The sequence below is a fragment of the Stenella coeruleoalba genome, assembly GCF_951394435.1.
Source record: "Stenella coeruleoalba genome assembly, chromosome: 1".
NCBI lineage: Eukaryota > Metazoa > Chordata > Mammalia > Artiodactyla > Delphinidae > Stenella > Stenella coeruleoalba.
The window spans coordinates 145,551,292-145,839,649 of record NC_137169.1 but is presented as its reverse complement, the minus strand read 5'-3'; the positions used below and the strand labels follow the sequence as shown (position 1 = coordinate 145,839,649).

General features: G+C 44.9%; 1 protein-coding gene and 1 pseudogene across 3 annotated transcripts; one reads left to right on the top strand and one right to left on the bottom strand.

Annotated features, from left to right (window-relative positions):
• The first annotated feature begins 1,613 nt into the window (after window positions 1-1,613).
• Window positions 1,614-2,665, top strand: LOC307197083 (enhancer of rudimentary homolog; annotated as a pseudogene). Its single transcript has one exon. The product of its transcript is annotated as an enhancer of rudimentary homolog (transcript).
• Window positions 2,666-63,001: 60,336 nt separating this feature from the next.
• On the bottom strand, window positions 63,002-184,020 carry CNIH3 (cornichon family AMPA receptor auxiliary protein 3). Of its 2 annotated transcripts, XM_079939507.1 has the most exons (6): window positions 183,903-184,020; window positions 135,586-135,654; window positions 130,027-130,074; window positions 74,488-74,600; window positions 70,190-70,333; window positions 63,002-66,021 (listed from the first exon to the last, which is right to left on the bottom strand). In XM_079939507.1, exons 1-6 carry the CDS (start codon window positions 183,981-183,983, stop codon window positions 65,994-65,996), a joined length of 483 nt encoding a protein of 160 aa, XP_079795633.1. In that variant the 5' UTR covers window positions 183,984-184,020; the 3' UTR covers window positions 63,002-65,993. The 2 variants fall into 2 exon arrangements, with proteins under 2 accessions (XP_079795633.1, XP_079795634.1); XM_079939508.1 differs by lacking the exons at window positions 135,586-135,654; window positions 183,903-184,020 and adding an exon at window positions 133,500-133,714.
• Window positions 184,021-288,358: the final 104,338 nt, after the last annotated feature.

Below are 288,358 nucleotides of genomic sequence, written 5' to 3'. Positions count from 1 at the left end.
GACCTGGAAATAGATCACCATCATCTTGAAACCACCCTCCCCCTTAAAATCAAAAGCTACTTTACTGTTTCAGTTTTAAGTGATCTTTTCCATCCTTTACACAAATTAAAAATCACTCTGTAAAGACATTTTTTACTTTGAGCAACAGAAGTAAACTCTAACATAAATAGGAGAGGGGAGTTACTGGACGTAAGTCAAGGAAAAGCTGAAGAAATGGTTTCACAAAGACAGACAAGATAGCAGCATGGGCCTCAGTGGGCAGGAGCCTGTGGTCTCCATTTCTCTAATGTACTGCCATTGAATGTGGCACCAGAGGGCTTTGACCGCACGTGTCTCTGTTCCAGATTGGATTCCAGAGAGAATTCTGTGCTCTAGTTGTCTGGGCCACATGCAATTCTTGTGATCAGGAGCCTGAGTACTGAGATGAGGAGCCCCATCAGAACCACTCAGGTGTGGGGAGGAAAATCCTAAAGAAGAGATGCTGTACCCCCTCAAAATCAAACAAACAGATGTCCACTCCACTGTGTTTCCAAAGACTTCTCAGCCCAAAGAATGGAACTATTAGTCAGAATGCTCTAAATATGTGTTACAGGCAAATGTGAGGAGATCAAAACGTTAGCTTTTTCCCATTAGTTGCCTCTCACTTTCCTAGCACTGGCTAAGGTAGTAAGTGTTTTCTAAGGTATAGGTGTGGCTGGTACCTAAGCCCTGGCTCCCCCCAAAAGCGTCTTGCTCTTTAACTAACAGACTCTCATTTATTCATGATTGCCCTACAAATTGTAGATAAAGGTGCATTATTATGCCATTTCACAGATGTGAACATTGTGACTCCATTTCTCTGACATGTCACTGACACATCTTATTTGTGTCAGAGGTGGGATATGAAATCGATCTTTACGGCTTCAAGCCCACACTCTTTGGCAGGGTTTTTGATGAGAGATCTCTCGAATGTATAGGTCACCTGAATACCTCAGACTTCATCTGTTCCAGAGTATCATGGCCCTTTGCCACCTGCTCACACAGAAACCACCCCTTTGAATCCTCCCAGTCTCCCTCCCTCCCTGGGAGAGCATCTAACGAGTGCTCAGAAAAATGTTGCTCATGTTCCCTGCCCCAGCTCCTCATTGAGGGTCCTGGCCCCTCTACTAAGTATGCCCCTCAGGAGGATACGAAGACACCCCTATAGAACTCAGGGCTCTTTCCCTGATGAACCCGAAGTCCTCAGGGTACCAGCCATGCCCAGGGCTGTGGCCGAGTGGCAACCAGAAGCAGTGTGGAAGGACAGCCTCTTATCCGACAGTGGGTTGTACTGTTCCTTGGCCCCCAAGAGATGCTGATGGCTCCCAGACATTGACAAAGTCTTTCGGTGACACTAATCTCTCAGCTTCTGGCCCAGACCTCCTCTAGCTCACTAGCTCCCAATTCAGAGCCCTTGCAAGGTTTGTCTCATTGCCTAGACCTCAGTCATGTGGCGCATTCAGGCTACAAAGAGGCCAGGACAATTGTCTGGACCTCTCCCCTCACACTGTGAGAGTCTTAAATACACAGAGAGGACTCAGAAGTTAGAAGGTCCAGAGCGGAGTCGGCGACGGCGGCGGCGAGAGTGTGGCGCGATGTCTCACACCATTTTGCTGGTACAGCCTACCGAGAGGCCAGAAGCAGAACTTATGCTGACTATGAATCTGTGAATGAATGCATGGAAGGTGTTTGTAAAATGTATGAACACCTGAAGAGAATGAATCCCAACAGCCCCTCTATCACGTATGATATCAGTCAGTTACTTGACGTCGTGGATGACCTGGCCGACCTCAGCTGCCTCGTTTACGGAGCTGATACCCTGACATACCAGCCTTATAACAAAGACTGGAGTAAAGAGAAGATCTACGTGCTCCTTCGTCGACAGGCCCAACAGGCCGGGAAATAGTTGAGTTTGGAAGCGTTAGGGGGATGGGGGTGGGCTTGGAACACAGGTGTGTACAGTGTGCTGTAGTAGAAGTTTTGTATTATAGTAATCCTGTTTCCATTTTGGTACACTCTAGCCAGGATTGAGTGTATTAGATGAAATAGGATCTTGTTCGATCTGAAACCCCCTTTGCCCCCTTCTCTCCACTCCTTTTTTTTTTTTTTACTTAAACATTTTTATGATGATTTAGGTGGAAGTTGGTTTTTGTCAGTTAATGTTGTTTCCAGTTCTTCAGACTGTTCGTATCTGCTTTATAACATTCACTGTACTAACCCTTCTTCAAACCAGGGTGGGGGTGGTGACGCGGTTTAGTTATGTCCTCAAGACAAAGTCTTACTGAGAAACAAATAAATGTCCTTTAGTTAAAAAAAAAAAAAAGTTAGACGGTCCAAAAAATTAAAATGGCAAACGTCCACTGGGATGCCGTGTAGTCCCTCCACTATCACTCTCACCCCCAGCTCTTTCACCAGATCCTCTTCACTCCTTTGGAAAAAACAAGCAAGCAAGCAAAGAAAAATTTTAAAACCCTCTTTGCATATTAAGTGATGCAGTTCAATACTTGGGAGGAGGGAGAATCCCACACACCAGAGGACTCGAAGTTCCAGCTTTAGTTATGCCAGAAAACCCCGCCATGCTGAGGATAATGGACGTAATCACTGAGGAGGTCATAATTCATCGAGAAGGACAGGGACGGAAGCCCAAGGAAAGACAAGGAAGGCGCAGAGAATGAGGGGCCGAGGCCTTGAGGCTTAGAGTAGACACTCTCTACAGATCAGTTCCTCAAACTTGTAAAGGAAAGACTTCATGCTCTGAAGTCAAACAGAATCAAGGTTCAAATTCTGGTTCCACCACACTCTGAACATGTACAAGTTACAATCTCTCTGAGCCTAAGTTTCTTCATTTGCAAAATAATGAAACAGAAAATTGCTGAATGCTTTAAATAAGATAACGCCTGTAAAGTGGCTTGGAGAGTGTCGCTTAATAAATAGTCCCCTTCCCTCTTCCCTCTGGGGAATTGAGATAAATAAGATTTCCATCTGTGCAGTAAGCTAGTTTGTATATTTCTTGTGTGACTTTACATATTGACAACTGGTTTATTAAAGTATCTTTTAAATATTGCTGTGAAAAAGCATCTATAATTACTTTTAATAAGAATTTTAAATGAAATTATTTATTTAAAGAGAGCTTTTCTTCTAAGTGGAAATTTTAGATTAAAAGTTATAAAAAGAGTAGTCAATAGTTGCTAATTTAGTACATTGTAATACGATTTCTGGGCTTATAGGGAAGAGGGTAGATTAACTGTTGCAAGCACAGCACTACTGTGTGTCCGCCACTCTGCTGGATGCTTTGTATTTAAGCTTTATAACAACCCTATAAGAAAGTCGTCTCATAGATATAGGAACCTGAGGCATTAAGTAATTTAGCCAAAGTCACAAAGGAGAAGTTCATCTGAATATGACGCGCATCGTCAAGAGTTTAGCTGAGTTACTCCATGGTGTTGCTGCCTCTGCCTCCATTTTCTTCAGCAGGGCCTAAAGGGAACACTAGGCCGCTCATGCAGGCCTGTGCCCTAGAGCGCAGCCTGCAGGGTCCCAAGCAAATGTAAGTTCCTGATGTGACTTCCCAACAGTCCTTGTGACCAACAGTCTCCCCTGCCTCCCAGCTCCTGCTCCTTTATGTGCCCCTTGGATAACTCCACCCTCACCCCAGTGGAGCTTACCAAAACCCCGCTCTTTTGGTCTGAATTGACCAATCTGGCCCTAGCCCAGGAACTCCAAAGCCCTGTACACACAGATCCTAATAGAGGCAGGTGCTCCAGGTCCTGCCTTTCTCTCTACCTCTGCCTTGACCTCCCCATGTAGTCCCTTGAAATGTGGCTGGTACCTCCTTCAACCCGTGAGGACTAAACCTCTATCTCAATTTCTCCTGTGGTCTGTTTTCAACCGAACTCAGCTCACTCTCCAGCACCACACACCCCACTTACCAAATGCTAATTTGACCAAGTACTATCACACATACTCAGGGTACTTCCACCAACCCACTTTTGCTCACTTAGACCATCGACACCAAGCAAAAACAGTAATAGGTGTGTCCAATGGCCAAGCATTCACTAAGAGCTCAGTGACAACTGATGGGTTGTCTTCTCACAGCCCCATAGATTTAGCCAACAAGGAGACAATGAGCCCAGATAGACTTAGATGCTTTTTTACTCACAGCACAGCAGTGTAAGTTTCCTATTTGCATGGGTTCCTTACTCCCCAAGTCCCATGGGGGCGATGCAGAGGTGGGCGCGCGTGAATACCATGCACAGAGTGGGCGTCTGACGCTGAGGAACCCTGAGCTGCCGCATCCCCCCCACCCGCTCAAGACAGGATCTTTGTTACCCTGCAATGTACACACATCTTCCCTGAGAGGGGAAGAGACAGATCTTTATCTTTACTGTCTTGGACCCTCTCCATGGAGGGAAACATCCTCTCTCTCTTTACTATCCTGGAATGTAAGTAAATCTGAGTAAATTGGCTGTTAATGCCTAGATGTGAAGACTGTGAGAGATTTGTAAAGAATTGTCTCCCATCCCCCCAAAAAGTAATAGGATGTCAACACACCACTGTTTTTTGTTTGAGTTTTTCCTTCATTTATGAAACAAATATCAACTCATTGATTCACTCATTCAAAACTGATTCACATATTACTAAGTGATTCCTATATGTACAGGTAGGCATGCTGGTTGCTGAGCATAAAACCAAAAGTAAGACAAATACAGTCCTTACCTTCTTGGGGCCAACATGTTGATTTTGGCCCTAGATCTGTTTCCACAGCAATCTTTGTCAGCTGATGCCCACATGGGCTGACCCAGAAAATCCAGTTGTCTCTGAAAGTAGGCATGGGAAGTCCAACAATTCACAAAATCTTTTCATAACTGCTAAATGAACCTACATACAGACTCATCACCAAGGCAAGGAACTGAATGTCAGGGTATACTGAGGTTCTAATACACATTCACTAAGTTTTAGGAGTGAGTAGATGGTGTCATTGTTGATGGTGAGGAGATCCAGGTACAAAGGACTGAAAAGATAAGATGAGCAATCATTTTCTCCTTGAAATATAGATAATCTTAGACATAAAAATTCTTCAATTTCCATAATAATTACTAGTTCATTTGTTTGTTAGATAATATTCCATTTTTTGTTGTATTGAAATTAATGTATGCTTATTGTTAAAAAAAAAGCACTAAAAACATGCAAAAAGTGTAAAGGAATGAGTAGTCATGCAACATGATGCAACCTAAATAAAACTATTTCAACTTACTGGAGTAGTATTCTTCTGGTCGACTCAAATTCACATACCCACACATCTGCGGGGATTTTGTTTGTCTTTCTTTTCCTGAATTGGAGTCCTAGAGTTTAGTTTACTCCTTTTTTTCACTTAACACTTACAATAATATTCTTCCAAAACAATTTGAATAGCTTCACATTAGTTCACCATATAGATAAGCATTACTTTATTCAACCAGCGCCCCCACGGTTGTACCTTACCTTGATGATCAGCAGCTTTTTTTTTTTTTTTCTTTTTAATTTGGCTGTGTTGGGTCTTAGTTGCGGCTCGTGGGATCTGTCATTGCGGTGCGCGGCCTTCTCTCTAGTTGTGGTGCGCAGGCTCCAGAGCACCCGTGCTCAGTAGTTGCAGCACATGGGCTCTCTAGTTGAGGTGCATGGGCTCAGCAGTTGTGGCACCCGGGTTTAGTTGCCCGGCGGCATGTGGGATCTTAGTTCCCCAACCCGGGATCGAAGCTGCGTCACCTGCATTAGCAGGCGGATTCTTAACCGCTGGACCACCAGGGAAGTCCTGATCGGCAGCTTTTTAAATACATTTTCCCCACATCTCTCTGTTTATTTCATTGGGATTGATTGCCAATAGTAAGATGATTAAATTAAAGGGTGCGCCCATTATTGCTGAACTGCCCTCTGGAAACACCGTGCTATTACACATTCTACACCGGATTGTTTTGTCAAACTCTCAGCTTTTGAGGGGAGGCGGATGATAGAAGTGTGAGGAGGAGGAAAGGGAAAAGGATGCAGGAAAAGACAGATTCTGAGGCAGACAGCAGTCAGATGTTTGTACATCTGGAAGCTTGTCCCTCCCCAAGTGCACTAGGTGAAGGCGCTGATCCATTTCCCCAAATATGGTTCCAAGAATAGACTCTGGTTGACCAGCGCTTCTGGATTCTTGCCCTGTGGTCCCCATCAGAGTCCTCAAGGGTTCTCATAATAGATGAGGTCATTGACAAGTCAAGTCTTCAGTCTTAGAATTTCAGAGGGTTCCTCTCCCTTTTCAGAAATTTTCAGGGCAGAGAGGTGTCATAGCCTCCGTCACGTTGCCCAAAATTAAGTTTTCAGAGCGTCTTTGTTTTTCCTTCCCTAAATGTATAGATTTTAATTTCAAAAATATTCCGTACTCACTTTAAAAAAATTGGAAAATGAAGAAAATAATACTAGAAAATACATAATGCACAGTCTTCATAAGCACAGTCATTGTTAACATTTCAGTATTTTTTCTGCCAGGCTGTTATTCATATTTTTTCCTTTTATAAAATTGTAATCGTACTCAGCTTTTTTCCACTGAACATTGCCATGAGCATTTTTTATTTTTTAAAGAAGATGTTGGGGGTAGGAGTTTATTCGTTTATTTATTTATTTTTGCTGTGTTGGGTCTTCGTTTCTGTGCGAGGGCTTTCTCTAGTTGTGGCAAGCGGGGGCCATTCTTCATCGCGGTGTGCGGGCCTCTCACTATCGCGGCCTCTCTTGCTGCGGAGCACAGGCTCCAGACGCGCAGGCTCGGTAGTTGTGGCTCACGGGCCTAGTTGCTCTGCGGCATGTGGGATCCTCCCAGACCAGGGCTCGAACCCGTTTCCCCTGCATTAGCAGGCAGATTCTCAACCACTGCGCCACCAGGGAAGCCCGCCATGAGCATTTTGCCATGATATTACATAACTGACATAAACATTCATTTTAATGGATGCAAGATATTCCAGTGAGAACATGAGCCATAATTCATGTAGCCATTTCCTGTGGGAAGACATTTAGGATATTTCTGACTATAAATAATCCATGTAGACACTTCTGTGTATAAAGCTAATTTCATAGTTAACTTTGCTCTGAGATATTTTAGATACAAAATAGTCATAATGGCTAATAAAAATGATTACTTATTGAGCACTAACTATCTCCAGAAATTTTACTTGCATTACTCCTATTCTCAATGGCTTTTTCAGGTAAATAGTAATATCCCCATCTCAGACATTAATTTATTCTAAGATGTAAACCTAAACCTAGATCCTTTTGTTTCAAAATCCCTTTCCTTCCATCCAAACATACTGGTACTTTATTATAGCAAAGAGTGTAAATATTTTTAAGAATCTTGACACACACCATGTCCTACTACTTCTGCCATCTTTTCTCCAACATGGAAATTTTTAATTTTCATGGATCTGTTTATGTTTGTTTGCATGATTGTTGGACCTAGAATGGTTTTAGAAGTTTATACTGTGTTAGTCTGTCCCTCTATTCTAAGCTTGGCAAGTTGGTAAGTATCTTTTCTATTTCTTCTATAGTTTAAATTTCTTATATTTAATGCCTTATTCCATCAAAAGTTCAGTTTAGGATGTGGTATGAGAAGAATTTTCTCTCAAATTCCTAACCACTTAAAGTAATTCCATTTATTGCAAATATTCTCTTTCCTGTTAAAAGAGATTAGATTCTTGTATGTAATAGAATGTGTTTCTTGGAACTTCCCTGGTGACACAGTGGTTAAGAATCCGCCTGCCAGGGCAGGGAACAAGGGTTCAGGCTCTGGTCCAGGAAGATCCCACATACTGTGGAGCAACTAAGCCCATGCACCACAACTACTGAGCCTGCGCTCTAGAGCCCGCAAGCCACAGCTACTGAGCCCACACACCACAACTACTGAAGCCTGCATACTCTAGGGCCCACATGCCACAACTACTGAGCTCACCTACTGCAACTACTGAAGCCCGTGTGCCTAGAGCCTGTGCTCCACAACAAGAGAAGCCACCATAATGAGAAGCCCACGCACTGCAACGAAGTGTAGCCCCCACTCGTCACAACTAGAGAAAAGCCCGCGCACAGCAATGAAGACCCAAGGCAGCAAAAAAAAAAAAAAAAAAAAAAAAGACTGTGTTTCTTTGCTTTCTCCTTTCATTTTGCTGTGTGCCAGACACTGTACTAGGTCTTGGGGATACAGTCGTAGAAGATAGCAGATTCACTAAACGCCAGGTCTTAGTTGTGGCATGCGGGATCTTTAGTTGCAGCATGAGGACTTCTTAGTTGTGGCATGCATGCGGGACCTAGTTCCCCAACCAGGGATCAAACCCGGGTCCCCTGCATTGGGAGTGTGGAGTCTTACCCACGAGGGAAGTCCCGTTCCTGGACTTTTGTATAGTTTGGTCTGATAAGTTTGATTGAAGGATAGAGCCAAATATAATTTGAAAAGTGAAATTACTCTTGGCCGTAACCTTGGGGTCTAGCAGTTACCTGCAAAAGCCTTGACTTGCTGAGTTGCCCATTTCATTGGCCACTCATTCATGAATATTTATTGAGTACCCTTATGTGTCCTGCACTGAGCTAGAGTGTCTTAAAATATAGGTTTTATTATTACTCAGGTATGGTGAGGCCAACAGATCAGGAGATGACTGCCATTGAAAAGATAGTCTGTTACTTCACAGTTCCCAAGAGGAGGGAACCAGCCATGCCACAAAGGGCCACAGAGGAAGCACCAAGGTCAGTTAGCAGGCAGAGGGAGAGGGAAGAAAACATGGGCGAGAGACTTTATTGTGGTTTTTGTGGGAAGGAACAGGTAAGGCATGGTAAGTAGGCTTAGGGTTGGCTAATTTGAATAATTTCAGTGGGCTCTGGGGTGTAGGGCCTATCTCTAGTTGTCTGGTACCTGGCCCTGGGTGATTAGGGCAGAGGGGTATGATCCAGGGTTTAATTGTTCAGTAAGAGCCCAAATGGTTGTGGTATATGAGCTTAGATTGGTTGGTTGGCATTAGAAACATGCAGGTGAACCTTTTACTATCTCTAGGAATTAGTTAGCCCAGGGAGAGGCAGTCTCTCCAGGATCAGCAAGTTCCCAAAATAGAAAAACACAAGAAAATACAGAAAATAAAAAGACATGATTAATGCACAGAAGTTACAATGAGAAAGAGAGATATGGTAAGCCATGAGAAGGGTCAGAGAAAGAATTTCATGGAGATACTGGGAAACCCTTCCTGATATTTCATTGATATCCCTTAGTAGGGACAGCAACAGGCAAGGCTGTTGAGTCCTTGAGTTAACAGAAAAAACATCATACGGCTAACATATGGCTAACCTCTGGGGGGAGTGAAGATCTTTCAGTCCTCTGATTTTACTCTTCCCTGAAATGGGCCAAAAGTGAAGAGGGATCCAGGGATTGAGCTGGAAACTTCTTTCACAGACAGGGGAATGAGAAAGATGCTGTAAATCTCATAGTTTAATTTTTTCTTTATGACTCTTCTCATCAATGCAGCAATATCTTCACAGTCACATTCTGTCACATGCTGGAGGAGGAACTCCTGTTGAGACAGGTCTACAGGCCTGGACGGGACAGGCACTCTCCCAACGACTGGCCCTTCTTCAGATGGTTTTGGGGACCCTCTATCTCTTGTCTCCTTTGTGACTCAGGGTGGGGTGGGTGATGGGGTGTGAACCTATTACTCAGGATGATTTCTGGAGTCTGAAGAAGTCAGTTTAGGTCCATTCTCTTCTAGGGCTGACAGAAAATTGTTCTTGCTATATCATTTGATCGCATAGACCAGGAGAGTTCAGCACAAAATTCCAGAAAACACAGTTCAGTAAACTAAAGTGTTTGTTAGTGAAGAATGGGGCCCAGATGCCCAATTTTGGGGTTTAAAATAAGAAATCTAACCAAGTCTTAAGTTTTATTCATTTTTACATCCATTCATGTGGAAGAAGAGAGTGTCAGTGATCTTTTGGTTAATCAAAGAAAATTCACAAGCATTTACATCTTTCAGAAAACAGAAATATCAAAGTAAACATTCTCCCATTACCAGGGTAACTAATTATTCAGTAACAACCATTAAGGATTGCAGGGTTGTTTGTATATTTTGGAAATTAAGCCCTTGTCGGTTGTGTTGTTTGCAAATATTTTCTCCTAGTCCACAGATTGTCTTTTCATTTTGTTTATGGTTTCCGTTGCTGTGCAAAAGCCTGTAAGTTTGATTAGGTCCTATTTGTTTATGTTTGCTTTTATTTCTACTGCCTTGGGAGACTGACCTAAGAAACATTGGTATGATTCATGTCAGAGAATGATTTGCCTATGTTCTCTTCTAGGAGTTTTATGATGTCATGTCTTATATTTAAGTCTTGAAGCCATTTTGAGTTTATTTTTGTGTATGGTGTGGGAGTGTGTTCTAACTTCATCAATTTACATTCAGCTGTCCAGCTTTCTCAACACCACTTGCTGAAGAGACTGTTTTTTCCTCCATTGTATATTCTTGCCTACTTTGTCAAAGATTAATTGACCATAGGTATGTGGGTTTATTTCTGGGCTCTCTATTTTGTTCCATTGATCCATATATCTGTTTTTGTGCCAATACCATGCTGTTTTGATTACTATAGCTTTGTAGTATTGTCTGAGGTTGGGAGGGTTATGCCTCCTACTTTGTTCTTTTTCCTCAGGATTGCTTTGACAATTCTGGGTTTTTTATGGTTCCATGTAACTTTTAGGATTATTCATTCTAGTTCTGTGCAAAAATGTCATGGGTACTTTTATAGGGATTGCATTAAATCTGTAGATTGCTTTGGGTAGTATGACCATTTTACCAATAGTAATTCTTCCAATCCAAGAGCATGGGATATACAAACAGCTCATACAACTCAATAACAACAACAACAACAAAAGCCCCAATCGAAATATGGGCAGAAGACCTAAACAGACATTTCTCCAAAGAAGACATACAGATGGCCAGCAGGCACATGAAAAGATGCTCAACATCACTAATTATTAGAGGAATGCAAATCAAAACTACAATGAGGTACCACCTCACACTGGTCAGAATGGGCATCATTGAAAAGTCTACAAATAACAAATGCTGGGGAGGGTGTGGAGAAAAGGGAACTCTCCTATACTGTTGGTGAGAATGTAAATTGGTGCAGCCACTATGGAAAACAGTATGGAGTTTCCACAAAAAAGTAAAAGTAGAGTGGCCATATGATCCAGCAATCCCACTCCTGGGCATATATCTGGACAAAAGTATGATTTGAAGATACATGCACCCCAATGCTCATAACAGCACTATTTACTATAGCCAAGACATGGAAGCAACCTAAATGTCCACTGACAGATGAGTGGATAAAGAAGATGTGGCATGTATGTGTGTGTGTGTGTGTGTGTGTATATATAATGGAATATCTATATCTATATCTATACATACACACAATGGAATATTACTCAGCCATAAAAAAGAATGAAATTATGCCATTTGTAACAACATAGATGGACCTAGAAATTATCATACTAAGTGAAGTAAGTCAGACAGAGAAAGACAAATATCATATGATGATATCACTTATATGTGGAATCTAAAATATGACACAACTGAACTTATCACAAAACAGGAAACAGACTCATGGACATGGAGAACAGACTTGTGGTTGCCACGAGGGGTGGGGGGAGGGATAAATTAGGAGTTTGGGATTAACAGATACACACCACTATATAAAAAAGAGATAAACAACAAGGTCCTATTGTATAGCACAGGGAACTATATTCAATATCCTGTAATACACCACAATGGAAAAGAATATGAAAAAGAATGTATATGTGTGTATATATGTATATACATATATATAAATATACATGTATAACTGAATCACTTTGCTCTACAACGGAAACTAACCCAACATGGTAAATCCACTATAATTCAATAAAAAATAAATTTAAAAAACAGAATGGGGGGGGCTTCCCTGGTGGCACAGTGGTTGAGGGTCCGCCTGCCGATGCAGGGGACACGGGTTCGTGCCCCAGTCCGGGAGCATCCCACATGCCGCGGAGCGGCTGGGCCCGTGAGCCATGGTCGCTGAGCCTGCGCGTCCGGAGCCCGTGCTCGTCAACGGGAGAGGCCACAACAGTGAGAGGCCCGCGTACCGCAAAAAAAAAAAAAAAAAAAACACCAGAATGGGGAATTGGTTAAATAAATAATGGTTAATCATTTATTGGTTAAATAAATGATTAACCTAAAAACAATTGCAGGGTTTTTTCCTTACAAGTCTTCTTTGCCGTTTGCAAGAATTGTTTTATGATGCAGAATAGTATTAATAAAACAGAGAACTTTTTATCTTGTGAGATTGTTTTCATCAGCAGTTGAAAAGGGGCACAGTTCCAAGACTAAGCAACATAATTCCACTTTTTAGCACATAGGAAAAAATAATAGATTGAGAATCTGAGTACTTACAGTATGGAAAGGAGAGGGTAGCCTAGGAATATTAACAAATATATTACAGGGCATGAGAAGTTTTTCAGCTATGCACTTAAAAGCAATTCTAATTTTTACTGATGTTCTTAAAGAATATCCCAGAGGATATAGTTCTAAACCATGGCAACGTGTCTTAAAATCCTCTTTCTTTTTCTTCCCTCTCAATCTTGCTTCTACACCTTGTTGATTAAAGCCTCTCTCTCCATTTCATTTCCCGCTCGCTGCCAACCCTCCCCGATAACCCATCCAAGTGACTCTTGAGTCCTTTGGTTCCCCTCCTCCTCCCAGCTCCTGGATCTATTTTTTCTCTCTCTCGCTAAATATTTGCTTCCTCTCTGATGGAAAAGCTCTGGCCTCTCCCAGTAGATGCTCCAGCCCAGGCACTGAGCTGACAACTTCAAACTTCCCCTTAGAGGGAGACAGGGGGGAAGATTCAATGATTCTCTTTCTTTCACAGTCAGGGGGATGGGAAAGATACTGTAAATCCCACAATTTAGTTTTTTTCTTTGTGACTCTTATCACCAATGTAGTAGTATCTTCAGGGTGTAGGTCAAGAAAGGGTGTAGGTCTAGAAAAAATGGCCCACAGAACCCAATTGTCATGCTTTTAGTCCAGACCTGGGACCCTCGGGTGTGATGGGTGAAGGTGCTGGGAGAGGGGAGAGGAAAGCTGTCAGTTTCCAGGGGGACTTTTCAAATTCCACATCTCCATGGAAATTCTGAGCCCTTTCAGCTAAGAATCACCTTGACTTCTCCTGCATTCAGTTCATCAGTAAATCTTGTCGACTTGACTTCAGAAAAAGCCCCGAATCTAACCACTTCTTAACACCTTTGCTGCCACCACTCTAGTCTAAGCCAGGACCAACTCCCACTTATTATTGCAGGAGCAAACCTGTATTCATTTCCCATTGCCACTGTAAAAGATTACCACAAACTCAGTGACTGAAAACAACACCAATTTATTATCTTACAGTTCTGGAGGTCAGAAGTCCAAAATGGATCTCAGTGGTCTAAACTCAAGATGTCAGTAAGGCTGCTTTCCCTCTGGAAGCTCTAGGGGAGAATCCGCATCCTTGCCTTTTCTAGCTCCTCCAGGCCACCTGCGTTGTTTGCCTCATGGTCAAGTCTTTCTCACACTGCATCATTCTCTCACTCTCCTGACTCCCTTTTTCACTTATAAGGACACTTGTGATTACCGTGGTTCAACCTGGATAATCCAGGATGATCTCCCCATCTCAAGATCCACTGATTAGCGATCGTAATTCTATCTGCAACCTAATTCTCCTTGCCATGTAAAATAAGATATCCACAGCTTCCAGAATTAGAATGTGGACATATTTGGGAGGATCTTATTCTGCTTACCACATCTCTAACTCATCTCACAGCTTCCACTTTTGTCTCACTTCAATCTGTTCTCCACACAGCAGCCAGAGTGATCCCATTAAGCTATTTATCACATCACTTTGCTCTGCTCCCACTTCATAATCCCAACACCCCTCAACACCACCAAGGTTCTTACCAGCTCTATTAATATATTTGCTAATATTGAATGTTCCTATCATTTCTGGCATTGACCCTACTGCATTCTGTGTGCTCATGTTTCATTTAGAACGTCTTTGCCTGTGTTCAGGTTGGTCTTTCGCTTTCTGTGTTCTCTTCCTTTGGTTTTGCTTTGGAGAATAGACGGAGGGCTATGCATCTTCTGTAGCTCGGAGAAATTGAAACAGCACAGAAATCATATGTTCCTTAAAAATTTGAAAACATTCCATGCCTTTTAATTTTTTTAATTTAATGGAGCCTAAAATGATTAAGTATAACAAACATTAAGCAGTAAGGTGACAAAGTCTCACAGAGCAAGCTTTTCAAAAATACATGTAGTTTATTGCCTTTCTCCTTCCCATTCTGTTTATCCACTTATTCTAACCGAAATAGAACAGAAAAACTTTGATTACGGTGCTCCTTTCTAACCCATGTCCAGCCCTATCTTAGAATCTAAATCCTGAGGTCCTCACACTGCCAGAGTTTTAAGCTGGCTCGGTGTCCAAATGCCCCGCACTTGTTGACCAATTAGCTGACCCATTTCACAGGCGGCCTGTTCTCCCTGGTTAGACTGAGGGAGTTAATTGAAGAGAAGGCCTGGAGTCACTTCCTAGGACTCTGGAGTGGCTGGGAAACACTGCACCGGTCCTTTCCCCCACCAGGAGTCCCCTACATGCACCCTCTGACAGGCCAGAATGAAAATGGAATTGGCTCTAATTCTCCCGACACACGTTAAGACAGTTCAGGCCGCTACGATAATATACCATAGGTTGGTGGCTTAACAACAGACATTTCTTTTTTTTTTTTTTCGGTACGCGGGCCTCTTACTGTTGTGGCCTCTCCCGTTGCGGAGCACAGGCTCCGGATGCATAGGCTCAACGGCCATGGCTCACGGGCCCAGCCACTCCGCGGCATGTGGGACCTTCCTGGACCGGGGCACGAACCCGTGTCGCCTACTTCGGCAGGCGGACTCTCAACCACTGCGCCACCAGGGAAGCCCAACAACAGACATTTCTTCATCCCAGTTTAGAGGTCAGGAAGTCCCAAATCAAGGGACTGCAAGGTTGATTTCTGGTTGAGAGCGCTCTTCCTTGCTTGTCAGCTGCTGCCTTCTTGCTGTGTGCTCAGTGGCAGAGAGAGGAAGGAGCTATCTGGTCTCTTCTTATAAGAACACTAATTCCTCAAGACCTCATTGAAACCCATTTATTTGTCAAAGGCCCCAAGTCCTAATACCATCACATTGTGGGTTAGAGCTTGAGCATATGAATCTGGGGGGACATAATTCAGTCTACAGCAGACAGCTATCTCTAGGCAGAAGGAGGTCATTTTCCACTTCGGTCTAATAAAAGAATCAAATATTGTCAGCCCCCTCTCCCCTACAAGCCTCTTTTATTTTAATTAAAAGCTACTGATGAGTTTGCATCCTGTTATTCTTCTGAACATTGCTTCAGCCAGTTTTTCCAATCCATCTCTACAAGAAAGCCCTTCAGAAACCGCTCTCAGGAAGGGCCTGAATCCATTACAAGAGGGAGTCCCGTGTTAAATATGTAAACATGATTTTAGAATTGAGACTGCAAGTTCACTCTGTATCTCAGAGTAAGCCTCTGCTGCCCTGAAGAGTTGATGGGAACAGTTCTGGAAGGCTTGACTGCCAAATAAGCCGAGGGTCTTTGCTGATTCGCTAAACCACATCATGGCTGTGAGTACCAGGCTTGCTTGTGTTTCAGATGTCCCAAGACTAGGAGAGAATTAGCTACACGTACTGTTTCCATGCATTCTCCAGTGCTGGCTACAGAGGGTGGGGCATCCCTACCACAGTGCGAAGGGAAGCATTCCAGTCCCCGCCCCCCGCCCTGACCCTGCGTTCAGCACCGCAGCCTCAGAGGTGTATCAACCACACAAGAGGAAAGACACTCAACACAGTGCTCCCAGATGGCCAGAGTGGCATGGACATTCATAGCAATGACCAGTGGCATAGGACTGCCCTGTTACGTAGCTCAATATTTTTCCTCTCTCTTTTGACATCTTAAATCAATTAGAGACGTTACTACATATCATAAAGGGATGGGGATAACCAAAAGCCACACAAGACCATTAGCTTCATTCGGTTACAGTGACAGCCTGTGTAAGACCTGATCCCCAGCCCCAGGCAACGTACAGTAGAGTTAGGGAAACAAGAAAAACACAACAGGAGGTTATCCATACAAGTAACACAACAGGAGGTTATCCATATAAGTATTTAACATATCATATACCTGGCACATAATGTGGATTCAGAGAGCCTCAGCTGTTGGTATCATTACAGTTGTTATTGTTAAGATGAGGCTATTGTTAGAAGCATGAGAACAATGTTGGGAAACACTGGTATCCTCACTGCTTCCATTTTCACCTTGTAAGGGGGCCAGGAGGACTGACAATGAACCAGTGCTGTATGGTCTCCAGGGACAGTTATACGCTCTGAGCTGTCCGGAGTATAAAGAGGCAGAAGTGGGGACCAAGCCAAGACCTGAAGAAATGCCAAGAGTCAGGGCCAGGGGAGCCAGAGCCAAAACCCAAATCCAAATGCTGCTGGTGAGCAGGAGACGAAGCTGCAAGTCAGGAGCCTGGTAGAACCAGAGCAGAAAAGAAGCCCGTTTGAAGCAAATCAAGGAGGATCCTGGGAGGTTGTTCGAAAGGATGCTGGAATAGCCACAGTGCACCCTGACGGGCTGCTGGCCACGGCCATGTCTAACCATCAGAAAGCTAATAAACTCTACTGTAAACAATACTATGTAGGTCACTGGTTCCCAGCATGGGGGCCTGAGGTCAAGAAGCAGCGGCATCACCTAGGAACTTGCTAGAAATGCAATGCTCAGCCCCCACCCCAGATCTGCTGAATATGAAACCTTAAGGGTGGACCCCAGCATCTGCAATGAGGAACTGCAGTAAGACACACTTTTAAAATCAGCATTTCTCTGCCTTTAGCTGTACCCTAAAATCACCTGAGCAACCCAGCCTACATCAAAATCTTTGCGGGACAGAGCCATGGAGCATTTGGCTGTTTTTTTTAAAATGCCCTGGGCAATTCCGGTGCTGGAAAACCACTAGCTTCAAAAACCTTCCTAAGGAGAAATCCCTTTATAAATGAAGGGTATTAATATATCGTCATTGTTACCTGGGCTGGAAACAGTGGAGAGACCGCACGTTCCAATTTTATCGGCCCTCTTCTCTGGGTTTCATGCAGCCTTAAATGAGATGGCTCATTGGAAGGACCTTTAACATTAACTGGTTGTAGTTAGGGAGGCTTTCTTCCCTCCTGCCCAACAGATTACTCCTCGAGCCTCCGAGTAGAAACTATAATCCTTTAAAGTCAGTAAGGGCAAGCTTTCCAGAAACCTGCGATCAACAGAACCAAAATGCATGTGTCATCTCACAAATGAGCCGGTAAAGACCAAGTGCTTTTCCAACTGAAATGAAAATTAACTCTGAAGTCAATACAGGTTCATTGTGTTCATTGTAATGGAAGATCTGCTTACTAATTTCATTTGGGGCTTAAAGCTTTACTGTCTGCTCAGCATTTCAATCTTTTTTTCAGTTTTTTAGGCTTCTCTACTGAATTTTAATCAGGAATGTTATTAGGCCCTCTCTGGTTTTTCCTCTTTTCTTCTCCCAGTTCCTCCGGGCTCTTCCCCTCCTCCTTTTCACAGGATCTGACAAACACCATGTAGATTTCATGTGAATTACACATCCTTGGGACTGTGGCTTCCTGTGTTAAGACCATCTGCAGTGACCTCCAGCCATAATTGCCATTATAATTAGATGTAATTATTTGCTAAGTGCACTTACAAATTTACCAGAGGGGCTAGATTAATTGCCATTCATATCTTAAAGCTTCCCGTCATGTTAAGGGGCCACTTAATTCCTTCCTTCTTCGATACTAATTAATCCACAAGCAATATGTGCTTAATAGTCTCTGAATAATTACCAAGCTGGTCCCTTCTTTGCTAAGCTCAGCCCATCTGAGGCAGTCACGCAGGGTCCCAGGCATAGCACGACCCACCCAGATCCCTGTATGTGGAGATGCCTCCCCTGTCATCTTCCTCTGGCTCCCTCCTTGCCAGCAAGTGAACCAAACCCCCTCTCTTCACAATAATGTTTCTGAACATTTATTTGCTTCTTTTTTGAATGATGAGGGACATGGAAGCAGAAGTAACCTCTCACTCCTACAAAGCCAGATGTTTCATGTCTAACTCAACTTCTCACTGAGCTGCAGGGGTGACTGAAGGAGGGCTGGTGGTAGGGGACTGCGCCGGCTGCATGAAATCCGGAGTTGTATGCAATTAGGCGAGTGGTGTGAGGATTTCTGGGAAGCTGCCTGTTTTAGTGCTGTGGATTAATCTGCACCCACTTCCACTCCCCACCCACCAGGGCCTTGCACTTCACAGCCATCGCCAGCATCCCCATATTGTAAGAAAAGTTCACGTTTTGGTTCACAAACACCTGCACATCTCATTTGCACTGGGAACAATTCAGTGATTTGACTTAGGAGGTATCCTCTCCCTTTTACAAATAGCAGAAATGAGGCTCCGGGAGTTGTAGTGACTTGCCCCAGGCAAAAGTCAGACTCTGACGCTTCCTGACTGCAGTTCCTTGGGGGAACTACACTGCCTCACTGGGGCACCTTAAAATCTTCTGGAAATACCTTCTCCTGAGAGCTGGTGCTGGCCCGCCCACCCACCAGCCTCCACGTTGAAAGTTCCAAATTAGAGATGCCCTATTTGTTTGGGACATGGGGTCTGAGTTAAAATGTACTGCCCTTGGAAGGATAGCACCTTAAGTTTCCATGGAAGGCTAATAATACCTTGATTAGACTTTATACTGAGACTGCCCTTTACTATGTGGAGACTGAGGGTCTAGGAAAGAAGAGGGCAGTTTTGCTGAGGACAGGAAAGGAAAGGTGGGGTGAAGCAGGCCAGCCCCCAGAACCGGAGCACTGGGATGTGGGGTGGGGGACATGAAAATGGACAGAGACCAGAGAAAGAGGAGGTATCAACTCCACACCTCATAATTGAGCTTCAGGGCAGCCCCATCTCCTAGAACCAACACGTGCTACCTGACTTAAAATTTCTTCCCTGCTCAGGTCTAAAAGGCCAGGAACACAGCCCATCTCAAAGAGGGACAGGCAGGACAATCAATAAGGAGCCCTAGATCTGTCCTGCACTCAGATTCTGCACCTCCACCCTTTGTCCAAGACGGACACTTTTCCCATGATTTGTGCTAACGCAGCAGAAACCTGGACTCTGTTATGGGATGAGGCAAGGTATGAAGTCACAAGACATTCATTGTGGTTAGGCTCCTTCAGAAAAAATTAGGATCTTAAACAGGCTGACACTCTTCTTGTGCCCCCTTCACTTCCTCTGCAATCAGTTTCTGTGTGGCGTCATGTCTTACTCTCCCCATTCAAGCATAAACTCCGGGGGGAAAAGACTATTTCTCTTTTCATGTTTTCTTACCCAGTCCCTACCCAGCATAGATTTCCAAAGCTAATAAAGTCTGCCTTCTATGGAGAATAGTATGGAGGTTCCCTAAAATACTGAAAATAGAGCTACCATATGATCCAGTAATCCCCCTCCTGGCCATATATCTGGAGAAGAAGAAAAGTCTAATTCAAAATGATACACACACCCCTATGTTCATAGCAGCGCTATTTACAATAGCCAAGACATGGAAGCAACCTAAATGTCCATCAACAGATGAATGGATAGAGAAGATGTGGTATATATATACAATGGAATATTAGCCATAAAAAAGAATGAAATAATGCCATTTGCAGCAATATGGATGGACCTAGAGATTATCATACTAAGTGAAGTAAGTCAGACAGAAAGACAAATACCATATGATATCACTTATATATGGAATCTTTAAAAAATGATACAGATTAAATTATTTACAAAACAGAAACAGACGCACAGACACAGAAAACAGTCTTACACTTACCAAAGGGGAAAATGGGGGAGGGATAAATTGGGACTTTGGGATTAACAGATACACACTATTATATACATAAAATAGAGAGGCAACAGGGACCTACTGTATAGCACAAGGAACTATACGTGATATCTTGTAATAACCTATAATGGAAAAGAATCTGAAAAACAATATATACATAAGATATCTGAGTCACTTTGTTGTACACCTGAATCATTGTAAATCAACTGTACTTCAACTAAAAAAAAATAACAAAGTCAGCCTTGAGTGCTCTAAAAAAAAACCCTTGATTAAATACGTGGACAAAAAATGTCCATAAGCCCTTAGCCATGCCACTGCAGCCGCCCCCAACTGTGCACCCTGAGGGGATTCAAGATGAAGAAAAACAGGATACTGGCCCTAGAGAGTTAAGTTACATGTCAAAGGAATGATTTCAGTGAGCCCAGACTCTTGCATTTTCCCATACATAGGAAAGCACTAAATTCATTAACTTGAGATGTCTGGTTTTCTTTAATTAACAGTAATCTTTTTTTATTTTTTATTTTTTTGCGGTACGTGGGCCTCTCACTGTCGTGGCCTCTCCCGTTGCAGAGCACAGGCTCCGGATGCGCAGGCTCAGTGGCCATGGCTCACGGGCCCAGCCACTCTGCAGCATGTGGGATCTTCCCGGACCGGGGCACGAACCCGTGTCCCCTGCATTGGCAGGCGGACTCTCAACCACTGCGCCACGAGGGAAGCCCTAACAGTAATCTTTTGATGTTGCAACGACCTGGTTTTTATTGCAATACCCCCTCTATATCCTGCTCCTCCCTTACCTCTTCAGAGCAGTCCCTCAGAGGCTGCCTCCCAGGCTTAAGTCCTCAGCAAGTTTCCACCAAATAAAACACAATTCTCAACTTTTAGGTTGTAAATTTTTTTTCAGTCGACAAACAGATGAAAGCAAAGGCTGGCAGAATATTCCACCCCAAAATATGTCACTTTGGTATAAGAATTATTTTATATTGAAGGCAGTTGAGAAGAAGCAGATACAAGAAAAACTCTTTGCCTCCCCGCCACATTTGCCTAAAAGCAGGACATAAATTTACAAACATGGCCCCCTACCCTCTCTACCAGGAAAGAAAAAGTTTAATCACCCCTCACCCTGAACAAATTTAAACCTTTATCAATGGAGAAGGCATGGACCTAAATCTGTATTACAGTCTCTTGTTACCTATACTTTTCCTGGTCACCTCCTCATATCTGCCCCCTCAACACACGCACCTTTCTTTCCTTTGTCTTTAGTAGAAGATGCTATATAAGATGGAGTTTTAAGCCACCTGTGAGAATTACTCATTTTCCCTTGGGTATCTCTCATGTATACATGAGTTATACATGTTCTTCAAAACAACATTCAGCTAAGTAAATTTAAAGGTCTAACTGGCTTTATTCAATAATTCATGAATCAAGCAGCATCCCATCTAGCAAACAGAATGGAGCTCTGGGAGGTGTACAAAATGGAAGGATTCTATAGGTAGAAGGCAGCAGGAAAAGGAAGTTTCTAATAAAGAGTGGATTGTTTCAGTCAAGGTCACCTTCCTATGGGGGGTGGAAGGAGTCTATCAGGCGGATTACCTCACTAGAGCTGACCAGGAAATTCCAGATTGACTGGTTAAAGTTCACATTCCTAGGAGAGGCTGACAGTGAGTTAGATTAGGTGTTATGTCTTTGTTGGCTGACCTGGGACTTAGCACAGGTGACTCCATTGTGGAGCTGCTGTTTCTTTCTTTTCTTTTTTTTTTTTTTTTTTAATAATTCCTCCCTTTTGATCAGACTCTCAGCTTACACGAGAGATGAAAATTTAATGCATTAGCATCACTCCCAGCTACTGGTCTACAGTTCCTGTTTCTTTCATTGATCCGCTGTGTGTTAGTCACAGGTCTTGACATTTTTTGCTGAATCTCTGTGGTCTTCACAGGTCAGGACTTCAGATTCACATTTTGTAAGCTGGTTATGCTCTTTGTTCCCTTTTTGACATTTCAGCCTTAGGGAGATCGCTTGCTTGGTGGTTAGCAGCTGCAAACATGCATTTAAAGATTTCGAGAGAATAACAACGCACTGGGGGAGACACCTATGATCATTATAAGCAGGATAATGCCCAATGTTTGGAGTGCACTTCAGAGCCGTAGTCTCCAAACCAAACCAATCAAAATCAAATAAGTCCAAGAAAGACCCCATTTTGAAGGAGTCACCTTTTTAAGCCAGTGGCTTGCTCAGTGATCTTGTGTAACCGAGTTTCATTTCCCCAGAAGTGTTAAACCAGGAGCAGCAGGTGATGTTGGCCAGAGCACAGACACCTCCTTGCTCAGCTAAAAGATAATCAAGGATAATATCCTAATATCAGGAACAACTTTGGCCAGAGAGTCTAAGGATTTTTGTTGGGCAACTATTGCTTTAGCAGCGGATTCTGCAATATCTTCAAGAGTTAAGGAAAGTTCCTGATCATAGACTCATTTGCACTTTCTCCTAGCCAGGGCACTAGGGATCTGCCCGGGAAAGCTAATTTTGAATCATGAATGCCTCTGGGTAATTCCCATTTTGAGTCTGTGGCTTAAGACTGGAAAGGTGACAGCCATGTAGGCCAGTAAAAGTAAAGGACATGTAGACTGCACAGGTGATTTTATTCTTGTTATCCTTGCTTTGTGTCCCTTTCTTTGTACAGAGCCTGGAAACAAGTTCCCCAGGTTTGGGGTTGTTAACAAGAGACAGGGAAATGGACCCCAGGGTCAGGAAGTCTGACAAAATAGAGAGGGGGCTGTGTTTATTCCAGATAAACTGAGGCGTTGGAAATCAGGGAGAAATTTGTAATGGGCAGAACTACAAGATTATGGTGACATTGGGAATAGAAGAAAAATTGGTCATAGTGAGGACCACAGGGTCTCCAGCATCTTGGACATATCAGAGTTTTCTATGACAAATCCAGCAGTCTGAAAGATTACCCCCACTAGCAATGTCCAGGCAGATGGCATTATTTTTACAGGCTAATGCCAGAGTAAAGGAAAGAAAGAAAAGAAGAAAGGGTTTTATGTTTAATTAAAGTGGGAAGTCTTGATCCAACATCTTGGGTAGAAGCATTCTACGTCAATGTCAGTTACTTCTCTTCCTCATCAATTGATTCAAATCTCCAACCTCGGTATAAGATCAGATGTCAGGTGGAGCTTCCTATATCTGTGATATGTGTAGCCAAGGTTCAAGTCCCTGAAGTTTAGCTGCCATCTAGATAGTGAGGAAGACCTGGCATAGTCCCTTCCAAGAAAAGTCAAGGGTAATCTTTGTTTTCAGCGATTCCCAAGAGGGGTGGGAAAAAATTGGAAATGTTAGTTTCGAGAGCTATAACCAGATATCTGAGGAAACTAGAAGAATTTAGGGCCCAGTCCAGCCATAGGTATATGGCAAAACTTCAAAGACAATCAACATGACCAGAATCCAACATAGACAAAGGTGCAAACAATTTTTTCTCTCTACAATTACCTTATTATTATTTTTTTTTACAAAAGATAATCACAGTAAAACTAATTTGTTTGCACTAAATTTGGCCTGATTATCTACACAAGTACAGCAAGAATAGTGATCAACTGCGTAAGATCCTTTTAAGACTGCTTTGCTGGGGCCTTGTAAGCAAAGTACCAGGTCGATTTCTCCAAGGGGCCTTATTGTCTCTGTAAAGCCAATCTTAGTTCCTTAAAACTGTCTGATCATATCTGAGTCTATGCACATCTCTCTCAAAGATGACATTCCAGCCAAAGCCTTAGTAGTATAGCCAATGTTTCCAATTGTGTCTTATTACAAGGAGAACAGATCCTTATTGAAATTACACAAGTAACTATCTATGTTGCCGTGAAAAGAATAGACAAGAGTTTCTGAATTCTGGAGTGATCAGGTAAGGAGTAAAAGTAAATGTTTCATCTTCGTTTACCAAATAGCTATAGGTCATATGTAGCTTAAGAGAAAAAGTTTCCAAATAGCTATAGGTCATAGGTAGCTTAAGAGAAAAAGTTTCCTTAAATCTGGAAAAACAAAGCATTAAAGAACCGGCAATGTTTCAAATAAGAAGTCATAAAAATTATAAGCATCCTCCACAGTTTATACAGTCCCATGTTATTAATTCTTGTTCCGCTTGAATCCAGTTTTTCCATTAGTTCTGGAAATTCTAACCCAGTTTGGTTTTATGATCTTAAAGTTATCAGAAACCTGTGCTTGTCAACATCTCTTCTGTGAATCTCCTTGAAGATGCCCATACAAATACAACATAAAGAAGACTTACTAAAACTTATTTGGCAATGATTTCCATGCAACTTAACATATCAAATAAGCCTAATTAGTTTAACATCTCTCTTTTTATAAGGAGAGAAAACAAATCTCTTGAGATGTTCCAGGGGCCTTCTGAAAAATCCCAAAGTTATATCAAGGTTAAAAAGAAAAAACAAAAAACCAACACTTCATTTAGAATCTGATTTGGGGAAGTTTGTCAAAAATACCAAAAAATTTTAACACACTTGGTCAAATAGGATCTCAAGTCACTGTGAAACAACACTTAGTCATCCTTGAGAGAAAAACTCAAATTCTAATTTTGCACCGGCTTACTTTTGATATTAAAAAGTATTTAAATTAATTAAATTCATTCTAATCGTAGCCAACGTGACCACACATTAAAATTTCTTTCCAAAGTTTCCTTTTCCACAAACCTTTTACAACTTTCTTTTTTACATTCAGATTTTGTCCTGTTCTTCCTCTTTCCCATCCTGAAAGAAGCAGCCTCACTTTAGGACTTTCCTCAACAACATCTCCATTCTTCATACTGATCTCTGGTGGCCTCCACCTGCAGCAGCTTCAAGCAGGATTTTGGTTCCCTGGCCAGAGATTGAAGTTAGGCCGTGGCAGTGAGTGTGCTGAGTCCTAGCCATCAGACCACGAGGGCCAGTAGCCAGTGACAAGGCCCTGGCCCGTTGGCTTTGTAGAAATGAATTTCCACAAAAAGACGGAAAGCAGTGAAACAAGTCAACTGTTTATTTGGAGGAAAAAGAGTACGTGTGAGTAGACTCACAATGGCATGCTCAGAGAAAGAGCTGTGCCCTTGCAGTAGTTTGAATCACTTATATGGGGCATTTCTTCCAGGTTTCTTATGGTCAGTCATCTTGCCTTGCCTGGCTCTGCGTTCGTATTTGGTTTATCTCAGGGTCCTCCCATGTGTGCATGCACATCTCTTAGCCAAGATGGATTCCAGCGAAGAGGCCTATGGGTAGGTTGACATCACCTACTGTGAGGTGGTCCCCCCTCCCTTTTTGGATGCTGAGGAGCCTTTCTATGCATGTGTAGTTGGGAAGGTCTCCTTGACCTTGAGAATGAGAAATATGTGGTCTCTTTACCTTTTATCTGGGCAGGGCTCAGCTCCTTCTTGCTCCTGTCCCCTGACAGGGGACAAACTCCAGCGGCTCAGCCTGGGACCCATCTATCTCCTGCCTTGATACCTTCTTTTACCACAAACACGCATTCTATTTTCCTTGCCTATGAAGATGTTTCCCTAATTATCTCTAGTAGATTTAATTACGTATATTAGAATGTTAAACCCTTAAAATCTAATTTCTGTTAAAAATTAAGAAGTAGGCAATTGTAAACCGCCTTTAATACTAGCATTCTGTGACTTGGCAAATTTATAAATACCTTTTATAATTTCTAGAAACATATGCTTTCTCATAGTAAATTTTTTAGTATGTCACAAAACACGTTTACTAAAGGACACAAATATCTTTAGTTCCTCTGAAAAAGGAAGACAAAAGTGGATAAACCTGTGTTCAGTACTTAATGTTTCAGTATTTTATCTTATTTTAAAATGATCTAGATACTTAATGAGTTCCCCTTATTTAACCTAACTCAGCAGAACTCTAAGATTTCAAATTATAAGATTTTAGAAATTACTTTTATTTATTTATTTTTGGCTGTGTTGGGTCTTCGCTGCTGGGCACAGGCTTTCTCTAGTTGCAGCGAGCGGGAGCTGCTCTTCGTTGCGGTGCACGGACTTCTCATTGCGGTGGCTTCTCTTACTGCAGATCATGGGCTCTAGGCTCACAGGCTTCGATAGTTGTGGTGCACAGGCTCAGTAGTTGTGGTGCGCAGGCTCATTAGTTGTGGCGCACAGGCTTAGTTGCTCCAAGGCATGTGGGATCTTCCCCGACCAGGGCTTGAACCCGTGTCCCATGCATTGTCAGGCAGATTCTTAACCACTGTGCCACCAGGGAAGCCCAGAAATTACTTTTATTTTTCTTATTTAACTTTTTTATGCAGCAGGTTCTTATTAGTTACCTATTTTATACATATTAGTGTATATATGTCAATCTCAATCTCCCAATTCATTCCACCACCAACCCCCTGCTGCTTTCCCCCCGTGGTGTCCAAGCATTTGTTCTCTACATCTGTGTCTCTATTTCTGCCTTGCAAACTGGATCATCTGTACCATTTTTCTAGATTCCACATATATGCATTAATATACAATCCTTGTTTTTCTCTTTTTGACTTACTTCACTCTGTATGACGGTCTCTAGATCCATCCACGTCTCTACAAATGACCCAATTTTGTTCCTTTTTATGGCTAATATTCCATCGTATATATATCTTCTTTATCCATTGTCTGTCGATGGGCATTTAGGTTGCTTCCATGTCCTGGCTATTGTAAATAGTGCTGCAATGAACACTGGGGTGCATGTGTCTTTTTGAATTATGGTTTTCTGTGGGTATATGCCCAGTAGTGGGATTGCTGGGTCATATGGTAATTCTATTTTTAGTTTTTTAAGGAACCTCCATACTGATCTCCATAGTTGCTGTATCTATTTACATTCCCATCAACAGTGCCAGAGGGTTCCCTTTTCTCCACACCCTCTCCAGCATTTATTGTTTGTAGATTTTTTGATGATGGCCATCCTAACCAGTATTGAGGTGATACCTCGTTGTACTTTTGATTTGCATTTCTCTAATAATTAGGGATGTTGAGCATCTTTTCATGTGCCTGTTGGCAATCTGTATGTCTTCTTTGCAGAAATGTCTGTTTAGGTCTTCTGCCCATTTTTTAATTGGGTTGTTTGTTTTTTTAACATTGAGCTGCATGAGCTGTTTATATATTCTGGAGATTAATCTTTTGTCCATTGATTCATTTGCAAATATTTTTCCCATTCTGAGGGTTGTCTTCCCATCTTGTTTGTAGGTTCCTTTGTTGTGCAAAAGCTTTTAAGTTTCATTAGGTCCCATATGTTTCTTTTTATTTCCATTACTCTAGGAGGTTGGTCAAAAAAGATCTTGCTGTGATTTATGTCAAACAGTGTTCTTCCTATGTTTTCCTCTAAGAGTTTTATAGTGTCCGGTCTTACAATTAGGTCTTTAATCCATTTTGAGTTTATTTTTGTATATGGTGTTAGGGAGTATTCTAATTTCATTCTTTTACATGGAGCTGTTCAGTTATCCCAGCACCACTTATTGAAGAGACTGTCTTTTCTCCACTGTATATCCTTGCCTAGTTGTCATAGATTAGTTGACCATAGGTGTGTGGGTTTATCTCTGGGCTTTCTGTCCTGTTCCATTGACCTATATTTCTGTTTTTGTGCCAGTATCATATTGTCTTGATTACTGTAGCTTAGGGAGTTGGTAATAGTGTGATGTTTCATGGTGCATCTCATTGCATGGAAATTTTCTTAATGTTTGTGAGTGACCTAGTGTCAATCTAACTCATTTTCCATGACCAACTTATCCTAACGTGAGAGTCTTTGGGAGGTGGCAAGCACTCTAACAGCTTTTCAAGGCTCGACCCAGGCTCACCAATTTTTGTAGCTTTTTGGCTTCCAAGATTCCCACTGGAAATAGCCTTTACCTACCCAAAACCCACTGGACCCAGTACAGCTGAACTCAGTTGAATTTTTAAGTCAGACCCACTATGACTCTGGACCCGGTCCATTTTTTAAGTCAGACTCAGTTCAGCTCTGGCCAGTAACCACCAACAGTTCCCAATGTGAAATCTGGGAATTTGGGAAACCAGCAGACCCCAAAGAATAGAGACTGCAGAGAATCCACCATGAAATATAGAGAATCCCAACCAATGGGGAGTTGTGATTGCCACCAGTGGTTCCCACTGTGGAATCTGGGGAAGAATTCCAAACAAATGGGGAGCTGCAGACTAAACTGCCAGCAGCTCCCAGCATGGAATCTGGGGACAGAACCAAGAGCTTTGTTTTCCAATCAAATGGGGAACATTGGAAAGCCAGTGAGATCAGGAACTTGACTCAAAAAGAGCCTAGCTCAGAACCAAGAGGAACTTACCCATGGTCCTCAGAAACAGCAAGAAAGACAGAAAACTCAAAGAGTTCAACGCGTACCACACCTGCATTTCTCATTGTCCCCAAAGCCATCAGAAATCTCCTTCAATCCCACTGCTGCCACCAAATCTATTAAGAAACAAAATTCAACAGAGTAAATTTAAAGACCTAATTGGCTTTATTCAGTGATTTATCAATTGGACAGCATCCTAACTAGCAAATAGAATGCAGCTCCAAGGAGCTGTACAAGTTGGAAGGTTTTTATAGAAGCGGACAGAAAAAGGAAGTTTCTATCAAAGAGTGCATTGTTTTAGTCAAGGTTACCTTCCTATGGGAGATGGCAAGGGGCTATCAGGGGGATTACCTCATTAGTGCTAACTAGGTAATTCAAGATTGGTTAAAATTCACATTCCTGGGAGAGGCTGAAACTGCAATTAGGTTAGATATTAAGTCTTGGTTTGCTGACCTGGGACTTAGCACAAGTGACTCCATTTTAAGGCCATTGTTTCTTTTTTTCCTTTCTTGTTTTTTAAACAATATTAATAAATTTCAGTTTGTTTTTCTCTTGTTAATCTGTCTTTTGTTATAGGGGCCCCAGCTGGAACTTTGAAGACTAGAATAAAATTATTTTTCCTCCCCTACAAAAGAAATGAATAAATTTAAGCTCTCTTCCCGAACACTGGACACTTTGGTCATGTCTTATGGAGGGTAGGGACTGGGTTTTATCTCTCTCTGCATCTGAAGCACTCACATGATGCCAATAGGCAATAAAGGCTGTTGAAACATCCATTTGATGCTGCTGATCCATAAACCTTGTCTCATCTTCACAGTTCCTCAGGCTTTCTGTGGAGCATTTGTGTTGTGTGCATGCATTCAGGGTCTGGGGGCTTGAGTCCTTCACTAGGAGGCAACTGACATTCTCTGTGCTGCGGTTCACCTGCTTACTGCCACCACAATCTGATGCTTCCATTGCTTCTACTCCTTCCCATGTAGCATCTTTTCCTACAGCTCCCAATGTCTAAACTCTTTCCTTTAGATGCTTTCTCCAGGCTGCTCCTCACTCTCTTACTCCCAGACTGACTCCTCTCCACCACCCCAGTTTATCTAAATCCTTTGCTAACCACTCAGGCTGCACTGACAGTGGAGGCTCCATTTTTAAACTCTTATTGCTTTTACAGTCTGAGCCCCATGGTTTAGCCCTTTAGTCAGTGGTGAGCTCTATTATCTTTGGTTACTTATGTTCCACAAAAGCAAGATGGACTTCCTTATCCTCTAACCCTCCCTCCAGCAGGGGGGACAGAAAATGTGCTCAATTAATAGTAACACATTTATTTTCATGCATTGGGCCTACAAATGAGAAGGAAGTATATACGATCATGAACTATTTCTCAAAGGTGGGTCTCAAATCACCTAAGTCATATTCTCCTCCACAGGGAGTAGATGGGACCTTGTTAAACATTCTTATTCCTGGCTCTTGCCTCAAGCCCAGCAGGCTTTTTTTTTTTTTTTTTTTTTTTTGGCTGTGCTTGGTCTCAGTTGCAGCACTGTGGCACACAGGATCTTTAGTTGTGACACGCAGGATCTTTTAGTTGCAGCATGTGGGATCTAGTTCCCTGACCAGGGATCTAACCTAGGCCCCCTGCATTGGGAGCATGGAGTCTTAACCACTGGGCCACCAAGAAAGTCCCGCCCATCAGGATCTTTGAGGGTGAGTCCAGGATCTGAGTTTTAACAAACTACCCCAGGTGATTCTTATGTTTACCAGTTTGAGAGCAAAAGGAATAGTGGTTCAAGCCTGGGACTCGGAACTGACTGACTTGGAACTGGGGTTGATTCTTGGCCTATTTTTTTCTCTGTGCTTCACTATATCATGCATAAACTGGAGGCAAAAATAGTCCCCACCTCAAAGGATTGTTGTGAAGATTATTGAAGAAAAGTACTTAGCACAGAGTAAGTGCTCAATAAACAAGCACTTCTTTTTTTTAAACATCTTTATTGGAGTATAATTGCTTTACAATGGTGTGTTAGTTTCTGCTTTATAACAAAGTGAATCAGTTATACATATACATATATTCCCATATCTCTTCCCTCTTGCATTTCCCTCCCTCCAACCCTCCCTATCCCACCCCTCTAGGTGGTCACAAAGCACCGAGCTGATCTCCCTGTGCTCTGCGGCTGCTTCCCACTAGCTATCTATTTTACGTTTGGTAGTGTATATATGTCCATGCCACTCTCTCCCTTTGTCACAGCTTACCCTTCCCCCTCCCCATATCCTCAAGTCCATTCTCTAGTAGGTCTGTGTCTTTATTCCTGTCTTATCCCTAGGTTCTTCATGACCTTTTTTTTTCTTAGATTCCATATATACGTGTTAGCATACGGTATTTGTTTTTCTCTTTCTGACTTACTTCACTCTGTGTGACAGTCTCTAGGTCCACCCACCTCACTACAAATAACTCAATTTCGTAAACAAGCACTTTTGATGAAGGAAATGTTTCTTTACAATCCTCGATGTTTCCTTCCATGTGGAGGGAGCTCCATTCACATGACATTCCTGGCACATCTCTACCCCATCAGTCAGGGTGGAGAGGAGTGATACCACAGTGATCAATGTGGCAAGAGCAGAACGACCATGCCTGTCCAAATTGCTTCTTTTTCCTCTTAGGAATGAACTAGCCCCAAAGAGTACAAACTCTCTCTTGTTCCTCCAGAGACAGACTGTCCTTGTAGGAGAATGGGAGTGGGGTCTCAAGGAAGGAGGTGGGGGTAGAGGAAGAAGCCTATGCAACCCTGATCCACCTTGATGTGCTCTTCCCAGCCCCAGCTCTGCTAAATCCGGAGTTCAGTAGTAGGAAGCTGTAGTGACATGTCTCCGGTTACTGTCACTGCCAGTGACCCACTGGAGACTTTGTGTTTCCCATCTCCTCCACTCCGGGCTTTTCAGGTTTAGAAGTCCAAGTTTGGGGTGTGTCGGTGGGGGGGTCCATTCCCACAAGAGAATATAGCAAAAGAACTGCTGAACTATAAGTAATGGCTACTGCCAGGACACTTGGGTTTTGCTGTGCCAGGGAACTTGACAAGAAGTAGAGTTACCATCTTGGCAGGAGAAACTGACCCTGACCAGTAGGAGGAGGCAGGGTTGCTGTACACGTGGGGGTACAGAGGAATCTGGTGCCCCAGGTCATCTGTTTTGCATCTCTTGGCATCCCCTTAACCAATTTTAATGTTAAATCGACAACTTCAGCGACCATAGCCTGAGGAAGGTATGGCGCCCAGGGACAAATGTCATCAGGGATGACAGTCTTAGTCACACCACCTGGCCACCCACTTAGACCAGCAGAGGTGTTTTCTGAGGATGTGGGAGACTGAACATCAGTTGTGGCCTCAAGACCAGCTCCTGTGATGGGAGCTATAGTTTGTCCCACTAACACTTTTCTTATATGTCTGTGCAAGGAAAAGAGGTCTGCCAGCATCCTGGAGAAGCTGCTTCTAGAAACTGAATGAAGAAGTAGATTCATGCGGACACTCTCGTGAGCTGCCAGGGCTTACTGTGAGGACCAAACGACTGTTCCCCTCTCTGCGTGGGTGCTGCTGGAGGACAGCCCTCAACCAATAGCCCACTCTGGGAATTGTCCTTGACAATATCGCTGTCTTCCAAAGTCATGCCCTTTGCCAGAGGCAGCCTGAACCCTGTGACTGGCCTATATAAAAGTATAAAGACCCAGCATGCTCCAAGGAGTAGGCTGAGGCCTCTGATAAGACCGCATCATTGCTGCTTTTCTCTGCCCACCCTGCTTTCTTTCCGCTTCCGCCTATGGTTGTAGATCCTGAGAGAACTCCCTAAAGGACCTCCTGCAACCTAATCTCCAGCTCAGATGTTGCTTCCCACCATCCTGCAACAGACACCCATTTTGCTCTCACTAAACAATGTTCTCCAATCTAGTCTTTATCCACAACTAAGATGATATCTGGCCTATATCTACCTTACTCTTTACCTTATTTCTTTTTATTATTTTTATTTTTGGCTGCGTTGGGTCTTCGTTGCTGCACACGGGGCTTCTCTAGTTGCAGCGAGTGGGTCCACTCTTCCTTGCAGTGCATGGACTTCTCATTGTGGTGGCTTCTCTTGTTGCGGAGCACCAGTTCTAGGCACACGGGCTTCAGTAGTTGTGGCATACAGGCTCAGTAGTTGTGGCTTGTGGGCTCCAGGGCGCAGACTCAGTAGTTGTGGCACAAGGGCTTAGTTGCTCCGCGGCATGTGGGATCTTCCCAAACCAGGGATAGAACCCGTGTGCCCTGCATTGGCAGTCAGATTCTTAACCACTGTGCCACCAGGGAAGTCCTCTTTGCCTTATTTCTGATTCAGAATATGGACAGGATTGGAGGCACTATTTATTGGACTGCTTTAAAATCTTAACAGCCATTATTATCAGAAAATCCACGAAAGGCCAGTGCACAGAGGCAAGCAGGACACCAACCTTGTCACTGTCATGTGGACCATCATTTACAGAACAAGAACCAGGCCAAGGGCCTGGGGTTCAGGGAAGCCAGGAATGGACTCGACCACAGTGAGAGGGAATTTAATTTCTGGCTTTATCCTCATAAGCAGCCTCACTGTAGGACCTTTCAGCCAAGTATCAGGCCAAGAATTTCCTGACAATAATAAAGGACAGGGGAGAATCGGGAAGATGGCGGAAGAGTAAGACGCGGAGATCACCTTCCTCCCCACAGATGCACCAGAAATACATCTACATGTGGAACTCCTACAGAACACCTACTGAACGCTGGCAGAAGACCTCAGACCTCCCAAAAGGCAAGAAACTCCCCACGTACCTGAGTAGGACAAAAGAAAAAAGAAAAAACAGAAACAAAAGGATAGGGACGGGACCTGTACCAGTGGGAGGGAGCTGTGAAGGAGGAAAGGTTTCCACACATTAGAAGCCCCTTCGCAGGTAGTGACTGCGGGTGGCGGAGGGGGAAGCTTCGGAGCCGCGGAGGAGAGCACAGCAACAGGAGTGCGGAGGGCAGGGCGGAGAGATTCCCGCACAGAGGATCAGGGCCGACCGGCACTCACCAGCCCGAGAGGCTTGTCTGCTCACCGTCAGCGCGGGCGGGGCTGCGAGCTGAGGCTCGGGCTTTGGTCGGAGGCAGGGAGAGGACTGGGGTTGGCGGCGTGAACACATTCTGCAGGGGGTTAGTGCGCCACGGCTAGCCGGAAGGGAGTCCGGGAAAAGTCTGGACCTGCAGAAGAGGCAAGAGACCTTTTCTTGCCTCTTTGTTTCCTGGTGGGCGAGGAGAGAGGATTAAGAGCGCTGCATAATGGAGCTCCAGAGACGGGCGCGAGCTGCGGCTAAAAGCGCGGACCCCAGCGACAGGCATGAGACGCTAAGGCTGCTGCTGCCGCCACCAAGAAGCCTGTGTACGAGCACAGGTCACTGTCCACAACCCCCTTCCGGGGAGCCTGTGCAGCCCGCCTCTGCCAGGGTCCCGGGATCCAGGGACCACTTCCCCGGGAGAACGCACGGCGCGCCTCAGGCTGGTGCAACGTCATGCCGGCCTCTGCCGCCGCAGGCTCGCCCCGCACTCCGTGCCCCTCCCTCCACCCCGCCTCCCCCGGCCTGAGTGAGCCACAGCTGCCGAATCAGCTGCTTCTTTAACCTCGTCCTGTCTGAGCAAAGAACACATGCCCTCCAGCGACCTACACGCAGAGGCGGGGCCAAATAGAAAGCTGAGCCCCTGGGAGCTGTGTGAACAAGGAAGAGAAAGGGAAATCTCTCCCAGCAGCCTCAGGAGCAGCAGATTAAATCTCCACAATCAACTTGATGTACCTGCATCTGTGGAATACCTGAATAGACAACGAGTCATCCCAAATAGAGGAGGTGGACTTTGAGAGCAAGATAGATTATTTTTTCCCCTTTTCCTCTTTTTGTGAGTGTGTATGTGTATGATTCTGTGTGAGATTTTGTCTGTATAGCTTTGCTTTCAGCATTTGTCCTAGGTTTCTATCCATTCTTTTTTTTTTCTTCTTTAAAAAAATTTTTTTTCTTCATAATTATTTTTTATTTTAATAACTTTATTTTATTTATCTTACTTTATTTTATCTTCTTTCTTTCCTTCCTTCTTTCTTTCTTTCTTTCTTTCTTTCTACTTTTTCTCCCTTTTATTCTGAGCCGTGTGGATGAAAGGCTCTTGGTGCTGCAGCCAGGAGCCAGTGCTGTGCCTCTGAGGTGGGAGAGCCAACTTCAGGACACTGGTCCACAAGAGACCTCCCAGCTCCACATAATATCAAACGGCAAAAATCTCCCAGAGATCTCCATCTCAACACCAGCACCCAGCTTCACTCAACGACCAGCAAGCTACAGTGCTGGACACTCTATGCCAAACAACTAGCAAACATGAACACGACCCCACCCATTAGCAGAGAGGCTGCCTAAAATCAAAATAAGTCCACAGACACCCCAAAACACACCACCAGATGTGGACCTGCCCACCAGAAAGACAAGATCCAGCCTCATCCACCAGAACACAGGCACTAGTCCCCTCCACCAGGAAGCCTACACAACCCACTGAACCAACCTTAGCCACTGGGGACAGACACCAAAAACAATGGGAACTACGAACCTGCAGCCTGCAAAAAGGAGACCCCAAACACAGTAAGATAAGCTAAATGAGAAGACAGAAAAACACACAGCAGATGAAGGAGTAAGATGAAAACCCACCAGACCTAACAAATGAAGAGGAAATAGGCAGTCTACCTGAAAAAGAATTCAGAATAATGATAGTAAAGATGATCCAAAATCTTGGAAATAGAATAGAGAAAATGCAAGAAACATTTCACAAGGACCTAGAAGAACTAAAGATGAAAGAAGCAACAATGAACAACACAATAAAAATAAATTAAAAATACTCTAGATGGGATCAATAGCAGAATAACTGAGGCAGAAGAATGGAAAAGTGACCTAGAAGATAAAATAGTGGAAATAACTACTGCAGAGTAGAATAAAGTAAAAGAATGAAAAGAACTGAGGACAGTCTCAGAGACCTGGGGCAACATTAAACGCACCAACATTCGAATTATAGGGGTTCCAGAAGAAGAAGAGAAAAAGAAAGGGACTGAGAAAATATTTGAAGAGATTATAGTTGAAAACCTCCCTAATATGGGAAAGGAAATAGTTAATCAAGTCCAGGAAGCACAGAAAGTCCAATACAGGATAAATCCAAGGAGAAACACGCCAAAACACATATTAATCAAACTTTCAAAAATTAAATACAAAGAAAACATATTAAAAACAGCAAGGGAAAAACAACAAATAACACACAAGGGAATCCCCATAAGGTTAACAGCTGATCTTTCAGCAGAAACTCTGCAAGCCAGAAGGGAGTGGCAGGACATATTTAAAGTGATGAAGGAGAAAAACCTACAACCAAGATTGCACTACCCAGCAAGGATCTCATTCAGATTTGATGGAAAATTAAAACCTTACAGAGAAGCAAAAGCTGAGAGAGTTCAGCACCACCAAATCAGCTTTAAACAAATGCTAAAGGAACTTCTCTAGGCAGGAAACACAAGAGAAGGAAAAGACCTACAATAACAAACCCAAAACGATTAAGAAAATGGGAATAGGAACATACATATCGATAATTACCTTAAATGTAAATGGATCAAATGCTCCCGCCAAAAGACACAGACTGGTTGAATGGATACAAAAACAAGACCCATCTATATGCTGTCTACAAGAGACCTGCTTCAGACCTAGAGACATATAAAGACTGAAAGTAAGGGGATGGAAAATGATATTCCATGCAAATGGAAATCAAAAGAAAGAAAGCTGGAGTAGCAATTCTCATATAAGACAAAATAGAGTTTAAAATAAAGACTGTTAGAAGAGACAAAGAAGGACACTACATAATGATCAAGGGATTGATCCAAGAAGAAGATATAACAGCTGTTAATATTTATGCACCCAACACAGGAGCACCACAATACATAAGGCAAATACTAACAGCCATAAAAGGGGAAAGTGACAGTAACACATTCATAGTAGGGGACTTTAACACCCCACTTTCACCAATGGACAGATCATCCAAAATGAAAATAAATAAGGAAACACAAGCTTTAAATTACATATTAAACAAGACGGACTTAACTGATATTTATTGGACATTCCATCCAAAAATAACAGAATACAGTTTCTTCTCAAGTGCTCATGGAACATTCTCCAGGATAGATCATATCGTGGGTCACAAGTCAAGCCTTGGTAATTTAAGAAAATTGAAATCGTATCAACTATCTTTTCTGACCACAACGCTATGAGACTAGGTGTCAATTACAGGAAAAGATCTGTAAAAAATACAAACACATGGAGGCTAAACAATACACTACTTAATAACGAAGTGATCACTGAAGAAATCAAGGAGGAAATAAAAAAATACCTAGAAACAAATGACAATGGAGACACGACGACCCAAAACCTATGGGATGCAGCAAAAGCAGTTCTAAGAGGGAAGTTTATAGCAATACAATCCTACCTTAAGAAACAGAAAACATCCCTAATAAACAACTAAACTTGCACCTAAAGCAATTCGAGAAAGAAGAACAAAAAAACCCCAAAGTTAGCAGAAGGAAAGAAATCATAAAGATCAGATCAGAAATAAATGAAAAAGAAATGAAGGAAACGATAGCAAAGATCAATAAAACTAAAAGGTGGTTCTTTGAGAAGATAAACAAAATTGATAAACCATTAGCCAGACTCATCAAGAAAAAAAGGGAGAAGAGTCAAATCAATAGAATTAGAAATGAAAAAGGAGAAGTAACAACTGACACTGCAGAAATACAAAGGATCATGAGACATTACTACAAGCAACTCTATGCCAATAAAATGGACAATCTGGAAGAAATAGACAAATTCTTAGAAATGCACAACGTGCCAAGACTGAATCAGGAAGAAATAGAAAATAAAAACAGACCAATCACAAGCACTGAAATTGAAACTGTGATTAAAAATCTTCCAACAAACAAAAGCCCAGGACCAGATGGCTTCACAGGCGAATTCTATCAAACATTTATAGAAGAGATAACACCTATCCTTCTCACACTCTTCCAAAATATAGCAGTGGGAGGAACACTCCCCAACTCATTCTACGAGGCCACCATCACCCAGATACCAAAACCAGACAAGGATGTCACAAAGAAAGAGAACTACAGGCCAATATCACTGATGAACATAGATGCAAAGATCCTCAACAAAATACTAGCAAACAGAATCCAACAGCACATTAAACGGATCATACACCATGATCAAGTGGGGTTTATTCCAGGAATGCAAGGATTCTTCAATATACGCAAATCAATCAACGTGATACACCATATTAACAAACTGAAGGAGAAAAACCATATGATCATCTCAATAGATGCAGAGAAAGCTTTTGGCAAAATTCAACACCCATTTATGATAAAAACCCTGCAGAAAGTAGGCATAGAGGGAACTTTCCTCAACATAATAAAGGCCATATATGACAAAACCCACAGCCAACATCGTCCTCAATGGTGAAAAACTGAAAGCATTTCCAGTAAGATCAGGAACAAGACAAGGTTGCCCACTCTCACCACTCTTATTCAACATAGTTTTGGAAGTCTTAGCCACAGCAATCAGAGAAGAAATGGAAATAAAAGGAATCAAAATCGGAAAAGAAGAAGTAAAGCTGTCACTGTTTGCAGATGACATGATACTATACATAGAGAATCTAAAGATGCTACCAGAAAGCTACTAGAGCTAATCAATGAATTTGGTAAAGTAGCAGGATACAAAATTAATGCACAGAAATCTCTGGCATTCCTATACACTAATGATGAAAAATCTGAAAGTGAAATCAAGAAAACACTCCCATTTACCACTGCAACAAAAAGAATAAAATACCTAGGAATAAACCTACCTAAGGAGACAAAAGACCTGTATGCAGAAAACTATAAGACACTGATGAAAGAAATTAAAGATGATACAAATAGATGGAGAGATATACCATGTTCTTGGATTGGAAGAATCAACACTGTGAAAATGACTGTACTACCCAAAGCAATCTACAGATTCAATACAATCCCTATCAAACTACCACTGGCATTTTTCACAGAACTAGGACAAAAAATTTCACAATTTGTATGGAAACACAAAAGACCCCGAATAGCCAAAGCAATCTTGAGAATGAAAAACGGAGCTGTAGGAATCAGGCTCCCTGACTTCAGACTATACTACAAAGCTACAGTAATCAAGACAGTATGGTACTGGAACAAAAACAGAAATATAGATCAATGGAACAGGATAGAAAGCCCAGAGATAAATCCACGCACATATGGTCACCTTATCTTTGATAAAGGAGGCAGGAATGTACAGTGGAGAAAGGACAGCCTCTTCAATAAGTGGTGCTGGGAAAACTGGACAGGTACATGTAAAAGTATGAGATTAGATCACTCCCTAACACCATACTCAAAAATAAACTCAAAATGGATTAAAGACCTAAATGTAAGGCCAGAAACTATCAAACTCTTAGTGGAAAACATAGGCAGAACACTCTATGACGTAAATCACAGCAAGATCCTTTTTGACCTACTTCCTAGAGAAATGGAAATAAAAACAAAAATAAACAAATGGGACCTAATGAAACTTAAAAGCTTTTGCACAGCAAAGGAAAACATAAACAAGACCAAAAGACAACCCTCAGAATGGGAGAAAATATTTGCAAATGAAGCAACTGACAAAGGATTAATCTCTAAAATTTACAAGCAGCTCATGCAGCTCAATAAGAAAAAAACAAACAACCCAATCCAAAAATGGGCAGAAGACCTAAATAGACATTTCTGCAAAGAAGATATGCAGACTGCCAACAAAAACATGAAGGAATGCTTAACATCATTAATCATTAGAGAAATGCAAATCGAAACTACAATGAGATATCATCTCATACCAATCAGAATGGCCATCATCAAAAAATCTAGAAAGAATAAATGCTGGAGAGGGTGTGGAGAAAAGGGAACACTCTTGCACTGCTGGTGGGAATGTGAATTGATACAGCCACTATGGAGAACAGTATGGAGGTTCCTTAAAAAACTACAAATAGAACTACCATATGACCCAGCAATCTGAGTACTGGGCATATACCCTGAGAAAACCATAATTCAAAAAGAGTCATGTACCAAAATGTTCATTGCAGCTCTATCTACAATAGCCAGGAGATGGAAACAACCTAAGTGTCTATCAACAGATGAATGGATAAAGAAGATGTGGCTTATATATACAATGGAATATTACTTAGCCATAAAAAGAAACGAAATTGAGCTATTTGTAATGAGGTGGATGGACCTAGAGTCTGTCATACAGAGTGAAGTAAGTCAGAAAGAGAAAGACAAATCCCGTATGCTAACACATATATATGGAATTTAAGAAATAAAAAATGTCATGAAGAACCTAGGGGTAAGACAGAAATAAAGACACAGACCTACTAGAGAATGGACTTGAGGAGATGGGGAGGGGGAAGGGTAAGCTGTGACAAAGGGAGAGAGTGGCATGGACATATATACACTACCAAACGTAAAATAGATAGCTAGTGGGAAGCAGCCGCATAGCACAGGGAGATAAGCTCGGTGCTTTGTGACCACCTAGAGGGGTGGGATAGGGAGGGTGGGAGGGAGGGAGACACAAGAGGGAAGAGATATGAGAACATATGTATATGTATAACTGATTCACTTTGTTATAAAGCAGAAACTAACACACCATTGTAAAGCAATTATACTCCAGTAAAGATGTAAAAAAAATAAATAAATAATGAAGGACAGGGACTTCCCTGGTGGTGCAGTGGTGAAGAATCCGCCTGCCGATGCAGGGGACACAGGTTTGAGCCCTGGTCCGGGAAGATCCCCCATGTCCTGGAGCAACTAAACCTGTGCGCCACAACTACTGAGCCTGGGCTCTAGAGATCACGAGCCACAACTACTGAAGCCCACACACCGCAACGAAGAGAAGCCCCTGCAAACAGCAACGAAGACTCAACGCAGCCAAAAATAAATTAATTGATTAAAAATAATAGTGAATGACAAGTCTTCAAATGCACCTGATAACCTCATCCTCTGACCAGTCATTAGCAATGGGGTCTAGTGCAAATAACATGGGCTTAGGACAAAAATGACCGTTGTCTGACTCCCGGTTTCCCTATCGTGATCTGCATGACCCTAAATAAGCTACTTAACTTTGCTGAGCCTCCCTTCCTCATCTATTAAATAAAATAAGAAGAACCTTGAAGAGTTGGTGCGAGGATTAAATAAGATAATGTATGTAAAGCTCCTAGCACAGAGCCTGGCTTTCAACAACTGACAGGCCTTAGAATTTTTCCATAAAGAGTTTTTAAGCATTTCAGTGTGATGAGTTATGACTGGTCTCTCTTAGCCAATTCATTTACCTCCCACTGTGCCATTTCTAAATAGGGAGACTATTTACACTTGGGCAGAACAAGATGTGAGTTTTTGGACAGCTATGTAGGGCAGGGAGACATGTAATGAGCATGGCTTATTTTTAACCACCACTTCTACATTTTGGACGTCACTATTTTGATACAGGTTGGCCCTTCCGGTAAAATGATATTTCCTGCTCACCTGCAATGGGTGAGTTATATAATGCCACTTGCTCTCAAAGGACAGAAAGCAATCAGCTCCAAACAAAACGAGGTGTTGAAGCACAACTTAAGGACATGTGAGAACAGGAGCCCGGAAGGCCAGGGATGGAATGGACAAGATGGTGACACGGCCAGGACTAGCATCTTTGCTGGGACAGTGCCACCCTAGAAATGAAGTCTCCTTTGTTCAGCTGCAATTCTTGAGTCATTTTCCCAGAGTCCATTAAAAGAAAGCAATGCCAGTGATTTAGGGAAATGCTTTACCTCAGGAGGAGGATATGCTGGAAGAAAATATCAAAGGGATTAGATAAATTGAAGTTCAAGGCTGCCACCAGGGAACACTCACTCCTCTGCCCAGCTCTTTGGTACCATATCCTTCAGGCTTCTGTTGGCAACAGAATCCTTGACTGGATAGCCCATTGGCAGACCCAGTGTGTCCCCACATCCTCTGGCTCCAGATTTGGAAAAATAAGAAAATGAGCCTGACCAAGAGAGGGAGCGAGAAAAGCAAGGGAACCTGCTAGGGCTCCTGGACCCCCAGCCCCACCTGAGCTGGCTCCTTGGTGAGTCTGTGGGGCCTTCAGACCAGACCCAGCTGGCCTCTGGAAGGACAGACCCATCCAACCACCCAGAGAGTGGCCTTGCCATCTGTTCTGGTCTGGTTTTCTCTCGAGCACGCTGCACACCAAGCTTTCACCTGAACAAATCCAAAATCCCCCTGAATTTTGATTCTCTGTCCCCAACTTGCTTTCTCATCACCCTTTCACCATCTCTCCACCTTCTACCAAGGAACTGCTCTGAGAAAAGAAGTTTGAAGTGAATTTTCTTCTCTGAAATCTCCTCCTCTGGGATGGTCTACTGGTTAATGCTCATCTGATTGCACAACGGAAGGTTTTGTCCTGTGTTGAAGGTATTCCCATGCCCTGGGAATGGGGAGGGGCTCAGGTGCTCCAGAGGGCTCTGGTGACTCTGAGCCTCCTGCAATCACAGCCCTGGCCGTCCACACGTGGGACTGGCCCCTCTGCTGCCCTCGCAGCCCTTTCCCTCCTGATTACATCAGTGTAAGCATCAGATGGGGCCCTTGGGCAAAACTCCCTATGGCAATAATACTAATAATGCCATCAATTGAGCATCACGACGCAAAGGGCTTCTCATCCATTATTTTATTTAATCCTCACAACACCCCTATAAAAGTAGGATTATTGTTTTTCCATTTTACAGATAAGGAAACCAAGATTTGTAAAGGACAAATAACTTGCCCAAGTTGTGTAGTTAGTAAGTGGCAGAGCCAAGATTCACCCTCAGTTCCCGTCGACTGCAGACCCTAAGCTCTTAACCACACTTAACTGTGTGGCGCTCCAGATGCTTCTGAGTACGAGGAGCCAGGCATGCACTTCAGGCCCAGTGCCCCTTCCCCCAGAGAACCCTCCTTAGTCCCACCCCTCACACCCTCCAGCTCCCCTACTCCCAGGCCACGTCTTGCCCACAGATGCCCTGCTTCATGTGCTGTTGTGTCTGCTTCCCTCAGCAGAGTGAGGATCTTGTATGGCCATTGAGAGCGAGGGCTATATCTTACTTGTTCTTATATCTTTGGACCCTGTGTAGAACCTGGCCCATAGAGGTGCTGAACCTAAAGGCTTTGAGGTTTGCCCAGAGACTGGAGCCACCGTGTAGGCCCTTGAGGGGTGCAGGGTTGAGGAGTTAAGTGGGATGAAATGGGACCAAAACTCAGCCTGCCTGGAGCTGCATCCACCCAGAGGGGGTGGCTTTGTTTTTAGTGCTCACAAAGGGCCCCATGAGATAACTCAGCCACTGTGAACTGGGAATTAACAGTTTGACAGCTGGAATCCACATCATACAGCTCAGAGGCTTCCAATCTAGTTTGGTTTAGGAAATCCAGTTGTTAAATATCATTGATGGGGATGCTGTGGACCGAATGTTTGTGTCCCCTCAATTTTATATGTTGAAACCCTGTCCCTCAATGTGATGGTATTAGACAGTGGGGCCTTTGGGAGGTAATTAGGGTTAGATGAGGTCATGAAGATGGGGCCCTCATGAATGGGATTAGTGTCCTTTTAAGAGTCACAAGAGACTCTGGAGGGCCCAGAAAAAGGCCCTCCCCGGGACTCTGCCTTGCTGGTACCCTGATTTCAGACTTCCAGCCTCCAGAACGGTAAGAAATAAGTGTCTGTTGTTTATAAGACACTCAGTCTATGGTACTTTGTCATAACAGCCCAAACAGACTAAGACAGGATGTGCTCCGAGGTGCCTGGTTTGGGTCAAACCACTTAAGTTTTTCAAGATAAAGGTCTTGATTAGGTCAAATTTATTCTCCCTCATCTTGTCTGGGAACTTGAAGCCCCAGCGAGGAGCATGTAGCTGTGAGTTTTCTGAAGCAAAGCAGCTCAGGCCTGAGTCTCTCTCTCATCTCCCCTGACAGCTCAAGCTTAGTTCCTTTCAATTTCATGCATGAAAAATAGCATTTAAACTAGTAAACCCTCATCCCAGCATAGTCTTACATTATTCAAAACCAGAATAATGATCCTTTAAATAGAATGGTAGATTTGCTTCTCTGCCACCATGTCCTTACCTTCAAAGATGAGAACCAGCATCGCCAACAAGAGGCTATTTTTAGGTATTTCCATAGTTTCTGATGAAATCAGCTAAATATAAAAGGTGTTGGTTATTCATTTGATGACTTGTGCCAACTAGGAGTGGCAGGTGTCTCCTGGACACCAAGATAAAATTCAGCCTCTAAAGCTCATTTCGGCTGCCAGGTTAGCCCAGGCACCTGACACAGGGCAGAACACGGGTTCTGGGGCCAAACTCATCAGCCGGATGCCCAGCTTACCACCGTGTGACCTCACTTTCCTGACCTCAGTTTCCTCACCTGCTAATATGGGGAGTGTGATGGGACCTTGCCTGTAGGATTATGATGAGGGTTTAGCAAAATAATCCCAGTGAGGTACTTAGCACGTTGCCAAGCTTGTCGAAATGCTTAAGTGTAATTAAAACCATTCCCTTTTTGAAAAATCGTCGCTGTCTGAGATACAATTAAAATTATTCCAGAGAGATCCGGCCCTTTTAAAAATTCTCCCAGCAGAGAGTTAGTCTTGTAAACTGTCAGGAATTGTGCGTGACCTGTCTTTTAGAAGCCGAGAGACTGTAAATAAATTCACTGTGTGAGCCTCAGACAGGGGGAAGTTGTGGCCCCACCCATTTTGTCACCCATTTGTTTTCCCAACCGGGAAAACTGGACAACTGGACGGAAGAATCAATCCATTTATTATTTTCACTCACTCACTCTCCTGCTTTTGTTCTTCACGGTGACCCCCAAGCCTGGTAAGTGGCACCGAGGTTCCTGCCGTGCCTGGGATTCTCTGAGCAACCAGACCATGTGGTCTTGGGTAAACGCCATCTCAGCTCAACTCGCCCCTGGAACTGATGGTCATGGGGGTCATCATCTTGGGGGTTCTGACCCCCCCGTGGGCAGTACTGGAGGGGAGCACACCTGAGCCTGGACCAGGTGAGCTGCTGAGTCAAAACGCAAGTACCAAAAGGAGGTACTCTTGGCCCCAGTTTGCCCAGGAAAGTCCCAGTTTTAGGACTGAAAGTCCTGGGCAAACTGGGGCAGCTGGCCACCCGAGGAGAATCCTGAGTTCCCCTCATAGGTGGTGCCTGTCCAGAGGCATTGGTCATGTCAGGGTAGGCAGTAGTCCAATAGCACTGACCCCAAACTTTCCGATGGAGTTGTCATAGCCCTTCAGAGAAATCAGGGTTAGTCCCCAGCCTCTGCTATGTAAGACCTCTGATGTACTTAAGGATCATATTGATTTCATCCTTCCGTTTTCTCCAGATTGAATAATACCTGTCCCTTGAGTCTGTACACTCACGTCATAATCCCCTTGTCACTCTCCTCTGAGCTCTTTCCACGATGGCCCCCAGCCTTTCTGTTTGGAACCAGAGAAGGACCAAAGGCTCCGGGAGTTGTGTTCCTCCTCTGGGTCAAACTCTCATCTTTAGAATCCAGGGGGTGGCATGGGCTGCAGTTTCAGGGCCCATGAGATTCTAAACCCGCCTCGTCCAAACCTGAGTGTTCATCACAGCAACCAGTTTAGCTCTGGACGTTCTTAGGGGTGTGGGAGGGTGAGATGTAAGGCAGAAAAATGTCTGACCCGGGGTGAAACCAAGTCAGAGTGGGGGGACTTTCTCCAGAGCACCCCCTTCTTCTCTTCCTTACCATCCCTCCCCCAACCCCACTCTCCAGGGCTCTTAGCAGCCCCCTGTGAGGGCACCTGCCCCCGTGACACCTCCCCTGAGAAGCCTCCCCAGCCCCTCCCTTCGGCCCTTCAGCCCTTTCTATAACCTCCTGGTGTTCTCAGAGATTGTACCACAAAAATTCACACAATAACTGTCTTAAGACTATACTCTCAGGGATCATTTCTATAGTTTGTTACCAGAGGAGTTTCTCTGAACATGTAGAGCACAGAGAATGCATAGAAATAAAGTCCCATTATTCAGGGGGAAAAAAAGACTTTCTTGTTCTGTTTCTTGATTGTTTCATGTTAGTTTTGTTTTCTCAATGCGATTTCAAAGCCCTTTAGAAAAAAGAAGCTTATCTCATTTATCTTACTCCCTTTTCTTCTTCTTTTTCTTTAATCTTCACAGCATCTCTCAAGGTCTCAGGAAGCTAAAAAGCTCTCAGTAAATACAATCAGAGGATGATGAATGAATTCTGAATACACCATCGCCCAGCAGGACACCTCACGTGCCAAAGCTCAACAGGTGTTTTGCTGAATGAATGAGTGAACGCTCCCGCCTTGGAAATGTATCCTACTTATCCACATTCCTCTATTCACTGGCTTGGTGAATAAGAATTCACCAGAAACAATACAAATATAAAAAGATGGAACGAGACAAAAATATAATACAGTGGGATGTAGCACTTGGTAGTTAAATGATTTCTCTACTTTTTATGGGGGAAATTCTGGCTCCTTAACCTCTCATTTATTGGCAAAGGGAGCTGAATGTATATTTGAAATACACATCCACTCCTTCCTCTGGGATTTTTACTTGTGTAGCCTTTCAAAAACCTCCTGCTTCTTCAGTAGTTGTAAGGCAAGCCACGAGATGGCAAGATTTAATATGAAAAAATAATAGCATACATTTAAACTGCTGGTATTCTGAGAAAAAAATCTTTTATAGCAGTTTTCATGCTTTTAGCTGCTGTCTGAACATTGCAGAAGTAGATTTCTCTTTACTAATGGTGGCAATTAACGCAAAGTCTTAAGTTTAACAAAACGATTGCTTATTCCAGCAGATATGTGAATCCATTTTCCTGCCATGCTTAATTTTTCCATCTAGTTTGGTGCGTGGTTCCCACAGCCTCAAAAGGAACAGTCTCTGTTCTGTAACCTAACTGTACTGTCACCTAACTGGCAGTGACCAGAGCGATTTTGCCTTCAAAAGAAGTGAAATGAATGACACAGAAATTCTAGCCAGGTAACTTTCAACATCCCTGTTCTCAGTCTCTTCATCTATAAAATAGGCATATGACTTTGCAATTGAATGTAATCTTATGCAATGCACTTAACCTTGAACATAGACTATAACTGCTCAAGAAATGTTAGCCATTGCAATAGTGATAACTATAAAATATATTAAGAAAGCACACATTGTTGTTATTATTGTCGTTGTTCATGTGGTACTGAAAAGTATGTGGGGTTGGAGCCTGAAGTGACCATATTAGGCCACAAACACTTGTAGACGGAAAGGAACTAGAAAGAAGCAGGGTTGAAAGAGACCACAGCTTCCTACCTTCCTAGTTCTGCTTCCACTAGTTTCTTGCTCTCAGATGTTCATGGAATTGAATCTGGTGCCCTTAAGTACATGCGCTATGGAAGCCACCTCCAAGATGGCCATTGACGATCCTCACCCCTACTAGCCACACCCACACGTACTCTCCTCCACCTCTGAGTCTTGGTCATAAAATACATTGTGATTTCCCCTTGTCCTCTAGATTACTCCAAAGCCATGCACCACGTTGTGAGAAGGGACCCACGTTATGAGGAACTGAGGCTTCCTGCTAATAGCCATGTGAGGAGCATTTCCAAAGCAGATCTTCCATCCCAGTCAAGTCTTCCCATGACCACAACTCTGGCCAACATCCGGACTACAGCCTCAAGAGACACCCTAAGCCAGAACGACTCAGCTAAGCTGCTCCCAGACTCCTGGCCCTCAGAAACGGTGAGATAATGAATGTTTATTGTTTCATGAAACTAAGTTTTGGGGTAACTTGTTACACAACAGTAGATAACTTAGTACATGCCTTATTGCTTAAACTTGATTAAATGCTTTTTCGTACCTTGCAGTACAAGATCTCAGGCCAAGACACCTACGTTAAAAACTTTAGCTTAAGAAATAGAGGTGCAAACCGAACTGTAATTGTTGAAGTTTTTCATTTGCTTTTTCTGAGGTACATGAAAGCTGACCCTAGTTTTAAGGTAAACTACTTACCTGCCTATCTATCTGCCTATCAATCATTTCCCATCATTTATTCAGCTATCCATGCCCTGTCTTAAGACTGGGGTTTTAAGATAAAATATACATAGATAAATAATACATAGTAGAGGGGGAAAGAATCCATTTCCTTTCTAGAACTCCTTTTGGGAAGTTTTCTTTGGAAAACTGTGTTTGACCAACTGACTTGGGGTAAAAGTTGAGCCCCCAGGGAATGATTTATTCAGTGGGAGACTGTAGGGTGTGTGTGTGTGTGTGTGTGTGTGTGTGTGTGTGTGTGTGTGTGTGTGTGTGTGTTGGGGCAGGGAGGGTTGGAAGTCTCATATATTTTTACATCTTTAGAAGAAACACAGAAGGGTGAGAGAAAGGGAGAGGAAATGGGTAGAGGTCAAAGGCTCCAGGGTATGACTCTTCCCTTTGCTTTTCCCCCATCTTATATAAAATCACTAAACTCACAAAATAATTAAGACATATGAATTGGAGAGATAGAAACCAGTGATGGGGCAAGGCTTTGTGTTCACACTAAAGTATTGGAATAAGGACTGTCCAGGCAGCCCCAAAAGCACAGAAACAGAGAGAAGGAGGAGTAAACATCCAGCACACAAATCAACTCTGGGAAGGGCTTTTAGATGTTCAGAGAGCTATAGTACTGGGGGGTTGAGGCACAGGTGAATCTCTGAGAACCACTAAGGACTCAGTGGGCATCAGATGGATGGATGGAAGGATGGATGGATGGAAGGATGGATGGATGGATGGATGGATGGAAGGATGGATGGATGGATGGATGGATGGAAGGATGGATGGATGGATGGATGGATGGTCGGATGGATGGATGGATGGATGGAAGGATGGATGGATGGAAGGAAGGATGGATGGATGGATGGATGGAAGGATGGATGGATGGATGGATGGATGGAAAGATGGATGGATGGATGGATGGATGGAAGGATGGATGGATGGATGGATGGATGGTTGGATGGATGGATGGATGGATGGAAGGATGGATGGATGGAAGGAAGGATGGATGGATGGATGGATGGATGGATGGATGGAAGGATGGATGGATGGATGGATGGATGGAAGGATGGATGGATGGATGGATGGATGGAAGGATGGATGGATGGATGGAAGGATGGAAGGATGGATGGATGGATGGATGGAAGGATGGATGGATGGATGGAAGGATGGAAAGATGGATGGATGGAAGGATGGATGGCTGCATGGCTGCATAGATGGGTGGATGGATGGATGGAAGGATGGACGGATGGATGGTAGGATGGATGGATGGATGGATGGGTGGCTGCATGGATGGAGACAGAGGCAGAGAAATAAACAGGTGTGAGCTCCTTGAAGGCTGAGAGCATCAGCTACATTTTATTCATCTTGATATATTCAGGGCTGTACATGGCAGATATTTTATAAACCCTTATAGAATAAATGAATGAGTGAGTGATATACAAATGAATAAATAGATCATTAACTTGCAAGTACTGATCTTCTAATATATGCACTCTATCTATCCATTCACTGTTACAATTATCCTGAACCTTATGAGTTTATTTCATAAGCTTACATGTATGTCAAGGTTGAAGAAGATATTCCATCAGCTTAAGTATACTTACATTAAAGCAATGATTTAGTGCTTACAGAAGATATAATCTTTCCTTCTGGTCCACCAGACAAACAATTATGTTCCATCTTCACTTTCTGCCATCCATCTGGGGGCAGGGGAGTGGGAGAGGAGATTGTAGAATGGATGTAACCTGCTAATGCAGCAATACATCGCCAGCCTGAGTAAGGTAGGAGCTGCTACAAAGGAACTGGCTTGGGCTGATAAATGTGTCTGATTCCCCTTCTCAGGTTTCTCCAGGATTCTGGAACTGAACATACGATTCGGCTCTGCATATCTGAACAGCTCTTGTCATTAGCTAGATGTGAGAGTCTTCTGCCTGTGAAGTTCTAAATCAGGCACAGACTCTGCCCTCTCTACACACATCCACACACAGCTCTGCTGGTCTGCACTGGAGCAATGTGGGTCTGCCAACTGCTGCAGATTAATTTGATTTAGGCATTTTTTTCTAACCACACAAAGAATTTCAATAAAAAGTAGATCATTCCGATAACAGCTGTCAGTTCCAGCAAAGTCCTGGTAATTATCACCTTGTCAGACCTTGAAATCCTCCTACATGCTATGTCATGGTTCTGAGTTCATCTGAATTGATGAATTATTTGCAGAGATAATGAAACCTATCAGATTACCTTTCAACTTCATTTGAAATGAAATTAACTGGCAAGGAGACCATAATGACTTATGGAAAGACATTCTAAGCCTTAAAATCGCAGACTGAGTTCCTCTCTCCTTTACTAAGTCTGCCGTTCCTTCACCCTTTTCTCCAATTAGCCTGCTACTTCCTTTTTCTTCTCATTGGAGGCTTAGAAGGGCAGGAGACTGGAGAGGCTAGATCATTAAAAAAAAAAAAGAAAAAGAGTGTGCGTGATGTGTGTATATGTGTGTGTGTGTGTGCGCGTGCGTGTGTGTGTAGACAAGCTGCTGGTTCTAATTTCAAGGGGTGGAATTTCACATCTTCCTGCTTTTTTTCTCCCCCTGTCAACACCCCTCACTGCTAGTGAGGTTTTAGGAGGCAATCCTCAAAGATGAAAATCAAACAAGAAGGAAATTATGAATAGAATTATCCTCTTTTTCCTTTTCTTTCCCTTTTCCCTTTCATTGCCTAGAAATTAGACTTACAAATGCATAGCTCTAGCCCAGAACTTTCTCCTCCGACCCCTCTATCTTATTTCCTTTTAAATATTTCACCTCAATGACCAATTGATATTCAAAGCCAACATGTCTGTGGTGGGGACTGCTACACATTCACCAAAACCCACCTAGACTACATTTCCCAATGTTCCATGTGGGTGGGTATGGCTTTATGACTGAGTTCTAAGCAAAGGAAAGTTGGGAAGTGATGTGTACCAGTTCCAAGTCTGACCCCTTCCAAAACCTATCGTGTGACTCTCCCTGTTCTTCTCCCATCTGTTGACTGAATGGAGAGAATTCTAAAGACCTGGAATAGGTGGAGGAGCCACAAGATGGGAGGAGCCACAAGATAGAAGGAGCCTGGGTCTCTGAATGAGCTCATGGAAGCCTGTCTGACCAGGAACTCCTGCAATGGACTAGGACATGAACCCAAAATAGACTTCTATCGTATTCAGGGTTCATCTGCTACCATATGTTTTGGTTGCCCTGGCGTGAGGGCCAGACCAACCCCCAACCCAAAATTTGGTTTGGAGACTGATGATGCCACACATGCACAAGAGGGCATGAAGAGATCTATCACTCACAGAATGAGTCTTTCGGGGGAAAGCAGGGCCGGCTCCCAATCAGGTCTAAAGATGGCTTGAGACAGGGAAGAGGGGTGACTGGCTTGGGCTTTTATCGTGGTTAGTGGATGGGACTAAGGAGGGCTCTCAAACAAGCCGGGTTTTTTGTGGCTGGAACTCTTCTCTGGTGTCGAGTGAGGGAGCATGAAGACTTTCTTATCGGCTTGCCCAGATGTGGGAGGAAGGGAAAGGGAGCCTGATGAGGCTTGAAAGCTGTCAGCAGTCAAACATCAAAAATGGAGCCAGTCTCTATCACACCATAGCTGGAATCACCTTGATCTATACAACATCAAAACCGAACACATTACCATCCATTACCCAGCACAGTCCTGACCTCTCCCTTGCATCTCTTGGGACCAGACCGACCAACCGCTCAAAAGCTGGACATGAACAGAGGGCAACCTTGTAGAAGTGATTGGCATTAAAGTCACTCTCCCTGAGCACTTACTCTGCTCCCACCTGCTCCCTTCCCCCCACAGCCCCAGATGGGAGAACTTCCCAGGGGTTGAGGACAGAGCAGGAGCCACGAAGGCCCTGTTTCTGCCAGAAGAACCACACAAGGGCTAAGCTGACGATGGGCTTCAGACACCTGAGCAATACCCAGGGCACGGCGTGTGACTTCCTGTATGTTCCTCCCCACAGCTGCTTCCATGAGCCAGACTCTCTCAAGACGATAAACAACAAAGAAAGACCTGGCTTTATTTCCCTCAAGGTTTTCTTGACTGTTACAGGTGCAGAAGGTGATGGAGTTCAGTGTTAGTCACTATGTGACTCTGGAGACCCAGCTGTCTTTGCTCCTTTGAGTCTATGTTTCAGTGATGCGGAGGAGAACGAGCCCAGGGATGTTTGCAGCGGGAACCAACCTGCAGGCGCTCTGTCTAAGCCTTTGCCTGTTCTCCTGCTACTGAACCCAGAAAGATGTCTCCAGGTTGCAGGCCTCCCCACTGTCTTAACACTCTTCCCTCCTACATTCCTCATAGGACACTGATTCCTACTGACCGTAGCACTTATCTCTGCCTCCTGCTGGTTCCAAAAGCAATCCAAAATTCAATTCACTTCAACATATATTTACTGTGGTCTATTAAGAACTAAGCCCAGCTCCAGAGCTATTGAAATAAATACCTATCCTCAAAGAGCTTATAATCTATCAAATCCTGAACTCAACCTACATTTACGTTATGTGGATTGATGATCACTAGTGGTATTACCCAATGTGGAGCAAGCCCGACTTTTTCACATTACTTGCAATGCTTAGTTCCATAGGTGGAACCTATTCCATCCCATAGTACATACTCATCTCTCAGTCACCATGAGCTCATCTGTCCCATGCCTCTCTCTGAGTCTCTTCTGCTACATTTCACGGAGACCGTCATCCCTCGTGATGCTCGTGACTGCAGGGTTTGGGAAAGTCTGCTGATGCGCTCAGCCCAGTTCCCCCAGGTACTTGACCACAGAACACACCTTCTACCTGACACCTCTCCAGAACCCTCCCAGGGAACAACTGCTGCAGCTCCATACGAAGAGGAAAGAAGGGGGGAAGGTTGCTTCCACCCAAATCCTGCCCTCTGCCCACTTGGAGCCTTTGGGGTTTTTTTTGGGGGGGTTGTTTTGTTTTGTTTTGTTTTTGGCCATGCCACACAGCATGCAGGATCGTAGTTTCCCAACCAGGGATCCACCCCGTGCCCCGTGGAGTAGAAATGTGGAGTCTTAACCACCGGACAAGCAGGGAAGTCTCTCTTGAGCCTTTGGTTCTTTGAAAAGTCTTTTTTTTGTTGTTAACATCTTTATTGGAGTATATTGCTTTACAATGGTGTGTTAGTTTCTGCTTTATAACAAAGTGAATCAGCTATACATATACATATAGCCCCATATCTCCTCCTTCTTGTGTCTCCCTCCCACCCTCCCTATCCCACCCCTCTAGGTGGTCACAAAGCACCGAGCTGATCTCCTTGTGCTATGCGGCTGCTTCCCACTAGCTATTTTACATTTGGTAGTGTATATATGTAAATACCACTCCCTCACTTCGTCCCAGCTTACCTTTCCCACTCCCCATGTCCTCAAGTCCATTCTCTACGTCTGCGTCTTTATTCCTGTCCTGCACCTAGGTTTTTCAGACCATTGTTTTTCTTTTAGATTCCATATATATGTGTTAGCATACAGTATTTGTTTTTCTCTTTCTGACTTACTTCACTCTGTATGACAGACTCTAGGTCCATGCACCTCACGACAAATAACTCAATTTAGTTTCTTTTTATGGCTGAGTAATATTCCATTGTATATATGTGACACATCTTCTTTATCCATTCATCTGTCAATGAACATTTAGGTTGCTTCCATGTCCTGGCTATCGTAAATAGAGCTGCAATGAACATTTTGGTACATGACCCTTTTTGAATTATGGTTTTCTCAGGGTATATGCCCAGTAGTGGGATTGCTGGGTGGTATGGTAGTTCTAATTTTACTTTTTAAGGAACCTCCATACTGTTCTCCATAGTGACTGTATCAATTTACATTCCCACCAACAGTGCAAGAGTGTTCCCTTTTCTCCACATCCTCTCCAGCATTTATTGTTTGTAGATTTTTTGATGATGGCCATTCTGACCAGTGTGAGGTAATACCTCATTATAGTTTTGATTTGCATTTCTCTAATGATTAGTGATGTTGAGCATCCTTTCATGTGTTTGTTGGCAATCTGTATATCTTCCTTGGAGAAATGTCTAGTTAGGTCTTCTGTCCATTTTTGGATTGGGTTGTTTCTTTTATGATACTGAGCAGCATTACTGGCTTGTAAATCTTGGAGATTAATCCTTTGCCAGTTGCTTCATTTGCAAATATTTTCTCCCATTCTGAGGGTTGTCTTTTCATCTTGTTTATGGTTTCCTTTGCTGTGCTAAAGCTTTTAAGTTTCATTAGGTCCCATTTGTTTATTTTTGTTTTTATTTCCATTTCTCTAGGAGGTGGGTCAAAAAGGATCATGCTGTGATATATGTCATAGAGTGTTCTGCCTATGTTTTCCTCTAAGAGTTTTATAGTTCTGGCCTTACATTTAGGTCTTTAATCCATTTTGAGTTTATTTTTGTGTATGGTGTTAGGGAGTGTTCTAATTTGATTCCTTTACATGTAGCTGTCCAGTTTTCCCAGCACCACCTATTGAGAGGCTGTCTTTTCTCCATTGTATATGCTTGCCTTCTTTATCAAAAATAATGTGACAGTATGTGTGTGGGTTTATCTCTGGGCTTTCTATCCTGTTCCACTGATCTATATTTCTGTTTTTGTTCCAGTACCATACTGTCCTGATTACTGTAGCTTTGTAGTATAGTCTGAAGTCCAGGAGCCTGATTCCTCCAGCTCTGTTTTTCCTTCTCAAGATTGCTTTGGCTACTTAGGGTCTTTTTTTTTCCATACACATTGTGAAATTTCTTTTTATAGTTAGTGAAAAATCCGACTGGTAGTTTGATAGGGATTGCATTGAATCTGTAGATTGCTTTGGGTAGTATAGTCATTTTCACAATATTAATTCTTCCAAGCTGAGAACATGATATATCTCTCCATCTGTTTGCACCATCTTTAATTTCTTTCATCAGTGTGTTATAGTTCTCTGCATATAGGTCTTTTGTCTCCTTAGGTAGGTTGGTTCCTAGGTATTTTATTCTTTTTGTTTCAGTGGTAAATGGGAGTGTTTCCTTAATTTCTCTTTTAGATTTTTCATCATTAGTGAATAGGAATGCAAGAGATTTCTGTGCATTAATTTTGTATCCTGCTACTTTACCAAATTCATTGATTAGCTCTATTAGTTTTCTGGTAGCATCTTTAGGATTCTCTGTATATAGTATCACGTCATCTGCAAACAGTGACAGCTTTACTTCTTTTCTGATTTGGATTCCTTTTATTTCTTTTTCTTCTCTGTTTGCTGTGGCTAAAACTTCCAAAACTATGTTGAATAATAGTGGTGAGAGTGGATGACCTTGTCTTGTTCCTGATGTTAGAGGAAATGGTTTCAGTTTCTCACCATTGAGAACAATGTTGGCTGTGGGTTTGTCATATATGGCCTTTATTATGTTATGGTAAGTTCCCTCTATGCCTACTTTCTGGAGGGTTTTTATCATAAACGGGTGTCGAATTTTGTCAAAAGCATTTTTTGCATGTATTGAGATGATCATATGGTTTTTCTCCTTCAATTTGTTAATATGGTGTATCACATTGATTGTTTTGCGTATATTGAAGAATCCTTGCATCCCTGGGATAAACCCCACTTGATCATGGTGTATGATCCTTTTAATGTGCTGTTGGATTCTATTTGCTAGTATTTTGTTGAGGATTTTTGCATCTATGTTCATCAGTGATATTGGCCTGTAGTTTTCTTTTTTTGTGGCATCTTTGTCTGGTTTGGGTATCAGGGTGATGGTGGCCCCATAGAATGAGCTGGAGAGTGTTGCCCTCTCTGCTATAGTTTGGAAGAGTTTGAGAAGGATAGGTGTTAGCTCTTCTCTAAATGTTTGATAGAATTTGCCTGTGAAGCCATCTGGTCCTGGGCTTTTGTTTGTTGGAAGATTTTTAATCACAGTCTCAATTTCAGTGCTTGTGATTGGTCTATTTATGTTTTCTATTTCTTCCTGGTTCAGTCTTGGAAGGTTGTGCTTTTCTAAGAATTTGTCCTTTTCTTCCAAGTTGTCCATTTTATTGGCGTAGAGTTTCTTGTAGCAATCTCTCACGATCCTTTGTATTTCTGCAGTGTCAGTTGTTACTTCTCTTTTTTCACTACTAATTCTATTGATTTGAGTCTTCTCTCTTTTTTTCCTGATGAGGCTGGCTAAAGGTTTATCAGTTTTGTTTATCTTATCAAAGAACCACCTTTTAGTTTATTGATCTTTGCTCATTTCCTTCATTTCTTTATCATTTATTTCTGATCTGATCTTTATGATTTCTTTCCTTTTGTGAACTTTGGGTTTTTTTTGTTCTTCTTTCCCTAATTGCTTAAGGTGCAAGGTTAGGTTGTTTATTCGAGATGTTTCCTGTTTCTTTAGTAGGATTGTATTGCTATAAACTTCCCTCTTAGAACTGTTTTTGCTGCATCCCATAGTTTTTGGGTCGTCGTGTTTTCAATGTCATTTGTTTCTAGGTATTTTTTGATTTCCTCTTTGATTTCTTCAGTGATCTCTTGGTTAGTTAGTAGTGTATAGTGTAGCCTCCATGTGTTTGTATTTTTTACAGGTTTTTTTCCCTGTAATTGATATCTAGTCTCATAGCGTGGTGGTCTGAAAAGATATTTGATATGATTTCCATTTTCTTAAATTTACCAAGGCTTGACTTGTGACCCAGGGTATGATCTATCCTGGAGAATGTTCCATGAGCACTTGAGAGAAAGTGTATTCTGTTTTTTTTTGGATTGAATGTCCAATAAATATCAGTTAAGTCCATCTTGTTTAATGTGTCATTTAAAGCTTGTGTTTCCTCATCTATTTTCATTTTGGATGATCTGTCCATTGGTGAAAGTTGGGTGTTAAAGTCCCCTACTATGTTTGTGTTACTGTTGATTTCCCCTTTTATGGCTGTTAGCATTTGCCTTATGTATTGAGGTGCTCCCATGTTGAGTGCATAAATATTTACAATTGTTATATCTTCTTCTTGGATTGATCCCTTGATCGTTAGGTAGTGTCCTTCTTTGTCTCTTGTAATAGTCTTTATTTTAAAGTCTCTTTTGTCTGAAAAGAGAATTGCTACTCCAGCTTTCTTTTGATTTCCATTTGCATGGAATATCTTTTTCCATCCCCTCACTTTCAGTCTGTATGTGTCCCTAGGCCTGAAGTGGGTCTCTCGTAGACAGCATATGTACGGGTCTTGTTTCTGTATCCATTCAGCCAGTCTATGTCTTTTGACCGGAGCATTAAACCATTTACATTTAAGGTAGTTATCGATATGTATGTTCCTATTACCATTTTCTTAATTGTTTTGGGTGTGTTATTGTAAGTCCTTTCCTTCTCTTGTGTTTCCTGCCTAGAGAAGTTCCTTTAGCATTTGTTGTAAAGCTGGTTTGGTGGTGTTGAATTCTCTTAGCTTTTGCTTGTCTGTAAAAGTTTTAATTCCTCCGTCAAATCTGAATGAGATCCTTGCTGAGTAGAGTAATCTTCGTTGTAGGTTTTTCCCTTTCATCACTTTAAATATGTCCTGCCAGTCTCTTCTGGCTTGCAGAGTTTCTGTTGAAAGATCAGCTGTTGACCTTATGGGGATTCCATTGTATGTTATTTGTTGCTTTTCTCTTGCTGTTTTTAATATTTTTCCTTTGCATTTAATTTTTGATAGTTTGATTAGTATGTGTCTTGGCGTGTTTCTCCTTGGATTTATCTTGTATGGGACTCTCTGCGCTTCCTGGACCTGATTGACTATTTCCTTACCCATATTAGGGAAGTTTTCAACTATAATCTCCTCAAATATTTTCTCAGTGCCTTTTTTTTATTCTCTTCTCCTTCTGGGACCACTGTAATTTGAATGTTGGTGTGTTTAATGTTGTCCCAGAGGCCTCTGAGATTGTCCTCAATTCTTTTCATTCTTTTTTCTTTATTCTGCTCTGTGGTAGATATTTCCACTATTTTATCATCCAGGTCACTTATCCGTTCTTCTGCTCCAGTTATTCTGCTATTGGTTCCTTCTAGAGAATTTTTAATTTCATTTCTTGTGTTGTTCATCATTGTTTGTTAGCTCTTTAGTTCTTCTAGGTCCTTGTTAAACATTTCTTGTATTTTCTCCATTCTATTTCCAAGATTTTGGATCATCTTTACTATCATTATTCTGAATTCTTTTTCAGGTAGACTGCCTATTTCCTCCTCATTTGTTAGGTCTGGTGGGTTTTTATCTTGCTCCTTCATCTTCTGTGTGTTTATCTGTCTTCTCATTTTGCTTAACTTACTGTGTTTGGGGTCTCCTTTTTGCAGGCTGTAGGTTCGTAGTTCCCGTTGTTTTTGGTGTCTGTCCCCAGTGGCTAAGGGTGGTTCAGTGGGTTGTGCAGGCTCCCTGGTGGAGGGGACTGGTGCCCCTGTTCTGGTGGATGAAGCTGGATCTTTTCTTTCTGGTGGCAGGACCACGTCCGGTGTTGTGTTTTGGGGTGTCTGTGGACTTATTATGATTTTAGGCAGCCTCTCTGCTAATGGGTGGGGTCGTGTTCCTGTCTTGCTAGTTGTTTGGCATAGGTTGTCCAGCACTGTAGCTTGCTGGTCGTTGAGTGGAGCTGGGTCTTAGCGTTGAGATGGAGATCTCTGAGAGAGCTTTCGCTGTTTGATATTATGTGGAGCCGGGTGGTCTCTGGTCGACCAATGTCCTGAACCCGGCTCTCCCACCTCAGAGGCACAGGCCTGACACCCAGCCGGAGCACCAAGACCCTGTCATCCACACGGCTAAACATGGGAAAGGAAATAGTCACCCAAGTCCATGAAGCACAGCGAGTCCCATACAGGGTAAACCCTTGAGTCAGGTAAGCATTTGCTTCACCTCTTCTTTCATGTATAGCAGCTCTTCTAACTTCTCTTATTTCTAGCTTCCCAAGGTCCCCATGATTCTCAGAGCCCCTTTTTTCTTTCCCTTTGTGCTTCATCTAGTTTCACTTGCTCACAGGGAGTCATGGGCAGAGGCCTCACACCAGCCTTTCAGACCAGAGCTCCTGGTGCAGAGCCATGCTGCTGACCCCTGAGCTCAGGACCACGTGCAGAAGCACCCTGCGCAGTCTTCTTGAAGCTTCTCTGCCTAGTCCTGTGAAATGGATTCTAGATGCCCTGCTCTGGACCCACTCATCCCAGAGTTGATCTGTTGCCTTCACGTGAAGGTTACTGAAAAGAAATGTCAAACAGGACAGGGTCAAGTGCAAAGCCCCACAGCACCCCTTTCAGGACAACCTTCCACTTTGCAGCCTGCTGCTAATCCATGAACCAGCACTCTTGGGTTCCCTCTGTTTAGCTCCCTAGAAAGTATTATAATCCAACTGGCACTGAACATGTGTGTCTGGCTGGGGCTGGCCTCCCCCAAACTGTAAGGCTGAAATGTGCAGTGGGGGTCCCCAGTAACCCAGACCCAGATGGCTTGTGTCTCAAATGAAGAATGCGATCAGGCCTCATTTTTCTTATTTTAGCTAGAGCTGCTTTTGGGTCTTTCCTGCTAAGTTTTCCACTGCACTTGTAACCATGTTAGGTAAGGGCTAGATCTTGTGGAATAGTTATTTGAATCTAATCATGAAATATTGATTAATACAAAGAACCGCTAATTTTAAAGACTGGTTGCCCAGGGTGCAGGGTTCTGAGCGGTCCCTTGGGGATCTGGCCCATCTGCCAGGCATTAAATTATGCTGTGGTCTGCACCCCACTGAGAGGGATCTCTGTACCTTGTAGAGTCTAGAAAGTTTCCTCAACATCAAACTCACTCTCAATTTGGGAAAATAAGAACAGCATCACAAGACCCGTCCTCTGATGCCACTAACCAACAACATTTCCCCGGAAGCCTCTAGTGCTACCCTGCTGCTTTCATTGATGCATTCAAGACAGACTATCCCAGGCATGGGGGCTTGATGGATGTGCTCCTTTATAATTTAATGTGGGGACTGGTATTTAACTGGTTTCTCCTTTTCCCTACTTTTCCTGCTCTAAAATGTCAGAAGTTATTCCTACCAGAAAGATGATGTTGCTTTTCTCATGTGCTAAGCATTTCTGAAAAGGACAGATGGGGTTTACTACTCAGACCCCTGTTACGACATTTGAACAGAAACACTGCCATGGCATTTTACTCTCCCTCCCTGGCCATGAGGTAGTCATTCCAGGAAACAAAACAACCTCTGACTGTTGGGTCTCTAAACCAAAAGCTGTGTGTCTGTCCCCTGAGGTACCAGGGGCCCAACCAGGAGACTGGCTTTTGGAGGAGAGAGCGCATGCAGAAGAATGGTCCCTGTAGGCTGGCTGGGAGGGGCCACCCATACCGTGAACAGCCTGTAAAGCCGAGCAGAGAAAGGAGGAGCAGAGCAAGGGTTCCTGAGTTTATACTGTGTGCAAAAGCACAGCACCAGGCCCCTTACAGGCTTATCTTACTCATCCTTAGACCACATTAGGAGGTGGGAACATAGCAGAGTGCAGTCTGTATTCCCCCAGCATCCAGACTAGAGGCATGGGCCTGGCTGCATGGGGACCCTGGAAGCCTCCTGGGAAGAGACCCATCCTACAGCAAGAATGATGGTCCCCAAGTTAATTCAAGGGTAGTGAGTCTAGGGTCAAAGTATAACAGTAGGTTCACGCTCAGCAGAGTGTGGTGCACTTATATCATCTCCAAGCCCAAGCCCTAGCCCTCGTGGCCTACAGTGCACAAAACTGAAAGTCTCCTTTTCTATCACCTCTAGGGGACAAAAAGAGCTTAAGTGGCAGTACTGCTGGCATCACTGCTGTGGGTGGGTGGCAGTTCTGGCCACGATGGCAGTGGCTCCTTCAGGGTGGTGAACAGTGGGTTCTGGTGCCCAAGCCTTCAGGGGTACTGGTCCCAGGTGCCACTCTGGTCACTGGCTCCCAGTGTAGCCCGACAGTGTGCCAGAGCTGGGAACAGTGTTTACTGGTAAATGTGAACAAGGTGTACTAGTGAATGTTTAACAACTAGCACCAGAAGGGGCGGGTAAAGGAGAGGGAGGGGGCTCATATGTAGCATTTGCCATTTTCTGTGGTGTAAATACTCCCAGCATGGCCGATTTCAAGCTATTAATGGGACACCACTGAACATAAAGATGGGAGGAGGTGCACAGTAGAGCACTGTTATACAGAGTTTCTACCGTAGATACGATAGACATAGCCTCAAGAGCACAGATCACAGCAAAACGTAATAAAATAATTAGGAGGTGATGACTTTCGACTATACGTTATCTTTGTTTTAATTTAATTAATATAATTGTAAGCTTACATAACCGGTTTTAATAATAGCTGTGTTTAACAACCATTGTGCAAAAATCCCATTTAGCAAAATTTAATGATTGGCTCTCCTAAGCCTGTATGAGCCAGCTTGAGCCCACTACTAGCTGAGGAGGAAGAAAATGCGGGCCGAATGAAGCAAAAACCTTTCCCATCTTTCCCTAGAAACGCCTGGCTGTGTCCTGAAGAATCACTTCTCTGCTCGGCTCACGCTTCCCTCTGCCTGGATGAGGCAAGTCACGGGGCACGTTCCAAGATGCCTCCTCGAACACCTACAGTGATGACAGCCTTCTGCCTAAGCCTCGGCAGCAGAGGCAGCCTTGAGATCTAAACTTCATTTACCAGAGCACGGTTTGGAATAGAGCAGCCCAAGTCCAGGAAAAGAGAAGGTTATGAAATGGATCTGTGCAATGACACAGCGTGAGTGCAATTAATTGTTGTCAAAGCATTTTGTTGGCCGCATTCTCTCCTACGTAGGAGAACAAAACTGTCATAACCGTGACAATTTTATTCAACATTGGTGCAATTACCAAGCCTAAAAATAGGAAGCAGAGGGGAGATTTGCTTGAGAGGGCTGAGCTCTCTTACCCATGTCCGCCCCCAGGATGGAGGGAGGGGAGGAAGGAAGCTAAGATTCATTGAATCTTGCCATGTGCTACTATGAGAAGCGTTTTACCATTTTATGCGACATAATCATCCCTTCAACTCTGTGAAGGGAGGGGAAGTAGACAGAGCTCTAAGGACCAAGATCTACTGAGCATCCAGTATGAGACAGGCTCTCTGTACAAACTCTATGTCCATAATCACTTTATCACAACCTCACTCAAATGGAGGTATTATTACCTCCCATTTTACAGATGGGAAAGCTGAGTCTCAGAAAGTTTAAGAAACTTGTACAAGATCCCATAGCACAAATGCTTCTGATTACCAAGTCATTTACGGGGACTTGCTGGCTGTGAAACCTGTGAGGTGAGCAAACCCACACTTCCCGGCAGTGCCCCTCCTGTTCTCCCTTCTCTGTCCCCTTTTCTCCTCTTTCTCACATCCCATTGCCCTCCCTTACAGGAATGAACAAATAGTCAAGGCTAGACTTCGGCTGGAGTCTAGGCTCCATGACTTCCTAGGAATTGTGACATTTGCTCATTTGTTTAACCTCTATAAGCTTTAGTTTTTCAACTATACATTGGAGACAGGAAGAGTGCCTACCTCATAGCATCGCTGTGGGGATTAAATGAGACCTTGCAAGTCAAGTGCTTTGTACAGCACCTGGCATAGGGCGAGTACTCAACAGCAGTTGTTATCATGATTGGCCAGAGAACATGGCATTGAAAAGAGGTGTCATGTCCCAGCATGACCTCCACTCAGGACACTACAGATGAAAACATGAGGAGGGTGGCAGGGTCCAGGGTCTTCACTCCCTTCCCACATGGCCAGGTGACTTCCCTCCCAACAGAGGACCTTGCCCTGGGTGGGCACCAGGCAGAATAAGGATAGCGAGGAAGGTTCACCTACTACAAAGAGTCAGTGCTTACCATGTGAGGGCGCTCTTCTAAGTTCTCTGCAAATGTGAACTCATTTAATCTTTACAGCAAGTCAGAACAGTGGGTACCATCGTTCACTTCATTAATGAAGTGAAAAGTAAATTTAGCTCCCCTCCCCCCGATTCTGCTCTGACCCTTTGGGCACAGTCATGCCAAGCCTATCCACTCTGCCTCCCTAAGGCAATGGGAACCAGGCCACCAGTGCCACCCTCACATAATGTGTGTGCCCCCCCGCTTCCTTGATGCCCACATACATGCTTGGTAGGATGAGCTCTCCATCACCCAAGGGTAATATTCACTTTGTGATTTATCCAGGGTGCTGTATCTCCTGCTTCACTCCCCTTCCTCCCTTCGGTCATTTCTGTGGGACAAACAGTGAGCAACAAAGATACCCAAGAAGGAAAAATTTATGTGTGAAGAGGCAGACCTGGGGTTAAATTCCAGCTGTAGCTATATACGCACCCCTTACTAGCTCTGGGTCTCTGCAAGTAACTCATATTCCGGGACTTTCTTCATCTATAAAGTGGAGATAATATCGACGTCATGGTATTGTTATGAGGATCAGACAAAAGCACACAAAACATATAGAATAATGCTCAACACCTCAATTTTAGCTATTGTTATTATTTGGCCATTTATTTGTAGCCTCGAGCTCTGGTCTGGCTGATTCACCCAGGGAAGACTCATCCGTCCCAAGCCTCCCTGTTTTTCTGACCTGTAAATTGGGGGTGAGAATATGCAACCTGCCTTGTAGGATCAGTGTGAGAGTTGGAAGAGGTCCTGGCATAAATCCTGGTACATAACACGGCTCCACCAACTGTGCGTATTACTCTGATTCTTATCATCATAATTAGCTTCTCCCAGCAATTGAAAATTGGCTCAAACTCCCAACAACCACTGGAATTATCTCCCAGTCACAACTCGTGGGAGAGAAATATTTGGATGTTTCTCTGTCATAAACATAAGAACTGCCCAAGAGACACTTGACACCTTTAAAGCTTTTAGAGGACCGCCTTAGAGAAGAATCTCCCACAATAAAGCAAGACTGAGGCTAGCACCTGAAGGAAGATATACTTTCTCTATAACTCTCTCTTTTTTTTTTTTTTTTTTTGCGGTTCACGGGCCCCTCACTGTTGTGGCCTCTCCCGTTGCGGAGCACAGGCTCCGGACGCGCAGGCTCAGCGGCCATGGCTCACGGGCCCAGCCGCTCCGCGGCATGTGGGATCTTCCCGGACTGGGGCACGAACCCGTGTCCCCTGCATCGGCAGGCGGACTCTCAACCACTGCGCCACCAGGGAAGCCCCCTATAACTCTCTTTTTAAAATACTCTCTTTCTCTCAAAAAGTTAATGCTAATCAAACCTTAACAGAACCCTAAGCTACTTTGTCAGCTCTTCAGTGTACCAGCTTCCATATGAAGTCTGTGACTCAGGTCTATGAATGGTGTTTGTGTAACACGTATGCTCTGTTTAAAACGGAAGAACACGGGGTTTTTAAGGTCAGACAATCTGGGTTCAAAGGCAGGTCTGGGACTGCTGTGTGACTATAGGTAAGTCACTTACCCTCTCTGAACCTCAGCTTCCTCACTTAGAAAATGAGAAAAAGAATAGTATCAACTTCACAGGATGGTGAGGAAAGTCAAATGAGATACAAAAGCAATCTGAAAAGCGCTGTGTAAATGTGAATTGCTATTATTTACTGTTAAGAGAAATGATATCAAATTTAATGCTCAATTCCCAGTAAATAGAGTACCTCAGGAAGTCAGTATCTCTGTGTCCTCCTTTTTAAGTTTGGATTTCCTATTTCCATTTTAACAGTCTTTGCATACTTGTGCCTGCTATTATAAGCCACTTCAAATCTTTTTGGAAGGAGGCAAAGTATAAAAACAAACAACAGCTCCGTGGTGAGAATTAACATGGACCGTTTACCCTCTGACTTCAGTTGCATTTTCAAGATGGCAGTGGGGTTAGATCTGCTGCCTGCAGCCTGGAACCCAGAGCTGGCTTCTCTGGATGAAGGTGGCTGGTTGTCTCAGGAATGGAGTCAAAGACGGAGCCAACCAGCCCTAAAGGAAACTCTCCACCACAACCACAGTTACTCGGCCAGGACGGTGGGTATTGGCCAAGGGGAAGCCTGCTCCCCAAAATATTGCCTTGAATCCTCCGGTTCCATACCTTCAACCTCAGAGCAGAGGTCTACATTTTGTTTTCGGTAGAAGTTTTAGAAGGAAAATGGTTTTTGGAAACTTCTCTTTGTCTACCTACCAGTTTACCATCCATATGGAGATGAAGCCAGCCTGTAATGCGTTTAAATGAGACAGTCAGGTAGGCGAGACACTCAAGCGGTCGCTGCGTTTTAAACACAGCGCATGTGTTACACAAACACCGTTCATCAACCTGAGTCACGGACTTCAGGTGGAAGCTGGTATATGTATAAATAGCCTGTGTATGTCAGACAGAAGAAAAGAAGGGAAGTTTGGGGAATAAGGTCAGACTCATGGTGCCCAATTTAAACATAATAAAAATCTCAGCCTTGTCATTATTTACAACCCCCGAGTACAACTCCTACCCAAAAAGGAGAGAATGTCGAACGGAAAATTCTAAATGAGCTAATGTCCTTGTGTTGAACCGAACAGCACGAATGATGCAGCATCATAAATGAAGCTGTAATTATGTCGTCTCACTTCTCGGCTGCCGGATGCCCACAGTACAGAGCTGCCACTCCAGCTTTTTCTGGCCTCAGAATTGTTTTGGGAGCCTTAAAAGTCAGTAGCTTTGACTAGTGTTGACCAATTGATTTGCATTCAGCGACTCTGTGATAGTTTGGGATGACAACAGAAGAATACAGTTTGTGGTGGTGAAGAAATAACACCTTGAACATGTCATCAGTGTTTTAAAAAATCATTTTTTCCTATGATTCCCCGCTTCCCATCTCACCACCCCCAAGCCCTGACTTTGGCCATAACTCTTTACCAGCGTACTGTCCCAAATTCAGCTTGTGATGTCACTAACATCCTAAGCTGGGCTCTTACAAAGCACAGCAGGAAAATAGACACCCCTGCAGGCTCAGGGCTGGTTATAGCCCAAGGCAAGTCTGCACACCTTCCAGGCCCCTCCCATTGAAGTGAAGGGCGTGGCCAGGGCTTGGAGGAAACACGAGAGTCTCAGGTAGCCGGTGACGTCCTTGAGGACTTCAATCAGTCCCACAGATACAGCCTTGACCCTGGGTCACGCTGTTCCTTAGCAGGCACCTGCCAGCCATCCAGCCTCCACGCCCACGGCCCAGGAACGCAGTGTGAACTTCAGGGAGCCATTCAATAAAGTGGATTCAGGAAGCCGCAATTCTCGCTCAGAAGAGGTTTCGCGTTTCGTCACCCCTCGTGCCCCCGCTGCTCAGAAGGGATCTACAGCCCGAGTGTGGGGTGTGAACGCCAAAGACTGACACACAGGGTGACAACACGTGCGCACTCGGCCGCTGGCTGCTGCATGCTTCCGGCTCCCGATTCAGAGTGTCTGCCCGTCTCTGTCTGTCACATCCCCACACTGGTCCCTTCTCCCATCACCAGCAGAAGTGGACTGCGCAGCCTCGGGCCTCTCCCATCCCAGTCTCTGAGGATGTGCGTGGTCTTTGAGTTAAGAGCTCACTAAAGTGTAGATCATGCTGGATGCAGAAAGAAGAGGAAAAGAAGGCATTAGTGGGAGTCCACAGAAGACCTCAGACGGCCCTCAAAAGAGGCACCTTCCAAAAGCCAGACCCCTTGCTTCTTTCTCATTCCTGTCACGAGAGCATCTTGTCTACTCCCCGGACTCTTCCCCCTACTACTTCCCACAATGTTGGACTAAACGTTGTTACGAGACCATACTGTGTTCCTTGGATGAGAGATGTGATTGCTATCATTATTCTCATCAGGATGATTATCGTGGCCATTATTCCTCTTTCCTGCAATCGCAGGGCAGGTCCCCAGGGGTGGGAGGGGTGCAGTGGATTCTTTATGCCACCAGCTGCCACATGGCTGTGTCCAGGGGCTCCCAGATTATGGTGGATGATATGGCAGTGCTAGGGAAATGATGAACATGACTATTGTAAGGTCTTTTGTGTGAACACAGGCCCTCTGGGCACACAAACTGGATGAATTTTAATTGGGTTACTCCCTGGCCCTACTTTTTCTAACAGAGCCCAGGCATTAAACATGCATTACGAGCCTGTGTCCTAAGGTGGAGCCCCAGCACCACCAAGGAGGGGGTCACGCATCCCTGTGCTCTTAGAAAGGGCTGCAGGCTAATTCTGCAACAATGAAGAATGTTCCACACCAAAATATACACTCTATCCATTTGGCAGAAAGAAAAACAACCACCTTTTCACAATATAGAGAGAAGAAAGGATAATCTAAGAAACAAAACCAAAGGCGAGAAACTAAAGTGTTTTACTTCTAACCCTCTCCAGCTGCGAAGCCTGGACAAGCCCCTCTGAGTAGCTGAAGTTCTGCCTTTGAGAACTTGATGCACCTCATGGACACAGAGCCTCACTGGCCAGGCCTGGCGCTAGAGGGGTCTTATTCCACATGGGGGAGTACGGGGGTCAGCTGAAAAGTGGATTGCTCAAGGTCACACAGCAAGGCTAGGAGCCACGTCCCAACACCAGAGCGAGTGCTCTTTCCACTGTAACACGCAGCTTCCCTCGCTCTTTCCACTGTAACACGCAGCTTCCCTGTATTTGTCTACTCACTTTCATTTCCCTCATTCATTCAATATTTATCGAGCGCCTCCTGCGGGCCAGGCGCCATTCTTGGTGCCGGGAAACAATGGCGAGTGTGCAGCCCCTGCCTCGAGGGAGTGTACGGCTAAGCTGTAGGGCAAACAAGGGTTTAGTGAGCACCTACTGTGTGCCGGGCGCTGGCCAGGGCACTGCAGATACAGAGGGGAATGAAACAGTTGAGGCCTCTGCCATCAAGTTAACCATAAATAACCTAATCTGAGTGAGAGAAATGAACAGGAGGGGACGCAGGCATGATCCAGAGTAAATGGATAGGAGGGTGGTACCACGTAGGCAGATAATATCATCCTGGTTTACACCCTTGATTTGAAAAGATCTTTATATTGAGCAGGCAGAATCCACACTAGACTAACCAGCTTCTATTATTTTTAGTTTTAATATTAGCATCAGTATTCGTATTAAGTAATCCCCATCCCATGTCACCTGCAAACGTCTCCTGGTCCACAAGGCAACCTGAGAAGCGGGTGGCGCTGGACGCTGGGATGCTTCGCACAGCACAGTGGGAAGAGAGCCCAGAATCCGGGGCCAGATACTTTGCTAACTATCCGCTAGGACCTCGGACACATTTCTTAATCTCCATGAGGTCCTTAGGAGCCCCTCAGGAACCTCAAACTGTAAAACACCAACCCCACCTTTATAGGGTTCCCAGCTGCTGTCACTTGAGTCTCTATCATTGTGCTCAGCTCAGAGGCAGCTCTCCATGCACGGGGGTCCCCTTCCATCCCTATAAGAGTGGCCTGGGCTGAGAGTCCTGGCTCTCCACAAGCCTGGATCTAAGGGGCTGGGAGCCCCTGAGGTGGGAGAAACAGGATCTTTGAGGAGCCCTGAAGAGCTCCAAGACGTCAGGTTCAACAAAGAAGGCAGAACCCTGGTTGCCACCCAGGGTCCCAGCTGAGGCGGGAGGAGCAATTGATACCCATTTTGTTTTGGAAACAAAGTAATTAACACATGTAACCTAAAGGCAGTGCCAAACTGAACAGAATGCCTGGAACATCATCAGTTACAGGAAGATCACAGTCATCTAACGGGCAGAAGCCCCAATATGGCCGCCACAGCCCAGCAGACAGAGAGCAGAGGAGCTCTCTATCTGTAAATTCCTATGACCCCTAGGCCCTGTTCCCTCCGGCGCCTTAGGCTCCAGCAGCTGCTGCAACAAAACTGAAATGAGGAAGCTTGATCTGCCTCAGTCTCCACCCAGACTAAGGAGGATCCCAGGCTAACGGGGCAGGAGCCAGGGAACGCACTGCCCGTATTCTGCTGGCTTTGAGGAGGGGCAATGCTGTCTCTGGGGACAGGCCCCTCAGCCCATGACTCAGCAGAGGAGCTGTGTGCAGCCCCGCAAAGAGGCTGGGCACACTCCGGGGAAGAAAGTGAACCTCCTTGTTAGCGCGAGGTGCCAAATCGCTAAGCCCGTGAGGGTTGCCCATGGCAGGAAGCAGCCTGAGAAAGCTTTAGTTGCCAGAAAGTTCAGACTTAGATCAGGGAGACTTGGGCCAATCTGCTGGGCACCGCGGAAAGCTCCGGAGAGGCTTCGGAGGCCCTCAGGCTCCTTGCAAATTGAAGCAGGCATTGTCCCAGGACACTCCATCCAGGAAGAGGAGGGAAGGGGTCACCCTGAGCCTGAACCAACCCTTGACTCCAACAAGAATGTGGTAGAATATTCCGAATCCCCTCCAGGGCCGAATTATTCCAGAGGAGGTTACAGCCCTGAGGGTTATAGGAGAAGACTCGGGGCGTCTGAGTCTTCTGGACGCTGGGGATGCAGAGGGGAGATGAGGTGGACCCAGGCAGCAACTCCAGAGTGACGCTTGGCCCCAAAATTCGGAATCAGCAGATCTAAGCCCAGGAATCTGCACTGTTAAGAAGCACACCCTCCTCAACCCCTGATTCTGATGCAGGAGGTCCAAAGACCACACTTCGATAAAGACTTTTCTAGAGGTTTCCTAAGACAGCCAGCAGTTAAGAGCTCAATCTTTGGGCTAGGACCTGAGAGGGACTTCTCACTGTGTCACTCTGAGCTGTGACCGTGGGCAAATGATCTAACGTCTCGGACGAGGTTTCCTCATTGCTAACGTGCAGATAATGATAGCCTTTAGCTCATACACTGAGCAATACATATCGCGCTCTTTGCTCGAAGAATGGCTCGTTTTTAAATGCTGGATAAATGCAGCTGCTTCCCATGCTGCCCCAGCCTAACCTGAACCTCGAGGCAGCCTTGGAGTCTAACATCCCCAGCCTCCGCTTCCTCACCCGGCTACTGGCCGCCCGGCCACTTTGGAGACAGTGCTGGGGTACCTGGAGATAGCATGGTCTGGTGCAGGTAGCGACAGGAGAGCAAGGTGACAGGTGAGACACCCCAGAGATGAGCCCAAAGAGGAACAGGAAGGAGGAGAGACATTTTCAGAAAAGACATTGTCTGGGGTATCAAACCACGAGACAGTCTGTTTATAGCTATCTGCTTAGTTAGGATGTTCTGAATAAAGAGGTGAAAAGAGGGGAGATTCCTGAAACAGAATTACAAAGCCAGCATGTTTTATTTAATTAGAATGGCGTTACATAATATTAGGAGAATTGTAAGTATAAGCACTTAATGGCCCAACATGCCCATTTGTGAAGCATTGACTGCCACGGGGTGGGGGGGGGTCTCTGTTGTGGTCCCCAAGACTGCTTTCACACAGACTAGGGGGCAACGAGGCCCCGGGGCCTCGTTGTATCCGGGGCCACAGGTGACCTGAGTGTCTGAGCTGTGGAGTTGCTGGGGGCAGGGTGCCCCATGCATGGGGAAGGAGTCACCAAGTGCACCTCACCAATCATCTCCTAAGAGGGGTTGGCAGAATGTGCGTTCACCGTGTAGCCCAAAGGATGTTCCTGTCAGCCAGCAAGGCCTCCAGCAGGACCTTCCACCCCTCCCACTTCTTTACACAGAAGCTCTCTCTCCTGAACCAGTTAGGTGGCTGGCAGCATCCTTGACAGGCTGGGACTCCTACCTGCAAAAGCCGGAAATTTTCTCCATTTGCTGCAGGAGTCAAACCCACAAGAAGGGGCAGAAACTCACCAGTAAAGGTAGTAGAAGAAGGAGAGGAGATAGAAGGCCAGCTTACACCAGGCCTCCTTCTGACAGTAACTCAAGGTGTCTGCGTTCATGACCACCGGCGGGTCGTACGCTAATTCGGAGCTATCTGCCGGACAGTGGAAGTACCTGCAGAGAAAACGCACGGCATCATCGGCTCTGAGGCTGGGACAGGACATCTGAAGTCGTCTGGGCTGAGTCCCCCTGATGCCAGACTTCCAATCCGAGGAATCTCTGCTAAGCAGCTGTCTGCCTTCTGCCAGAATCACTGCCCAAATTACAGCCCAGGCACTGCTAAAAAGTCGCTCGGCCACGGTCTTCTAGCAGGTAGTAACGCCCAAATACTCAGATCCACCAGTATCAGGTGCACCTCACACACAGCTGCTCTGACAGAAGGAAAACGTGTCCCATGGTGGTACCTGGGAGATACCAGGAAGAGCCTCCTTTCTCCAGGGATGTGGGTTGGGGGGGTGAGGGGGTAGCGGAGGGAGGCCCACAATGTGTACGGATCTGCGTTGCCAGTAGGGGCACAGGCGCGGGTTGATGTCAGTTGCATAGCCGCTGCCTGGTGTCGCTGTACCACAACTCTACCATGAACATTAATTATCTGGATTAAACATTAATTACTTTTGGGTTATCCTCCTCCCAGACCCCCTTTTAGAATCCTGAATACTCTGGGAGGGACATCATATTCCCACTTGAGTGTGGAGTAGTTTACAGGTCATTTTCTTCTTTATGTAAGGACCCAGCACAGCGAACAGAATATTGGCCATCGCGGGGAGAGAGCAGCCCCCGAGGGAAACTGGGTAAACCTAAGAGCAGTGGGAGGAGAGAGGTGAATGCAGACTTCGCCTTCTTCAAAGCATCACCTCAGCTCAACGTGAACCGGCCTTGCTTCGGGAAGGAGAGAAACTCTCCCACTGCGCTGTGTGAGACCTTGGGAAGTGGTCAGGTAGGAGGCAAGTCCTGTCCCTGAGGCCGTCCCTCTGGCCCTCACCAGATGGCTGCCTCCAGGGCCTCAGCCAGGGCCTCATTCAAAGCCAGAGAACAAAGTGCAACTGAAATCGTGCAGCGGGCTGTTCTTTTTGTCAGTCTGGTAATGGAATCAGGAGGCCAGGTGCAAATTAATGGCTCCTGTGAGGCTCTGGGACAGGCCGTGATCCTCGAGTGAGAGCGAGGACCGGACGCGTGGTCTGACGGGCTTAATCACATCGGCTTTGAAGAGCATCCCTGAAATGTAGCAACTCACAGAGCTGGTATTTCAGATCCCTCTTCATCTGCTTCAAAGGATTGCACTGACATTATCTGTCATCCACGCTATGCAGAGAGGAAACCGCAAGCCAGATTCAATGACATCTGCCAGGTCTCAGCCCTCCAGGCCACTCACCTCTCCTCTGCCCAGGAGCAGATTTCAGAACCTATTTGCTTTTGCTGTGGCCTTGTTCCCAGGAGGCCTCATTAAGTGGAGGAAGGGGTGGCAGGGTGGCTGAGTGGCCCAGTGGACAGAGCCAGGGCCCTGAGGCCCACCCGTCACCAGACTGAGATTCCTCACGTCAACTGTTAACCTCTCTGAGCCTCAACTTTCTCATCTGCAATATGGGACTGAAACTGCCTACTCCAAAGGGCTGTTGTGACAATTGTGTGAGGTGATGGGTCCAAAAAATCTCAAAGAACAGGTACTGAACAAAAGTTCTGAGGTTCTACTTGTACTTAAACAAACTGGGAGCTAGGGCAGAGGGGGCTTTATCTGCACTAGAAACATCGCTCGGCTGGACCTTTGGAAAGGAGGGGAAAGCGGAAATGAAATAGAGGGGTTTCAAGGACTCTGATTTTTATTTTTTCTTTTCTTCTTCTTTTTTTTGTGGCCTCACCGCGCAGCATTCAGACCAGGGATTGAACCCGTGCCCCCTGCAGTAGAAGCGCTGAGTCTTAGCCACTGGACCACCAGGGAAATCGGGACTCTTATTTTTTAAAGGACATTTGCCCTCCTCACTCCTTTTTCTTTCATTTTCTGAGTACTTAACAAATTACCAGAACTAGGCTAGACCCTGTCAGGGATTCAAAAAAGTAAGACGAGCTCCCCACTGGCAAGGAGACTGCAGTCACTCCCTTCTTTTACACGGAAACGTTCCAAGTTTAAGGACACGGCTGGCTCTCCTGCCCTCCCTTTTGGAGGAGTGATAGCCCTAAGAAGCAGTGTACCAATCAAAGTTTTGTAAATTAACCACATTTCTGATACCTTGGATTGACAACACACTATTTGAAGGACCTCGGGATAAATTCATTTTAGAAGGAGAAGAGCCAGCCCCTAGGTGACAAGGACACGGCCTGCAATCCACAGAGAGGTGGCCCTGCGATATCCCAGCTGAGTGATTCTGGGCCACGACGTAACCTTTGTGAGTCTTTGTAACCTGTGTGTGAAACAGGGAGAGGCAACCCCAAAGCACCCGTTTGTGGTGGATACCAGAGGAGGTAGGCGTGGAAAGTCTCTGAGTGGGTAGGCGATACATTTCAACAGCATTATGTTTCTATTTGACTTCTCTCTAAATTCAGATTTTAGGTTACCTTTACAGAGAAGGACTTTGTTATGTAACTGAATCGTCTTATTTCCTCCCTCAACCTGCGTCCCGCTCTTGGTCACCTCCCAGCCACCCAGCCTAGACACTCCCTCTCCCTCACCTCCTGCATCCAATTACTGGCCAAGGCATGTCCAGTTTACCTCTCCAAACCTTCTCCTTCTCTCTCCATTCCAACTTCCAACGTCAAGCCTCCAGTCTCTCCACCTGGAATTTCCCCAGAACTTCCTAACTGGATTTCGTCCTCAAAGTTTCACCCTCCAACCCAGCCTTCCCACGGTTGTGAGGGTCACCTTCCTAAAACTCGGATCAGGCACTGCCACTTTCCTCCTCAAAACTTCTGAGCGGTATCCCTCTCCTACAGAATAAATTAACTCCAACTTTCTATCAAATCATTTCAGACCCTCCTTACCTGATCCCCAGCTGTCAACCCCATCTCTGCTCCCTTCTATCTGAGAACCCCACATCCAAGCACACGGAGCAATCACTGTTCCCCAGACACACCAGGTGCTTTCTTACATCTGAGCAGGCCAGTCCCTTAACCTCGAATGTGGTTCTCCAGATTCCCCAGTGTCACACTTCCATTTCTCTACACTCCTACCTATGTTCCTTATATATCTGGTAAGAATCGATTTCCCTCTACCACTAGGGTATATGTTCCTTGGGGGTAACGGTATTATTTTACATTCATCTTGGAATCCCCCATAATGTCTGGCACGTAGTGTGTGTTCCATATGTTTGCTGAATGAAGGGGTGAATGTTCTAGATGTGACTAAATACAGGCTATATTGTATGCTGTACTCACAATGATTAAATATTTGGGGGACGAAGGGAAAGTGTGGTTATCTTATTTGCACAACTGCATTCTTGACTACTTTTGTATTCCCCCTCCCTGCCTCCTATATACCCACATGGCGACTCTCTTTTACCTAAATCACATGATCTGATGCACGGTCTTAGCAGGGAAGAGATTTAAAATCAGAACGGTCCCAGAAAATCCAGCCCATATGGTAGGTGGGCTACTTTTATTAAGATATAATTCACCTGTCAAAAAAATTCACCTTTTAAAAGTATACAATTCAGCAGTTTTTTGTATATTCATAAGAGTTGTAGAACCACCACCAGTATCTAATTTCAGAACATCTTCATCCCTTTCAAAAGAAAACAGTGTAGTCGCACCTCACGCCCTCTCCCTTCCAGCCCCTAGCAATCACCAATCTACTTTCTGTCTCTATAGATGGGCCTATTCTGGACTTTGCCTATAAATGGGCTTTTGTGACTTGCTTCTTTCACTTGTAATTTTTTCAGGCTTCACCCATGTTGTAGTGTGTATCAATACTTTATTGCTTTTTATTGCCCAATAAGACTCCATCGAAAGGATATACCACATTGTGTTTATCCATTCATCTTCTGATGAACATTTGGGTGGTTTCCTCTCTGCGGCTATTGTGAATAATGCTCTAGCTGCCTTTAACGCTGATCTGTGAGAGCTGAGGCTGTGGTTAGTGGAACCTACAGGAAGGGCCTTCCCTCACTGAATTATTGTCTGAGGGCAGCTTGCAAAGAAGGCTTTGAGGAAAGGGTCACCAAGGGAAGGGACGAGAGGAAGGCACTAAGTGGCCGGTCCATCTGGGGGGACATCGTCTCTGGAGGGCAGGCTGACCAAGCAGAAAAGGGGAAGGATAGGGCAGTCCCAAGCAGACTTACCTCCAGAAGTGATAGAAAAGTAGAGGGACATTCAGCCCCAGGGTGAGCCACTCCTGAGCGCACAGGAACATGATGCAGAAGAGGCTGTGGATGGAGTATTCCGGCAGCACCAGCTGAAGAGGGAGCAGAGACACAGGCCTGCGTTAGAGGGAGGAAAAGTCACTCCTGCATCTATAGTGGCTGACGTCCGCCTGCCTGGACACTTCATCTGACATGCTGGTGACACAGAGGTCCTTCCCGCAGCATCACAGAGTCACTGCCCCTGGACTGTGACCCGCCTCTGGTAAGTTCTCCTCTTTAAGGTACCGGAGCCATACTTTATACCCAAAAAGGACACAGGCCCTCAGCACCCTACTTACCAGAACAGGGCACTTGCTTCAGGGGGTCACCTGTGGATGACCACAGGTGGGAAGAGCGGAAGAGGCCATCCAGCCCCTGTGATGTCTGGCCCAAGGCAGGACCCACTGGAAGAAATACTGATAGACTTTCTAGTGATTCTATAACTGCCCTGCTCGTGTTCTCCTAGGCCCTGTGTATCCTCCTATAGAAACTCACAAACCTAAAGGAAATATGTATATACTGTTCAAACACAGGAGCGTTGGGAAAAAAGTGAGAAACAGCATTTTTCTTGATGCTGCGTGGATGAAGAGGAATCCAAGAGTAAGAACATGTAGTATATGACAAAAGAGGGAAAGTTTAGCCTCTGGAGGAAGGGGAAAGAAACCAGCCCAGACCAAGAAGGGTCAGATAGTGGAAGGCAACCAACAGGAAGACTAAGCTCCGTGAGGCCAATCTACCTGCACTGGTGTAAAAAGAGCTCAGCGTGATTGTGAACCCACCCCCAAGGGTGTTTACATCTTAACAGAAATCAAAGTTGTAACAAAAATCAAAATGACTGTAAAGGAGAAATTTGGTCCCCGGGCCAGTAACAAGGAAACCCCAAAATAGAGATATTAAGGTACCATCTTTCCCAATCATATAGGAATAAATATTTAATGAATGAATAGTTAATGAATTAGTTATTTCATTAATAGTTAATATTTAATGAATTAAGTTAATATATATATTCATTATGTGTATATACATATTCAAATATATATGGGGGGATAGCCTCTGTGTGTCATTTAGACCAGCGGTCCCCAACCTTTTTGGCACCAGGGACCAGTTTCATGGAAGACAATTTTCCATGGGGGGATGGTTCAGGCGCTAACGCGAGCGCTGGGGAGCGGCAGATGACGCTTCCGCTCACTCGCCCACCTCTCACCTCCTGCTGTGTGGCCCGGTTCCTAACAGGCCGTGGACCAGTACTGGTTTAGACCACGCTGAATGCTTCGCTCCGTCTAGCAAATTCTAACCATCCTTCAAGGCCCATCTCAAACAGCACTTTCTAATGGAAGCTCGGCCCATCCTACCCCACCTCACCTCACCCCACCCTGCAGCCCCACAGCATGCTTTCCGACCCTCACTCAGGGGGACTTCCCATAACCTGTCCACGATGGAGTCATTACCTTCTTTCCTACCTCTCGACACACACGGATCTACCCCTAGTCTATGAGCCACCTTGGCCAAACTCTATTCTTTTCTCGTCTCCATTTGCAAAGTGCTTTTTTGTACTTAGCAGAGACTGAACAAGTATGTGATAAAATGAATTGAACTGACCAAGTGCATACGTTTGGAGCATGGTTGGCTGGCATTAGGGATGCAGCCTGTGGTCACAAACCAAGATTTCTCTGGGGGGAAAACAAACTGCCTTGAACTCTTCTATTTGGGGAAAGAACATGACTTTGGTCTCATTCATCTCTCACTTTAGTCAGATGAGCTAACCGCCCCAGATGGGAAATACAGTGGGGGACACACCTTTGAAATAAATACATGCAGAGGCACAGGTGTTAAGAAATGCATTTTGTAACTAAGTGGCATCTTCTTCATTCTCAAGTCCAGTGAAGAATGAATTGCATTGGCCTGCCTCTTAGAATTCTCGGGCAATAACCCTGGAATCAACGTACAAGAGCCAGCGGTCCAGAGGCAGTGGCCTCAGTGGGTGAACCGGCACAGCTAGCCCGTGAGCCTCAACGACCTGGTGGGAGGGGGTACGTCTCAACATTTCTCCTCACAGGACCTTGCAGCCATCCTTTCCAACCCCATCTGCGGCCAGCCAAGACACCACCTTACCTCCTCCCATTCGAAGAGAAAGCCCCTGTTCTCAGCCTGCCAGCCCCAGGGGGTAGAGGCTGTGACCTCTCCTATGCACGTCTCTACATTTTTTAATCATTGATTTCAGCCACTTAGGCCGAGGTAATTAACATGTTAAGAGACAGCCACCCCAGGCCTGGATCATCCCCGTCTCAGAAATCTCTGATTACAATTTGGATCTCAGGTCCCTCTATTCAGCACCACTGTTTCTTCTCTCTTCGAGGCTTGATTTATAGCGGAAGCTGCAACCTGCTGAGCAGGGAGGATTTGTCACTGTCACCACACTGAGGAAAACTGATTAAGGGAGGCCAGCTGGGTCCAGAGGTGCCCCATCTGCTGGGGGTGGGATAAAAGCGGCAGAATCCAGGCTGCTCTTCGGGGTGGCTTCTCCCCAGCTGCCTCTTCCTATCACTGAGCAGCGCATCCTTGCAGGTGGGAGGGCGAGGGTGCCCTTTACGTCCACACGTTGTTTGTCTCCCGCTTCCCCAGGCAGTCCCTGTCTCAATGGCAGGGGACACTTATGGACCCAGTGAACCTTGGCCGGGCCATGAGCACCAGCCTTGACCAGCGGGCGTTACTGCTTCCCTCCACACACTTCCCGTGTCGGGAAGGTGGGGCCAAAGGGCTGTGAGCAGAAACGGCTGGAGCATTTACCAGCCGATGCAAAGCGCTCCAGGCTCTCTCTCTCTGCCCTCTGACACGGCAAAACGCACTTAGGCTGGAGGGTCCTCCAGCATCCGGAAGCCATAAGTGAGGAGAGGCGCGCTGGGGCAGCCGGTGATGGACACCAAACATGAACAAGAAAGAAACTTGTGGGGTGTTCTGGGGTTTTTTTTTGGCTGCCCGGGGGGCGTGCGGGATCTCAGTTCCCTGACCAGGGATCGAACCCGTGCCCCCTGCCATGGAAGCGCGGAGTCCTGACCACTGGACCGTGTTCTAAGCTACTGAGATTTGGGAGTTGTTTCTTAACCACAGCGTGATTTAACCCATCTTGTCTGGTACAAAATGAGTAATCAGTGAGAAAAGCAAAGCGGTAATCATCCCTCTTTATCCTTCCCCGGATCAGCCAGCCCGCCTTTCCTTTCACAAGCACTGGGCATGCTGAGGCACGGGCTGAATGACCACCAGGCGGGCATAATGCTTATTCATTCGTGTGGGCAGTTGGACTAGCTGTCCCCTCCCAACCTTGCTTATCTCGGTTATACAAAGACCGCCCCTGAATCTCCCCGGCCAACCACAGAAACACTGAGGGGAGGACCGCCCGCCCGCCCTCCATCCTGAGTCATACCCTCACACTGCAGAACACTGTTTCCTTGTCTTATGACAAGCTGTTGGAATGGTGCCACTCTCATTCTTTCACACAACAGAGGGACTGTTTCACGCAGGCCACAGTCTATTGAATTCCCGTGTCTTATTATGCCCTGCTTTACAGAGTTATAAATACTAAATAAGTGGTCTCAATACAGGTATTGTGGGGTTGCTGAAAAGACTGCAATTCACTCCAACCAGGGGGGCTCACAGAAGGTTTTGCGATCAAGGCGGAATCAAGGGAACTTGAAAGGATGAGTAAAACCTCATCATGCGAGGAAGCCAGAGGTCAGCATTCCAGGAAGAGGAACCGTGAGAACAAAAGCAGAGAGGTGACAGTCACCACCTGGGCGGGTTCTGCACAAGCCCATCGAAAACGGCCACTCACGCATCATTTAATGGATTAACGCCAGGCCTGATGTGGGTCAAGTTCTGGGTAAATGTTCATTTCATTCCCCTCCTGCTGGGACTCAGCCTTCTCATCCCCTGGTGCTGGAGGCTTTGTGTGTCACCATCGTAAACTGAGGGGTGGGGGCCTGCCATGAGAGTATGATGACAACACAGCCTCCTCCCACTATTCCCTGCCCTGATGTACGCAGAGGTCCAATGTCAGCTGAAGCTCTCAGCGCACGCCAGCAAAGCTCAGACACTTGCCAGTGCAGACTTCAAAGATTTCACCCACTCCCCCGCTTCTTCCATCACTTCTAAGAGGATGCATGTGGCATCTGGGAAGGATCGCCTGTCCTGACTTCCTGCCCAGATTCTCGTCCTCAATTTTCATTTCCTGGCAGTCATTTCCATCCCAATAGCCCACAGCCACCGTGTGCTGAAAACTCACTCTCCTCCCAACACCTGTAACCTTTATCTCCTAAATTTCCGATTTCTGCTAATAACAGCTATCTCTGATTTCTCTGTCTCATCCATTTCCTCACCCGTCTGTTTCCAAATCTTGTCATTTCTTCTTCACAGCCACCTGGGTTTGTTTTTCCTTTTTTATTTCTACTGCCCCTTACTGGTCTGGGCCCCTGCACATACTCCCAAGGTGGTGCAGGAACATTCTAGCAGGTTTCTGTCCCTGGACCCTTCCCTCTGTCCAACAGAGCAGCTATCTCTTCTCCTCTGTAAGTGCCACATTCAGCTCCGCTCTAAGCTTTCATCCACAACCTTGTTTTCCTGGAAATTTTATTTTATTTGTATTAAAACTATTTTATTTCTACTTATGCATCATCTCATTCATTCATGTATCCATTCATTCTCTGGCTTTAGCCCCCAAGTGATTTGCAGCTGACTGGTAACCTTTACCTATGATGGGAGAATACTATAATAATGTATCAATGCCTTATTTCATTGCTGTGGAGGAGAGGGGTATCAGGAGGCAAGAGGAGAAGCTCTTCTAACCCCCAGAGGGAGAGGAAAGAGAGAGGGGATGCTTGGAGTGGAAGCAAAGGAATGAAGCTCCCTGGGGGAGAGCAGGGATTCCCTAAGACTGGGGAGGAGGGGGCGGTGAAGGAGGAGAAGGCATGGCCAGCACCCTAGTGCTGGAGATGTGCTCCTGGCTCCCACCATGCATCCCAAGGGGGGCAGGATTTCTGAGGGGCTGGTATAAGCATGGCTGGGACCAAACCCCCTAAAAGTCAAGCCACAGAAGCCTAGGGGTAGGTTCCAGGGCTGAGGGTAGCTTGAAGGGAGTGGCAGCTGTGAGACCCAGAGATTCCACCCATCTCTCAGTGAACACTGTTGACTCAGACAACAAGCTTTTCTGCTGTGATCACATTGGGCTAAAAATATTAGCCCACTATCTCAAAGTGTTACATAAATTCTTACCAGTTACATAACGATCAACTGTGTGATATTGAGAAAAGCAGCTAAGCATGTTGAGCCTTATTTATCTCATCTGTAGATGCCAACATTTACAACCTACCAGCAAGGGTGGTAGAAGGGACATAGGGTGTCCCTCTGACAGTGCTCTCAAAGGGGAAGAAGCATCAAAGAAAGGAAGATGCCATTATCGCGATGAATGTGATCATTGTTACTGTTAACAATCACATATGAGCTATTTACCATTCTCGGGACTTGTCACTCTTACCCTGAAAGTCAGTGAAATGGCCCAGAACCAAATCTGGTTTCCCGATTCTCCATCCGGTCTCCTCTGACCCCTGCTCTGATTAAACCAGGCTTCCAGCTTTGCCAAGTGGAAAGAAAAACCAAGGGTTGTTTAACAGCCTGCCTCCCAAACCATAAAAACCCCAATCCCCGCCTGTTTTCAAACAACAATAACCCAGTTCCCTTCGTTGCATTGTCCCGTATTGTTGTATCTGTCCTAAGGTTTATCTGCCCAGGAGCCAGTGAATATGAAAAAGAAGAAAAAGATAATGTCTCTTTCATCTGATTTCCCAGCCCACACCAAACTGGCCCTAAAACAGAGGAGCCCTTCTGGGATGAGCAGGGAGGAGGCAATCTTCTCAGAAATGTCCAGCATGGAGAGCCGTTCTCTATTTGTCCCCAAATGAACAACTGTGCACGTGACTCACGTCGGGAGGAGACAGCGGGAAGGAAGGACAGGATGGCAGCCTAGGCACCTGGGATTTTGCTAAATGGAAGACTGAGGAAAGCATTCAAGCACTATCAGGAAACCTTATTCTGTCTGAGGCCTTCTTTAATTGCTCTGGGTAAAGCTCTCCTAGAGAGGGCGCTGCCTCACAGCAGTCAGGCAAAAGCCTGCACCAGCCTGGGGGTTGGGAGGGCGGGCCAGCCCTCCCAGGGGCAAGGCTCCCTGCAGCCTCTGGTCCCTCCGGCTAAGAGCTGGCACCCCGACCTCAGATGGCATGACTAAGCGGGAACACTGGTTGGGCCGACTAGAGTGTTGCCTATTTGATGATGCTGGTACGTTAAACTGTTTGACCTCCTGGATTTTGCACAGTGTTTATCCGATATTTTCAAGGGGAGAGCGGATGACTCTGGGACATACTCAACAGAGAATCACCTAGTCTAGAACTGTAATTTAAAAAGTCACCATAAAATTGGGGGAGGGGAGGGAAGGATAAATTAGGAGTTTGAGATTAACAGATACACACTACTATATATAAAATAAACAACAAGGACCTACTGTATAGCACAGGGAACTCTATTCAATATCTTGTAATAATCTATAATGGAAAAAAATCTGGAAAAAAAATATATGACTCACTTTGCTGTACATCTGAAATTAACACAACACTGTAAGAAAAAAAAAGAAAACAAAAGTCACCATAAATTATTCTGATGTATGCTGACTGTACACACACCAGGAACTGTGGACCTGGTTCTGTGCCCTTCGCTGCCAGCACTTCTCCTAAATGCCTGGGCCAAGTACTGCTTCGACCTTGTCTAGGTCAGGATCAGAGCCTCACGGCTGATCCCAGGAGACTGAGCCAGGCCTCAGGGGAAATCAGTCACCGAACATGTTCCCCACGGGCCTGTTACCCAGAAACACAGGGGCAAGAGGGGACGACAGCAAGGGAAGGAGATCCTGCCTGAGTGACCCAGGACGTAGAAACAGGAGCATTTTCCTTCCGGCCTGCAGAGGCCAGGAGTTCAGTGAGGGCACAGAGGTGGGGCAGGGAACCACGAAGCGCTGCTTCCAGCCCCAGGGGGCTTCCTCTGCAGGCCTCCCACTGTCCAACCCCATGGGGCCCTCTGGCTTCTTCCCCTCTCTCCACCCATCCTCCCTGAGCACGTTTAATCCACGCTGAGGAAGCTCCTGCAGCTTTCCTGACACCCACAGGGGCTCACTCTGCATGCGGAGAAGGCAACAGAGAGAGGAAAAGGCCCAGGGAGAGGAGGTGCGGTGCGGGGTAAGCCCATACCCCCGCTGCCCACTGCTCCTGGCCACCTAGAGTGAGGAGGGCCCAGTTCACAGCTCGGCCCAGAGGCCCCCGTTGGGACTTGGCTGTGCACTGACGTGCTGCAGACCCCGGCCCAGCCACCGTGGACCACTCTGGCTCCCTGCCCAGACTCCCAGGAACTGCCTGGGAGCCTTCCTGTCCTCACTGCTCCTCGGGGACCAGCTTCCACTCTGACTGACTCGCATGGGCTCCAGCACCCCTAGTCCCCCTGCCATTTCCCGTGGGCCCTCACCGCCAGCTGTGCTGTGTGCCGGGGACACGGAAGGAAAAGCGTGCGTGCACAACAGCATGAGGAAGGGGCTCCCTCCAGTCGAGTTCACAAGGGTCTCAGTTTCGCTTCTGGAGGAGAAGGAAACAGGGACAAGAAGTAACAGAACGGGTTTTGCTCGCTGCTCTACCACCCTTGCACTCCCACTGGCCCCCCTCCTCCAGCCCATGTCTTTAAGCTTCACCATCACCCAGCAGTGATTCCCAAACGTTATGGTACTTCCGAATCACCTGGGAGTCTTGCTAAAACACAGGTGGCTGGGCCCTACACCCAGTTTCAGATTCAGTAGGTCTGGGTGGGGCCTAAGAATCTGCCTTTCTAACCAGTTCCCAGGTGAAGCACTGAGAACTTTGTGCCTCCAGGTGTGGTCCCAGGACCGGCATCGCCAGCATCACCCAGGAGCTTGTCGGAAATACAGAATTTAGGCTCCATCCCAGACCACTGAATCAGAACCTGGTGGGTTTTAACAAAATCCCCAGGTGATTTACATGTACCTTAAAGTTTAAGAAATGACTGGTCAGCACTGAATCCCAAAATAGGATCCTCCAGCCACCTGTAGCAGAACTGCCTGGGACACTTGGTTTAAAATGCAGATTTCTGGGTGCTATACCCATCTGCTAAGATAAACTGTGGCCAGAAATATGCATTTTTCAGAAGCATCCCAGGTGATTTTGTTAAATATTTGAGCTGAGATTCACAGACCAAACACACAAGGCAGAGGCTTCCATTCTGAAGACCCAGGGTCCCAGTGCCCCAGCAGGGCTGTGACAGTCCTGCACTCACAGAGCAATGCTCACCAACTACTGCTCGTGGACTTGAGTCCGGGTAGGTAGCATAGGCAGATAAGGGCAGTAGTGTCTGGCTCCTGGCTCTCCAAGCCACCACCATGTGGAAGAACACCCATGAAGCTCCCTTAGAACCCATGGCCATGGTCTCTGATCTTGAAGGGCTGGCCTTGGCATCTTCCAGGGATGGAGGTCATCCCTCCAGCATCCTTCCACCTCCAGAACCTCGCAGCCTCTAGTTTCCGCCATCTTCTGCCTGTCCTCGGCAGGTCACCTCTGCCCTTCACTGTCACAAGCTCCTTCTGCCTGTCTCCGGCCTTCCCTGTGTCTCAGTGGACTTTCTAAACCTGGAAGGTGACTGGTTCATTTTAGGACCAAATCTTTGGGATTCCAGCCCTGCCCTGCCCTGCCCATACCTCCCAGTCTGCCTTTATCACCATTTTCATGCAGCTTCAAGATACGCTTGAATTTCAAAAGCCTCTCTGCCAGTTTCCTCACATACTTGTAAAATTACTGAACTAAGAGCCCACTCAGGGAGGAGGTGAGAATAAAAGCACTCTCTCAAGCAATGCCATATTTTTAAAGGGACAAAATTCTCCTACAACTAGTGGGAAATTCAAAGACATCTTAAGTTAACACTTGTAGCTACCCACTCCTTTCTTCCTTTCTTTAAGCCAGGGATGAGGGAAGTAGGAATTGTCATGTTCAGAATACAGGAAATGATTAGGCAAAAGTTCAGATTGTTTGAGAGGAGAAAGACTAACAGAAGGGAAAGTTCTAGGATGAGAAGGGCAGAAGGATAAGTGATTAACAAGCTTTCCAGTGCCGAAGAGCCCCACTTATGCACTCAGTCAGCAAATATTTATTATAAGCCCTTACTAGGCAGTGAGTGCAAAGCAGCCTAGCTGGGGAAGGCTGCCACGTAAATGACCACGGAAACCACGGCTTCTACAGCACAACAAAATGGGAGCCGACGTACAGAGGTAGATTCAAGCAACACGAGGCAGGGAGAAAGGAAAGAAGAAACCATCCCCTCTGAATGAGGAAATGAAGGAGAGTTCCTTGGAGGAGCATGACCTCTGAGTTGACATTTAGAGGATAAGCTGTATGGGGGGAAGCAGAATACCCAAGCTGGGGGCCTCCCCAACGCCACTCGCCATCATCCTTCATGGAGGTGTTTGAGATAGTCACTGTTTTCCTCATGTGTCCTAGAAAAACACCGCTTCCAAATCTTCCACAGAAATGACCTTGAGATCAAAAATCCCTTCTACCAGCCTGTAAGATTTCCAGAGAACAGTCATGACGATTTGACCTGACCACAGTGACAGGAAGGAGGCCAAGGCCAGACACAAGTCATCTCCTGCCCAAGTGGAAAGCTCTATGCACAGTGGATGATAATTAGTCTCGACATTGGACTCACATTCATAGAGTTCACCAGTGAACTTAGGCACAGCTGCTAGCCCTGCCCTCCCCTCTCCAGCCCATCCCACCCACACCACCCTCCCAGCCCAACTCCAAGGGAAGGAGCTCAACTCTTGTAGGGAACAAAGGGTCCCAAACCCCCAGGGCCTTCCTAACTCCCTGCCCTCCTAGAGTGGTATTTTCCATGTAAGGCTTCTGTTGCCACATCATTTATGTAACAGGCACCTGCTGTTTTCAGCAAAGGGAGTTTCTCTCATTGCCCCACAGATCTTCCCTTATTAGAGCAAACTGAGCAGCAGCCTGGGTGGTCTTGAGCATCACCACACCAGAATAAAAACAGATGATTATCCCACTGAACAGCCATCAAGTGGTGTTAATTACCTGTTACTTTCAGCAAGTTAGAGGAAATTTACTCGAAACAAGCAAAAAAGGGTAGCTTGAATGAGAGAACAAGTATTGGCATCTGGGGAAGGAGTGCAAACTGCCAACATCACCATCAATTAATATTAACTGAGGGAGGGGCATCAAGATGGCGGAGGGGCATCAAGATGGCGGAGGAGAAAGACCCTGAGCTCACCTCCTCCTATGGGCATGCCAGAATTGCAACTCCTTAAAGAGCAACTCTCTGTGAGAACAACCTGAGGACTAGCAGAAAAGATTTTCCACAACCAAAGATATAAAGAAGGAGCCATAACAAGATGGGTAGGAGGAGCAGAGACATGATATAGGCAGGGTCCAGGACCCACACCCTCAGGTTGGAAGCCCACAACCAAGATGAGTATCACAACCAAAAAGCTTGTCCCCAAGGAGCGAGAGAGGTCCAAGCCCCATATCAGGCTTCCCAGCCCAGGAATCCCGCACTGGAAAGACAAGTCCCTAGAACATCTGGCTTTGAAAGTAACCCAGGAGTGCGTTCAGAAAAGCCAGAGGGCTATAGGAAACAGAAACTCCACTCTTAAAGGGCATGTGCAAAACCTCACATGCTCCAAGTTCCAGAATAGAGGCAGTAATTTGAAAGACACCTGGGTCAGACCCACTTGCTGATCTTAGAGAGTCTCCTTCAGATCTGAAGAATACAATAAATGAAATGAAAAATACATTAGAAGGAACCAAAAGTAGATTAGAAAACACAAAGGAACAGATCATTGATCAGGAAGACAGATTAGTTGAAATCCCACAAGCTGAACAGAAAAAAAGAAAAGAGAATTTAAAAAAATGAGGATAGCTTAAGAGACCTCTGGGACAATATTAAGCATACTAACATTCACATTATAGGGGTCCCAGAAGAAGAAGAAGAGAGAGAGAGGGAGAGACAGAAAACCTATTTAAAGAAATAATAGCAGAAAACTTCCAAACCTGGGAAAGGAAACAGACATCCAGGTACAGGAAGTACAGAGAGTCCCAAACAAGATGAACCCCAAAAGGTCTACACCAAGAAACATTGTAATTAAAATGACAAAAATTAAAGATAAAGATAGAATCTTAAAGGCAACAAGAGAAATGCAACTAGCTACATACAAGGAAACTCCCATAAGACTATCAGCTGACTTTTCAGCAGAAACTTGGCAAGCCAGAAGGGAGTGGCACAATATGTTCAAAGTGATGTAAGGGAAAAACCTACAACTAAGAATACTCTACAAGGCAAGGCATTCATTTGGATTTAAAAGAGAGATAAGGAGTTTTATAGATAAGCAAAGCTAAAAGCATTCATCACACCAAACCAGCCTTACAAGAAATGTTAAAGGGACTTCTCTAAGTGGAAAAAAAAAAGGGCCACAACCAGAAATAAGAAAATTATGAAAAAATAATCTCACTGGTAAAAGCAAACACAAAATAAAGGCAGGGACATATGTATGGAATCTTAAAAAAATCAAAAAAAAAAAAAAAAAGAGGTCATGAAGAACCTAGGGGTAAGACAGGAAAAAAGACACAGACCTAATAGAGAATGGACTTGAGGATATGGGGAGGGGGAAGGGTAAGCTGTGACAAAGTGAGAGAGTGGCATGGACATATATACACTACCAAATGTGAAATAGATAGCTAGTGGGAAGCAGCCGCATAGCACGGGGAGATCAGCTCGGTGCTTTGTGACCACCTAGAGGGGTGGGATAGGGAGGGTGGGAGGGAGGGAGATGCAAGAGGGAAGAGATATGGGAACATATGTATATGTATAACTGATTCACTTTGTTATAAAGCAGAAACTAACACATCATTAAAAAGCAATTATACTCCAATAAAAATGTTAAAAAAATAAAGGTAGTGAATCACCACTTATAAAGCTAGTGGGAAGGTTAAAAGACAAAAGTAGTAAAATCATCTATATCTACAATAAGTAGTTAAGGGATATACAAAACAATGGGATGTAAAATATGATGTCAAAAATATTAAACATGGGATGTAGGAGTAAAATGCAGGGTAGTTAGAATTCACTCCAACTTAAACGACCATTGAATTGTTATATATATGAACCTCACAGTAATGAAAAACCAAAAACCTAAAATAGACACAAAAAATAAAGGGAAAGGAATCTAAACATAACACTGAGAAGAGTCATAAAATTATAAGGGAAGAAAGAAAAAGAGAAAAAAAGGAACAGAGAAGCATTACCAAAAAAGAAAAGAAAAGAAAGCAATTAACAAAATGGCAATAAGTACATACCTATCAATAACTACTTTATATGTAAATGGACTAAATGTTCCAATCAAAAGACAAAGGGCAGCTGAATGGATTAAAAAATCAAGACCCATATATCTGATACCTACAAGAGACTCACTTCAGATCTAAAGATACACACACACATACACAGTGAAAGTGAGGTGGTGGGCAAGCTATTCCATGCAAATGAAAACAAAAAAAGAGCTGGAATAGCAATACTTATATCAGACAAAATAGACTTTAAAACAAAGACTGTAACAAGAAAAAAAAGGCATTTTACATAATGATAAAGGGATCAATCCAACAAGATATTACACCTGTAAATATTTATGAACCCAGCATAGGAGCACCTAAATACATAAATCGAATATTAACAAACATAAAAGTAGAAATTAACAGTTATACAATAATAGCAGAGGATGTTAACACCTCACTTACCTCAATGGACAGATCATGCAGAAAGAAAATCAATAAGGTTACATAGGCCTGAAGTGATACATTAGGTTAGATGGACTTAATAAATATATACAAACATTCCATCCGAAAACTGCAGAATACACATTATTTTCAAGTGCACATGTAACATCCTCCAAGAGAGATCACATGATAGGCCACAAAAATGTCTCAATAAATTTAAGAAGATTGAAATCATATCAAGCATCTTTTCCAAACAAAAAGGTATGAGGATAGAAATCAAGTATGAGAAAAAAATGAGAAAAAACACAAATTTGTGGAGGTTAAACATGATACTAAACAACCAATGGATCACTGAAGAAATCAAAGAGGAAATAAAAAATACCTTGAGACAATAAAAATGGAAATAAAATGTTCCAAAATCTATGGAATGTAGCAAAAGCAGTTCTAAGAGGGAAGTTTACATCAATATAGGCCTACCTCAGGAAACAAGAAAAATATCAAATAAACAACCTAATCTTACATTTAAGGGAACTAGAAAAAGAAGAACAAACAAACTCAAAGTTAGTAGAAGAAAGAAATAATAAGATCAGAGTGGAAATAAATGAAATAGACACTAAAAAAAAAAAAACAGTAGAAAAGATGAATGAAACTAAGAGCTGGTTCTTTGAAAAGATAAACCAAATTGATAAACCTTTAGCCAGACTCAACAATAAAAAAGAGAGAGGGCCCAAATCAATAAAATCAGAAATGAAACAGAAGTTACAACCAATACCACAGAAACAAAAGATTGTAAGAGACTACTACAAACAACTATACATCAACAAATTGGACAACCTAGAATAAATGCCTAGAAACATACAGTCTTCCAAGACTGAATCAGGAAGAAATAAGAAACATGAACAGACCAATTAACAGTAATGAATTGAATCAGTAATCAAAAACTCCCAACAAACAAAAGTCCAGGACAAGATGGATTCACAGATAAATTCTACCAAACATTTAGAGAAGAGTTAACACCTATCCTTCTCAAAGTATTCCAAAAAGTTTCAGAGGAAGCAATGCTTCTGAACTCATTCTATTAGACCAGTGTCACCTTGATACCAAAACCAGACAAAGACAATACAAAAAGAAAATTACAGGCCAATATCACTGATGAACTTAGCAAATCAAATTCAACAATATACTAAAAGGATCACACACCATGATCAAGTGGGATTTATCCCAGGGATGCGAGGATGGTTCAGTCTCTACAAATCAATCCATGTGACATAACACATTAACAAATTAAAGAATAAAAATCATACAATCATCTCAATAAATGCACAAAAAGCTTTTGACAAAACTTAAATCTATTTATGATCAACACCCTCAATAAAGTAGGTATAAAGGGAACATACCGCTACATAATAAAGGTCGATATGACAAATCTACAGCCAACATCATACTGAATGGCGAAAGGTTGAAAACATTTCCTCTAAGATGAGGAAAAAGACAGGTATGCCCACTCTCACCACTTTTATTCAACATAACATTGAAAATCCTAGCCACAGCAATCAGATGAGAAAAAGAAATAAAAGAAATCCAAATTGGAAAGGAAATAACACTATCTCTGTTTGCAGAAGACATGACATTATATGGAGAAAATCCTAAAGATGCTGCAAAAAAACTAGTAGAACTAATAAATAAACTCAATAAATTTATAGGATACAAAATTAACAGACAGAAATCTTGTGTTTCTGTACACTAATAATGAACTACCAGAAAGAGAAATAAGAAAACAATTCCATTTACAATTGCACCAAAAAGAATAAAATACCTAGGGATAAATCTAACCAAGGAGGTAAAAGACCTGTACTCTGAAAATTAGGACACTGATGAAAGATATTGAATATGACACAAACAACTGGAAAAATACACCATGGTCATGGATTGGAAGAATTAATATCATAAAAATGTCCATACTACCAAAGGCAATCTACAGATTCAATGCAATCCCTATCAAAATACCAATGGCATTTTTCACAGAACTAGAACAAATAATCCTAAAATTTGTATGGAACCACAAAAGACTCCAATCAGCCAGAACGGTCTTGTGAAAGAAGAACAAAGCTGGGGGTATAATGCTCCTTGATTTCAAACTATACTACAAAGCTACAGTAATCAAAACACAGTATGGTACTGGTAAAAACAAACACATAGATCAATGGAACAGAATAAAGAGCCCAGACATAAACCCATGCTCATATGGTCAATTAATTCATGACAAAGGAGCCAAGAATACACAATGGGGAAAAGACAGCCTCTTCAATAAATGGTGTTGGGAAAACTGGACAACTACATGCAAAAGAATCATGTGGTTGTGGACTACATCCTCACACCATGTAAAAAATAAATTCAAAATGGATTAAAGACATAAATGTAAGACCTGAAACCATCAAACTCCTAGAAGAAAACAAAGACAGTATGCTCCTTGAAATCAATCTTAGCAATATTTTTTTGAATCTGTCTCCTCAGTCATGGGCAACAAAGGCAAAAATAAACAAATAGGACTACATCGAACTAAAAGCTTTTGCACAGTGAAGCAAATCATCAGCAAAACGAAAAGGCAGCCTACTGAATGGGAAGAAGATATTTGCAAATGATATATCTGATAAGGGGTTATTAATATGCAAAATATATAAAGAACTCAGACAACTCAATATGAAGAAAAAGCAATCTAATTAAAATGGGCAGAGGATCTGAATAGACAGTTTCCAAAGAAGACATACAGATGATCAACAGACACATGAAAAGATTCTCAACATCACTAATCATCAGGGAAATGCAAATCAAAACCACAATGAGATATCACCTCACACTTGTCAGAATGGCTCTCATCAAAAAGAAAACAAATAACAAGGGTTGGTGAGGATGTGGAGAAAGGAAATCCTTGTGCACTATTGGTGGGATTGTAAATTGGTGCAGCCACTATGGAAAACAGTATGGAGGTTCCTCAAAAAATAAAACTACCATACTATCTAGCAATTTCACTTCTGAGTATTTAACAGAACAAAACAAAAACACTAAATTGAAAAGATATATGCATCCCTATGTTGACTGCAGCATTTTTTACAATAACCAAGATATGGAAGCAACCTAAGTGTCCATGGATAGATGAATGGATAAAGAAGATGTGGTATATATCTACAATGGAATATTACTCTGCCATAAAAAATGAAATCTTGCCATGTGCAACAACTTGGATGGATCTAGAGGGTATTATGCTAAATGAAATAAGTCAGACAGAGGAAGACAAACATTGTATGATCTCATATGTGGAATCTAAAAAAACAAAACAAACAAAACAAAATGACAACAGAGTCACTGAAGCAGAGAAAAACTGGGTGGTTGCCAGAGGGGAAGGGGGAGGGGGTTGGGTGAAATAGGTGAAGGGTATTAAGAGGTACAAACTACCAGTGTAAAATAAATAAGTCACAGGGATATAATATACACCATAAAGAATACGCCAATAATATTGTAATAACTTTGTATGGGGACAAATGGTTACTAGGCTTATCATGGTGATCATTTTCATAATGTATTTAAATGTTAAATCACTACGTTGTACACCTGAAATTAACATAATATTTTAAGTCAACCATATTCCAATATAGCCCTCCAGACTGCCCAGGTAAGGGGGTGGTCTGAATGCAAGTACACACAGATGGGTTTGTCCAAAGTCTGTCTAAGATTAATATTAGCTGGATTGTGCCAAGGTTTACCAGAAGTTTGATTTAGCAAATTAATATTGTGAAAAAATTACAAAATAATATCATAACTTTTGCTTCCAGTAAGGGCTCGAGTGACAGTTTCTTAGTGAAAATAGTATTAGATTAAGGAACAAGAGACTTGGGCTCTAGACCTGCCTATTAAGCTGTAGAACTTTGGGTGAACTATTTAATCTCAGTGGGCTCAGTTTCCTCATCTATAAAATGGAAATAATAATCATATCGACTTCATAGGACTGTTATGAATATTAAGTGAGTTAATATGTGTGAAGCTCTTAAAATAGCGTCTGGCACATAGTAACACTCCATAAATAATAACTATGATTTGTAAGAAGGGGTGTTTGAACTGCACAACCCCTACAGTTGTTTTCAGCTCAAATATTCCATATAATCTGTAATAAGCATCAATTGAACTTCCTTGAAAATTTAACCAATGTATCTTCCTTTTCCCTCTCCAATCTATTTCTAGGTGTTTGCAAATTTTTAAAATCCTCTTTCTCCACTAATTCCTATGCCTAGAAACATGTGTTCTGTGGAATCTGATCTTTTTGTGTGTCAATAATAATGACTCCTAAGTAATATACTTCCCCATGCTCCTGAAGAATGATTTCCTCATCCTTCCTGAGTCACTATTGTGCACGTGGATATCTGTGTTTGTCTGTACGTGTCTTTGTGGGTCTCTCTCCATACAATTGTTCTATCAGTACATTACACAGCAAGTGCTCAGCAAACTCACCATTTATTCATTCAACAAACGTGCAGTGAAAGCCTACCATGAGGTGTCAAACACTGTGGCAGGCACTGGAGGCACCAGGACGCATTAGATGAGCACTGTGACTATGCTTCAGGCATCCCCAGGCTGGTGCGAGAGACCAACAGCTGAACAACAGAATGTGCTGCAGGCTGCACTTAGACAATGGGAAGCAAACGAGTCGAAAGAAACAGCCTGAATCAGAGGCAGTGGAAGACCAGAGGCAGGCACACAGCCTAGCCGGCAGCCATGGGGAAAGAGAACCTGCTGCAGAAACACGGAAACACCTTGGGCCAGTCCCAGCCTCTACCAGCTCTCACAGGAACAACGGCAGTCTCTTCCTGACCTGTCTCCCCTCTTCCACCCCACCCCTGCTCCCAATCTATTTTCACCTAGTAGCCAAAAAGGTCTTTTTGAAATGTAAATTAGATCATGTCAGTTCTTCGCTCAACCCTCCCATTGCTCCTAAGATAAAACCCAAACTCCTTACAATGACCTCTAAGGGCCTACAGGATCTGGCCTCTGTGCCCTTCTGACCCCACACCCCACCATGGCTCCCTTGCTCACTCTACTCCAGTGGCATCTGTCCCTTTGTTGTTCCTGATCCCCTGCCTGTCTGTTCCCACCTCAGGGCCTTAGCGTGTGCTGTTGCCTCTGACTGGAGAGGCCCTCCCCAGACATTCTCACATCTGTGTCCGCCTCATCATTCAGTAATCTACTTAAGGTCACCTCCTCACAGGAGCCTTCCCTCTCCATCCGACATGGTTCTCTCCTTATTTGCTTTAGTTTCTTCGTGGCACTTACCATCATTTCCTGAAAATACATCAATTATGCACTTGTTTACTTGTTTGTTGTCTGTCTTCCACACTAGACTGTTCCATGAGGGCAGCCTGTCTTGTTCACAACTTTATTCACAATGCCTAGAACAACGGCTGGCACACAGGGCAATTTTTTGTTGAGTTTATAAATAAACTACTCTTTTCCCCACACAAACAAAGCTATCGCCAACATCAAGTTAATTTTTGAGCATGAAAAACCCTAAGCGCCATCTCAGTAGACTAAAAAATAGTGCCAGTTCAACACTAATTTAGCAAGCCTCAGGTTCAGTGCGTCTGGCGTCAGTTTAGTATCTGTTTGTCGCATATCCACAGGCTGCAGCCCCAGCCCTGGCTGGTCCCTTACAGATGTGTACAACTGGTCATGAAGGGCTTGAGCAAAGGAGAATCAGTGCAAATTCAAACTCGGCTCAACTCTCTGAGCTCTAAGCACCCAAGGTGCTGGGTTAAATGTGGCAGGAGGCCCAGCAATGAATAAGACCCAGAGAGCTTACAACAGACAAGGGGAGATACGCTGAACACCTAAGTGACTATAAAATCCAAAGCAGAAGGTGGGGACAAGCAAAACGGAAGTATAAGCATAGTAGGTTCAAAGGAGGAAGGAAACAGATTTGCTAACACCTGCCCTTGCTAGGATAAGCAGTGCAATGGAATGAACGTGCCCCCCAAAATTCAGATGTTGAAGCCTAGTCTCCAATGTGATGATATTTGGAGGTGGGCCTATGGGAAGTAATTAGATCATGAGGGTGGAGCTCTCATGAACGGGATTAGTGCCTTTCTAAGAGACATGAGAGAAATGATCTCTCTCTCTCTCTCTGCCATGTGAGGATACAGCAAGAAGATGGCCATCTGCAAACCAAGAAGAAAGCCCTCACTAGACCGCTACAACACTGCCACCTTCATCGCAGACTTCCCAGTTAGCAATAAATCTCTCTTGCTTCAGCCACCCAGTCTATGGAAGTTTTGTTATAGCAGCCCGAGCATATGAAGATGCACACACATGCACAGTGACTGCCTCAGGGTAGCCACCTCCTACTTCTCCCCACTGTCAGGGCACAGGTGTGAAGCAGTAGAATGGGCCGGCCAGTGTTATGAGAAAGCGACGAAAGGCCACCTGTCACCTGTCCCCAGCTATGGTCCAGAACCCTCTGCTGTTCCTGAGGTCCCCACTCCAGGCTCCCAGCAGGGGCTTCCATCAGTCCTTTCGATAGATGTAGGAGCTCCAATGGGGCCCAATAAGAAGCTGCACTAGATTGTTGCAAGAACACAACATTTCCCCACCTTTCTCATCTCCATTTCTCATCATTCCCACCTCTGGGCAGCCAAGAAATAGCAGAGAAGGGCAGGAGAGGATGGAAAGACAGATCCCACTTGAGGACCTCACTCCTTGCCCCACAGCTCCTTCTGCTCCATGGAGTGCCTCTCAGTTCCCTTCTAGGCTCCTTGAAACCTCCTTCCAAAGTTCTCAGTCTACTTTATAAACCCACAAGTCTTCATACTGTACTCCATTCTTTCCCCAAATCTCCATCCCTGCTTCTAATCCCAAGAATCTTGTACTCTATGCATCTGCCCCCAACGCCCCACTCCCGGAGCTAATCTGTCCTTTGAGAAGCCAAGGCTACAGTAGGGAGAGTTGGCTTCTGTGATTCCCAAGCAAACACTCAGACACATATTCATTGTATTTATTCACTCACTCATTCACCCAACATTCATTATACACCAGGTCCTATATGCTGTGAGGGTTATAGAAAAAGGGGATAAGACATCACCTCTGTCCGTATGGAGCTTATGTCCTAGTGTGGAAAACACGTACTGTTACGAAAAATGGGTGACAAAACAGATGGTTGAAGGTCTGGGGGTCTGGAATTCTGGGAAGGCTGCCCTGAAGAGGAAGAGTCATCCTCTGGCCTCATCCTTTCTTTGCAGTGGTCCAGGCAAGACAGAGTGGTGGTTAGGTCGGGATGGGTGAAGAGGGGATGGAGTCGCATCGATAGATTTGAAAAATACTTAGGAGGCGCTATCTGTAGAACTTAGTAATTGATTAGATGAGAGGTGAGTGTGAGGGAGAGGCGGAATCAGGACCACTCTCAGAAACCTTCAACAGCTAGATCACGGATTCATGCAGATGAGTAGCACTGAAAGAGGAAATGTTTTGTGGGGGGTGGGTGGAAGATAAGGGCTCAGGTTTGGCCAGGATTTGAGGTGTCTGTAGGAGAGCTGGGTGTAGAGAACTGGTCCTCAGAAGAGGGATTTAGAGGTTATAGAAACATTGATGGTAAATGAAATTCAGATCTCCTGGTAGGAGAAAGCAGAGTGAGATGAGATCAAGAACAAAGTCCAGGATTAAGTCCTTGGGTTCCCCAATATTCAAGGGATGAGCACAGAAAGAAGAGCAGACCGAGAAGGCTAAGAAAGGGCAACCAGACAGGCAGGACAAGAGGACACAGGGTCAGGAAAGCCAGGGGATCTTGGTGGTTAAAGATGGAAAGAGAGGGCTTCCCTGGTGGCACAGTGGTTGGGAGTCTGCCTGCCGATGCAGGGGACACGGGTTCGTGCCCCGGTCCGGGAAGATCCCACATGCCGCGGAGCGGCTGGGCCTGTGAGCCATGGCCACTGAGCCTGCATGTCCGGAGCCTGTGCTCCGCAACGGGAGAGGCCCCAGCAGTGAGAGGCCCGCGTAACACACACACACAAAAAAAAGATGGAAAGAGAAATGGACAGCCAAACACTGCTGGGGGAGATGAACATCACAGGAGGGAAAGATGCCCATCGGATTCGGGGACAGGGAAGTGATTGCCACTTCATTCACTTTTGGGAGAAGTGTAGCTGTGAAAAGGAGGCTGGCGAAGGGCAGTAGCTGGACAAGCATATGGGAATAAGGGCTTTTTTTGTTTGTTTGTTTGTCTTTGGGAAGGTACATGAGATAAACACAACTTTATGTGGTGATAAAGTTCTACAGTAATAGTGATCCTATCCCTCACCACATAGGTGACAGGAATCTCTGGATAGCCTGAAGACTGAACAGCAGGTGGAAAAGGGGTTTTAAAATCAAACAACCAGCTTTCAGGTGAATTTCTGGAAGGCAAACAATCCATTTATAAGCTGGGGACAGCCCGTGCTTCTCCTGTGCCCCCAGCTCTCGGGGACAGTGTTGGCAGGTGTCCTAGAGCAGGTGTTCAATGATAACTCATCAATGAGTGCATGAATGGAATGACCCGTAGGTCCCATTAATCACGTCTCCCTGGAATTTTAATCGTGGTCCGCTCATTCATTCCATCCACTCATTCAACAGATATCATTCAGGGCCTAGCACGTACCAGGGCCTGGGCTAGGCAGCCTTATACCACCTCACAGAGTAAAGATGCGGGAGATACAGCAAGTCCTTCAAAACACGTCTTCCTGCCACCGGGGAAGTGCAAAGCATGCAGCTCTTCACACTCCTTGCAAAGTGAGGGTCCACAGTGTGTGTTTACGTCCGTGCAAAGAGCAAAGGAAATGGGCCAGTACACATCTCCTCTTGACCCCTCAGTATCTTTCACATTTTCCCTGGTGCCATGTAAGAAACCTGTCTCAATAAGATGATTCTCAGTGAGTTTAAGGAGTGAGGGGGTCTTATGAATGTGTGTATTTCTGTGAAGCTGTTCAGACAGAGAACTCAGGAAATGTTTGACTAAAATATAAGGGCTACTGGTGTCATCCTGTCTGTGACTCCCAAGCTGGTTTCTGAAGGCTGTTTTAATTTCAGGGAGCCGAGGCCTTGTAGAGGCTGCTTAGAATATACATTAATGCCATGTGTTTCAGAACAATTAAAAATTACACTGAAACGGGAGGATCAAAAGTCAGATCAAAGTACTAAAACAGACAGATTTAATACTGGGTAATAAATAGCACATGCTTTTCTCCTTTCTCCCAGTAAAGCCGACTGTATGCATATATGTCGGTTGATAATAATAATAACAGCTAATGTTTATGCAGCCCTAACCACTATGTTAAGTATTGACTGCCTTATCTCATGTATTCCTTGCAACAAGCTCTAACGTAGGTGCTTTCATGATCCTCATTTTACAGAGCAGGAAACTGAAGCTCAGAGAAGTCATAGTAACTTGCCCAAGGTCATCCGGCCCTGACTCAACCAGGACTACTGAGTGTAAGACTCACAGAAGTAAACCCCTGGACACACACACACATCACATACATGTGGACAAGGTATTGGAGGAGGTCATCAAGGGGACATCACCACCAGTTGACCCTCAAGCTGGACCGGAGCAACTGGAGGCTCCTTACCCCTGTCCTTGGAAGATAGACTAGGCCTACTGTTCCCACAGTGGCAGCTGTTCCAAGGATGCACCCTTGAGAGAGTAAGGTGGTGTTGAGACCATCTGGACTGAATATGAGACAACTCCATTAAGGCCTCTATATAAACTTTAAGATTCTGGTGGGTGCGTGCAGAGATCTACTCATTTTACGGCCACCTAAGACAAGCCTTATAAATAAGTTCTTTTGCTTATTAAACCTGCCACCTACCAATCTGGAGCGGTATGCCTCTTTCTTTGGTCTCTCCTTGCCCTCTGTATACAAAGACTAATTTACAAACCAACAATTGGCGAGCCAGCCAGGACGCTAAAGAAATGGGCTTTAGGAAAGAGGCATCTGCGAGGGAAATCCCACGTTGGCCAGAAACTTCTATGTGGGGAGAGGTGGCCTAGATGTGAGATGATTGTGGACCACTGCACGAGTATGGGCAGCCCCCAGAATGCCACTGCTTTAATGCGTTTGTTTGGAAAACTATGCATAGCACACTGTGGCAAAGAAGAGAAATGAATGGCTGCCCCAGTAAATGGCCTTTACCGTGGGCAGGTCAGTGGCCACCAATGCCCGACTGCAGGCTAAAGCTCAGGTTGGAGAGTTGGAAGAAGAGCAGAAATTAGAAAAAAAAAAAAAAAACAACTTGCAGTTGTCCACTACTTTGCTAGCTTTGGGGCTGGCAGATCAGGTGGGAGAACAGAATAGAAAACTGGAGACCTTAGTATGCCATTTTGCAAAGCTAGGAGGGCACAAGCTGCTGCAGATTGAGATCTGAGCACTTGTGACAAAGCCTGGTTAGGACACTAGAGGTAGAATCCCTGGGAAAGTGAGGATAATGAAGGGGAGGATATTAGGGTAATTGACAATGAAACAGAGTGCCCCATGTCATCCAACCCCTAATACAAAGGAAAATTTTAAATAGCAATTACCCTAGACTTCTGAGAGTAGATGAATATCCACCCAAAACTCCTAGGAGCAAACTTCCATTCTTCCTCTGTCCCTTGAAATTGTAAATCTTGTCAGGTCTTTGAAATGTAAACACCCCAAGAGATAACTAAGTCACTGCCCACAAAGACTGAAGAAAAAAAGGGGGAGAAAGGAGCTTTTTAAAATACAAGCTGTTATAGAAGTTCCCTTGCCCAAAATCTAGTCCACAGCCTCCTTGACAGTATTCGTCAAGGGCACATGTAAATCTTAAAAGTCTTCCTCACAAATATTGGTAAAAAGCTTTAGCCATGTGAATGAGAACCTAATTCATGGCTAAAGTTTTGGAATGAAAGCTATGGGGTCTCTGTTTGGGTCCGTCTGTTTAGGTATGTATGTGTATATATGTTATGTATATGTGAAGTGTTTCTACCTGTGGAAAGTATCACCAAAGTTACTTTATAGAAGAGCCCTATTTAATTGGCTTAAAGAAAAAAAAATGAGCTTTAATATCAATAATGTACTTATATAAAACTGAAACTCAGTTTTCTTTCATCTGCTAAAAGGAAATAGGGTTTTTGGACTATTGGTCTGTTCTTGATAAGATTATGAAAGATTTTTCTTTACCTTTTAAGTAATCTGCCTAGAAAACAAAGATTCTGTGTTTTATAAAAATAATTTCCTGTGCTTAATATCATCTTTATCAGGTCTTGAGAAAACTGAATCTTCTCTATTAAAAGAGCTAAGTTTTTCTTTTATAACTATAGAACTCTGCATTTGCCTTTGAAGTCTTTAGTTGTCACTTTGGTTAAATGGATAACTAAGTATTGTCTCACAGTGACCTATAACCCTAATTAATCAAGCGTTTTAAACTTTTGATTTTTTTTTTAACATCTTTATTGGAGTATAATTGCTTTACAATGGTGTATTAGTTTCTGCTTTATAACAAAGTGAATCAGCTATAAATTTTGGACAAAATTTTAAAAATCCCCAAAATCAAATTCTAAATGAAGTCTTGTTGACTTTCAACTAACTTTGGGGTTTTCCAGAGGGCCCCTGGAACATCTCAAAAGATGTGTTTTCTCTCCTTATAAAAGAGAGATATTAAACTAATTAGGCTTATTCGATAGGTTAAGTTACATGGGAAACATTATCAAATAAGAAATGATGCTAAACTTTCTTTACGTTACTTTATGTAAGTATATGTCATTAATATAAATGTTCCTGAAAAAGTACTTCATCTTCAAGGAGATTCGTGGAAAGGACTCTGACAAGTACAGGTTTCTGATAAGATCAATTTGTCTTCATATGTGAGGGACAACAGTGGACCTTTCAAGTACTCCTGCAAGGCTACCTGCACAGCATCCTAATATATCATGGGATGGTAACCTGAGATCTGTCCCTGTTTTTCTTCCCCACATCAGTAAAATGGGCCTATTAGTGATGATACAATGGTAACATATGAAGACTTGCCTCTGCTGCAGGACACTCTGCAGGCTTTGCTGGAATATCTGTGAGGGAGAGATAAGTGGTAAAAATGCAGAAAACTGAAGGTCCAGGCGTCACCACAAAGTTTTGGAGAATCATTTGGTCAGGTAAGACGCATGTTGTCCAAGAAGCTGTGATTGATAAGATACAAGCCTATCCAAACCCCTAAAAACATGAAAATGATGCAAGCCTTTGCAGGGATTTGGGTTTTTTGGGTTTTTTTTAATCTTTTAAGTGTTTTTGTACAAAAAAATGTATATATATATACTTTTTGCATTTTTAAAACACCAGAGTGTGGGGGAGGGATGCAAACAAATAACAAAAAAGATCCTTTTATAACATTATTTTCCCTGTTTAGAAAGAAGAAAAAAAATCATTCCAATAGTATTTAAAAGTCCAAAGATGCAATCATTCCATTTCCTTCTCTAAAGGCTAAAAAACGGCCCCTGCCTGTTGATTCCATCCTCCTGTGTCCAATGGAGCCACGTTACTCTTCAGCGGCCCAGGCTCACTATCACACAAAGATCAGGCCGGGTTTCTGAGCACACGGCCTGAACAGAAAGTGGAAGCATCAGAAGATTAAGACCGTCTCCCCACAGAAGTAATGTCGTGGGCAAGAAGACACGTCCCTGAGCCAGAAAAAGGGACAAGTGCTGCAGCCGCCGCAGCCAGGGCGCCGCTGCCAAGCGGCACAGCCACTTTTTTCCCCACCTGGCAGGGTGCCTCCTTCCCCTCTCTGCCTGGGAAACAGAAGGTACACGTGGGAGTGGAGATCACAGCACCAAGCCGCCTTTGAGGAGGCAAAAATCCTAGTGAAGCAGATTAAAGCTCTGGGCATCTCCCCAGCAGGTCTACCATTTGAGTTATATGAATCTATGACTCTGGAAGTTAGTCACTATAGCAGAGACAAGAGAAGGTGAGAGTACCCCGAGGATTTTGGTCCCAGCTCTAAAAGGGGGCACAAACTTGACACACCTCCGTAGAGCAACAGCTCCTAGCAATGTACACAGTACTCCTCCAGGTAGAAGGTCTCACAAAGGAGCAGCATATCATGGTAAGAACATCCCTTCCTGTCAAGGGATGGATTGGAATATGTTCCATTGACCCGCCTCTGCCCTGGCTCCCACTTTGACTCAATGGCATGCTCATCTGCTGCAGAGAAGCACCTGTCCACCAGCCCACTGTCTCTAAAAATGCAGGTGTTACTAGGCCCTGTGAAGTATGTATATCCTCCAAATGACCCTATTTCTATTCCCACAGCAGTCCCTATGGCCTACAGAAAGGGAATGGGGGAGTTCCCGCTGAGGCTTGGTATACAGATGCCCGGAAACAGGAACAAACCACACCAGCCAATGGGCTGAACTCAGAGCAGTTTGGCTGGTGGTTACTCATGAGCCCAGGCTGTTAACCCTTTACACTGACAGTTGGGCTGTTCTAAAGGAATTAATCCTGTGGCTTAGACAATGGGAAGTCAGGGGATGGGTGATCATAAATAAACCCTTGTGGGGTCAGGGTACACGGAAAGACATTTGGGTTCATCTGCTAGAGCCTGAGGCAGTCTTCACTCATCCACGCCCCAGCTCAGAAGGCGCTGATACCCCCGGCAACCCGGAAGCTGATGCCCTAGCTCAGGTACGGGCCCTAGCAACTGACTCTCCAGTATATACAGAAGATAGGATACATAGAAAGAGCAGCTACCACAGCACCTGGGTGGGATGACACATTACCAAGAATGCTAGGCTGCCCTTGAAATACAGTGACTTGGTTAATGCAGTACCACCATGCCCTGTGTATTCAAAACTATACCCAAGGCAAGTGCCAAAGGAGTCTGGGACCATCCACAAAGTTCCCAACCAGTGAGGGACTGGCACACTGATTATATTGGCCACCTCCCTCTGAGCAAACATTTTAAGCATGCCTTGGTTTGTGTAGACATTGCGTCTGGCTTAACCCAAGCTTTTCCCTGTTGCCATGCCAACCAGGCTACCCGCCCCCCCCCATTAAGGGATTAAAGAAACTGAGTACCATGTATGGATACCCTCCCTCATCTATCAGACAGTGATTAGGGGTCACACTTCAAAGGTCATGATATGCAAGACTGGACAGAAGACCATGACATTAAATGGAGGTTCCATCTCCCCTATCATCCACAAGCAGCAGGATTAATAGAACGATAATATGAAATAGTAAAGCAGCAGATAAAATTCCTAACAAGTAAAATGATCTTGGCCGGATAGACTCAAGTACTGTTCCAGGATTTAATGGATTTGAATGATCAACCCGTAGAGCCTGTTACCACACACACCAGACTGGGGGCACCTCCCGATGCACCCAACACTATAAAAGTGTGGAAATGATAAGAAACAGCCATTGCCCCGACTCTCACCCTGTATCAACCTGCTCTGCTGCTCAGAACCCCAAGCCCCATCGCGCCTGGGAAAGAAGTTACCTACTGGAATTTGCAGTGGGATATACCACCAGCATGGGTGAGTTACCTGCCCGCCCCCCCGGGGTAAGGGATAACCACTCAGTCTCTGGTGGGATCCCATTGTCCTGCTGCAAGCTGGGTCTGTTAAAACACACCGTAGCTGGAGGGGAACATGTACCATTGGAAGAGGGAGAAGGTGGGGGTCCTAGCCTGGTATACCCCGGCCCCCAATCCATCTCTCGGGCCTGGCAGTGCTGCCTCCCTCCTCCAGCTGACATGGATGGTACGCTCGACCAGCTCAAGTCCTAAAACTGCCAGCCCAGAATGGACACATTCTGCTCTCCACTGGTACAATCATTTGGCCACCCTCTTTGTCCTCTCCGTTGCTTGGAGGACATTTTCACACACACAGAAGCCCTCACAAAATTCACCCAGCAAGCTTCTAATGATTTAAGCCAACAAAGCCCGCCCTTATTGAACACTGAAACGTCTCTAATGAGAAAAGCTGTCCTCCAGAAGAGTATGGCCTTGGTCATTATGTGTTAAGGAGGCACCCGTGCCATTTTCCAAACAGAATGTAGTATGTTCATACCTGATGAGTCTGCCAATGTGTCATCTCTATTAAATTCCATAAAGGCACAGATGAATGCCCCGAGTGACCCGACCCCCAGCCCAGGGGACTTCATAAATCAATGATTCAGATCATAGGGCCGTCAGGGAGGGGGAAAATTTCCCCCTCCACCCTTCTTGAGTTCTTGTGGCTGGACTAATAATAAAATTGACACAAAACAGATTAACAGGAGAAAAAGAAACAATTTTTAATTCATCTGCATGGAGGTCTTACAGAAATGGGACCTAAGACGTGGCCAGGGGCAGGCAGTTTTTATACTTTTTAGACAAAGAAACAATAGATTTGTGAGGAATTGACAGGACAAAGAAACTAAGCTTTGGGTGCTTAATTAGTGAAGCATCTAAACAGTCTGGTCTTGGGGTAGTAAATGAAAGCAGTAACAAGGTATGTTTACCTGGCTTCTCAGCCCCAAATTCCCTCTCTCTGGTGATAAGGGTGACCTTCTACATCCAGATGCAGGGAGTACACCTTTCCCATGAGAGACTATTTACTGCTTTTCAGGGAAACAGAGAGAAGGGTGAAATTGTCCCTTTTGCATCAACCATTTCTTAAGTAACTTTAATTCAAAATTATCAATATGCCATTGAGGCATACTTTGGGGTGGCCTGCCCTGAGCTCCAACAGGGCTCTTGATGAAAAAATAATTGTTACTTACTTTAGGAATCATTACCTTAATCTGTGTTTTCTCTTGCATGTGTCTATAGACCGTGGCATCCGTTTTCAATGCAGCCAGACAGCCTCCAAACGAGCACTTCCGTGCTGAGGAAACCCCTTGCTGACCACTCAGGGCACATTACGGAAGGGGGACATATAAGATTGTAATGGCCGGTCATGAAGGATGAAGTGTTGGAGGAGGTCACCCAGAGGATGTGATTGCTGGCTAATCCTTGAGGGGGGGCCCAGGGAATCAAAGGCTCCTCACCCCCTCCCCTGTCCTTGGAATATACACTCTGTCTACTGTTCTCACGGTGGGACCTGTTCCAAGGACATATCCTTGAGAGTGAGGTGTTATTGAGACCCTGTGGCCTGAATACATGACTAACCCAGTTAAGGTCTCTATAAAAACTTTTAAGATTCTGGGGGGTTCTTGCACTGTTGGTGGGAATGTAAATTGATACAGCCACTGTGGAGAACAGTATGGAGGTTTCTTAAAAAACTAAAAATAGAACTACCATATGACCCAGCAATCCCACTACTGGGCATATACCCTGAGAAAACCATAATTCAAAAAGAGTCATGTACCAAATTGTTCATTGCAGCTCTATTTACAATAGGCCGGAGATGGAAACAACCTAAGTGTCCATCATCGGATGAATGGATAAAGAAGATGTGGCACATATCTACAATGGAATATTACTCAGCCATAAAAAGAAACGAAATTGAGCTATTTGGAATGAGGTGGATAGATCTAGAGTCTGTCATACAGAGTGAAGTAAGTCAGAAAAAGAGAGACAAATACCGTATGCTAACACATATATATGGAATTTAAGGGGAAAAAAATGTCATGAAGAACCTAGGGGTAAGATAGGAATAAAGACACAGACCTACTAGAGAATGGACTTGAGGATATGGGGAGGGGGAAGGGTGAGCTGCGACAAAGCGCGAGAGTGGCATGGACATATATACACTCCCAAACATAAGGTAGATAGCTAGTGGGAAGCAGCTGCATAGCACAGGGAGATCAGCTCGGTGCTTTGTGACCGCCTGGAGGGGTGGGATAGGGAGGGTGGGAGGGAGGGAGACGCAAGAGGGAAGAGATATGGGAACATACGTATATGTATAGCTGATTCACTTTGTTATAAAGCAGAAACTAACACACCATTGTAAAGCAATTATACTCCAATAAAGATGTTAAAAAAAAAAAAAAGATTCTGGGGGGCGGGTGTGGAGATTTGCTCATCTTGCTGGCACCCAAAACAACCTTGTAGGTAAGCGCCCTTGCTTAGTAAACCTGCCACCTACCAGTCTGGAGTGGTCTGCCTTTCTCTTCGGTCTCTCCCTGCCCTCCACATACAGGGACAGTGTATGAACCAACACACACTGAACAAGCGAAACAAGGCGAGAGCTGTGATGTCCACCATACTGCTTGGAACTGTGCAAAGACTTCACCATGACGATCAAGAACCACACGTGCTTCTCAGCAGTGACCTGTTTCTTTCCTCTATTTGGCTTTTCAGTAAAACCAGAGACGTGCCTGGAAGCCAGAGGTGCAGTGATTATGTTTTAAATAAACTATCAGGCTGCAGAGCGAGGTCTCCCGGGCAGTGTGTGTCTGCTGCCTGGTTAACACGCTGCTGAAGATCATACTTCCCCGAAGATCCAGGGTTTAATACCAGTACAGTCACGAGGGGCATATACAACAACGCAGCTCGGAATGCTGGGCGGGGCGGGGGGGGGCAGGGGTGGTTGGGTGAAGGAGTTTTAGGAAATTTAGTTAACTTAATTAAGATTTAATGTTAATCTTTCAGTCAAGGCAACTGCTAAAACACGAATGTGGCAGCTGGAAAATCTGAGAAGTTTGGAAACTTCAGATAAAGCTTTCCGGAGTTTTCAAGGTGGTTGCCAAAGCAACCTCAGGGACCAGATCCTGGAGGAGCTGAAACATTCTATTTTAAAAACACCCAGTTGATCATCAGAAAGCCAGAAATGAATCAACCAAATAATTGGATACACATTGGAAATTCTTATATAGATAAGCATTTTCTCAAAACTGGAAATAATTCATCTATGAGCAATATTTTGACCTTGGAAGCAAACAGATTTCAAAGTGACTCCCCAAAGTTTTATCACCTGCCTTTGGCACAAAATATGGGAATTTAAAGCTCCTCTCTCCACTTGAATTTCCTCTCCATTTCAGGCTGCCTTAAAAGTTCCTTCTACCCGTCATCTCATGTCTTCGAAAAAGCCTCTCATACGTGCATGCAATCGTTTGTTCATTCAACAAACACTTGTTGAGTAATTTATCATATTACCGTGAGCCAGATATCCTGCCAAAGGCAAGATAACTCAATGACATGGTCCCGACTTTAGGAAGAGTCCTTCAGGGACGAGAGATTAAATAGATCCGTAAATGCCGCACAAGGCAATGTGAGATCCTATCATGAAATTGTAGGGTCCTGAACGTCACTGGTTCCCAAAACTGTTGCACATCAGAATCCTTTGGTAGAGCTTTACAGAAATGCAGAATTCCAAACCTTACTGCAGAATCTGGATCTGGATTTGAAATGCTGTGCATCTGACTCTGATGAGCAACCAGGTTCGGAAACAGCTGCTAACAGTGAGAGGAAGAAGAACTTACCCTCAGCTGAAATGATAAAAGGTTTCATGGAAGTGGATGGGCTTTAGGTGAGCCGTTAGAGTCTAGGGAAGATAATGGTACCCAAGTGGAGGGGGTGTTCCCTGTCTGGCCTGAGTTCAAGCTGGGGAGAAGCAGGGAAAGGCCGCTGGGAGGGCCAGGAAGGTCAAGGGAAATTGGGACCCGATACAACAGACAATGAGAAACAATGAAAGGCCTCTAATCACACGAGGGACTGTGTGTACAGCAGTTTTAGCAGAAATAATTTGGCAGAGTTACAGTGGATGGACCGGCACAAGTTGGCATCTGGTTTTAAAGACGTTTATAAGGAAACCTCTGGCTCTTGAGTAAAGAAATAAAAACTGAAGTTGGTTACAGTAGGAATGAAAAGGAAGAGGTAAAGAAACATTATTTAACGTCTTAACATACTGCTTTATTTCAAAACGGATTGTAGGTGGCTCACAAACGTGTTGTTAATTAGTCATGACATATTTGTCTCTGTACAGCTATATTTAGTAATACCTAGGATCATGCTTAATCTATTTGTGTTCTTAAACAGTTTTCTCTGGGTTTGTTCTATTTCCAGCTTTGGAGAAAATGCAATTTTATAAACTCATCAATAGAGTGCCTCTTACGTGCTAGGACAGCACAGGCACCACAGAGAACGCAAGGTTGAAGAAGACATAGCATTGGCCCTCGGGAAGACTGCAGCCAGGTAAGGAATCAAATATGTAAATAAGATATGACTATGTAGGAAGACCACTTAAAAAGCCAATGAGGCAGAGAATAGCCAATAGTAGAGATACTATTTCTTGTTCAGTGGATTCAAAAAGATTTCATGGAAGAGGTTACATTTGAGCTGAAACTAAAAGATAACATTTTAGCCCACAGAGAAGAACATTCCAAGTGATGCAATAGTGTAAGAAAAGGCACAAAGAAAGAAAATCACAGTCTTATGTCTCTATCCACAGGACTTGGCACAATTCCTGGAACATAGTAGGTACTCACTAAATGTTGAGAGAGCAAATGAGTGTTTGAAAGGAAGTAGATTTCAGTAAGGTTAAAAGAGAGGTTAGGAAATCAAAGAGGACCTTAGAAGCAATGCTAAGTATCGGTCATTTACTCTCCAAAATTGGGATCCCGAGAAGGCTTCCCGATAAGGAAGCTCTATACGATAAAGGTTTGCTTAGATCACTCCAACAATGATGTGCAGGGTGAATCGAGGAGGAAGACCAGGGAGCAGACCAAAAGCCAGAGGGAAAAAAAACACCTAGGAAGCTACTGCAATGGTCCAGGCAAAAGAAATGAGAGTCTGAGCTCTCGAGGAAGTGGCTTGGGGGAGGAGAGTTGCAATTCATGAAGCGCTTTGGAAACAGAATCCACACACCAACAACAGATGTGGTGTTAAACCTGAGTGGCATGAAAGACAGTGTCTCAGTTAACCAAGATGGGTTAACTAAAAGAGCAGGCTGTAAATCTATAAGTTTATGACAGGTGAATGAAGGGAGAACTCAGCCCTTCAATTCCTTTCTCTGCATTCCTACCCTACCCCATTCCATAAAATCAGAATTCCAAGCAACAGTTTCCACATCTTGGGGAAGTATTAGGGAGGAAGCTTGTGGCCTCACTTATCTTGCTTTGGGGACTGCCTGTCCCTAAACTGCATGCACTCTCTTCTTCCACTTCTGCAAGCATGCGGTAGGTTTATGTGGTCAGGGTCCAAAGCCTGCCTCCGTGGCAAGACAAGCCTGGAGCCCACCCCTCTTTGGCACTCGCTCTCCAAGGTGCTGCAGTCCTACCAGGACCATCCACAGAGCTGGATGGATATGACACTGCGTTTCAAGCCTCATCTAGACTCAGGTCTGTTCTCAATTGGTGCAATCCAAAGAGGTAGAGAAGTGTGATTCCACAGCACTCCTACCCCCAATACTGAGTTTGAGGTACAAGGAGCAGACCAGGGAAAGATACTCAACAGAAGGCTTCAAATGCTTGCCTGGAATTCGAAAGGAAGAGAAAGTAGGAGAGAAGGTATACGTTTGGGGCCCACTCTAAGATGGATGATGATAGAAGCTCCAGCATTGGAGGGGACGAGCTCAGAGAAAGCAGAATCTGACACTCAAATGCATACAGTACTAGACAGGTGGGGGAGTGGTCAGAGTGGAGGCGATCTGAAGAACACAGTTCCCATCTAAAGGGGTCATCCAGTACCTAACTCCAGCTGATGGCTGCCTTGAGGGATATGGTTCCAATATTGACAGATCCCTTGCAATTTTTCCCCCGAAGAAGCTGAAAATCCAGATTTTTGTACGAAATTTTCAGATTCTTAAAATATTGAATGGGCCAAACAAAACAAATTTGCAGGCCATATATGACCCACAGGCTGCTGATTGCAACTCCTAGTATAGAACAAGAAGATAACAAGGCCAAGGGCAGAACATCAATGAACACCTGCATTTGGGATGTGAGAGAAGAGGAGTCAAGAAGGAGATAGGTAAATACTGAAGAACAGTGTAGCCAGTCAGCTCTGTATTTGACAGTGAGGGGCCTCAGCCATGCTGCTCAAAATAACGTGCATACGGATCTCCTGGAGATCTTGTTAAAATGCAGACTAGGATCCCGTAGGTCTGGGAGGGGCCTGAGCGTCTGCATTTATCACAAGCTCCCAGGTGATGCCACTGCTGGACTCCCATTGCTAGTTGGCCAATTCCACATAGAGGAGGGAGAATAGAAAAACTGCTTCCGTGAACTTGATGGTAAACTCTCAGTTGCCCATACCAATAGAGGGGGTCCCTGTGATGTTCCAAAGCAGTCCAGAAGCCTTTATTCAAGGTTGAGGAGTGGTTTTGTGATTGTTGGTTTTCATCCAACAAATTTGCTCTCCTGATTCCATCTTGCTTACACTCTCATTAAAGTGGACTTCTCTTTCCCATGGTCAGAAGGGAGAGATGGCCAACCAGAGGCTGCATATTGCAGTAGACAATATGAAGGATTATCCATCTGTGAATGATGGAAAGTCAACAGGATTTAGAAATATGCAATAAGTAAATAGCCCAATGCAGTAAAGGTGAGTCAGGGGGAAAGGACTCAGAGTGAAGAGGAGACCCAGTTAGATTTCACTCTGCCATTTGGGGGCATTGAATCTCTGTCTTTCTGCACTTTCATTTATCTTCAGTGAAGGAGCTGCACCAGAATTCATGAAGGTCCTTCCCAGCTCTAATATTCTAGGATTCTAACCCTGAAGACTGTGACTATAGGATTCTCAGAATGGGCCCCAACTCCCCTCCCACTTCCTTCCATTCACTCACGGAACACTGACTCAGCACCCACAGGGTGCAGGCCCCACGCTAAAGTCTGGGGAATTCGACTTACACCAGACTCAGTCCCTGTCCTTCAGCAGCTCATGGTCTCGCTGGGGAGAAGAAAATGCAATGCTGCCTGGTACGTGCTAGGATGGACGTCAGCCCAGGGGCTAGGGGAGCCCACAGGAGGGCCCAGACCCCAACCGAGGAAGGAGGCAAAAGGCTTCCCAGAAGTGGTTACATGAGCTGAGTTTTAAAGAATGGGTAGGTTCAGCCCAAGAAAAAAAAAAAGTCAAGGAGGAATGAGCAGGAAGGGGGAGAGTGAATGGAGCTTAACTGGGTGTGGCTAGAGCAGGGGAAGGGGGGCAGCCTCAGAAGGATCACCCCCTCCACAGAGCCTTCTGCACCACCCACCGCAGCTGCTGCTGAGAGAGCAGATGCCACCCCTGCCCTGCCCACCTCTGTGAGGCTGCCTCAAGCAATTAGTATGGAGGGCTCAAAATCCTGAAGATCCAGCACAAAAAACAGAATGGGCACAGGAGATGCTGGCGGGGAGAGGAGAGGAGGAGGTGAAGGTGATGGGCAACCAGAGAAGGTAATGATCAGAGGGGCCTGTGACTCTAGATCAATTAAAAGTAATCACGGCAGGGTCAGGGCTGTGCTGCGCGTAGAAGGCTGTCCAAAGAGCAAACAGGGCAGCCCGCTCTGAGGACTGAGAAGCAGGAAGGGGCAGCCCCCAGGGTTCCCCCACAGAAATATTCCTGTGGGGAAAACACCATGCACAGTCCTCTGATGCAGGGTTTCTCAACCCTGCTGCTGCCCATGGGAAATACCTGGGGAACTTTAGAAAACTACCCACATTCAGAGACACTTTCAAAACGCCAGTGTCATGAAAAAGAAAAGTGGAGAGACTGTTCTAGATTAAAGGAGAAAGTGAGAAACATGGCACCTAAATGCAGTGTATGATACTTGATTGGGTCCTGGATGTTTTTTAAAAACCATAAAGAACATGATTGGGGACATAGGGGAAATGCGACTACGAACGGCATTCAGATAACATTATTATGACAATGTCCTTGAGTGTGATCGTGGTAGTGTGGTGATGTTGGGAAGTGTACTTAGGGGTGGAGAATCACAATATGTGCAACTAAATGGTCCAGCCAAAGAAAGAGTGTGTGCTCCATACCTGGGAGGGGAGGGGAGAACAGACACAGCAAATGTGGCGAGGGATGAATCTTGGTGAAAGCTATTTAGGTATTCATTATACTACTTTAAGAGTAGTATAACATCCCCTTACATTTGACATTTCTCCCTCCCCCCGAAAAAAATTTTTTTAAGTTCCCATGTGCAAACCTCAGAGGGTGGGGACTGCGCCCCAGCATTTTATGAACACTGCCAAGAAGGCGCTTGGTTCAGGCAAGAATGAAAACCACTGCCCTGTTTCTTGTTGGAGCTGGAAATACCTCTGATCTCTAAAAGCCTACGCATCCCAGCTGCTCAAAGGCTTTTCCAACAGCTGGGGGTGCCAGGAGATATGGGGGGAGCTAATGACCAGGGGTCTGTGCCCCGCCCTGACTAGGGAGGGGAGGGGCAGGGCCAAGGTGGGATTCAATCCCCTGCCCCGCTGACCTCAGCAGTCAGGCCACACAGGGCACTTACATGCAGTAATGAACCTGAATGCTGAACCCTGCTTGGCTAAGGGTCTCAAACTTGGCTGCGTATTACAATCACCCAGGGGTAGTTTTAAAAATCCTGACGCCCAGGATTTATTCCAAACGAATTAAGTCAGAATCTCTGGAGATGGGACTCAGGCATCAAAATTTCTTAAAACTCCCCAAGTGATTCCAATGTGCAGCTAAGTTTAAAAACAGTGCCTTAAAGAGCGTTTTGCAAATGGTCGATACCGTGGTTAATAATTATGTGGGCCTGACAACGGTGATGGCCAGCTACAGATTTTCCAACATCACAGGTGTCTTTACCTGCCTGCTTGCCTCTTTCAAGTATCCTAACCAGTTCTGGAGCTAAGAATAGAGTTTCTGAAGGAATTTGTTTCCTGAAAGAAGCTTGTCCTCTTTTTTTTTTTTTTAAAGATATCTCACTTTTTAAATTTTTATTTTATTTTTTAAATTTATTTTTGGCTGCGTTGGGTCTTCATCGCTGCGCACAGGCTTTCTCTAGTTGCAGTGATTAGGGGCTACCCTTCGTTGCGGTGTGCGGGCTTCTCATTGCGGTGGCTTCTCTTGTTGCAGAGCACGGGCTCCAGGCGCGCGGATTTCAGTAGCTGCAGCATGTGGGCTCAGTAGTTGTGGCTCATGGGCTCTAGAGCGCAGGCTCAGTAGTTGTGGCGCATGGGCTTAGTTGCTCCACGGCATGTGGGATCTTTCCAGACCAGGGATGGAACCCATGTCCCCTGCATTGGCAGGCCGATTCTTAACCACTGCGCCACCAGGGAAGTCCAGAAGCTCATCCTCTTTCATGAAGCAAAACCATTCCTAGTATTTTCATACATGTGACCTATCTCCCAGCTCTGCAGGACTCTGCTGGTCCCATCCAGCCATGGGCTGGGTCAACACCCAGCGGGCATTTAGGCAGAACAAGGTAAGCACCAGCACGGACACACCCCCGCCACCAAACAAACACACACACGCCCTGTGTATAAAACACCTGGGTCGCTGCTGGTCGGCAGGCTCCCCACAGCAGCCTGTGGGGCACTCTAAATGTTCTGTCTCAGGATAAGCATTGGATGGCAGTGAAGAGCTGTGTACCCATCAGGCCATGAAAGAGGCTGAAGTTCCGGGGCATTAGACTTTGCAGGTGGTCTGGATACCTACAGTACAGTGAGGGCTTTTGGGCTGCTATTCTGGGGGCAGTTGTGCGGGTCACACCAGTGCACACACCGGGCGGGGGGTGCCAAGTGGAAGAACGGAAGGTCTATAGACCGTGGGATGAAAATGACGTCACCAACGCAGCAGGAGTGGGGGCGTTTCCACGCTTCTCTGGTCCTTAAAGAGGAGTGATGCACAGCCCCTTCTCTCCCGGAGACAGTGCCCCAAACCGGCATGAGCCAGGAGGCTCTCGCAAGAGCATCAGCCGTCCAAGGTCCTGAAGGCTCTCCAGCAGGGCACGTGCTGCAAGGGCTAAAGTCAGCCCTTCCAACCAGTGCACTTCTGTGGGACCAGGACAGTGAGTGAGAGGCTGCTGGCGGAGGGATAGTACCTGCAGCTTCCAGTAAAGACTCCCCTGACCTGCGAGGAGAGGGCCCCGAGGAGGGAGGAAGGGATGAGGGGAAGAGAAAGGGCAATGAGGGGGTTAGGGCTAGGGTTAGGGGTGAGTGGTGAGGGAGTGAGGGAAAGAGAAAGGGAAGTGAGGAAGGACCCTGGTGTCTGCAGGATCGCTCTCAAAAGCTCTCCACCCTGGCGGACCATTAGAATCCCCTGGGCAGCTTTGCAAACACCGCTGCCTGTGCCCCCTTGACCAATTAAGAGAGGCTCTCTGTGGATGGGGCCCCTGCACCGAGATTTTTTAAATCTCCCCAGGAGATTCAAGTGTGCTTCCAAGACAGAGAAACTCGGGTCTATGAGAACAACTCCCCGACCGCTGAGCTCTGCATTTTTCCCGGGGCTGTACCTGCAGACAGTGAGGCGGGGAGGGCTCCCCAATAACGCCCCACCATGGTGAGGACGATGTCAGAAACAGACACCTTCTTACACCATCGGTGGGAACACAGATTGCTGCAACCTTTTTGGGAAAGTAATCCGGCAAATTTTTAAGAAGTACAAATTCATATACTGTTTAACCCGATAACCCCACACTCCTAGGATATAAACACACAAAGGTGTTTATTGCAGGGTTACTGATAGGGGCCAAATAAAACTGAAAACAGAAAGAATGTCCATAAATATGGACATGACTGACTCAATTGTGTGTACTATGGAATATTATGAGAGTTTGTGCGGTTATTTTTAAAAGAGTTAGATCTCTAGTACTATATTGATCTAGAGAGGGGTGTCCATAATGAAATGGTATGTGGAGGGAAAAGTTATAGGAAAATTTTTTCCAATTATTGGGAAAAAAACAAAAGGCCAACTCTGAGTGTATGCACATACACACGTGTGTGTACATTTGTCTGTGTTTGTGCATGGAGATAGGAGCAGGGCAGAGACCCAAGCTTTTAACATGAGTTATGTCAGAGAGTCAGGAATAGAGAGGGGTTGGGGGCTTATTAGTATTTTCTTCATTTTAACTGAGCATCACTTTCTAGTTAAGACAAGGACATCCTACTTCTACAATTAAAATAATTAATGAAGGGCTTCCCTGGTGGTGCAGTAGTTGAGAGTCCGCCTGCCGATGCAGGGGACACGGGTTCGTGCCCCGGTCCGGGAAGATCCCACATGCCGTGGAGCGGCTGGGCCCGTGAACCATGGCTGCTGAGCCTGCGCGTCCGGAGCCTGTGCTCCGCAACGGGGGAGGCCACAGCAGTGAGAGGCCCGCGTACCGAAAAAAAAAAAAAGAAATTAATGAAGAAAACCCAAAGAGCAACCTCTGTGGTAAGACAACCCAGATTCAAATCCTGGCTTTGCACGTACTGGCCTCAGCTCCTTAACCCCTCTGCCCTCCACATGCTCATCGGTGAAAGGGGACCACAGTGATGCCCACATCATAACGGCATCCACGTCAGAGACGAGCATTAAGTGAGATGACCCATTCAAGCTCTTGGCACAACGTCTGGCATATTCTACGCCACATGCAGTAACTTAATAAACATTGTTGTCATGGTAAAATCTTTTCCTAGGCCACTAAGGACCAACCTTCTACGTCTAGGTAAGCTCACCTCTCCCAGCAAAGAAGAAGAACCCAAGCCCCCTTGTCACTGTCTGCATGGCACAGATATACAGAGGGGTGACCATGTGAGGACACAAAAAGTAGGTGGCCATCTGCCAGCCAAGGAGAGAGGCCTCAGAAGAAGCCCACCCTGCTGACACCTTAATCTTGGACTTCCAGCCTCCAGACTGTGGGGAAATAAATTTCTGTTGTCTAAACCACCCAACCCGTGGCTACTATGTTACAGCAGCCCTAGCGGACTAACACAGATCCCAAGGGTACCAGCACTAGAGGGTACAGTGTCTTCTGTAGGTTCTTTCTCCCAAGCCTCCGTTTCCCAACAGCCTCTTAAAATTGAGAAGAGGCCTCTGGTCAAAACCTCTTCACCTCCTTCTGACAGTCAGACTGGAGAAGTGCAAGACACGCACATGCACGTGGCTGACAGTGGATCGTCTGATGCCAGTGTGTTAGAGGGCTGTGTCCAAGTGTGCTCTGCAAAACTCAGAGTATGGAACTGTCCCGGGAAATGCAAAGAAACGTGCTTCTAATCCCTAGTGCCTGGAGACATAAGGGCAGGAGTTTGGGAGTCAGAGTGATTTGAATCCAGACCCAGCTCTCACTACCCTGAGTGACCTGGGCAAGTGACGCAAGCCCTCGGGTCTCAGTTCCCCATCTTCACCTCACAGAGTTGGTGTAAGAATAAATCAGAGACTGCGGGTAAAGTGCAGAGCACATTCAGCCACTCTGCCAGCAAAGAGTTACTGAATAGGTGCTATTTTCTAGGTAAAATGAGAAGCGGTGAACAAGATACCCAGACCCTGCCCTCACCGACTTTATAGTCGACTAAGGAAAACAAACATTTTACAAAGAATCATACCTCTGACTTTCCCCTCCCACACTTCCTTCCTTTTAAAGTCCAGAATATTTGGGCTTGAAGTACTTTATCAATAACTTGAATAACACAAATGTCAAGTGTTTGAAAACAACCCAACGTCCATCGCTTTTGGTCTCTATTAACAGTTGGCATCACCGCTATCAGAAAGCATTTGAAGTACCACAGTCGTGTGTGTATTAAAGTCTAGTTTATACAAAGAGCATCATACAGACCCTCGCAGAAAATGCACTGTCGGTCGTTTTATCAGTCCGTCCTGCTGACGTCATCTGAACAGCGTACACATTCCCGAAGGCAGGAACCTTGCCTAAGTGGCTCCGTTATTTAGTTTCTACCAGGACACCAGTGGCACTGGTGCCACTTTATGCTGATGCACTGAGTGGTAACAGCAGTGATATCACCAGTAAAGAGGCCACAGTAGCAGAGCTGCTCTTGCTGTGTGTTGCCCGCCCACCTCCCTGTGCTATAATCGGTGATCACTGTCTTCCAGAATTTCATCACTGCTTTAACCATTTAGGAGACGCAGAAAGGGAACAGTATGGCTTTTTCTGTCCCTTTATAATAACGGCATTTTGCATTTGTATAGCACATTTAACGTATTCAGTGCATTTTCTTGTCTACGGCCGGGTTTTATCCTAATGAAACAAAACCCCATGTGTTTCGTAATTGTCTGTGCCATAGAGACAGCTTAGGAATCAGAGCCAGTGAAACTCTGTGCTGGGGGAGGCCCGATGCCCCAAACTGCTTAAAGAATAACAAACCACATACAAGTTGCGAATGGAACCGGCATGGTAATGCCGCAATACAGCTATGCCGTGGGGAGAAGATACATCTGGAGCATCGGAATTAGTTCAGCGCAAGCCGGGAGCCCGTAGGAGTTCTCATCTGAGTTGCAGGGCTCTCAGGCTCCCTGCCTGGGTAGAGGCTGGTACCCGGTTCCAATTGTTGGGAGAGACAGAGACTGGCCAATGCTACAGGGAATAAGAGGCCATCAGGATTTGGTAATACTGGCATATTTTGTGGCCCAGAAACGTGACCCAGAAATGTTTCTTGCTTTTTCAGCAATTTAGAAAGGGTAAGAATTGAGTATCTGAAAGGGTGGGCATTTGGGGGGTCGAAAAACAGAATTTTTACTTCTCATCACATTTTGGAAAAGGGAGCATCTAGAAGCAAACCTCCCACCGGAAAAACAAGTTGTCTGCCGATTACTTGCAATGAGTCACCTGCTGGGTTGACCATCCCCTGGGAAGCAGGAAGTCAGGCGCTCATTCCTTCAGTTCACCTGGGCACCCGCTGGTAAATTATTGCTTTTACTCTGGTACCATTTAGAAAATTACGGCTCTCTAAATCATACTCCGGGGGACCGAGAAAAGGAAAATGCCTCCCCACCTGCATTGCCGAAGCCTGCCCTACCCTCCAACTCAGTGATCTGCAGCCTCGCTACACATTAGAATCATCTAGGGAGTTTTTCAAACCTCCCCTCCACCCCCACCAATGCCCAGGCTGCATTCCAGACCAATGAAACAGAAACTCTGGGGGTGGGATCCAGGAACAGTACTTTTTAAGCTCCCCGGGTGATTCCAAGGTACAGCCAAGCTTGAAGACCAGCCCTCTAACTACATCCATTCCCATGCTCACCCTCTGGGCAGTGAAGGTGCTCTGCTAAGACACAGCACATCACACCTGCCATGGCCCTTTCTTTGGTTTCCTTCACTTGCCTTAATCCCATGCTCAGCAGTGATAATTCTGCCACACACATTATGAAACTCATAATCCAAGTCATTGTGTGGTTGCCAGGCTCATGTTCACCAATACATTTAGCTAATTAACATGAATCAGATACCACGTTAGGCAACGCAGCAGATACAAAAATTAGGAGGACAGGATCCCCACCTTCAAGAACACAGCTGTGGAAGATAATGTGTACAAGTGACTGTAATACAAGATATTGTGTGATCAGAGCTTTGAAATTCTTGGGAAAGAAATCAGAGAGAAAAACGAGACCCCCTTTAGCTGAATGGAGGTCTTCACAACTGACACATCACACACACACACACACACACACATCAGCACATAATACAGGACTATGTACATAGCAGGTCTAAAGGAACTCCAGTTGAACGAATGAAGAAATTCAGATTGGCTCCCATCGGAAGCCAAGACCAGCACCCAGGATTCCCCAGCTCCTTTCTCCACCCTCGACCATGCCCAGGCTCCTCCAGGTACCATCAGACATCACCTCAACCTCTAGTGCCTAGTCTCTCTGCCCGCCATCCCCACTGGCCACCTCACACTGCCCTTGGAGTTCTGGGGTGCACGTCGGTGGCTGGGTGCCCTGCCCTGGCCACTCTGCTGACTGAATTCCTCCCTGAGACCAAGGCCTGCAGCTGTCATCCAGCGTCCACCCACCATCTCTATGGAATAAAATCCTCAATTTGGAGCTGAGCACAAAAGACCAGATGTGGCCATTTGCCTACGACCTGGCTGATGAGTTAAGCGGAAGTGATGTGTGCAGCTTCTGGGTCACATCCTTCACGGAAACGGCCCTTTTCCTCTTCCCCCTCCATCCTGCTGCTTGAAAGGACATCATGGTGTGACGCCCTCATGGACCACATGGACAAGAAAATGCCCTAACGATGGCAGAGCTCTGAGGGCAGGAGGAGCCTGGGTCCCCAGACAACCCTGGCAGGCAGGGTCCCCCTCCCATCCCACCCTCAGCCTGGACGGGCTCCCCCCCAGACAGCGCAGGCTCCCTTGTATCTTTTACTCACAGTGGAACCCATATCCCAATACGCTTTCCTGCCTCCATCACGTCCTACAATACCTGGAGTTCCTTTGTATATTAAGGAGAGGAAAAAGGTGTGACAGAAGAGCAAACGATTTCTGTCAGAACGGTCAATGACTTGGCGATTTCTCATAGCAAAACTACTGAGAGTCCATAAATCTGCTTAGGTCCTGCTGTGAGAATCTGCTTTGCCGATGAATGCGGTTAAGTTAACCAGCCTCCTTCTTCTGGCCCACACAGTCTGTGAAGACTACAGGGGAAACTGAGTGTCGTCAGTCTCTTGGTTAGCCGCCTGTAGAGACTGACCGCTAGGGTCAACAGAAGCTCTACAAAAGGTGTGCAAAGTTACCAGCTCCTATGGACGGAAGCAGCAAGAGAGAAGGGGAGTAAGCATGGGCCCTGGAACCAGACCCATGAGCTGAGTGACCTGGAGCAAATATTTACCATTTGGTGAAGGCAGATCATTTTATCCAACTCATAGGAGATTCAGTTACACAGCAGGCCCAGGGCCCCTCCACAGACCTACTGAACCTGAACTTCCCAGGATTGATGGGGATATGTTAGGATTCTCCAGAGAAACAGAACGAACAGGATGCATGTATGTGTGTGCTTATAGATACACAGAGATATAGACATATATATAGAGAGAGAGAGATAGAGAGAGAAAGAGATTTTAAGGAATCAGCTCAGGCAATTGTAGTGGTTTGGAAGGCCAAATTTTGCATGGGGGCTAACAGGCTGGAGATCCAGGAAGAGCCAGCCTTGCAGTTGAAGTCTGAAGGCCATTTCCTGCAGAATTCCCTCTTATTTGGGGAGGTCTGTCTTTGTTCCATCAAGACCTTCAACTGATTGGATGAGGCCCACCCACCTTATGGAGGGTAATCTGCTTTATTCAAAGTCCACCAATTTAAACATTAATCGCATCCAAAAAATACCCTCAAAGAAACACCTAGAATAATGTCCAACCACATACCTGGGCACCATGGCCCAGCCAATTTGACATATAAAATTAAGCATCACAGGGGGTGGGCATTCATGAATCTGTATTTTTTTTTTAAGTTGGTTTTTTTGTTTGTTTGTTTTTTAACTAATTTATTTATTTATTTATTTTTGGCTGCGTTGGGTCTTTGTTGCTGTGCATGGGCTTTCTCTAGTTGCAGCGAGCGGGGGCTACTCTTCGTTGTGGTGTGTGGGCTTCTCATTGTGGTGGCTTCTCTTGTTGCAGAGCTCAGGCTCTAGGCACACAGGCTTCAGCAGTTGTGGCCAGTGGGCTCAGTAGTTGTGGTTCACGGGCTCTAGAGCGCAGGCTCAGTAGTTGTGGCGCATGGTTGTAGTTGCTCCGTGGCATGTGGGATCTTCCCGGACCAGGGCTCAAACCCGTGTCCCCTGCATTGGCAGGCAGATTCTTAACCACTGTGCCACTAGGGAAGTCCTATGAATCTGTATTTTTAATAACCTGTCCAGATATGATGTGAGGCAGAGTCAAATTGGGGGACCACTCTCAATGATGCACCCTAAGGTCAATCATGGTTTCAGGATTTCTTCCTCCACCACTACAAGGGCCTCTGGACTTCCTTTGTGAAGCTGACCGGCACAAGCTTCCGTCATGCCATGAGTCAGGAAGATGCTCCCTCCACACACAGCCAGGACGGAGCAGGCTGGGGAGACGTTCCTCAAGCCCAGGGCTCAGCACTCCTGGGCAATCCACAAAGGAGTCGGCAGCTGGCCGTATTTGCCCGCCCACTGCCAGCCTCTATGGGTTGAAGCTCTTCTCCCTTTCCCCTCTCCCTCAGCAGACTCAATTCTCCAGATCCTGGGGAATCTTTTGGGGAGCTGCTTATGAATCACCAGCACATTCACCAACTACCCAGCTCACCAGATATTTCCCACAGTGTTCCCCCACCTTGGCCACCCATGAGAAGCACATATGGGCATTTTCTAAATACTGGACCCTACCTATTAGAGTAGAATTTCTGGAAGTGTTTCTTAAGCAGATGTATAGTGGAAAATCTCCATGGGGGATTCTGAGATGCGTAACGATTAGAAACCACCAGTGCCACTAATGACAAACACAACAGAACAGTGAACTCTACCGTTCGCCACTTCCTGACACTATCCTAGCATATGATTTTTCACAATAAAGGCAGCAAAGTTTCACAGAAAATTCTAAGTGCTCTCTCTGAGCTACTGATGAGAACTCCTGGATGTACAATAATGAGTGGAGAACAACGAAGCGTGTTAAGATGAGGGTGCTAGGCAGCTGACTGGGCTCGTTCATGCCACTAGCCTCAAAACATGCAGGGTTCAAATTCATGATGCCGATCTACTGCAGATTACTACATGTGGCTGACCTTCAGAGCTGCTCACAGATAGTCAGAATTATGAAAATAAAGTCCTTGAATACTTACAGTACTAAGGAGACCACCTCTTATGATGGGAAGGAACTAAGATTTCTGTATAGTTGTCATGACAGGAGGACATGTAGAGTAGTCACTGGAGGAAGGTTTAGGGAACTCTCCTCACACTTGGAATTCTGCTGCAGATGATAATATTGCCCAAGCAGGGCCTGCCCCCCATGAATCCACCTAAAAGAGACCACTTTGCACTAGAGAACTACTTATTTTGTTTCTTTTTTAATTTTTCTTTTATATTGCAGTACAGTTATGTAACAATGTTGTGTTAGTTTCAGGCGTACAGCAAAATGATTCAGTGATACATCTACATGTACCTATTCTTTTTCAAATTCTTTTCCCATTTAGGTTATTACAGAATATTGAGCAGAGTTCCCTGTGCTATACAGTTGGTCCTTGTTTGTTATCTATTTTGTTTTTTTTATTTAGTTATTTTTTAAAGCACCTTTTAAAAAAATTATTTATATATTTATTTACTTTGGGCTGTGTTGGGTTCTTGTTGCTGCACATGGGCTTTCTCTAGTTGCAGTGAGCGGGGGCTTCTCTTCGTTGCAGTGTGCGGGCTTCTCTTGTTGTGGAACACGGGCTCTAGGCGCACAGGCTTGAGTAGTTGGGGCATGCGGGCTCAGTAGTTGTGGCTCATGGCTCAGTAGTTGTGGCACACGGGTTTAGTTGCCTTCCTGGTCTGGGAAGATGTGGGATCTTCCCGGACCAGGGATCGAACCTGTGTCCCCTGCATTGGCAGGCGGATTCTTAATCACTGCGCCACCAGGGAAGTCCTGGTTAACTATTTTAAATATAGCAGTGTGTACATGTCAATTCCAAACTCCCAATCTATTCCCCGTTTCCCCCCTGGTAACCATAAGTTCACTCTTTATGTCTGTGAGTCTGTTTCTGTTTTATAAATAAGTTCATTTGTATCATTTTTTAAAGATTCTCTATGAAAGGGATATCATCCGATGCTTGGTCTTTCTCTGTCAATCTTTTCCACAATATTTGCCTGGAACTCCACAATATAAAGATGTGCAGCCTTATTCCCAGGCCTATCAGATGCCAACTTGCTCTGGGGTTGTACTGAGGTAGGAGATAGATGGACCCCTGGGCTGGACTGCTGGTGTTTGTTAAGCGGAGCAAAATTGAAGCTTTGTTTTCCCCAGACACTCCAAAGACAAAGCTGGTGGCAGAAGCTGAGCTCTGCTGGAGTAAAGAGGTGAGATGACCACTCCTGAGGTCAAGGAAAACTTCCCTGTCTGCACGTGCGCAGGAAGGTTCCTTGGGGAAGGGAAAAACGGAAGAGGCACCACCCCATAATAAGTGTGGACATATCCCTACAGGCCTCTGCGGTGGAATCCACCTTAGCAAAAAGTTGCTCACGCATGTTGGGGAGGGTCTTAGAACAGGTCAGATGTGGGAAAAGAAATGAGATAATTGGCCAAAGGTAAACAAAGACCCGGAAGGACTGTCCTACATAAGTGATTTAAATCACCTCTCATTAGAGAGGGCGCCCAAAGTCCTTCTCTCCAGGTGTGTATTTCTGCCTTGCTTCTGTATGAAATAAACAAACCTTCTCTGTGTGCTCTCCCACTTATTGTGCTGTGTTTCTAATAATAAATTTTGTACCTGTTTTTGCAGTTTTTGCCTCCATGAAACATTTTTGCTTTCAAACGGGGCAAGAGCCAGGGAACTTTGCTTCTAGCCTCTAGCCCCTGGTTGACTAGCAGCTAGGATTCCTGGTTTTCACCCAGGCTACCCAGGTTCAATTCCTGGGCAGGGAACTAAGATGTCTCTTCAAGACCGCTTACTGCTGTCCCTCTGAGATCAGTACCCAGGGAGGAAAGACAGAATTCATGCATAGTAAATGCTACTCACAGTGAAATGGCCACTGATAGGGGGTAGGGATGGGGGAAATGTTACTCCTTGAAAGACACTGCGCTTGGTCCTATAGACACACTAGTGAACAAGGAAGGGATGGTCCCTGTCTCCAGAGAGCTTGCTGTTGAGTCGAGCTCTGTTCAGCTGCAGTGACCCCAGTCTCTGAGAAGGACACGGTGGCCGAGCTGCACAAGCAGCCCAGGACACCCTGGTTCTGGTGTCACCTCACCATTAGCCCTCTGGTCTCAATTTCCCCTCTGAAAAGGAGGGATCTGGCTAGATGACCTCCAAGGTCTGTTCCAGTTCTAGCGTTTCATCTCCTAATCATATAGTGAACATCAACCTTATGTCCCACTATGTGCTGGGAATTCAAAGATGAATAAGACGTTGGGTTCCTCCTTCGTGGAACTCACAAACTAATGGGAGAGGCAGGCATCCAAAGAGACAATGATGCAGTGTTGCAAGTACCACCACAGAGGTGTAGACCCACACATCTAAGAGTCTATGTCACCATCCTAGAGAAAATCTGCAAAATTTCCAACCTCTGAGGCTTTTTCCCCCAGTTTCATTGAGATATAATTGACACACAGCACTGTGTAAATGTAAGGCCTATAGCATAATGATTTGACTTACATATACTGTGAAATGACTACCACAATAAGTTTAGTTAACATCCATCATTTCATATAGATACAAAAGAAGAAGAAAAATGTTTTTTTCCTTGTGATGAGAACTCTTAGGATTTACTTTCCTAACTTTCAAATATAGCATATACCAGTTAACTGCAGTCATCATGCTGTACCTTACATCCCTAGTGCTTAATCATCTTATAAACCGGAAATGTGTACCTTCTGATCACCTTCTTCAAACTCCCTCTCCCCCTCTGATAACCAAAAATCTGATCTCTTTTTTATGAGTTTGTTTTGTTATTCTTATTATTTTATTTTTAGATTCCACACTAAGTGAGATCATACAGCATTTGTCTTTGCCTGACTTATTTCACTTAGCACAGTGCCATGTTGTCACAAATGGCAGGATTTCCTTCTTTTTTATGTCTGAAATATATATATCACAAGTGCTTTAGCCATTCATCTGTCAGTGACACTTAGGTTGTTTCCATGTCTTTGCTATTGTAAAAAAACAAGCTGCTATGAACATGGGGGTGCAGGTCATCACTTCAACATAGTGCTTTTATTTCCTTTGGATATATACCCAGAAGTGGAATTTCTGAATCACATGGAAGTTCTATTTTTAACTTTTTGAAGAACCTCCATACTGTTTTTCACAGGGGGCTGTACCAATTTACAATCCCACCAACAGTTCACAAGGAATCCCTTTTCTCCACATCCTCACTAGCATCTGCTATCTCATCCCCATTCTAACAGGAGTAAGGTGATAACTCATCCCTCTCCTACAAATATATGGTAGATTGATGGCATTCATGGTACCCATTAATGGTCTCCCTGTATCCACACCCTTTGCCCTGTAACTCTAGTCCCTCCCACTGTGACCCTGGGCTTGGCCATGTGACTCACTACGGCCAATAATAGGACACTAATAGATCTGATGCAAACCAAAGCTTGGAAGAGTGCTTGTGTATTTCCACTTCTTCTCTTGCTTCTCTATGACACCATGAGAACAAGTCTAGATTAGTCTTTGGAGAATGAGATGGCCCATCCCAGCTGAGGCCATCCTAGATTAGCTTACGGTCTGCTGCCTGCCAGACACCTGAATGAGCCCCAGCTAAGACCAGAAGAACACCCCCTTCTCCCTATAAGCCCAGGCAAGATCCGTGGAACCACCAGATGACCCATGGACTCATGAGAAAGATAAATCGTAGTTGTCCTGAGTCGCTAATATCATGGCAATGGAGAACTAATAAGGATAGGGCCAACCAGCTCCCCAGATTCGAGTGAGAGGCCAGAGCCCATATGTAAGGCAGCTGTTGTGAAGTCCTCGGTTTCTCCTGCTGCAGCCTCGGGAGTGGAGTGAAGCGAGGACAGGGCTCCTCCTCTGGCTTCTGGTTCAGCCACCCCGTGACAGCATCACTATTTACACAGTGAGTAAAATGTCCCATCTTTCCCTCTGACTAACAAGGAGTTTGCCACAGAAAGCATCTGTAGATAAATTATACGTGAGACATGGTTTCTGAACTATGCAAGTTTTACTGCAGGATATTTTTACTTTTCTTCAAACATTCCCTCTAGGGGTGAACCATCCCACCAAGAAATTAAATAGAATTAGAAAAGAGCCTTAAAGGAATCCACTTGGCCCCATGACAGTGAGCCAAGCATATTATAGGGTCCCGGAAGCCCTCTGTAGCTTTGGTATTTGTATCTTCCCTCTAAAATAGCTGAGCAATATTGCTGTAGTAGTGGTCCTTAAGGAGCATGTTTCAAAGCGAACCAACAATTTCCCCTTTCATGTGGTGATTGAAAATGTGGACTCTGTTCAAACAGACTTGCCTTCAAATCCCAGCTCTACCAGCTTATGAAATATGACACATCTTTTAAGTGGGGCTATTAATCATGACTACTTCATAGAAATGTTGTGAGGATTAAAAGAGTTAATCCTTTCAAAGGCATACAGTAGTCACTCAGGAAAAGTAAGCAGCATTGTCACGCCTTAGCAATTCCCCAAGCCACAGAGAATTCTGATCTGGAAAACTTCTGAGTCAAGGATGGCCTCTCAAAGGCATTCCACACAACTGCCTCTGACTTTTTGTGTCCCTTTTCCCTGTATTATGTCTCTCCATGAAAATAGACCATTCCCTCCAGAGCCCTGCAGGAAGAACTGCGTTAACGGCTAAAAAGACCAGAAGTCAAGCCAATGCCTTGTGGCAGGGAGTGCCAATAATTAGAGAAAAGTCACCGTCGTCACCATTCTCCCAAGCAGTTAATGCACAACAAACTGTGTGCTCCAAAGTGACATGAGTCTTTCTCTAGGTTCTGGTACATAAATGTATTTAGTAGCTTCCTCCTAGGTCAAAGAAATTGGAACAGACTTTGAAACTGTCTATTTTATAAATTTGTAGAGTCAGCAAATGGCTGATCTCTGGCACAGAATAAAATCTCTCTAAAAAAAAAAAAAGATTTTCCCCCTTATAAAAGTGGCAGATGCTTATAGTATCAGTTAGCTATTGCCATAATAATGCTGCATAACAAATCACTCCAAAATTCGGTGCCCTAAAACAATAATCATTTATACTTGCTCATGCATCTAGAGGTTGACTGGGGGTCACCTGATCTAGTGTGCTTGGCTCTGAGCTACAGGTGGCCTCAGGTCTGTATCCCCTGCCTCTCATGCTCCTTGCACCAGAGGGCTGGCCTTGATGATGTCAGAAGTGCAAGAAAAGGAGCAGAAACACCCAGTAACTCTTAAGGCCTCAGTACACACAAGCCCAGCCACATTCCGGTGGACACATCCCGTCACATGGCAGAGCCCTCCATCAGCAGGGACGGGAAATGTACTCTGCTTCTCTCAGGAGGAACTGCAAAATCATATGCAAAGGTCATGGATACAGGCAGGGCCGGCTTCAGGGACATGTCACCTGTGCAGATGCACCTGGGTCCCACGCTCAGAAGGGTCCCACCTTTGGCTGAATCCTCTGCTTCGTAAAATTCCTAATAACCTTTCATCATGGAGCCCCACATTTTCATTTTTAACTGGGCCCTGCAAATTACATAGCCAGTCCTGGATACGGGGGAGGGTGAAGAATTGGGAACAATAATGCAATCTTCCTACTTAGCAAACTGACTTTACACTATAGAAGTGTCATATCCATTCCCCAGATGCCCCAGGCCCTGCTTTCAGAAGCACATCGCGGAATTTCTGCAGTGCAACCAGGTTCACACCATTCAGCTTCACTTCACAGCGTGATGCCTCCCCTAAGACAGATGTGTGGTTCTGATAAGCGTGAAACGGGGAGGGGCATTTGTGGCCATCAGTGATTACACTCGTGGCCTTACCACTGCCTTGTTCTCTCCAGAATTAAACTTGGAGCACCTGGCCCCCCCGCCCCCAGACTGGTTATACCTCCCCAAGGAACTCAACACCGTCACCGTCACCCTCACCCCCAACCCACTCATCGTCCTCTTTCTTGTCCCACTGCAACTGCTCAATGAAGAGAGCGAAAATTATCCACACACTAGAGCTTTTTATATCCACCACTGTCAGAAAACCTGCAGTGAGACTGGACACACTCTCGGGGAAATCAGGGTGCGAAATGGAGAATCACAGATTTGTCAAACCAAAGGGACATCCCAAACTATGCAACTAAGTCGCCCCTCTCAGGCGGGCTCCGTCTAACTCAAAACCATCGCAGACATCAGGCTGTCTAACTCCGCCTAAGGGAGGGGAACATTTCTTAGCCCCCAGGACGACCAACCTCAAGGTTAGAGGACAGCTGCTTATGAAGAAAGTTTCTCTTTATTCTCATGCCAATCTGCGGCTCTCACTTAAGTTCTCTTCCTCTAACCATTGCCTGAACTTGGAGACGCAACAGGAGACCCCTAGACAGTGTCCTCCGGACAAGGACCTTTCGCGTGCCCGAGAGCAGCCATCTAACCAACGTCTGCTCTCCACGCTCTCCACGCTCCCAAACCCGCACTTGACAGCGACCCTCAGAGTGACAGCATGCCCAGTGGGGAGCACAGCACAAGGGGCAAGTGGCTTTCGCCATGAAGGAATGAATCATGAGCACAAATCGACACAAGAATCCTGCAGTTCAGACAATCACCCAGAGAACACATTTTCTGATAATTACAGAGCTAAAAATGGATCCACTTTGAAAATCCCTTCCTTTCTCCCGAGAAAGCTGAGGAGGTGGTTTAACAACAATCAGCTGCTGAGATGCATCGCATTCTGGGGTGTTTAGGAGATGAGCTCCAAGAAATTTCTTGGAAGGTACAGTTCCCAGAAGGTGGTGATGCTAACGAAGTCCATCAGCCCTCTCCACCGCCCCCAGTACGTGCTCACAGCTTGGGAAACTGAACTCAGAAGCCCATTCAAAATGAGCCAGGAGAGAGGAGGCCCAGGCCTTCCTGCCCCGTGACTCTGCTCAAACGTCAAATGACAGTTCTCCAAGAAAATGGGAGGAGGTGCTAAGGGGGCTGCCGCCAGCGGAGGATTACCTCAGCTTCCTTCAGCACCACGGGTGTGCTCGGGGATGTTACAGGAAGTTTTAGGTATCAGCTAAGTGTCATATAATAATAACGATAACATTTAGTACGTGCCGAGCATTGATGAGCTAGACGCACATGTATTATCTCATTTAATTCTCACAACTCCACGAGGAGGGTGCTGTACTTATCACCCCCACTTCAGAGTCACACTGAGGGTTACACAGATAATCAGGGCACAGGCAGGAAGCAGCAGAAGCCTGTATACATCACCACTCCACCACTCTTCCAGTGCAAGGAACCAGAACTGGCTTGAGAACTTATTTGTAAGGTTAAAATACAGACTACAAAGAGGGGAGAGGGCATAAACACAGAGGAAAGGAATGGGATGGAAACTGTAGGCTAGAGACCTTCTGTGTCGTAAGGAGTACAATAAAGAGTTAAATTTGATTTAAAAATACAAATATGATGTAAGGACTACATGTGGTAAATATAAGTTTTGTGCCATGTCATGGACACTGTTGAAATGAAGAAATGAAAAGACTATTATGGGACCTAATCAAACTTAAAAGCTTTTGCACAGCAAAGGAAACCATCAACAAAACAAAAAGACAACCTATGGAATGCGAGGAAATATGTGCAAACGATGCAACTAACAGGGAGTTAATCTCCAAAATATACAAACAGCTCATACAACTCAATATCTACAACAACAAAAAAAAAAAACAATCAAAAAATGGGCAGAAGACCTAAATAGACATTTCTCCAAAGAAGACATACAAATGGCCAATAGGCACATGAAAAGATGCTCAATGTCACTGGAGAAACGCAAATCAAAACTACAACGAGGTATTATTACCTCACACCTGTCAGAATGGCCATCATCAAAAAGTCTACAAAAAATAAATGCTGGAGAGGGTGTGGAGAAAAGGGAACCCTCCTGCACTATTGGTGGGAATGTAAACTGGTGCAGCCACTATGGAGAACAGTATGGAGGTTCCTTAAAACACTAAAAATAGAGCTACCATATGATCCAGCAATCCCAGTCCTGGGCATATACCCGGACAAAACTATAATTCCACAAGATACATGCACCCCAATGTTAGTTGCAGCACTATTTACGGTAGCCAAGACACGAAAGCAACCCAAATATCCATCAACAGATGAACGGATAAAGAAGATGTGGTATGTATATATACAATGGAATATGACTCAGTCATAAAACAGGAATGAAATATTGCCATTTGCAGCAACATGGATGGACCTGGAGAATATTATGCTTAGTTGAGTAAGTCGGACAAAGAAATACTAAATGAAATCACTTCTATGTGGAATCTAAAAAATAAGACAAATGAATCTATATACAAAACAGAAGAAACAGACTCACAGACATAGAAAATAGATGCCTCGTTTCCAAAGGGGAGAGGGAGGAGGGGAAGGACAAATGAGGACCATGGGATTAGCAGATACAAACTCCTTTACACAAAATAGGTTAAGTAACAGGATTTACCGTGTAGCACAGGACAGTAAAGTAGGACCTCGGCAGAGGCAGCCACAGGCCATTGCCTGCTGTCTGGCTAGAGTCAGTGGTCAAGCAACACAGAAAAACGAGCAAAGCTCAAATGTGATGGACGCAGGTTATTGCTCTGCCAGAGAATTCAGGATTGTACATTCAAAATGGGGAAAAAAGGGCAATCTGCAGTGTGAAAGACACTTGGGTGTCAGTCTTAAAGAACAAACCAGAGTCTAGGGAAGTGACAGCTGGAGCAGGTTATTGGTGTCCGAGACATTATCTGGGAAAATAATTTACAAATTCATGAAGTTCCCTTAATACCAAATGTCATGTGCTATTTTCTTAATCATTTTTTATTCCTCGGATCACTAGTACTTTCATTATCTGAGCTTACTTCCCCACTGTGACAAAGATGTGGAACTATGACATACTGAGTCTCTTGGAAAACATTAAAGGACAAGTAATTAGCTAGAAAAATCACTGACTTCTTGATCAAGCTCTCTCTCCCAAGGAAAGGTATCATTAATTGAAATATAGAAAAGATTTCAAATGCTTGCAAAATTGTTTCCCTTCCATCAGTTTTTGGCATGGCATTTGGCTTCTCTCCTATTCACATAAGGCTCAAAAACTTCTTTTGGGTTGGCAGGTGGCTTTCCTATGGCCTGTAGCGCATCTGCTCTGAACAGAGATCGGGGATGTCCTTTGGCTCAAGGCAATGGATACTGTTAGTTTTACATGCAAGTTGCCGTTCTCCACACTTTGCTGCAAAAAAGTACTCGCTTTCCTTACCGGAGCGTGGCAGACTGGTCTCTCTGCCACAGAGGTACCCCAGCTACGCCACAGAGTCCTGCTAAATACTAAACTTGAGCTGCACATGCACACGTGAATATGCATGCACACGTGTGCTTCCTGAATGCATTGAGGGCAGCTGTGACCTACTGCCCAGCCATTCAGAGCAACTCTAAATGCTTGGTTCCCGCTTTAATAACATCTCCCTTCCCACCCCTCCGACACTCCTGATGATGCTGTCAATCAAACCGCAAAGCTGAGTGGCAGGTTGAAACCTCAAAGGAAACCCAACAACCAGTTAAAAACTTGGCTGAGCCAAGGTGGGAGCGTTTCTGAGCCCCGCATCAGACAGGAACAAAGGCTGTGAGGCAACATCAGCTGTAAATGCCATCCATCATCATGCAAAGATAAAGAACCTCTAAATCCAACCAGAGGGCACTTGCAAATATCCAGTGCTGTCCTGACACTGATTGATGGCCATCCCTTTTAATTAGCTCCTCCTGTCTCTGGAGGTTTCCGAAGAAGTGATAACGTGCTCCCACCTCCTCCTCCCCCGCCACCATTCGCCTCTGTGGGGAGACAGGACCGAAGCAGGCACTGAGCCTCACCAGCCCCTCCCACTGTGTGACCACCGTGACCACGTGACCATCCAAATTCCGTCACCGGGTGCTTGCACTGACCTTTCGTAGAAGGAAGCAGATGCGCTCGATGTTCCTCAGCCGTTCCCTCTATCAGGATGCATGGGAAAGAAAAGAGAGGGGAGGTTAGATTTTCTGCTGAAAGAACATGAGAAGCCCCACATTCAGCCCCTAGTAGAGGAGGCAGAACCCACCACAGATCCCTCCCAGTCATGACCTCCATGCTCTCACTCAAGTGGCTTTCCCTAACAAGAGTTTCTGCTCATACAACTCAACAGCAAAACACCAAATGATCCAATTAAAAATGGGCAGAGGAAAATAGACATTCTTCCAAAGAAGACATACAGATGGCCCCCAGGTACCCGAAAAGGTGCTCGATATCACTAATCCCCAGGGAAATGCAAATTAAACCCACAATGAGATATCACCTCACACCTGTTAGAATGACTAGCCTCAAAAAGAAAAGAGGTAACAAGTGCTGATGAGGCTGTGGGAAAAAAGGGAACCCTGGTGCACTGTTGGTGGGGATGTGAATTGACACAGCCACTGTGGAAAACAGTATGGAGGTTCCTCAAAAAGTTAAAAATAGAAGTACCACATGATCCATCATTCCACTTCCGGATATAGCCAAAGGAAACAAAATCACTATGTTGAAGAGATATCTACACCCCCATGTTCATAACAGCAGTTTTTACAATAGCCGAGGCATGGAAACAACCTAAGTGTCCACTGACGAATGGATAAAGCAGTTGTGGTATACACATATATAATGGAATATTATTCAGCCATAAGAAAGAAGTAAATCTTGCCTTTTGCAACAACATGGATGGACCTCAAGGGCACTGTGTTAAGTGAAATAAGTCAGAGAAAGACAAACACTGTATGATCTCACTTACATGTGGAATCTAAAAACAAAACAAAACAAGAACAACAAAACCAACTCATATCTGTGGTAATCAGAGCTGGAGAGGGAACTGGATAAAGGCGATCAAAAGGTACAATCTTCCAGTCATAAGATGCAATTCCTGGGGATGTAATGTACAACGTGATGACTATAGCTAACACTGCTGTGTGGCATATTTGAAGGCTGCTAAGTGAATAAACCCCAAAATTTTCATCACTTTTTTTCTTTTTTCTTTTGTATCTGTATGAAATGATGGATGTTAACCAATTAAGCAATTAAGCACTATATGTAAGTCAAGTCATTATGCTATACAGCTTAAACTAAATACACTGCTGTATGTCAGTTATATTTCAATAAAATTGAAAGGAAAAAAAGAGCTTTGAGCTTTTCTCCATCTACCTTGTCATAGTTATTTGCTCTTAACTGAAATTTCCCAGCACACAGCATGGGCTCAGCTTCCCTCTCAGCCCAGCACAGGTTTCTGTACTTTTTCCTGCAGCCTCTGTGTCCCTATAAGACAGTCAAACCGCAGAACGGGCACCACATGCTCGTGAATCCAAAGGCTGCGGTCGGGTCCCCGGGGAGGGCTTCCCATTCAAGCCGCGAAGAGCATGTGTGCCTGATTAGTGTGTGAGGTGGGGAAGTTCTCTGCCCATTGGTTTTATTTTTCTAAAGTGGCTGTATTTAGAGGAAGCAATCTCCCCACTCAATTAGACACCAGCAGTGCCCCCAGGCTAAGACTTTTCAAGATGCCCAAGTCTATCTCCAGAGTGTGGCTCGCTGCCAAAGGAAGATGCTCCGGGGCTGCACAGGTGATGATGCTCGCCTAACACACTAAGTGCCGCCTCCCCTTTCCTGCAGAGACTTCTGCGATTTCTGAAGCCACTCTGAACACAGCTGTGGCATCTCCCAGTGCGTCATTACTGAGGCAATTTGGTTGCGGTCGATGTGATCATAATGAGATTCCTCCTGGATCAGGAGAAGACAGGTGGCTGGGATACTTCAATTTCCCTAATTAAATCATAAATATAGTGATTCCTGTGCACCCTTTAAGCCCAGAGGAAAGAGCCCACATCAGGACAAATTAGCATCCACATGGCTAGGAAGACAGACCACATCCTCCTCAACACACGTGTGTGTGCATGCGTGCACACACAAGCACAAACAGAGCTGGGCACTGAGGCTGCCTAAATGGAGAATAGTGGGAAAAGGTGTGAGATAACAGGCATGTAAGACGGAGGTTCAGGACACACGCTAGCTCCTTCCCCAGCAAGTCAGATCCTCTAAAGGACATTTCTCATTACTTTACAATGATATTAAATGCCCAGCTGGCAAAAGGAAGGGGAAAGGGTTAACATGAGAAACTAGGAGTTAAAACAAACATTCCTCCTCTTCCTACCACATGGAAGAGGGGTCCGCCCAGAGGGTCTGACAATATTTGGAGCTTAAATCCAAAGAACCAGTGGGCCTCATGCACGTTGATTTAGGAATGCATCACACCGGGCTTCCCCGGTGGTGCAGTGGTTGAGAATCTGCCTGCTAATGCAGGGGACACGGGTTCGAGCCCCGGTCTGGGAGGATCCCACATGCCGCGGAGCGACTGGGCCCATGAGCCACAACTACTGAGCCTGTGCGCGTCTGGAGCCTGTGCTCTGCAACAAGAGAGGCCGCGATAGTGAGAGGCCCGTGCACCGCGATGAAGAGCGGCCCCTGCTTGCCACAACTAGAGAAAGCCCTCGCACAGAAATGAAGACCCAACACAGCAAAAATAAATAAATTAATTAATAAACTCCTACCCCCAACATCTTCTTTAAAAAAAAAAAAGCATCACACCAATCAGCAATTGTTTATAACACAAGTCCATCCAGGGCTGGAGTTACCGAGCAGTGAAGCAGCTTTGTCAAGCCACCTGAGCCTGAGATGCTGCTTCAGAGGATCTACAGGGGCCCAAAGAGCTTAAAGATGAGTTAAATGAGGCTTCCAAAGTGTTTAAGTTCCTGCCAGGGAGTAACATCATAAAAACTGGGGGAAATGTGTCTAATACACTTCCATTTAGGGTTTCTATGGATTTTTAAAAAAATCTCAGACAAGAGTCCTTTACTTAAGGGCTTGAGTCTATCCATGAGATGTCTGGCCTTTGGGACCCAGGCTCCTTAATTAATTCATTAACTAATTAAAAGTGTGGCTTTATTTTTTTTAATTTTTATTGGAGTATAGTTGATTTACAAAGTTGTGTTAGTTTTGGGTGTACAGTAAAGTGAATCAGTTATACATATACAGATATACACTCTTTGTAAGATTCTTTTCCCATATAGGTCATTACAGAGTACTGAGTAGAGTTCCCTACACCATACAGTAGGTCCTTATTAGTTACCTATTTTATATATAGTGGTGCGTATATGTCAATCCCAATCTCCCAATTCATCCCCCACTTCCCCTGATAACCATAAGTTTGTTTCCTACATCTGTGAAGAAGTGTGGCTTTAATAATAGGAATAAAGAGTTGAGATCCAGCTTCTCTGCTATGCAACCTCACCCTTCAGTCATTCATTCTTCCATCAACAAAGTTATTTGAGCGCCTACTGTGTGCAGTTTCTGTCCTTGCACTGACCTTGCACAGAAGCTCCCAGTGGGGCATACACGGGTCCTAATTTTCTTTGCTCTGCCCGAACTAAGGAACCTGCCAAGGTGAGATGGAAACGGGCTCCACAAACCCGTCTCATGGTTTGGCCAACCTCCTGCACCCCAGTGTTGAATTCGCATGATGGAATTGAGGGGCAGGGCACTATTTCTTCACTAGTATTTACCCTGAGATCACACAAGGAACTCTGGGTGTTCTAAGTGAGCCGCTTTCTAACTCGAGCCCAAGCCACCAGGAGGAAGGGAAGCAGGCTCTTGACTCCCTGGCATTCCAAACAGAAGCACCCTCTCGGACTAGGGCAGCTCTGTGCACCTGGTCGATGTTGACGAGCCAAGTGTGGGACGCTGGGGCCAAACACAAAAGCATCCAGAAAGAAAGGAGACCCAAGGTGCAACGCGTTCAGGCCTACAGGAGCCAAGTTATCACCGGTGGTGGTGAGGCTGGCAGTTGGAAACAAGACGGATTTTAATAATGACAAGTTTCATAAGATATAGTAAGTGTTCAGGTGGATCTAGGGATTCTTCCAACTTGTCACAAAATTCCGCTTCACACAGTTGACTTGGAGAGGGTTAGGCTCTCTTTCATAGAATCAAAGAATTTGATGCCAAAGGGATTATAAAATCAGGCTCTTAAAGGCACAACGTAGAGTAGGTGGTAAGAACCCCGGCAGACTTGGGCTCCAATCCTGACTTCACTGCTCATGAGCTTTGAGTCCTTGGATAAGAGTCTATAAACTGGGTAAATAATGCCTGTCTAGCAGAGCTGTGAGGATTATAGGTTACATATATATAGGTCCTAGCATGTAGTAAAAACGCAAAAAAGCAACTCCAATAATAACCCTGTACTTTAGAGAGGGTGACACCAAAGCCTGCTCCCCTGGTCTTCTGGTACCTCCCTAAGAGCACAGCCCTCTTCAGGGGGCCTGCAGTTAAGGAGAACAGACCTCTCGTCCCTGTCACTAAAGAATGATGTCATAAGCCTTCCAGGTTAATATTCATACTAATATATATTTTTATATATATATATATATATATATATATATATATATATATATATATTCACACTAGAAAATTCCGGTGTTCTCTCTAAAACTTTTGACTGAAACTATCAAACTATCAACAGAACTATTCAAACAAAAGCATGCCTTGGCGCTGGAAACCAGGGCCTGGAAGCAAGTTCAACTCAATGCAGGCCCAGCGAGCTTAGACTGAGAGACGGACTCGCGTGAACCGTGAGCTCCATCCTTTGGGCCCAGTGGTCCTGGTCTGGAAAGTGTCTGGAAAAGGCTCTGTCCACAGGCGGGCTGGTGCCTGGCTCTGGGATGTGGGCTGCACTGAGCAGAGGGGCGGACAGCCAACACCCACCCCCACTCAACAGACGTGAGGTCTCCCTCCTCTCCCTGCGTCGAGGCCTCTTTCTGCATCCATTCCAGGGCACGTGGGAGGGCAGCAGGCACGGCGCGACAAGCCAGCTGGCGCAGCAGAACTCTGGGAAGAGCAGGTGCTGGGGCAGGAGGTCTCTCACATGCTGAACCCGGGCCGGACAACCAGACGGCATCGGGTTCCCCAGGGGGAGGCAAGCTGACCTCAGGCCTGCAGAGTCTCCCGAGATGAATGCTTCCCGGGTGAAGGATATGGGGTGAGTAGCTGCATACAACAACCCCCCTGCAAGCCTCCCTCGGAGAAACCTGGCCAAGTGCAGAGCAGGGACAGCCATGGTGATGCTCCTACACCTGCCAACATGGTGGCCAGCCCGAGCCTCTCTCCTTGTTCAAGGGGGCGTAGCCAAAACCCACTAACATGGGGCCTTGAGGACTCCACAGCCACAGCACACAGACCTCTCCCACCCAGGTGGTGGGACTGCTATACTTGACTTTGCATGATAAATGGAGACCTCAGCAGCCTGAGGAAAGACCGCCCCGAGCCAGGCATGGAGGTGCAGCCCGGGCCGAGCCTGCACTTCACTCCTCCTACTCATGGAGACCTCGCCCTCCTTCACAGGCCCCGGGTGGCCTGGGGTGACACCACCCTTCCGGCCACCAGCACCCACCACCTACCGCATGAACAGGGTTGCACTGGTCGATGGGGTTCTTAAAATCCGTCCTTAACTCATCAAAGGCAATTATCTGAAACAGAAAACACAGAATCAAGATGTTAGTGTCAATGCACCACATCAAAAGCTTCCTCTGATTTGGTCCAAAATAACTCAGGAGGCGGGCGAAGTGTATCAATGACACAAGACTGGCCAGGGGTCAATCACTGCCAAAGCTGGTAATGGGCACCTGGGGTTGATTGTACTCTCCTGTCTATGTCTGTGTATGCTTAAAAATCCCCAAAAGAGGGCTTCCCTGGTGGCGCAATGGTTGAGAGCCCGCCTGCCAATGCAGGGGACACGGGTTCGTGCCCCGGTCTGGGAGGATCCCACATGCCGCAGAGCGGCTGGGCCCGTGAGCCATGGCCTCAGAGCCTGCGCGTCCGGAGCCTGTGCTCCGCAACGGGAGAGGCCACAACAGTGAGAGGCCCGTGTACCCTCCAAAAAAAAAAAAAAAAAAAAAAAAAAAAATCCCCAAAAGAGGGAATGGGAGGGATGTTGTTTAAGGGTAGATACTTAAAACTAACAGATATGTAAGTCCTGGAGACCTAAAACAGTACAGTGATTATAGACAACAAAATTGTATTATAAACATTAAACTTGCTAAGAGACTAGATCTTAATTGTTCCCAGTACTTGAAGAAATGATAACTATGTGATGGGACAGAGTTGTTAGCTAACGCTACAGTGGCAACCATATTGCAACATCAATGTAGCAAATCTCTATGCTGTACACCTTAAATGTACTCAATGCTGTATGTCAAATATATCTCAATTTTTTAAATCCCCAAAATAAAGTTTTTTAAGTTTCCTGTGCTTCACAAAAATGTAGAGAAAACTCTGTTTCGATGAGAGCAGTTTGGGGTTTGGATAAAGGCATACAAAAATTTAAAACTTCAAACCAGCACTTTCCATTTTCTCCTTCAGGAAAAAACTGTTTACTTTTTATTTTTGTTTATTCTGGCAGAGATGCTGATTAGAAGTTAAATGGATAGAAGTCAGGCAAATGGGAGAAGAGAAAAGTCAAGAAAGCAGAGTTGACAGGAATAGAAACAACCCAATCTCTAGCCGTCCACAGCCCAGCCTGGACGATCAGCTCCTGGACAGTCAAGGCATCACACCTCGGTCCATCGCACTTGGGTTCTCAAGGTCATTCTGGACAGAGACACAGAGGTCCCCAGAGAGCAATGGTTTCCCCCTTTGTCTGGAGGGGAGAATGTTGGAAGTGACCTTCTCTGGTCACAGAACGAGGCGTGACCCAGGCACAGAAAGAACTAACTAGAGGTGAAGCTTCCTAACCCCGGCCCACCTTGTCCCCCAGATGTCCCCAGGGAGACTCAGGGACAGAACAAGGTGGTATTCAGACAGGAGAGTGTCCTCTCTTAGGGTGTGGACGTCTTAGGTCCTCTCCTGGGCTGCACACAAATGGACAAACCAACTCCCCCAGGAAGGCACATCCCAGGGGTCCCTGAACACTTAGCAGAATTGCTGAAGCAATGAAGCTGCCACCCCACCCTCAACAGTCCCTGTTCCTGCAGCATGGAGGTGAAAGTAAGTACCAAGTGAGGGAAAACAACACGCTTCCCTCGAAAAAGCAAGTGTGCTTTTAGAGTAATCACATGTCATTCTGATTTCAATACTCCTGCAGAATTAGGGGGAAATTCTAGTACGAGTTGTATTAAATAGACACATTTCTATATCATCCCTCGCCAGGTAGTTCATTATCCAGCCTATACCTGTAGTAACAAGAAACTCACCACTTACTGAAGATGCTCCTTCCGTTCCTGGCTACCTCTAATCAATCATCATCTTCCTTTACTGAACTTACATATAACTCCCTAAGGTTTCCACCCACACACTAAGCCAGGGTCAGCAAACTACAGCCTGCAGGCCAAATCTAGCCTGCCACCCATTTCTGTACAACCTGTGAGCTAACAATGGTTTTTACACCTTTAATATAGTAGAAAAAAATCAAAAGAAGAATACTATTTTGTGGCATGTAAAAACTATATCATATTCAAATTTCAGTTTCCATCAATAAAGTTTCATTGGAACGTAGACACAATGATTCTTTTATATATGGTCTATATTCTTACACTATGATGGCAGAGCTGAGTAGCTGCACAGATACCATATGGCCAGCAAAGCCCCAAATAGTTAGTATCTCACCCTTTACAAAAAAAAAATTTGCCAACCCCTATTCTATTCTTTTATTTCTCCTCTAGAGTGGCAGTGTCCAATATGGTAGCCACATTTGGCTATTTTAATTAGTTAAAATTAAATGTAAAATTCAGTTACTACACTTTAATTGCTCAAAATCACATCTGTCTAGTAGCTATTAAACAGCACAGATGTCAAACATTCCCATCATCACAGAAAGTTCTATTGTGTACAGCACTGCTTTAGAGGCATAGAGGATCGTTGAATCACTCTTCCACAAGAAACCCCTTTAAGTATTGCCAGCTATGGTGAATGAAGCCAATCTTCCTTCTTCAGGCGAAATCTCTCCAACCTTTACTTAGATTAACTGGCACTAAGTTACCTCATCATTCTGATTGCCCTTCACTGACATTACAGGTTGTAAATGTCTTTACTAAAACATGACTGTCGGAACTGAACACCATACTCAAGGTGAGGTCAGATGGCTCAGAGAGTAAACGTCTCACTCCCCTCCTCTGTTCTGTAAACTACGCCTCTGTTAATGTAACCTGATAGCATTAGCCTACTGGTAGCCACATCACACTCCTGGTTTCATACCGAGCTTGCATTGCCTAAAAGCCCAGGTCTTCTTCATGTGCTTCAGTTTAACTAAGCCCACCTCATTCCAACATGTCCATTATTGGATTTGGGCACCTAAGAGCAGAAACTGACATTTATCCCTTTTAATTCCTCCCTATGGGTCTAATCTGTTGAGATATGATCTATCTCCCAACTACAAATCCTAATGAACATAATGTGTTCATTATCCACATTCGCCGTGATCTAAATACAAACAGAGCAGGACCAAGGGCAGAACCCAAAGCTTGCCACTCCTAGCTCCCGGGAGGCTGACATAAGCAATCTTTCGGCTCCTTATTTACCTAATTATAAAGACAATTCATCATATTTTGATCCATTCAACTGAAAGTAAATCTCTGGATAGCATTAGAACCCCATAACTGTTGGTGCAGCATATATAAGCTCCCCAAAGAGGCCGGGAGCTCATGGATGGAAGGAGTCAAGCCCTACATCGTGGCCATGACTGAAGACCCACTTGTGCAATTCCCACCTCCAGCCCTGACCTGGGCCCATGTCCCTGTCTAAGTGCCGGGATGTGGGTCTGGGCTGAAGCGAGCAAAGGCTGCCGGTGCTTAAAGCAGCAGGAGAGGGGCCATGGGGATTCCGAGTTGCTAAGTGCATCTGAGAGCGGGCAACCACTGCCCAACTCGGGTCCCGACTTGGAGGAGGGTGTGAAGAGAGGAAGGCCAGAGTGCAGCTTACACCTTTGAGCTCCATGAGATAACGGGTACTTTGTGGCTGTTTTCTGATGATGGTGATGGCGATGTGCACAGTGAGGATAAAGGCTTTCAGCATCCCTACCCCCGGTAACTACTCACTAAATGATCCTTCCATTCACTTGACAAACATTCAGTGAGCATCTTTCACACACAGGCACTGACGGGGCTAGCCCCTGCAGGTACAAAAATCAACAAGATACTGTTCCTGTCCTCACCAAGTTCCTGGGCTAGAAAGGAAGAGAAGCACGTAAACAAATCATTCTGCTACAATGTGATACGTGCTATATAAACAAGACGACTATAATAATAGCTAACATTTAGGGCATGCTCATTATATCCCAGCACCTCCACAGTCAAAACACAGAACGGCTCCATCACCCCCCAAAATTCTCTCCTGTTGCTCCTTTGGAGCCAACCCTTCCCCCATCCCTAACCCTAACCTCACCCCCACCCCGGACCCGGACCCGGCAACCATGAACCTCTTCTCTATCCCTATAGTTTTGTCTTTTCCAGAAAGTCATTTAAGTGCCACCACGCCGTATCTTGGCTTTTGAGTCTGGTTTCGTTCACTTAAGGTAACGCATGTAAGATTCAGCCACGCTGTTGCCTGTATCATCAGTTTGTTCCTTTCTGTTGCTGAGTAGTATTCCATTACAGAGATGAACCACAGTTTATTCATTCACCTGTTAAAGAACATGTGGGTTGTTTCCAGTTTTTTACAGTTATGAATAAAGCTGCTAGAGACATCTGCATAACAGTTTTCATCTAAATGTAAGTTTTCAATTTTCTTGGGCAAAGAGGAAATGGATCGCTGGTTCATGTGGTAAGTGTATGTTTATAAAAGAAATGGAGAAACTCTTTTCCAAAGTGGCTGTACCATTCTGTATGTCCACCAGCAACATATGAGAGTTCCAGTCACTCCACTTCCTCACCAAAACTTAGTATTGTCAGTTTGGGTTTCTTTCATTTTAGCCATTTCAATGGGTGTGTAGAGGTATCTCATTATAATTTTAATTTGCATTTCTCCAATGACTAATTACGTTGAGCAACTTTTCATGGGCTTAATGGCCATCTGTGTGTCTTCTTTGGTGAAGTGTGTGTTTAAATCATTTGCCTATTTTATTTTTTTAAATTTAGCTGTTTTCTTATTGATGATTTTTGAGAATTCTTTATACATTCTGGATACAAGTCCTTTGTCAGTTATGCAAATTGCAAATTTAAAAAATTTTTTTAATTGAAGAATAGTTGATTTATAATATTGTGTTAGTTTCTGGCGTATAGCAAAGTGATTCAGCTGTATGTATGTAGATATATTATTTTTCATATTCTTTTCCATTATGGTTTGTTACAAGATATTGAGTATAGTACAAGATATTGTGCTATACAGTAGGACCTTGTTGTTTATCTTTTATATATAGTAGTGTGTATCTGCTAATCCCAAACTCCTAATTTATCCCCCCCACCCCACTTTCCCCTTTGGTAACCACAAGTTTGTTTTCTATGTCTGTGAGTCTATTTCTGTTTTGTAAATAAGTTCATTTGTATAGTATGCAAATATTTTCTTCTATTCTGTATCTTGTCTTTTCATTCTTAATAGGATGTTTCTAAGAGCAAAAGTTTTTCATTTTAACATTTATCAGTTTATCCAATTTATCAGTTTTTCTTATATTGATCATACTTTTGGTGTTGGATCTAAGAACTCTTTTGGATCTAAGAACTCGTAAGGCCACAGAGATTTTCTCCTAGGTTTTTCTTCTAAAACCTAGGGTTTTCTTTATGGTTTAAACTAAAAATTCAATTTCTTTAATAGATTTAGGACTATCCGTTTATTTATTTCTTATTACATGAGCTTGGAGCATTTGTGACCTTAAGGAACTGGCTGATTTCACCAAAGTTGTCAAATTTATAGGTCAAATTTATATTCCGAGCCACCCTCACTGCTTGTTTCATTTTCCCTCTTGGTTTTCTTGCTAAACTTTTGAGATGGAGGCTTGAGTGAGCACAGAAAAGGCTAGAAAAGGCAGCAGCTAAACAGTGGAAACAGCAAGAGAAACAGTTCTTCCACAAGCTGCATAACAGAGGTTCTAGCTAATCAGATTGTCTATGACCTTGCCTGGGGCTGGGCTGTGCAGGAGATGATGCTCAAGAGGGAGAGAAGGTCAGATGCCAGGACCTAGTTGTGTACAGAGCTGGAGGCTCCAAGAGAGGCAGAGCCAGGGGCTGGGGAGTCCACAGAGAAGTCCAGAAAGGAAGGGAGCTCCAAGAAGAGAAACACACTCGATGAGAAGCTGTTTCTGTGAACCTTGAGCCCTGACCCTGCCACCACTAGTCCTGGGCTAACTCATCCCCCAAAAGTCCTGACCCAAACCCTCCAGCTGCTCCCCAGCACCCCGGCCCCAGGATCATGAATCAACAATTCACTGGCCTTTGGAAGAATTAATATTGTTAAAATGGCCTTACTACCCAAAGCAATCTACAGATTTTATGTGATCCCTATCAAAGTACCCATGACATTTTTCACAGAACTAGAACAAATAATCCTAAAATTTATATGGAAGCACAAAAGACCCAGAACTGCCAAAGCAATCCTGAGGAAAAAGAACGAAGCAGGAGGCATAACCCTCCCAACTTCAGACAATACTACAAAGCTACAGTCATCAAAACAGCATGGTATTGGCACAAAAACAGACATATGTATCAATGGAACAGAATAGAGAGCCCAGAAATAAATCCTCACACCTACCGTCAATTAATCTTCGACAAAGGAGGCAAGGATATACAATGGAGAAAAGACAGTCTCTTCAGCAAGTGGTGCTGGGGAAGCGGGACAGCTGCATGTAAATCAATGAAGTTAGAACACTGTCTCACACCACACACAAAAATAAACTCAAAATGGCTTAAAGATTTAAATATAAGACATGACACCATAAAATTCCTAGAAGAGAACACAGGCAAAACATTCTCTGATGTAAACCAGAGCAATGTTTTCTTAGGTCAGTCTCCTAAGGCAAAAGAAATAAAAGCAAAAAAACAAAAAAAACAAAAAAAAAGGAGAGAGAGAGAGAAAGACCTAATCAAATCAAACTTATAAGCTTTTGTACAGCAAAGGAAACCATAAACCAAACGAAAAGACAACCTACAGAATGGGAGAAAATATCTGCAAGTGATACGACTGACAAGGAATTAATTTCCAAATTATACAAAGAGCCGATATAGCTCAATATCAAAAAAGAAAAAATCAAAAACTGGGCAGGAGACCTAAATAGACATTCCTGCAAAGAAGACATACAGACGGCAAATAGGCACATGAAAAGATGCTCAACACCACTAATACTAGAGAAATGCAAATCAAAACTACAATGAGGTATCACCTCACACCAGTCAGAATGGTCATCATTAGAAAGTCTATGAATAATAAATGCTGGAGAGGGTGTGGAGAAAAGATGACCCTCCTACACTGCTGGTGGGAATGTAAACTGGTGCAGCCACTATGGAAAACAGTATGGAGTTTCCTTAAAAAAAAAAAAATAGAGCTACCATACAATCCAGCAATCCCACTCATATGCATATATCTGGAAAAGATGAAAACTCAAATTTGAAAAGATGCAGGGGCCCCAATGTTCATGGCACCACTATTTACAGTAGCCAAGACATGGAAGCAACCTAAATGCCCACTGACAGATGAATAGATAAAGAGATGTGGTGTGTGTATATATATATATATATATATATATATGTATATATATATATGTATATATATATATATATATATATATACACACACACACCATGGAATATTACTCAGCCATAAAAAAGAATGAAATAATGTCATTTGCAGCAACATAGATGGAACTAGAGATTATCATACTAAGTGAAGTAAGTCAGACAGAGAAAGTCAAGTATCATATGACATCACTTATATGTGGAATCTAAAAGAATGATACAGGGCTTCCCTGGTAGCGCAGTGGTTGGGAGTCCGCCTGCCGATGCAGGGGACGCAGGTTCGTGCCCCGGTCCGGGAAGATCCCGCGTGCCGCGGGGCGGCTGGGCCCGTGAGCCATGATCGCTGAGCCTGTGTGTCCGGAGCCTGTGCTCCGCAACGGGAGAGGCCACAACAGTAAGAGGCCCGCGTACCAAAAAAAAAAAAGAAAAAAAGTAAAAGAATGATACAAATGGGCTTTCTTACAAAACTGAAATAGACTCACAGACATAGAAACAAATTTATGGTTACTAAAGGGGAAGGGGGGAGGGATAAATTAGGAGCTTGGGATTAACAGATACGCACTACTATATATAAAACAGATAAACAACAAGGTCCTACTGTTTAGCACAGGGAACTATATTCAATATCTTGTAATAATCTATAATGGAAGAGAATCTAAAAAAGTATATATATAAAACTGAATCACCTTGCTGTCTACCAGAAACCAACACAACATCGTAAACCAACTATACTTCAATAAAAATTCACTGGTTAAATGAAGGCCCTGTGAGGGGCCTCACCAGGGATTAGAGCCCCTCCTGTGCAATGTCAGCCAGGTGTGGGTCAGCCCTAACTCTAGACAGCCTCCATCCCATCGGGCCTCATCCCGAGGTGGGAAGCAGCCTGGACCCACTTCAAGAGGCAGGGAATCACAGAAATCCTCTACAAAGCATCTCAAGAAGGCTTCTTTCTTCAGGCCCACAGCGTTTATAATTAGGAGATCAAAAGTCACCTTGCTTGTCTGAAACAGTTATTCTGCTAAAAATAACTATGCTCTACTATGAAAAAACCTTCCTGGAAGAGTAAGAATGAGAGAAAATTCAACCTCCATTAGCTAATAAGTCCCCAGGGCTGCCCCATCACAGAGTTTAGCATTCGGAAAAGCCTCTTTTGTCTGGAACATTCTCTCCCCTGTGTTCGTTCCACAGTGTCCTCTGGTTTCTGAAAGATCTACACCGGTTGAAGCCTCACAATCTTGGATTTGTATCACATTATCTCACTGAAACATTCCATCTGCACAAGGACTCCGTGCACTGGATATCCCCCTGGTGTACAGTTCGGGAAACCAAGCCCCAGGCAGAGCGTTTGAATGAAGTACTGGCCATGGCACAGTGGGCGAGTGACAGCCCACACCAGGAACCGGGTTTCTGAATCCTGGTCAGCTGATGCTCCGTGTAGCACAGTGCGTTGTCTCTCTGTGACTTGAAATCGTTCAAAGAAAGTGTTGTTATTAAAGATGCCCAAAAGACTCTTTCCTAGGCACCCACCGTGTCCCTGGCACTGCCCTTGGCTCTGGAATACAGTGATGAGCCAGAAGATAAGGTCCCTGTGCTCACAGACAGGGGCAGGGGACAGAATCAATCAATAAATAAACAAGAAACATACCTTAAAATGATAGGCTGCCTGAAGAAAGTATAATACAACAGGGTGATATGAAGACCTAGAATTGGAGGGCAGTCAAGGAAGGCCTCTTGGAGGAGGTGCCGTTTCAGGTGAGAGGCTGAATGACCAGGAGCCAGACATGGAAATTTCCAGAAGGAAGTTACTAGGGCCTGCAGAGGCCCTAGTGGGAAACAAGGTCGGTGGGGATGAGGTGCCAAAAGGCCACGGCAGCTGAAGCCCAGTGACAGAAAGAGACACTGGGAGGGGATGAGGCCAAGAGCGGGACTGGCCAAGAATCCCACCTGGTGTGGGACTCATCTAACCGGCTCCGCGAAGCAGACCTGTGAGCTGAGACCCTGCTCAGCCCAACTACTCCGTTGGTGATACGGCCTCTACGTTACTCACAGAACTGAGTGCGTCTGCTGCTTGTGGTCTCACAATCCAACAAAGGGGTGTGACCGAGGGGGACGTCGATGAGACAGGTCAGTGTGTGTGAATGCAGTGTCAGGTATGCACACTGAGGAGTAGGTGGTGGGATGACGATCTTTGGGTCCTTTCTGCAAGGCCGCTAATTCACCCAGAAAAAAAGTCAGTGGTCAGAGGCAGTATGAGAAAAGACCAGGAATCCTGGCTAGTCAGACCCAGGAAGCCAGAGAATGATTTGGGGCTAACCCACCCCAGAGAGCAATCGGACACTGGGAAAAGCTGTCCAAAGTCTTCTAATGAGAGGACACGTGGGGCCTGAGCCCCCCCGAATTTCCGCCTACCGATCCATCCATCAACAGGGACAGCTCTGTCACCCAGGCGTGCATTCAGACTCCTATCTGCAGTAGGGCCACCTGGGCAGAACTTCTTGATTTCTCCATGTTATAAGTTGAATAGTGTCCCCCCCAAAGTCACCTCAAACCTCAGAATGTGGCCTTATTTGGAAACAGGGTCTCTACGGATATAATCAGTTAAAATGAGATCATACTAGACTAGAGGCCCCAAATCCAGCGTCCTTGTAAGACACAGAAAAGGACACACAGAAATGGGGAGTGGTGCAGCTACAAACCAGGGAGCACCGAGGGTTGTCAGGGGCCATCAGGAGCCGGAAGACACAGGGAAGGATCTTCCCTAGAGCCGTCAGAGGGAGTAGGGCCCTGCCCTGACTTCACACTTCCAGCTTCCAGAACTATGAGAGAATACATTCCAATTAAGTCACCTAGTTTGTGGTAATTAGTTAAGGGAAACATATAGAGTCCACTTGCAAAATAGCTGAAACCGTTGCTGCCGTGACCTAAGATGTTATCAGGAAAAAATGGCTTTTGGTGCCACCCGTGAATGTTAGTTAGTGAAAGAAACAGACAGGAGCATTTCCAACCCAAAATAAATACCTCCCCGGGGAAGCAGGCTTTCATACTCACTACAAGCCTTCCTGTAAGTTCCCTAAAGCCACACTAAGAATATACTTTTAATTTAGAAAGAAGTCAGTTTTTTACTTCCTCTCCATGTCTTGTGCCAACAAGAGCAATTCCTTCAAACCACTGCCCAAGCCTTGGGGCCGTTTTTGAGAGTCAGGAGCTCCACCGGATGGGAGAGAGACGGGGCACGGGAACAGATTTATTGGCTGTACCACATGGGCTTAGGGTTAGTGTCGCTTTTATGTCTGATGCTGGAGCAGCTGAAGAGTCCTAAAGGTTCTGTTCACTGATTCTAAACTGCTACAGGCAACTGTTTGCTAAGCCACACCTGAACCCCCAAGAAGATGGACTCCACACTCATGGGTACCACACAGGTAGGCCCCATGTCCCCTTCCCGCGCCATCACAGAGTGAGCCACCATTGGCTCCATGCCTACCTGCGTCACGACAGGTGCTGCCTCTTTAGGGGGAAGAGCCCTGCACCCGGAGGAGAGCTCGGTGGGGTCTTTACCCTGCAGGGACTAGCTGTGTAACCTTGGGCTTGTCATCACTTTTCCAGGCTGTGGTTTCCTTATCCACAAAATGGGAATAATAACTCTCCCTACGTCAACTGGTTGCCACGTGAAATGAGGTGCCAGAGACCACAGTGTCAGAGCAGGAGAAATAAAGATGGTGTTGGATGAAGAATGAACTGCCATTATATAAAAGGCTCCACACGGCAGAATGGTTAGCATGTGCCTGTGAGTCAGAAACCCTCAGTTCATATCCAAACTCCACCTCATCTATCTGAGTGACTGCAGGCAAAGTGTTTAACCTCTCCAACCTCAGTGTCCTCAAATAGAAACAGGAGACAGTAAGGGTTCTACCTCCTACTGGGGCTGTGAGGATCAAACGAAATAATGTCCATAAAGCACTGGGCGCGATGCCTAGTGCATAGCAACAATAAACATTAATTACTACTTTTATCGCTGTAGTTGTTACCACCGTACAGATGTTTGGGCCCCACCTCCCTGATTTTGAGCACAGTCATTAGCATCACACAGTCTGGATCCAGGAGAACCCAGGCACTTTAGGGAAGGAGGATGTAGGTAGGAGCGAAGGGCAGAGCTGCTCTGACGACACGCGTGGGTGAGAAAGCGCTAGGGCCCATCCTGTCACGGGTGGGAGACTGAACACTGGGATGCTGGGAAGGAGGCTGGGATCAGCAGGTGAGCTGGGAAAGGAGGCATCAGCTGCCCCCAGACCAGCCCCTAGACCTGAATGATGAGTACAAATTGGGGAACACAGGACACGGCCTATCAGCCATTGCCTCTGCCGGAATTTGAAGACACAGGTGGTTCTGACATTGCTTCCCTGGTCCCCGTCTAGTTAACAGAAAACAAAGAACCCCCCAGAGCCAGGCACATCTGGGATGGGAGGCAAGAGAGCAGGAGACCAGGCAGGTCCAGCTGACTTTCTCCTGCCGACACTCAGCAGGGCAGTCCCCAGCTCCAGCCAGCAGCCATCCGGTCAGGGTGAAATCCAGAGGGGAGGAGGGGATGAGAAGGCGCCCCCCCCCCACCGTCTGCTGACTTGTGGTGGGCAAGGCAGCCCCCTCTGAAGAACACATGCCGTGAGGCAGGGGTGGGAGTGTAATAGGGAAGAACAAATCTAACTCCATATTGGATCTGTTTCTTTTACTTTAACCTTTGTATTCTATTGCTTTTTCTGCAAGAATATTGCCTATAGCCTGAAATATACAGGATAGCCCATTCTCAAGGCTCTGAACTTTAAAGGTATAACACTTTTCCACTCACACAGAGATAAAAAGTTGCGGAACAGAGAATAACATTTGTCTTGTTGGAGGTTTACAGGACCATCACGACCTATAGACACCTATAAGGACAGCTGCAAGAACAAAGGATTCTGACACCAAGAAGTCTGCAACAACCAACAACTTTTAGTATGTAAGAAGCCTGAATTCTAACTTGGGTAAGATGGTTCTTTGGGACACTAGTCCACCATCTTCTCAGTTGGCTGGCTTTCCACATAAAGTCACTATTCCTTGTCCCGACAATTCGCCTCTCGATTTATTGACCTGTTTTGTGGTGAGCAGTACGAGCTTGGACAAGCTTGGACTCGCTAACAGGAGGAGGGCAGCAGCAGGCAGCCTTCTGGGGTCTTCCCGGTCCCACTCGATCAGGCCCCAGCCGTCTGCTTCTCCCAGCCCCCAGCTCAGCCAGCACCCACAGCGCCACAGCCCACCACGTGAAGCAAGTCGCAGACCACAGAGTGTTCTAAGCAACTAGTGCCAGCCCCAGTTCCCACCTCCTCCTACCAAGTTTGTGTTTGCTCTGCCATCCTTGGTTCTCAGACGTGAGATTTCAGGAGGAATTTCTGGCCTGAAGGGTTCGGGGACCCTCCAGACACCCTTTGGGGTCTTGGCCATCAGCCTCCCACATGGCTCTTGGAATTTCCTCTTGATGGTTCCAGCATCCTCTGCTCCTTGGGACAAGCAAATGCCTCCTCCAGCCCCCAGGCCTGGAGCACTCCACAGCCAGCGGGCCCAAGCTCTGGGGGGACTGCACACCCAAGGGTGAGTGTGAACATGCATCAGTGAGGTCCCCACACCCCAAAGAATCTCCCAGGAAGAGCCATCATTAGTCATTCTTAAAAAATGCTTACTAGGATCTACCATTTGCCAGGCACTGTGGTAAGAACTGGAGATACTACAAAAAGAAAGGCAGACGGGCACTGGGCTCTACCAGTGACCAAGGCTCTCTCCTTGCCCAGGCTCTTCTGAGCCCTCTTCCCAGCTAGGCTTCAGCCCTGGGCTCCATGTCCATCCTTGCAGAGTCTAGTTTTAGCAAGAATCCTGCTAAGCTGGTTTGGAGAGAATCCCCACTCTCGATATCTGATCACCCTGGGCTGTCTTCAGCAAGAATCCTATTAAGTCAGTGTAGTAAAAGTCCCCCCACCCTTGATATCACCTCTTAGTGATTTTCCATCGCCAACCCCTTCACCCTGCTCCTTGACTACAAATCCCTGTTGTGCTTGTATTCAGAATTAAGCCCAATCTCTCTCCCCTCTTGCAATAGCCCTGAATAAAGTCTTCCTTACCACTTTAACAAGTGCCAGACCATTTTTTTTTTTTTAACACCAACTTCGATTTATTCTCTTGTGTTAACTCTGAAAAAGCAACATCCTCTGGGAGCAGTAGCCTATTAAGCAAGACATTGATTTTTGCAAATGTAAGTGTGAACTCTTTAATCAAATTGAAGGTGGAATGTGTATAAAGGGAGGCAGAACTCCAAGCTCTGGGCCAGAACTTAAGTTTTTTCAAGTTGTTGGCGGTGAGTTGCTTCTTTTGGTTTGAGATCCGCAGGAGCAGAGGGTGAACTAACCGTACTCCTTGGTTCATGACACATCACCACCATGGGTCTGAGGAAGTCCCTCTCTTACTTTATTTACTCATCTATTCATTTCCTTTTCTCCCATTAGCCCTTTCCCTCCATCATAGGTGATTATTGGTTTATGTTTACTGTGTATCTTTCTCTTTGTTGTGTTCTTCCAAAATGTGTGTGTTTGTGTGCATATATTCTTTAAATAAATTTATATATTTATTTATTTGGCTGCATTGGGTCTTCATTGCTGCACACGGGCTTTCTCTAGTTGCGGTGAGTGAGGGCTACTCTTCGTTGTGGTGCACGAGCTTCTCACTGCGGTGGCTTCTCTTGTTGCGGAGCACGGGCTCTAGGCACACGGGCTCAGTAGTTGTGGCTTGTGGGCTCAGTAGTTGTGGCTTGCGGGCTCTGGAGCGCAGGCTCAGTAGTTGTGGCACACGGGCTTAGTTGCTCTGTGGCATTTGGGATCTTCCCGGACCAGGGCTCGAACCCATGTCCCCTGAATTGGCAGGCAGATTCTTAACCACTGCGCCACCAGGGAAGTCCAATGTGTGCATATATTTTATCAATAATTTACCTAACTGTATTTCATTCTCTTTCTTCCCTTTTGCACTCAGCAGCGTAGCTACAGGGCTCCACAGGCGTAGCCACTACGGTTTGCCTACCAATGCTCCCAGTGAGAGACACCGATTTGACCTTTGCACATCAAATAATGCTCCCAAATCCCCACGGATGTTCCCTTAAGGATTGGTCTGGCAATTTTATCGAGATTTATACCTAGGAGTGGAACTGCTGGGCCATGTGGTTTATGTTTTTTCCTAAATTGAACTAAGTACTCCCCTGCTACCCTCCTAAGTGGCTGTACTCCCCCAGCAGTGCTGAGGGCTCTGCATCCCACATCCCAGCCAACACCTGGCAGCATCCAGCTTTCCAGCTTTTGACGTCTAATAGGTTTTAAGGTTTGATCTTTCTGTTGTTTTAACTTGCATTTCTCCAGAAAGAGCCTCTCTCCATATAATGGAGAGCCTTTTAGATTTCTTTTTCTGTAAATTGCCACCTGAGCTGCTTGGTCCATTTTTCTATGTGGTGGCTGCCATATTTCTTTTTGAGTCGCACTTGTTGCTGGTATGTTGTAGATGTGAATCCTCTTTCAGTTTTAGACATTTTGAATACTTTTTCTCATCCGTCACCTATTAATTAACTGTGGTATCCTTCATTGAGTGGAAATCCATTTCTTAAAGTTTTTTTTTTAAGAAGTCCTTCCTTGCCCCTAAGACAGAAAGATAGATGCTTATGTTATTTTCCATTTTCTTTATGAGATTATAGAACTCTAGTTAGTCCTTTCCTGTCCTCCAACACCAGTGACTTGGCTATAGTGAGTCAACTCAAGGGATCAGAATTACTTCAGTCACTGAATATTTAATGAGCACCTACTATGAGAGGCATTGTGCTTGGAGCTGCAGGTAGAAGATAGGACATGGTCCTTGGACTCAATGACAGGAGTGGAGTAAGAACACGTGACATGACAGGAGATGAGAGAAGTCAGGAAAGGGCAACCCTAAGTTGAAGGAATGAAATTTCCACTTGCAAACTGCCTGGAAGAGACTTGTCTCAGTAGGCATATGTAAATCATATGTAGGTCAGATGAAAATGACTATGCAAATATTTGTATATCCCAAGAACAGCCCAGAGAGGAACATCCTTGGGGCTTTAGAATTCCTTTCCCAGTCTAATGTAAATTGGTACAGCCACTATGGAGAACAGTATGGAGATTCCTTAAAAAACTAAAAATAGGGCTTCCCTGGTGGTGCAGTGGTTAAGAATCTGCCTGCCAACGCAGGGGACACAGGTTCGAGCCCTGGTCCTGGTCCGGGAAGATCCCACATGCCACGGAGCAACTAAGTCAGTGCACCACAACTACTAAGCCTGCGCTCTAGAGCCTGTGAGCCACAACTACTGAGCCCGTGTGCCACAACTACTAAAGCCCACGTGCCTAGAGCCTGTGCTCCGCAACAAGAGAAGCCACCGCAATGAGAAGCCCGCGCACCGCAACAAAGAGTAGCCCCCGCTCGCCACAACTAGAGGAAGCCCGCACACAACAACGAAGACCCAACACAAGCAAAAATTTAAAAAAAAAACAAATAAATAAATTAAAAGAAAAAAAAAACTTTGTCAAGAAAAAAATTAACAACTAAAAATAGAGCCACCATATGATCCTGCAATCCCACTCCTGGGCACATATCTGGAGAAAACCATAATTTGAAAAGATACATGCACCCCAATGTTCATTGCAGCACTATTTACAACAGTTAAGACATGGAAGCAACCTAAATGTCCACTTCCAGATGAATGGATAAAGAAGATGTGCTGTATATATATACAATGGAATATGACTCAGCCATAAAAAAGGAATGAAATATTGCCATTTGCAGCAACATGGATGGACCTAGAGATAGATTATCATACTAAGTGAAGTAAGCCAAAGACAAATACCATATGATATTGCTTATATGTGGAATCTTAAAAAAAAAATGATACAAGTGAACTTATATACAAAACAGAAACAGACCCACAGACACAGAAAACAAACTTATGGTTACCAAAGGGGAAAGGAGGTGGGAGGGATAAATTGGGAATTTGGGATTAACATATACACACTACTATATATAAAATAGATAACCAACAAGGATCTACTGTATAGCATGGAGAACTATACTCAATATTTTGTAATACCTATAAGGGAAAAGAATTTGAAGAAGAATATATACATATATATATATACACACATATATATATGTATATATTGATATATAACTGAATCACTTTGCTGTACACCTGAAACTAACACAACATTCTAAATCAACTATACTTCAATTAAAAAAAAAAAACAGAATTTTTTTCCCAATCTAGAAGGATTTGTACCAGGACTAGAATGTAAGGCTTTAACATTCAAGTCCTCAAAACCAAATGCGGAATCAATCACTAAGAAAAAATGGATCCAATGCACTCAGCTCAGCCTCCATGGTGCACCTAATGGGCAGACTCCTTCCTTGTAAAGCCATTTTCTGGGAGTCATTTCCTCCAAACCCACACACGCCCACGAATGAGTTTGGTGAAGGAAGGCTGAGCCATAATTCTCTGTGGAAACCTACACGGGCTGCTATGACACTTCTGGTAGCAAATGCCCGCTGGAATGATCTCCTGCCGAGAGACTCTCCCACCACCAGGGGAATATCTAAACGTTTTGTTTATTAAGGTTTTTAAAGGAGCACCATCTGCTTTGAGAAGTCTTAAGAGCCAGGCGCTATAAATTTAATAATTGAAATACTTCAATGGAAGAACAGCAACTACAGTATCAAGTGAGAACGAAACCAAAATGCCCAGGCCATGCTCCTGCTGGCACTCCTTCCAAAGCAGGGGAGAAAGCGGGATGGATAACTTCACAGCAAGGGTGTGTCAACACCCCACCTCCCTACCCTCACTACCTGCACGCTTATATAAGGTAAACAGCCTGGGCTCACGGAAAGGGCACTTTCCTGCACGGGAGTCAGGAACTTGAGTTTGGGTCCTGGCTCTGCTCTTGACTGTGTGATGTGGGGCAATCTCTTTGCCCTCTTGTGCCTCAGTTTCCTTGTGTGCCAAATCAGCACATGGGAGCAGATCAGCATTTCTGAACGTGGGACAGGAATGGTAAGCATTTCAGCTTTCTTAGGGAAGTTGTCAAAACACAAGGGGGCATGGGCCCTGCCCTGGATCTGTTAAATCAAAACTGGAGGAGAGCATTGCCAGGGCCAGTTGAGAACTACCTGACCATCGCTCCAGCTCTAATGTGCTGTGTGAGACTTGGAGAATGTTATCACGTCTCATCACCTGCAGCACCCTTCAGACCATAAAAGCCCAGCACATTAGCCTTCTCAGGAACTACAGACAGTCCTCAGGTTTATCACTAAGTCTTTAACTCTTACCTGTAGATACCATTCCATGGTGTAGGGAGAATGGGAAAAAAGCTATAAATCTCTTTGCAAATACAAACATCTTTAACATAGTAACCCTAATTGGAAACATAGCTTTGATCTCAAAAGTGAGTCCTGGCATATACCACATATGCAAAGCATATATGCAAAGGATCCCATTGGGTTATGAGTGGGATTTCAGGATGCAATGCTCTGTGAGAGGAGACACCGTTTTGTTCATCACTCCTGTGAGACAATAGAAAATAGATATATTGTTCTCTGCCCCTGTTCTCGGCACAGCGTTCCTAAAACTGTTACAAATTCCTAAGGGAGTAGGAACATCTTTCATCCTATTGAGGCAACTCTGGGTGGTCTCCTGGATGGCGGCTGGTCACCAGAAAGACCAAGTCATGATTAGACTGAAAGTTTGGAACTTTCAGCTCCCCATTCTCCAGAGAGGGGTGAGGGGCTGGAAATGAGTAAATGATTGATGATGCCCATAAGAGGAAGCTTCCATAAGATCCCAAGGGTATAGGGTTTGGAGAGCTCACAGGTTCGTGAAGACATCCACACTGGGAGGAGGATGCACCCCAACTCCATGAGGACAGAAGTGCCTGTGCTCAGGTCCCTCCCAGACCTCGCCTTATGTATCTCTTCATCTGGCTGTTCATCTGTATCCTTTATCATATCCTTTAATAACCTGGTAAACGTAAGAAGTGGTTCCCTGAGTTCTGTGAGCCGCTGAGGCAAATTAATCGAAACTGAGGAGGGGATCGTGGGAACCTCCAGTTTGTAGCCAGAAGTTGCATGGAAAGTGGGGACCTACCACTTACAGTTGACATCTGAAATGGGCAGCCGTCTTGTGGGACTGAGCCCTTCTACTGTGGGATCTGACGCTATCTCCATGCAGACGGTGTTAGAATTGAGTTCAATTGTAGGACACCCAGCTGATTTCTTGGTGTGGGGAAAAAACCTCCACACACTTGGTGACCAGAAGTGAAGCAGTAAAGGAAACACAACAGAAAGGGAAAACCCTCAGTTTTTCCTTATATGGCTGCATCCTCAGCTCTTGGATCAGGACCAGGCAGACAGTAGTTAATAAATATCTATTAAAAAGATGAATGGGGCTTCCCTGGTGGCGCAGTGGTTGAGAGTCCGCCTGCCGATGCAGGGCACACGGGTTCGTGCCCCGGTCTGGGAAGATGCCACATGCCGCGGAGCGGCTGGGCCCGTGAGCCATGGCCGCTGAGCCTGCGCGTCCGGAGCCTGTGCTCCGCAACGGGAGAGGCCACAACAGTGAGAGGCCCGCTTACCGCAAAAAAAAAAAAAGATGAATGAACGAGTTTGCCCATCTTTGTATCCTTGGCCCAGTGTTTGCAATAAACATTAAATGAGTGCATGAACAAGCATGGAACATTTTATACTTCTCAAAATATCTGTATAAATATTTCATTAGTTGATCACACCACCCACCCAATGCTTCTTGCAGACAAAGTGGGGGACGTCTTTCTCCTACCCCACGCTAGTCTTCCTAGGTGGATTTGTTTGTGCTTAAGGACAAATTATCTCCGCACCAAAGATGGAGCCCTGGGGGACTCAAGCATTCAGGAGGGTAGTTCCCTGAGGGCAGTCACATGTCCATCCATCATGAGGCAGGTCCCAGGATTCAAAACCTCCATCCAGATCGTTCTCCTCCAGACCCCCTAAGTGATTAACTGAATTTACCCATAGTTGAGAGAAGGAATCTCTCTCTCTCTCTCTCTCTCTCTCTCTCTCTCACACTCACACACACACACACACACACACACACACACACACACACACACACATCCCAAAGGAAGCCAAATAAGTTGGTTTGAAAATTTGGATCTAAGCTTCCCAGAAGCTAAAGTAGGAAGAGAAATCAGACACGTAGTTCTCAATGTCCAGAAAGAAAAAGGTTCCTCGGAGGAAACACTATCCCCAACACTCACATCTGAAAATTATTACCGCACTATTTTAACCACAGTAGAGGACACACACAACTAACACAGCAACACAGCAATAGGTGTTAGACTTTTCCTTGGCGCCACCCTCAATGATGGCTGAGAAGTCAACACAAAATGTGACTCAGGAAAAACATTTTATGGAGGCAGGACAACAGCACCCAGATTTTGAATGTGCTGCAAATAGTCTTCTGCTAATGTATCTCCCAACAAGGCGTCTGAACAGTTGGAGAACACGCAGAAAGAGGTTGGGTTTCAGCAGAGACCTCAACTGCAGGTGATCTGTGCTGCTCCTACCACATGGAGCTCCAGCGGCCGCCAGTGACCCTGACAATGATTTGCGAAAATGAGGATTCTAACCAGGCTCCTCTCTCCTGCCTGGATGTCCATTTCCCTTCCATCTGAAGGTAAGCTACGCTGAAAAGTCTCCATTTGCCCCTCCAGATCCCCTTCCACCCTCCTCCACCCTATGCTCAGTCTCTTGAGAAAGGTACCACCTGGCCTTCCTTGCCCTCTGGCTTCTCATTATGTCAGGCCACTAGGAGCCACCAGCAGGGTACTTATGCCCCGGGTCCCTTCCTGCTGGACCTTGGCTTGGCAGTGTCTCTGTTCCTCCACCTGAGGCCACAGGCCCATCAGGAGGCACCCCCAACCCCATAACTCTCATGAAGTTCTGGTAACTGCCACCCTCTTGCCTTTCCAGACCTAGGGGAGTACCAGCTTCCCCTTCTGCTAGACCCTGGTGCTTCACCATCCCTGTTGGTTTCTTATCCCAGCCCCTCCTCTGTAAATAGTCCTTTCATTAAACCCTCCTCTGAATGTGTCATATGTCTTCTACTGGGACCCTGACCAATACAGAGCCAACCAGAGGCATGAAGGTTAGGCCAGGTCTAAGGAAAAATTAAACAAATAAATACTATAATAACAAAACATCTACTTAAGTTCTTTCCTTAGTACCATTCCTTCAAATAAAGTAATTTGGTACCAAAACAAACAAATAAATAAATACTCTGGATACATTCCAGTATGTGAATAGATGATTGAACAAGTCCTCAACATTCCATATAGTGCACAGAATGGAACCATTTTGGCCTGGAGAAATTTCAAAGCAAGTACTACTCGTTACCAGTTGCTCAGCAGAGAGAGGGGTGTGTTTGTTTGTTTGTTTGTTTGATCTCAGTAACACTCCTGTGAAACAGCTGACTTTTTTGGGGGGGGGGTGGTATTTATCTTTATTTCCATCACATACGACTGATGGACTGTCCTAGAAAATAAAAACAAACGCTACTTCCTCAGTCAAGTGAGCAGGGGGTAATTTAGAGGTGCTTTTTCACGGTTGGCTAGACACATAAGGGAATGGGCTGGCAGCTTTCTTGGAAATAGCTGGCTTTGAACAACACAGCTTCCTAATGAATTCTCCAGGATGAGTTACATGCAAAGTGTGTCCCAAAGTAACTAAAGGAAGTAACCTGCTATATGGAGTTATTGGATGCAACCAATTAAATTTTGCAGGACATCTGCTGATGCTGGTTTTAGAACTAGGCTTCACACAATGGCTAAAATAAGTGTCTATTGCAGTCGTTCTTAGCGTATGACCAAAGTTAAAAAAGAAAATAACTGTATGATCAGCATATAGAAAATCCTATTTCAAAAAAAGACAAGCTCCACAGCAAGGAGACATGCATCTAAATTATCTGAAAGCAACTTCTAATCTTTAAGCTTAGGTTAAAGAAGGAAGCGGGGCTGGAACACAGCTGCCTTACTTTGTTCAAAACGGATAGCTGACCTAGTAGGAGGCCTCTGGAGTCTACACTGACTTGCAACAATGTTAAAAAGCAACAGTAACAGAGTTTCTGTTGCGTTCATACAGCTTCATCATCCACAGAGTGAAAGCCTAAGACAGTCTTATATTTTCTTTAACAGATTCCTTCCTGAGAGAAGTGTGTTCAAGTGATCAATATAAAGGTAGAAATACTTGAAACCCAACTGCTCCTCATGTAAAATACTGGTCTGAGAAATGCAGACCCACAACTTAAGGAAGAAAAACAACTGCAGATGCAATGTGTAATAAGATACGGTCGCTTCTAAGGATGCGGTCTTCCCAGTTTGAAATATGATTAGCCAAAAAATGATTTAGAAGTAATATGTAACCTAATCAACAATTTATTTTAGCTGTTAAAACGTGGCCACTCAACTGGGTTGGTACAAAATGTTTTCCTTTCCTTGTGTCGGCCCTCACCATTGGTGAAGGAAATTTCTGATGACTCCTGCTTCTGCCTCATTTCCACTACCTCTGCCCTCTCTACTCCTGCACAGCCAGAGCTGCTGAGACCTGCCTGGATAGGTCTGGGTGCAGAACAGAAGCCCATGACCTGGGCCATCCTCACCAGGAACAGGAAGCACATTAGCAGCCCCAGGCCCACCAGTTGCTGCAGACTAGACTTAATCTTGCTTCCCTGGGTTTGGTTTCTAAAGGAAGTCCAGAGGTAACCCTGTGGGGCATCTCTGCTGTCTTTCATGCTCTTTCTATGTGGATGTGGTTTGTACAACCAGGATCCTTCCTCAGCCACCCTGCCCAGTATAGCACTTGCTTGCTGAATAAGGAATGTACTTGTCAGGGCCCCAGCACTGCTTAGCCCTTGTCTACCCCTCTCCTAGGGGCCTTGAGTCTGTTCCCCTTACCCCACCCCCTTTCCTCCTATACCAAGCAACTGGCTAGAGTCCAGCTGACTGCAAAAGGACTGATTACCTGGAATGGATACTTGTGCCAACCTGACTTTCAGCAGCCTCCCTGCCGCTGCTAAACTCATCAAACCTGTTGGCTCTTGTGCACAGACCACCCAGCACCCCTTGGGGACTGGGGCCGCATTATTTCCCGCCACCCTATGTGGAGTTCCAGTCCAGGCATTAAAGTTCCCCCATTCCCCGTTGTTGATCTGCTTCAACACAGACACCATCTGCCTGCTCCCTTTCCACCAAGCCTTTAGCTTTAGCACAACACAGGGAAGAAAAGTCTGGGTGAGGTCACAGGCCAATTACCTTCCATCCGCCCAAAACCCAGAAATTACAGGTCAAACTTCCATGCAGTACTTCTTTGCAGGAATAGCCAACGGGTCAATAACGTTATGGAAGTTTCTCAACCTCACTGATAGGCGAAGGAATACAAATGAAGGTAACAACGAGATATTACTTGATACCTATCAGATGGAAAAGAAATTCAATTGTGATAAGTCAATTGATATCGGGGAAGCAGAGAAAAACGAAGCCCCACCCACTACTGGTGAGAATGTGAAGGGACACAGCCTTTGGAAGGCAATGTGATAACACCTCTTGTGAAGGAAAATATACACACCTTTCACCCAGCAGTCCTGCTTCCAGGGTTCTGACTTATTGAAATAAAGGCACCACTAAGTAAGACTAGATGTCCAAGCACTGTTTGACATGGCAAAAAAAAAACTGGAGACACAGTAAGTGCTCATCAATAAGAGAATTACTGCCTAAGCAGTGATGCATCCTGTCCATGGCTTCTGATGCAGCCCTGAGCTGGATCTATACTGGTGTGCTGAGAGGGACTTCACTGAGTTGTTATTCAGTGAGACAGGCAAGGTGCAGAAAACTTTAAAACCAAGACCAAGACACACTATTAAAGAGCATTTGTGTTTGTATATGATTACATGACCATGAAGAAATATATGAAGGATGTACACCAGGCTGCCAACGCTGGTGACCTTGAATATGGGAGGGGAAGACAAGTGCCCACAGGTGGAGGGAACAATCGAACAAGAACAGCAACAAAAAACAGAACTTTTTAAAGTGGTGGTAAAGGGACTTCCCTGGTGGTCCAGTGGTCCAGTATCCGCCTTCTAATGCAGGGGATGTGGGTTCAATCCCTGGTTGGGGAACTAAGATCCCACATGCCGTGGAGCAACTAAGCCCGCGCGCCACAACTACGGGAGCCCGGGCACCACGACTAGAGAGAAGCCCGCGTGCCACAATGAAGACCCGACACAGCCAAAAATAAATAAATAAAAATAAATATTAAAAATATGTAAAGTGGTGGTAAAAAAAATAGAATTTATGACATAATTCCATGTAATTTCATCTATGTAAAATTATGCTAGGCTTATCCATAAAAAGAGAGATGAAAGTATAGTCACCACAACGTTAATAGAGGTTATCACTAGGTGGTTGCCTTATACCATTCCTGTATTATTTGCATTTTTTATAATAAATATGAATTATTCATATAATCAGAAAAATACTCTTCAAAGCTATTTTACTGTTAATTGTTTTTATTCCCCTGCTTTTCTAACTGTATTGTCATTCCCAGGTCCTTCCTTCCAACCAAATAAACCGCATCATAGAGGCAGCTGCCCACTGCACTGGGCTCAGTGTTGACGTGTGTGTGTATGTGTGTGATATACCGATATACCACCCTCTTCTCTCTCTCCCTCTGACTTGGGCCAGAAGACCCCATCAGGCCAGTGTCTATACTGAACACAGGCAGGCGGGTCATACCTACCTCCTCACCTTTGTGGGAGGAGGGAGCCCAGATCTTAAACCAAGCTCGGGGGAGCCCTGCCTGAGTTCCGGCAGCAGCAATGGCGGCTCCACCAGACAGCCAAGGAGCCTTCTCTTCAATCGCCATCTCAGGAGTTGGGTTCTGACAAATCTTCTCCTAACTTCTTACTTCCAAGCAGAGAGTTTATAAGGCCTCTCAAACCTTGTGAATAGAAAGCTGTTTAGGACAGCACACCAATGCACTGAATGGATTTTCCTTGCTGTGGCTGTTGGCACAGTCCTTCCCTCTACCGCCCACTCCTGCCCACATTTCGCCAACACGACAGCCCAGAGTCCGAGAGCCAAAAACAGAGCTACACACAGGGCAACAGGGTCAGGGGCACCGTCCGGAGCCAGGGAGCCGGGCCAGGCCACATGGCTCTGGAGCTTATTTGTGCAAATTTACACGTGGGTCTCAAGAGGCCTAATTCCAAGTTTTTTTAATCAAATTGCTTAGTTTCTGCAACTTCTTGGAAGTATGTGTCCAACTAGCCTCCCTGCTTGGTCTGGGCCCTGAGACGCAGCCATCGCATTGAAAAGCGCTACTTAAGCAAGGAGTGCCTGTTCCACACTCCAGAAAGTCCTCCGGGGGAGGTTCCCCCCACTTCCCAGCTCTCCATCCTCCCTCCCCAGCCCCAGCCCCCCAGCCCACCCAGAATGGCTCCTTGGCCTCAGAAGCTGGTTGAGGGTGTGGCCAGCAGGGCCCCAGGCCCAGCGTTGGGGAATTCACCTCTTTCAGGATACTTAGGTTGTGTGCAAAGCAGAGCTTCAGCTGTGGCCCCAACACAAGAGCTCTTCCGTAGATCATTACAGACAACAGCCACTGGCCTGTATGAGCACCTTGACAGTAGGAAGCACACGCGTTCAACAAGCCCTTACACACTGTTCCTCTCTCCTGAGACAAACGCCCATCTGACTCCACTCTCTGTCACACCTTGCTCACTCTAAATTCCTGCCAATTCCAAGACCTCTAAGATTTCGTCAAGGACAACGGCCACGTGCAGCTATCACTCCACCTGGCTCTCTGAACTCACTGGGAATCTCCTGGATTTGGATTTGCGATGGAGACAGTGTGGAAGCGGTGAAGCGTGAGACAGAGCAGAGGCGATCAAGTCAGCCCTCACAGGGCCACCCAGCAGACGCTCCGCTCCGTTGGGCAGCCTGGACTAGAGAACTGATCATTTTGCAATTAACAAAGGAGCAGCCCCTGGGGATTTCCTGGCTTGGGCAGTTTCCCCCAAGTTTCTACCTACCCAAATGAAGCCAAGTAGATTCGGGAAAATACTGTCAAGGGCACTACCTTGGGCTTTAGAGTTAAATTATTCATCCAATAAATTTAATTGAGCACCTATATGTAGGTACATATTGGAAATCAGGTATACTGGTGTATTGGTTTCCTATAGCTGCTGTATCAAATTACCAGAAGCATAGTGGTTTAAAACAACAAATATTTATTATTTTACAGTCCTGCAGGTCAGAATTCTAAAATGGGTCACAAGGGGCTAAAATCAAGCATCAACAGTCCTGCAGGCTCTAGGGGAAGATCTGTTTCCTTCTCTCTCCCAGCTTCTAGAGCCACCCGCATTCCCTGGCTGTGGGCCTCAGCCAGCAACGGCAACCCTCTGACCTCTGCTTCTATCATCACATCTCCTTCTCTGACTCTGACCCTCCCGTCTCCCTCTTAAAAGGACCTTTGTGATTACACTGGGCCCACCCAGATATTCCCCCACCTCGGCGTCCTTAACTTAATTAATCACATCTGCAAAGTCCCTCTTGCTACACGAGGTAACACAGTCACAGTTTCCAAGGATGGGGCGTGGACATCTTTGGGGCATCTTTCTACCACAATCTGTGCGCACAATAATTAAGGGAAGCCCCACCACTTACGGGCTGGCTGCGGAGGGCAGGGATTCCCAAAGGAAGAAACTCAAGGAACAAGGGACAGTGGGTTATTCACAACTCAGGACAAATCGCAGTTCTGGGCCTGCTACTTCCTGCTCTAACATTCTGTAGAGCATTTTGTAGTGGTGGTTGGAGCCCATGCGTGTAGAAGGGCTGAGAACCTCCTTGCTCCTCTCACCGAGGAAGGAACAATTACCAGCCTGACTGCAGAACCTGAGTGCCCTGCTCACTGGTGGGCAAGGTCCCCGTGCACGAAAAGCTCACTGAGCCCTCACAAGACGTTCCTCTCTCCTGAGCCAAACGCCCTGCCGTCTTAGCTCTCCATCGCGCCCAGTGGGTGTGGACGCTAGCTGGTGATCAAATTTGGATTTGAGCTAAGAGGAGGTAGAGGTTCCCAGTTCGGCATTAAATACGAGCCGTGAGCCCCGTGCAGCTTTGCTAGAGCTCTCTGCACTGGGGAGAGTCCTGAGCACTGGCCCGGGCCGTGATGAAGTGAATCCTCGTTTCCCAGAGTGCTTTATCGTTCCTTATATCCACATCTCATTCAGAAACATCCCAGGGTAGAAGTGACAAAAAATTCAGATATTCCTGCGTCACTAGCTCCAACATCACCTTAATAAGCAAACTTCTCCCCAAGCCCAAACAGTGCTCTCGGCTCCTAGATGACTCTGAATAATGACGATTGCCTATTACAGTTCCTGGTGCTACACAAACGTTAGATGAATGAGGAAAAGAATGGAAAACATTCTCTCTCCATGCTCTTTCCTTTGGTGAACTCATCCCTTCCCACAAGTTCCACTACCATGGCTAGACTGATAACTCCTAGCTGGACAGCTTCACTCTCTCTCCAGCTCCAGACCTGAAGTTTCCTCACCAGCGTCCTCCAAAACCTCAAACACAACGTGCCCAGAAAAGAACTCATCAACACACCTCTCCAAAAGCTCCTCCCATTTCTGTAAGCGGCACCCCTAAGGGGCTCAGAGACTCCATCTATTTTTAACTCTTTTCTCATCCACCTGCCACTGGTCACTTAAGCCAGCCTAACCCTCCCAGACCCTCTACCTGCTCATTACCCTGATCTGGGTTCACCGGCTGATGAGCTGACCATCTCCTAGGATGTCTCCTCTTCTCTCCACCACCCTACTTGCATCCAACCTGCTTTCTTGTTGACCACTCTGCCACCAAGCCACAACCTCTTGGCTCACGGAGTCTCAGCCCCATGCCAGCCTTTGTCCTCTCCAGAATTGAGGTTAACGCATATTCTCCCAAGTCGTTTAAGACTTGATCTGTTAGAGCAGCTCTAGGTTCACGGCAAAACTAAGTGGAAGACGCAGAGGTTTCCCCCTCTACCCCCTACCCCTACATACGCACAGCTTCCCCCATTAACAACATCCTCCACCAAAGTGGTACATTTGCCGCAGTTGATAACCTACACCGACACATCATCATCACCCAAAGCCCACAGTTACATTAAGGGTCACGCTTGGTGTTGTACATTCTACGGGTCTGGACAAATGTACAATGGCGTATATCCACATTACGGTATCACACAGAGAGTTTCTCTGCCCTAAAAATCCTCTGTGCTCTGCCTATTCATCCCTCCCTCAACCCCTAGCAACCACTGATGTTTTTATGTCTCCACAGTTTTGCTTTTTCCAGAATGTCATAGAGTCGGAATCACACAGTACATGGCCTTTTCAGATTAGCTTCTTCCACACAGTAATATGCAGTCAGGTTTCCTTCAAGCCTTTTCATGGCTTGACGGTGCATTTCTTTTAGGGTCTCCCAAGTGTTTGAGCTTCAGTTTCTCCTAGGGTTTCTGACCCAGCTCACTGCTTTGGTTCTTGTCATCGCCTCAGTCTTGGGTGAGAACTTCCTGTCACAGCCTTGGCCACATAGAACCAAGTCTCTGCCAGCAAATGCTTAGCCAGCTTCTGCCCACTCCTGGTGCCCGGGCCCAGGCACTCCTGTTTCACCTCAACATTCCCTCCTTGAAGTTCATACTCCATGGACACGCCAGGCCAGACTACATAAGAGCTCCCCAAATGTGTCCCAACCATTTGGACTAATCCCTCCATCTTTCTCCTCCTCTCCATCTGCCAAAGTGCTCAGGCCCATATAAATGTCACCTCTCCGTGATGCCCCCAATCAGAGGTGACCTCACTTTGAACCTCCATCATAGACCTCAGCAGCCCTATCTTATACTTATTATCTTAGACTCCAAGATCTCTGAGGACTGGGCCTTTATCTTACACTTTATGTCTCTTGTAAGTCCAAACACAAGTGACTGACAACCGAGTGCTTAATAAATATGAATAGAATTAAATACAACTCGTTTCCCTAAAGGGCTGCCCAGCTCAGGGCTGAAAATATCCTGCACATTGCCAAGGGCAAGAGATTATCTGATCCATGAATTAAACATGGTCCATCCTTTCCTCGCATCTCCCCCGCTGCTTCCTGCGGGTTGGTCATTTCAGCCCTTATTAACTCTTTCAGGGAAGGGATGGCTGGGGAAAGAGAATATATACGCTACAACATAAACTCCTCCATTTGGGGGTGGGCGTGGGGGGGTGGTGGTGTGGAAACGATTGGCTTTTGGACCTGCTTTTCCTTAGATTTTCAAGCTAAGATAGATGTAAACATTCGGTGGCCATAATGGTTGCTGTTCATGCTGCCATAGCAGAGGCTTCCAGACGAGGACCACTTCCATGGGTCAACGTCCCAAACTGGACCAGGGCCTAAACCTCACTACCCTCCGTGCTCTGGAAACGGACACATCAGGGGCACGGAGGCCGTGTCACACACATGTTCCTGGGTGAGCTGCGCAGCCCTGACTGCAGAGCAGGTTGAAAACGCTCGGCACTGCTGGCTTTGCATCCTCCCGTGGCAAGTTCCGCAACAGGCAGGGAACCAGGGATGGGAGGCCACGCCCAGTCTCTTGGTCACTCCTTTTTGGATTTCCCTTCTAGAGCTGGGCTTGAGTACCCAGAGCAGCACCCAGCAATGGCCAGACACCAAAGAAGGTAAAACCCAAGAGAGTAATGCAGGAGAGAGGAGGAGAGGGGTGAGCCAAGGCAGCAAAGGAGAGGCGGGGCAGGGGGGAGGGGGGAGGGGGGAGACGACAAGAAGCTTCAAACACAGTAGGGAGGCACAGAGAGCAAGCATACCATTTTCCTCCGTAAAGAAAAGAAATATTCCTTCTGAGTATTTCTGCCCCTTTAAAATAAAAGAAGCCCCGCCCTCCCAGAGAAAGAGAGCAGTTTCATACTGCTCAAGGCTCAAAGTGGCGAGGCAGCCGCTGTCACCCCCGTGGGCACAGCCCACACAGGGTCTAATACAGTCCCACCTCCCTTAGCCACACAGAGACCTCGGCCACCACTGCACAGGGGCTGCTGGCACAGAAGCCATCGCCATCCCCCTGCGCCCCCAGCTCAGATGTGCAGGCGCCTGGCCGCTTACGCATCTATTGCTGAGTCTTCAGGACTGGCCTTTGCCTACTGTCCAATTTCCCAGACCTTTGAACTGGAGGCTGATCCGGAAGACCTCAGCCCCCTAGTGGCAGGGGATGAGCATTACAGCGAATTAGAGAAAAAACTGGGTCTCAAATTGAAGACCGGGCTGTTTGGAACGGTCAGGCGTCTGCGGGATGAAGGACAGTCGTCCCGTTGCAGCAGCCAGGAGAAACTTAACGAAGGACGGATGAGAACAAAGATAAACGGGGAAGGGTTATGTGGATGCTTTTTTCCTCCAGAGAACTGTAGAATTTGTTTCAACAAATGCATGCTGCTGTATGCCGGGCAGCATGTTAGAGCTGAAAGGTCCCTCAGACACCAACTAGTCCAAACCCACTCTCTCCGATATGCCGTAATCTAGCTCCCTAGCTACCGACCACCTTGGGTGTGAAATTATCCAGTAGAGATACTTACAGTCTCTTCTACACATTCAGTCACCAAGCACATGTTGAGTGCCTGGTACATGCAGGCGCTGGGGTGATGGTTAAAGCAGGGCAGACCCAGCACCGCCTTCACGGAGAATGTCCAGTCTAAGAGGCCCCCAGGGTCACTCAGCCTCTACCCCAGTTCAAACGCCCCACCAGATTCAGCAGGGTTGCACCTGTAGCCACCTCCCAGCTTTGGAGACACTGGAGCTGCCTCGCCTGGGCTGGATTCTCACCCCAGGTGCCCCGAACATCGGGGCCGCAGCAAGGAGGCTGCCTGGCCTCCTGCCTCGCCTGGTCCTGCCTCCTGGCCCCACTGTCCCGCCTCAGTCACTCCCATCAAGGTGACGGGCCTGCAGGGGTCAAAGCAGGACCAGTGTGGTTCTATTTAACATCTATTACATCTTCTCCAGTTTCCTTAAGTGTGAATGAGCCTCCACGTAGATGCGGCTGGAACCAATATCCAAAAGGTACTGCAAATAAGATGCTCTGTGGAGACAGCAACCAGCACACCAGAGTGCAATTGCTCATACCGTGTGCATTTTCTCCTGTAGACTGCTATCTCCTTCAGGGCCGGCCATATTTTGTTCCTCCCTTCTTCCTGAGGCCCAGGATCCTCGGTAGGTATTTGATAATTGTGGAATGACTATATGCATTTGAGGACAGGAATATAAGAGCTAAAACCAAAACGCACACTCTCCGAACGCCTGCCTAGAGCCACCAGAACCACAGAAGGCCTGCAGATGTATCCAAGCTGCCAGGTCGTAGCTGGCTGACACAGGCAGAAATAGGGACCCTTTGGGGGTCTTGGAGAAGGGCTGCATCTTGACTTTTACGTCCAGATGCATCGCCAAGAACTCTCTTAGGAGAGTTTATGACTCACAGCAGCATCGGTCAACAATGTCCCAACTTCTTCTTCCACCTCACCCGCTATCTTCAACCTCATAGGGTCAGGCTCCCTTCTTTTTATTTTAGCTTTTATTGGAGTACAGTTGATTTACAATGTTGTGTTAGTTTCAGGTGTACAGCAAAGTGACTCTGTTATACATATACATAAATCTACTCTTTTTTCTTTTCCCGTATAGGTCATTACAGAGTATCGAGTAGGGGTCAGGCTTTCTATTTCGAGATGGAGGACCCAACCATCTTTGGGTTTTCTTTCATCAGAGCTACTCACATGTACGTGCAGTTCTAGGACTATGAGAAATCAGAAATACCAATCATTCTCTTAAAAAAAAAAAAACCCAAAAATCTCTACCTACAGAGCACAGAGAGCTTGAAACTGTTACTCAAAAGCTACGGCAGAGCAGAGAGGTGGGGTAACACATGGAAAGGAGCCACACTCTGGGATCGGACCGCCTGGAATCACTCCTGGCTTGGCCATGTACTACCTGTGTGACCACGGGCACTTTTTCTGTGCTTCCGTCTACTCCTCTGCAAACTAGAGCTAACAACAGGATCTGCATAAGAGGACACTGTAAGGATTAAATGAGTCACTACAGTTAGGCCAGTGCCTGGTGGACTAAGTATTCAATCAATATTAGCTATCATCGTAGCGAATAGCCTCCCCATCCGTGCACAGAATAGCAATCCATGTAAAAGACCGTTCTCTAACCAATCTCTATGCCCAAACTGAGTATGACCAGCCCACCCACCCAAGCCAGAATCCCCAAGGGCAGGAATTAATCTGAACTTCGTGCAAGTTTCCCGGTGATTCACATGCATACGCAAGTTTGAGCATACCTGTAGGGGATACCCTAAATGAAACTACAGCAAGATGCCGGAGGAACGGAACCTATAGCTTTCACCGGTTTTACAAAGACAATTCAGTGTTCCATTCTCATCAATTAACCATCATCAGAGGAGGAGACAGAACAGGGGGAAGAGAGCACACAAGACGGGACGGTTCACGGTCCTAATCTCAGGTGACGTGCGAGTGATTTAGATGGGACCGCTCCTTCAACTTTCTTGACAAATCAAAAACCACTGCCCCAGGAGTCTCACAAATGACAGCCCATTTAGTTTCCATTAACAATTGATGCGGAAGGAAAGTGGGGGCCTGGCAGCTTCAGGAATTGTTGGAGGTGGGGAGAGGCCAATATCCCTATCCTATGAGAGAGATGCTAGAACACGACAAAGAGAACGTGACAGAGGAAAAAGGAAGTGTGTTTGTGGCGAGAGGCCCACAGCCTCTGAGAGCTGGCTGTCCTTCGTTTGAGAAACGCACCACTGCTGAGATAGACCCTGGAATCCAGTTCAATCTGCAGGAGCAGAGGTCACGCCTGTGGAAACCGTGCTCTCGGCAATGTTCCACTCGGACGTCATGACGTTGATTAGTCACAGAGCTGGTGGTTCCTGGCTTCCTTCAGGGCCTGAGAAATTGGGGTCCTGGGCTGGGCTGGTGGCTGCAAGGGGAAGCAAAGACTGGAAGGTACCACAAGGCCCTGCTTCTCCGCACACGGAGCTGGGGGATGGAGAGGCAAGGAAGAGCTCTCTCAGGGTCTCCAGCGTGCCTGGGAAAGGACAACATCGCTGAATAAAAGCAGGACTTCAGAGAGGCCAGCTCGGGATGGATGGAGGGGGGATTCCCAGCTGGGTCATACATGGTCATGTTGGGCACATCCCCGGGAAATGACTGGTGAGCAGGGAGGCGCATTCCCTGGCAAGGGAACCTTCTGTTTTCCTCCCGAAGGCACTGCAGGCCTGCCCTGCAGGTGGGGCTAAACCGCCTTCCACGCAGCAGGTGCCGCCCTTCAAGTCAGCCCGGGGTGATGCCTGGGTCTGCAGGGGAGGCTGAGCCCGGGCCGCTCCCCTCAGCAGCTCTGTCACCACCACACCGCGCCTCGAAGACTCTAATTGCAGCATCTTCATATCCCAATTGCACTGAAGATAAGCCTCGGAGGCCCTGGGGGATTGCACTTGCCTGCTCAAGGAAGCAAATATAGCAAATGCAAAGTACAATAATTCAGTGTCATCGTGGTGGAACGTCAACTATTTCAAGGGAAACGTGTCACCTCCAACTCCTCTTCACAATCGAGTGTTCCTTCTTCCTTCACCTTTGGACCCACCGCTTAGGAAGCGACAAGCAGTGGTCTTCGGCCCACCCCTAACAGCCCTGCCCCTAAACGACCACTCACCATCCCTCGAGTGATGGCATACAGGGCATCTCAGCAGATGGTGGCAGAGGTCCTCCCTCATCACCCAAACCTCTTGTCCCTGGGCCCAGTGCCGCACCCGCTCCACCAATTCATCCTCACTTCCCTTGCCCCTCTGGGCCTTGCCCACTCAGGGCACAGACGCTAACGAGCAGAGAAGAGGTGGAAAAGGCAGTGGGGATGCTGAGGGGAAATAATTTATTCAGATCATCACAGGAACCAAAAGACACAAAGGGCCCCGAGAGTCTGAACCACCAGAGCGCACACGTGGCTTCCCCAGACAGACTTGACACCAACATCCTTTGCAAAGAAAGGACTTTTCTGAGCAGCTCTCATCAACCGCTTCTGCAGGTACCTGTTGTTAAGGGCACCGGGCCGTGAGTGGGGCCTCTCCTAAGAACAGAAAGGGGCTTCAGCTGTCACCATGCCCACGCCCTCACTTTGCAGATGGGAAAACCACGGCCCAGAGAGGTGGGCTGAGGCCGTGATGTAGGAAGACCGTTGTCACCAAGCAGAGGTGATCCGGCCTGCACTCCCACACGACGGAGAGCCAAAGGAAACTGCAGGCCACAAGGTGGGCAGCCGATGTCACTCCTCTTCCGCCCTGTCCCCCTCCTACTCGAGCCAGCTGGGCCTGAAGCTGGGGCGGTGTTGGGGGAGGAGGGGACAAGTGGACCCGACTGAGGTCTGAAGCACAGAAGCATCAGATAAAGGGGCTTCTTGTATTTGAAAGTCCACTTCAAGGAGGGAGTGAACAGCGCCGTCAATGTCCCATAGAACAGGGGTCCCCAAGCCCCGGGCCACGGAGTGGTACCATTCTGCGGCCTGTTAGGAACCGGGCCGCACAGCAGGAGGGGAGCGGTGGGCAGGTGAGGGAAGCTTCATCTGCCGCTCCCCACTGCTCCCCAGCGCTCGCATTACTGCCTGAACCATCCCCTTCTCCCACCCGCCCCCCTCCCGTGCACGGAAAAACTGTCTTCCACGAAATCGGTCCCTGGTGCCAAAATGGTTAGGGACCACTGCCGTAGAAGACAGAGGTCAAAGATCAATCGTGTTTACTGGGCCTCTGATTACTGACAACCAGGCTCCTTGCTGGGAGGGGAGAACAGTCAGGAGTCCACCTAGTTAGGGGGGAATGAAAATTCACAGACCAAACAACCAAGAGAACACACTTCCTCATCAAAACAGCAAGGACTGCTCTCTGTTGTGAGATAGATACACCTCCTTGAGGGCGTACGGGAGCCCTGAATCAAAAGAGAAACCAGGGAGTAGGGAGCAAATCATAGGAAACTTCCTGGAGAAGGAAAAAATGGAAATACTGTACAGATAAATAGAAAATAGAACTGCAAATAAAAGGATCACACGCTAGAGGGACACATGTGGAACCAAACTGAGAGTAAAGGAATGACAAGGTGATTCACTTTATTTAACGTGTTGTCCTGGAAAGGAATCGTTCGCAAATAAGATTCAAAAGAGCCATGGACCGTCGGGGAGATCCCCGGTCCAGTGCCCCCCCGCTTCCTAACGCTGCCTGCATGTCCCAATCACCTGGGAGCTTTCTAAAAATACAGAGTCCCGGCCCCTACCCTTCTGAGAAATAACATCTCGGGGTGACACTAGCCCGGCCACCTCCTTTCACAGAGCAGGAGGGTGAGGCCCAGAGCAGTGGAATGTGGCTGGTGAAGTCAGGAAAGGCAAACGGGAGGACAGTTCTAGAGCCCAGATTCAGAACGTCAGGCCTGACGTGACACAGGGAAGAAGGGTCCACAACAGGCGAAGAGAATCCACCTGACCGTTGGGACGAGCACCCTGGCGGGCAGAGTGCAGAGGCGGGCCGTGGAGCCTCGCAGAGGTTCCACAAAAGGCGGACCCTGTCCAGTCTGGAGGCAGGGGCTGGGCTGAAGCCCCATCACCATCCTGTGTCCCTCCAGCATCTCCCTGTGGCTTTCAACTCTTCGCCTGCATCCTCTGCAGACACCACCCGCCGTCTCCCAGGCGGTTCAGCATCACCCAGAGTGACCGTAAAGCTCATGGAGCGGGGCCGACGCTCGCGGGTCCCGGGTCCAAGGCGCAGGTTAGCCCTGCCTCGTCCACCAGCAGGTTGGCACCTTCTCCCCAGACATGGCTGCGAAGCATTCTTCCCATCTCACTCCAAAGTGGGGTTTCTATCTTGGAGTCACTATACTAAACCGGAAATGCCACTTGCTTTGTATGTCTTTCTTATTCATCCATTGGCAAAGCATTGAAATCACAAGCGCATCTGACTGTCCTCTGCAAGGCAAGGGTCGCACGTGCTGCTGGCAGGGAGGAGAGCACCTGGGAGGGATTGGGAGTCGGGGTGCAGAGGGCAGGTGTTCACTGGCCAAAGGGATCAACTGAAAATCTAGTGGTGGAGGACACATCACCATAGCGCTGTCCACACCCACCTGAGAGGGCAGTGGTTACACAGCCACAGTGTGAGCAACAAGCCAGCCGTCGCCTAGCTTATGACCTTGTGTCCTTTAAGGCTGAGTCAGAGGACAGACGCCATGACAAAAGGGAGGAACGGTGTGACTCCACTGACCGTTTACAAAGACCTTCTCAAGGCAAGGGGCTGGGGCAGGGGGCCAGTGCGAAACCTGACCCTGAAGATGTGTGACCAAAACATCTTGCACAAAAGCTGCAGGAAAGAAGGTGACCCCCAAGTCAGGACACCAGGAAGAACAAAAGACCCACTTGTTTGAGGATTAAAGACACTGCAACCCAAAGAGAGGTGAACTGACATGTCTCGTGGTTTGGGGACGGGCACCGGGTGCTGCACACGTCCTGAATCAGGACCCTGAATCTGGACTACCCACGTGTCCGGGCCTCGCAAATGGAAACCTCTGTCCACGAGGGGAGAAGGCACCTCTCAAAGATAAAGCACTGTAAATAAACGAAAATTTGAAACAACCCTCAACGCACATCTTCCTCAGAGCTATGCAATAAGTTAAATATGGGGACTGCCGAAATATTACACGTCCCTCTTTTCTTAATTCAACCAACATTGTTCTCTTTAGCTCCATCTAGAAAACAACCAAATGTCACAAAATCCGATAGTGAGTTGTCGGGGAAGTATGAAGATTTAGTCTGCATAGCTGTGACGGTCAAGGAGATACATTTTTATTCTTTATTTCAGTAGCTGTAAAACACGACAAGTTGCCTGATGAAACCCCTCTGGACTGGAGGAAGCAACTGGCAGGGGAATTTGGAAACCTAGAGGTTTGCACTGGGCTCGGCCATGACCTCGCCTCTCTGGGTTCAAGTACCTCATTCCAGACGTGAAGACAGACCAGACGATCTTAGGTCGCCTTACGTGTCGGGATTCCAGGACTATACGATTATATGACTCTGTCCTCTGTCAGCAATGTAAGTCAATAAAAAGAAAACAAATCAGCAAACCGTAAAGCTAGCCCATCCAACTCGGCCTCATTTCCAGAAGAAGTAGAGTGCAGGGTGCCGTGGGCCAATGCACAGCCAACCCACGCTCCCTAACAGCTGACTGAGCCTGGACCCCAGACGCTTTACTAGCTTGGGCTTTCATTTGTTTTATCGATTTTTTTTCTTGAAAAAGATATTCCGCTTGGTGGTTTGTTTTTTTTTTTGCGGTATGCGGGCCTCTCACTGTTGTGGCCTCTCCCGTTGCGGAGCACAGGCTCCGGACGCGCAGGTTCAGCGGCCATGGCTCACGGGCGCAGCCGCTCCACGGCATGTGGGATCTTCCCAGACCGGGGCACGAACCTGCGTCCCCTGCGTCGGCAGGCGGACTCTCAGCCACTGCGCCACCAGGGAAGCCCTCCACTTGGTGTTTTGATATAAGGAAGTAAAAACTGGAAAACTGAGGGACTACATGTACTAAGAAGCAGCTCCAGCAACCAGTTCTCGGTGTGGTGCTGCCGGCGTTCTCTCTCCAAGGTCAATGTCTCAGGCCCAGCACTTCGATTGCCTCCCTGTGGCTCAGTGGGACTGACCTCTTGAAAACACCATGCTGGTCCTAGAGTCATTTCTCCCTTAGCTTTAAGAATCCTGCCACACCAAACTTCATTTTGGTTCCTTCATGACAACCCTGGAATGACGGAGGAGCTAATTTTAACAGAGGTGCCGGCACACGGCATAGCTCTGAGCCATAACATCACCTCTCCCCTCGGGAGACAACTGATGCTGCCTCAGTTGTCAAAGTAAGCAAAATAACTTACTCTGTACAGTGGTGGAAGTTGCCAACTTTGCTAATTATAAGAGAGTGACTCCTGGTAGGAATGCAGAGGGGTCATATTAAGTGGTTCAGACAGGGCTTGGGAGGGAGTCCCCTGCCCCGGGCTCTGTATGAAGCAGAGAATGGAAATTGAGCAGATCTGCTCAGCACAGTCTAGATGAGGGGCAGTGGGGGACTTTCTCAGAAAGAGGAGGGAATTTGAGGGTACGGGTTTGCTTTTCCAAGAGGAAAAGGAAGAGCTGGGTTTCACTTTACCACGTGCGCTCTAGAATTTGGGGGTAAATAGCCTGGAGGACACCAAACTGGCAAGACACCATTTTTTCTTATTCTTGATTCACACAACTGCTGTTCCACCTTCTAGGCTAGCATGCACTTTGCTAAATTCCTGCAAAGCTGTCATCCAGTGGCCTCTGTGAAAGCTGCAGGCTCCCTCACCTCGCCTCCGTGGAATGTTTTAAGGATGAGAAGACGGAGACTTTACAAAGGGCAGTGGGCAGTCGTCACTCAAGTGGGGGAGGCACACTCAGGACCGGGAGTCCAGTAAGTCCATCCTCCTGGCCAGAGCACAGCTGTTCCTCATCAAGCTGAGAATGAAGATAAATAAGATCTTTTCCGGCAACTCCCTTGGGAAAACACATCACAGGGCCTGTGGTAACAAGTTAACCTTCGCTTTAGAGAAAATTTTGCTTTCTCCGATTACAGGGGAGGTGACAGTTAAACTAAAGGGCTCAAGCAGTGAACATCTGTCATTTTTTTGGTCAGTCAACACCCATGCCCCCTTCCTACACCGGTCTGATTTCCTCCGGAGAATTACCTCTCTCCCTTTGAGCACAGTCCTGGTGGGAGGGTAAACCCAGGGGCCTGTCTTTCCACCGGGGAGGCCTGGAGATCCCTGTCTTACTTCTACCCACCACTCGGTACAACCCACAGGGGGCACTGACCCAGGCTCAGCCCGTAAGACTCTCCATCCTTAGAAGGAGAATCAGGGACAGAAGACAGAGCGGGCAGCAATCAAAATCAAGGTTATCTTGTTGCTGCAAGTCTTGTTTCCCAGGCTTTCCATCCTTCTAGGAGCACTCCAATTCTATTTCCATAATTCCTTCTTTGATTAAGGTGGCCTGCACTGATTTCTAAGAACCTTAATCAGTACATTGCCTACACAGAAATCTGACACCGAATGGCCAGGGAGGCCATTGGAAAAGAAAAGCTATGACAAGAGAAAAGGAAGAGAAATACAAGATGCACGTAGCAAGCACTGGATGAGATGCCTATAGCAGGCAATGCAAGGACCACAGAATTCTGGAGCTGGACAGGAGCTTAGGGAGCACTTGGCTCAGCATCTTCATTTTACACACACGAAAACAAAAGACCCGGGGAGACGCAGGGACTTGTCTAAAGCCCAGGGCAGCTTGCTGAGAGCTGCTGCAGCAGCAGCTCATCGGCCTCATTAGCTGTCAGCCCCTTTCTAGGGCAGGCCTTTTGGTTCTAAAACTGCCAACCAATGAGAGAAAAGGATGTCAAGCCCAAACACATTTTTCTCCAGTCATTTTTCTCCAGTCAGCACATATGCTTGGTTGGTCTCAGCTCAATTTCCTCATCACTCTCCAGAACCTCCAAGCAGAATCATCGCGGGATAAGTCACAGTCCGGTAATGACGAAGTGGCTTTACGCTCTCAGCATCTGGTCCCTGCCCCTAACTCCAGACAGTGACTCCACGCGCTCTAAGAGGCCGGCTTTCCCCACGCACGGCCCCTCACACACTCCAGTTCAGTGACTGTTAGTAATCACCTCCCCCTCCATCCTCCAAAGTGGCCAACGTAAGCTTGATGCCACCGCAATTCAGAACGCCTCTCGAGAATCTCCAAGCCCCCCGCGACGGCCCGCTTAGGATACAGGACAATGAGAATAAACGTTCTATGAAGATTTCAGGCAGGCCCATGGATTCACTGGGCCTGTACCATCTCCCAGTGAACGGAGAAAGGAAGATGGGAAGCAGCATCTGTATATCTGTTCAACGTAAAATTTAGAGACCGTTGGCGCAAATTTGTTCTCTTTGGCCCTGGTCTGCCTACAGCTGCTGTGAAGCCTCCACAGCTGGCAGTATGCCTGGGTGGACACAGACCGGACACGTAGCTCCACCTCCACACACACACGACCAGACTGGACCCCTCTCCCCTGACACACCCGAGGGTGGGTTACCTCAGGCCGACAGACAAGAGCAGTGCCATGTGGTCCAAACCCATCTTCCCCGCACTGGAGTCCCCCATATCTCAGCCTGACACCTCCCAATTTCCATTTCTTCATTTTTGCATTCAGGGGGACTAGAATCTTTTGGCTATTTCCATACCCACAGCCCTTGAATGCAGTTGTTGCTAATTCCTTTCTCAATAAGGTTCACAGAACACATTTAAATATTTTTTTATCCAAGATACAAATGTCTCTATTATATAGGGGACCATCTGGGCTGCTATCGCTAGCTGGCTATGTTGCTATCAACTCTTTTTTTAGGGTTCATGAATCAGTTGCCAATAAGGAAAAAAAAAAAAAGTCAGCTCCAAGACTCTGCTCTCCTCCCCTGCACTTTTCCTCAGCAGGCGAGCTTTATGCCATCATCAAAATGGACCATGTGAACACAAAAACAGAAAAGATACCTAAAACTAATGTTCTGGGAATATCAGCCCACAGTTCTAGATGCCTTGGGGGAGGGAGGTGGTGTCAGCTAACTTCCCAGCGCTCAGGCCCTCCAGCTGGGCTAAGTAATATTGTGTGGCCTCCGGCAGAGCTAAGATATATCCAGAGGAAAAGGAAGAAAAGGAAGCAGTAGAAAAAGGGGAAAAGGAAGGAAGGAAAGAGAGCCGTCAAGGCCTGGGATCCCTAATGCCAGGGACTCACCAACAACCACAGATGCCAGCCAGCCCGGAGCACCTGCCGGGCAGCCCGGGAGCGGAGCTCTGGGTGCAGGCCGCTGGCCAGGGAAGGAAACAATACAAATGGGAAGCCAAAACCGGAAGAGAACGCGAATGGGAAAGCTAAGGAACGGAGAGAGGGGGATGAACCTTGGATTCACAGTGGCCTGGCCTGTAGTTTCTTCCTCGCTAGAAAGGAAAGGCATCCAGAGAAAAGTAATCAGTGTGTCATTCAGCTGGAAACATGTCCTGAGTACAGACCTACGGTTTTTACAGACACTGCAGAGGACAAGGGGCCATGGCTCCATCTGGCCAGACGGCATCACAGAAATACGACCTCAGCTCACCAGTAGTCCCAGGTGTTGGTTGTACTCAAGGGCAGACTATGCAGACACAGGTGGGGGCCCTTGGCCCCGAACCTCTGCGTGGTGAGAAGCAGACACTGGGTTGGGTACGAATGCATAGTTAATTGCTCCCACTAAGCCATTCAACCCCAACCGTGTGGACTGCAAATGGACACACAGGGATGCCCCACCTCCTACACCCACCCTGACCCCAGAGAGACAGAGAAAAGCTAATTCCATCCTCCCCAAATTTATGGCGAGGAAAGTGTGGGATTTGCATTGCTGGGGAGTATTTTTCGTTGTGGTGTTAATTGTGTGCACGTGTGTGTGAATGACATTTCTACAAATCTGGTTTGTCTTTTAAAACCACTTTTGTGACCCAAGGCAGATTAAAGAGACTAGGAAATGAAGCCATCCTCCAAACTGTCTCCCTGTGAGCTGAAACCTGCTTCACTTCCAAGCCCCAGCAGTCCCCAGCTTATTAGGAGCAGAAATGAACTTGAGTCTTTTTTTTTTTTCTTTTTTTTTCAGTACGCAGGCCTCTTACTGTTGTGGCCTCTCCCGCTGGGGAGCACAGGCTCCGGATGCGCAGGCCCAGTGGCCATGGCTCACGGGCCCAGCCGCTCCGCGGCATGTGGGATCTTCCCGGACCGGGGCACGAACCCGTGTCCCCTGCATCGGCAGGCGGACTCTCAACCACTGCGCCACCAGGGAAGCCCGAACTTGAGTCTTTGACTCCTCTGCGGCCCAGGTAAGGTTGCCTGGTCCGCCTCCCTGGCAGCCACCAAATGAAGTGCTAGGCCTTTGGGCCTCCCATTGATTCAAGAGCTGAAATGCAATGGTTTAAATGAACAACAACAACGAATTTTTGCACAAGATCCCTTCGTTCTCAATGTCAGGTGCATTTCGCAGTTCTCACATACCCAAAACATTCTCAGGCCTAAAATCTTGGAAAACACTGCTAGCTCTTTCTGATGAAATCCCTTGGAAGAAATGACTGTGGTCAAGGGATGATGGCAAACCGCAAGATTTGTCTCCGGTAAAATCTGTTTAAGGAGCATTTATAACTTCTGACAGCTAGGACCCAATGCTAAGACTTGAAGAAAGATTCCGTAACTATTTTATTCACCTAAAAGACCTGAGGATTCCAGAGTGATATAGCCAAACAGACCAGATATTTAAGCAAGCAAATAAACATGGGATGTTTGGGACCCTACTGTTGGTCCATCCTAGAGGAACACAGAGAGAAGCAACGCACAGGGGCCAGAGGGTCAACAAAGGGCAGAGCTGGTGCAGCAAAGACCAGGGACCAAGAGAGTTCCTGCTTGTAAAATCAGAGGAGCCACTAAAAATTAAACACAGAGTTACGATTTGATCCTGCATTTCCACTTGTGGGTCTATACACCAAAAAAATGAAAAACAGGGTATCACAGAGATATTTGCACACCCATGTTCACAGCGGCACTATTCACAAAAACAGCCAAAAGGTGGAACCAACAGATGAATGGATAAACAAAATGTGGTACATACACACAACAGAATATTTTCAGCCTTAAAAAATATGAAATGCTGTCACATGCTACAACATGGATGAACAATCAGGACGTTATGCTAAGTAAAGTAAGCCAGACATAAAGGACAAATACTGTATAAATCCACTTATATAAGGTACATAGAGTAGTCAAGTTCCTAAAGACGGAAGGTAGAAAGGTGATTGCCAGGGGCTGAGGGGAAGGGGGAATGAGGAGTTATTGTTTAATGGATATGGAGTTTTAGTTTGGGATGATGAGAAAGTTCTGGAGAGGGATGGTAGCGATGGCTGCACGACCATGTGAATATACTTAATGCCACCGACCCGTACGCTTAAAACTGAGTTAAAATGGTCAAATTTATGTTATGTCTACTTTACCCAATTAAAAAAACAATTTTTTTCTAATCAATTTGAAAAACTAGAGGAGCCAGAGACAGCCCAAAGTAGAAACTGCGGGGCTAGGTGAAATCACTTTCTCTCTCAGGTAACCAGGGCAACACAGAGAAGGTTGAGCAAAAGGTAGCAACAGGATAGAACTAGAGAAAACAGACTGCTTGACCAGGCAGGCTGAGTCTCAACCTGGGCTAGAGTAATTAACTGACGGAGACTGGACAGGAACACCCAGTCCAATTCAACACACGCTGAATTAGCGTCTGCACAACCTCTGTCTCTCCAGGCCTGTATGTAACTGAGGCCCTTACAAACCCTTTGGCTAGAGCAATGGACTTGTTCATTTAGGACAATGGCCTCGGAGTCAGGTGGTGATGAAGGTTCTGTTCTCAGCACCCCGTCACAGACAGGAGTGCCGAGGCCTGTGGTGGCGGCCAGCCCCGGAGGGCGAAGCCGTTGTCTCTGACAGTGGCACCCGGCCCTGACCCTGGCCGCTGCATCCCGGAGGCTGTACTGCGCTGACTCTCCCTTCCGAGTCGAGTCTCGGAGCAGATGGTAGGAGCAGCTGCCAGTGCACCCAGCACCCACAGCACCCAGCCGGACAGCCACCCAGCCGGGCCAGTTCCCAGGCACTGCTCCCACAGCCAGCCACCACAGCCCAGAGCCACAGGCTCCCTCGTCTCTTTGAAGGGGGAGTTCTGAGTTCCCAAGCCAAACGAGGCTACCAAAGATGGGACGTTCACTCCTCCTTTCACGGCCAGCCACGCGCTCCCCACGTGGTCACTGTGTCCTCCTAAGTTCTGCAAATGCATAACGTGGACATAAGGGCCCTGCCCTCCATCTGCTTCTCCTGCACGTCGACAGCCCAGGCACACACATGTGAAAGTGTGTCCTCATGCAAGGTCATATGTGCACAAGAGCAAGAGAGCCATGTGAGCTGTCTCGGGAGTCTGTGGGAGGCTGGAGTGAGCAGAGTTGACGATGGTGAGATGTGAGCGAGACAGTGAAAAAACTGTGCAGAATTTAGATCCAAGAGGGTAGAAGTCTTTCCTTTTGCAAAGAGGAATAAAATGCACATTTCCAGGAGGCAATAGAATCTACCTATGGAGTTGGGGCTGTGAGACGGCAAGAGTGGGAGACTGGCGGCAGGGGTAGGTAGACACCGCTCCGTGACAGGCCCCCCCAACACCAAACTGATGTGGACATTGTCCCATAAGATATCCTGAGATCCCACCCTTAGTCTGCAGTCCCTGTGCCCTGTAGCAGGGAGTGTCCCAACCAAGTCGTTTAATGCCTCCGACGCTTCGCACAGAAATGTTGGTGGCTCTGTGAGAGTCCAAAAGCTTAATCTTGGTTTAGCTATCTCTTTTAGTGTTTTATATTTTGGCTGTATTTTAGCATATGTAAGAATGTCTCCTGTTTGCCTCTCTTTCTATGCCAAATTAAGAATATCGCCAGCCTCATCATTAAGTTGTATGAGGATTTACCGAGCCCCTTCTACATGGCAGGCACGGTTCCAGCCTCCGGAGAAACCATGGTGAGCAGAAAGGGTCCCTGCTCTCGTGGCGCATCCTCCTGTGCTAGCTATGAGGCAGTGGAGAACCAGGTGGAGGCACCAGAGAGGAGGGGAATCGGGGAGGCAGGAGGTGCAAACATCACATGTCAAAGTGAGATACCGGCGGGGGTGGGGGGCATGGGGATGCCTCGGACAGAACACAAAGTGGAGACCAGATAAGACATGGCTAAGAGCTCAGCATCATATGAATAGGCCAAAGGAGGGTCCTCAAGGGACAGGCTATCGTCAACCCCAGGCATCCTATCATTTATGTAAACCCATTTTTTGTTTCCAGATGGATGATCTGAGAAACTGAGAGGTTTACTCAGTTCCCTATGACTGAATCTCTGACAGGCTAGAACTGGCTGAAAGGATCAACCATAAAGACATTTCACCTAGCGAAACTGTCCCTCAGTACGTACTCCTTGTTATCATCGGTCAGGGGCCCATTAAAACTCTCCAGTAGCAAATGCTGCCGGGAATCCAATGAAATATTATTGGGAATTAATTTTATTTGTATGTTGTCAAAACTCAGTTTTAAAAAGTGACTCTAGATATTAAAAAAAAATTTTTTTAACCTGAAATAACTGGTATGAATCTTTGATCTTTCCAAAGAATGGTTTCATCTGTCTTTATATAAAAGAGACAGTCTGCAAACAGGCTCAACCAAGCTGGAGCTGAGAGGGCTCTTACTAATAAACACTGTTCATTTTATATTGGCTGGAAGCAGACATCACTTCACATCTGAAACCCTTTAGAACACTTTTTTTTTCTTCTAAACATCCAGTATGCAATGTTTTAAGATACACGTATACACCATATTTGGAAAAAGAGACACCCAAATCTCTTCTGGATGATAAGATTAGTAGTGATTTTGTTCCTTTATTATGTCCCTGTACTTTCAAAATTTGGGGCAATGAACCTGTAGAATTTTATAAGCAGAAAAATAATTTTTTTAAAAACGAAATAGAATTTCTTCTTTTTAAAAAGGATACATAGTATGTTTGGTGTCATCTTCTTCTTGTTTCAACTCCAATCAGAAATTCCAACTCCAAATATTTCATTTATACAGAGAAAGGTAATCCTTTGGATAGAAACATTATTCACTATTATCAAAGTTAAACAATCCAAAGGCAGTGACTACGGTTAAAAAAAAGGACACGGGCCTAAGAGTCTCAGACTCAGCTAAAATCTCAGATCTAATACATCCCAGCTGTGCAACCTTGGGCAAGTTTCATAACCTCTCTGATACAGTTTCTTCATCTGTAAAATGTCAGTTGTGAGGATGAAAAGGCTGCCTGGGCAGTAAGGGGCCATGTGCCTGATGGTATGAAAAGCCACACACACACACAAGAAAAAACCAAAACCCTCGGTTTTATTCTGCATCTTCCAAATGTGACAAATGTACTCAAAGACAGTGGCTCATATAAAATAAATTGGTAATTTGAAATCTTCTCATTTGAAAACAAATGCAGATAAATTTTCAAAGTAAAAACCAAGACTGGAAAGAAATGTTGTGCTACAGCCAGCCACATCCATCCTTGTGTCCAGACCTCCAGTGGGAAGAAGAGGCAGGTAAACAGTTGGAGGTACATCTGAGGGGTCCTCTGTAAATGCCTAAGACTGGCCTACTACAGACACTCAATAAATAGTAACTACTCTTACTATCCCTAAGTAGGTGTGTACCATTAAATAAGAAAAAGTGCTAACCTCTTATCTTACAACCCAGACATGGCAGTGGGGTGGGTCTTTTAACTGCTATATACTGTTAAGTGCCCAATTCACTATTTGGGATGTCAATATAGAGTAAGCAATCAATATGGTTCATCAGATCGAGAAATATACAAGGAGTATAAGCTGAAAAGAAAGCAAACACAGAGTCTAACACAGACCAACATAAATTTTGGTTGAAATAATTACTCGCCTATAACCAACACCCACACACACAATGCGTACACAGATTGTGTCGATGTGTCTCAGATTTCCCCTTTCAATGTTCAGCAACGAAAGCAACGCAGTAGGGCTTTGGGATGTTTGATTTGGACAGAGGGAGAAGGAAAAGACTAGGAAAGGTAAAGGGGCTGAGACTTGAGTTGTTACCGCAATTTGAATTCAAAGAGCACAAATTCTTTTCATCATTAGAAACTGGAATCTTGCCAGGTCAGGGATGAGGTCAGGACCTGACCCAGACCTGGAATCTGACTGCATTCAGCTACGCCTCGACAAGGGGGTGAGTGTTGGAAACCTGAAGAGTAGAGGCCAACATGGGATCACAGCAATGCCTGATTTTGAGTCAAATGTCTGTTAGTCAACCAGGTGCACAAACCACCTATTTAATCAACCTGCTCTTGAATTATTTATTGTCTTCCCGATTGAGAGTAAATTATTCTTTCTGGTTACCTGCTTGGCTTCAAGGGCTAATTCAGAGAACTCCAAGCCTGACAGTTTGATGGAGGTCTCTGGTACCTGCCACTCTCTGGCCAAGGCAAAAACATAAAGAAACAGCAAATAAAGTATTTCTGAAGAAGAGAGGTAGTTAGCCTTCTACATTGCAAACGCCTCGCCAAATCCAAAGAAGCACAGAAAGCTCCTTTCAAACACATTAGTAGAGGTCCACTGCACTGTTTGGGCATGATCTGTTCTGTACCCCTTGTTCATTCTAAGTTAGGTAAAGGTTTGTTTTCCCTTAACAACTGTCAACAACTTCAAGGCTCAGTTCTCCACTGCAGATTAGACCCAGCCTTCTCGTGCAGAGGAAGAGATGGTGCAAAATCCCATCACTTCTCACTTGCAGCATTTTTGATCAGTCCCGAAATTCCCAGGTCTGAATTCCTTCTCTCTCACCCCCAGATTCCTAAGGCAACTGATTCACAGACTTACACCATCTTAGACATCAGGGGAGGCTTGGAGATCATCCAGGTCAACTTTCTCACTTTTGAGATGTCTTCCCTAAGCGTCTTCCCTAAGGTGACATAATTAGAAGTCTTCCTCCTCCCGGGGTTCCCCTCCTCCCTGCCAGAGAGCCTTGTCCAGGAATTCATCTTGGGATCCTTCCCTGCCGCCTGACTTGCTGGGCAGGAAGATGCACTGAGGTGCTTCTCCTTCTAAAACGTGTGACCTTAACCATTCTTCCCACCAAATTTCTGAGGGTGAAGCCAGGGAGCTTAAACAACCTCAGAGGACCAAGTTCTGGGAGTTCAACTGACTTGGCCAATGTTGTGCTGTCTTTATGAGAGAACCAGCATTCCTCACTCCTCTCTCCCTCTCTTCAGAAGCACTCTGTCCACTATTCCCACACCACCCCTGCAGAACCAGGACTCACCACGACTGCCCTCAACCTGGTGTAGCCCCAGGAAGGGCAGCACGCAAGTTTGTGCCCGCTGGAGATGCTGTGCACCTGGCCAAGCGGAGATGTGCTACCTGCAAAGTCTTTCGGGACTTGGTTGTCTCGGTCCCCAGGAAGGCAAAGGAGGAAACTCGCCCTCCTCCACCTCTCTCTACGTGACCACCCTGCACAGCCTCATTCACGCCCGTCTTTCCCCAGTCTCCCTTGCCTTCTCCTCGCTTTTCTCTCGTCCTCACCGCCCGCTGCCTTCCTTGCCGAATCCCATCACCTGGTTCCCGTCCACTCCGCTCCCCGGGCCCGGCCTCTCCCTACTTCCTCTTACAAGGCGCTCCCGTCGTGTTTCCACTTTGTCTCCAATTATGTCTAAATGCAACCCACCACAGATGCTGACATTTTAAATGTTTAGTTGTTATAGTTACTTGACTAATTGCCGGGCCGACGGTGGCGCTTCTCCTTCGCCTCCCGCGGGCAGCAGAGGAGGAGGCCGGGGAGGTAAGGGGGTAGATGGGGCTGTAGACGCTAGTCCCCGGGGTCTGGGACACAAGGCCAGGCCCTGGCAAGGGTGCTCTGCCCCGGAAACCGGCGGTCCCTCCGCCTACAGCCAGTAGCCAGGGCACCGAAGGCGCGCCCGGCCTCAGGATTGCCGCGAACCGTCTCCCGCCCTGGGACAACGGAGTGGCAGAGAGTCTAACCTCGGGCGCGCCGCAGCCGGCCTCCCAACCGTCCACACTCGCAATGTGGATAAAGTGAGGTGGCATCTTCGGGAACCTGAGGAAGGAGGTGGCCAGGGGCGCGTTTGGGGGCGAAAGCAAAGAGTTAGAAGCCGCTGCCGGTTACTCACGTGCCAGATGGCGAAAAAGATGAGCGCAGCGCACAGCACCAGCGACAGCATGTAGCAGAAAGCAGCGAAAGTGAAGGCCATGGCCGGCCGGGGGCCGCCCGCACTCCAACCCCACCACACACAAAGCAGCGCCTAGGAAGCCGTTGTCCCCCTCAAGGACCGCACTCCCTCAAAAGGGGGGCAAAAAAGGTACGCCAAGCGGAAAGCGCCTTGAGGGTCCGCGAACGGGGCCAGGATTCCCGCAGGCTCTGGCGACCCGGGAGTCCTGCTTGTTTGCGAAAATAAGTGCGTCGGGCGTCGTTGGCGGGAACTGTCCCCAAATCGAGGAAGAAACCAAATCAGTAGAGAAGTCCTGCAGATTAGCGTCAACCGGCGAGCTTCTCGAGACAACACGGCGAGGGCTGCGAGGACTCCACGGAGGACCGCGTGAACAGCTCCCGTGGCCCCGGAATTCCCAGGGAAGAGCCCCCTGCCTTCCGCGCCTAAGCCACACAGGAGAGCCGACAGCGCCGCTCGGGACTCTCCCGCGCCAGCCAGGAGCCAACGGAGAGCGTCCAGCGAGGTGCCCGGGCAGACCCCGAGCTGCTCCCAAGTCCCTGGAGAACAGGTCTTCAGGTAGCCGGGAAGAGCCAGGTCCCGTTGGTCCTGCGCCCCGGACGCGGATTCCACGGCTGCCCTGCGCTCTTGGGCGCGCCCGGCCCCGGCCCCTGCTGCGGCCCCCGGCCCACCGGCCTCGGTAATACAAGTTCCCCGGAAATGAGGGGTTGGACCGGGCCGGGCACGGGCTCCAGCCCAGCGGGCCTGCTCCCGCCCGGGCAGCTGGAGTGGATCTCAGGCCAAGAGCTGCTCGCCGCGGAAGCTCGCTCCACCTGCTGCTGCCGCCGCCTGTGCCACTGCGAGAAGTGAAGACGCGCAGCCGGGGATCCCCTCCCTCTCGGCTCCGGCTCCGCCGAGCACGCCCTCCCCGGCGGGCGGAGACTGAGGCGGCCGGGGCTGGGGAAAGGTGGGCGGCCAAGCGCAGGCAGGATCCCGGTCGCCGCCGCCGCTGCGGTTGCGCCAGCCAGCCTCTCCGAGGAAACTTGAAGCCAGCGGCGTAGGCGGGGCAGGACGGCCGCGCCGAGGTGGGGCTGGGTGGGGAGGAGCAGGGACTCTTTAAACACGTGCGTCTGGAGGAGGCGGGAAGCTGCGGAAGGGTATGTGTGTACCTCGTACGTAAAGGCTGCAGGAGCCGCTCCGTATCTCGCCACTTGCTCGGGAGTGGGAAATGTGGCGCCGAGGGAGTTGGAAGCGTGTTGGTTGGGCACACAGGACAAGCTCTTGGAACCCAGGGTTGTTCGGGTGGGTTTTCCCGAGCTGTGGATTTAATACTCCGGGCTGCGTTTGCAGCGCATCCCTGAAAAATTCTGCATGAGCGTCTTTCACTCGCCGCCTCCACCCTCCCCCGCCGTCTGACCTTGGGAATGAGGAAACTAGACTTTGAGGACTATTGTGGGCCGGAAAGGCAGCAGCAGTGACTCTGTGTGTATTGGTGTTGGTCTAAAGTGTCAAGAGCATGTGCTTTTGCAGTCAGACTCCGTTCTAAGAGCAACTTTCTAAACCTCTTTAAATCTCGGTTTCCTTATCTGCATAAGGGTCAACATGTAATTGCCTCTAGGTCTACATTGCACCGCCAAGCGCAAAATGAAAGTGTGGGGCTTCTTGTTTAAATGTATTGATACATATATATTAAGAATTTCAAGATAGCAACCGGCAGAGTTTTAAACCAGGGGTGAGGCCCTTCTGAGTACAGGACTTCCCCTGCCCCACGCCCCGCAACTGTAGAGGTTGCATACCTGTGATTTCAGCCCTGCTCTGTGTTATATTTGTTGCCACTTTATCTTTCACCAAAGTATGTCTCCAAGTATAAAGTTTCATTAAGGAAAATTTGCAAATACAGAGATGGGAAAAGATGAAGCAAACGCTATAATTTACCACCCTCAGACACCACTAACACAAAAGTGGTTGGTATATTTCTTTCTAGCTCTATTTTTGCTTTTTACTTGATATCAATTATTTCTTTTAATTGTTGTAATTATACTGCATAAATTTTTGTAACACCAAAACGATACGATAATCTCAAAGGGAAATTTGACCATTCAATATTTGGAGTCCCTTTAAGGCTGATCTGTTGTCCTTTGTTTCTGCTGGTTCTTGCTTCCGGAGTCCTAGCACCTCATCTGTCTAGTAATTTTTTATTGTATGTCAAACATTGTTTTTAAAAGTTCTTGTGGAAATTTGAGGTCTGAGATGATGTTATCTTCCTCCAAAGAAAATTTCCTACTTCATTTACCAAGTGTCTAGGGGAAATGAACACTCTAGAATTACCTCAATCCAATTTCAGGGATTGAGATTTGTGGGCTGCCCATTGACTGTGGTCTGTGTAAGGGCTGGTTTTTTTATGGTTCACTCTTATTCACATGCAACAGTCCTTTTGGATCCCAAGCCAAAGCGAGTGGGTTTTCAAGTCCCAAGTCTTGGCGGTCCTTGGACTCTGACTTTTGCTCCAACCCTGCAAAGCACTAAAAGCAGCCTCTCAGCCACCTGTTCTAGATTAGCAAATGCCTCTAGGGCAAAACTGACCCCAAGTGCTGGGCTGATGTTTCTAGATTCCCAACCACTCTCAGAACTTGACTCCAGTAATTTCTTACTTCCTTGTTGAGTCTTTGGTGCTTTTAAGAAGATGTTTCTATATTTCATCCAGCTTTTAAAATTGTGTTCAGTCGGAGGATTGGTCTGAATGATCTAGCCCAGCATTACCAGCAGCAGAAGTCTCTACGTCAGAAGAAATTTTCATTATCCTACCACTCTGACTTTCAAGTCTCCATCCATATCACAGCCTCTATTTTTCTTGCCCTTTCCCCAGCCATGCTTTATTTAGTTTTATTGGTTATAGAATGGTATCTCAGTAAAGGTGACTGCAGTGGTAGAATTTCAGAAAATAAGAACCCCAGGCCGTTACTATTTATTCAACAAATGTTGTTTAGTACCCATATGTTGTGGGCATCGTTAGGGATTCACAAGGTTCCCAGTCTAACTGCTGAGGTAATTAATAACTCTTTCACAAGGCAGTGTCTTAAAAAAAAAAAAAAAAAGTGGCTATGACACAGTGTAGGAAGACAAGGAATAAAGTGATTAGAAATAGATGTTGAGTGACCAACTAAAGTGTTCTGCACCCAATTCCAACGTGGAGGATTTTTCCACATCACCACGCAACCCTCAGAAACCAGCTGGTGACCTACAATTCAACTCAATTCTGACACTGTCTACCTGGAGATAGTATCAGATTCTACAAGTTAAGGGCTCAGTCTCATAAGCCAGTCCTCCAATTCAGATGCCAATCACAAGACCAGGTTGTTACCTGTGCTTCTGCTGGCTGGCTGTTGATTTGGAGGTTCCAAGGACTCCTTCCTTGGGTTTGATTAATTTGCTAGAATAGTTCACAGTACTTAGCAATCTAGTTTACATGGTAGATTACCAGTTTATTACAAAGGATATTAAAGGATACGAATGAACAGCCAGATCAAGAGATACACAGGACAAAATCTGAAAGGGTCCTGAACACAGGAACATCTGTCCCCATGGAGTTTGAGGTGCACCACCCACAGTGATGGGTTCTGGCTCAGCAACATGGAAGCTCTCCAAATCTCGTCCTCTTAGACTGTTGTGGAGGCTTCATTACACAAGCATGATGGATTAAATCATTGGTAACAGAGTCAACCTCCATCCCCTCTCCCCTTCCCAGAAATCAGGGAGTGGGACTAAAAGTTCCAACCCTCTATTCATGGTTGATTCCCTGCACAACTAGCCCCCATCCTTATGTGCTTTCCAGGAGTCACACCATTAACATAAACCCAGTTGTGGTGGAAAAAGGGGCTTGTTATGAATAACGAGACACCGTTTCACCTTTCTGGCTCTGAAGTGATTTCAGGAACTGAGGACAAGAGACCAAATATTATCACAAAAGATGCTCCCACTGCTCTTATCACTCAGGACATTTCAGGGGTTTTGGGAGCAGTGAGCTAAGATGGTGGACATTTGAATGACCAAATATATTGATATATTTCTTATAAATCATAATATGCTGCCAACCTACATTGTTTCAGCTACTGTAGACATTGAAAAGCCAATTCCTTGATTTTTTTTCCTAGCCACTGTGCAGGTAGGAGTGGCCATGTGACACAGCTTGAACCTGTGAGATATATATTTCTTTTTACCTGGAATGCAAACCTGATGCCTGGAGGCACACCAGCCATCTTGTGATCATGAGAAGGAAATCAACACATTAAGAATGGAGAAGCCAAAAAGACAGAGGGAGGAAATACCATTGACATCATAACTGGGCCACCCCACCAGCCCTGAACTTCCTATTCCCTCACTGGTATAACTGCAGTGATTGTGATACTCTTGAAAGATTTCTGTTCCAGTTGGTAAGTATTACAGTTGCTGCAGCAAACAGGAAAATTAATAAATAATTAAAAATTCTAAATTAAACTCATTCATTTGGGCCAGTTGTCATAGGATGTCACAAGGATCATTGATAAACGGGCCTCTCGGATGCTTATTTATCACAGAGCACACCATGCTATTGACATCCTGGTTTATCACTATATTGAAATCACGTGGTTGCCACTGATTCTAAATAGTTGTTACTTTACTTGTATTTGTGCACTGTAATGCTTGTGTAAGTGGTAAATGTAGTGTTTTAATTCTTATAAACTTAAGAATTTATAAATAAAATATTAAAAACAAACCCACAGAATCAAGAGAAAACCAACATGGATACATTTATTAGTGTTCCATTTAAATATTATACAACTCAATCTTCTGAGCCTGAAAAGAACAAGCAGTATGAATATTGAAGTATAGCCTAGAATACTTACTGTGTGGAAATCCAAACGACCTGAACATTTTTACACTGTGCAAGAATCAGTGCAAATGCACACAATACTTTTTATTTCTTTAATGTAAAATAATTAGATTATTTTAACAAAAATATAAGTGTCTCATCAGTGCTAGGGATATAAGTATGGGATGCAAATGGTGCTCTGAGTTGACTGTTAAAAGATTTAGATATTCATCAGAGTGGCAATCACATTTTGCCAAAGCTCATGGTTCAATCAAAGAAAATTGTAATTATCACTGAGAAAAACAATCAAAAGATCAGTTTCACACAATAATGTATTTGAAAGAACAAAATCTTCTAAGTTTAACAAAATGTTGATTAAATGATTAAAAATATTAAGAAAGTACCTTTTAAAAGGTTAACTAACACTAGCCAGCATGTGCTTAAACACAGTCAAGCATTTCCAAACATGAAATATTCAACAGCCATTTTAAAAAGGATAGTACCTATATAAGAATACATTACATTCTAGATTTATGTTCCCACTTGTTGGAAAACATATATCTACTGAAATGAGAAAACAACTTATTTTAAAAGTTATAAATCAAAAGAGTAAAATATTCACTTTCTATGAACCTTCAACTGTTTCATATAAAAGCATATTAAAAATTTATTTTAAAATGAGAAATCTAAAATTTTGTTGATCTTGTGGAGTTGGAAGGAATAATACTTGAAATAATGACCAAACTTTATTGTCAATGTTTAAGAAAAATGGTGTCAATGAGATATATTTTCATGGAAACTTTTTGTTCAGACGGTGCTAGTGCCTGTATGTTAGGGAGAAAGTCTGGTATTTCAGCCAAAATTTTAGAAATGTTTTTAAATGTTTTTAATTTGGCACTAAGTCACTGTATTCAATTACCCCTGGATGATGCAATGAAAGACGTAAAGTCAATAATTCACCGTAAATTTTTTTTCTTGAAGCTTTGTATTTATTATTGTATTAGTCTGCTCCAGCTGCCATAACAAAATATCACAGACTGGGTGGCTTAAACAACAGAAATTTATTTTCTCACAGTTCTGGAAGCTAGAGGTTCAAGATCAAAGTACCAGAAAGTTTAGTTTCTGGTGAGAGCTCTCTCTCTGGCTTGCAGGCGATCGCCCTCTCACCATGTGTTTACATGACCTTTCTTCTGTGCACACACGGATGGGGAGGGAGAGTAAGAGGGAAAGGAATCTGTGTCTCTTCCTCTTCTTATAAGGACACCACTCCTTTCGGGTTAAGGACCCACCATTATGACCTCACTTAATTTTCATTACCTCCTTATAGTCCCGACCTCCAAGCATTGGGGGTTACGGCTTCAACATATGAATTAGTGGGGGACACAGTTCAGTCCACAACAATACCATACATCAAACAAACAAAGAGAATTAAATAATATCTCTGATGATCTGGGAACTGAGGCTAAAACTGAAAGAATTTTTGATATCAATGAACAGTTTGTAATGCTGTAATGCAAAAAGAATTTAGAAAAAATTTTTATTGAAGTATAGTTGACATACAATATGATATTATTTTCAGATGTACAACACGCTGATTCAACAATTGTATACACTGTGAATTGATCACCGTGATGTCTAGTAACCGTCTGTCACCAAAGTTATTTTGATATTATTGACTACATTCCCTGTGCTATATATATATATCACCCTGACTTGTTATTTTATATCTTTTTTTTTTTTTTTTTTTTGCGGTACGCGGGCCTCTCACCGCTGCGGCCTCTCCCGTTGCGGAGCACAGGCTCCAGACGCGCAGGCCCAACGGCCATGGCTCACAGGCCCAGCCGCTCCGCGGCACGCGGGACCCTCCCGGACCGGGGCACGAACCCGCCCCCCGCATCGGCAGGCGGACTCCCAACCACTGCGCCACCAGGGAAGCCCCTGACTTGTTATTTTATAACTGGAAGTTTGTATCACTTAATCCAGTAAGTGTTCAAGAAATGGATGTGTACGGATGGATGGATGGATGCAGTTATCGGTCTGAGTGGTATGGTAGTTGACTTAAACTAGTCTGCCCCACTGATGATGAGCAACCTGCAGATGGACCATATCTACCCCTTACTTATTTACCTAAGAGCACTTACTACTCTGCAGGCCCAATAAACATGGCACAGTCCGTGCCTGTAAGGAACTCAGAATCTAACAGAGATGCACAGAGCCATCTGTGATAAGAACCTCAACAGAGGAGTGCAAATACTTGTAGAGGCTCCTAGGACAAGGCTTTGGACGTAGAATGTGTTCAAAGGGAGTATTTTTCACTGAATTGAATCAGATGACAAACTAGTCGGGAAGCTTCGAGCTTAAATTTCCACTTGCAAGCTGTGTGACTTTAGTCAAATTACTTACTTCATCTCTCCACGCCCTGCAGATGTGTTTCAGTTCTGACATGAACACCAGGTATAAGCCAGCTTGGCCTGTGCAGACAGGACCCAGCCTTTCACAGAAGCCACATTTTCACAAAAGAATGGTGGGGAGAGGGACAGAGGGGGACCAGGGAGGGACTTGAACCCCAAAACTGACCATTTCAGAGGGTCCGGGGGTTAGGGAAGCAGAGGAGTGGGAGGCAGCTCCCTGCTTATGTTCTGAACTCGTCTAAGTGTCATCTTCCTGCCAATGCTGCCTTCTGTGGAAATTGTGATTTTGCTATTATTAGCAATGTTAAACAGGCACTGTAAACAGATGGCAAACAATGAGCCTTTGTTAGAAACACCCCATTTAGTTCTGGGCCCTGGCTCCTTCCACACCTGGATATATAACGTCTATTTTAACAATACCACTTAAGAGGCAGCTGTTGTGTCAGGCGAAATTGTCTTACATAGAAACTGTAGAGCTTTCAGGAAGAGGTTCATGGTACATGCTGGAGTCTGGCCCTTTATCCTCTGAAAGCACAGAAGTGGATGCCTTCACATACAGGGCAGGCGTTATTATTAACATGATAAGTCTGTGCTGCCGTTACTTTTTTTCTGTTTGCTAATTCAGAGAAGAGACTGGAGGGTCTGAGCATTTCTGTCAGTTGTGAAATATATTCCCATGCTTCCCACGTGCTGTGAGCAGGCATGCCATCCTTAATAACAATTTCAGGAGTCCTGCAGAAAATCTGAGGCTACTAAGTTTAGCCCCACAGCTTATGAGTCTGTAACTCACAAGATTAATGTTGAATCTAATTTTATGGAGTCTAAATATTACTGCCATGATTTCCTTTCCTTTCTTTAACGTGCTCTGAGAGTCCCATCTCTTCTCCTTGAGCTTTTCCACACCTCTGTGCTCTACCGGCATTTCTGTTTTTAAAAGCTGTGAGTCACCACAGACTTAGAGAACAAACTTATGGTTAGCAGGGGGAAAGGGTGGGGGGAAGGGATAGTTAGGGAGCTTGGGATTGACATGTACGCACTGCTATATTTTAAATGGATAGGGACTTCCCTGGTGGTGCCAGTGGTTAAGAGTCTGCCTGCCAACGCAGGGGACACAGGTTAGATCCCTGGTCTGGGAAGATCCCACATGCTGTGGAGCAGCTAAGCCCATATGCCAAAACTATGGAAGCCCACGTGCCGTAGAGCCCACGAGCCACAACTACTGAGCCCACGTGCTGCAACTACTGAAGCCCGCATGCCTAGAGCCTGTGCTCTGCAACAAGAGAAGCCACCACAGTGAGAAGAGCGCACACCGCAACAAAGAGTAGCCCCCACTCACTGCAACTAGAGAAACCCCACGTGCAGCAACGAAGACCCAATGAAGCCAAAAATTTTTTTAAATAAAAATAAAATAAAATTGATAACCAACAAGGACCTACTGTATAGCACAGGAAACTCTGCTCAATGTTATGTGGCAGCCTGGATGGGAGGGAAGTTTGGGGGAGAATGGATACACGTATATGTATGGCTGAGTCGCTTTGCTGTGCATCTGAAACTATCACAACATTGTTAATCAGCTATACTCCAATATTAAATAAAAAGTTTAAAAAACTAAAATAAAACACACACACACAAATAAATAAAATAAAATAATTTCATTGGGAACAAAAACACTGTGAGTCAATTATTCCATTTTCTCAGTTCTTGTAAAGATTATCTGAAATCATTATAAAGATCAGAGTGTCTGTATACATACATGCGCGCACACACACACACACGCATTTGGAATGAAGGAAGTTCTGTCACGTTTGGACAAAACAAGTCCTTGAAGCGTCACCTGCATGAGCACCAGATGTCACGATGACCCCACCATTTAACAACAGCAACCGTTTATGTGTTCTGCGAAAGTATGGATAAATAGTGGTTATTAAGAATCCTGGAAAGGGACCTTCAAGACGGTGGAGGAGTAAGATGTGGAGATCACCTTCCTCCCCACAAATACATCAAAAATACATCTACATGTGGAACAACTCCTACAGAACACTTACTGAATGCTAGCAGAAGACCTCAGACTTCCCAAAATGTAAGAAACTCCCCACATATCTGGGTAGGGCAAAAGAAAAAAGAAAAAACAGAGACAAAAGAATAGGGATGGGACCTGCACCTCAGGGAGAGAGTTGTGAAGAAGTAAAAGTTTCCACACACTAGGAAGCCCCTTCACTGGCGGAGACGTGGGGGGCGGGGGGCGGGGGGGAGCTTCAGCGCCACAGAGGAAAGCGTAGCAACAGGGGTGCAGAGGGCAAAGCGGAGAGGTTCCCACACAGCGGATCGGTGCCGACCAGCACTCACCAGCCCGAGAGGCTTGTCTGCTCACCTGCCGTGGTGGGCTGGGAGCTGAGGCTCAGGCTTCGGAGGTTAGATCCCAGGGAGAAGACTGGGGTTGGGTGCATGAACACAGCCTGAAGGGGGCTAGTGCACCACAGCTAGCTAGGAAGGAGCTCGGGGAGAGCTCTGGAACTGCCTAAGAGGCAAGAGACTGTTGTTTTGGGGTGCATGAGGAGAGGGGATTCAGAGCACCGCCTAAATGATCTCCAGAGATGGGTGCAAGCTGCGGCAGCACAGCTATCAGCGCAGACACGAGACACAAGCATGAAACGCTAAGGCTGCTGCTGCCGCCACAAAGAAGCCTGTGTGCAAGCACAGGTCACTATCCACACCCCCCCTCCCGGGAGTCTGTGCAGCCCGCCACTGCCGGGGTCCCATGATCCAGGAACAACTTCACTGGGAGAACACATGGTGCGCCTCAGGCTGTTGAAATGTCACACTGGCCTCTGCCGCTGCAGACTCGCCCGGCATCCGTACTCCTCCTGCCCCCCGCCTAAGTGAGCCACAGCCCCCTAATCAGCTGCTCCTATAACCCCATCTTGTCTGAGTAAAGAACAGACACCGTCAGGTGACCTACACACAGAGGCGGGGCCAAATCCAAAGCTGAACCCCAGGAGCTGTGCAAACCAAGAAGAGAAAGGGAAATCTCTCCCAGCAGCCTCAGGAGCAGCGGATTAAATCGCCACAGTCAACTTGATGTACCTGCATCTGTGGAATACATGAATAGACAACGAATCATCCCAAAATTGAGGCAATGGACTTTGGGAGCAACTATAGACTTGGGGTTTGCTTTCTGCATCTAATTTGTTTTTGGTTTTATGTTTATCTAGTTTAGTATTTAGAGCTTATTATCATTGGTAGATTTGTTTATTGATTTGGTTGCTCTCTTCCTTTTCTTTTAATATATATGTATTTTTTCCTTTTTCTCTTTTTGTGAGTGTCTCTGTGTATGCTTCTTTGTGTGACTTTGTCTGTATACCATTGCTTTTACCATTTGTCCTAGGGTTCTGTCTGTCCGTTTTATTGTTTTGTTTTCTTTTGTACAGTTTTTAGCACTTATTATCATTGATGGATTTGTTTTTTAGTTTGGTTGCTCTTCTCTTTGTTTTCTTTAAATTACATTTTTATTTTTAATAATATTTTTTATTTTAATAATTTTATTATTTTTTTCTTTCTGTCTTTCTTGTTTTTTCTCCCTTTTCTTCTGAGATGACTGACTGACAAAGTCTTGGTGCTCTGGCTGGGTGTGAGGCCTGAGTCTCTGAGGTGGGAGAGCTGAGTTCAGGACATTGGTCCACCAGAGACCTCCCAGCCCCATGTAATAACAAATGGCAAAAGCTCTCCCAGAGGTCTCCATCTCAACGCTAAGACCCAGCTCCATTCAACGACAAGCGAGCAACAGTGCTGGACACGTTATGCCAAACAACAAGCAAGACAGGAACTCAACTGCACCCATTAGCAGAGAGGCTGCGTAAAATCATAATAAGTTCACAGACACCACAAAACACGCCACCAGACGCGGTCCTGCCCACCAGAAACACAAGATCCAGCCTCATCCACCAGAACACAGGCAACAGTCTCCTCCACCAGGAGGCCTGCACAACCCACTGAACCAACCTTACCCACTGGGGACAGACACAAAAAACAACAGCAACGATGAACCTGCATACTGCAAAAAGGAGACCCCAAACACAGTAAGATAAGCAAAAAGAGAAGACAGAGAAATACACAGCAGATGAAGGAGAAGGTAAAAACCCACCAGACCAAACAAATGAAGAGGAAATAGGCAGTCTATCTGAAAAAGAATTCAGAATAATGATAGTAAAGATGATCCAAAATCTTGGAAATAGAATACAAGAAACATTCAACAAGGACCTAGAAGAACTAAACAGAAAACAAACAATGATGAACAACACAAGAAATGAAATTTAAAATTCTCTAGAAGGAATCAATAGCAGAATAACTGAGGCAGAAGAACAGACAAGTAACCTGGAAGATAAAATAGTGGAAGTAACTACTGCAGAGCAGAATAAAGAAAAAAGAATGAAAAGTACTGAGGATACTCTCAGAGACCTCTGGGGACATTAAATGCACCAACATTAGAATTATAGGGGTCCCAGAAGAAGAAAAGAAAAAAAAAAAGAGACTGAGGATGTATTTGAAGGGATTATAATTGAAAACTTCCCTAATATGGCAAAGGAAATAGTCAATCAAGTCCAGGAAGCACAGAGAATTCCATATAGGATAAATCTAAGGAGAAACACGCCAACACACATATTAATCAAACTATCAAAAATTAACTACAAAGGAAAAATATTAAAAGCAGCAAGGGAAAAACAACAAATAACATACAAGGGAATCCCCATAAGGTCAACAGCTGATCTTTCAGCGGAAACTCTACAAGCCCGAAGGGAGCGGCAGGACATATTGAAAGTGATGAAAGGGAAAAATCTACAACCAAGATTACTCAACCCAGCAAGGATCTCATTCAGAATCGACGGAGAAATTAAAACCTTTACAAACAAGTAAAAGCTAAGAGAATTCAGCACCACCAAACCAGCTTTACAACAAATGCTAAAGGAAATTCTCTAGGCAGGAAACACAAGAGAAGGAAAAGACCTACAATAACAAACCCAAAACAATTAAGAAAACGGTAATAGGAACATATATATCGATAACAACCTTAAATGTAAATGGATTAAATGCTCCCACCAAAAGTCATAGACTGGTGAATGGATACAAAAACAAGACCTGTATATATGCTGTCTATGAGAGACCCACTTCAGATCTAGGGACACATACAGACTGAAAGTGAAGGGATGGAAAAAGATATTCCATGCAAATGGAAATCAAAAGAAATTTTGATGAGTAGCAATTATGATGAGTAATTCTCATATCAGACAAAATAGACTTTAAAATAAAGACTATTACAAGAGACCAAGGAGGACACTACATAATGATTGAGGGATCAATCCAAGAAGAAGATATAACAATTGTAAATATTTATGCACCCAACATAGTAGCACCTCAATACATAAGGCAAATGCTAACAGCCCTAAAAGGGGTAATCGACAGTAACACAATAATAGCAGAGGACTTTAACACACCCTTTAACCAATGGACAAATCATCCAAAATGAAATTAAATAAGGACACACAAGCTTTAAATGATACATTAAACAAGATGGACTTAATTGATATTTATAGGACATTCTGTCCAAAAACAACAGAATACACTTTCTTCTCAAGTTCTCATGGAACATTCTCCAGGATAGATCATACCTTGGGTCACAAATCAAGCCTTGGTAAATTTAAGAAAATTGATATCATATCAAGTATCTTTTCTGACCACAATGCTATGAGACTAGATATCAATTACAGGAAAAAAATCTGTAAAAAATACAAACACATGGAGGCTAAACAAATAAAATACAAACACATGGAGGCTAAACTAAATAACCAAGAGACCACTGAAGAAATCAAAGAGGAAATCAAACAATACATAGAAACAAAAGACAGTGAAAACACAATGACCCAAAATCTATGGGATGAAGCAAAAGCAGTTCTAAGAGGGAAGTTTATAGCAATACAATCCTACCTCAAGAAACAACAAACATCTCAAATAAACAACATAACCTTACACCTAAAGCAATTAGAGAAAGAAGAACCAAAAAAACCCGAAGTTCACAAAAGGAAAGAAATCATAAAGATCAGATCAGAAATAAATGAAAAAGAAATGAAGGAAACCATAGCAAAGATCAATAAAACTAAAAGCTGGTTCTTTGAGAAGATAAACAAACTTGATAAAACATCAGCCAGACTCTTCAAGAAAAAAAGGGAGAAGACACAAATCAATAGAATTAGAAATGAAAGAGGAGAAGTAACAACTGACACTGCAGAAATACAAAGGATCATGAGAGATTACTACAAGCAACTCTATGCCAATAAAATGGACAACCTGGAAGAAATGGACAAATTCTTAGAGAAGCAAACCTTCTGAGACTGAACCAGGAAGAAATAGAAAATATAAACAGACCAATCACAAGCACTGAAATTGAAACTGTGATTAAAAAGTTTTCCAACAAACAAAAGCCCAGGACCAGATGGCTTCACAGGTGAATTCTAGGAAACATTTAGAGAAGAGCTAACATCCATCCTTCTCAAACACTTCCAAAACATAGCAGAGGGAGGAACACTCCCCAACTCATTCTACGAGGCCACCATCACCCTGATACCAAAACCAGAAAAAGATGCCACAAAAAAATAAAACTACAGGCCAATATCACTGATGAACATAGATGCAAAAATCCTCAACAAAATACTAGCAAACAGAATGCAACAGCACATTAAAAGGATCATACACCATGATCAAGCGGGGTTTATATCAGGAATGCAAGGATTCTTCAATATATGCAAACCAATCAATGTGATATGCCATATTAACAAACTGAAGGATAAAAACCATATGATCATCTCCATAGATGCAGAAAAGCTTTCTACAAAATTCAATACCTATTTATGATAAAAAACCTTCCAGAAAGTGGACATAGAGGGAACTTACCTCAACATAATAAATGACAAACCCACAGCCAACATCGTTCTTAAAGGTGAATAACTCAAACCACTTCCACTAAGATCTGGAAAAAGACAAGGTTGCCCACTCTCACCACTCTTATTCAACATAGCTTTGGAAGTTTCAGCCGCAGCAAGCAGAGAAGAAAAAGAAATAAAAGGAGTCCAAATCGGAAAAGAAGAAGTAAAGCTGTCACTGTTTGCAGATGACATGATACTATACATAGAGAATCCTAAAGATGCTACCAGAAAACTACTAGAGTTAATCAATGAATTTGGTAAAGTAGCAGAATACAAAATTAATGCACAAAAACCTCTTGCATTCCTATACACCAATGATGAAAAAATCTGAAAAAGAAATTAAGGAAACATTCACATTTACCTTTGCAACAAAAAGAATAAAATACCTAGGAATCAACCTACCTAAGGAGACAAAAGACCTGTATGCAGAAAACTATAAGACCCTGATGAAAGAAATTAAAGATGATACAAACAGATGGAGAGATATACCATGTTCTTGGACTGGAAGAATCAGCATTGTGAAAATGACTGTACTACCCAAAGCAATCTGCAGATTCAATGCAATCCCTATCTAACTACCAATGACATTTTTCACAGAACTAGAACAAAAAAATTCACAATTTGTATGGAAACACAAAAGACTCCAAATAGCCAAAGCAATCTTGAGCAAGAAAAACGGAGCTGGAGGAATCAGGCTCCCAAACTTCAGACTATACTACAAAGCTACAGTAATCAAGACAGTATGGTACTGGCACAAAAACAGAACTATGTATCACTGGAACAGGATAGAAACCCAGAGATAAACCCATGCACATATGGTCACCTTATCTTTGATACAGGAGGCAAGAATATACAATGGAGAAAAGACAACCTCTTCAATAAGTGCTGCTGGGAAAACTGGACAGCTACATGTAAAAGAATGAAATTAGAACACTCCCTAACACCATATACAAAAATAAACTCAAGATGGATTAGAGACCTAAATGTAAGGCCAGACACTGTCAAACCCTTAGAGGAAAACATAGGCAGAACACTCTATGACATAAATCACAGCAAGATCCATTTTGACCCACCTCCTAGAGAAATGGAAATAAAAACAAAAATAAACAAATGGGACCTAATGAAACTTAAAAGCTTTTGCACAGCAAAGGAAGCCATAAAGAAGACAAAAAGACAACCCTCAGAATGGGAGAAAATATTTGCAAACGAAGCAACTGACAAAGGATTAATCTCCAAGATTTATAAGCAGCTCATGCAGCTCAATTTTAAAAAGCAAACAACGCAATCCAAAAATGGGCAGAAGACCTCAACAGACATTTCTCCAGAGAAGATGTACAGATTGCCAACAAACACATGAAAGGATGCTCAACATCACTAATCAATAGAGATATGCAAATCAAAACTACAATGAGGTATCACCTCACACCCGTCAGAATGGCCATCATCAAAAAATCTACAGACAATAAATGCTGGAAAGGGTGTGGAGAAAAGGGAACCCTCTTACACTGTTGGTGGGAATGTAAGTTGATACAGCCACTGTGCTGAACAGTATGGACGTTCCTTAGAAAACTAAAAATAGAACTACCATACAACCCAGCAATCCCACTACTGGGCATATACCCTGAGAAAACCATAATTCAAAAAGACTCATGTACCACAATGTTCATTGCAGCACTATTTACTATAGCCAGGACATGGAAGCAACCTAAGTGTCCATCGACAGATGAATGGATTAAGAAGATGTGACACATATATACAATGGAATATTACTCAGCCATAAAAAGAAACGAAATTGAGTTATTTGTCATGAGGTGGATGGACTTAGAGACTGTCATACAGAGTGAAGTAAGTCAGCAAAAGAAAAACAAATACCGTATGCTAAAACACATATATATGGAATCTAAAAAAACAAAAAAGGTTCTGAAGAACCTAGGGGCAGGACAGGAATAAAGACGCAGAAATAGAGAATGGACTTGAGGACACAGGGAGGGGGAAGGGTAAGCTGGGATGAAGTGAGAGAGTGGCATGGACATATATACACTACCAAATGTAAAACAGACAGCTAGTGGGAAGCAGCCACATAGCACAGGGAGATCAGCTCGTTGCTTTGTGACCACCTAGAGGGGTGGGATAGGGAGGGTGGAGGGAGACGCTAGAGGGAGGAGAAATGGGGATATATGTATATGTATAGCTGATTCACTGTGTTATACAGCAGAAAATACGACACCACTGTAAAGCAATTATACTCCAATAAAGATATTAAAAATAAATAAATAAATAGGAAAAAAGTGAATCCGAATGCTGGGTGCTTACTGGGGGCCAGATCCTGGGCAAGCACTTGACATTCACCCTCTCCTCTCATTCCCACACTCTGCACTGTGGAGATTTATCATCTCCATTTTACCAATGAGAAAACTGAGACTCAGAGAGGTAAGGCCCTTGCCTAAGGTCACACAGTAAGTAGCAGAGCCTGCTAGGATCCACATCCAGCTCTGACTCTAAAGCCCCCTCACTGTTCGTCAAAGGTGGAAGCCGAGGGATGCTGGCTTCCTGGAGAGAGGCTGCGGAAACCTGGCAGCTACGCGCCTGGGAGTAAAAATGGGCTGCTTTACATTTTTTTCTTTTTTTTTTTGGCGGTACACGGGCCTCTCACTGTTGTGGCCTCTCCCATTGCAGAGCACAGGCTCCGGACGCGCAGACCCAGCGCGCGGGCCCAGCCGCTCTGCGGCATGTGGGATCCTCCACAACCGGGGCACTAACCCATGTCCCCCGCATCGGCAGGTGGACTCTCAACCACTGTGCCACCAGGGAAGCCCCTGCTTTACATTTTATAGTGCCAGGGGTCTATAAAAATGGAAGATCTGCAGCTGGGACTGTGCCAACCTTTATGTCCTGGTGTGCAGGGCAGGGAGCAGGTACCAAAACAGTTGGACCTGATTAGTGTGTGTTCTCTCCTGATCCTCAGGAACAGGCCTCCAAGGAGCCCATTTCCCCCAGTGAGACCAAGCTCCTCCCAGATGCCATCTGTAAGTTCCAGAGGTACAGAGAAGTTAGGTAACTTTGCCAACAACACACAGCTAGTAGATGGACGGGTCGGGATTCAAAGCCAGGCAATCTGACCACAGATTTCCCAAATCCCACACTTCACAAAGGGCCTGGACTAACTGTACCGGGGTAATGCAGGTCATAAATGACTTCACAGTTCAGAGGGGGTGGTGGCTGGGAGAGCGGGGAAACTTGATGGAGGAGTTGACCCTTTAGCGACACTTGGAGGAACAGGTGGGTGGGATATATGGAGGGGATGGGGTGCAGGACCCCACTGAACAGATTAGCTTGGCTGTGAGTTTATTAATAAAAGTGAGAAGGGAAGCTTAATTAGAAAAGTAGGTTTGCTGCCTTGAACACTGACCTGGATTAAATAAAAACAGGTTGAAGAGAAGTTAGAGTCTGCCTTTCCAATTGACTTCCACATCGTGTTTCTGTACATGCAACTCTAGGGAAGGAGCTGTTTCTGCGGCCAAGACCCCTATAAAGCTTACAGCAAAATGTAATGCGTAATAGCCCTAGGAGTCCCACCAGTCTCCAGACACTGCTGTCACAAATTCAGCCAGGACCCATCACCTGGGAGGGGAGACGGTGGGAAAGAGCCAAAGCCATGGAAAGGAAGACTCTGTGGCACAGGTACAGCCTCAGGTTCAAGATTAAGACGGAGACCAGTTACCGCGAGAAGCGAGGAAGTTAGTGGTAAAACCACCCCAAGGAACCGATAACGCAAAAATCTTTCATATGATCAGTGGTGGAATTGGGGCATCAATTATTTTTCCATTTGTTTAACAAACATTTATTCATGGTCGACCCCATGCCAAGTACTGTGTTCACATTTAAAAGCAAATATGCTGGGCTTCCCTGGTGGTGCGGTGGTTGAGAGTGCCCCTGCCGATGCAAGGGATACGGGTTCGTGCCCCGGTCCGGGAAGATCCCACATGCCGCGGAGCGGCTGGGCCCGTGAGCCATGGCCGCTGAGCCTGCGCGTCCGGAGCCTGTGCTCCGCAACGAGAGAGGCCACAGCAGTGAGAGGCCCGCGTACCGCCAAAAAAAAAAAAAAAAAAAGCAAATATGCTGATATACTGGTAATTCGCAAAACTCCAAGCAAAACAATAAGGTCCCACTTGGTCCCCACCAAGCCCCCATTTGGGTGTTGCTGGAAAGCCCCAGCCCCGCCCTCAGGGCCCTCACTCTCCTCTCTCAGTGCCACACTGACGTGTGGAGGTGAGGGCCGAAGAGACTCAAAGAACACCCAAAGGAGCTCTCTCACTCTGACCAAGGAGTCCTTCCCTGGAGCTGGCCAGCTGTGTGTGTATTCTGGGTTAAAAATCTTTTCTCATCCCTGAAACTTGAGTTTGGGGCAGAAATATCACTTTAAGCTACAGAGCAGCCATCAGAGATAAGCGCCCAACTGTTGGAAAAAAAAAAAGTCCAAAAAAACAGCCCTTAGCCAAACCCTCCAAGAGTCAGCTTCAAAAAGAAGCTGCAGCCTGCAGTTCACAGGACAAAAATCAGCTTTGCCCGCACATAGAAGGGATGTAACGTATTTTTCCTTTAACCCCAGAGAGTCCATCTCATCTGAGGAGACTAAACTATGACCAGTTATACCTTCAAAGGGCCCTTGAACAAGAAATGAGCACAGAGATGCTGGGAATTCGGTGACCTTCTGTGGCAGAGCCTGTGAATAGCAACGCACTGAGCTGCTGCCCCTGAGAATTATTTAGATGTTCTCATGTCCAGGCAAAGGTGAGGCAAAGGCAGATCCAAACTTAGAAAAGGAAGTTGCGGCATTTTCAAGTTTTCTGAACAGCAGTGATTGTGCTCACTCAGCTGCTTTCATCACCAGAGCTCACCCTCTTTAATCAGTTCCCACGGAGATCTGGAAAATGGATAGATAGAATGATCCCGTGTGAAATGGCTCCAAAAACAAAAAAAAAGGGTCAGGGAGAAGCTAGTGGCTTGGCCCAAGGCTTAACGCTAAACCGGCTTCAGAATCGAGAACAGAAGTTTCTAGGGTCTGCCTTTACTCTCACAGTAGGTTCCCTAGTCTGAGAAGTTGGACAATAAAATCCAAAATCTTTTTTTAACTCCTAGAATCGGCAGCATCCAGTCAGAGCTAAGAAATAAGTAAGTGTTGCCTAGTGCTGCCAGCAAAAGAAAGAAAGTGCAAAAATCTAGTTAATTACCCAGGACATGTTGGCAGACACCTCTGCTTGTCAAATTCCTGGTTGTCTGAATGGTTATTTACATCTGCATTAATTTACACTTGTGGAAGTTTTAAATATTTCTTAAGTAGCAGCAAAGCTCTTACCAGAAACTTCGCTGTTTTGGAAAAATTCCTCTTTTCCATCCCTGATTTATTCACAGGTGTAGGACACCCCGCCACAGAGCCATGACTCTTGTGCTTAGAGAAATCCTAAATGGGAATTCACACTCAGACATCATATCTAGAGCCACTGCCATCCTCCTGGCTCCGCCTGGACCCTGAGCCTGCTCCCCAGACTTCATACTCTTGCAGTGGGCAGTTCCAAGGCAAGGGCTCTAAGAAAATCTGGACACTCATTAAAACCTGAAAAAAATGGGTGAAGGTGGTCAAAAGGTTAAAACTTACAGTTATAAGACAAATCAGTTCTGGGGATGTAATGTACAGCATGGTGATTATATGTAGTTAACAATACTGTATTTTATATATGAAATTTGCTAAGAGAATAGATCTTAAAAGTTCTCATCACAATAAAAAAAATTTGTAACTATGTGAGGTTGATTGATGTTAACTAGACTTATTGTGGTGATCATTTCACAATATATACAGATAGCAAATCATTATGGTGCACATCTAAAACTAATACTTTTTGTATTATGTCAGAGACTTCCCTGGTGGAGCAGTGGTTAAGAATCCACCTGCCAATGCAGGGGACACGGGTTTGAGCCCTGGTCCGGGAAGATCCCACATGCCGCAGAGCAACTAAGCCCGTGCGCCACAACTACTGAGCCTGCGCTCTAGAGCCTGCGAGCCACAACTACTGAGCCCGTGTGCCACAACTACTGAAGCCCACACGCCTAGAGCCCATGCTCTGCAACAAGAAGCCACAACAATGAGAAGCCCACGTGCCACAATGATGAGTAGCCCCCGCTCACCACTACTAGAAGAAGCCTGCGCGCAGCAATGAAGACCCAATGCAGCCAAAAATAAGTAAATAAATTTTTAAAAAAACGAATACAATGTCATATATCAGTTGTATCTCCATAAAACTGGAAAAATAATGAAAAACTAAAACTTGACAAAAATATATTGAGGAAAAATAAAAGAAAATTTTACTTAATCATTTTGAAGTTTTCCATTCATTCAACAAATATTTAATGAGGACATACTTTGTGTCATAATTGTACCATTAGGTCTTGGAGACACAGATATCCAAAGATATATCACATCATCTCTACCTAGGAGGAGTTTACAGTTCAGTGGAGGAAAGAAACACTGGGAGAAAAACACAATAGAATATGTGTTTAGGGATTGGGTTTGAAGTTGACATTTACATAAAACTCAAATATGCAGAAACCAGAAACATTTTCTCTAAATATTTCTTATAGTCTTACCTTGTGCTCAATCCCCAGTGACAACACACATACACAAATCTTAAATTTTCCAATAAAAAATAACTCAGGCTCTTCTAGATTAGAAACATTTCTTTCACGTAAAGATTCACTCACTTTCCAAGTTCAAATTCCCTATCAGCTCTCTTCCCCTTTCCAAAGGAACTCTGGCTGCACACCCACTTCCTTCTCAAGATGGCGCCAGGGTGCAGGGGGAAACTTCCTATCCTGTTGGCATCCAGCCCACATGCTGTCCCGTGTCCTCTACTGAGGTGTTTCTGGTCTCCTCTGGACACCGATTTCCTACCCCAGTGTCCACTGCCGTGGCTGGTCGCTCTCAGTGTTCTGGGGTGCTACGCTCCCCGCGAGGGCTGGCGTCCTGGGTCTCTGGCCCTCCTCCACAGCCTCCCTTGTCCCAATCCCTGACTCTTCTTTATTTCTGGCTCCTTCAGCCTGTCTGTATTCCCACGCAGGCCCGTAAATGCCAAATCCCATAGGGCGCATGCCTTGGCACAGGCAGCCAGAGCACAAGCCCACATGCCGGCACTACCCCGCTGCTGCACACAGTATTCATTTCCTAGGGCTGGGAGAAAGTGAGAGCGTGGCATGGACATATATACACTACCAAGTGTAAAACAGATAGCTAGTGGGAAGCAGCTGCATAGCACAGGGAGATAAGCTCGGTGCTTTGTGACCACCTAGAGGGATGGGATAGGGAGGGTGGGAGGGAGACGCAGGAGGGAGGAGATATGGGGATACGTGTATATGTATAGCTGATTCATTTGTTATAAAGCAGAAACTAACAACAACAACAAAAATTCCAGGAGAGGGAAAGAATTGAGGTGAGGGACAGATGAAGATGAATGGCAAAATGTTGATAACTGTTAAATTTGGGTGATAGGTATGTGGGTTCATCATTCTCTCTACTTTTGTATATGTATTTGAAAATTCCCATATTAAAAAGTTTTAAAAATATAAAATAAAATAGATAACTAACAAGGAAATAAATAAATAAATAAAGGAGAGAATGGGACAAAAAAGAAGCTGGAAATTATAATAAAATGCTTTTGAAACATTAAGAATGATGTAAGCAATATCAGTGTGCAAAAATATCCTTTTTAAAAGTTGCCCACAAAGATCTCAAAGAAATATGTATTCTGTGGAATTATTTCCAAGGAAAGAGTTATATGTGAGGCTAATGCAGCCACAAGTGATTTGGAAAAACTAGCGTGTTCTAATCTGAAAGATACATAGATAGTGATGTCGATGAAAAAATTCATCAGTTGATCTAAGAAAGAAATGGAAAATTTGAAAACAAACTTATAGTTTCCAGGGGGGAAATGTGGGGGCAGGGATAAACTGGGAGATTGGGATAGACATATACACACTACTATATATAAAATAGATAACTAATAAGGACCTACTGTATAGCACAGGGAACTCTTCTCAATACTCTGTAATGACCTATATGGGAAAAGAATCTAAGAAAGAGTGGATATATGTATATGCACAACTGATTCACTTCGCTGTACAGCAGGAGCTAACACAACATTGTAAGTCAACTGTACTCCGATAAAAATTTTTAAAAAAACCCTGGTAAATGTTAGGCTGTGTTTATAATTATTATAGTACTTTTATTACTAAATTGTTGTGATTACCTATTCAAACAAAAACAAAAACAAAAAACAAAATAAATGAGCTAAGTACCAACAACAAAAAAGAAATGGAAAATTTTATTCAAGACATTGAGGATTATAACATGGGCACAGCCTCTCAGAAAGCTCTGAGAACTTTTCTGCCTGTCGGAGGTCAGAGCACAGTTATAAGTTTTTTGAGACAGAGGGCTGTGTATTCAATGACGTACGTATTATTGACAGTTTACACCATCCAGATCTAAATGTACAAAGCAAGTAGTGGGTCATGGGTCACCGTGGTTCATTACAAGATCAAGGAGAAATGTTACCTTTTAAGGGGTTGTCTTCTTGGTGCTAGGAGAATGTTGCTCTTTATGGTTGAGCAGGTATTTGGGCCAATGGGTAGGCTTGGTTGATGCGTAATGCAGATACACAATGCACAGTGGAGGGGAGAGAGGAGGCCAAAGGGCAAAGAAAATATATTTATGTTTAAAGTTTTTTGTCTTGCCATAAACTATGAATTTTATTTCATAGTGGGGCATGACTCAGGACATCACATACATTGGAGCAGGGAGCGGTCTAATACCAATTCACGTCCTCCTTATTCTTTTACTAAGTCTTTCAAATTGAACCTTTTTCCATTGCCATTGCTACCACCCTATATCCAAGTTCCATTACATTAAAAGTAGGGTATTGCTGGGAGATTGGGATTGACATAGACTCGCTGCTATATATAAAATAGATAACTAGTAGGGACCTACTGTCTAGCACAGGGAACTCTTCTCAATACTCTGTAATGCCCTATATGGGAAAAGAATCTAAAAGAGTGGCTATATGTATATGTGTAACTGATTCACTTTGCTGTACACCTGAAACTAACACAGCTTTGTAAATCAACTGTACTCCAATAAAAATTTTTTTTAAAAGTAGGGCATGGCAATCGTAGGGGAGCAGAATTTGCCACCCCAAAATGTGTTTCTTTGGAATATTATTTTAAGCTGGTTATTTTCTAAGAAACAGCAGACTTGGGAAAAACTCTGAAAACCAAGTAGGAATGACTCTTTTGTAAGAAACATTTCCATTTGCAAGGGAAAACTCCATTTGTAAGGGTATCACCCACCACTGTACCAGGAAGAGGAGAATGACCAAATTTCTAGAAACTTATCAGTAGAGAAGACTTAAATCTGCAGAATATTCTCTCCTTGTTTATTGTGCTTTTCCTGGTAACTGACTTTCCAATAACTGACTCTCCCCACGCTCAACACCCTCTTTTGTCTTTAGCTGAAGACAGTGTTTAAGGTGAGGGCTTCAGCCATTCTGGCAGTTATCCAGTTCTCCTGGGTCTCTCCCATGTATACATGTTATTAAACTTTGTTTGATGTTCTTCTGTTAATACATGTGTCAGGTCAATTTAATTCTTAGAGTAGCCAGAAGAACCTAGAGGGTAGAGGAAAATTTCTTCCTCCCCGATATAATCACCTCCCATTCCAGGGTTTTTTAACTGGGGAATGCAACAAAATTCATTGGAAAGCTTTTTACAAATACAGCTTTCTTGGGCTTCACATCAGACCTCCTGAATCAGAAACTCCAATGGTGGGTGACCCCGCATAGATAGTTAGAAATGTTCCACAGCAGATTCTGAATTAGGAATCTCTGATTAGGAATCACTAACCAAACAACCTGGCCTCTTAACTCAGCCTCCACCATTGCATACCATCTCTCTGTTAACCGCCCTAGAGCATCTCTTTGATAATGTCCAAAATCATCAGAAATTCCCAATAATGAACAGGACCGTTGATACTTGGCTCCCACCCACTGATCCCATATGCATTTCTGATCTTACCTCTCACTCTCTCACAGTTTAGCCAAATAGGTCTACTCTCTGTCTGGCATTTCAACCCTTGAGCTGGGACTCCTGCCACCCCCTCATCTGGCATGTCCCCCGGTGAGGACACCCACCCCAACACACATCCATCAATTGCTCCCTAACAAATATTCCCAGTCCTTTGAGACTCACCTCATGTCCAGATTCTATAAAGCCTTCTGTGCTCACTCAGGACTCTGTCCACTGCCAGAAATGTTCTCTCTGTCCTCTGAATTCTTATAGCACTTTGTGTGGGCCTGGGGAAGGTAAGTACATGATGTGATGGAGCGGGGTGTGTCTAGGTGCACAGACTCAAGGAACCCAGAGCAATTTCTTTAAAATTTAATGTTTTTAAAATGTATGTGAGTTTTGGGACTTCCCTTGTGGTCCAGTGGTTAAGACTCTGTGCTCCCAATGCAGGGGGCCTGGGGTTCAATCCCTGGTCAGGGAATTAGATCCCACATGCCACAACTAAAGATCCTGCATGCCGCAACTAAAAAAAAAAAAAAAAGATCCCACATGCCACAAAGAAGATCTCGCAAGCAGAAACTAAGACCCAGCACAGCCAAATAAATATTAAAAAATTTAAAATGTATGTGAGTTTTGAATTCTCCACAATTTATGGAGACCACTAATCCCTCAGGCAGATGTGCTATGTTTATTCTGAAGCTTCTGTTACCCTGGGCACATGCCGTGTACCCCAGCAATACATCAGCTGAAGTCACATGGCTGAGTGACAAAGGGAGAAAGATTTAATAAAGAGGTTTGAAATAATAAATAGATAAATGAAAAGCAAAGTCCAATTCTTATCCCTTGTATTGTTAAGAGCTGCTCCTAATGTCTAAGCTTGCAGACCTGACCATCCCAGTAATGAGAAAAAACAAAGCTGCTGGTTAGCAAGACTCAGCCCCCTTAGAAGGCATTTGGAATACCTCCCGATTTCTGAGCACGCCATTTGGTGTCCCCTACCCTGACCTCAACAGGCTTCACAAAATATTTCTTCTAAACACATACTCCTTCTCTCCAAGAGGAATTCGGGTGAATAAAGTTTCTTCCATTTCATTATATATATATGTAAGAAGAAAATTCTGTGGTGATTCATCCAGGTATGTTGCACATACGTCACCACCCCAGATATTTCAATAACCACCACCACTATTTTAGATTAAAACTAGTCAGTAGCTACATTAGGGAGAAAAACTATATATGTTTTGTTTTTTTCTATCTTTATGTAACATACTTATCACAGCCAAACCTATGAAAGAAAAGCCCAGCTACATCTGTCACTATCGTAATAAGAAAATACTTGCCTCTAAAACTTTATGTTAATACACTAACACATTTTAGACCTGGCTATCTATGGCCATCTATCAACTATAAATAGCAGTTAAAAGAAATAAACTCAGTCACAGCTGGAGGAGGCACAGACAGGGGCAAAAAAACCCCAGGCCCTCAGCATATCAAAGCCAAATAGTATGTTAACTTTACAAATGAAAATGCAAAGATCATTTGGAGAAGAACCAGCTCCCGCAATCCTCCCACATCCGCTTTGCCCAATTTTTGTCAACAGTCTTCAACCATTTTCTGTGCACGCCACCCCATCATCTGTATGGATAAATGGGTTTTTTTATTGTATTTTTTTGAATTTTATTTTACTTTTTTTAAACAGCAGGTTCTTATTAGTTATCTATTTTATACATATTACTGTATATATGTCAATCTCAATCTCCCAGTTCATCCCACCACACCCACCCCTCTCCTGCTTTCCCCCCTTGGTGTCCAAGCATTTGTTCTCTACATCTCTGTCTCTATTTCTGCCCTGCAAACCTATTCATCTGTACCATTTTTCTAGATTCCACATATGTGCATTAATATACGATATTTGTTTTTCTCTTTCTGATTTACTTAACTCTGTATGACAGTCTCTACATCCATCCTCGTCTCTGCAAATGACCCAGTTTCGTTCCTTTTTATGGCTGAGTAATATGCCATTGTATATATGTACCACATCTTCTTTATCCATTTATCTGTCAAAGGGCATTTAGGTTGCTTCCATGACGTGGCTATTGTAAATAGTGCTGCAATGAAAATGGGGGTGCATGTGTCTTTTTGAAATATGGTTTTCTGTGGGTATATGCCCAGTAGTGGGACTGCTGGGTCATATGGTGGTTCTATCTTTAGTTTTTTAGGGAACCTCCACACTGTTCTCCACAGTGGCTGTACCAACTTACATTCCCACCAACAGTGCAAGAGGGTTCCCTTTTCTCCAGCATTTGTTGTTTGTAGATTTTCTGATGTTGCCCATTCTAACCAGTGTGAGGTGATACCTCATTGTAGTTTTGATTTGCATTTCTCTAATGATCAGTGATGTTGAGCATCTTTTCATGTGCCATTTGGTCACGCTGTATGTCTTCTTTGGAGAAATGTCTATTTAGGTCTTCAGCCCATTTTTGGATTGCGTTGTTTTTTTAATACTGAGCTGCATGAGCTGTTTATATATTTTGGAGATAAATCCTTTGTCCGTTGATTAGTTTCCAAATATTTTCTCCCATTCTGAGGGTTATCTTTTCATCTTGTTTATAGTTTCCTTTGCTGTGCAAAAGCTTTTAAGTTTCATTAGGTCCCATTTGTTTATTTTTGTTTTTATTTCCATCACTCTAGGAGGTGGGTCAAAAAAGATCTTGCTGTGATTTATGTCAAACAGTGTTCTTCCTATGTTTTCCTCTAAGAGTTTTATAGTGTCCCATCTTACATTTAGGTCTTAATCCATTTTGAGTTTATTTTTGTGTATGGTGTTAGGGAGTGTTCTAATTTCATTCTTTTACATGTAGCTGTCCAGTTTTCCCAGCACCACTTATTGAAGAGACTGTCTTTTTTCCATTGTATATTCTTGCCACCTTTGTCATAGATTAGTTGGTCATAGGTGCGTGGGTTTATCTGTGGGCTTTCTATCCTGTTCCATTGATCTATATTTCTGTTTTTGTGCCAGCACCATATTGTCTTGATTACTGTAGCTTTGTAGTATAGTCTGAAGTCAAGGAGTCTGATTCTTCCAGCTCTGATTTTTTCCCTGAAGAATGCTTTGGTTATTTGGGGTCTTTTGTGCCTCAGTACAAATTTTAAGAGTTTTTTTGTTCTAGTTCTGTAAAAAATGCCATTGGTAATTTGACAGGGATTGCACTGAATCTGTAGATTGCTTTGGGTAGTATAGTCATTTTCACAATACTGATTCTTCCCCAATTCAAGAACATGGTATATCTCTCCATCTGTTTGTGTCATCTTTAATTTCTTTCATCAGTGTCTTATATTTTCCCGAGTACAGGTCTTTTACCTCCTTAGGTAGGTTTATTCCTAGTTATTTTGTTGTTGTTGTTGCAATGATGAATAGTATTGTTTCCTTAATTTCTCTTTCTGATCTTTCGTTGTTAGTGTACAGGAATGCAAGAGATTTCTGCGCATTAATTTTGTACCCTGCAACTTTACCAAATTCATTGATTAGCTCTAGTAGTTTCCTGGTGGCATCTTTAGGATTATCTATGTATAGTATCATGTCATCTGCAAAAAGTGGCAGCTTTACTTCTTCTTTGCCAATTTGTATTTCTTTTATTTCTATTTATTCTCTGATTGCTGTGGGTAGGACTTTGAAAACTATGTTGAATGGTAGTGGCGAGAGTGGACATCCTTGTCTTCTTCCTGATCTTAGAGGAAATGCTTTCAGTTTTTCACCATTGAGAATGATGTTTGCCATGGGTTTGTCACATATGGCCTTTATTATGTTGAGGTAGGTTCCCTCTATGCCCACGTTCTGGAGAGTTTTATCATAAATGGGTATTGAATTTTGTCAAAAGCTTTTTCTGGGGCTTCCCTGGCGGTGCAGTGGTTGAGAGTCCGCCTGCTGATGCAGGGGACATGGGTTCGGTGCCGGTCCAGGAGGATCCCACATGCCGCGGAGTGGCTGGGCCCATGAGCCATGGCCGCTGAGCCTGTGCGTCTGGAGCCTGTGCTCCGCAACGGGAGAGGCCACAACAGTGAGGCCCGCGTACCACAAAAAAAAAAAAAAAAAAAAAAAAAAAAGCTTTTTCTTCATCTTTTGAGGTGATCATATGGTTTTAATTCTTCAGTTTGTTAATATGGTGTATCACATTGATTGGTTTGTGTATACTGAAAAATCCTTGCATCCCTGGGATAAATCCCACTTGATCATGGTGTATGATCCTTTTAATGTGCTGTTGGATTCTGTTTGGTAGTATTTTGTTGAGGATTTTTGCATCTATATTCATCAGTGATATTGGTCTCCAATTTTCTTTTTTTGTAGTATCTTTGTCTGGTTTTGGTATCAAGGTGATGGTAGCCTTGTAGAATGAGTTTGGGAGTCTTCCTTCTGCAATTTTTTGGAAGAATTTGAAAAGGATGGGTGTTAGCTCCTCTCTAAATGTTTGACAGAATTCACCTATGAGCCATCTCGTCCTGGACTTCTGTTTGCTAGAAGATTTTTAATCACAGTTTCAATTTCATTACTTGTGATTGGTCTGTTCATATTTTCTATTTCTTCCTGGTTCAGTCTTGGAAGGTTATACTTTTCTAATAATTTGTCCATTTCCTCCAGGTTGTCCATTTTATTGGCATAGAGTTGCTTGAATAATCTCTTAGGATGCTTTGTATTTCTGTGGTGTCTGTTGTAACTTCTCCTTTTCCCTTTCTAATTTTATTGATTTGAGTCCTCTCCCTATTTTTCTTGATGAGTCTGGCTAAAGGTTTATCAATTTTGTTTATCTTCTCAAAGAAACAGCTTTTAGTTTTACTGATCTTTGCTATTGTTTTCTTTGTTTCTATTTCATTTATTTCTGCTCTGATCTTTATGATTTCTTTCCTTCTACTAACATTGAATTTTGTTTGTTCTTTCTCTAGTTCCTTTAGGTGTAATGTTAGATTGTTTATTTGAGATTTTTCTTGTTTTTTGAGGTAGCCTTGTATTGCTATAAACTTCCCTCTTAGAACTGCTTTTGCTGCATCCCATAGGTTTTGGATCATCATGTTTTCATTGTCATTTGTCTCTAGGTATTTTTGGATTTCCTCTTTGATTTCTTCAGTGATCTCTTGGTTACTTAGTAACGTATTGTTTAGCCTCCATGTGTTTGTGTTTTTTACTTTTTTCTTCCTGTAATTTATTTCTAATCTCATAGTGCTGTGGTCAGAAAAGATGCTTGATATGATTTCAATTTTCTTAAATTTACCAAGCCTTGATTTGTGACCCAAGATGTGATCTATCCTGGAGAATGTTCTGTGTGCACTTGAGAAGAAAGTGTGATCTGCTGTTTTCAGATGGAATGTCCGATAAATATCAAATCTATTTGATCTATTGTGTCATTTAAAGCTTGTGTTTGCATATTAATTTTCTGTCTGGATCATCTGTCTATAGGTGTGAGTGAGGTGTTAACTTCCCCCACTATTACTGTGTTACTGTCAATTTCCTCTTTTATAGCTGTTAGTATTTCTCTTATGTATTAAGGTGCTCCTATGTTGGGTGCATATTTATTTTAAATTATTATATCTTCTTCTTGGATTGATCCCTTGATCATTATGTAGTATCCTTCCTTGTCTCTTGTAACATTCTTTATTTTAAAGTCTATTTTATCTGTTATGAGTATCGTTACTCCAGCTTTCTTTTGATTTCTATTCGCATGGAATATCTTTTTCCATCCCCTCACTTTCAGTCTGTGTGTGTCCCTAGGCCTGAAGTGGGTCTCTTGTAGACAGCATATATATGGGTCTTGTTTTTGTATCTATTCAGCGACCCTGTGTTTTTTGGTTGGAGCATTTAATCCATTTACATTTAAGGTAATTATCAATATGTATGTTCCTATTACCATATTCTTAATTGTTTTGGGTTTGTTTTTGTAGTTCTTTTTCTTTTCTTGTGTTTCCCACTTAGAGAAGTTCCTTTAGCATTTGTTGTAGAGCTGGTTTGGTGGTGCTGAATTCTTTTAGCTTTTGCTTGTCTGTAAAGCTTTTGATTTCTCCATCAGATCTGAATGAGATCCTTGCTGGTTAGAGTAATCTTGGTTGTAGGTTCTTCCCTTTCATCACTTTAAATATATTGTGCCACTCCCTTCTGGCTTGTAGAATTTCTGCTGAGAAATCAGGTGTTAACCTTATGGTAGTTCCCTTGTATGTTATTTGTCATTTTTCACTTGTTGCTTTTAATAATTTTTCTTTGCCTTTAATTCTTGTCAATTTGATTACTATGTGTCTTGGTGTGTTTCTCCTTGGGTGTATCCTGCCTGGGACTCTGCATTCCCTAGACTTCAGTGGCTATTTCCTTTCCCATGTTAGGGAATTTTTCAACTATAATCTCTTCAAATAGTTTCTTGGGTCTTTCTTCTCTTTCTGGGACCCCTATAATTCGAATGTTGTTGCGTTTAATGTTGTCCCAGAGGTCTCTTGGGTTGTCTTCATTTCTTATCATTCTCTTTTCTTTATTCTGTTCTGCAGCAGTGACTTCCACTATTCTGTCTTCCAGGTCACTTATCCCTTCTTCTGCTATTGATTCCTTCTAGTGTATTTTTCATTTCAGTTATTGCATTGTTCACCTCTATTTACTGGTTCTTTAATTCTTCTAGGTCTTTGTTAAACATTTCTTGCATCTTCTCGATCTTTGCCTCCATTCTTTTTCTGAGGTCCTGGATCATCTTCACTATCATTATCCTGAATTCTTTTTCTGGCAGGTTGCCTATCTCCACTTCATTTAGTTGTTTTTCTGGGGTTTTATCCTGTTCCTTCATCTGGTACACAGTCCTCTGCCTTTTCATTTTGTGTATCATTCTGTGAATGTGGTTTTCATTCCACAGGCTTCAGGACTGTAGTTCTTCTTACCTCTGCTGTCTGTCCTCTGGTGGATAAGGCTATCGAAAAGGCTCGTGCAAGCTTCCTGATGGGAGGGACTGGTAGAGCTGAGTGTTGCTCTGGTGGGCAAGGCTTAATAAAACTTTAATCCTCTTGTCTGCTGATGGGTGGGGCTGAGTTCCCTCCCTGTTGGTTGTTTGGCCTGAGGCAACCTAGCACTGGAGGCTACAGCTCTTTGGTGTGGCTAATGGCGGACTCCAGCAGGGCTCATGCCAAGGAGTACTTCCCAAAACTTCTGCTACCAGTGTCCTTGTCCCCATGGTGAGCTACAGCCACCCCCCGCCTCTGAAGGAGACCCTCCAACACTAGCAGGTAGGTCTGGTTCAGTCTCCTATGGGGTCACTGCTCCTTCCCCCAGGGTCCTGATACACACACTACTTTGTGTGTGCCCTCCAAGAATGGAGTCTCTGTTTCCTCGAGTCCTGTTGAAGTCCTGCAATCAAATCCCGCTAGCCTTCAAAGTCTGATTCTTTGGGAATTCCTCCTCCCACTGCTGGACCCCCAGGTTGGGAAGCCTGATGTGGGACTCAGAAACTTCACTCCAGTGGGTGGACTTCTGTGGTATAATTGTTCTCCAGTTTGTGAGTCACCCACCCAGCAGTTATGGGATTTGATTATATTGTGATTGTGCCCCTCCTACCATCTCATCGCATCTTCTCCTTTGTCTTTGGATGTGGGGTACTGTTTTGGTGAATTCCAGTGTCTTCCTGTCAATGACTGTTCAGCAGTTAGTTGTGATTTCAGTGCTCTCGCAAGGAGTGAATGCAAAGCCTTCTACTCCGCCATCTTGAACCAATCCTCTGTATGGACAAATGTTTAATGTTACATCTTGGCATATCCCATCTGAATCCAGGAATGTGAAAAGGCATCCAGGACATGCAGCTTCAGCTACCTCCTCACCAGGCTTCCCAGAGTTCTCCTTATCTCATTGTAATTTGGATATGAACAGTCCGTCTCTCAAATTCCAGGCTTAGAATGACTCAAATTTTATCCCTAAAGAGCCTTAGCAAAGTAGATGAGCTAAATGTGACCTTAACTAATCTTTTAAGAAAAGAAAAATGATGCATGTCACCTTTAAAAAGCCAGCCATTCAATAACAACATAATGGGCTCATAAGTATGATAATTATTTTTCCCATGATGCAAACCATATACAGTAGACTGTTTCAAAAGAGAAGTACAATTTACTTCTCTTCCATCTTCACATTAGGAGGTAATCAACATGTTTTGTGTTCCTCATATTATAGTCTCAAGAGCAAGGAGTAATTTACATGTCTGATTATTATTTGCACCAGTCAGTTAGTCAAAATGTATTGTCAAATTAACTAGCAGATAGTGGAGACTTGTGACAGTGGGACACAAAAGTAAAAGGTTTTTAAATGAGGGGTAGAAAGGAGTAAGAGCTGGAGCAATGATTTCCAATCTTTTCCCTATGATGATGCCTTTTTTATTTCAAGAAATTTTAGGACTCTGGTTAAGACAGCAGACTATACACACTCATTAGGCTCTGCTCCATCAAAAACCCCACAAAATGGGGCTTCCCTCGTGGCGCAGTGGTTGAGAGTCCGCCTGCCGATGCAGGGGGCACGGGTTCGTGCCCCGGTCTGGGTAGATCCCACGTGCCGCGGAGCGGCTGGGCCCGTGAGCCATGGCCGCTGAGCCTGCGCGTCCAGAGCCTGTGCTCCGCAACGGGAGAGGCCACAACAGTGAGAGGCCCGCGTACCACAAAAAACAAAACAAAACAAAAACCCCACAAAGAATGGAAAGGGGACTTGTAGGAAGGTTAATATCCTGGAACAAAGATAATGGGATAAAGATGATAGTAGCACAATACTGGAAACTGGAAAGCAGATGGATGAGCAATGACTGATGTTAAAGACCTAAGAAAGCTGAATCCTAAATCATCTCCATGTACCTGTGGGAATGGAGAAGCTAAACACAAGGGGATTGACTGAAAGTCTATTTAAGATACAGTTAGACCCCCACCCCCTCATTCCCTCAGCCCTGCCTTGGCTGAAGATGAGGCGCTTACTCTCCAGGAGGGTCAAAAAGGCAGGACACTAGGCACAGCTGAGAGTAGAGACAGCAAATTAAAAATACAAAGGGCGACCTTCCCTGGTGGCGCAGTGGTTGAGAGTCCGCCTGCCGATGCAGGGGACGCGGGTTCGTGCCCCAGTCCGGGAAGATCCCACATGCCGCGGAGCGGCTGGGCTCGTGAGCCATGGTCGCTGAGTCTGCGCATCCGGAGCCTGTGCTCCGCAACGGGAGAGGCCACAACAACAAAAAAAAGAAATTTATTTCTCACAGTTCTTGAGGCTGAAAAGTGCAAGACTCAGGTCCCTGTAGACTCAGTGTCTGATACGAGTCCACTTCCTAGTCCTAGCCAGCCATTGTCTCCCTGTACCCTCACATTATGAAAAGGACAGGGGCTCTCTCTCTCTGACCTCCTTTTAATCCCGTTCATGAGGGTTCCAGCCTCATGACCTAATCACCTCCCAAAGGCCCCACCTCCAATCACCATCATACTGGTGATTAGGTTTCAACATCTGAATTCTGAAGGGACACAAACATTCAGTCTATAGCAGGTAGTACCTAAAATATGCAAAGAATTCCTACAAATCTATAATAAAAAGATACAGATCCCAATAGAAAAGGGTTGGCAAAAGATCTGAACTAGCTCTTTGCAGGAGAAGAAATATAAATAGCCACAGTCAAATGAAAATGTGCTCAACCTCATTCGTAATCAGGGAAAAATAAAATTAAAACCACAACGAGATACCATGTCACACCTGCCAGACTGGCAAAAGTTCAAAGGAGAATGGCTACATCTGAGGAATGAGGAGGAAGCACACAGGGGATTTCAGAGGTAAAGCTGAACACAGGTGTTCGCGCTACTATAGTTCTTTACACATAACATGGATTTTATGAATACTCTTTGAAGCTACTCAGTATTTAAGCAGAACAATTAAATGAGATGATGACTCGGTACAATACACAGCACAGTGGCTGGCATATGCTAGGTGCCCATTCTTCTAATTCTTGTTTCACTGTAAATATTTGAGAACAAATTTGAACAAAACTAAATAGCGGCTTTCTCGCAACTCCAGTACTTGTTGGTAGATTGAAGAAGACTGCAAGCTCGGATTCCAGATCTATTCAAAGACAGGAACAAACAAGTCCTCCCACTCCCGGTTCCCCATCTTACAATCTAGTTATTTATTCCAATGTTACTAAAAATAAGCATCTAAAAGTGTTTCATCCTTTCTCCCATCTCTTTAGATCTCTTTCTGACTAGAAAATAGTCCTTTTGTGAAATCATGATGAGAGAAGCCACAGCCCAACGGTGGAATAAATGAAAATCGAGGCACAACGGATGCCTGCAAGCCGGCACACTGTCTCACATCAGTGAGACTGTCTCACCTGGTCATCCCCATCGCTACACGGTGTATAACAGGCAGGAAAGGAGAAAAGCTAAAGGCTTGCCCCATGCCTGCTCTTGGATTATACTGCGGCCCACATGTTTTAAATCCCTAAATCATTTTGAAAATATTTGTCATGCAAAAGAGCCCCAAACCAAAGAGAGCTGCAGGTAATAGCAACATTTTAGTAATAAAGCCTCTGACATTGGTCTTCTCCCCACAGTTTTGCTTTTCTCCTTCTGTAACCTTGAAGCCGCTTGGAAAAACAAACAAACAACAGAAACAAGGTTTCATTATTTCATCCAAACAGACGTCAGACAAATGGCCTCCAGGTATGACACAGAGACAAGCAAGAGGATTTCTAAGTTAATGAGAATCAGGAGGAACACAAAAAACCAAGCCAGGCCAGGACTGTGTTTTCACCGGTGGTCTGGAAGAGGGGGTGAGTGAACCAGCGAGAGGAAGAAAGGAAGGGGAGCTGGCCAGACGTCAGCTGGGTGAGGGAAGCAGGTGACAACCAAGACGGTTCGTCCCTTCGCTTCATCCCTGAGAGCCTAGCGCATGCCAGGCTTTGTGCTCGGAAACATCAGCACAGTCCCTGCCTCGCGGAGAACACAGCTTAGCAGGAGAAAGAGAGGAGAAGCGAGTGATAACCAGCGTAAGAGGAGAAGCAGGGGCTGCCACAGGAGCACACGGTCCCAGGCTTGCAGGCTCGGCCTTCCCAGGGGGATCAACATTAACCTTGGGCTCTAAACAGGGGCACGAGTTAGCCTGACACAGTGGGGCGGGGGCCAGGTGAGAAGAAAGGGGAGAAAGCCCCAAGCTGGGGGGCTGCGGGTATGGAGACTTCGGAAGCAAGCAGAGTACGCAGAAGGCTCCCTGAATAGATGAGAGGGCCTGGAGCAAAGAACACAAGAAGGGCAGAGCTAGGGTCACGCTCTCCCTGGGGTAAGGCCCACTGGACAAGCCCAGGAAATGTACAGCCTTAGCCCTTAAGAGCAGATGGCATGATCTATACACCTCAGTTCTACGGCACTCTGGCAACAATGACACACTTGGCTGCAGGGAAGATGCAGGTCGGGAGGTCTGGCTGGGACGTGACAGTGACTCAGGGAGTGCAGTTGGACGATACACACTGAAACCACAATTACAAGACTGGTTTAAAATTTTTGCAAGAGAAAAACATTTGCAGTGTGGACCTTCCCATCCACACCCTCAGGTCTACGACTCCTGGAAACTCCCCTGCTGCATTTCAAAAGAAGCCTCCCAGCACTCAAAGTCTATGTTGGGAAATGGGTAAGAGTTTGACAGCCTGCCTGTTAGTATTGAGAAAACTTCTGCTGAATTGAAGAAACTGGACTTTGTTCCTTTCGAAATCTGCTCACACACAGCCTTAGGGGCATTTGTAAGGTGAGACTGAAGAGGACTAGAAAGTGGGGCGATGTCTGCCCATCACATGTTTAGTCCTAAACTTTCCCACCCCCCAACCCCGCTCCCCACCAGCTCTTCCAGTACCGCAGCTGCTGCAGGCTCTCTTAGCCAGAGACCTGTCAGGAGTCAATTGAGCTGTATCCATCCAGGTATTGCAATACATTTGTTTCAACTATAATTACTCCTCCTGGCAGACAGAGGTGTGAGACAGAGCAGGCCAGCGTCACCCAGGTGCATGGACCAGGCAGCAGGCAGAGTGCAGTGAGGTGGCTCTGCCATCTGGTGCATAGGAGAAAGGGCCTGAGGCTCACACCTCCACCCACAGCCTCTAAAGTCCAGACTTCCCATCGCAAACCAAGAGCTAACGCCTCCATTCAATTCTATTCAGCCCCTCCAGTCCCATGGGTCCCTTTTTTGACTTCTCATCCTCTTCCAATTAGCCCTTGACATTCATTTTGACCTGATCTCACCAGGATAAAAATGCTGGGGTGTTAGGGCCAGGGGTTGAGAGTGGAAAGCAGAGAAAATTAATTGTGTAATTTGTCTCAAGGTCTCTACAAGCCCTGGTGACAGCCTTACCTCTTCTATCCAGGCATGGTCCTGATGGAGATCATAATGGATTATTTTCCTAAAAATAATTATTGTTATGGTTAAAGCTAAATTGCTCTCTATTTTTGTCATCTTAGAAAACAAATGATATGTTCCAAACACCCGTGTGACTGTTTCTTCTACCCCTTTTTGCCACCAGTGCCTTGCATGTAGCAGGCATTTATAAAAAATGTTCATTGATGCTATATGATGGATAATTAGCACCAGAGCCTGCTGGTTTGGAAAAGGAACTTTCAGGAACCGAAGATCTAGAAGCACAGAAATGGACGAACCCACACAGGGCACACCTCAACACGTGACTGCTCAAAGGAGCCCACCCTATCAAATCAAACAGCAACATGATTCATGTCACAAGGACCCTTCCAACGTGGGGACCTATTCCTCCCCAGGATCCCCTTGTGGAAAAAACATGTATTTACCTCATAGATTTTGTTGGAGATTCTGTCCTCTCTCTGGGAAGATATTTGGAGACACCACTCAGCAGGAGAGACTTGGAGGGACCAGATGGCTGGTAAATGAGAGGCTATTCTCAATCCAGGGCCAACAGGAAAGCAGAGAACCAGAGCTCAAATTTAGATTGAAACCTGGTACCCAACAGTATAAAGTTAGAAACTCCCTTGAACCATCTGGCACTTTTAAATAAATACCTGTCTGTCCAATCCTAGAATGGAAAAGAAACTCAAAGTCTAGCTTTCTTCCCAGAGACGGCCTCTGTACTACCAGTAGTGCCTAGCAGCCCCAGGAGTTCCTTAAGATGGAGTAGCTGACTGAGCCTACATCAGTGACTGCCAGTCTTAAGGATCTTAAAGTTCTTTGGAATCTTTCTGATTCCACACGTCTTTCATGCTTCTCTTCTCTCCATCTAATCCTTTTTTTCATTATCCTACCTGAGGCTAGAACACACACACACACACACACACACACACACACACACACACACACTCTCTGTGCAACCCTATCTAAATGTTTTAATACATTATTGTCCTTCTGCCAGTCCACTCATAATGGTCTTTCCTTCTCACTGACACTTTCCACTTTCCATCATGTCTCTCTCCCCCTCTTGACAATGACCCCTAAAAGCCAACATTTCACCTTCCTGTGTGAAGTCACCATCCCTGAGTATTATGAAATATGGGGTCTCCCGGCCAAATCAATGTATATCTCAGACCCTCCACCCCCATCTCCCACCACCACATGGCCTTAAGATCTCTCCCACCATACATGTTAGCCATGAGCTAACACTACCTTGACCTTTCACCTGGACTAGAAATGGCCTAACCTGATCAATTTCTTCAGTTGAATCTTCAGCCCTTGGAAAAAGAAGTGAAGAAAGAGTCTGGATCAGGAGGACTGACAGTAAAGACCACAGGAAACAGGAGACAAATAGGACCTCCCTTACTTGTTTCCCTCTTCTCCCCTATTGTTAAAGAGTAAGTAAATGAGATAAAGTGCAAATGCACTCAGTAAACACAGTTAAACTCAATACAAATGTAATTTAACATTGCTATTAATTTTTTCATCACAAAAAAAAATCCCTTCATTAGCATGGAGCTAATATCATGGATGGTTCCCTCAAATAAGCTCCACCTCCACGACACAATGCTTTCTTTAGTCTCAGTCTTAGTCATCTTCAGTTCCACCGCCTCCCTTGCCCTCCACATTGTCGGCACAGTTTCCATTCACTCTTTTTTCAGAAAATCCTTCAACCCAGTCTCTTCATCTGCTCTCTTTTGCCCTGAACTCAGTCCAGCTTTTTGTCATCTTGACACAACAGTATGACTCCCTTTTACCCTAGGATCTGCCCACTCTGTGTCATTTCAGGTCCTCCAAGAAACAGATTAGACATGCAAGATATAGACTGGAGAGAGGGCCAGTGGGGAGTTGCATGTGAAGGATAAAGAGGGAGGGAGCGGCGGAGGAGGGAGAGCCTTTGGACCACCATGCAGGTCTGACACCTGTGAGAGGTGGAAGGAAGACGGGGTAGCAAGAACCTCTGACCACAGTGCAGCCCTGAAAAAATCTCAGTTGACCAATGGGTAGCCTCCAAGCAAAGGTCCCCATTAGCGGAACCCCACATGGGACAGAAATGAGGCTTTAGTACCCTCTCTGTGCTCAGTCACTGACAGAAGTCAGCTCAAGAGAAGCGTGACCTCAGTATAAACAGCAGAGGGGGAAAGAGAGTCTTCTCAATAAAGGTACTGGGTCAGTTGGATATACATAAGGAAAAAAATTGAAAGTTCCTCTGACACCATTCACAAAAATTAGTTCTGGGTGGATTTTAGAGCTAAATATGAATGAAAAAAAAGACCAAAAATGTGAAAGACAAAAAAAATTTAAGCTTTTAAAAAATACTACAAGAGAATGCATTTATGACCAAGAAAGGAAACCTACAAACTATATAGGAAAAGAAGGATTAATTTGAATACATTAAAATTAAGAACCTTTATTTATCAAAATTAAGAACTTCTGTTTTGGAAGGCAGAAGAGAATGAAAAGACAAACCAAAGCAGGAGAAGGTAGCTTGAACACGTGTAACTGATAAGGGGCTCATAACCAGACTATAAATAAAACTACTAAAGTCAATTAAAATTTTTAAAAAGCAACAGAGCACCCAGTAGAAAAAAATGGCCAAAGACTTGAACAGGTGTTACACAAAAGAGGATATCCCAATAGCCAATAAACTTATGAAAAGGTTCCTAATATCATTAATCACGAGGGGAATATACATTAAAACCACAATGAGATATCACTAAACACTCACCTGAATGCTTAAAACTAAAAAGACTAATAACGCCAAGTGCTGGAGAGAATGTGGAACAACAGAAGTTCCCAGGTATTACTGAAGGGCGTATAAAATGGTTCAGTCACTTTGGAAAACTGTTTGCAATATAGACTACTAAGCTCACCCTGTGACCCAAAAATTCCACTTGTAGGTCTGGAAGTACCTAGAAGCGGCATTACATATGCATAAAATGCACACCAAAAGACACGTACAAGAATGTTCATGGCAGCATCATTATCATGAGGCAAATGTCCACCATGAGTAAAATGCATAAATAAATTGTGGTCTATTCATTCCACGGCATACCATAGTGAAAATTAATAGATCAAAGCTACACCTGACAATATGGATGAAGTTCACAAATACAAGGCAGAGTGAAACCTACTCTAGGATTACACAAATTCAAAAACAAGCGAAACTAAAATTTGGCGTTTAGGGATTCATACTTATGTGGTAAAACTACTGAAAAAAAACAAAAAGCAAAGGCATGATAACCATCAAAGTCAAGATGGTGGTTACCTTCAGGGAGGTTGGGGGTGGGGGTAATAGGAAGAGGTACGCATGAGGTTTTGAGATGCTAGCAATGCCCTACTTTTGACCTGAGTATTGGCTGTATAATAATTTTTCAAACCTTATTATTATCTTTCGTGCATTTTTCTTAATTGTGTTATACTTCATAGCTTTAAAACATGTTTCTTTTACAATAAAAAATAAGAAAATTTTACAGAAGAGGAGTAATATAGATAGGCCTAGCTCCTGGCCCTGAAAGCGTACACCCGATGATCTGGCAGGGACTGTGTGAAAACCCTAACAAACATAAGAAATAGAAGACCAATCACAAAGAAGTTTGTCAGGTCCGTTGGCCCGGGTGAAAGGAGGCCCGGAGGGTGAGGGAAAACATCGACCAGTATGAGGTAGGAGAGGCACTGGGACATAACGACCTCACCTGTTCTGGCAATCAACAAGAGACTCTAACTTCCTACCCAGAAAACAATGGGGCTGACGGGAAGGGAAAGTGGGCTTACGCCCCACAACAGACCAACCAACACCTGGCCCTGCTGTATTCTCACCAAATAAGGAATTACCCTGTATACCAAACCCCACCCACCCCCTGCAAACCACCCTTCCCTTACACCCCAATAAAAATCTCCCACGCCCAGGACTGGGCGCGACTTCTCTGGCCCCTTTCTCTCGGACCAGTGAACCTCGCCCGGGAGCGCTCCCTAATAAAGCTCACTTGAAGCTTTCCTCGGTTCCGCGGTGCCGTTTGTTAAGATCCGACCTTACAAAGTTAATTTCATGAGAGGACAAAGCATTGTTCCCCCTGCCCTTTTTTAATAAAAGAAGTAGAAAACATAAGGTGTTATTAACAGAAACATCCTTGGAAGCAAAACTGAGTAGAACACCAACTGTCTGCCTAGCACCCCAACTACATAGAGAGAGTCGAGGTGACTCTGCCTCTCCTATCAGGTAAGGGATCCCTCTCTTCACCTGGTTGGCAGTTTGAACTGCAAGGAAGGACGACGCCATGACTCGTACAAGCAAAAAAGTGATTGATGGCTCATTTTCCCCAGGTACTTTTGGAACCACCTTGCAAAGGGTACTTTCAGTACTCTGATAATTAATGGATAAGCTAGCAGGCACTTTTTCATTCAAAGACATTTATTTCTTAATTAAAATGACATGCAAATGTTAACATTTATTAATTACTTTACCAGTTCACAGCAGTGTAATTAACTGACTTTAAAAGCTGAAAATGATACTTCCATTTTTCAGAAATTGCAGCATTGGGTTGAAATGAAAATGTGAAGTAAGAAAAGTTGTTCTTGGGCCTTCCTCAGCTCCTTTCACAGTCTCCCCCCGACATCTCACCCCTGTGACCGTTTACAAAGTGGGCCATAATGATTAGGATGTCTGATTCCCAAAGCCAGTTCGTAGCCACTGTGCTATTCCAGATTATCAGATAGAATACATAGTAAAGCAGAGAGGCACCATTACGAAGCTAAGAGCAAGTGATACAAAAAGACAGAAGAACCTAGCTATAGGCATGGCAGTTTCTCCCTTCATGATTCCAGGAGAGAAAGTGAATGCCCCATGCCTGCAGGCAACGAACTGGAGGAATTGAATGAAGGAGCACTTTGTGACAACATCAACATACTGCGCCTGCTGTAAGGTACATCCACTCTTCCTCATCAATCTCAGCTGAGTCCCTGGAAAACACCACCAGCGGCCAGTGAGCAACGCATCTGGGGCGGGAGGGGCCTTAGAGCCAGCCACCTGGAGTTGGGGGTCAGTTATTCTGCCTACTTATGGTCAGCTGTAGGGAACAAGCAGACGTGGAGTATGGCCAGGAGCACGAATGAATGAAAATGTTCATTAGGCCCCATAGCCACAGTGCTGGGTCTACAAGTCCATTCAAGGGCAAGGGAAAGGTTTAGGACTGTAAAAAAAAAACCAAAAAAAACTATATATATATACACACACACACACACACACACACACACACACACACATATCTCACTCAAAACTATGAAAAGAACACTGGAAGACCACAATCAATAAATATTTAATTAAATGCCTAAAAAATGTAATATGTCAACCTCATTTATTAAATTAATATTCATAAAAATTTCATTACACTTAAGGGCTTCCCTGGTGGCGCAGTGGTTGAGAGTCCGCCTGCCGATGCAGGGGACACGGGTTCGTGCCCTGGTCCGGGAAGACCCCACATGCCGCAGAGCAGCTGGGCCCGTGAGCCATGGCCTCAGAGCCTGCGCGTCCAGAGCCCGTGCTCCACAACAGGAGAGGCCACAACAGTGAGAGGCCCGTGTACTGCAAAAAAAAAAAAAATGATCTATAGGTTAGGCTTTCTTTCTTCATAAGAATTCCAAGTATGAATGAGAAATCATAGCCAATTGTGAATTAAGTAAATTGTTCATAGCCTGATTACTTCAAAGGCAAAATTATTTCTTAAAGGTCTTCCAAGTATTTACAGCCAAAAAAAAATTACATTTCATGTAGCATTTTATTTTTTTAAATGATATAGGATAGAGCCTCCAAAGGAAAGAGTTCCTAGGATCTTTAAACAGCCCTGGCCAGTGTTGTCCTGAATCTGCAAAGGACCATTAAAGGCATCACCGAATCCAAGTTCTTCACACAATGACTGAAATGTTGTCAGTCTTCATTAAACCATAATTACATTTGGAGGCAACACTTTCCATGATTATGAGCACAGGATCTGGAGTCAGACTGCTCCGGTTCAAATCTTTGCTTCATACTTCACTGCGTGTCCTGAGGGAAGTGGCTCAACCTCTCTGAGCCTCATTTTCCTCATCTGTAAAACAAGGAGCATGATAGAACCCACTTTAAAAGATTGGGAGAATTAACTGCGTTAATACGTGTAAAGCACTTATAACTGTGCCTGGCATATAGTAAATGCTGACTAAATGTTATTTATTCACAGAAATGTGGATCTGCCATGAGAACCCCATCCCAGTGTTTAACCATGTTCATGTTGTTCCAAGGTGAATGTGCACAAAAGCAGGCAGAGACACTTCTTCAACCACGTTTCTCCCAGACAAGGTCAGGGCATGTTTCCGAGCAGAACACTAGTGGGTGTTCAGGGCCAGGGGGCACACAGGAATTGAGCAGAGAGCTAGAAATCCAGGTCACAAACAGGACTTTCACAATGGAGTCTCTTGCCCTGTTGTCTCTGAAATGGTTTTCTGGCCCCCTTGCAGTGGATTATTCATGCTTACGAGAGAAAAAAGAGAAATTTTGCAAAACTACATGATTAATTAATCCTCAACAAACTGCGTAGTTGACCTGCGGCAAATGGATGCTTCCTACAGAGGTTTCAATTATTTGAATGCAAATTAAGTATTTTATAGACCCTTAGAAGATCAAGATAATTCTTTATAAACATCCATTTTATTAGGAGGGAAAGGAAGAGAGAGAGAGAGGAAGCAAGGAAGGAGGGGGAGAGGGAGGGAGGGAAAGAATGGAAGAAGAAAAGAAGAAAAAGATGGAAGGAAGGAAAGAAGAAAGGGAGGGGGGATGAAGAGAGGAAGGAAGGAAGGAAAAAAAACCTAGAACCAAAGGATTTGTAGTATGAACTCATCTGTAAAAAGAAAGAAAAGAAATCCAAACCCCATTTTTGTATGTTACATGTGTAAATGCATAGAAAAAGGACTGAAAGAACGCACATCCAATCATTGGCAATGCTACCTCTGAGAGGGGAGCAGAGTTTTGGCAGGGGTTTTGGTGGGAGGACAATGGGAGCAGAGGGTACTAACAGCCTGGAGAGATGCCCGCCATCTAAAGAGATCAAAACCTGGTGAATGCGGTGGGTCCCCCAAACCTCTAACTAACTCACAATGTGGCCATCCTGCACTGGAGGTCTCCCAACCCTATTTGGCTGTGGGAGTGAACAGCAAGGAATTCTTGCCAGGGGAGAAGAAACCCAATCTGCACGTTACAGGCTAAGAAGCATCACCAGGCAAAGGTGGCTGGAAACAAGCCAACTGGCTAGAGGCCCACCTGGCTAGAAGGGCCAAATGAGCTCACGAGAGTCCCCAGAAAGCAAGCACACCTTTCACATCTCTCTCCAACTGAGTATCTAAGATGGTCCAAATCCCAGGACAGCCTGTACTCCACTTACCGGTGCATTCCAGACATGTCATATTTGTGGGCTGGAAAAGCCTCAGCATCTCTGTCATCAAGGATGTGTCTGTCCTGTAACAGCTGGGTGAGCTAGTGTCTCAGAGTCACCCGCTCATCCTCTAACCCTAATGGTCTTCCTACAGGTACACCTTGAACAACGCATTCAACATCACTATGTGCTAAGCATCTGTACGGTCAGGCCACTCGAGATGACTGTTCTCTTGTTCTCTGTACATCCCCTGCCCGACCAGTCCCTGCTTCACCTACACCCTACTCACATGACTGACCTTCCCTCCTAATCCTAAAGCTTAATCTGTAACTGCCCACATGCCTGCCCCCGCCACAGCCCAGCTAGTGATTGTTCTAACCTTTAGATCAGAACAGCTCCACTACAATAGTTTATCAAAGGGAACACATCTGCCCAGGTCACCAACCCGAGGGGCAGTGAGGGATGTGCCCCTCTGCTGGTTTCCCTGGTAACTGATGAGCCAACCTGACATCAGTTCCCACTATAACTGGTAGCCTCCTTCTCCACCACACACCCCCACCCCCAAGTAGCCAAGACTGCTACCAGGTCCTGCCTGCTGTCTGCCATACACGGTCGCTCCAGGACCTTGCTTCAGACATCGAAAGATTCCCTATGCAATAAAACACCGATGTCTCTGTTGCTGTCTCTAGGCTCTTCCTTTGGTTTTGCAGCTGGGCAATTACAAGGCTTGCAGGTCTGTGGGGCGCAGCCCAACAGCACTATATTCAGAGATGAATAAGACACAGTCCCACCCTTGAGAGGGACAAAGCACTAAAAGGGGCAATTATGGTTCAGTGGTTTTAGGGCTACAATATCAGGAAGCACAGGGTAGTGTCGGAATGCGTGACAAGCACACCTGACCCAGCACACCTGGAGTGGAAGAGGTAAGTCAGAAGGTGATTACCCCTGGGCAGAGCCTTGAAAAGGGGTGAACAAGGGGAAGGGCCAGAGCTGATATGGATGAATGAGGATGCGTGTCCATGCTCCCACATGCCCCTCTGCCAGCATTCCTGAGGCCAGACCTCACCGACGGCCGGTGAGATTACAGTCTCTTTGCCATACACAGTGGGCATTATCTCACTGTTCTTTGGCATCGGAATCCTTTGAGTTTCACCTGAACACTGTTTCATATAGGAACGTGGGCAGAACTGATTAGTCCCTAATAGAAGCCTGTTACTCCACTCCACCAAGAAACTATAGCTGAAATAATTGGGTTCTAGGCTGCAATAACTAAGTAATGCTGCTCAGATATCCTCTGAACAGGCATCATAATTAATCTACTCACAAAACTTGGACGTTTATGCTCAATTTACATGTCTTGGCATTTTCATGTGTATTTTCCTTCTTGAACCACTAGCTCCCTTTCCTTCCCACTCGCTCACGTCTATCTTCCCCTGTGGCTTGGGTTGCCCATGCCTTGTAATATTAAGTGGACTCAAATAGGTTTCCAAATCCCCTTTTTTTAAGAACACATGGGGCATCAGTCTAGATCTGGGCATTCAGATGACAAAGAACAGAAGGAGATCAGGGAACCTATCTTTTTATTCCAATTGATAAGTATCGATTGAACACCTCTGTATAAGATGTTGTGCTAAATACCGAGTAGAATTCAAATACATATAGGACATCTCTCAAGATAGGGACAGTTGGGAACAATAAGACGATTATTACAAAAGGAAACAAGCAGAACAAGGCAGGAACAAGTAACAAATAACAGGCAGGAGTTCCGAGAAAGACGAGATCGTTGTCAGAGAGGCAACTGCTAAGTTCCTCCAAAACTGAAAGAGTAAAACTAACACTCAGCACTTAATGGATGAGGTTTGACATGTACCCAAAAAATATCTTAAAGATAAAGCATTGCTAGGACCAAACACTGTATAAACAAGCAAATTCTTGTGGTATTGTTACAGATCCAAAGTTGAAGCAGATAAAATGGTATAAATACGGAAGGCATCAAATTAGCAATGAAACAGACTAAACAAAAGTCAGAGGTCACTGTGGGCACTCACCCAAGATATCCAGGAAAGGAGATGCCTTGGGCCACAGATCCTGTGTACACACCACGGGGACAAATTTACAGTGGAGATAGGTGCTCTGAACCCGATGTCTTTAAATATTTTAAAAGCGCAACTCACACCCACAACTATCTTGCTGTGATTAGACAAGAACTTAGAAGCTTTGGAAAAAATTTGACCTGCTGGGTAAACGTCCCTGTTGAGACACAATACGCTGACCAGAGAATGTAAGTATCTTGGTCTTGAAAGGAGTTAAAATTTTCACTATAAATGAACAAAATAGCATACTAGATTTCTTATGAATCTCTCATGAAATTGGTCAATATGAGTCCACTTGGAGAGACTGATCCATCCTAGGTGTGCTTAGACTAAAAGCTAAAAATATAAGCAAGTGCAAATTCACCAAGGTAAATGGCACAAGTACTCTGCCTTCGACATGGACTTCGCAGTCAAAATAATGAACTTATGCAGGGAGAAGCCAAAGTATTAAAAAAAAATAGTGATGACCTGAATTCAGTTAAACATAGAAATGAATCTTAACTGGTAAATACAGTTACAAAACATGATGAAATCGTTATAAATCTTGGAAGAAGAGCTACACAATTTTAAAATAATAATCATTTGATGATAATATACTGGGGGAAAAAATTTCCAAATGTGCCAAAAACAGGAGATACAAGGGGGAGGTGCTATGCGAGTGCAAATGTTTTCACATTTCATTGGGAGAGTTAAGATGCTGATTCACTTTTGGAGTTGATAGACTAGGACATGTAAGTTTAAATATATTACTTAAAGATAAAAAGGTAACTGTAGATAATTTGACTTCCAGTTCCAGCTAAGATGGAGTAAAAGAGACCAGATTTATTTATTTTTTTCTGCTTGAACCAACCAGAAAAAGCAGACAAAATATATTTTATAAAATGGTTTTCAAGAAACTGGACATCAGGCAACTAAGGACAGTGATCCCTGAGAGACAGAAAACAAACGTGAGTCCTACACTGGCCCACCTTATTGTCTTAAGAGAGTATCCAGGCTGTGGCTCAGAAAGGAGAAAGGGAAAACCAGGCAGAGCCCCATGGTCTCCTTGAGTTGAGGACACAAATATGGCCGTACAGGAAGGCCAAGGTAACTAGTGTCCACAGGACAAAGTACCAAAGATGAAAGAGCTGCACAGAAAAGAGAGCTTAAGAGACCTGCAGAGGGTCCTCTTCCAACCTTCAGCTGAGCACTGATAAGCTCATGTGTGAGAAAAAACTAAGACTGGGAAAAGAATCACAAAAAAGGCTTAGAAAGAACAAACCCTAGACAGTGACAGGAATAGTTCCTGCTCTTACCAGCCGGAGTGAAAACCCTCATGATTCAGAGTGCCTCAGTATACAGAAGGGTTTTGTGTCAGTACTAGGGGGAAATTATCCCTAGATTAAATGCTGCTCTGGTCCCACCTAACAAATATTAAAAGCACATCTCAAAACAAAGTTCAATAATATTTAACGGAAACACGAAAGTATCCAGGACCCAACAAGGCAAAATTCAGTGTCTGGTATCCAATCAAAAATTACCAGGCATGCAAAGGAGCAGGAAAATACAATCCATAACAAGGAGAAAAATCAACTGAAACTGATGCAGAAATGACAAAGATGATAGAATTAGTGAACATGGATATCAAAACACTTGCTATAAGTGTATTTTATATGATCAAAAAATTAAAGGGAATTTTAAGCTTGTTAAATATAGACACGGAAGACATGAAAGATCATAAGTGAATGTCTATAAATGAAAATTACAATGTCTAAGATTAAAAATACCCTAGATGACAAAATAAATGAGTCATGAGTATGAAATATACACTGTGGGGAATACAGTCAATAGCTATGTAATGTATATATATATATTTTTTAAAGCATAAGCAGGTTCTTTTTTTTTTTATGGCTGGGTTGGGTCTTCACTGCTGTGCGCGGGCTTTCTCTAGTTGCGGCGAGCAGGGGCTACTCTTCGTCGCGGCACGTGGGCTTCTCATTGCAGTGGCTTCTCTTGTTGCGGAGCGCAGGCTCTAGGCATGCGGGCTTCAGTAGTTGTGGCAGGCAGGCTCAGTAGTTGTGGCTCATGGGCTCAGTAGTTGTGGTGCACAGGCTTAGTTGCTCCGCGGCATGTGGGATCTTCCCGGACCAGGGATCGATCCCTTGTCCCCTGCATTGGCAGGCGGATTCTTAACCACTGCGCCACTAGGGAAGTCCCTATGTAATATCTTTGTATGGTGACATATTATAACCAGACTTATTGTGGTGATCAGTTTGAAATATATACAAATATCAAATCACTATGTTGTGTAACAGGAACTAACATAGTGTTGTAGGTCAATTATACTTTAAAAAACAAACAAACAAACTCACAGAAAAAGTGATCAGATTTATGGTTACCGGAGGTAGGGGTTGGGGGGAGAAAGAATTAGGTGAACGCAGTCAAAAGGGACACACTTACAGTTATAAGATAAATAAGTACTAGGGAGTTAACATACAACATGATAAATATAATTAACACTGTGGTATATTATCTATGAAAGTTGTTAAGAGTGTAAATCCTAGGAGTCCTCATCACAAGAAAAATATTTTTTTCTATTGCTTTAATTTTGTTTCTATTTGAGTTGATGGGTGTTCACTAAACTTATTGTGGTAATCACTTCATGATGTGTGTAAATCATATCATTATGTTGACACCTTATACTTAAGCACTGTATGTCAATTGTATCTTAATAAAACTGGAAGAAGAAAAATACCCTGGATGGGATTTACAGTAAATTAGAAATTGCGGAAGAAAAGATTCATGAACATGAAGTACCTGTAGTACAACTTCAAGCAGCCAAATAACTAGAATCCAAAAATAGAGGAGAGGGAGGGACAGAAAAAGTATTTTTAAAATGTTTTCCAAATTTGTTGAAAACTTCATAAACCCCACAGATCCAAGAAACTCAATGAATACCAAGCACAAGAATATATTGAGATTTCAGTTTGAGAAAAGCTTCCATAAAAGAGATATGCAAATATGCAAGAAGGAAGGAAAGCTTGGTGGTGTGATGTCATAGGCTGAATTGTGTTCCCCCAAAATTCATGTGTTGAAATCCTAACCTCTAGTACCTCAGAATGTGACTGTATCTAGAGTGAGGACCTTTAAAGAGGTAATTAAGTTAAAAACAGGTCATATGGGTGAGCCCTAACTCAATATGGCTGGTATCCTTATAAGAAGAGGAAATCTGGACACAGATATATGCACACATGGACCAAGGGGTGACCATGTGGGAACACAGTGAGAAGGGGGCCACCTGCAAGCCAAGAAGAGAGGCCTCAGAAGAAACCAACGCTGCTGGCACCCTGGTCTTGGACTTCAGCCTCCAGAATTGTAGGAAAATAAGTTTCTATTGTTTAAGCCACTCAGTCTACGGTACTTGGTTATGGCAGCCTTAGCAGACTAATGCTTGTTGTAGAAGCCAAATATTAGCCTTACAGAGGCCCATCGTTCAAGCTGATTCAGGGGAAGTTGCTCCCTGCTTCACACCTTCATCCAATGCCACAGGGCCCTTACTCTCCTCTGTTCCCCTCTCCCCCCAGCCTGGGACTTTCTGATGTCTGTTCTTACATCTATTGCTGTTATGCCCTCCCTGAGAGCACCTAGTTTCCCAACCTGGCCCCTAAACTTAATGCCACCTGAGATCTTCAAGGCCTGATGCTGGACTAAGAGGAAGGACACACAGACTTGAAAGTTGACTTTGAGTGGCAGGGAGTCTGGAGGGACTGAAATGCTCTGGAGTGTCACACTGTTGTGAAATGTGCATTTTTTTTTAAAAAAAGGTGATAAGAACCCTTCTAAACAGCAAACTTTCTTACTAATCGTCTCACAGTTCACTGTGGGGTTTGAAATATTATGATAGATGGAACTGAATTAAGACTAGAGGAGAGAGAATGATGAAGTATGAGCAGTAAAGTGTGGGTGTTTGGAGCTCTTCATTTATTCCATAAACGTTTATGAGTGTCTATTATACGTAGGCGCGGCAGACACTGGAGAGCAAAACTTACATAGGGCCTGCCTTCCAGAATCATCTATCAGGGAAAACAGAAACTGATATAAATTCATACAAATATGAAATATACATACACATCTATGTACATAGGCAATATAATATACAATAACAAGCTATAGGAAATTCTGTGAGGGTTACGTCCAGAAAGTTTTGAAAGTGAGCACAGCTTGGTCTGCTCCGGTCTGGGTGGGCAAGGAAGGCTCGCCTGGGAGTGAGCCTTGAGCCTGTGCCACGTAGAAGCTGCGGCCTCTGAGCGAACACTCACCCTGTTCCACTTCCTCTCCACCTCCGGGCCCAGAAGCCTGAGGCTACATTTTCCAGACTCCCTGGGCAGCTGGTTCTGCCAGTGGGAATCCCTGGGAGGAGACTGGAAAGTAGATGAAAGGTCTGGTGGCAGCGGCAGCAAGAGCAACAGAAACAGTGACAGCAGTGACAAAAGCAACAGTGGTAGCGGCAGCCGCAGCGGCAGGAGCGAGGGAGGGCTCTTGGGTTCCTGCTCTGGCAGCCGCAGCAGCACGCAGTCGTGGGCTTGGGTAACAGCGTGTTCTCTTTGTGCACCCAGCCCTAGAGGTGGCGTGCCCTCCTCAAATGAGCAACTCAGCCTCCCGCTTTGCGCTCTGTCACTGCTCCAAGGCCTTTGTTACCAATTTCCCTGGGTGAAATTCCCTCCACTGAAAAAACAAAGAGTGGTTTCTGCCTCCCCAGCTAAACTCATGCTCAGCGCCTAAAATAGCCCCAGGAAACTGACTCAAAGATAGGAACCTGGATTGGTTATCTGAGCTGAGTTGGCTTGAATGCAGTGATTACCTCAACGCCAGTGGGAAATGGAATACTGGTCTCCATGGTACACAGTGGCAAACGGTTACTTAAATTATCACCACTGGCTGCTTGGGATGAAGTGCTTATAGGAGGCTAGGCTTGAGGAGACCCGTGGCTATAATTGACCATTTGGGTGGGAATGATGAACGTAAAGGCTCTGGACGGGCTGGCTGCTTCTGAACACACTGGTGAGTTTGCAGAAGAAAAAAAAAAATGACAAGCTCAGGGCTTTACTATCTCAGCTAATGTCAAGGTTAGAGAACCATAAAGTTTCTATAACAGCAAAAGAGAACCTCTTGTCTTATAGCCACAGAGCCAATCTAGCTAAAACATTAGACCTCAGATTCGATCCTGTAGGTAGCAAAATCGCAATGAACAGATTCACCGGGTCTCTTATGTGATTTATGAGTCTACAGTCAATCAACCAATCAAGTCACTGTTCTAGGTCTTGGGTACAGAGGTGAACAAGACCAACAGCACTTTCACCCTCAGAGAAGTCCAGGCAAAGATCTGGAGGAAAGGCATTCTAGGCAGAGGGAACAGCAAGTGCAAGGCCCTGAAATGCAGCCGGCTTGGGGTGTATGAGGGACAGAAAAAAGGCCATTGTGGCTGAAGTGCAGTGAATGTGGAGGAAAGTAGCAGGAGACGGGGCTGGAGAGGCAGCAGGGGTCAAGGCTGGCAAGGCCACAGTGAAGATTTATTTCATTCTGCTTCAGTAAAAGTCATGTGGGAGTGCTAAGCAGGTAGAATACAGCAATACAATTCTGACACCAACCCCCAGGGTCAGCAGAGACACCATAGCCCCCAAGAAGACTGGCATTACTTCAGATGCCAGCCGCAAGTTCAAGGGTCCCGAGGCCACCCACACTTCTGAATAGCTGGCTAAAAATTCAGGGGCTTCTATGACTCCCTCAGGTTCAATAATTCACTAGAACAACGGACAGAAATCAGGAAAGCACTAGACTTACACCTGAAGTTTTATTATAAAAGACACAAATCGGGACCAGCCAAATGAAGAGACACACAGAGTGTGGTCTGGGAGTGTCCCCAGGGAATCAGGATGTGTCACCCTCCCAGCACTTGGATGTGTTTACCAACCAGAGATGCTCATCTAAGCCTTGGTGTCCAGAGCTTCACGGTCCAAATGACTGCCAACCTGAAGCCAACTCATTAGGATAAATGATCAAGACCCACCATGAATAACAACAGCATTTCTATCACTTGGGAAATTTTAAGGGTTTTTAGAAGCTCCATGCCAGGAACCTGGGACAAAGAACAAAGAAATTCTTCATTATACAACAGCAGGAGAGTGTCATAATCTGAGTTAAATTTTAGAAAGATCATTGCAGCTGCTATATTGTCCTGTAAGAGACAAGACAGGACATGGAGCCTAGGGTGGCATTCCAACCAGATGGTCTCTGACTGCCTAGTCTCCCCTGATCCCTGTCTATTTTCCAAACCTGGCCCTCCAGCCTTCCCATTGATTCTAGGAGCTACATAATATCCTTGAAATAAATATTCTCTGCTTATAGAGAATCTTATAGATTCTTAAATCTTATAGATTCTTAAATTCTTAAATTCTTAAATCTTATAGATTGAGAATAAATATTCTCAATCTATATTTTCATCCTCCTATAATGAAATCTATTTTTCCACAGGCATTACCATTTAGTAAAGAGGAAAACCTTTCTTAATCAATTTCAAGGATGAGAGATTAAATTACTTAATAAATGCTAATATTGCAGTGCAAATATTTTTTACTAATTTTCCTTGCAAATATACAATATGGCATCAATATTCTAAGCTTAAGTTAACTAGAGTTGGTTTCTGTTGTTTTCGACCAAGAACCCTAAGTGTTGCATACTCTCTCTTTCTACCATTAGGTTTCCATAGTCTCTCTTCCACAAAAGAGGATGTGGTTGACCCTCAGCTCCTAAGTTTACATGTTCCAGATCTAAATACTCATACTGGTTTTCAGTTTCATTTCCAAAGTCCTGGGAGAGAGAATCTGACCATTTCATCTGGGGTCAGATATACTCTCTTAGTCCAATCAAGGGTAACTCGGAAGGCTGGGTCATGTAGTTCAAACATCACTACTAAGGTCTCATGTGCCTAAAATGATTATAAGTAGAATTAGATCCCCCAAACGTTATTTCCTACATGTAGGTGGAATGTAGATAGCCAGGGGAGGAAAAAGTATGAATTACAGGAAGGGAAACATGAGCTGATGACGCATAGAAGCTGGAATGGTTGTGGCATTTTCAAAGAACCGGAGAGATCCTGGCCAAATCACAGCAGAAAGATTTGATGGGAAGTGGAGGAGGCGTGGACTTGGCTACGAAGGGGGAGGCCCTATTATGGAGAATCTGGACACCTGGCAGAAAAGTTTTCACTTGTGAAGAAAATGGGAAGCCACGGAACTCCTGGCTGAAGAAAGGTCTGAGAAAAGTGTCATCTAAACAGGGGGAGCCAGTTGGATCTGAGATAATGGTTAGGGAGAGTGAGAGGTGGATACAATTTTTTAAAAAGAGAATACAGTAGTTTACTCTATGGAAAATGAAAGAGAAATAAATCACAATTGTAAAATCTAAAGTTGTTAGTGAGAGAGAGCAGTAAATCTCAGTTACAAACAACTGATGTATGAATGTCCCATAAAAAAGAATAGCCAGTGGCATGCTGTGTCCTTTCTGTGCTTGTCCCTGACTTTCAGGAGGTAATAGCATGGCAGGGAACCATCAAATCTAATGAATAGCTCTTTTCTTCTTTAAGCGGGGGGGGGGGGGGGGGGGGGGGGAACCTTTCATTTTTGCTGACTCAGCTCAATTTACCGATATGGGAAATTTGTTTTTCATATGCACACATACTTTTTTTTTTTTTTTTTTTGCGGTACGCGGGCCTCTCACTGCTGTGGCCTCTCCCGTTGCGGAGCACAGGCTCCGGACGCACAGGCTCAGCGGCCATGGCTCACGGGCCCAGCCGCCCCGCGGCATGTGGGACCTTCCCGGACCGGGGCACAAACCCGTGTCCCCTGCATCGGCAGGCGGGCTCTCAACCACTGCGCCACCAGGGAAGCCCACACATACTCTTCTTAAGAGGCTCTTCTCCTCCTTTCCTATCATGTAATTTTTTGTTCAGTTACCTCAGGAAAATATCCCTCCCTTCTGTCCCCTTTTTCTTCCATTTGTGAGTCAAAGAAAAATGACCCTCATCATGAATGATAAGTTTAAAGTAGTGCTAGTGATACATTCATATGAGGAAAAGGAAGGCCCTACATTTGGAAGTGAAATGTAATGTCCTCAAGAGCCAATAGCATCAAATTAGAAAGCCTGGGAAAGAGCCCAAATTTCCCTTCACTCTCCACTACAATACCAATCTATATTTTCATCCTCCGATAATGAAATCTATTTTTCCACAGGTATTATCATTTAGTAAAGAGGAAAACCTTTCTTAATCAATTTCAAGGATGAGAGATTAAATTACTTACATAAATGCTAATATTGCAGTGCAAATATTTTTTTACTAATTTTCCTTGCAAATATACAATATGGCATCAATATTCTAAGCTTAAATGGCTTTAGTGGGCCAGCCTGGGTACCTAGTTGCATTTATAATGGCATTTTAGGAGAAAATGCATTATATCTTCAAACAAACAGATTTCAAGTTGATTTCTGGAAATCTAGATTCTGAAAGTTGAACACTGCTTAACTCAACAAAAGATTCTAATGGGATATATGAAGTTATATAATTATTTTAAGTATAGTAATGGAGAATTCCAACATGCATGTTTAATGAACGTGACTTTCTTTTCTCACCATTTGATGTTTTGGTAGGCAGCCCATTCTTTATTTGTTGTTCTTAAGCTGTCAGGATGAATTCCGCTAGCTCACAGAGTGAAAAGAACATGAGCTGGAGGTATGAGTTTTGCTGCATGAGTTTTCTAAATATATTCATTAATGCTCCATAAATTAGCCTCAAAGCTGGGTGTCTCTCTCAATTCAGAGCATCTTCCCACTTGCTTTAGCACCACCACTATCTCACTTTTATTGTCCGTATAGCCAGATGCAGCTGCATTTATTTACATTTTTTAAATGAATGAAACTCTTAACTTGTTGACATATTGAGAGTCTAAAAATGTCTCATTTAAAGTCATCCTCACAACTACATCCGCATGGGTGGCAGTTGAATTAGCCCCACTTTTTAGCAGAGTAGATTTTCAAGAGAAATGTTTACGTGAAAATGAAGCGTTTCAATAGCCTTATTATTGGGTGACACAGAAGAAACTATTTTCATTGCATTTCAAGTTTCCAACTGAAATTTCAAGTCAAGGCCGTGAGACAAAAACCACAGGAAAAAAATGAAATGGGAGTACAGCTGCGTTTCCGTTTCAGACTTCCCAGAGGCTACTTCTTCAGTGACTAAACCATCTTCTTTTGAACTTTTGGCTCGGGCGAAGAAAGATCAGGAATTCTGAAGCTATGATACAGCCTTCAAAATCAGCCTCTCAATGACCCACATTGTAGGATTTGAATAGTATTCATTCAATTGCTAACATTTATCGAGAGGCCACTATGTGTGAAGCTCTGTGGGATGGAGTCACAGGGATACAGAATGGAATAAAATTCAGTGGCTGCTCTTGAGAAGCATACAATCTGGAGGGAAGGCAACTAGCTATAATATAAAGCAATGTGAAAGGAAGAAGTATAGGGCCTTCCCTGGTGGCGCAGTGGTTAAGAATCTGCCTGCCAATGCAGGGGACACAGGTTCGAGCCCTGGTTCGGGAAGATCCCACATGTCATGGAGCAACTAAGCCCGTGCGCCACAACTACTGAGCCTGCACACATAGAGCCCGTGCTCCGCAACAAGAGAAGCCACCACAATGAGAAGCCCACACACTGCAACAAAGAGTAGCCCCCCATGGCGGCAACTAGAGAAAGCCCGCATGCAGCGACAAAGACCCAACACAGCCAAAAATAAATAAATAAATTTAAAGAAGAAGTATAGAAGAGAAGTAAGCAAAATACTGGGGAAAGATGAAGTTAGGAATGATTAATTCCAACTAGGGGGCTCAGGGAAAGCTCTGTGGAGACCTGGATTTGAATGGAAGCAGGAAGAGTCCACAGACAGTATAAGTAAAAACATAGAGGTTTGCATGGCAAGTTCAGGGAAGGGTGAGGAGTGCAGTGTGACATGTGTAGGCGCAGAGACAGGCACAGTGGGTGAGGAAGCTGGAAAGACAGGTCGGGCCTCAATCCTGGAGGGCCTTAAAGCCACAGCCAGGAACTGAACCAGATACTTTGGGCAAGAAGGAGACACTGAAGATATTGAGGGGGTAGAACTATCTGCCCTGTTTGTAGGAAGATGACTCATGTGACAATGAAGAAAATGGGCTGGAAATTTGATATGTCAAGAAGCGATTGAAATAATCCAGAGAAAGGTTAGTAAGTACTTAAATTAGAGCTGAACCAGCGTATTGGGTTGGGAAGGAAGCTCAAGGGAAGAAAGGACAGGACTTGGCAATTGATTATTTGGGTGTCAAGAGAGAATGGATTCTAGAGAGAATGGAAGAACAAGCAATGGAAGATGACTGAGGTTTCCGCCCAAGTGACAACAAGGGTAGAAGTCCCAAGAGTCATGATAGGTAAATATGGCAAGAGAAGCAGTATGGTGGAAAGTGTGATGTTAAATTAACTGTGGTCATTTTTGGTTACTGATGAGAAATGCATGTGAAGATATCCAGAAGACCATTGGAAATTTGCATTCACCATAAGAAATTCAGCAGTGGATATAAGTGAGAGCACCTCAGAAAGGGAAGCTGAGCAAGAAGAGAAAAGATGAGAAGATAAAACTTTGACGAAAGCTACATTTAAAGAGTAAGCAAACCCTCAGGATGGGAGAAAATATTTGCAAATGAAACAACTGACAAAAGATTAATTCCAAAATTTATAAGCAGCTCATGCAGCTCAATAACAAAAAACGAACAACCCAATCCAAAAATGGGCAGAAGACCTAAATAGACATTTCTCCAAAGAAGATATACAGACTGCCAACAAACACATGAAAGAATGCTCAACATCATTAATCATTAGAGAAATGCAAATCAAAACTACAATGAGATATCATCTCACACCGGTCAGAATGGCCATCATCAAAAAATCTAGAAACAATAAATGCTGGAGAGGAGGTGGAGAAAAGGGAACAATCTTGCACTGCTGGTGGGAATGTGAATTGGTACAGCCACTATGGAGAACAGTATGGAGGTTCCTTAAAAAACTACAAATAGAACTACCATATGACCCAGCAATCCCAGTACTGGGTACGTGAGTCATGTACCAAAATGTTCATTGCAGCTCTATTTACAATAGCCAGGAGATGGAAACAGCCTAAGTGTCCATCATTGGATGAATGGATAAAGAAGATGTGGCACATATATACAATGGAATATTACTCAGCCATAAAAAGAAATGAAATTGAGCTATTTGTAATGAGGTGGATGGACTTAGAGTCTGTCATACAGAGTGAAGTAAGTCAGAAAGACAAAGACAAATACCGTATGCTAACACATATATATGGAATTTAAGAAAAAAAAATGTCATGAAGATCCTAGGGGTAAGACAGGAATAAAGACACAGACCTACTAGAGAACGGACTTGAGGATATGGGGAGGGGGAGGGGTGAGCTGTGACAGGGTGAGAGAGTGGCATGGACATATATACACTACCAAACGTAAAATAGATAGCTAGTGGGAAGCAGTCACATAGTACAGGGAGATCAGCTCAGTGCTTTGTGACCACCTAGAGGGGTGGGAGGGAGGGAGACGCAAGAGGGAAGAGATATGGGAACATATGTATATGTATAACTGATTCACTTTGTTATAAAGCAGAAACTAACAAACCATTGTAACGCAATTATACTTCAATAAAGATGTAAAAACATAAAATAAAATAAAGAGTAAGCAAAGAAGGAACCAGGAAAAGTCACAGAGAAGGCATCATCCAAGATGCAGTTAACGAGCCAGAGAATGTTCTTCTTGGGAGCTAAAGAAGGGGGAAGATGGAGGCATGGGATTTGAAATACCCTCAGTTGAAAGCTCTTTGAGATTGCTACCTATTGTTGCTGTGGCCACACCAAAAAAATCAAACAGGTCTCTCCTTAGGAATGGAAGTATGGCCCTGGCTCTCCTCTGTACACCTGCTCATGGGGTAATCAGAAGCATCTCCTCTTGGCCAGTCAGTTAGGTACTGAAAACTACCAAGTCAGTGAGACTCTCGTAGGATGAATTAAACAGGGAACAAATCCAGGAGTTTGGAAAAGCTGAAGTTGCAAACTTTTCCATCTCAGTTGGCTGATTTCTGTTCTTAGATCTGCCCTACTTTATAACCCAAGTCCTCTACCTTTCGTTGAGGAAATGAAGTCCCCTTTGTTTATTACAGGTGAAAATGACAATGAGTAGTTATATGCAATCCATCAGGTTAGCTGAAATTGTTCAGGCATCTCCCTGTACCCTCAACTAGATGGTTATTATAGTGATCATTGTTATACACTGTATATGCATGCAGTGCTTCAGAGCTAAAGAGGACTCTTCCATCCATTGACTCACTTGCTTTTCACCACAACCCGGTAAGAAAGATACTATTTTGTTCTCTCCGCTTCTCACACTCTGAAATCCCTTGCACTGCTTTCTCTCGGGATTGCATTCAGGTCATCTTTCCACGTCTTTCTCTAGCTCGTTCTCTCCATTAACTGGAATCCACCTCACCTTCTTTCCCTTAGCACATGATCTGTTGCTTTCTAACCTCATCCCTAGTCGGTATTTTCCTTCCGGCAATCCTTGCCTCCAAGCGAACAATCCACCATTATCTGTCCCATTTCTGTTAGGTTTCTCTCCCTCCATCTCTGCCCCATCACCCTTGAGCTTTAAAAGAATCTGCATTAGAACCTAGCATTCAGAGACAGCTACTTCTCACCAAAGTGAGAAGCTACTTGCCACCAAAACGCAAATAGGCTCGAAAGGGCGACTTTCATACCAGGCATATCCTTGGACAAGTGGATCAAAACCGGGGAGGGGCCGGCTGCTGACAGCTGGCTCCCTGCCCCATCTGGCATTTTCAGTGCACAGTCCCCACCGCCACCCCCTCCTGGGAGCCTCACTCTACCCTGCTTCACCTTTCTTTGTAGCCCAGGAAGACCGACATTTACAGCCTGCATCCCCAGGCTCTCTTGCCCTCCAGCTTCCAGTTGGGAGAAGCTAATAGATATCAGAGGATGGGAGAAGAGGACGAGCAGGAATTGATCCCCTGGCTCCCTCCCTGCCACGCAGATCCTGCTAGGCAGCCACCTCCTACGGCCACAGCTACTGCTGTCCCTGGCTCTCGTGACTGTCCCTCCCCTGCCTCTGTCAGGCTAAGGGGTGGTAATGGCACCCTTTGTTACGAGCCCCAGTTGATAGGAGTCATCCCTTACCATCCCTGTTAGTTCCCTTACCCCTGTCCACCTCTGGGTTTCCCTTCATTAAACTCTCCTCAATTACCACATTTGAGGGTGACCTGCCAGACAAGGTCCCTTTACAGAGCATTCGGCTCTCAGCAACTCCCCACACACCCCACGATGCCATCAACAACTGCAAATACCTTAGTAATAATTAACCCAACAGGGTACAAGGACCTAGAGAAAGGAAACTTAAGACAGATAAACGTTGGTGAAAGAAATAATGTATTCATTTCCTAGGGCTGCCATAATAAAGGAATACAAACTAGGTGGCTTAGACCAATAGAAATTTATTCTCTCACACTTCTGGAAGCTAGAAGTCTGAAATCAAGGTGTCAGCAGGACCATGCTTCCTCTAAAGGAAGGGGAGAATACTTCCTTGCCTCTTCCAGCTTCTGGAACTGACAACCCCTGACTTTCCTTGGCTTGAGCTGGAGTCCTTTAGTCTCTGCATCTGTCTTCACATGGCCTTCTCCCTGTGTGTCTCTGTCTTCACGTGGCCTTCTCTTTTAGTCCCTGTCCAAATTTCCCTCTTCTATAAGGATGCCAGTCATATTGAATTATGGCCCACTCTAATGGCCTCATTTTAACTTGATTACATCTGCAAAGACCCTATTTCTAAATAAGGTCCCATTCTGAGGTCCTGGGAGTTAGGATTTCCATGTCTCTTTTTAGGGGACACAATTTAACCTATAACATCAGAAGCACAGGCTGCTAGGTGTCTAGGAATGCCTCGCATTTCTAAAGAGGCTGAACCTGCAAAGCACGCTACCTACAGCCATTAGTACCTGCCAGCACAGCACTTGTGTCCGCCTACAGGGCCCAGCATGGGGGATTTAAGAAGAAACCAGCCTCCTAGATTTCTTCATTGCTGATTCAGTCCTACTGGTGAACCAAAATAACAGCCCCTCTGATGAAGCTGTGAAAAGGTGAGAAATGTAATGGGTCATGTTTCTGATAGACTTGAGGAACTTCAAGGGGAAGATGCTGTCTATGGCATTGATATATAATCATAGAGGCTATATTTAGACTCTTTGATTATAGAAAATGATGCTCATCTTAACACTAGCTTTTTCCATGTTTGCTTTCCTGAGTCCATTACTGCCACTTTCAAAGACATTAACTCGAGAAAAATAATCTCTGTTCGGAGACCACAGACTTGCTTCTTGGGTGTTCCAAGCTGGCAAATGGTATTTTTAACAGTCATTTTTTACAGAATCAAGGGACAAAAATATGGTGACATCTTTAGATAAATTGAAAATCTAAAATTCTTAAATCTCAAACTGTAAGCTATAATTGTCCATTGCCTGGCCCTATAAAATCAAATCAGCATTTCAATTAACAAGCTTTGCCACCCTTGATAAGGCATTGTCCAAACTCCTCCATTTCGGATCAACAGTAGTCTCATGAAACTAGGCACACATCTTATATCCAATCACATGTCATTCATTTCATTTACTTATTCAGCAAATAATAATTAGTCAGCTACTATTTGCTTAGCAGGTGTTATGGGTTGAACTGTGTCGTCTAGAAAGATACGTTGAGGTTCTAACTGTACCAATACCTGTAAGGTAACTGTACCCAGTACCTGTAAATGTGACCTTATTAGGAAATAGGATCTATGCAAGTGGAATAGAGTTAAGATGAGGTCATACTTTCGAAAACAAACATATGGTTACCAAAGGGGAAGGTGGGGAGAGGGATAAACTAGGAATTTGGAATTAATGAATACACACTACTATATATAAAATAGATAAACAACAAGGACCTACTGTATAGCAAGGGGAACTATATTCAATATCTTGTAATAACCTATAATGGAAAATAATCTGAAAAAGAATAAATATATATATATTTATATTTATAACTGAATCACTTTGCTCTACACCTGAAACATTGTAAATCAACTATACTTCAACAAAAAAATTTAAAAAATTTAAAAAAAATGGTGAGGTCATCCTGAATTAGTGTGGACCCTAATCCAATATGACTGGTGTCCTTATAAGAAGAGGAGAAGAGACACTGAGACAGACAAAACAGGGAGAACACATGTGATGACAAGGCAGAGACTGGAGTGATACACCTACAAAGCAAGGAATGTCAAGGATGGCTGGTAACGAAAAATGCTAAGAGAAAGGCATGGAACAGATTCTCCCCTGGATCCTTCAGAAAGAGGATGGCACCATGGACACCTTGACTCTGGACTTCTAGCATTCAAAACTGTGAGAGAATAAATTTCTGTTCTTTTAAGCTACGTAGTTTTGGGGAATTTGTTAAGGCAGTGGTGTTCTTCTTCTTCTCCTTCTTCTCCTTCTTCTCCTTCACCTTCTCCTTCTCCTTCTTCTTCTTCTTCTTCGCTGAAGTATTTCAGTTTTACCTCCCAAACTAGAATATAAGCCCACAGAGCAGGGACCTTCGTCTTTTTTATTCTGCAGCCCAAGTACTAGAATACTCCTAGGCACATCATGGTCAATAAATGTTTGTAGAATAAAACACTAATATGTATAAAATAGATAGCTACTAAAAACCTGCTCTCTCTCTACCTTTGCCCCAAGTAGACTTCATCCACTCTCTTGGTTTCACTTATGCCAAACCCTCTCTCATCTGCCTCTGTACCCTAGACTTTCTCCTAAGCTCTGGTTGCCCACCTGCCCATCAATCATTTGGGTGTCACATAGCCACCTCAAACTCACCAAGTCCAAAACTCATACACATATTTGTCATACACAGTACAGCTACAATGATACTCTGAAAATTCAAATCTGATCATGTCACACTCCTGCTAAAAATCCTTCAATTATTTCCCATAACTTTTAGGATAAAGATAGGAGTTTTTGCATTCCCTTCATAACCTGGTCCCAGCTCACTTTCATTGGTCTATCTATATCCTTCTCTTTACTCATTCCAGCTGGACTGACGTTCTTTCAATTCTTCAAAAGTGTCTCATTCCACATGACCTAGAACTCTGTTTAGCTAATTCTACTCTTGGCTTGAACATCACTCTCTCTTGGGAGCCTTACCAGATACGCCAAGTTTGGATCTTCCTGTCTCAGACCCCGTATTGTATAAAGGTGCATGGTGCACCTCTTGATAGCATTCAGTAGGGTGAATAATGGCTTCTTTAATACTTGTCTTCCCTGTGAGGCTCTAGGCTGCCTGAGGGCAGGATCCACATCTGCCTCATTCCCCACTGTACCCCCCAGACCCTAGATCAGTGCTTGGCATAGAGTAAATATTTAGTAAATTAATGGAGAAACGAGTGTGGTTACAACTGAAGTACAATATGCTCTCATTCTCCCACCATCCTGAATCTCTCCTTGATATCTGCAAATCAACATGATAGGAAGAGAGAAAGATGCCCTAAGCTCTGAGCCACCAATTCCATGCTAGAAAGTCTGCCTTATCCAGTTAGCCAGGGGAGAGTTCATTTTAAGCCCAAGAGGTAAAGGAGGAGAAGAATGGAAAGATGGAAAGAATGCTGTGCTTACAGTAAGAAATGAAGGGTTACAAATCCCAGTTCTGATTCTTATTCGCTGTATGGTTTTGAATGCATCTCACCCTCTGAGCCTCACTCTCTTCATCTGTAAAGCACGGATAAAAATCCCTACTTCAGGTCTTCCCTGGTGATGCAGTGGTTGAGAGTCCGCCTGCCGATGCAGGGGACACGGGTTCGTGTCCCTGTCCGGGAAGATCCCACATGCCGTGGAACAGCTGGGCCCGTGAGCCATGGCTGCTGAGCCTGCACGTCCGGAGCCTGTGCTCCGCAATGCAAGAGGCCACAACAGTGTGAGGCCCGCGTACCACACACACACACACACACAAAAATCCCTACTTCATAGGCTTGCTGTATTAAATGAGATACAGTTTATGCAAATCTTTCATAAACTCTAAAACCTATAACCCACGAATGTTTTTAATACTGATAACAGAAACTTGTGAATAATTATGTTGCAACAACCAAATGCAATCTGAGACTTGATTTATGCAACTTAATTTACTCCATTTCATTAAAATAACTGGGCAATCGCTCAAGAATAGAGGCACATATAAACTTCAAAAACAAAATACAGTGACATATAAATAATTATTTATATAAACCAGACTTTGCATCATATTCTCTAGCTCCCTCCAGCCTTCATCCTGGAAACTCTATGCTCTAGAGGACTGCAGAGGAGGCGTTTGGCAGGAGCTTCGCCCGAGTCCCAGGCTTCACAGAAGTGCAGACTCCACCGCCCCAGAAGAGAAACAGTTTTCCTCGTCTCCACAGCATGACTTGAGGACAGCACACAGCAGGCACTCAGCAAGGCCAAGCTGACTCCCCCCCGTGGATCTTCATGCAGAAATTTAGGATCTCTAACCCCTCACTTTGCCCATCACACCTGGTAAGGCATGAAGGCCGAGTCCATTATCAGAAAGAAGTCTTACTTTTAGCAGGTTAGGCATATATATCTACAGCGTCAAAAGGATTCTTTATTTTCACCATGGAATCCCCCCAGAGAACTCCTCGATGGGCATTGGAAAATAATCTTCCCTCTCTGTCCCTCTATGTCACGGACCCCATAGTTCCCTCTGTCCTCCTCCACCAACTGTCCCCCCAGTAGCATCTGAGCTTCACCTTGCAGGGGCAGCATAAGTCACTGAGTGAATCTGATGGAGACCCAGATCCTTCTGATTATTCAGAGGGGCACATCTCCAAGACAGCACTTTCTTCTTGCTAATGCTGACCACTTTAATAGCATTCCCACCTCACATCAAAATCCCTGGCCTGAGAAGATGGAATAGTACAATTGCACACCTACCCACTGCCCATACCTGAATTCACTTCTTCTGCCACACCGTCTTTTGCGTGCAGTCTTCCCTGCAAATATGCTGGTAAATAAATACACCAGCAGATGGACAGATTGATGTATCAAAGTGAAAACACTCGGTTTCTCTGTGCCAATGAACAATTGGATCCCAGTGTAACACAAAGAAAGAACAAAGCTGAACGGTCACTCTGAACTACAAAAAGCTGGGGACCGATATTCATGAAGCCTGCGACAAATCAGACTCATGCTGCCTTCCATCTCAGGTGGGTGCAGTGAGAGCCGCCTGGGAGATACTTCCCTGGAAGATATTTCCCTGCAGCTTCCATCTCCTGGCCCCACAAATGACACACACGCTGTGCAATAAGAGATGTCATCAGTCTGTCTTCTTTAGGCACGTGGGCAAGGACTTGCCGGAAGACGGCCAAGTTCCTCAAAATTCCCCACACTTAATTCTCAGTCCCACCATTAGCTTCCTGGATGACCATAACCAAGTTGGGCAATCTCTAAAACATGGGATGTTTGTGATACAACCCACATGTGACATTTTCAAATACATTATTATCATTTATAGGCTTCAGCTCATTATTTTTTTTATTATTTAATTTTTTATAGAGCAGGTTCTTATTAGCTATCTATTTTATACATATTAGTGTATATATGTCAATTCCAATCTCCCAATTCATCCCACCACCACCCCCTATTTTTAAAAACAATTGTGTCTTCATATTCTGATCATAAAATATATATTCGTGTAGAAAAATAATACACAATCGTTATAAAGCATTTGGAAATACAAAAGGAGAAAACCCACGTCACATCGTTCCATGACCTAAGGGAAACCACTATTAACACTGGGCATTTCCTATTAATTTTGTGTGTGTGTTAAGTATGTAGATGCAGATATAGACAAATGTATATATGTGTGTGTACATACATATATATATAACTTTGTACATACAAACTTTATGTATTTGAACTTGTTTTTATTGCTTAACATTATATCAAGGTTAAGCTTCTATGACTTTAAAAGTCTTTTTAGAAATCACTTTGCCTGAAATCCATATAACATTCCATCAGAGACCTTTTGTAAGATCATATTGTACTATAAATACAGAGTGGAGTTACTGGTAACGAAGTGTTCATCAAAGAGAACCTGCTATCAGCACTTCTTTGACCAGCACCAGCCCCTGTTTTAGGGCCTGCTGCCTTACGGACGACCATCAGGCAAAGTTCACGATTTTAGTCAACAGCCATTTCGCTGCTGCTTTTGTGAAATGAAGAAGTCAAGTCTTCTGCAGTAAGAAACAGTACTTTCTCTCTCTCTCTGTCAGGAGCAAAAAATTATCTTAGGAGCTCACAAGATTCCTTGAACAGATGGGTGGTAAGTAGAAGCCACTGTTGGCAACGTCCGTCAGACCCAGGATTGGCCGCAGGCTGGAGTCCCCTCCCCACACTTCCCCAAGTCAGCACAGGCCCCCAGTGGGCAGGTCTGTGCCGGATTCGGCTTCGTTTCCCCCCAGGCACATACCCCACAGGCACCAACATGGAGTGAGCAGTCAAACTCACCAAGCTTTTTTCAGCACCTACTTCTGGTCTACATGGTGCCAGATGCTGGGGAGGAGTTGTGACTTCAAATTTGGTGGGATGATAAGATGCAAACATTCTTTTATTTTTGCCATAACTTTTTAAATTGAAGTATAGTTGATGTACAATGTTGTGTTAGTTTCAGCTGTACAGCACAGTGATTCAGTTATATATATATATTCTTTTTCAGATTCTTTTCCCTTATAGGTTATTACAAAATATTAAGTATCGTTCCCTGTGCTATACAATAGGTCCTTGTTGGTTATCTATTTTATATATATGCATATACTCCCATCCTAATCCATCCCTGCCCCGCCCTTTTCCCTTTGGTAACCATAAGTTTCTTTTCTATGTCTGTGCATCTATTTCTGTTTTGTAAGTAAGTTCATTTGAAGATACAGTCATTCTTTTTTTTTTTTTTTTTTTTTTTTTTTGCGGTACGCGGGCCTCTCACTGTTGTGGCCTCTCCCATAGCGGAGCAACAGGCTCCGGACGCGCAGGCTCAGCGGCCATGGCTCACGGGACCAGCCACTCCGCGGCATGTGGGATCTTCCCGGACCAGGACACGAACCCGTGTCCCCTGCATTGGCAGGCGGACTCTCAACCACTGCGCCACCAGGGAAGCCTGATACAGTCATTCTTAATAGAAAAAGCAGGAGAGAGACCTTCAAGATGGCAGAGGAGTAAGACGTGGAGATCACCTTCCTCCCCACAAATACATCAGAAATACATCTACATGTGGAACAACTCCTACAGAACACCTACTGAACGCTGGCAGAAGACCTCAGACTTCCCAAAAGGCAAGAAACTCCCCACGTACCTGGATAGGGTAAAAGAAAAATGAAAAAACAGAAACAAAAGAATAGGGATGGGACTTGCACCTCTGGGAGGGAGCTGTGAAGGAGGAAAGGTTTCCACACACTAGGAAGCCCCTTCACTGGCGGAGACGGGGGGTGGCAGGGGGGGAAGCTTCAGCGCCACGGAGGAGAGCGCAGCAACAGGGGTGCGGAGGGTGAAGCGGAGAGATTCCCGCACAGAGGATTGGTGCCGACCGGCACTCACCAGCCCGAGAGGCTTGTCTGCTCACCTGCTGGGACAGGCGGGGGATGGGAGCTGAGGCTCCGGCTACTTCGGAGGTCAGATCCCAGGAAAAGGACTGGAGGCTGGCTGCGTGAACACAGCCTGAAGGGGGCTAGTGCGCCACAGCTAGCCAGGAGGGAGTCCAGGAAAAAGTCTGGACCTGCCCAAGAGGCAAGAGACCATTGTTTTGGGGTGCGCGACGAGAGGGGATTCAGACCACTGCCTAAACAAGCTCCAGAGACAGCCGCGAGCCGCCGCTAACAGCACGGACCCCAGAGACGGGCGTGAGACGCTAAGGCTGCTGCTGCCGCCACCAAGAAGCCTGTGTGCGAGCACAGGTCACTATCCACACCTCCCCTCCCGGGAGCCTGTGCAGCCCACCACTGACAGGGGCCGTGATCCAGGGACAACTTCCCCGGGAGAACGCATGGCGCGCCTCTGGCTGGTGCAATGTCATGCCGGCCTCTGCCGCCGCAGGCTCGCCCCGCACTCCGTGCCCCTCCCTCCCCCTGGCCTGAGTGAGCCAGAGTCCCCGCATCAGCTGCTCCTTTAACCCCGTTCTGTCTGAGCGAAGAAAAGATGCCCTCAGGTGACCTACAAGCAGAGGCGGGGCCAAATCCTAAGCTGAACCCCAGGAGCTGTGAGAACAAAGAAGAGAAAGGGAAACATCTCCCAGCAGCCTCAGGAGCAGCGGATTAAATCTCCACAATCAACTTGATGTACCCTGCATCTGTGGAATAGCTGAATAGATAACAAATCATCCCAAAATTGAGGCAGTGGACTTTGGGAGCAACTGTAGACTTGGGGTTCGCTTTCTGCATCTAATTTGTTTCTGGTTTTATGTTTATCTTAGTTTAGTGTTTAGAGCTCATTATCATTGGTAGATTTGTTTATTGATTTGCTTGCTCTATTCTTTTTTTACATAGATAGATAGATTTCCTTTTTCTCTCTTTGTCAGTGTGTATGTGTATGCTTCTTTGGGTGATTTTGTCTGTATAGATTTGCTTTTACCATTTGTCCTAGGGTTCTGTCTGTCCATTTTGGGGTTTTGGGTTTTTTTGGTATAGTTTTTAGCACTTTTTATCATTGGTGGATTTGTTTTTTGGTTTTCTTCTTCTCTTCTTTCTTTCTTTTTTTTTTCCCTTTTATTTTTAATTTTTAACTTTTTTATTGTTTATTTTAATAACTATTTTATTCTTTCTTCTTTCCTCCCTCCATCCCTTTCTTTCTTTCTTTTCTTCCTTTCTTTCGTCCTTCCTTCCTTCCTTCCTTCCTCCCTCCCTCCCTCCCTCCCTCTCTCTCTCTCTCTCCCTCCCTCTCTCTCTCTCTCTCTCTCTCTCTCTCTTTCTTTCTTTCTTCTCCCTTTTCTTTTGAGCCGTGTGGCTGACAGGGTCTCGGTGCTCTGGCCAGGTGTCAGACCTGTGCCTCTGAGGTGTGAGAGCCAAGTTCAGGATATTGGTGTACCAGAGACCTCCTGGCTCCAAATAATATCAAACAGCAAAAGCTCTCCCAGAGATCTCCATCTCAGCGCTAAGACACAGCTCCACTCAACGACCAGCAAGCTACAGTGCTGGACACGCTATGCCAAACAACTAGCAAGACAGGAACACGACCCCACCCATTAGGAGAGAGGCTGCCTAAAATCATAATAAGGTCACAGTGCGTTCCTGCCCAATAGAAAGACAAGATCCAGTCTCATCCACTAGGACACAGACATCAGTCCCCTCCACCAGGAAGCCTACACAACCCACTGAACCAAACTTAGCCACTGGGGGCAGACACCAAAAACAACGGGAACTACAAACCTGCAGCCTGCAAAAAGGAGACCCCAAACACAGTAAGATAAGCAAAATGAGAAGACAGAGAAGCACACAGTAGATGAAGGAGCAAGGTAAAAACACACCAGACCAAACAAATGAAGAGGAAATAGGCAATCTACCTGAAAAAGAATTCAGAGTAATGATAGTAAAGATGTTCCAAAATCTTGGAAATAGATTGGACAAAATACAAGAAACAATCAACAAGGACCTAGAAGAACTAAATAGCAAACAAACAATGATGAACAACACAATAAACGAAATTAAAAATTCTCCAGAAAGAATCAATAGCAGAATAACTGAGGCAGAAGAACGGATAAGTGACCTGGAAGATAAAACAGTGGAAATAACTACAGCAGAACAGAATAAAGAAAAAAGAATGAAAAGAATTTAGGACAGTCTCAGACACCTCTGGGACAACATTAAACGCACTAACATTCGAATTATAGGGGTCCCAGAAGAAGAAGAGAAAAACAAAGGGACTGAGAAAATATTTGAAGAGATTTCAGTTGAAAACTTCCCTAATATGGGAAAGGAAATAGTCAATCAAGTCCAGGAAGCACAGAGAGTTCCATACAGGGTAAATCCAAGGAGAAACATGTCAAGACACATATTAATCAAACTATCAAAAATTAAATACAAAGGAAAAATATTAAAAGCAGCAAGAGAAAAGCAACAAATAACATACAAGGGAATCCCCATAAGGTTAACAGCTGATCTTTCAGCAGAAACTCTGCAAGCCAGAAGGGAGTGGCAGGACATATTTAAAGTGATGAAAGGGAAAAACCTACAACCAAGATTACTCTACCCAGCAAGAGTCTCATTGAGATTCAACACAGAAATTAAAACCTTTACAGACAAGCAAAAGCTAAAAGAATTCAGCACCACCAAACCAGCTTTACAGCAAATGCCAAAGAAACTTCTCTAGGCAGGAAACACAAGAGAAGGAAAAGACCTACAATAACAAACCCAAAACAATTAAGAAAATGGTAATAGGAACATACATATTGATAATTACCGTAAATGTAAATGGATTAAATGCTCCAACCAAAAGACATAGACTGGCTGAACGGATACAAAAACAAGACCCGTATGTATGCTGTCTACAAAAGACCCACTTCCGACCTAGGGACACATACAGACTGAAAGTGAAGGGATGGAAAAAGATATTCCATGCAAATGGAAATCAAAAGAAAGCTACAGTAGCAATTCTCATATCAGACAAAATAGACTTTAAAATAAAGACTATTACAAAAGACAAAGGAGGACACTACATAATGATTGAGGGATCAATCCAAGAAGAAGATATAACAATTGTAAATATTTTTGCATGCAACATAGGATCACCTCAATACATAAGGCAAATGCTTAGAGCCATAAAAGGGGAAATCGACAGTAACACAATCATAGTAGGGGACTTTAACACCCCTCTTTCACCAATGGACAGATCATCCAAAATGAAAATAAATAAGGAAACACAAGCTTTAAATGATACATTAAACAAGATGGACTTAATTGATACTTACAGGACAAAAACAACAGAATACACTTTCTTCTCAAGTGCTCATGGAACATTCTCCAGGATAGATCATATCTTGGATCACAAATCAAGCCCTGGTAAATTTAAGAAAATTGAAATGGTATCAAGTGTCTTTTCTGACCACAATGCTATGAGACTAGATATCAATTACAGGAAAAAATCTGTAAAAATTACTAACACATGGAGGCTAAACAATTCACTACTAAATAACCAAGAGATCACAGAAGAAATCAAAGAGGAAATCAAAACATACCTAGAAACAAATGACAATGAAAACACGATGACCCAAAACCTACGGGCTGCAGCAAAAGCAGTTCTAAGAGGGAAGTTTATAGCAATACAATCTTACCTCAAGAAACAAGAGACATCTCAAATAAACAACCTAACCTTACACCTAAAGCAATTAGAGAAAGAAGAACAAAAAACTTCCAAAGTTAGCAGAAGGAAAGAAATCATAAAGATCAGATCAGAAATAAATGACAAAGAAATGAAGGAAACCATAGCAAAGATCAATAAAACTAAAAGCTGGTTATTTGAGAAGATAAACAAAACTGGTAAATCATTAGCCAGACTCATCAAGAAAAAAAGGGAGAAGACTCAAATCAATAGAATTAGAAATGAAAAAGGAGAAGTAACAACTAACACTGCAGAAATACAAAGGATCATGAGAGATTACTACAAGCATCTCTATGCCAATAAAATGGACAACTTAGAAGAAATGGAAAAATTCTTAGAAAAGCACACCCTTCTGAGACTGAAATGGGAAGAAATAGAAAATATAAGCAGACCAATCATAAGCACTGAAATTGAGACTGTGATTAAAAATCTTCCAACAAACAAAAGCCCAGGACCAGATGGCTTCACAGGAGAATTCTATCAAACATTTAGAGAAGAGCTAACACCTATCCTTCTCAAACTCTTCCAAACTATAGCAGATGGAGGAATACTCCCATACTCATTCTACAAGGCCACCATCACCCTGATACCAAAAGCAGACAAAGATGTCACAAAAAAGAAAACTACAGGCCAATATCACTGATGAACATAGATGAAAAAAATCCTCAACAAAATACTACCAAACAGAATCCAACAGCACATTAAAAGGATCATACACCATGATCGAGGGGGGTTTATACCAGGAATGCAAGGATTCTTCAATATACACAAATCAATCAATGTGATAAACCATCTTAACAAATTGAAGGAGAAAAACCATATGATCATCTCAATAGATGCAGAGAAAGCTTTTGACAAAATTCAACACCCATTTATGATAAAAACCCTCCAGAAAGTAGGCATAGAGGGAACTTACCTCAACATAATAAAGGCCATATATGACACACCCACAGCCAACATCGTTCTCAATGGTGAAAAACTGAAACCATTACCACGAAGATCAGGAACAAGCCAAGGTTGTCCACTCTCACTTCTATTATTCAACATAGTTTTGGAAGTTTTAGCCACAGCAATTAGAGAAGAAAAAGAAATAAAAGGAATGCAAATCAGAAAAGAAGAAGTAAAGCTGTCACTGTTTGCAGATGATGTGATACTATACATAAAGAATCCTAAAGATGCTACCAGAAAACTACTAGAGCTAATCAATGAATTTGGTAAAGTAGCAGGATACAAAATTAATGCACAGAAACCTCTGGCATTCCTATACACTAATGATGAAAAATCTGAAACAGAAATTAAGGAAACACTCCCATTTACCACTGCAACAAAAAGAATAAAATACCTAGCAATAAACCTACCTAAGGAGACAAAAAACCTGTATGCAGAAATCTATAAGACTTTCATGAAAGAAATTAAAGATGATACAAACAGATGGAGAGATATACCAAGTTCTTGGATTGGAAGAATCAACATTGTGAAAATGATTATACTACCCAAAGCAACCTACAGATTCAATGCAATCCCTCTCAAACTACCAATGGCATTTTTCACAGAATTAGAACAAAAAATTTCACAGTTTGTATGGAAACACAAAAGACCCCAAATAGCCAAAGCAGTCTTGAGGGGGAAAAAATGGAGCTGGAGGAATCAGGCTCCCGGACTTCAGACTATACTACAAAGCTACAGTAATCAAGACAGTATGGTATTGGAACAAAAACAGAAATATAGATCAATGGAACAGGATAGAAAGTCCAGAGATAAACCCACACACATATAGTCACCTTATTTTTGATAAAGGAGGCAAGAATATACAATGGAGAAAAGACAGCCTCTTCAATAAGTGGTGCTGGGAAAACTGGACAGCTACATGTAAAAGAATGAAATTAGAACATTCCCTAACACCATATACAAAAATAAACTCAAAATGGATTAAAGACCTAAATTTAAGGCCAGACACTATAAAACTGTTAGACGAAAACATAGGCAGAACACTCTAAGACATAAATCACAGCAAGATCCTTTTTGATCCACCTCCTAGAGAAATGGAAATAAAAACAAAAATAAACAAATGGGACCTGATGAAACTTCAAAGCTTTTGCACAGCAAAGGAAACCATAAACAAGACCAAAAGACAACCTCAGAATAGGAGAAAGTATTTGCAAATGAAGCAACTGACAAAGAATTAATCTCCAAAATTTACAAGCTGCTCATGCAGCTCATTATCAAACAAACGAACAACCCAATCCAAAAATGGGCAGAAGCCTTAAATAGACATTTCTCCAAAGATATACAGATCACCAACAAACACATGAAAGGATGCTCAACATGACTAATCACTAGAGAAATGCAAATGAAAACTACCATGAGGTATCACCTCACACCAGTCAGAATGGCCATCATCAAAAAATCTACAAACAATAAATGCTGGAGAGGGTGTGGAGAAAAAGGAACCATCTTGCACTGTTGGTGGGAATGTAAATTCATATAGCTACTATGGAGAACAGTATGGAGGTTCCTTAAAAAACTAAAAATAGAACTACCATACGACCCAGCAATCCCACTACTGGGCATATACCCTGAGAAAACCAGAATTCAAAAAGAGTCATGTACCAAAATATTCATTGCAGCTCTATTTACAATAGCCAGGACATGGAAGCAACCTAAGTGTCCATTGACAGATAAATGGATAAAGAAGATGTGGCACATATATACAATGGAGTATTACTCAGCCATAAAAAGAAACGAAATTGAGTTATTTGTCGTGAGGTGGATGGGCCTAGAGACTGTCATATAGAGTGAAGTAAGTAAGAAAGAGAAAAACAAATACCATATGCTAACACATATATATGGAATCTAAAAAAAAAAAAAAAAAAAAGGTTCTGAAGAACCTGGGGCAGGACAGGAATAAAGACGCAGACGTAGAGAATGGACTTGAGGACACGGGGAGAGGGAAGTGTAAGCTGGGATGAAGTGAGAGAGTGGCCTGGACTTATATATACTACCAAATGTAAAATAGAGAGCTAGTGGGAAGCAGCCGCATAGCACAGGGAGATCAGCTCGGTGCTTTGTGACCGCCTGGAGGGGTGGGATAGGGAGGGTGGGAGGGAGGGAGACGCAAGAGGGAAGAGATATGGGAACATACGTATATGTATAACTGATTCACTTTGTTATAAAGCAGAAACGAACACACCATTGTAAAGCAATTATACTTCAATAAAGATGTTAAAAAATAAATAATAAAAAGCATAAGTGGTAAATGTGGGCAAGTGAATCTGCTGTTCCGACACCCTGACCTCTGACCAGAGCACCCTGTGGTGTTAGACATGGTCCCATCAGCTGAAGTGGAGGACGATAGGGACACCTGAGTGCCCTCCAGGCCTCTGGTGGTTCCTTAGTGGCAGCACGGAGCTTAGGCAGATGCTTCAAAATAGCCTTGAGCAGCACAAACCCCATCCCCCAGGACATGGTCGGCCTCCCCAGTGTCTCCTCAGAGCATCCCTGCCTCAGGTCTTCCCTGTCTTGCCAGTTCCTGATTCTTGTCCGCTGCTTTCTGGCTCCTATTCTGATACCTCTTCTACTCAGCCTTTGGTTCCTTCCACTCGTACTTCTGGGAACCATCATTCCTTAATCTCACTGTTTTACCCCCTTGTTCCTCAGTCCACAGATCCCTGAGCCTAAGCACCACTGGTCTTGCTATATCCCATGTCATCCTAGGTCTAATGGTCATGGCTGATAAACCTACCAGCCTCCACCCCTCTAACATGGGTGGGACATGCTGCTGGCACGTGTGCATGTGTGGAGCAGAACATGCCACCATCATTGTGACATACATGCGTCGATGGACTGACTCAGCTGAAGTTCACAACGGGATACCCAGACTGTGGGGGGCTGGACGTCATTCACCTGGGAGGAGGGGGAAAGGGGGATTCGTAGTACCAAGCAGTGTGCTTGTGGTGTGCCGAAGGACAAGTCCTCTTAGGCCTTGGATGCCAAACCAAAGAAACAGAGGAATATATTCAACTAGGTCTTCCCTTTACTGTGTTAATTCCTGAAAGATAGCTGTTTCAGTAAAAGCCACTGCCTGCCTTTTAGTTAAGGAAAGCTGCAGGGCACCAAACATACCCAAAGCACACAGAGGTGTTTATGCATTTCCCATAGCTGATTGTGACTACAGGATTCTCAGTTGCAAGTTTCAGAAACCCAATCACATGGTCTCACGCAAAATATGACATATTTGTGGCTCATCCAATGAAAAGGTACGGGAGGGTAATTGTCATCAGACCTGGATGAGGCTGTAAAACTTGGTCTCTCTCCATCTCCTACCCTGTTTTCATCTTTATTGGCTACATTTAGGCAGACACTTCCCATGCAATGCAGGACAGCCCCCAGCAGCTCCAGGCTCACACCAGTGCAAAGGGAACTTCTCTCTCCCAGGAGATTCTTAAAAGTTCAGAAATTGAATCTCATGGCTTGGGCTCCTGGCCTCTGTCACTGGTTGATCTCCGGATCAGCCACTAAGGCCAAGAGAAAGGAAAAGACCACATGGTCTGAGAATTGGGAAAAGGACAGTTCTTCAAAAGAAAACCTTGCTATTATCATAGAAAGAGGAAATTGACACTGGAAGGCAAAATAACAAACGTACTCTACAATCCATCCCTACCCTCTCGTTATCTTTATACAACTTTCTTTCCATTTGTACAATTTCTATAATCTGTATTCTATATAATATAATCTATATCCTTAACATAATATAACCAAGCCACATACATCCAAAAATTAAAGCACTCCCTCACCAGTCTTAAACAATCCAAAATTATGTCCTGTTCTTGTACCCAGCTCCAAGACCAGGGTCTCTGGGTCATGTGGACTCCTCTCAATGAGGTCCGGATATAGCACTTAGAGTTCGACATCCTTCGGACTAAAAGATAGACATAAACACTCCCAACATATACAGTAGTATTCTTGCATACAAGCGTGAACAGAAAATAGGATAATACAATAGAATGTCTCAATTGGAAATGAGAAGGGGAAACAGATGCCATGATCAGCAGCCCTCTTCCTATACTGTGTTCTGCTGGACAGAATGAGTAAGGACTCGTGCGCTAGCAGCGAGTGGGGTCCTTACCGGCCCATCTGACAACCACGGTTCTGCTCTCTGAGAGGATCCCCTCTGCCCATTGTCTTCCATTCCCACCTGAGGAGGGACACCGGGGAGGATCTTTGAGGACCCACTTCCAGATGGCGCAGGGTGGGCAATCCAGGCTTGCCCCAGGGCTGAGCGATCACGAGCCCTGTTAGTCGTGCTGGGAGTTCTCTGGCAAAATAACTCCCTCAGAAGTGCACTACTTAGTAGTCGTTCAGTCAGTTTGCATCTGGCCATTTCATGGGACATTAACCAAAGCAAGAGAGATTGTCCTTAATCTAGACTCTGGCCTGGGAGTTTGGTTTCCTAGCAGCAGCCTGAGGGCTCTACCCTCCTTCTCAGTTTAACGGCCTCCATTTTCTCCTCTGCGTCAGTGAAATTCAAAACTGGAGCCTGGGATGGGAAGGCTCAGCTAATCTGCTTCTTGCCCTGCAGCTCAGGGGATAATTATTATTTTAATGAATCACTGATGTGCACTCTCACAACCATCTCTCTTCTTCCATAGTCTATGATTAGAAGATTTTTTTTATGTTATTGACAGATAGAGAAGTATTGAAATCACACATGAATTATCACAAAGTGAGCACACCAGTGTAACCAGTGCCAGGTCAAGAAATAGGACAACATCAGGACCCTCGAAAGCCCAACCAGACCCCCTCCCCTTCTCCCCAGGGTCTCCATTCACCTCATTTCTTTTTATTTATTTATTTTTGGCTGCGTTGGGTTTTCGTTGCTGCACGCGGGCTTTCTTCAGTTGCAGCGAGCCGGGGGTACTCTTCGTTGCAGTGCGCAGGCTTCTCATTGTGGTGGCTTCTCTTGCTGTGGAGCACAGGCTCTCGGCACATGGGCTTCAGTAGTTGTAGCACACAGGCTCAGTAGTTGTGGCTCGCGGACTCTAGAGCGCAGGCTCAGTAGTTGTAGCGCACGGGTTTAGTTGCTCCGTGGCACGTGGGATATTCCTGGACCAGGGCTCAAACCCGTGTCCCCTGCATTGGCAGGCGCATTCTTAACCACTGTGCCACCAGGGAAGTCCTCACTTCATTTCTAACCCCATACGTTGTTTTTGCTTGTTTTTGAAGCTTACATAAATGGAACCCTAAGGATGTGTTCTTTTATGTCAAGCTTCTTCACTCAAAATTATATCTGCCAGATTTAGTCCTGCTAGTGACTATAGCAATAGTTTGTTCATGTTCATTGGAGTATAGCGTTCACTGCAATTATTTACCCATTTGCTGTTGATGGGCGTTTAGCGTTTTCCAATTTGGGACTGTTGTAATATTGTTGTGACTTTGGTACATATGCACTCATATATCTAGGAGTGGAATTGCTTGGTAATAAGATATGCACACATTCAATTTTAATGGATAATACCTCACTTTTCCAAAGCACCTATTTACATTTCTACCAGAAGTGTCTGAGGGCTCCAACAGTTCAACAACACGGGTATGATCTGTCTTTTTTATTTTAGCCATTCTAGTAGAATCTATAGTGGAATCCCCTAGCTGTTTTCATCGCATTTCTCTCATGACAAGTGAGGTTTGGCATTTCCCCATGTTTATTTGGATATCCCCTTTTGTGAAATGTCTATTGATCAATCCTGCCCACTTTTCTATTGGATCGTCTCTTGTATGCTGGTAGGAGTTCCAGATATGGGTGCTTTGTCAGTTATATGTGCTGTAACATCTTCTCCCATCCTGCGGCTTGTGCTCTCACTCTGCCATGATGTCTTCTGATGAGCATGAGCATGAATAGCAATCCAGCTCAGGCTCCTTCCTGGTTTTAGTCTTATCTTCTGTTCTGTTTCTAGTCTTCCTGCTTTTGTTGGAACAAACTTCATCATAAGACAGAGAACTCACCTCTTCCAATCCTGCAGGGTACACTTTTACCTGACTCTCAGCTATGAAAGGCAGAAAAGACCTCTTTCATCAGACATATTTTTCTTCTTTTTCTACGTCTACTTGGACCAACTTTGAGAGAAGCTTGTCTCTTTCTCATAAAAACTCACTGAGAACTTTAAGAAGCAGCCAACACATTCTACAGCCTGAAAAGTTCTGGAGAGGGTGTGGAGAAAAGGGAACACTCCTGCACTGCTGGTGGGAATGTGAATTGGTTCAGCCACTATGGAGAACAGTATGGAGGTTCCTTAAAAAACTACAAATAGAACTACCATATGACCCAGCAATCCCACTACTGGGCATATACCCTGAGAAAACCAAAATTCAAAAAGAGTCATGTACCAAAATGTTCATTGCAGCTCTATTTACAATAGCCCGGAGATGGAAACAACCTAAGTGCCCATCATCGGATGAATGGATAAAGAAGATGTGGCACATATATACAATGGAATATTACTCAGCCATAAAAAGAAACGAAATTGAGCTATTTGTAACGAGGTGGATAGACCTAGAGTCTGTCATACAGAGTGAAGTAAGTCAGAAAGAAAAAGACAAATACCGTATGCTAACACATATATATGGAATTTAAGAAAAAAAATATCATGAAGAACCTAGGGGTAAAGCAGGAATAAAGACGCAGACCTCCTAGAGAACGGACTTGAGGTTATGGGGAGGGGGAAGGGTGAGCTGTGACAGGGCGAGAGAGAGGCATGGGCATATACACACTAACAAACGTAGTAAGGTAGATAGCTAGTGGGAAGCAGCCGCATGGCACAGGGATATTGGCTCGGTGCTTTGTGACAGCCTGGAGGGGTGGGATAGGGAGGGTGGGAGGGAGGGAGGTGCAAGAGGGAAGAGATATGGGGACATATGTATATGTATAGCTGATTCACTTTGTTATAAAGCAGAAACTAACACACCATTGTAAAGCAATTATACTCCAATAAAGATGTAAAAAACATAAAAATATAAAAATATATATATACACTAAAAAAAAAAAAAGATTCCGTTTCAAATGGCACAGGCTCTGAGTCCCAAGAGAGAATAACCAGCTGCTTTGTTAGCATAACAAAACGAGCTAACTTCTCAGCCAGGGATAGACAAACCCTCACTGGCCTTTGATGGTACATTTTAAAGCCTATCACTTGTAAGACTTCACTGCTAGGTACTGGTAACTATGAGGAATCATTCACAATTCAAACCAGCTTATGTGAAAAAAAGGAGGGGGGCACATTTATCAGGTCATGTGACTGACAGACTCCCAGTCTGTCATAGCTGCAAACAGGGGTAAAGCAATTTCATTTAGACCAAGTTTCTCCTATCATTCCATTTTACTTTCCTCTGTGTTAGCATTGTGTGTCATTCATGGGAATTTTCTGGTGGTGCAGTGGTTAGGACTCCACGCCTTCATTGCCAAGGGTGCCGGTTCAATCCCTGGTCGGGGGACTAAGATCCCACAAGGCGCATGGCGCAGCCAAAAAAAAAAAAAAACACCAAAGTAATCACGTGTCATTCGTTGTATTAGCATGTGTATCATTCATGTGTTCAGGCAGGCAGGCAAAATAGCCACCAACAGCTTTAACTGGCATGCCATCTTCGCAGACTCCCAGGGTAAGGAGAACGTGTCTCTTCCTAATAGTTCAAACAGAAGTCCTGAAATTGAGCCTCAGATCATGTTCCCACCCATGGAATTCTGGAAGAGTCCCTTCCCCCTCCCTCCACACGCAGAGGAGAACCAGTATGCATCACTGAGGAGGCCCAGTGGATGTCAGGCAGGTGAAAACAAGAGATATTCTCAAAAGTCATTTACCAACTGAAAGCATCTTAATAACTTGGGGCAAATAGTATGACTTGCCTACCCAGAGTCCGTTTCCCCTATTCCTTCTTCCTGGCTGATGACATCTCCATTTTGTTTGCTTGGAAATGTGCCCAGTTTCAGGCCACGTTTAAACTAAGATTAATAAACACATTTCCCTTTTCCAGATTATTTAATGAGTCGAGTCATAACAAACTCTGGTCGATAAGACAGAGAGAAAATCTGCTGGGGAGGTGTGGCTCTGGGAAAGATTTTTCTCGCTTAAAGGAAGAGAGGTCCATGCAGCAAGCTCACTTGCTGTCCTGCCCACCCCTGAGTCCGCTCTTAGTTCCTGCCTCTGGACATCATTACATGAGGATGTGATGCCTGGAGCTGCTGCAGCCATCTTGTGAACCATGAGGGGAAGGCCAAGAGAATAAGCAGACATGTCAATTCAGAGCCCTTGGTGTCATGGAACTACTCACCCAGCTCTAGAACTACCACATCCAGGCTGCTTGTGAGGAAAACAGTATGTATGAAGCCAGGTTTTCTGTTTCTCACAGCTATATACTTCCTAACTCTTCCATGACTATTTGCCACAAACACACATAACCCTCTCTTTACGCAGCAGTGGCAGGCAAGAAAGAAGCAGGCATTCAGTCAACCATCCATTGTTGAGTTAAATCTATCTGTATTGGGCTTCCCTGGTGGCACAGTGGTTGAGAGTCCGCCTGCCGATGCAGGGGACACGGGTTCGTGCCCCGGTCCGGGAGGATCCCGCATGCAGCGGAGCAGCTGGGCCCGTGGGCCATGGCCGCTGAGCCTGCGCGTCCGGAGCCTGTTGCTCCGCAACGGGAGAGGCCACAACAGTGAGAGGCCCGCGTACCGCAAAAACAAACAAACAAACAAACAAACAAACAAAAAACTATCTGTATTATCGCCAAACCATAGTATACAAACAGAGGACTAAGAAAGGAACACAAGCCACAGATGCTCTTCCTCCCCATTTCTCTACCACTCTTTCCCTTTCCCTTGAATTAGGTTGAACCTCATAAATTTGATGATATTTAGCCCTTTCTGACCTACAAAAAAGGGATTTCATATGGTTCAACCTAATATAATCTCTTAACCAGTCAGGATGCCCTTTTACACCCTTTTACAAGGCTGTCTCTACGTTAACAAGTGTAGAAACAGAGAAATTGTTTCCTTTGTTTCCTAGCCACGGTGAATCTTTGGGTAGCATTTGGAAAAAATAATAATAGTAAACAGTGCTAGAAGAGATGCAACAGAAGTGCAGCTGTTGTTGAGTCACCCTGGGGAGCAAGCTTCCTGCCCATCAGCTGGGTTCCCAGACTTGGTCTCTGGTTACTCTAGACTAACACTACCCAACAGAACTCTCTACAGTGATGGAAACATTCTACTCTGCACTGTCCAATATAGTAGTCACTAGCCGTGTGTGACTACTTGAGTCATATGAGCACTTGAAATGTGGCCTAGTATGATTGAGAAACTGAATTTTAGTGGTATTTAGTTTGAATTAATTTCAATTTCAATAGCCGCATGCTGGCTAGCGGCAACCATACTGCACAGTGCAGCTCTAGATTTTAAAAACTGTCTCCACGGCCTCTTTTCAATGGCAGAAACTGACCTTGGTCCTGCTCCATCATTTCCAGTAAAGCTAAATCTTAAGGTAAGTATGACCTAAACAGCAGACTACAGAAAAAGCAATAACCAGCCTGAATCCTGAGCTAAGTCTGGGTGGAGAAGCCCAAGGCTGTGTATTGTGCCCTAGTCACTCAACAGGAAGGATGCCCACTGCTGGGCAGGATGTAATACACAAAGGCTGGAAAACCAGCAAGTGTTCTGGCTCACTTCTCCCCAGAAATCGACTTTGGGGAAACTTCAGGCACTAATATCATCTCTTCTGTTTGGAGTTTTATTTAAGGGTGATGAGGAATGATGGTGACCATTCATTCAGTTTGTCCACAAGTTTCTCAGCCTCAACTGGGGTAAAACCAGATCTGTTGCCAGAAATGAAAGTGTCTGTAAATTTCTGTCGTCCTCTTTCCCAGCACAGAGCTCTGCTTATTGCAGCAGGGGTCTGAGATGGAGCTACAAGAACTTCATATTCATCCAGTCGTCTATTAGTTTAATGTACTGAGTGTCTCCTACGGACTGAGCACCGTCATATGCCCTGGAGATACAGAGATGAGCAGAACAAAGTCCCTGCATGCATGCAGTTTACTTTTGAGCGGCTCATTCTAGGAAGGCTTTTTGAAAATTATACCTGGAATAACCCTGCAAACTCAACACAGATTCTTAAACAAGTTACCTTGGTGGTTTTCCTATTGAAAACTAGGTTCCTTTGGAGAAGAGCTTAGTATTCTAAGTAATTTGGCATATGCTCTATTCATTTGCACCCCTTTCAATTCCAGGATCTCTCCTGGGCTATCAGAGCAGGCTTCTAGTTTGGGGTTTCATTTCAGAGAACTCCTGAGTTGTGTTGCATGTATCATGGCAAGGAAGGTTGCATGTATCATTAACACGTGTTCCATGCAGGACCTAGGAATAGCTTGATTCCTCAGAACACCCAAGGAAGTGGATGCATGTCTCAAAGGCTCTGTGGTGAGCAGCTCAAGACACCAGCATTCTCTTCTGATCTTTCCAGAGTCTTAAACAAGCTCATGCTTCTAAACTCTGATCAGAAGACTCCAGGACTAGATACCTCTACGACGTACTTAAGACTTCAGGCTTATGCTGAGAAGAGTCCTAAAAAAAGACACGATCAGTATAGATCAAAGGGTACAACTGTGGGACAACTTGACTTACAAATTGACTGCAGTGACTTCCTGGTCAATCTGTGGGTAGTCCTGTTACCGAATTGGTCGACTGGACCTGCGCCAGAGTCCTAGCCTGGGCAGAGATGGGGGTTCTTTTTCCAATCGGATTCGCCTAGCCAATAACAAAACGGATGCTGAGACCGGAACAGCACGAGCTTTATTCAATGGCCAAAAAAATGGAGAAGCAGGAACCTTGTTCACAAATCACAACTTCTCAACCCAATTCAGGCGGAGACATCAAATATATAGAAGGATCGCAGTAAAAGGGAAGGGTTTGTGGGGGGGGGATATTCATGAGTTATCCAAGAACAGGGGTGTGGTTTAGACCTGGAACTGATGCAACTCTCCTTTTCAGTCCTTGTATGGGCTTTTCCAGTTGTTGTCCTGGCAACTCTCAACTGTCATGGTGCTGGTGGGTGTGTCATACCATGCTAATATATCACAATGAACATATAAATGAGGCTCAAGGTCTACTGGAAGTTAAATCTTCTGCCATCTTGGGCCTAACTGGTTCTAACTAATTCTTGTTTTTTTCTCTCTGCAGCTTCCTCCTGAAACTTACATAAGCGTAATTGGTTTCTATTCAAGGGAAGGGCAGGGGTATGATTCTGGGGCAACAGCCTTCCTAACAGTTTCATTCATTCACTCAACCAAAGAACATTTATTTGGTGCAAACCTGCCCAGAAATGTACTTAGTGCAGGGGGCTCAAAGATTTTTTTTTTTTTTTTTTGCAGTACGCGGCCCTCTCACTGTTGTGGCCTCGCCCATTGTGGAGCACAGGCTCCGGACGCGCAGGCTCAGCGGCCATGGCTCACAGGCCCAGCCGCTCCGCGGCATGTGGGATCTTCCCGGACCGGGGCACGAACCCGTGTCCCCTGCATCGGCAGGCGGACTCTCAACCACTGCGCCACCAGGGAAGCCCAAGATTTTAAAATATGTGGTATCTGATCTTAGAAAGCCCTTAAAGAAGACAGACTAATAAATAAATTATAACAGAAGGGAGACAAGCACCAGGAACAAGACACACAGACTGGGTACCTTTGGGAGCAGAGAGGAAAAGCTCTGAGCTGAGGTTTGTGGGGAGAGGGTGTCCGAAAAAGCTTCTCAGGGGAAGCCAGCCTGAGCTGAGTCTTGGAGAACGGTCTGAAAATGGTGTGATTTTGCAGTCGTTCTTAACTGTTACAAAACCAGGGAAAGAAACAGAAGTCCTGGCCTATCCATATACACCACAAGTCCCACATTCTCTACCCCACTGAGAAAACTTATACTCAAATGCAACCGAACTAAACACCTAGAGTCTGAAAGAAGGAAAATTGGGGAAGGAATGAAGAGAAGGACATAAAGTACAATAAGAGGTTCAAAAAAAAATTTTTTTTTGATTCTGCATGTAACCCAGCATATCCCTCTTTCTACTTTGTGTTATGTATCTTTACAGAAACAGAATTTGCCAGCCGGGATCAGCCCATGGATTATGTTGTTTGAAATCACGGTTCCTGCAGCAAGGGCCCATGGCTAGAGCGCCAAAGAAAAAGAGCGAGACAATTCGATGGGAGTGAACCGTGTGGGCTGCAAGGAGACCTAGCCCCTCCCGGACCCCCTGGCCAAGCAGGTAACAGATGCCCTGCTCTTTCCCTGGCAGGGTGTCAGTCCCCTACTTGGCCAGCCCCCATACAAAGGTGCTAATGGGTCTCCTAACACTCCTTGGCTCTCTTTAAAGTACAGCTTTAATATTTACATCCCGATCTTATTCTTTCTGTACCTGCCTCAAACTGAGTACACCCAATGAAGAATACCTGTCTTTGGGGTGTTCATGTGATAACTTTTCTTCTTAGCGAGAATCCTTGGTTATTAAGAACCTGTTTCCCCATCCTAAATCCTGCGCTAGGGCTCCTCAATTTTTTTGTTGTTAACCTTACCTTCCTAGGGTTTGTCGTCTGCGTCACAGGGTTTTTTTTTTTTTTGCAGGACAGGAGTAAAGAGAGGCTCTCTTCCTATCAGAGAATAAAGATGCCCCATGGGTGATATAAATTCAGAGTCAAAGAGCCTGAATAAAACATTAGATAAACCCAATCTGGTCCTCATGAATTGCAGTGTTCTCCTGCCCTGGGAGGTATGGGTGATACCTAGGGAAACTTTAATAATAATAGTAACACCAATTAGTAGTAGTATAGCTGTTATCATCATTGTCATAATCAATAATAACACTGATACTAATAAGACGACTGCTTTGCCTTCCTCAAATAAACCGCAGTCAACAAAGTAAGTCATCCGCATTAGTAAATGGGCACATCCTACAAGTTTTGAAGGGTTTCACTGAAGTGGGTGTTGAACATTGGAAACTTGTTTAATGGCATAGTATTCGATATATGCATTACAGCTATAAAGCCTCCTGAGCTCATCTCTGGTATCTCCAAATCCGGAGTCAGCAAGTCGTCCAATAATAATCATAGTAATAACTACCATTTATGAAGTGCTTACGGTATTCAACTGCTAAGCTAAAGCTTTACAAACCTTATCTCGTCTGCAAAACAACCCGAGGGGGTAGGCATTATCATTAACTCCTTTTATAAATGATGGAACTGAGACCTCCCTGGTCGTCCAGTGGTAAAGAATCCGCCTTCCGATGCAGGGGACACGGGTTCGATCCCTGGTCGGGGAAATAAGATCCCCCATGCCGCGGGGCAACTAAACCTGTGCGCCACAACTACTGAGCTCGTGTGCCACAAACTACAGAGCCCGCACGCCCTGGAGCCCGCGCGTCACAACTAGAGAGAGAAAACGCACGCACCACAACTAGAGAGAAGTCCGCGGGCCGAAGCCCGCATGCCATGATGAAGAGCCGGCACCGTAACGAAAGGTCCCTCATGCCTCAACGAAGACCCCGCGTGCCACAACTAAGACCTGATGCGGCCTAAATAAATAAATAAATAAGTAAATAAATGATGGAACTGAGGCTGAAAGGGTTAAAATAACTTACCAAGGTCACACACATGTCATATCTGGTGACATGGAGCGATTTTAGACCCAGATCTGCCACATCTGGATCTCAAGAGACATCAATGTGGACAGCCTAGAGAGGACTGAATTTGGAACCCAAAGGCTGGCTTCTGGCCCTGCGCAGGCTGCTTGTGTCTCCAAACCTCCATTTCCTCATGGTAAAACGAGGCCAGTCCTTGTGCCCTGCCTGTGTCACAGTTATTGCAGTGACTGAATGAAAAAGGACAGCTCTGAGGGCAGGTACCAAGTCTGTCTTGCATCCCCAGTGTTTTGCACTCAATAAATGTTTATTGCAGTAATAATGCATCCAAAAGCACTTAAAAAGCTGTAGAACATCATAAAGTACAAACGTATGAGATTCCTGAAGCACTAGTGTCTGTGGCCCCCTTTGGTGAGGGCCGGCTCTGCTATTGCAGCCTCCCCGGAGGGTTTGTGGATTCATGGCCAAACCTCAGGCCTCCAAACATTACAAATGGACACCCTCTCCAGTCTACAAATTACAACAGGAAACCATCATCCTGCTGACTTCCTAGAGGATGGCCCCAGGTGTGGTCCAGATTCCTTAGCCCCTTCCAAATGGACCCATCATCCCTAGGGTCCAGCAGAGTCATAACATCTTCACTGGATTGCCAGTAATGACATCCCAGCAACTCTCCTCAGATATGCTCCGAGAAAGAAAAACAAGAACACATTTCTCCTCAGAGAGAAATTCCCTAGATGCTGAGGTACCAAATGCCTATCCACGGAGGTACTTCAACCCTTGTGAGGCTGAGACAAGCCCCGCCCCAGCCTGACAAAAACACTGTGTGTAGTGTGAGTTTACGCATCTTGGCTTACAGGACAACTCAGATAAATATGTTCCCGGCCTGTCATTTCTGCACACTTCACAGGCTAATGCCCTGAGAACAAGCCTCCCTCTGAGGTCTCTTCAGCACCACAGGAACCCAGGTCTTCAGGGGGCATAGGGGTCACCCTCAGCCCGTCAGCCTCCATCAGATCAGGAGTGCTGAGAGGATCGGGGCGGGGGAGCAGGGAACACAAGAGACTGAGATGAACACACAAAACCCAAATATATCCCATAGCCCGAACACTCGTATTTGCCCACCACAATATATGGGATGCCCCATCTCCAGGATCCAGGTGAAATGTGCCCCACCCCACTCTAAAAACAGCGCCTCACTTCCCAGGCCCTAAAATAGAAGCCCGGCTGGCGGGAGTGGGTGGGGCCATCAGGCTTTCTACCTCTGTCTACTAAAACACCCCTAGGGGGCCCAGGAAGGCCTCAAAGGAGAGAGGGTGTCTCCCTAGTGCTGCCTGGGGACAGATCATCTAGTGGGGATGATGCCAGGATAGCAGAGGGTAAGAAAATGTGCTGCAGAGTTTGTCGGCTGCCCCATCTGTTCAGCGCTGTTCTGTCCACAGGCGCCAAATGGCCCATCAGCTCCTGCCGTGCAGGCCAGCGCCAGGGCCCAGGCACCTGGAGAAGTCTGTGGAGACCTCTCCCAGGAGGGCCAGGCCACACTGTCTGGGGAGGTGCAGAGGGTTCACGCAGGCCCAGCGCAAAAGGCCAGAAGCCCATGACTCTTCACGGCAGCACTTTTGCTTTGAGATCTAAGAATATGCCGTCTGTGGTCTTGAGCTGGGCTCTGAAAATACAAGGATGAATAGGATGCCACGCCCGCCCTCAAAGTTCACGGTCTCGTGTAAAAACCACAGATGGGGCCAAATGGTAGGGTTTGTAGGTGAATATAAACTGAGGCTACACTGTGAAGGGCTTCACGTGCTAAGCCAAAGCGCCTGGATTATACATGTACGCTTGTGATCTCTAGATTTTGTGGGTTGCAAAAGATGATCCAGAGGGTGAAGGAAGAAAATATTAACTTTTCCATATATTTATCTCTATATAATTGAATACAAAAATAAGATTCATTAATATTCACCATAAGCAACGACTTTCACACCTTCCCTCAGTCCACTCCTCAGTGACGATCATACATCACTGAGGTTCTCTAGGGATCTTGGGGATGTGTGGACATTGGTTCTCTTTCAGCACCACATGACCTACTCCAGATGAGCCTAGGTCAGTGGAATTACAGAGCGGATCCAATTTTTAACTAAACTAACCATTGCAAAAAAGGGGCAAAAGGCTTACATTTTCTTTCTAAAAAGAAAACATGGATTGAAGTAACAATGCAAGACCAAGAAAAACGAACACCAAGAAAAAGGCAGCCCTGACACATTGTTAGTCAGCCACATTACAAGGGAAAACAACGACAGTATAGTCAGATCTCACAGGTCAGCCAGAAAGTTTTTAAGTTACCCAGAAGACGATGTGAAATATAGCTTTACATTTACTGTTGGTAATGAACCCAATCTTAAGCGTAAAGTGCCTGAGATATTAGCGAATGACTGTAGAGAAACTGTTGCAATTAACAAAGCATTTTAAAATACTGTTTACATTATCTTTAGTATGTCTTCTCTGAATCTTTATGCATAATGTATTGGTACTGTAATGCATGTATAAAATTACCAGTAAATGAGTATACATCTGCTGGGAGTGCATACTCAACACATTTCACTGCCAACAGTGGGCATTCAAAACGTCTTGGAAGCTGCTGCTCTAAGAGATACAACCCAGAGCTAGCCTAGATCCCCATCCAAACCCCCCTGTACTTCCCGAGGACTTCTTTGGCTTTCATACTCAGCAACAGAAGGAAAATTGTTAAGAAGGGAAGCTAGGCACTGCCATGTTCACAACTTTGTCAAAGACCATCCCGAAGCATAAGACCTACCGGTTTAACCAGACTGTTTCCGCCATGGCCACGTGCCAAAGAGGAAACAGACCCAGCTAAATTCAGCTCCGCAACTCACAGAGATTTGGGGCAATTCACACCAATTCCGCGCATGCAGAACAAAGGCTATGTACTGGGTGCTTTTATTTTAATGTTAATTCTTTACCTTAACATGTATTTGAGGAATATTAACTTTCTATTTATGGTCATGGTTTTCTTTTAAAATCAATTCATGTAAGTTTTCTATGAGTGGGTGTTAGAATACTAAGCAAATAATTTAGCTGGAGTGCAGATTCATATGTCAAAAATTGGAGAGGTGGGATGGAAATGACTGTAGATTAGGAAACACTGGACTAGATAACCTCTATCCAGTGCCCAGGTCTGAAACTCTGACTATCCGTATCTCATACAGATAAACTCAAATACTGTAAAGCTTTTATAGCAAATAATAGGACTTAGACACGTATAGTTCAGCTCAGGTTTTACCCATGTCTTACAGTCCATTCAGGCTGCTATAAGAAAAATACCACAGACTGAGTGGCTTAAACAACAAACATTTATTTCTTACAGTTCTAGAGGCTGGGGCCTCCAAAACCAAGGTGCCAGCAGATCCAGTAACTGGTGAGGGCTTCCAGGTTCTTCTGGCTGAGTCCTCACATGGTGGGAAGGGCTGGAGCCTCTTTTATATGGGCACTAATTCCATTCATGAGGGCTCCACCCTCATGACCTAATCACCTCCCAAAGGGCCCATCTCCTAATACCATCATATTGGGGGTTGCAGTTCAACACACAAATTTTGAGGACACAAACATTCAGTCCATAGCACTTGGACCCAAGGAACTCTGGCTCTCGATTTAAGATGAAAAAAAATGCAAATCAAAGGATGATGAATGACATGGCTCTTTGTGGTGACAGCTTCTGTGGCTTGGAGGCAGGGCCCCTGATCTCTGAGCCCAAGACCCTCACAGGACCCTCCCGGGAATTCCTAATATCGCTGGGCAGCTTTTTGCTTCTTTTTCCAGAAAAGGGGAAGGGGTGGTTTATTTGTTCTTTTAACAAAGAACATTCTCTGCTGTTCTGCTGTGGAATCTATTACAGAAAGAAATGGCCAAATCCCGGGAAAGAGAAGACAAGCAAACAGACTAATAAGAACGTAAGCTGGAGGCCCTGTCGCTCAACCAGGCTCCATCTCCCAGCAGAACTGTGCAGGTTTGGTGCCCCCTGCTGTCCCCTTCCTGCCTGTTTCTGTGTCCTGTGTTCCCCTGTGTCCTGTGTTCCCTGTGTCCTGTGTCTTGTGTATCCCATGTTCTGCCAGAAACAGACATCCCAACCATGGTGGGCAGGAAAAATCACTGCAAAATGAGCATTTAACAGTGGAATGAGGGCACAGTCTTGGAAAAATGCATCTGAAACATCAACGACGTAAAATCCATGACTGTTAAGAAAATCGAGTGCAGTGGGGTAGCTCTGCATCTCCATCCCTCACCACTATAGTGAACTGCTGTGTGATTTGAGATGACAGCAGAACCTGGTGAATGTCCTCAGTTAGGCAGCCCCAGTGTCACCTGGGTGTCCCAAGAACACAATTGCTGTCGTGCCAGCCCCTGTGTGCCTTGAAGAATCATCTCTTCAAGAAATTAATAAGGTTCTACACTGAGCTAGGAGGCACTGTAAATAATACAAAGGGTATTTAATACAGACGAGGGGCAAGGGTCCTGCTCTCAAAGGTTTTCCATCTATGAAAAAAAAAAGATAAAAACATAAATGGCTAAATAATATTAGTCACCATTTATTGCCAGCCATTTACCATTATCTCCCATGTTAACAATGCTGTGCACTAATCATTGCCCAGGTTACAGATGGGGAAACTGAGGCTCAGAAAGGCCAAAGGACACAGGTCAGAAGTGGAAGAGGCAGGTCTCAATCCCTGGCCGCCTAACTCCAAACCCCATGCTCTGCACTCACATCCTCTATGGCTTGATGCTGTCACACAAGGGGCTGGGGGGACTACAGCCACCAACGCTGGTGCACACAGGCACACACTCGCATATCCATGACAGGGTCACCTCGGGACTTAGAGGAAGGTCAATGAGTGAGATGGGAAATATACAAATGTTTTATTTCTTTTCTTTTAAAAACAATCAAGGTTTAAAACCCACAAACTCATGGTGTGTTGTTAGATAAAAATAGTTTTAAATGCTAATAAAAATTGTTAATTATAAAAAATGTCAATAATTGTTCATTCGGTTGGTGGGTACGTGGCTATTCATGATATCTGTGTGGCTCCATATTTTTAAAGAATTTTCCTAGATAATATTTTTAAAGAAGAAGGAAAGAAACTGGAAGGGAATAAAAGTCCTCCGAGGATCAGAATATGAAATCATGAAAACCAGTCTACCCACTTAGCAATCACATCTGAGCTTGACTGTGAAACCACAGGTTCGATCCTGGTGGAAAAAATCCAGCTATTTACACAGCAGCTTTCATCTGGGGACCTCTGAGCACTTCACAAACACAAATTAACGGCACCTCCTGCCACCTCCTAAAAGATGGAGGAGTATTTTACAGGTGGTTAAAGAGAGTCTGGGGAAAATGAAGTGTCTCGTCTAACATCACACTCTGAGATGCACACTGCACTGAGTCTAGAGATTTAGAAACTTGACAGGCAGCCCTCTGGCCTCACCCCAGCTGTGATGGTATCCCTGATAAAGATGAACGGGCTACAGCTCCGCCGCCCCCGTTCTCTTCCTGATGGAGTCTGATGCACTGCACCTTGAAGGAACAGCCCTTACAGAGAGGGCAGCCTCCCTTTCTTCACATTAAGCCTCATCTGAAAATATCCTTCCACATAAATAGAGATCTTTTTCAGGGACAACCCAAACCACATCCTCTGGCTTTTATTTTACACGTCCAGCCAGGCTTTTTTAAGCGCTGGGCTTAGGGTGGAATGAGGCAGCTCACCTCCTTTCCCATTTCCCCTTCTCTTGGCAGACTGGGCGTGGCAGGAACAGGGTAAGCCCTCGGCCTCAGGCCTCCACTGCCAGGGGAGGTCTAGTCTGAGCAGAGCCAGTACAGAGATCACTGGCTCCAGAATCCCCTTTGGAGCCATAGGAAACATCTCTCAGTGTTGATCCTGGAACCCATCACCTCTTACGCGTTCCTCTTTCCTGCCTACCTGATCCCACAGCACCAAGGGCAAGGCATTGGCCAGGACACTATAAGGTTCTGGCCCTTGCCGTCTCAATTGCCTCAGTTCTCAGCCTCCTGACTGGCCTCGGTGGCTCCAGGCTGGGACTGCTATAGTTCTAAAGCACAAATCTGACCATGTTGGGCCCCCACTGAAAACCTGATGCCTCCCCACCAGTGGAGGATGGAATCTACAGTCTGGGGCAGGCAGCACCTGGCTCCCACTGAGCCCTCCAGCCTTGCCTGCTTCTGCTCCCCCTTCCCAGAAGCAGAGCCCCCGCGGAGAATTCCCCGTGGAGCACCCAGACACTTCATCCATGTATTGGTCAAGAGGGAGGAATGCAGGGTTCGGTGATCAAGTTTAAGCAAGGCAGGAGGAAGGGGGTGGGCAAGCAGCAAAAAGCCAATGGAGTTCCAAACTGCAGACACCACTGCCTTCTCAGGTCTCCTGCCCCCAGGGAGAGTGGCCACGGCTTCCTGGATTTGCCCCGGGAGACACTGGCACAGTCCACTGAAGCTCTGCGCATGCAACGAGGCCTCAGGATGCTCCTCAGGCCCGGATGCTGCCCTGGGAAGGCCAGGCTTAGGCACTGCCATGACTCCAGCACTGAGACTCCTGGGTGAGGGAAGCCCAAAGGCGCCCAGAGGCGCCCAGAGCCTGAGCACCTGCCTCATCACTTGGGCACCTCACATGCACAGCTTTAGAGTCACCTTGTGACCAAGAGAGAGCCATGGAGAATTCTCCCCTGGAGGAGGAACACGATCCGATGGGGGGTTTGCAGAAAGACCACTCTGCCAGTTGCTTGGGTGCAGGGAGACGACCTGGGAGATGATAACAGGAGTCTGGGGGGAGATGGCAAGAGCCTGAACTGTGGCAGGGCCCTGGAGTCAGGGTGAAGGGTGCTGGGTCTCCAGGGCTGGGTGATGATACATGACGTGGGGGAAGCATGGAACCAGAACAGATAGCGGGAACTGAGAGGAACACCCATGGCCAATGAACCAGCAGTGATGGGGGTTTTACTTACCATAACATTTGCCCAGCAGTAACTAAGGGCACTCTTCCCATTTATTATCTGACACATTTTACCACCAGTCTTTGCTCAGATGCCTAGTTCCACTACTAAACTGTAAGTTGCTTTATGATAAAAATCTTATTGTATTGAATTCTCTGGTGCTCCAGTAGTTAGGACTTGGCGCTTTCACTGCTGGAGGCCGGGGTTCAATCCCTGGTCGGGGAACTAAGATCCCAAAAGCCACACGGTGTAGCCAAAAAAAATTTTTTTTAATTTAAAAAAAACCTTTCCTTTCAAAAAAAAAATCTTATTGTATTTATGTCTGAACCCCAGGGTCTAACACTGTACCTCGCATTTAGTATAATAAGTGTTTAATAAATAAAGTCAATAAGGTCTCACCAGCATAAGAGAACATATATAGATATAAAATTAATGAGAGAAGCTGGAAGGTAGAGTTAAACTGTATTTTAAAATGTTGACTTAAAGGGATAGTTGTATATTTGATATTGTAAGTAGTGGGGAGTCATGGAAGTTATATGAGAAGGACAGCAATTTGATCAGAGCTATGCCTAGGAAAACCAAACTGGCCAAGATGTGTCCAAGAGATTAGAGCAGGGAGGAACGGGAAGTGAGATCAGTCAGAAAACTATAGCAATATTTTATCATAAAGAGCTCCTGCTGAGAGTATCACTCATGGCCTATGGCCCCATTCTACAGAGGGCAAGCCAAGTCACTGCCCATTAACTTGAAAATCACATCCCAGGAATTCCAATTAGGACAGACACAAATACAATATAAAATCCAACTGTGCTAGTCTGAATATTTGTATTTGCTGGGAAAGCCTGCTCCTTAAAATGCCAAAAGCATTTACAACTCTCCCAAGTCTGAGCCTGTGCCACCTTGGGAGTTTGAAGAGGCCACATCTGGCTTTAATGACCACTGTCTAAAAAGAAACATAGAGAATTGGAAAGGAGGGAAAAGCTTGTGTTTGGTGGTAAATGGGAAGGATAGGTTTTATGTCAAACCATCTAGCTTCTATTTTTTAAGACTCCCCATCACCAAACACATTTCAGGCCTGGAGTCTCACAATGCTTACATATAACAGAAAATCAGGGCTAAAGTGGAAACACCTCTCATTTGTTACTCAGGTACAGCAGATGGCCTGCTCCTGATATTCAGGGAAATGGACTTTGCTTTCAGAGAGAAAAGGCTACAAAACAATGAAGAGCCGTCCAGGATGTGCAGAAATGCTTAACCCCTCGTGCACAGGCATCAAACGTGTACACGGACTAATCAACAGCATTCTTGGTCCATCAGGGACCAGGCCTTGTTCTACTTCATATCTCCACAGTGCAGGTACATAGCAAACACCTCTAAATGCGAATGTCTATATAACCAGTTGAAGGAGAAGTCTCGACTCAAGGTATAAATTTAAATTGGTTTCTCGTACTGGTAAGCCTATGAGGTTCCCGCAGTTCAACAAGAATCCAGCTGGGAAGCAAGATACCAGGTAGCTGCTTTTGCAGACACCCTTTGATAAAAGAGCAGGGATGGGGGTGAGTTTGAAGTTCAGACTGTGTTATACTCAAAGCCTTTTGGTTCAACAATGGGCCCTAGTTGACAAATCAGGCTGCAGTATCTAGCATCATGGGGGTGTATTACATCAGAGAAACACCAAATATATGCATTTGACAAACATTTATAGAGAATTTATTATATTCCAGGCACTATTTTAATCGCTTTTAAAATATTCATTTAATTTAATGCTCGTAATAAACCCAGAAGACAGGTGCTATTATTAACTTCATTTACTGACGAGAAAACTGAGGCACAGAGAGGATACTTAGCCTGCCCAGGGTCACAGTGCTATTAAGTAATAGACTGAAGATTTGAACCCAATCTGTTTGGACCCAAATTCTGTGTCTTAACGCTAACACCTGGCCTCATGCATGCCTATTTTGGGGGTAGATTAAAACATGATCATTTTCTCCCTAGTCCAATGCTGGGCATAGTCTGATGGCTAAATCCATGCAAAATTCCAGTACAGAAAAAGGTTTAATGTAAAAATGACTAATTCCATTTCCCAAGGTCGGCTGCTGGACGTGGCAACTTGTTGCTCCCCTTCTGATCTCACATTGTTCCCCGAAAAGGGCTAAATCAGGTTTAACTTCAAGGGAGGCCTTAAAAGTAGGGATGGGGCAAACCCCATTCTCATTCATCCTCCCCTGCGCAAATGCCCCCGGGAGTAACACGCACACTGAAACTCAGTCCACTGAGCAGCAGAGTCCATGACTGCCAACAGATCCCTTACTACTGGAGCCAGGAGGAGGGAGGAGGGCGTTACAGGGCAGAACTCTGATGCCTGGCAGAACAGAGGCCAAGCCTGAAGGGGAAGGAGCAAAGACAGTCAAAATGGAATGTGCTCCGTTCAGAACTCTGCCCAGAGTGTTTCACATTCCACTGTTCTGGGACAAAGAGGAGTGGCTGTGTGTGCAGAAGATGGGAATGCAGCCCCTGTCCTGAGGACTCACATCAACACCACTTCACTGCTGAGTTTGTGGTTGTGTTTAACATCCAGCTGCCTTTGTCACAAAGGAATTTTATTCCCAAAAGATTCACTCATCCCAAAAGCTTCATTCCCAAAGGATCATAATAAATCAAAATTCTAGGAACCAAGATTCCTAAAAATAACCAAACTTCTCCAGACCTTGGGCAACAACATCTTGCCGACGGGGGGGCGGGAGAGAGGGTGTATTTTCCAAGTGGCAAACAAGAGTAAGCCTGATTCAAGCCAAGCGCTTCAAGAGATATAACCAAACTTTTAGTGCAACAGGTCACAGGGGTCAAAGTACTACTTTCAGTTAAAGCTCTGACATATTCAAAGTATTATACTTTGCACCCGCAGATTTTTTTGTCATCAGTTGACAGTTCAATTTTGTCGAACACCAAGAGTGCATATTGTGTCAGTATACCCAGTAAATGAAATTAAAGTTCAGAATCTGTTCTGCAAAGACAGTGTGACTAGAAGGCACAAACAGTAAAAATAAAATGAAATAAGACCTTAGATTCAAACAGACCTGCACTGGATTCCCAATCCTGGCAGCTGTGTAATCTTGGTTAACTTAATCTCTTTGAGACCCAGTTGTCTTGTTGGTAAAATGGGGATAATTATAACTGTCCTAGGGATTTGATCTTCCTGTAAAAGTTAAATGAGATAACCTGTACAAAGTGCCCAGCACCGTGCTGCATACAGGTGTTTCTTTTCCCTGTAAAAGCAATATGCCAGAGAAGCAATATGCCATCATTGTCAATCTGCAAATTTACAGACGAGTCAACCAAAATGGGGGGAAAATGTATTCAAGGTATTTATTGATTACCCGACACATGTACACCACAATTCATGATATGATAAGAAAACAGAAGACATGCCTGCTTTTAAAGAGCTTACACTCAAGACAGGAAGACAAAATGTTCACATTAGGCACTTAGCAACATAAAAGTCATAACGAACCTCGACTGAGCACTTACAATGTGCCGAGCATGGTGCGGACTTCAGGAATAAGGTCTCATCGAATCTGCTTAACAACCCAATGAAGTAGTTACTGTTATTCCCCATTTTCCAGATGAGGAAACTGAGGCTTAGCAAGGTTCAGTTGCTTACCCAAGGTCACAGAGCTCATATATAGGCTCTGAACTCAAGCAATCTGAATTTATAGATATGACTTAGATACAACAGAGTCTTGGGTGAACTCGGAGGTAGATTAAGGTAGAGTTAGGCTAGTGACACAAGGCTTTTTGGAGGAGTTGAGCTGGGCCCTAGAGGAAAAAATGGGATTTGGACTGGCAGAGGAAGCAGAATGAGTAAATCACAGGAAAAGCCTCCCACTGAAGGCACCAAAGGACCACAGGAAGAAAGGGAAACTTTCTTAGGGGGAAAGGAAACTAGGAAGGGAATCCCTTTACAAAATGCTGCTTGGAACCAAGAATTTCAGCTGGCCTGACATATAAGAATAATGTCGGACTTGCATGGTGGCGCAGCGGTTGAGAATCCACCTGCCAGTACAGGGGACACGGGTTCGAGCCCTGGTCCGGGAAGATACCACACGCCATGGAGCAACTAAGCCGGTGCGCCACAACTACTGAGCCTGCGCTGTACAGCCTGCAAGCCACAACTACTGAGCCTGTGCTCTAGAGCCCGAGCTCGGCAAGAAAGAGAAGCCACTGCAATGAGAAAGAAGCCCGGGCACCTCAATGAAGAGTAGCCCCTGCTCGCCACAACTAGAGAAAGCCCACACACAGCAACAAAGACCCAACGCTGCCAAAAATAATAAATAAATTTACAAAAAAAAAACAAAAAAGAATAATTTCTCACATCTTTAAAGAACACACCAGGGTTTACAAAATGCTTACACAAAATCATCCCACTTGGTGATGACAAGAAGTAACATTTATTGAGCAACTTATAATAAAGCAGGCACGGTACTAAGCTCATTCCAGCCTCAACAGGACCCTGTGAGTTAGGTTCTATTACTGTCCTCTCCAGATGAGAAAACAGACGCCAAGGTCAGCTAACATGTGGCAACAGTAGGGTCTGAACCCAGATCTAACCTTGGGAGGCATCATTCAACCACGTGGTCCTCAGAACAGCCCATTTGGTAAGCAGGGCAAGTATTACTGCCATTTTTCAGATGAAGGAAGTGAATCTCAAAGAAAGGAAGTAACTTAAGTTCACTCCGTTACAACCAAACCAGGTTTGGTGGCACCTACTCGCCGATATCCCCTCCCCCACCCACGACAGGCCGCCCAGTCCCCTTCCTCCTTCCCGTGGCCAGGTGTAAAATAGGACTCCTCTCGAAGAAGGGAGCGCCTGTTTGCCTTCCCACGACCCAGGGGTCTCCGGCTTCCCCGCGCCCCGCCCTCCCGGTAGCCGGTTGTCTGGCGGCCGCCAGGGCCCCGCATTTGTGCCTCTGGGCCGGGCCTGTTATTTCACAGGAGTTGGCACTCCCTCCGCTGCCGCTGCCGCTGCCTCTGCCAGAGAGAGGGGCTGGGTCGGTTTTCCTGTCTATCTCCCCTGCAACAGCTGTGTTTTCAATAGGGACTCTCCTGCTCGTCTCTCCTCGTGGGAGGACCGCACTCCCCTCCACTTATTAAATACCAGGCTCCGGTGTGCAGCCGCCGTGGCAGGGCTGTGCGAGGATAAGATTAGGAGGGGGGCCCCGCCCCTGTGCGGTGGGCGGGCACCGAGGAGGCGCCGGGCTGCGGCTGCCTCTGGACAGCCCAGAGCACAGGCCTCCCCTGGGCCGCCGCTTGTGCTGCTTTGGGGGCTGGGAGGCCCGGGCTGTCAATTTCAGCACCTGGAGACCCAGGGGCTGCAGGCAGCATGGCCTTCGCTCTGCAGGGAACCCCGGGGCTTCGCCCATGCCTCGAGGAAGGAAATGAAAAGGGGGAGCGAGACAGAGACAAAGGGAATGAGCAAAAGCCTGGGAGGAAAAGACAGAGGAATTCCGGGCCAAAAGACTGACACGGGAGAAAGAGGCCAGTAAATGTGCTGCCCGCCTGGCTTTCAAACAAGTGTGAGGCCCGTGTCTCATACCCTGCGTAACAAATAGGAATTTTAACTATACAACGTTAAGTTTTACACAAAAGGTACTATGTCGTGGCCTAAATAGTGTACTGGCTTTGAATGCAAAATAAAGACCGTTCTCTTATCCTCCTCCCAAAAGGGTGGTGATTTCACCCTTGCATAAGTCTCCCAGGTTTCCGGGACCAGGTTCTCTCCCCGGGAGGGAGCCGTGTGTCTTAGAACAGATGCTGTTCCTCTTCCTCCCGAGGCTGGCACCTGGCTTCCTTCCCGCCCCGCCTCCTCCCCCTCCCCAGGCCCTATCCCGCCTTCCTTTGCCCCCCACCACTCTACCTGGCAACTCACACATTTTCATCATCCATCTCACCCTCCCCTCCACCTTTTCTATCTCTCTGGCTCTGTTCCTCACCATTCATATGGTTTTTTTGTTTGTTTTTGCGTTTTTTTACATCTTTATTGGAGTATAATTGCTTTACAATGGTGTGTTAGTTTCTGCTTTATAACAAAGTGAATCAGTTATACATATACATATGTTCCCATATCTCCTCCCTCTTGCGTCTCCCTCCCTCCCACCCTCCCTATCCCACCCCTCTAGGTGGTCACAAAGCACCGAGCTGATCTCCCTGTGCTATGCGGCTGCTTCCCACTAGCTATCTACCTTACTACGTTTGTTAGTGTATATATGTCCATGCCACTCTCTCACTTTGTCCCAGCTTACCCTTCCCCCTCCCCATATCCTCAAGTCCATTCTCTAGTAGGTCTCTGTCTTTATTCCTGTCTTACCCCTAGGTTCTTCATGACATTTTTTTTTCTTAAATTCCATATATATGTGTTAGCATACGGTATTTGTCTTTCTCTTTCTGACTTACTTCACTCTGTATGACAGACTCTAGGTCTATCCACCTCATTACAAATAGCTCAATTTCGTTTCTTTTTATGGCTGAGTAATATTCCATTGTATATATGTGCCACATCTTCTTTATCCATTCATCCGATGATAGACACTTAGGTTGTTTCCATCTCTGGGCTATTGTAAATAGAGCTGCAATGAACATTTTGGTACATGACTCTTTTTGAATTATGGTTTTCTCAGGGTGTATGCCCAGAAGTGGGATTGCTGGGTCATATGGTAGTTCTATTTGTAGTTTTTTAAGGAACCTCCATACTGATCTCCACAATGGCTGTATCAATTTACATTCCCACCAACAGTGCCAGAGGGTTCCCTTTTCTCCACCACTTCCTTTCAGTGGTTCGAGAGGGGATAAAAGCTTTCCTTTAGGTTTGCCAGTGTTTAAATTGCTTCTGAAAACACCCAGTGGTAAAGACTATGAAAAGGGGACACTTTTTCAACTGATTGTTTATGTAGAACTCAGAGAGACTATAGGCAGGGGGTGCTCGGTAATATCTAGACTCCATCCACCTGGTCCGCATCCTGGCCCTCCCCCTAACGCTTCCTGGTGGAACAGGGCTGGCTAGTGTAAGGTCACCTTCACTGGGGCAAAGATTTTGCCCTCTGCTCTCCCAAGCCAGGGGTCTCTGAAGCAGGCAATGTGGGCTTAGCTATGAAGGAAGGAGTGAGCCTCCAGATCAGAAGCTCTCAACTCCTGCTGCACTGCTGCCACCTTTCAGGAGACCTGGGCTTTCTGCTTCCATGGATGCCCCTCTTCTCTTCCCGCTACATCATCCACATGGAGTTTCTACAAGGAGAGGCCCTCCGCTGCCCAGCTGCTTTCTCATAGGTAATTTCTGGCCACAGTCTCACCACTTATTTTATCTTTGCAGATACTCACTTGGGATTCTAATTTCCATTTCATCAAGCCAGTAAAATGACTTGATTCCCTCATGTGTGAGGACTCCAGGGAGACAAGAGCCTCAATCAGGGTGCTGTACTCAGCAGCACTTTGGATTCTGCCCACAAGTGGTATCCCAAAGGAAGACCCTACTCTGGCAAGCCATCCTGAACAAGGCCCGGCGTTTCCTAGCCCTTCTTCCTTCTTCCCGACAGTCCCAATGTCCATTTAGGTGTCCATTCAGTTCTGGGGAAAACTTTTGATGTAAGGAGGAACCTTGTAGCAGCACATCTCACTACCACAGGGTTTGGTGCAGGAGTAAACAGATGACATAAACAAGTCTAATCAGATTGACGATGGGTTAGGAATGCTGGGGCAAAGACGTTCTGTCTTTCTTTAGAGACATGAACAAAGAAGCACAAAGCCCAAGAGTTGCTGGCAATCATCTTGGGACCATGAGAATCAGACAGAAAAAAATTGGGTCCTTGGGGAAATTGTTGAGCTGCTGGACCAAGCGCTGCCTGCAGCTCACACTGATAATGGCCTTTTTTTTTTTTTAACCCAGGAGCAAATAAATCCCTGTATTGTATGAGCCAATTTGAGCCTAGCTTTTCATTTCTTGATGTTCAAGAGATGACCTGAAATCATGTATAGCAGGAATTTGGGGGGGGGGGGCATGGAGGGATGTAAAAGACGTTGAAACTTGAAAGGTATTAGAGGGTTAAATCATGAGAGGCATAGGTTCCTTGTCCTATGCTAAGGGATTGGAGTTCATGTAGGCAGTGGGGAGACCCACTGAAGATTGTTGAGGAGGGGAGGTGGCACGATAGACTCTGTTTAAGGAAATTAACTCTGATGGCAGGATGAATGATAGACTGCAGGGAAGAGAGATTAGAAGCAAGAAAATGTGATTAGTAATGAGTCTGGGAAAAGGACATTTTATCAAGTAACCCCAGATGTCAACCTTGCCAGGAGTGGGGAGGGGTAAGCAAGCAAAGATACTCCTACGGCAACCCCTCTGATCAGTACCAAAGGCCTTTCCTCTGCCCTTAAGGGCATACAGGATACAGCTGAGGGTCCAAACCCTAATATTGTGATGCCTCAGAAGGCTATCCAGTTGTCTTAGAAGTTTCAAATAACAGGAATTTTTAAAATTTTAAAATCTAAGACAAAGTTAATTCTAATTTACTTTAATGTTACTTAAACCAAGAATACTTTTAAAGGGTAGGGAAAAGAATACACCCCCAAACAACAAGCTATAACAAAGTGTCTTCACCCCCAAGTGTGTGAATCACTGATCTAAATCATGGTGCTCCCAGGTCCCTTCCTGCTGGGGGCATCCATCACAGCTCGGGTTCCCAGGCCCCCTGGCAGCCGCCAGTGTGCTAGGACTTTCTGGAGCCTGTGCACAGTAAGGGGCCTCCAGCACTCACGTGGCTCCATCCCTTACACACACGAGAAGATAGAAATCTCTCCTGGAGCAATGTAAGCATCTTCACTTTCTCATACTAGACCTAGAGAGCCCCCGTTCCCTGCTGCCCTTGCTGCCCCACCGTTCCAGCGCTGCCTTGGGCTGATAATCCCAGGGCAATGATGGTCCACACCCCCATATATTGCCCCCTGCCTCACAGTTTCCTCCCCAGTGCTGTACCGGTGGCTTGATAACCTGGCTGTTCCCATCCTGCCTCATTCTCCAGTCTTTCCCACAGGCAGACTGCCACCTGCATTCCAAAGCGACTGTTTGATTTACATAATTCCAATAGCTTTCATTGCCAGCTTCCTGTTTTTGTAAACTCCTGGACAATTTTTTCGTTTCATAAGAAACAAGAGCCTTGGCTCACAATCAACCCTCAACCAACCTAGTCCCTCTGCATCAAAGGAGACAGGGAAGCTTCTATCTGATGGTTTCCCTTCTTGTTTTAGAAATAGAAGCTTAAAAAACACCCAGTGGTTTCCAATCCAGAGGGTTTCATACAAGCTTTTGACTTCACTGGTTACTGGCTTCCTGTTAACAGAAAGAAGTTTCAGGCTGAGTCAGAGAAGAGAGCCAGGCCCAGCCATGATTCATTAGTGTTACTAATGACACCCCTGCCACCACCAACGACCACTATCAGTGCTGCCTCTGCTGAGGCTGCTGTGGCCTCCACGTTAGCCTAAACCTAGGAAAGCAAGGAACTGAAGCTGTTTCCCTGACTTTCTCTTCCAGATGGTATAGCAGTCAGCACAGGCAAGCTGGCCTTGGGATAAGGAGACCAGATGGGCCCTGAATCAGGGTGATCGCAGGGTTGCCCAGGAAGGCACCACTGCTTCCAAATAACTTCCCACTTCACCCCACCCTCCCTTTTCGCAGGGCCTGCTGATTCCTCCCTCTGAGTTTTTTTTTTGGTCTTCCTTTAAGATACAAAGACGGCTTAAACAGGCCACTCACACCCTAATATGATTCATGTGATGAACTCACTTTGGAAAACACAGATCACTTGAGAAAAGCAGATGGAAGAGATGCAGAAATGATAACCCAAAAGGCTACCAGGCCAGCAAAGTGACAGAGATGTCAATTACTTCTCAGTGTTGCCCAGGACCAGGCTTGGCTGCCAGGTCAGCAGCTGGGAAGTCACTCACCCCTTCGCCATGACTCTAGTTTGGGGATTTCTCCTAATTTCAAGGTCCTCTCAAAGAGCCCCAGCAAAGAGCAATCCATGCAGAAGTTGCTTAATAAATGCACGAATGGGCTTCCCTGGTGGTGCAGTGGTTGAGCGTCTGCCTGACGATGCAGGGGACACAGGTTTGTGCCCCGGTCCGGGAGGATCCCGCGTGCCGTGGAGCGGCTGGGCCCGTGAGCCATGGCCGCTGAGCCTGCGCGTCCGGAGCCTGTGCTCCGCAACGGGAGAGGCCACAACAGTGAGAGGCCCGCGTACCGCAAAAAAAATAAATAAATAAATAAAAATAATAAATGCACCAATAAAATGAGGGGGTTCCACTCCTACACTGTTGGTAGGAATGGAGAACAGTATGGAGGTACCTCAAAAAACTAAACATAAAATTACCATATGATCCAGTAATCCCACTCCTGGGCATATATCTGGATAAAACTATATTTCAAAAAGATACATGCAGCACTAAAAAGATTCATAGCAGCACTATTCACAGTAGCCAAGACATGGAAACAACCTAAATGTCCATCGACAGCTGAATGGATAAAGAAGATGTGGTATATATATACAATGGAATACTACTCGGCCATAAAGAAGAACAAAATAATGTCATTTGTGGCAACACGGATGGACCTAGGGATTATCATACTAAGTGAAGTAAGCCAGAAAGAGAAAGACAATACTATATAATATCATTTATATGTGTAATCTAAAATATGACACAAATGAACTTATCTACAAAACAGAAACAGACTCACAGATATACACAACAGACTTGTGGTTGCCAAGGGGGTGGGCAGGTGGGGGAGGGATGGATTTGGAGTTTGGGATTAGCAGGTGCAAACTATTATATATAAAATGAAGGGCTTCCCTGGTGGCACAGTGGATAAGAATCTGCCTGCCAATGCAGGGGACACGGGTTCGAGCCCTGGTCCGGGAAGATCCCACATGCCACGGAGCAACTAAGCCCGTGTGCCACAACTACTGAGCCTGCACTCTATAGCCCATGAGCCACAACTACTGAAGCCCGCGTGTCACAACTATTGAAGCCCATGCGCCTAGAGCCCGTGCTCCGCAACAAGAGAAGCCACCTCAATGAGAAGCCATGCACTGCAATGAAGAGCAGCCCCTGCTCAACGCAACTAGAGAAAGCCCGTGCGCAGCAACAAAGACCCAACGCAGCCAAAAATAAATAAATAAAATAAATTTATTAAAAAAATAAAAAAAATAAAATGGATAAACAACAAGGTCCTACTGTATAGCACAGGGAATTATATTCAATATCCTGTGATAAACCATAATGGAAAAGAGTATTAAAAAGAATGTATGTATATGTATAACTGAATCACTTTCCTGTACAGCAGAAATTAACACAACATTGTAAATCAACTATACCTCAATTAAATAAATAAACAAATAATAGGGTTCCAAACCATGCTGTAACCATAACGATAAAGAAAGCTCCCAGGTCTTCTTACAGCCAAGTCTATCCCATGGGTTGTCCTGTCTAATCTTCACAGCCACCTAGGAAATATAGCTTCTCCTGATTCTAGAGGTGAAGGGTGAGGATGACTCCACAAGGAAATTTGACCCAGGTTTTCTGACTCAAAGTATCATAATACATCGCAGCATAATTGATGAATTCCTAGATTTATTACAAATCAAGATATAACTCACACAACATAAAAGTCACGATTTTAAAGTATACCATTCGATAGCTTTTGTAGATTCACTGTTGTGCGACCACCACCACTATCTCATCCCATGTGCCAGTGGCACCTGATGGACAGATGTGAAAGTCCTTCCCCAGGCCCATCTGTGGCCAAATGGACCAATCAGCTCCTCCTCAGGTAGATGGTAGTGGGCAGATGCCAGAAGACACAAGAGAGGAGGCAGCAGCAGAAGCCTCGAGGAAGC

What these genes read in the sequence shown, in the direction of transcription:
- CNIH3 (XM_079939507.1), bottom strand. Translation starts at nt 183,983, where the DNA reads ATGGCCTTCACTTTCGCTGCTTTCTGCTACATGCTGTCGCTGGTGCTG. An exon ending in AGTGCAACCCTGTTCATGCG is followed by an intron (nt 130,075 to 135,585) that starts GTAGGTGGTGGG and finishes GCATCCTGATAG; the next exon opens with AGGGAACGGCTGAGGAACAT. An exon ending in CTTTTCTATCACTTCTGGAG is followed by an intron (nt 70,334 to 74,487) that starts GTAAGTCTGCTT and finishes TTTTCTCTGCAG; the next exon opens with GTACTTCCACTGTCCGGCAG.